This window comes from Ursus americanus, chromosome 3 (genome assembly GCF_024610735.1).
Source record: "Ursus americanus isolate L20-20 chromosome 3, mUrsAme1.1.p, whole genome shotgun sequence".
Taxonomy (NCBI): domain Eukaryota; kingdom Metazoa; phylum Chordata; class Mammalia; order Carnivora; family Ursidae; genus Ursus; species Ursus americanus.
Genome location: NC_142129.1, coordinates 93,923,656 through 94,202,862, shown reverse-complemented (window position 1 = coordinate 94,202,862; position 279,207 = coordinate 93,923,656). Strand labels below are relative to the sequence as shown.

The window sequence follows — 279,207 nt, the reverse complement described above, 5'->3', positions numbered from 1 at the left end:
CACAGACCCACTTCCTAAGGTGACTCTCTGGACTGGGAACCTTCCACCGGGCACCTTGGGGGCACAGGCTGTAGATAGAGGGCCCCACGAGGGAAACAGCCCGGGTCACTGGGTCACCCTGTAGCAGAGTCACTCTGTTGCAGGGACGCTTGGATTGAACAAGGACAGGCTGGCTCCACAGAGTCCATGAAATTGTGAGACCCTGCCAGTTCCAGCTGATTCCTCCTGGGGTGTTAGCATTGGAATGCTGGTCTCTTAGTTAATAACTTTGGGGACATCCTAGGTCTCAGACCCACAGGGACCTGCCAGCCCACAGCGACCACACAGAGGACGGAGGGTACCTCGGAGGAGGGAGAATCTGGGACCTTTGCAGAAGGACCAGAAGTCCCTGCAGCAGAGGGAAACTTCAGATCAGGAGAATGGGCCTCGCCCGGAAAGGAGGCCTTAACACTCTGCCCTGTCTTCCCCTGTGCGCACAGACGGACAGACCTGGCCCTGCCTTGAGCCCCTAGGTTTGCTGTGGGGCCAGGTGCGCCTGGAGCGGCCAAACTCCAGGCTGGGATCAGCCTTTCCCACCTCCCCCAGTGCTTGGGTGATTGAGACAACTCTCTACTGCACAGCAACGTCAGGGACAACTGTTTTCTGGAACCTGGCTGGCCTCCCCTCCCCCGACCAACTGCTCCACCCTGGTTGCCAGGCACTGGTTGACCACAGAAGTCAAACTCTCCACAGGGTTCTGAGCGGTCAGTTGTGGCCACAGGACACTGGCACTCGCAGGCATTGCTGTTGGAGCCCTACACAGCCATGGAGAGCCCGCCTTCGGCCACCGGATCCGCTTTCCAGCTGGTCCTGGAGCACCTGTGGGGTGCGCTGCGGCTGATTTCTGGAAGCTGGAGACACAGCCCAAGTCCCCCCTCTGTGTTGCCTTGGGCAATGCTGGTATGGACCGGGCTGCTGGTTTTGCTCGCGAAGAGACGACTCACTCTAAGAAGTGCAAAGGTGCTGGGCCAGAGGCATTCTGCCCACCACGACGTCTGTGCAGCTGGCAGTGAGGACATTGGCTCAACCACACAAGCCGATGACACCCTCAGCCCTCCCTGGCTGGTGGCCAGTCCTCCCACGTTACAAGCCTTGTGCCTGTCCGCGATGAACACAAACCTGAGCAGGTTGTTATGTTGGGACACTGTTGACTTTCTGAAAAAGGCACAGAAGAGCCAGCCTCCTCCACTTCCCCAGGTCACTGGTGAAAAACCCATCCTAAGAGACGCAGAGAAAGACGGAGAACAACTTCCGAGGGAAAGAACGAATGACTGGAGTGAAAACACTCCTTTTCCAGAACGATCAGAACTGTTCAACCAAGAAGTTTCTAGATGGAGGCAGACAAGGCAGGAAAAGGAGGGGGAAGAAAGGCTGGAGCCGTTGAAGGCACACATGGAGCCGGTCCCGAAGGATCAAGCCAGCCGGTCACCGTCCAGGGCAGGACCTGGGCTGCAGGCCGTTCCCTCACCTGACCTCGTTGCACATCACGCCGGGGCCGGGGCCTGCGGAGTCCAGCCAAAGACGGGAGCAGGAAATGGCCATCACCCCGCCCGTCAGGCCGCAGTTCATCTGAAGGGTGTCACTGATGATGCTGGCTTCCCTGTGTCCCCTCCAAGTCCCGACAGCCAACAGCAAGCCAGAGCCACACAACCGTGGACAGAAAGGGCAGAGATCGCAATGCTGACGCGACAAATACACAGTCTGCAAACCCAGGAAGCGTCTTTGTGGGAGGAAAATTCCCAGCTGGACCGTGAGATTCAGCAGCTGAAGCTGAAAGTCCAGAATGTACCGGATGAACAGGACCAATGCATCCTGCAACTTCACAGAAAAATGTTTCAAGAGGAAGATCAGTGCTTGGAAATGAAGAAGGAACTGGCAGACCTGTATAGAGAGATGAACTTCTCGTGCCAGGTTCGCAACCTCTACAAGAAGATGACCCAAGACCTGGGCGAAGAGCTGCAGAGAAATGCCCGCCACTATCGCAAGGCTGTCCCCTTTCATCAGGACAGAGAAGCCAAAAGCTGGGTGGCAGTTGCGTCCAGCGAGAGAAAGTTCGAGGAGCTAAGGAAAGAAAATGATCGCGTGAGGCAGATGCTGGCCGACGTGGAGTTCCACTGCCTGCCTTTCCTGAGTGACCCTCTGGCTCCTGCAGCTCCGCCCGCAGCCCGCAGAGGCTGGCAAGTGTCAGGGGGTCCCTGGGGTCATCAGGGCCCCAGGAAGGAGGGAGGTCCCCCTGGGAGGGCACCGAATCCGGGGTTGCCTGCAGGTGGGACTGGGTTCAGGGCAGCTGGGCTCTGAACAGCCACAGCCCGGCTCAGCCTCTGTGTGGAGTTCTGTGAATCACGACTCCCTGCTCTCTCTCCGGTGGAGCTGCTATTTCTAAGTTGATGCCACAGTCACTCTTAGCGGTAGAGCATAGACTCAATTCTGCTGATACAGACAGAGCTTTGTTAATATTCCCTTGAATACAGAGTTTCCCCATCACACGCTTTAGAACTATACACTATAAGTATTTTATTTGGATTTAAATTAATGCCACTATGACTTAAGACATCCCCTATTGTTGTTTTAGAAATATATACTATAAGTATTTTATTTGGATTTAAATTAATGCCACTATGACTTAAGACATCCCCTATTGTTGTTTTAGAAATATATACTACAAGTATTTTATTTGGATTTAAATTAATGCCACTATGACTTAAGACATCGTCTATTGTTGCTTTAGAAATATATACTATAAGTATTTTATTTGGATTTAAATTAATGCCACTATGACTTAAGACATCCCCTATTGTTGTTTTAGAAATATATACTATAAGTATTTTATTTGGATTTAAATTAATGCCACTATGACTTAAGACATCCCCTATTGTTGTTTTAGAAATATATACTACAAGTATTTTATTTGGATTTAAATTAATGCCACTATGACTTAAGACATCCCCTATTGTTGTTTTAGAAATATATACTATAAGTATTTTATTTGGATTTAAATTAATGCCACTATGACTTAAGACATCCCCTATTGTTGTTTTAGAAATATATACTACAAGTATTTTATTTGGATTTAAATTAATGCCACTATGACTTAAGACATCGTCTATTGTTGCTTTAGAAATATATACTATAAGTATTTTATTTGGATTTAAATTAATGCCACTATGACTTAAGACATCCCCTATTGTTGTTTTAGAAATATATACTACAAGTATTTTATTTGGATTTAAATTAATGCCACTATGATTTAAGACATCGTCTATTGTTGCTTTAGAAATATATACTATAAGTATTTTATTTGGATTTAAATTAATGCCACTATGACTTAAGACATCGTCTATTGTTGCTTTAGAAATATATACTATAAGTATTTTATTTGGATTTAAATTAATGCCACTATGACTTAAGACATCCCCTATTGTTGCTTTAGAAATATATACTATAAGTATTTTATTTGGATTTAAATTAATGCCACTATGACTTAAGACATCGTCTATTGTTGCTTTAGAAATATATACTATAAGTATTTTATTTGGATTTAAATTAATGCCACTATGACTTAAGACATCCCCTATTGTTGCTTTAGAAATATATACTATAAGTATTTTATTTGGATTTAAATTAATGCCACTATGACTTAAGACATCCCCTATTGTTGCTTTAGAAATATATACTACAAGTATTTTATTTGGATTTAAATTAATGCCACTATGACTTAAGACATTGTCTATTGTTGCTTTAGAAATATATACTATAAGTATTTTATTTGGATTTAAATTAATGCCACTATGACTTAAGACATCGTCTATTGTTGACATGGATAGAGACGTTCAAAACAAGACCATTTCTGTGCACTAGGACTAGGGTTACAGATCTGTAGAACTAACTTAATATTTATATGAATAAAATGTGATTGGTTTTAAAAACAAAGAGAGAAAAAAAAACTTAAACAAAACAACATCCCATTCAAATTGTATAAAATAGTTAGTATGGTCCTAAATTCAAATTTTAGTCCTAAACTCATATTTTAGTCCGAAACTCAAATTTTAGTCCTAAATTCAAATTTTAGTCCTAAATTCATATTTTAGTCTTAAATTCATATTTTAGTCTTAAATTCATAGCATTAGGTTATCTTAAATTTATAGATAGGAAAACTTAAGAATTTACAACCATTTCTCCTTGTTCTGTAATTTTTTTTCTTAACCTTTGTTGTTTTGTTTAAGATACTATTTATTGTTTAACATTTAGGAATTTTATGCAGTCAAAATACAAAGTTTCTCCTGAAGACACACGCACAGTCCCATGCACGTGGAGGCGTGCACACACACACCCCATGATATAGAATCTAGACTATTGTAGTTGTTTTGTGAGTATCTAAAAATGTAAAAATATAGTTGAAAACTTTAAAAATTGCTTATAGATAAATAAATTATTAAAAAGAAAAAATCGTGTGTGTGCAATGTATAAAGAGAGGAAAGCCTCCTTGATCCTCTTCACAGAGAGCGGAGTGTCCTGATGGACCAGGGAAGATCCCAGGCAGGAGCACTTCTCCTACACTGTGCAGAGGAGGGAGGAGCCCAGGGGACAGTCCCCAGCTGGCCAACAGGGTCAATACCGTATGACCTTATATGCATTACATATAAAGTACAACATGAGTGCCCCTGAGTCCCCGCTGATGTGCGATTGGATGATGAAGAGGCAGGAGAGAGGGGACAGGTCTCCCCTCGGGCGAGCTGCACGTGGCTTACGTGACGCCCCTCCCCACAGTGGTGAAGCACCACCACCCACTCATGAGGCACGAATGCACGTGGCACCTCCTTTTCCAGAGCATGGGGTGCACAGGGGAGGCGACAGTCCCTGCTGGGTGGAGAAGCTGGCAAACACCAGGTCAGCCAGGCGATCACATCCACAGCGATGCTGGGAAGCCATGCTGACAGCTGACACCCTTGATGCCACGTGATGGCGGTGGCACTTTTCCTGGGATTTTCGTCCCCAAACCATAGAGTCATAGGACAGCTCTGCAATGAAGGACACGCTGCAGAGCACCTGTCCGTGTCCGCTGACGCCAGCAAGGTCACCGCACACGGGGAAGATCTGAGAAGCCGTCTCAGCCCAGAAACACAGGAGGAAGAGGCGGCACCTCGGGTGAGTGTCCGTGCTGCCCGGGGTGCGAGCCCGGGACAGGAAGGGGCATGAGGGAAAACCTGACGATGGAGAAGGACAGGTGTGACTGGACAGAGATGGTGAGTCCTTTGCTGTGACCAGGGCACCTGGCCAGGGCGAAGGCGGCCACAGTGCCAGGAACACTGCCACTTGCTCCCAGCCTCTCTGTGAATGCACAGCTATCCCCAAATCAAAGCTCCCCTAAACAAAACATCTTACCCTCAACATACGACCGACCCACCCTTCCAGGAATGAAGGAAGGAAAACCGATGCTCTCAGGTAGTGATTATTGGAATTTCTTAGACAAGGAACGTGACTGACCCTTGTCCCTATGCCTAGCTGCTGTCCTTCTGTGATGAAGTCCCTGCACATTATTCCCCATTTGTTATTGAGTTGTTTCTTCTCATATCACTGAATTTCGAGAGTCCTGTGTGGTCCTCTCATGGATCACACAGCTAAACCGTCGCCGGATTAACCCACAGTGTCCAGCTCCGTTTGGTTTGGGGACCGATCTCCCACCCTTACGATCAGTTTCCTGCCTACTTTTTATGTCTCACAACCTTGGACTGGAGGCCTGCATGGTGGGTCTTACCCCATCGGGTAACATTTCTTTATTCTGATAAATATTCTTGAGGTTTGGGCTGACGCATGGTTAAATCAATCAGAAACAGTCTGGTATCTTCTGATCCCGCCTCGAGGACTTACTCTGTGAGACCAGAGTCCTGTGTCAGCTTGGATGCATTGTCGCTTCAGATGTCTCCGTGATGATTTCTTGATCTAAACTGTTTTAAATGTAAAGCAAATAAGACCAAAAATTATATGTGTTCCATGTTGATGGTGGGTGTGTTGGGGGTCATGAAGTTGTTCTCCAGACTTTTCTGTATGTCGGAAATGTTTCCTTAGAAGGGAGGGAGGACCAGAGGAAGAAAGCGGGCAGAGGAAGGACAGCAGGAAGGGGGCCAGGTCCCTCAAACTGGAAATTCCTGGGAAGCCCTCACACTGGGGGCCAAGGAGCCTGGCTTCTGTTCCTCCTGGGGTCCCGGCAGCAGATTCCTTCCATGTGTGCATAGAATACACGTGCGCACTTGGCCCTCTGCTCTCTCCTTGGGGCCGGGAGGGCCTCCGTTTCTCCAGGAGCAGGCTGCCCGCCGTGGGCAGATGCTTCCGGAGCCCAGAGAGGGCTGGCGCCCTCATCTCTCCACTCTCTGCCGCCCCAGCTTCCTGATGTCAGGGGGAGCCCGGTGACGTCAGCAAGAGCAGCTAGAGGAGTGAGGGGCATGGGAGTCAGCCCCCCAGGACTGTCCCGTCCTCACTCTTCAGAAACCCGAGGAGGAGGTGGTCCGGGCTTACCTAGGTCCCCTGCTTTGTTCCGAGCAACACACCTTCTGTCCTCCTCCAGCTCTGCCAGGCAGGGCGCGGCCCCTGTTAGCAAAGACTGCCTTGGGGTTCCCTCCTCTTGAGGTGTCTAAATCTTGCAGCCTGGCCCCAGCACCCAGGCCCAGCAATCCAATGACCGCTGACTCTGCCCGCCCAGGCTTCTCCTGCCCAGTGGAGGGATCCCTGTCCAAGGGGGAACCCAGGAAGAAGGGCAAGCTCTGCCCCCACCTGCGCGGCAGCCGGCAGGTGCTTCCTGCCCCGGACTATGTTTGCTTTGTGACAAATTTCCTAAACGCAGCGTCTTCACCCTGGGAAGAGTTTCTTTCTACGACCCCCATGCAACCCTTCCTCCTCCTCCCCTGGCCTTGACCTCTATGTCCACACGAGGCCGACTGTGCACTTCCCCTTCCTCACCTGGGCACACTACAAACTTCTTGATATTGTCCTTGCAGGGTGGGGGGCAAGCCCCCTGCTTCCCCTCCGGTGAGAGAGGCCAGAAGGAAGCCCAGGACCCAGCGCAGGGGAAGGACATGCAGAGGTCACAATGCAGACAAAGACAGAGTCAGCCAGGAGGCCCCTCCCCTGTCCAGCAGAGCCCATGTGCCAAGCAGAGAATTGGTGCTTTGGTGGAAAAGCCTCTCCGGCGGGAGCCAGTGGCCTGGTTAGAGGCATCGGCTCCCTTCCTTATCAGATGATACACCTGGGCAAAGGGTCAGGAAGTGTGATCCAGCAAAGGGCAGGACGCTAGCAGGCAGGTGCTCTCAGGGGGGCTGACAACAGGGTGATCGCAGACTGGATGGCTCCCTGGTCCCTTCTCCACCCCTCAGGAGACAGAAGGTTTACCCTCTGGGGAAGGGAGCCCCAGAGGACCCAGGGCCGGAAAGCAGGAGGGGAGGGCCAAGGGAGTCTGAGGAGCGCCCCCTAAGGCTGAGCGTGGTCTGCAAACCCTCGGAAGGGGCAGAGGTCCACACCCCTGGTCATCTCCACAAACCCCGGCAAGACTGAGACACCCCAGAAATCTGGCCTTTTTGAGAACCGGCGTCCTCAAAGGTGGGGATTCCTGATGGAGATGGGCGGGAAGTCCAGCCAGTGGCCCATCTCAGGATGCGATGGACTCGGCATTTGTGCGCTCGGATGGGAACTCAGCCTCCACGGGAAAATAAGCCAGCCAACCGGGAACCTAGAGGCACCAAAGCAGTGAAGGGGGTGAGAGGGAGCTTGGAGTGCAAACGGCCCCTTTCTCTTAGATAGATTTCATCTCCAGAGCAGCGAATGGGAAGGACACTGTGGACAAGGACGTGTGCAGGACTAGAGATGGTGGCCAGAAGCATGAAGTCCTGAGACTTTAATCTCCCCTCTGCTTTGGCATTCCAGGTGCTGGGAATTCATTCTAGGAAAGTTGCCCCACCCCATGAAGAGCCCCCACGCCTCCTGACGAGTAAGCATCAGCACCAGGAATCTGTTCAAGTGCTAACAGCGAGGGGCCGTGAAGTGGGGAGCAGTCCAGCCACGGGATTACCAGAAAACCAGAGCGAAAGCTCGAATATTGAGGGGTCATCAACAAAGACACTCATGCCGCAACCACAGGACGGTGGACACACGCTACTCGAACGCCTGTCAATTGTGTGCACACCCAGGGACGAGGCTGGAAGGAGCATGAAAAACGAGCCCACGGCAAGACCACACCAAAGCATATTAAATGAGATGCTCGCCACATTGTTGCTCACCCAGGAAACGGATCTTTTGAAATCAGAAATAACGTAGCTGACTCTTTCTTTGGCAGCTTGTGAGAGGGTCCCTTGGGGAAGTGGCTGCACCCTAGATGGCTCCGCGGAGGGCAGGGGCGCAAGTGTCCCCGGGCCGGGCCGTGCAGACCAGGCTCCTCGTGGCGAAGGCCCTCAGCAGAATGAAGCTGCAGCAGATGGTTTTCCACACTGTGTTGGATTTATTAACATTTAGCCCAGACTTAATTGACAATACTCAATGTCGGTTCTGTAAACATTCAGTTCCATTATTTGCAATGGTAATTTCGGTAAACAGTAGCTATTCCAAAGCTCTGCAGTGTGAAATTAAATTTGTTGGTTAATTAATTGGAAGAATGTAGCAACTTCATTCTGCTTAGAGATTGTGGCATTGAAATTAGTGATCTGTAAAATTACTCACAGAATAGCAAAGTCAGAACAATAGAATGAATAAACTCGTCAACTTTCAGCAAGCAGCAGACACTGAGTTTCTTGCAACAAGGTTATTAGAGAATTAACATACGCCATATTCGTTAGAGAAGATTCTTGTTTTAATAACTAATTCCTCACTCACTGACTGGCTTGGGTCAATATAGCGCCCGAATTTTCTGCCTGGACAATTTATCTTATTAATGTTGTTTTTGGCAAAACATGAAGTTGGAGAGCTTCTCCTTAATGACCACTGAAAGCAGAGAGCTGCTTTCTCACTGATGTTGGTTACATTACATCAATATTTTCTATTAGCTTGTTAAAAACCCTCCAAATTATGAAATGAAATACTCTAGAACAAGGACATTTTAAAGGGTTGACTCCAGAAGATAATCACCACCATATGTTTGACCTTCAGCTGTGAGCCCAAAACATTACCAATTATAATAATGAGATGCTATTTCTTTCACTATTGAATTGGCAAGAATTAAAAGCGTGGATAATCCCAGTGAGAAAGCATCTGACACAGGTTTTGAGGAGTAGAAACATACAAAATTCATGACAGCAATTTGATACCAAAATTGTATCAGAGAAGTATCAACCGTCTCTGTACAGCATCTCCTAAGAGATTCCGTATCTGGAAATGTATCCCTCAGGTGCAATTGTGGGTGTGTTTAGAACTGTCCATACGAAGATTTTAATCAGAGGGCTGTTTATAATAATGCAATATTCCAAATGATGAATTTTTCATCGATTCTGGCCAACAACACGGTATTGATTAAATGAACTGTACGATGTTCACTCAATGGGATGATCGTGCAGAAATTGGAAACAACGTGCTTGGAGCCACTCGGAACGCAGTCCCCGTGTTGGGCTGCTGTGCAGTCACACAGAAGGACAGGTGTGCTCAGTCCTCTGGCCTGGGACTGACTGCAGCCCATGTCCAGTGACCTGTCCCTAGGGAGCCCTCATCTTCTGGAGAGCTCTTTTCAGAGGGAGCAAAGGACACTGTGCCTTAAAATAAGAGGTAGACCAGATGTTGGAAGAGCTGCCTGTGGAGATAAAAACTGATAAATCTTTGACAGGGCTTGACAAAATGCTCGAAGTTATGAAAGAAGATACAAGCAGGGAAAGGAATAAATCTCTCTTTCAGAAGGTGTCTAAGCTACAGGATTTGTTCTCAATATGTGAAGAAGAAAATCAAAGATTGAGAAATCTGCCTTGTCAGCTGGTGTCACAGAAGGAAGACCTTGCTGGAAAGCCAGGCCTCCCCGGATGCTGCCCGAGGCTGAGGAGGGGCGCTGGGAGCCAGATGCAGGGGAGACATGGCCCCAAGCAGGGAGCAGTCCAGGGATGAGCTCCCACCTGGAAGGGCAGGTGGAGGCCTTTTGAGAACAGGCCAAGCAGTGAGGTCAGAGGCAGGCCCAGGTCCATGAGCTTGGCTTCCTGGAAGCTTCTGCCTTCCAGGCAATGTTTTCAAAGGGGTGATGTCCCCACAAACACCCACCCAGGAGGGCATAGAGGGGAGCTGGGGAGGAATGGGGGGTCATCCCATGGAGCAAGGCTAGCATGAGTTTCAGGATTTACATGAGTTTTAAATAAGTAATTTAAAACTTTTAAAACAATCTGGAATGGGGTCACAGTAGACCCTGCTGCAAGGGGGCAGCCCAGGGAATGACGGGACTCGAGGGGACCAAGCTCTGGGTGCAGGGGCCGGGCAGAGGCAGTGCGTCCTCTGCTTGAGGGCGCTTGGGCACGGGTTGCACAGCCAGGACCATGAGCAGGTGCAGGAACTCCGGCCGATGGCTTCCCTCCCCCCCACCCCCGCCACCTCATGTCCACCCCTGACTACAGAGGTGTTGGGGAAAGGAGCCAGAAGCCCAAGGAGGTGGTGGACAGAAGCTCCAGTCCGGGATGGCAGGAAAGTTTCAACCAGAGGCTGCATGTGAATTAAGACCAGGCAATTTTGTCACCAACTTGGCACCCAGTGGGTGGCTGACACAGTCCCCGTGGAGGACTAGCCAAGCCCAGGTCCTCCAGCCCAGCAGTGCAGGAGAGGGACACCCGAGTGTGGCTGCTGGAACCATGCAGGCCCCCTGAGCCCCTGGCATGAGGACACATTGAATCTGGGCGTTTGAAGCACAGTGGGTGTGAGCCCCTGAATTAAGGCACAGAAGCAGATAGGATGCTTTTAGCCTGGTCGTTCTTTTTCACTTGAGGAAAATTAAAATAGTGCTTGTCGACTGAAGCTATTCCACAAAAAGCCTGAATTTAAATTTCTGAGCGCTGCTGGAACAGTGGGTTTATAAAAGAGCACAGCAGAACCCAGTGGGGATGCTTAAGGCAGAGGGACCAGAGTGGTGCCTCCCACGCCTGGCTGTGCCTTCTCATCCCCAGGTTGGCTGGGTGTGGTCTGGGGTAGACGCTGACCCTGCTGACAAGGATGCCCCCGCAGCCTCTGGCTTCCTTGGTCCTTAACTCTGCTGTGTCTGGAGGAGAGAGGAGCACACTCCCCAGTACTTCCAGCAGCATCCATATGATGGTTTGGGTCATGTTTCATCCCTCAGCCACTGGGGCCGAGGAACGCAGCACTCTCACTGGCCAGACCCAAGGCCTGTCCCCAATCCCAGCCCTACGTTGGCAAATGGACCACATATTGCAGATGGGGGGAGGATGGTAACCCCAAAGAAATGATGGCCAGGCAAAAAAGAAAGAAAAGTGACCAATGAAGTCACTTAGGCCACCTGGGCCATGGGGTCTGCTGTCTCCCTCCAGAATCTAAGATGGAGAACATGATGCAGAGAGATGGGAAAGAGTTCACAAATGCTCATCAGTTTTCATGCTTTGAAGACAAGAATCAACCATGGCTAAATCAGGAGCCTAGTTCTGGCCAGTTGGTTGGGGTGGGTAACAGGATGGACCAAGAATGGGAAGGACAGGTGGACCAGTATGAAGATCGACAGGGCTCTTTCCCAACCAGATCCATCTTCCAGGCTCAGAGCACCCGGGGACAGTGGGTGAGGCTTTGGGAGCAGTGGACTTGCCCGCAGCCCAGCAAAGCCGCTTCCTGTCATCCCAGACAGCCCCCTCCCTCCACCCTGGCCACGCGCCAACAGTCCCCTGCCAAGGATCCGGGCATACACGCTCACTAGTGCCGGGGAAATGCACGGAGCGGGAACAGCCCAGAGTGTCTTGAAACATGAAAAGTGTGAATTCTCAGGGGATAGACAAAGAGGGCTCTGCCAATTCCCCCAGGCAGCAAGAAGTCTGGGCGGAGACCCGCCAACAGGCCCTGCCGGAGCGGGGCCTGCCCTAGCAGGAGCTCCACCATGTTCGGTTAACCAGAATAAATTCACACCCAAAGTGACAGGGTGTGAAGGGATGTGGAAGGGATGGTGGAGGACCACAGAGGGCTGAGGAGTTGATGGCGACCCCAGACCCACAGGGAAGCCCCCTTGGGCACAGTCCACATCCACTGCTCTGTCTCTGTTCGAACCCACTCCTCTAGGAATCTCTTGAAAATTTTTCAGGATTTTGTCCTGTCCTCTTTGAACCAAGCAACCCCAAACAGAGAGGCCCCGCCTCTCCCATCTGCCTGAACGTCCAGTGAAGACCCCCTCTGACCATCCCACCCTTTATTCTCATTACTTGTGAAAGGGCTATGTTCCCCTAGTAACTAAACCCCATGAGAGCAGAAAGCACCCCCATTTTCTCGCCCCGGCATAAGCAGTGCCTGCAGCATGACCAGTAAGTAGTTACCAAATACACGAATGGACAAATTGAATTGAATGAATGAATTCTTCGGTGGGTAACTATCACACATCTGGCAGCTCTATCTTGCAGCTTCCACAGCTTTGGGCCACACGATACACGCTGTTTTTCATTTACTCAGAGATCTGGTTGTGGTTGTCTTGTCCTACCCACTCCTTGTCCCCACCGGCCAGAGCCTTGTCTTCCTCAAACTCCATCTGTGTCCTCATGCAAACCAACAGCTTCTCGGCTTCTCGTTTTTCCATCTCGGCATGTTTTCCCATCCTGCACGGGTGCGACTGCCCATGTCCTTCTCTGCCACCTCCTGACCCAGCAGGCCCACTCTCACCAACCCTGGCCTGCCGTGAGCCTGCCCTCGTTTCCTCATTTCCTCATAACCCCTTCTGCCCCCACCTAACCTATTTATTTTACAAAAGCAATCTGTGTTCACTGCAGAACACGAGAAGAAGGGCCGCCATCCTCCCCCAGCAGGGGGTCAGCTCAGATCTTTGCTGTAGCTCTGTGGATATTCAGACATGCAGGAAACAGGCAGGTTCCCGGCCATTCAGAGTGCTGTCACCTGCTGTTCTCACTGTGATTATGCCAGTAAACACGGCCCCCCATCCTCACTCCTAAGGATCACAGGGCTTTGGCTTGTTTGGCATTTTCATGATTTAATCAGCCCTCTCTTGAGAGCTCACTCTTTCAGAACTGCAGACCATGCTGCAGTGAGCATTCTCACATGTACAACTTCCTCCAATCATGCTGGGAATCCCCAGGATAAATTCCTAGTGGTGAGATTGCATCCAGGAGAACGCATTCCTAAGGGTTCTGCAGAAATAGCCAAGCAGAGGAGGAGAGAAAGTGGAAGGGGAGGGGAGGGAGGGGAAGGGGGAGGAGCTGGAAGGGGGAGGGGAGGGAGGAGAGATGGAGAGGGGAGGGGAGGGGTGGGAGAAGGAGGGGAAGCGGAGGGAAGAGAGAAGGGGGAGAGGAGAAGCGGGGACAATGAGGGGTTGGGGATGGAGGAGGAGGGGAGAAGAGACAGCAGAAAAGGCGAGAACGGAGTGGGTGGAAAGCCTGGGCAGGCGGTTCATCGGGGCCTGGGGAGGGCTGTGGAGCCCACCCAATGAAAGCCCAGAGCACCTGTTTACGACCCAGACCCACCTGTTGTCTGATCCCCTCCTTACACCATCTTTTTCTGTATGGTGGACAGCAATTCCCAAATTCCTTGGTCAACTCTCTTCTGGATCTTTCTGCTCAGGGGTATTTCCTCCCTGGACTCTGGCTCCCTTCTGTCTCTGTCCAGCACCCACCTCCTCAAGCAGGCCTTGCACCTGCAGTGGCAGGCCCTGGAGACCCTGGCATGGTGGTCACTCTCTGCATTTCTCATCACCAGCACATTTAATGTGCACACGTGCATGACATACCACATGGATAGAACGAAGGATAAAAACCACATGGTCGGGGCACCTGGGTGGCACAGCGGTTAAGCGTCTGCCTTCGGCTCAGGGCGTGATCCCGGCGTTATGGGATCGAGCCCCACATCAGGCTCCTCCGCTATGAGCCTGTTTCTTCCTCTCCCACTCCCCTTGCTTGTGTTCCCTCTCTCGCTGGCTGTCTCTATCTCTGTCAAATAAATAAATAAAATCTTTAAAAATAAATAAAAAATAAATTTAAAAAAAACACATGGTCATCTGAACAGATGCAAAATAAGCATTTGACAACATTCAACATCTGTTTATGATAAAGACTCTCAACAAATTGGGTACTGATAAAGGCTGTGCGTGACAAGCCCACAGCTAACGTCATACTCGTTGGTGAAAAGCTGAAATCTTTTCCTCTAAGATCTGGAATAAGACAAGGGTGCCCACTCATGCCACTCCAATCCAACATAGTACAGAAAGTCTTAACTGAAGCAATTAGGCAAGAAAAAGAAATAGATATCAGAATTGGAAAGGAGGAAGTTAATTTTTCTGTTTGGTAATGACATCATCTTTTATACGGAATATCCTTAAGACTCAACCAAAAAAACTGTTCAAACTAATAGATGAATTCAGTAAAGCTTCAGGATTCAAAACCAGAATACAAGAATCAATGTATTTCTATACACTAACAATGAAGTATCTGCAAAAGAAATAAAGAAAACAATCCCATTCACAATGCCATCAAAACCAATGAAGTACTAGGAATAAATTTAACCAAGAAGGTGAAACACCTGTACACTGAAAACTTTAAAAAATTGATGAAAAAAATTGAAGAAGACGCAAATAAATGGAAGGACATCTTGTGTTCATGGATCAAAAGAATTAATATTGTTTTAATGTCCATACTACCCAAAGTCATATATAGATTCAAGGCAGTCCCTATCAAGATTCCAATGGTATTTATCACAGAAAAAGAAAAAACAATCCTAAAATTTGGATGCAACCACTAATGACCCCAAATGACCAAAGTAATCTTGAGATAGAACAGAGCTGGAGGCATCACGCTTCCTGATTTCAAGCTATATTATAAAGCTTTAATAGTCAAACCAGTCTGGTCATGGAATAAAAAAAGACACATAGATCAATGGAAGAAAATTGAGAGCCCAGAAATAAACAACTCCCACATATATGGTTAACTAATATTTGACAAGAGAGCCAAGAACACACAGTGGGAAAAGGACAGTCTTTTCAATAAAAGATGTTGGAGAAACTGGATAATCACATGCAAAGGATGAAACTGGACCCCTATCTTACACCACTCACAAAAATTAACTTGAAATGGATTAAAGACTTAAACATAACACTTAAACCTATAAAATTCATAAAAGAGAACATAGGGGAAAGCTCTTTGGTGTTGTTCTTGGAAATGACTTTTTGCATATGGCACCAAAAGCACAAGCAATGAGAGCAAAATTCAACAAGTGGGACAACATCAAACTAAAGGGCTCTGCACAGCAAAGAAACCATGGACACAGTGAAAAGGCAAATACAGAAGAGAAAACACATTTGCAAACCACAAATATGATAAGGGGTTGGTGTTCAAAATATATAAGGAACTTGCACGACTCAACAGAAAAAATAATAATAATCCAAATAAAAAGTGGGTGTTTTTTAAAAATGACGTTTTTCCAAAGAAGACATACAAATAACTAACAGGTACGTAAAAAGATGCTCAACGTCACTAGTCATCAAGGAAATGCAAGTCAAAGCCACAATGAGATGTCACCGCACATGTGTTAGAATGGCTGGTATCAAAAAGATAGTAGAGAACAAATCTCAGTGAGGAGTTGGAGAAAAGGGAGCCCTTGTGCACAGGTGGTGGGACTGTAAGTTGGTACAACCAAATAGGAAACACTATGGAGGGTCCTCAAAAAATTAAAAGTAGAAAAATCAAATGGTATTTGACCAGCAACCCCACTTCTGGGTGTATATCCAATTTAAGTAGGCTCCCTGCGCAGTGTGCAGCCCAATGTGGGGCTTGAACTCATGACCATAAGATCAAGACCTGAGCTGAGATCAAGAATCAGAAGCTTAACTGACTGAGCCAGCCAGGGGCCCCTGAAATCACTATGTTGAAGAGGTATTGACATTCCCATGTTTACTGCAACATTATTTATCAGTAGCCAAGATATAGAAACAACCCAAATGTCTTTCAGTGGATGAATGGATTAAAAATATGATACACACATACACACACACAGAGACTAAAATATTGTTCAGCTTTTAAAAAAAAGGAATCTTACCATTGTGACAACATGGATGGACCTTGAAGGCATTATGCTAAGTGAGATAATTTTACCTCTTCCTTTCCAACTTGGGTATCTTTTATTTCCTTTTCTTGCCTAATTGTTATGGCTATCACTGCTAGAACTATGTTGAATAGAAGCAGCAAGAGTGGACATCCTTGTCTTGCTCCTGACCTTAGAGGAAAAGCTTTCAGCTTCTCACCATTGGGTCTGATATTAGCGGTGAGCTTGTCATTATGTCTTTATTAAGTTGAGGTATGATCCCTCTAAACCCCCTTCACTGAGAGTTTTTATTGTGACTGGGATTAAATTTTGTCAAATGCTTTTTCCACGTCTACTGAGATCACATTAATTGATTTGCAGATGTTGAACCATCCTTGCATCCCTGGAATAAATCCCATTTGACCATGGTGTATGATGCTTTTAATGTATTGTAAAGATGTATTTATTTTAATATGTGATAGCTGTAAGCATGGTTAACTTGCTGATATCTAAGTGCAGAGGAAGCAGATACACTATGATTAGCTTTTTTACCGTGTTGGGCACATGCACATGCCAAGATCCACCCCCCGCCCCTGAGCATGCTTGGATACCCTTCCCATGTCTCTAAGTTGGGACACAAGCAACACCTAACCCAGGGTTGTATGAGGATGGAGTGAGTTTGCTCAGGCCGAGCCCCTAGAACAGGCAAGCACATATTAGGACTCCATTCACATTACCTTGTAGATCTCAAATATGTGGGAAAATCCAATTTTATGATTTTGAATACTGGTTAACCTGCTCCTGAAGACAGATGGACTTCCTGAACACAGTGGGGACAAAGCAAAGATGACCCATGCAAGTGATCTTCCAGGACTCACCAGACAAGCAAAGAGCCTTTGGTGAAAACCTTCCCACTCTGAGGATGAAGGAGAAGAAAGCTCAGGAAGGAACCAAGGACCGAGGCAGGTTTGGTTAAAGATTACAGAGTGCGGGTGCCCTGCTGTGCATGAGTTGGAGAGCCTCTGGGCACGCCCAAGAAAACACAGCAGAGTGAGAAGTGGGCTGGAGAGGAAGACAGCTCTGTTCAAAGAGACGTGGACGCCATGTTGTTGCCACTCAGGACCGCACACGCTCACTTTCAGAGTGCTAAGCTTTCCGGTTTTAATTTCCTAATTGAAAAGAAAAAAAAAATTGCCAGAATGCTTGGTATTCAAATTGGAAATAAAATGTGCGTAAAATTAATATTTTAAAGAATCAATCATGGAACTTTACATCAAAAACTTGGGATGTACTGTATGGTGACTAACATAACATAATAAAAAATTTTTATAAAAAAAATAAAGAAAGAAAGAATCAATTTGCTTTTCAGCTCTGGCTCTTCCTTTCTATTTATATTTATTTAAAAAACCCATCCATAAGACAAACCTAAGTCCTTTGGTGTAACACTTGTACTCATTTATCAGATAGGATGGGGTGAATCTGGAATTACTCAGTAACCTAAGAGAAACGGAAGGAATTAAAGACCAGCTAGCTCAACCACTTTGTGTGTTTCTTTAATTTCGAACATAAAATACTCTAGAAAGAGGGGACCCAGAGTTATTAAGCAATGTGATATTAACATTCCTCAAGAGATCACGATAAATATACTTTTATCCAGATGCGAAATTGTGCCAAAATGAGTTTCTAATGGAGAAAACATTTCCTCACAATACAAATAGGAGACTATAACTATTCACAAACAGAAAGCCCCTATTAATTTGGGTCCCTTTTAAACCTTTTTAAACTACTAAAACCTTAATTCCCACCAATAAAAATAATCCTTAGGGATGCACCATTTTCATTTATAAAACAAGAGCATAAAATCTCCTCCATCATCAGGAAATCACTAGGTCTTTTGGAGTTTACAAAAAGCAATTTGATTTCAATTTATTAACTAAAAATAGTAAGTTAAAAGAGCAAATCTGTAACTGTATTCTGTTTTTGTAAACAAACATTCATTTCTCTCTATTCAGTGAACCATGGATTATTAACATGAATAACAAGTATGAATGATTTCATTAATTTAATGGTCTTTGTGGTTTATATTTTTGGTGATATTTATTACAAAAGGAAATCATTTTTAAACAAACCTTTTACTCCAGTATAGTGTTAGATTTACAGACAGGTATGAAGGTGACAGAGAGTTCTCGTATACCCTACACCCACTCACAGTAGTGATTACATTATTTATTAACATACATATGGTGTGTATTATATTATAGCCCACATCTTATCTTAGTGTGGTCCAGCTAATCAATCCAGAGGGAACATTCTTATCAACTGAAGTGCACGCTTTGTCTCCTTGGGTCTCACTCCTGTCCTCTCTGCTCCAGGTCCCCCGCCCCAGGACACTACATGACATTCAGTTGCCTTGTGTCCTTAGACTCTTCTTGGCTGTAACAGTTTCTCAAACTTCTTCTTGTTTGGGAGGATTTTTGCAGTTTCGGGAAATATTGGTTGGGTGTTTTGTATAATCTCCACACTTGGGTTTGCCTGATGTTCTCCCATGATTCCACTGGGGTTATGGGCTCTCAGGAGGTAGAGCGCCCTTCTCCATCCTAGCAAGGGCACATGCCCCCAGCATGACCCATTTCCTGGAGTGCTCACCGTGACCACCAGGCCAAGGTCGCATCTGGGGGTTTCTCCCCCTCGCATGCCGGGTGCTTCAGAAGGAAGTCACTGCGCACGGCCCACGTTTGAGGGATGGGGAGCTGTGTTCCTCTTCCTTGATTTCTTCTGTGTGAGAGATTTGTCTATTCTCCCGTGTATTTATATCAGACTCAGGGTGGTAAACCAAAACTACTTTATTACATTTGTCGCTGTACCTTCCCAGCTTGGGCCACGGGGACCTCTTTCTTGTCGCTCCCCTGTCCCCGTGGCATCGTCACGTTTCTTCGGACACTTCCTGTTCTGGTCCCCACCAGATGCTCCACGCTCACCTCGCATATTCCCTGAACCAGTCCTCCAAGCAGCCCTGGATCCTTGTCCCAGAGGAGGGGAAAGTCAAGGTCTGAGCACAGGTCATAGTGGGGCATCATGGCCTCCAGGCCCCTCGGCTCACACAGTAACAGAATATGTGTGTGCTAACCCACATGACCACACGTATCTGGAACCACTCCTGTGTGCACCATCTGTGTCTACACTAGCTGAACACAAGTTCACACTGATGTCACAGACTTGCACCCAATTCTACTCGTTCCACGACACCCTCCTCCCTTGCTTGTCTGCGAGCTCCCTTGGCAACGGTGGGCAGTGCACTCCCACCACACACCATCCGCTGGCCCGGTTGTCCAGTTCCCCTGTCCACGCGGCCGTTCTGGATCTGCCATCGTACCACCGAGAGGAGCAGCTCTATGGCTGGAGGACTGTGCCGTGAACACGTCCTTCTGCCCTTAGCCTGCAGCCTCTGCTCATTTCCGAAGCTATGAGGGTCAGCACCTCACCCCCCACCCTCTTCGTGAAGCTCGTTCACCCACCTGTGATGGCCCTTTCTCAGTCTACTTTCCACCTGGGACCCCCAAACTCCCATGTGATTTTGTGAAGTTGTGCACATTCTGAAGGGTTCAGTCTGTGCTGCGAGGTTCTGTGTCCACAAACGCCCAGGGTTGTGTGTCCACCGTTCAAGTATACAGAATAGCTTCACTGCCTGAAACTCCCTGGTGTTTCCTACTCAAACCTCCCCGTTCCTGAAAACCTGCGAGCCGCTGATACCAACCTGTCAACCAACTCTATTACCTGTCTATACTTCCGCCTCTTCCAGAATGTCATATAAATTGAATCACACACCACATAGCCTCTCCTTCTCAATACCCAGCTAAGAGCCATGCAGGCAGGGTAGCTCACTCCCTTTATTATCACTGAGTAATATTCCAACTTATTAATGACCACGGTCTGTGGATCCATTCACCTACTGAAACTCATCGTCATCACTTCCCATTTGGGTGATTATGAATAACGCTGTTTCCTAGGCAGCTTTTTGTGTGGATACAAATTTTCAGATCAGTTGAAAACTACTCAGAAGCACGATTCCTGGGTCATTCAGTAAGACTGGCTAGCCTTATCAGAGACTTCCGAAAGGTCTTCCAAGGTGGCCGAGCCCCTTTTGCATTCCCACCAGCAGCGAATGAGAGCTCCTTTGCTCCACATCCTCTCCAGAAATTGGTATAACCTGTTCTCACATTTCAGTCATTCTATTGTTTATGAAAGATTTTATTTATTTATTTGAGAGAGAGCATGAGTGGGGGGGGCGGGAGGGGAAGAGGCAGAGGGAAAAGCAGACTCCCCGCTGAGCAGGGAGCCTGATGCGGGACTCGATCCCAGGACCCTGAGCTCATGATCTGATCCAAAGGCAGACGCTTAACCGACTGAGCCACCTAGGTGCCTCCATTTCAGTCGTTCTGACAAGCTCCGGTCACATCTCATCGCCGTGGCCCCTCTCTGGTGACGGATGCTGTCGAGAATCGATGCGTGTTCACTCACCATCTATATATGCTTGTACAGCAGGGTCTGTCCAGACCTGCTGTCTATTTTTTAACCGAGCTGCTTGCTTTTTATTATTGAGCTGTACGAGTTCTCTGTATATTGCAAGTGGATATTCTTTGTTCTTTGTGTACTGTATATGGATGCAAGTCCTTTACCAGGAAGGCGATTTGCAAATATTTTTCCCTGTCTGTGGCTAGAGATTTGCCCATTTTTCGATTTTCCAAGGAACCAGTTTTTCATTTTGTTGATGTGACTGACTGTTTGCCTGTTTTCAATTCTGTTGACTTCTGGCCTCATTTTTATGATTTCCTCTGTCCTGCTTGCATTCGCCCTAAATGGTTCGTCTCACACCGGTTTCCTACAGCGAAAGTTCAGATGACGGACTGGATATCCTTCTTGTTTTCTCGTGCACTTTAATGTCCTACATTTCCCTTCACCAACTGCATTAGCTGCATTCCACAAATTTTGATAAGTGGAATTTTCCAGAACTCTCTCCCCAAAAATAGAAGCAGAAACACCTCCTGGCCCAACTATAATACCCAATACCAAAACCAGATAAGAGGTTATAAGAAATATATTTTCTATCAACACTTCTTTGATCCATAATTTTTTTAAGTGTGTTTAATTAGTAAATATTTGTAAATTTTCCAGCTATCTTTCTGCTATTTATTTCTAGTTTAATTTCATTGGGGCCTGAGAACATACATCTATTCCTTTAAATACGTGAAAGAGGGGGGCCCCTGGGTGCCTCAGTCAGTTGAACATCAGCCTCTTGATTTCAGCTCAGGTCATGATCTCAGGGTTGAGGGATCGAGCCCCGCATCAGGCTCCACACTCAGTGCACAGTCTGCTTAAGATTCTCTCTCTCCCTTTGCCCCTCCCCCCACTCATGCAAGCTCTCTAAATAAATAAATAAATAAATAAATAAATAAATAAATAAAAACGAATAAGAGATATTCTCAAAAAAGTGAGAGGTCTGGCCATGAGGCCCCTCCCCTGCAGACCAGATAGTGTGGTCACGGCCGGGGTCAGCAGACCCTGAGCCCCACCCCCTGTGCTGTGCACACATCCCACGCTCATCAGCCGGCCGGCTGAGCAATGTCCTTCCCCGTGGTCCTGCAGATCAGGGTCCTCCTCTGTCCCATGGGTCACGTGCTTGTCATCAGGACGACAATGTGCTTAGAAACACACCAGGTGCATAGCAAGTGCCACGTACATTTTGGCTAAAGTCCGCCTCCCAAAGCCTCATCTTTTCAAGATGACTGGGCGTGTCTCTGAGACTGTGGGTGGCGTTCACAGCCGGGTTTTTTTTTTATTATTTTATTACGTTAGTCACCATGCAGTACATCCTTAGTTTTTGATGTAGTGTTCCACAATTCATTATTTGCGTATGACACCCAGTGCTCCATGCAATACGTGCCCTCCTTAATACCCACCACTGGGCTAGCCCATCCCCCACCCCCTCCCTCTGAAACCCTGAGTTTGTTTCCCAGAGTCCATAGTCTCTCATGGTTCGTCTCCCTCTCTGAGTCCTTCCCTTCGTTTTTCCCTTCTTACTCCTAATGTCCTCCCTGCTGTTCCTTATGTTCCACATATAAGTGAAACCACATGATAATTGTCTTTCTCTGCCTGACTTATTTCACTTAGCATAGTCCCTTCCAGTTCCACTCATGTCAGTGCAAATGGTAGGTATTCATCCTTTCTAATGGCTGAGTAATATTCCATTGTATATATGGATCACAGCCGGTTTTGAAGGTGACCTTATGCACTGCTTCCTGGGGGTCTACAGGGGCCTCCTTTGCTGCTGTCGAGTGGGTTACTGACAATGTCTCCTGCTTGCTTGGTGGATTCTTCCCGAGTCAGCCGGGCGGTGCTGAGTCCTCACCCTCCTGGAGCATCTTCCCATGGATGACTTCCCCAAGACAGGGCACCTGCAGACCCTCCCCAGCGGTGCAGCCGCGCCCTCGGCCTCCGGTTCCTGGGGACTCCCGGACCCCAGGACGGCAGCAGGTGCTTCTCTTGGTGTCTTGGGGGCGAGCACTGGGCCTGGCCCTGCAGTTCCCTGTCCATCTGGGCCGCCCCACGGGGAGGACAGTCCCCAGCACCGACAATCCAGCTCCTTGGACGGGGAGAGATGTACACTTCTGTCCAGTCCTTCATTCATGCACTCAATAAATCACAGAAATCCTGGGGATAAAACCCTGTCGTTTCTCGACAGACACTTGCGTGGGCAAGGGGACCACAGTGCCGTGGGAGCCGCGAGGACGACACAGGGTCGTCCCCTCTCTCTCAGGACCACGGGCCTTACACAAAGGAGCTCTCTGGCACACAGGGGACACTGTGACGCCACAGGTGCCAGGACACAACGCATCGCAGGAGTAGTGGGTTGGGCCTGGGTCGGGGGCAGGCTGGTCTGCAGAACAGGCTGTAAGCCCAGGGCTGAAGGGGGACAAAAAGCCCGAAGTAGGAAACATTTCATCCAGGCTTTCCCCTATTCATTCACCACCCCCACGGCACCTGCGTGTCTGGAATCTGGGTGTCGAGACTGTCATCCACCCTCCGACTCTAACCCACTTATTTCCAGCGAGACCAGTGAGCCCATCAGGAGTCTCTGAGGAACAACAGAACCAGGATCAAAGAGAATGAAGGATTTCCAAAAACCATAAAACAACGTAAGAGCCTGTGATACTGTAATTTCTAATAGGAAAGACAGATTTGGTCTCTGTGCCCCTTCCCAGCACAGAGCTCCCCAAACCCTTGGAATTCCCTAAGTGGAGGAGCAGAAAGGGGTCTCTTGTGATGCTAACAGGTGATGTTTGGGAGGCACTTGAGGGTGGGGGCTGGTTGCCAGGGGAACCGACCACGTGGTTACAGGGTGGGAACTCTCAGCCCCACCCCCTGACCTCGGGAGGGGAGGGGCTGCAGGTTGAATCAATCACTAATGACCAATGATTTCCTCCTTCACGTCCTTGTAATGAAACTCCCAAAAAAACCCAAAGGGATGGGGCTGGAGAGCTCCCGGGTTGCTGAGCACGTGGAGATGTGGGGATTGTGGGCCCTGGGAGGGTGGCCATGGGAACCCAGCGCCCCCTCGCAGACCCTCCCTGGGCAATTCTCCCTTCTGGCTGTGCACCTGTGTATCTGATAAAGCTATCACATTCTTTAACAAACTGGTGTTTCTCTCATTTCTTTGAGCTGCTCAAGCAAATTACTCGACCCCCAAGGAGCGGGTGATGGAGCCCCCAATCTGAAGCTGGTTGGTCAGAAGCCCAGGCGACAGCCAGTGCTTGTGATGCAGGGGGGTGTGGGGGATGGGTCAGGGGACGGATGAGGGATGGGACATGGGACAATCTTGTAGGACTGAGCCCTTATCCCTTACCCCATGGAATCAGATGCTGTTTCCAAATAGATCATGTCAAAATCCGGCTGAACAGTAGGACGCCCAGCTGGGAACCCCCACACACAACACATGTACCCACTGGAATTGGTGCTAGAACCCTTCCTACTCGGTGATCAGAAGTGGAACTAGGATCAGAACCACCATCAGATGTGTTCCCCAGACCCTAGAACCCCACACTGGTCCCAGAATAGGCTCTACAGTCAGGGGTAGAGACCAAGCTGGGTCTGCACAGGGAGGCGGTGATGTCTCCACACCCACAGGACCCCAAAACAGGGTCATGAACGCTTCTCCATAAGGCTGGTCTGAGAAGCAGATCCAGCATCAAAGTTCTAAGAAATCAGTGTCCCTGGATGCGGCCAAGGCACATGACAGGACCCCGGTGGCCTCCCTCGGGCCACAGGAAGAAGCAGGAGCAGAGGACAGTGGGATGTGAGCTGCAGAGACCAGACTGAAGAACGGGGCCCAGTAAAGAATGCCATTTCGGGTGGCCGAACCACAGAGTACAAACAGAGGGAAATAAATGAACCAGAGAAGCAAAGGCTTACCCTTGCGCCCCTCAGAAAGCAGGACGCTCCCGGCGGTTCCAGCAACATGCCCGACTGCCATCACACTGTGCCACCAGCTCGGCCCGCGGGGTCGGAAGACAGAGCTCCCCTCTGCTCTTCGCCACTCCGGAGCGGTTTGGCCCCACAGCCTGTGTGCGCACCCAGAACGCCCCAGGGAAGAAGGAGGAATTGTCATCTGGGAACAGAGACCGATTTCCGTCCTGACGTCAGATTGTCCGGGAGCAACATCTGTTTGCCTATGTTAACCTCACGTGTGACCTTCAGAGCACCTCATCCCGACCCCAGGAGACAGACGACAGCACCCTGTGCTGCTGGGTAGACTGAGAGCTCAGTGTCTCTCTCGAGGGACATCTTGAAGACAGGAGCGCCCAGGATGAAGTGAGAGTAGCCCGTGGGACGCAGGGCCCGACTCCTCGGACCTTGTGGCCAGCTTCTCCCCAGCGAAGGAATTACATGGCAAACCCACCGCACAAGCCCACCACCGGGATTTCGGCAGCGAGACCGTCCACCAAACTTATTTGGAACACCCGTTTTACTTGTACTCCCGTGCGTGTGATTAGTTTCGCACAATTCTGTCGCCCTTGTGGGTTCGTGTATCGACCACCAGAGTCAAGATACAGAGCGTCTGTCGCTGCAAGATTCATCCTGTTGCCCTTCTCGTGGCTCACACTGCTGACCCAGGACCACCACCCCATCCCTAACCATCGGCAACCAACAATCCGCTCTCCATTTCTAAGATTTTGTCTTTTCACGCATGTGCTATAAATGGAATCGGACAGTACCTAACCTTGTGACCGAGAATGATTCTTTGAAATTCACCAAGTCGTCTGTATCAATAATTCATTCACCTTTAGGACTGAGTGCGGCTCCGTGGCGAGGATGGACCACTCACCCACTGAAGGACATCTGGGCTATTTCCAGGTTTGGGGCTATCATGAATAAAACTGCTTTAACTATTCATGGATAGGTTTTCACGTAAAATAATTCCATTTCTCTGGGATACATTCATGCCCAGAGGTGCAATTTCTTTTTTTTTTTTTAAGATTTTATTTATTTATTTGACAGAAAGAGACAGCCAGCGAGAGAGGGAACACAAGCAGGGGGAGTGGGAGAGGAAGAAGCAGGCTCCTAGCAGAGAAGCCCGATGTGGGGCTCGATCCCAGAATGCTGGGATCACGCCCTGAGCTGAAGGCAGATGCTTAACGACTGAGCCACCCAGGCGCCCCCAGAGGTGCAATCTCTGGGTGCTACGGTAGTTGCCTGTTTAGTTTTGAAGAAACTGGTGGACTGTTTTCCAGAGCGGCTCTGCCATCTTCCTTTCCCACCAGCTGCGGAAGAGAGATCCAGTTTCTCTCGCTGACATTTGGTGGTCGCTGGAGGAGGTCAGAGAGGGCACGACGGCCGCTGGACCCACGAGCCGACCAAGTGGGGCAAGCGGAGTCCGCTCACCCGCTCCCGTCCTCAGATCCTGGCTCTGCCCACTGTTCCCAAGGGGGGACGGCCTGGAGAGAGCCACATGCTGTTGGGACCACCTGGATGGCGCATGTGACTGAACCCGTTAAGCTCACTCCTTAAACTTGTAAGATTCCAGCAGGTGGGGGCGGAGAGCTACTGGTCACGCAGCCACCCACCACAAGCCTTGTAAGTGCATCTCATGCTTATTCACCCTGCCTCCCACCAGTCAGGAGTGGCCGCCTCCACGAGTACCAGGGACAATGTCCAACCAACAGGGGGGTCACTGCTTTATTTGACATGGTTCTGATGGGTGTGCAGTGCTGTCTCACTGTGGTTTTAAATAGCCCTCCCCTGATGGCTGTGGTGCGGAGCATCCCCCCGAGCGTCTATGCCATTCCTACATCCTCGGCAGCAAACCGACTGCATTTTCTGCCCATTTTGTGATTGGATCACTCGCTACTGCTAACTTGTAAGATTTTCTATCTATTCTAGATACTAGTTCTCTTTGGAACATATGGTTTGCAAATTTTCTCTCCCAGCCTGTAATCTTTTTATCCTCTTCACATGGTCCTTCACAGAGACTAAGTTTTTGATTCTGTTGAGGTCCAATTTATCCATCTTCCTTTTATGGATCGTGCTTTTGGTGTCAAGCCTAAGATCCTGAAGATTTTCCCTTTTCTCTCAAAAGTTGTTGTTTTACACTTTACACTTACACGACCTATTAGTGGTCATTTCAAGGTGTGAAATGGAGGTCAAGGTTTGTTCTGTGTGTGCCCGTGGGTGTCCAATGGCTCCAGCTCGTTTGTTGCTAAGACCTACCTTCCTCCACTGAAGTGCTTTTGCACATTTGTTAAAAGGCAGTTGGGCTCATTCGTGAGCCTCTGTTTCTCAGATTCTCTACTTTGTTCATCAATCTGGGTCTATCTCTATCACCCCCCAATCCCACACTGTCTTGATTACAGGAGCTACATACACTTAAGGCTCATGAAGTCTTACCATGTCCTACAGTATACATGGCAAGACCCCCTCCTCAGCACTGCTGAGCAGAAGAAAGGAGCCTTCCTCCCACCACGATGAAGACATTTCCCCAGTGCGACCTGTGGCAGGACTCTTTCAACCAGAGCCACCCAGCTGCTCAGTGTCTTTCGGTGGGGAGGGAGTCGTGGGTCCACCGACCATTTGCCACTGAGTGGAGTCCCCAGTCAGCCCTTCCTGCAGGTGTCCCTCCCCACGGCTTTGATGGAAAGATGCCATCGTCTCCTATTGCCAACCTCAGGGCCTGGGCCACCTTCCCCCGTTGGGTAGGGGGTGTGAGACCCCCACCACTGAATTTCTGTTCAGTCCTCGGGTTCCAAACTAGCCTACCTTTCTCCTTCCACCTTGCAGAGCTCCCCTCTGGCTGCCTCTTGCTTTACTTCCAGGACAGAAAGGAGCAGGGAGAAGCAGGTGTATGCCACCCTGTCCAGGCTGGCCTCACTCATATTATTTTTATGTAGCAGAACTTCAGTTTAAACTCACGTATTTCACCCTATTTCTCCCTCTGCATCTTTTGTATGATGATGACTCTTAAAGACAAGTTTTCAGGCAAATGAACAGCATGACAATTCAGATTGTTAAGGGATTCCAATGCCATCAGCCCCTTCCAGACGTGATATGTGATGCATGAATGAGCTCCAATCTTCACAACATACCAATTGTCCATGTAGACCAGCCCACATTGTTGTGAAATTCAAAAAACACCAACAATCTGTCTTCTTTCAAGAAAAGATGGAAGCCTATAAAAGCTATGACTTGAAACCCTTGACAAATGTTCATTATGTAAATCTATTGTCATGCCAAATGTAGAAATAAAATTAAAAAAAAAAGAACTCAACTAAATCCCACATAGACCAGAATTGTAACCATGACCCCAGTGCTCCAGGCTCCCCCAGAGAGTGCTATAATTAGTGTTCTAATCCTGCTACACCCCCACAACCAAATGCTCCATTTTCACGGTGTGGTTAGAGAGGCAGCACTTTGTGGATGGGGCGCCAGGAGTATGGAGCTGGTGGCGGCACATTATGGAGACCCTAGTGGTGTGTGAATGGCCATCGAACACCCCGACCCCTGGTTCCCCTTCCAGACACATTCCCCAGAAAGCCCAGCAGTGTATTCTACACCTCACTCTCCTCAAAACCCTCCTGGAACAGAGCTTTGAAATGGCCAGAGACTTGGGTTTCGTAGGACTTGAAGCCATGGATGAAATGATAAGCTGAGGACTTGAACATGTTCTTCTTTCACTGATTCAGCAAACCTTGAGTAGCTACTTTGAGCCACAGAGAATGTTGGGGACCCTCGCAGAGCCTTAGAATCCATAGAAAGACCGGCACTGAGGAAGCACTAGATATAATTAAACAATAGAAAACACTAGAGGGACAACTGCCCAGCGCAAGGGAAACATTATGTGAGGGTGCCATATTGGTCTGGGGAGTTAGAGAAGCCCACACTGGGAGGTGGAAGCTGGACAAGACACACAGTCTGAGAGAGACAGGCTGCCCTAAAGCACCTGTGACTGTCCCTGCACTAGGCCATGGCATCATCCCAGACAGCCCCCAGAGCAAGCCTTCTCAAAGTCCCTCCAGGACTGTCCAGAGCAGGCTTCCTAAGACTAGTCCTCCCATGATACACCCAGACCAGCCTTCCCACACCCAGTCCTCCCATGATACATCCAGACCAGCCTTCCTAAGACCGTTCCTCCCATAACCATCCAGACACACTTTCCTAAAACTTATATTACAAAAGTATAAGCCCACAGATGAAGAAGGCTCATTGAACCCCAATCACAAGAATCATGACAAAAACTACCTGAAGTCGTGTCATACCATATCACCCAGAGCCACTGACAAAGAGAAAATCCAAAAAGTATCAGAGAAATAAGACATCTAGAGAGGGATGTAGGTAAGGTGAGAGCTGACTTCTCATGAAATCTGAAGACAGTGAAGAAACTTCTTTAACATTTGAAGAAAAATAACTGTAAGCCTAAAATATTTTACCCAAAGAGAATACCTTTAAAAAAAAAAAAAAAGATAAAATAAAAACTTTTCCAGCCATACAATAGCCAGGAGAACTTATCTCCAGAAAATAGAAGAAAAATTATAACAGATGGAAATCTGGGCCAACACAAAGGAAAGCAGAGCAGCAGAATGGTAACTATATGGGAAATTATAAAGACTTAAAAACTAATTAACCTTTGTAACATATAGCTGAATGTTTAGAACAATAATAACAAAATAATATTGTGGAATTTATAACATATGGAAAAGTAGAATGCGTTACAATAATAGCACAAAGAACAGAAAGGAAGAAGAGGAAGCATGTTGTTGTAATTTCCATTTACTATATGTGAAGGGTACGATCTTGCTTAAAGGTAGTAGGTCAGTAACAGATGTACATCATAAACCCTAAAAAACTAAATAAACCACTAAATTATCACAACAAAAAAATAGCCAATGATATGGAATTTTTAAAATATAGTGACTCCAAGAGAAGGTAGAGAAACAAGAAAAAGAGAACAAAGAACAGATGAGACAAATAGAAAACTAGACCCAATCATGTCCATAATCACATTCAACGTAAATGGTCCAAAACCCATTTAAAAGATAGAGATTGTCAGTTCCAATGGAAAACCACAGCCCAAGCACTTACCGTCTACCAGAAAATGACTTTAAATGTAAAGACACAAGTAAGTTAAATGTAAAGGATGGGAAAAGGTGTTCCATGCTAAGCAAAAGCAGGTAGCTGCATATTAATGTCTGACAGAGTTGATTTCAGCCCCAGACTGTGACAGGAGAGAAAGAGAACTATGTCGTAATGAGACAGGTGTCTGTTCATCAAGAGGACACAACAAAAATCATAACTGTACCTACTAACAGAGCTTCAGGACACATGAAGCAAAACATGATATAGACAAGGAGGTATAAACAGTAGAGTCACAGATATCAACATCAATCTCTTAATAAATCGATGGAGGTTGTAGACAGACCATCGGTTACAATAGTGAGGACATGAGTCACACTATAACCAACAGACCTGAGGGACATTCCAGAACACCACACTCAGCAGCAGCAGAATATACAGTCTTTCCAAGTGCATATGGAACATTTGTCAAGATAAACCAGAGTCTGGGCCATGAGACAAATCTTAACAAATTGTAAAGGATTCCAGTCATAAAGATATGTTCTCTGATCACAAAATGAGTTTGGAAATCAATACTACAAACATGTCTAGAAAGTCTTCGAACTTTTAGTAACTAGGCAAAATGTCTCCAAATAAAATATTGACCAAAGAAGAGACTTTAAGAAGAAATTAGAAAGCGTTTTTAAGTGAATGAAAATGAAACACTTGTGGGTCACTGCTGGACCAGCATCCAGAGAGAAATGCACTGAACACCTACCTTAGGAAAGACTTGTTTTAAATCAATTCCGACTTCCATCTTAAGAAACTGGAAGAAAGGGGTGCCTGGGGGGGCTCAGTCGGTTAAGCATCTGCCTTCAGCTCAGGTCATTATCTCAGGGTCCTGGGATCGAGTCCTGTGTTGTGTTCCTGCTCAGTGGGGAGTCTGCTTCTCCCTCTGCCTGCTGCTCACCCCACTCGTGCTCTCTCTCTCTCTCAAATAAATAAATAAAATCTTTAAAAAAAAAAAAAAACAACGTATATACAAGAGGGGAAAAAAATCATACAGATCTGAATGGAAATCCATGAAAAAGAAAGCAAAACAACAGAGAAAATCAATGAAACAGAAAGCTGATTCTTTCAGAAAATCGATATAATGAATAAGTCTCTAGCCAGATTGACCAAGACAAGAAAGAGAACAAAAGTCACTGACAGTTGGAGTGAGACATGGCATCACTTCAGGCAACATAGATATTAAGAGTATAATAGGGGGCTACTGTGGACAGACCGGTGCCAACAATTCTGACAATGAAGACAAAGTGGGCAAGTTCCTTGGATGACAAACTACCAAAGCTCACTCAAAAACAAACAAAACAAAACAAAACAAAACAAAACAAAAAAACAAGCAGCATTATGTCTGTTAATGAAATGAATTTGTAGTAAAAACCAAGCCACAGATAAAACTCCAGGCCCAGAAAGCTCCACTGGGAGATTCTACCAAATATTTAAGAAATAAATCAAACTAATTCTAGACAAAGTGTGCCTGAGAAGTGGAGGAGGGCATGCTCACAAGTGGCCAGAAGTACTCGCTACCAAAATCAAAGACATTCCCCCAAAATAAAACATAATCATATATAATATCTTTCATGTGCATGGGTGTAAACATTCTCAACAAAATGTTAATAAATTGAAATGCACGACATATAAAAAGATAAATCACAACCAATTGGGGTTTAATGCAAGGTTGGTTTAAAATTAGAATATCAATGAGTATAATTCACCAAATTAACAGGCAGAAAGAAAAATCCACATGGTCACCTCAATGCATGCAGAAAAAGTAGCATCCGTTCCTGATCAAATATTCCCAACAAATAAAAAATAGGAGGGGACTTTTTCAACCTGATTAAGGATATGTACAAAAACCCTACAGCAAACATTGCACTGATGGAAGAGTGGCAGATGTTTCCCTCTGAGATGAGAGACAAGATGACGGCTCTCCCTACTGTTCAGTGCACCATTCATGGGTCCTAGCCTGGAGGTTCTAGCCAGTGTGATAAGACAAGAAAAAGAAATAAGAGGGAGCAGAGAAAGGAAAGTCTTTTCAACAAATCTGTGCTGAAACAGCTGGAGATAGATAGATAGGGAAAAAAAGGGGGAGAAGGAAGGAAGGAAGGAAGGAAGGAAGGAAGGAAGGAAGGAAGGAAAAGAAAGAAGAAAGAAAGAAAGAAAGAAAGAAAGAAAGAAAGAAAGAAAGAAAGAAAGAAAGAAAGAAAGAAGAAAGAAAGAAACTAATTTCAATTCATAGATTGCACCACATACAAAAATAAAGTTAACCTCAGTCCTAAATGTAAAGCCTAAAACTATCACACTTCCACAAGAAAACATAAGAAAAAGTTTTTTTAATTTATTTTAAAACAATTTATTGTTTTAAAACAATTTAAAATTCATTTGCCACAATACCTGCTGTGTTTTGAGTGTATGGAGAAGAGATTTTTCCATTCAGGATGAATTACTGATAATGTGATGGTTAATTTTATGTGTCAAATTGGTGGAGGTATGGTGCTCAGATAGCTGGTCCAACACTTTTCTGGATGTTTCTGTGAGGGTGATTTCAGAGAACACCGACACTTAAGTCAGTCAACTTCGAGGAAAGCAGGTCACCCTCCAGCATGTGGGTGGGCCTTGTCCAATCAGGTGAAGGTCTGCATAGAAGAAAGGCTGACTCCCCTGAGTGAGAGGGAATTCTGCTCTTCCTGGGTCTCCAGCTGCCAGCCTTCCCCAGCAGACCTTGGAGTCACCAAGTCTCCAGTCATGTGAGCCAACTCCTTAAAGTAAATCCATTTACACACACACACACCTACCCTGTTGGTTCCATTTCTCCACAGAACCCTGACTCACACAGCCAGCTTTCCAGACGGCGATGTGTTCATTCAACACCAATGCCCAGACTGCTAAGCCAAAGTCACACACGAACCACTTTGGTTAGGGCACCATCCTGCTTCAAGAAGAATCATCTCTGGAAATGAAAACTTGCACAAGACAGGAAATGGTGTGATGGTACTCAAAGTCCGGACCTGCACACCGTGCTTACCTGTTAGAAAACATCATCTCTGGCTATGGATCTGAATTCCGTGGCAGAACCGTATCAGCACCACGGGGACAGAGGAGGCGTGAGTGGGGCGGGGGGCATGCGAGGGAGAGCCGAGTCTGTGCTTTCCACGGCAGGAACAGTGGACAGCATTCAAGCCTGGAAACCAAGAAATGACAGTGGAAACGTGTTCTTCAGATACAAGGACATAAAGAACAGACCAGTACCTCACAGGGTTGAGAGCAGTTGTGTTTGGGGAATATGCATTTGGGGTGGGCAAGGATGGAGCAGTAATCATTGTTTCAGTTGAAAGTCTGGAGTTTTTGTCCTTTTAAATCATGTAGGTACCACTCTGATGAAATACAATATATGTCATTGAAAGAAATAGAAGAAGAAGAACGGAGAGCAGGGCCTCCAGCTGTCCGCGTGGGTCAAGGCCCCGCTGGACCAGGGGCAGGACTGACACTGCCCGACCTCGAGACTTCTGAGAAGTTGCAGTGATCAATACCGTGGGTATTAGGCAAAGCACAGACAGACAGATCGATGGAACAGAACTGGGAGCCCAAAAACAGACCCACGTAAATCAAGTCTGATCCTTGACAGAGGAGCAAAGACAACACAATGGAGTGGAGATCACGTCTTCCACAGAGAGCACAGGGACAGCTGGATGCCGACGTGCAAAACACAGACCTCACACCCCCCAAACACTGACTCAGAGCGGACCACACACCGGCACGTGATGGAGAACCACAAACCCCTGGAAAATGAGGCAGAAACCTAGTTCACTGGGGCTTGGGGGTGACTTTTCAGATACGGCACAAAAGGCGCGATCCAGGAAAGACAGAACGGTCACCTGGACGGCATTAACATTAACTCCTCCCGTGCTGGACTTGTCTTTTTGTTTTGTTGACGGGTTCCTGGGCTGTGCACGAGCTCTATGTTGGCGTGGTCCCAACAGTTGAGAGAGAGCGCGAGTGTGACCGGAGATCAATGAAGGACAGAATTTTACGAAACTGCTTTCTAGTTCATATTGAGTTTCTAGGGTCACCGTAAATAAAACCCAAGACTCAAAGAGAAAAGGAAACATGTCTTGTTTTTCTAATGCAGAACAACGAAGAAGGCAAGTTTTTTCCAAAAGAGAAAAAGAAAATGTTTTCTACGCTTAGGCTATTTTGCTGTGGTTTTTAGTAAAACTTAAATCCGTTTCTGAAGTTTGTGTTGCCTTGGGAAGAACAGATATCATCCAGTTACGCATTCTTGCGCACATAAACTTACAAAACCTAGCCTCCGCTGTTTATATCGTAAATTATTAGCCAAAACGTAAAGGAATTTGAAAACATTGAGAAGATAAGCAAGCGACTCATAAGGACAACCTAAACTAGAACCACTCACCAGACACTTGGGGATCAGAGTGGCTTAGATATTTTTTTACATACACGAGGCAAGGTGGACTCACATTCCCGCCTCCTCCAGGCAATTGGCATAAATGAATGAAATGTTCCATCATGATTTTTTTCTTAATTCTGCTCCACAAAAGACACGCAAGAGAATGAACAGACAAGCCATAGACTGGGAGAAACTATCTGGGAAAGACTCATCTCCTTAAGGACTGGTCTCCAGAATGTGCAAAGAACCCTCAAAACTCAACAATAAGAAAACAAATAAACTGATCTGAAAATGGACCGAAGACCTTAATAGACAACCCACCGGAGAAGGTATACAGGTGACAAGAAGCATAGGGAAAGATTCTCCCACTCACATGTTATTGGGGAAATGCAAGTTAAAGTGACAATGACACCACTCCACACAGATTAGAACCCCCAACATCCAGAGCCCCGAGGACCCCAAGCGCTGGCGAGGGTGCAGAGAGGCAGGGACGCTCATTCGCAGCTAGTGGGGATGCAGAGCGGCTCAGGCGCTCCGGAGGACGTTCTGGCCATTCCTTACAAAACTAACGAACACAACTCCTCTTACCATACGATCCAGCAGCCACGCTCCTTGGCGTTTACTCAAAGGACTGGACAACTTATACTCATACGAAAACCTGCACACAATGTCTACAGTATCACTGTCAAACTTTGGAAGCAACCAAGACATCCTTCCGTAGGGCAATACCTACGTGGGCCATGGTACATCCAGACAAGGGACTATTACTCAGCTCTCAACAGAAGTGAGCTGTCACACCAGGAGAAGACACGAAGGAAACTGAAATCCCATCTCTAAGCGACAGGAGCCAGTCTGAGAAGGCTGCATCCTGCAGGATCCCAAGCCTGTGATGTTCTGGAAGACGCCCAACCATGGGGATAGGAGTGAGATCGGTGGTAGCCAAGCACTGGGGAGCCAGGGAAAGGGACAGCTAGGCAGGGCACAGGTGACCTTTAGGGCAGGGAAACACTCCATCTGATGCTGGGATGGTGTGTACATGTCGTTGCACGTTTGTCGGAAGCACGAGCGAGCCCGTGTGAACTGCAGGCTCTGGTGCCGATGATGACGATGACGCGTCCGTGTACGTTCAGGGACTGTGGCAAGTGTACCCTCTGGTGGGGGACGTTGATAGCGGGGACACTGCACGTGGAGCAGGGAGTCAATAGGAAATTTCTGTACCTTCCTCCCAAATTTGCTGGGATATAAAAGTGCTCTAAAAAGATAAAGTCTTAAAAAAAAAAAAAACTATTGGCCCATGCAGCAGTCTGCATGGGGTCAGGGGCTTTGTGCCGAGTGGGAAAACTCAGGAAACAGGATAAGAGGGGGGAGCAAAAGTAGGCAAAGAAGAAAAAAGAAATGATTATCTCCAAAAATGTTTGTAGACCACCTGTCCGCGTTGAAGTGAGAGGATGTATCTAAGCCATGTGCGTGCTCATAAATGAAAATAAAAATTATTTTAGAACTTGTGGGACGCCTGGGTGGCGCAGTCATTAAGCGTCTGCCTTTGGCTCAGGGCGTGATCCTGGCGTTCCGGGATCAAGCCCCACATCAGGCTCCTCCACTGGGAGCCTGCTTCTTCCTCTCCCACTCCCCCTGCTTGTGTTCCCTCTCTCGCTGGCTGTCTCTCTCTGTCTAATAAATGAATAAATAAATCTTAAAAAAATTATTTTAGAACTTGAATGCACGAAAGCCCCCAGCTTCTCATTCTGACCCAGGGCTCTCAAGCTGCCCCCCACCATCCACACTCTGTCCTGGGCTCCCTTCTGTCCCCGGGCAGGACTCCCACCACCTGCCAGGTGGGCCTGCCCTTCCCGTTCCCTCCTTCCAGCCTGTGCCCTCTGCTCCTTAATTACATCCTGAACACAGGCAGTTTCTTCCCTGAGGGAATTTCTGTAACGGGCTAGCCACGCAAACCAGCCTTTGACCGCCCCCCACCGCCCTGGTGTCTGTGCCTCCTGTCCCCACTGGGAAGGTGGGAATTCGCGGCAGCTCTGTTCTGAGCTGGAGCGCTGGGGGCCACAGGACATGGCACACGGAGGGTCCTCCCATCTCCCCGAGCTACCACCACTGTCAGGGTCTCTGCCCCATTGCAGCCCCCACCAGCAGACCCTCCTGTCTACCCCGCATGCAGACACCAGATCCTTCTTCCAGGCCTGGGCCTCTCCCGGTGCTGCCCACCGAAGTGGGGACACTCCGGTCCCCAGCGGCCCACCTTGTCTGCTCTGCCCAGGACACGTGAGCAGACGCTCCCAGAACAGTAGTCATTACCAGTCTTCGGAACAGTTAGCACGGCATTCTCGATGAAATGCATTTAGAAGTTTCTAGCACTGGGGCACCTGGATGGCTCAGTCGGTTGAGCATCTGCCTTTGGCTCAGGTCATGATCTCAGGTTCCTGGGATCAAGTCCCGCATCGGGCTCCTTGGTCAGCAGAGGAGTTTGCTTCTCCCTCTGCCCTCTGTCCCTCTTCCCCGCTCAGCTCTATCTCTCTCTCAAATAAATAAAATCTTAAAAAAATAATAAAATAAAAGTTTCTACTACTCACTGTTAATCATTTCGAGTCCTGCCTTCCTGGGGCATCTGCATTTTAATAACGGCACTGCCCTTGGCCCCGAGAACCACATCAAGCCTGATACAGTCACTCTCCCCATGCGGGGTGAGGACTTCCGGGTCCAGGCACGATGGTGGCAGAGCCAGGACCCAAACCCAAAGCAGCAGATCAAGCTCGGGGACATGGCTACATTCATGGGCCACAAAGGCCCAGAGCCACATAGACCCATGCTTTCCTGCCCTGGGCTCCTCACCAGGCCTCCCAGAGACCGAATCAGACCCTCCCAGGGTTTCTGAGGACATGCGGGGTACTGGGGGACCCTGGGCTAAAAGTCAGGAGGAAGGTGCCTGCCTGGCCTGGCCCAGGTCCTGGCACACCTCCCCATCCTGCCTCGCCCTCACCCTCCCGCCTCGCTGTCCAGTCTGCAAAGCCAGTGTGGGAGGGTCCTGGGCCCACCCATGCTGAGGCCCCTCCCGCTCTGGTCCCTGCCGCCCAGTTTCACCAAGATGTGCGCATGAAAACAAACTTCAGGAGACCTGGCACAGAAGTCCGTTTCCCTCTGAACAGGCAAGACCTGCTTCTTTTCTCCAGGGTTAAAGAAAGCAGCCTGTTCGTCACTGCAACCTGAAGTTAGAAGAGCCCCGGGCGGGAAGGCATCCTCATCCAACCGGGAGTAAGGATCTCAGTGCTTGCCGGCGGTGGGCCACCAGCAGGGGGCAGCAGAGGCCAGGCCACGACGCAGGGCCCTGCGTCCCAGGCTGTTCTCTCTCCAGGATGCTTCCTCTGGGATGTAGGGTGCCTGTGCTGGGACAGGAACGCTGGGACAGGGAAGCTGGGTCCAGGATTCTGGTCCAGGACGCTCACTTTAGGGTGCTGGGGCAGGGATGTTGGGACATGGATGAGGAGGCAGGGGTGCTGGGACAAGGATGAAGGGGTCGGGATGCTGGGTCCAGGATGCTGGGTGGGGGGTACTGGGTTTGGGGTACTGGGTTCGGGAGGCTCACTCTAGGGTGCTGGGGCAGAGTTGCTGGGGCCGGGATGCTGGGGCTGGGATTCTCACTCTAGGGTGCTGGGGGAGGGATGTTGGGGCCTGGATGCTAGACCTGGGATGTTCACTCTAGGGTGCTGGGGCAGGGTTGCTGGGGCCCGGATGCTGGGGCTGGGATTCTCACTCTAGGGTGCTGGGGGAGGGATGTTGGGGCCTGGATGCTAGAGCTGGGATGTTCACTCTAGGGTGCTGGGGCAGGGTTGCTGGGGCCGGGATGCTGGGGCTGGGATTCTCACTCTAGGGTGCTGGGGCAGGGATGTTGGGGCAGGTGTGCTGGGTTCGGAATGCTCACTTTAGGATGCTGGGCCGGGATGCTGGGTGGGGGATGCTTGCAGCAAGGCGGCACCTCCTGCAGACCTCACTCCCCACTGGTCCCGTTGCACAAGCGTGCACCTTGCACCAGCACCCCGTGCTCTCCACACCCACACAGCCACAAGCAGGGGCGCTGGGCCTCATTTGCTGAATGCGCGGCCGAACACACAAATACATGGGTGGAGATCAGGACACAATTTGGTGTAAAGGCAGTTTGGTGTTGGAAGGAGCTGGGGTTGAGGGTTTCATTCTGCTCACCTGAGAATGATGCTTGCGGGTCAGCGGACAGTCCTGTAAGGCTACTTCATGTCACTCCATCTGTTCCGAGCGTGTCTTCCCTCCACTAAATGCCTGAGGGCCACGGCCCGAGTCCTCACCTCTGTCACAGCGCATCCTGCGACCTTGTGAGCACCCACGGGGATTGCAGCCAAGCGTTCACTATACAGTGCCGCGAGACAGTCTGTTGAAGGTGCACGCGGGGAATGAACCCAGCTTCCCTGGGGAGACGGAAAACTTGGTCTGGGGAAGAATCTTCACACCCCAAACCTTCCTGATGGCCAGATCCTGGGGCCAGTCACACCCGGGGACTTCTCAGAGATGTGGAAGCTGGCTGATGACATTATCCCACTGTATCCTGTCTCACTGATCGGCTGGAAATTTCCATTAGAAGAAATTTTGCTCTTAACCCCTTGTCATGCGTCTGCTAGTTGTCAGTGGCCCCGTGGCTTTCTGCTGAGATGGGACGTCCCTGGCTCACCCCGTGCTGGCCTATCTCTCGCTGGAGTCCCTGCTCCGTGTAAGGGGAGGTGGTTTCGAGAAGCTGTAGGCTGGGCACAAAGGCAGTTAATGGGTCAGGATTCGGTTTCTAGGCCTTCATGGTGGACAGAGTGAAGACATACGTGTATTTGTAAAGGCTGCCCGTGTTCTTTTAAGAAATGGTCAGTCGGGTGCATCAGAAGAGGAGACACAGAGAGGTTCAGGAAATGGGTTATTGTGCTCCCGGGTCCCGCAGACAGAAGGCGAGGCACGGCACGGCACACAAGGCCACGGGGAGGCACCAGGGTGGTCACGTGGCAGAAGCAAGAGGTGGGGAAAGCCCAGGCCAGAGTTTCAACTGGGGTTTCCACAGGAAAGGCAGGGCAGGGCAGGGTGAACAACCTAAAACTGGCTACTTTGAATAATTCTAGCAGATTCTAAATGACAGGGGCGTCCCTTAGCTGCCTGGTACCTGGCCTGGGATGCTGAAGACAGAAGTCCTCCCTCTGTGGTCCAAGGAGGTCAAGTCTGGCTCTGGATTGGCCAGTTTGCATATCAATGGCATGCTTCCACTGGGCCCTTCCATCTCCAAGTCTCCAAGAACCCGCTAAGCCAGGAGGGTCAGTCTCTCCCCAGCCAGAAAGAGTTTTTAAGATGGTGAGATATCCGGGCCTCTGGGTGGCTCAGTAGGTTAAGCATCTGCCTTCAGCTCAGGTCACGATCCCAGGGTCCTGGGATTGAGCCCCGCATCAGCTCTGCGTTCAGTGGGGAGTCTGCTTGAGATTCTTTCCCTCTTCCTCTGCCCTTCCCTTCCCCCACTCAAATAAATAACCTAAAAAAAAACAAAAAAACAGTGCTGGCTCCTGTTAACTTTATCCAGCATTCCATGCACTGGGTTAAATTTGGTTAAAATTGGACTCCAAATGTATACAGAACACAAACCCACAAACAAATGTAAAACAGAATATATAATATATCCTGTTTATCTTTCCTATATAATATTTAGCCTTTCATAAATAAACATACTGCATAAAATATAGTCTGTAAAAACTTCAGGAAAACAAAACAAACCAGAATGACTGTCTCTGGATGATAATATATAGGCAATTTTTATTTTCTTTTTTATGCCTTTCTGAAATTCCCAACACACAATATTCAATATGTAAAGTTCAGTAAGCACTCATCAATGCTCTCCCGAATTTTAATTTGCATGCATGAAATAATACCACAAAAGAGACACAAAATCAAACCATTATGAACAATTCAATGATCTCATTAATGCTGAGAGACAAGTGTGGGTTTTAGTTAAAGGTGTGGTATGCGGAATGGAGCTCCGAGATGCAGGGTCACCATGAGCGTCCCCAAGGGTCAGGGCGCCCCACCCCCAAGAAAGCCGCAGGTGTTGAGGCTCCCAGCTGTGTCCCCTGCCCCCGAGGCCAGAGAGCAGAGCCCCAGGGTTTAGGGGATGTGGGGCCCAGGGTCCCTGCACCACTTCAAGCCCATCGACAGCTATGCCTCCCATAGCTCTGAATGGACGTCCTAGCTGCTGGAGGCCATCACTACCCCACACGGGCCTCCCGACCCTGGGCCTCCCTGCTGGTCTCGTCTTCCCAGATGACCCTCCCTGCCCGTCCACGTCCAGCTCCCGTATGTCCCGCAGAATCCAGGTCACTCACCAGGCTCTCTCTCCATAGCCGGCTCTGGTTCTCTCCACGGTATTCCGTCTGTGGGCCCTCGACCCCGGGGGCCCAGTCGTTGGTCTGTGGCTGGGCGTCTGGGAGGCCGTTCCCATCAGCTGTGGCCCCTCTGCATCTCTCTGCGCTAAATAGCTCGTGGGCACTAAGCATGCATCTGGGAAAGAACTGGAGAACAGCTTTCGGGAAAGGCACAGCAAGTTCCCCATCGCTCGACATGGTGCCCCGGTCCAGAAAGTTCACCGTGCACGTCGGTGTCCAGGGCAGACCCTGGGGCCCTGGCTGCGTAACCTGGTGATCTTGGCTCCTCCAGTAAAAGTCGACCTTGTGACTGTTTTCATCAGTTACAAGGTAAGGACAACAGTAGACAATGAGCCTGTGACCTTTGCTAAGAACCACTAAGCTCAAACTGGCTCCACAGAACTTTCATATGTTGCCCCCAAACACATAAGAGAGCTGCTGCTTCGAGAGATTCTAGTGTCTGCAAGCAGGCTCCTTCACTGTAAGATCCACCAGAACAATCTCCCGAGCCCACGCACCTCCCACTACTCCCCAGACCCCGAGGAGCAAGCAGCTCGTCGGCAGCATGTCCCAGCTAGATGGCGCGAGTGGCCCCTCACCACGGAGGAGGACAGCCGGTCAGCGAAGACAGGGTCCTCTGCAGGCGGCCCACCATCTCCCTGAGGCTAGGAATTCACCCTGGTGACTAACCTGCGTGACCAGGAGGCCAGAGCTGCCCACCCCCACCCCCGCTCCAGCCAGGAGCCCCAGGGCACCTCCTCTGGGGGCTGAGCCACAAGCAGCCCTTCCAGACCTCAGCCAGCTGGGTCTTGTTGCAGAGCAAAGGGACAGGACCTGGGGACAGAGGGCTCGGCAGCCCCCCAGCCGCAGCCAGCCTGAGGGAGGACGGGCTGGGTGACGGAGTTCACTCCACGAACGCCAGGAGGCCCCCACTCTTCCACCAAGCTGATGCTCCAGGGGCCGCCCCTGAGCCTTGCACACACAAGCCCAGAATCCTGGTGGATTTTATTAGCCATTCTCCACGGGAATGTCACACGTGGGGGCAATGCACCAGCTCACGAGTGCACAGCTGGCTGGATTTCCACAAGTGCACACACGCCATGTCCGGGACCCCATGGCACATGGGAAGAGAGCCTAGCATCCCAGGAGGGGGCAAGGTGCAGAGCCACGGTTTTAAACACACAAATACAATCCCTACGATTCCAGCGGCAGTACGGTTGGGATGCCGTGATATGTGGGCTTCTTTTTAGCGCATTCAATAAAGCAAGATCCCACAGCGTGTGCAGCAAGCACTGTGATTTTGATGAATTATAATGATGACAATAAACTGTATGTAGGCTGTCTGCCACCACTGTAGCGGGATGTGGAACCACAGGTGACAAAGTCACAGGGGCCGCTGACAGCACTGTAGCCGCCCCCGGCTGGGTGCTGAGGACAATCGTCACACCTACTCTGCCACCTCAATCTGGAACCACCTGAAAACACAGAAGCCAGAGTGACAGAAAATAAATGTGTATGTGTGTGTGTGAATGTGTGCACATGTGTGTCGTGTGTCCATGTGTGCATGTGTGTGTCAGGTGCATGCATGTGTGCATGGCAGATCACCCTCCATCACATGGGTGGGCTGCGTCCAATCAGTTGAAGGTCTTAAGAGAAAAAGACTGAGGTTCCTCCGGGGAGGAGGAGATTCTGCCTCCAGGCAGTGTTCAGACTCCAGATGCAACATCAGCTCCTCCCTGCATCTCCAGCTGTGCCTGCCCTGCAGACTGGACTCAGCAGCCCCATGATCAGGGGAGCCACTCCTAGATAGACGGATGCATGGATGGAAGGAAGGAAGGAAGGAAGGAAGGAAGGAAGGAAGGAAGGAAGGAAGGAAGGAAGGAAGGATACATGGATGGATGGATGCATGGATGCATGGATGCATGGGTGGACGGACAGACAGGTGATACATACAGACACACACACACACACACACAGAGTGACAGAGAGATGGAGAGACAGAGACAGAGACAGGGAGTAACAGAAAGAGGGAGAGAAAAGGCAGACAGCAGAGTCCTTTCTCGAGGTCAGGGAAGCAAAATGCAGAGACCAGGCAGGAGCAAGGAGGTCAGTCCACAAGGGCCAAGCTGTGCCTCTGTGTCCCTGGTCCCTCAAAGGGCCCTCGGGCCAGATCTGCAGAGAAGCTCCTGGGTGGCCAGACCCCTCACCACTGTGCTGTCCGCTGTTCATGGCAACAACCTCACCCCCAAAGGCCAGCAGAGACATGTGCTTCTGCTCCCTGTGGCCAGGACTAAGTGGACAGGTGAGGAAGTCAAGAGACTCCCTCCCTCCCTCTGTCTGTCTCTCTCTCCGTCAGCCCCCATCCCAGGCCATCACCACTCCCTCTGAAGCTGGAGGCTGCCCTGGACAAGTCCCAGAAGCTGGTTCCCGCCACACTGGGTGATGAGGCTGCCAGGCCACAGCACCACACTGTGGACATGGGTCTCCATATGCACCCACCCCCCAATCCAGAAAGGACCCAACTAGAGTCTGTCTCAGAGGTGCCCCCTGACCCTGAGGCCTGGGCAAGTCCCTCCATCCTCCAGGAACAGTTTGTGTGCAGCAAATGAACAAGCTACACTAGAGCCTACTCAGACTTCCCCAAACTCACGGCGGCCACGGACGTGCAGGGAAGGAATATTCTTTTGCAAAATAAGGAATGTCGGGAATTCAAGATGATTATGTGATAAAGAAAGGGCCATAAGGAATAAAACACAGCACGATTTTCTGTAATGTTTGTGTCATCGTGAAGGCGCACATGTGGACTATTCCTTCTGTCGTGTCACTGAGTGACTGTGATTGAATTGAATACAGCTTTAGAAATAGAGCTCCACTGCCGTCGCTCAGAAGTGCTTATCCTTTGTCCCTCCAGTGACCAGGGGGTCAAAACAGGACATGATCGCACCCCAGCACCATCCTGACAGGAGTACGGTGATATCTCATTGTGGTTCTGATTTACATTTCCCTAATGATTAGTAACATTGAAAGTTTTTTAGATACTTGGGGTCCCTTGGTATGTCTTCTTTGTAAAATGTCTGTACAAGTCCTTGGACCGTTTTTTAACTGAGTTACTACTTATTTTACTGTTGAGTTGTAGATGTTCTTTATATATTTTGGAGATAAACCCTTTTTGGATATACGGTTTGCAAAATATCTTCTCCCCTTCTATAGGTTGTCTTTTCGCTATTTGATGGTTTCCCTCACCGTGCAGAGTTTTTTAGTTTGATGTGGTCCCATTTGTCTATTTTTTATCTTTGTTGCCTATGCTTTTAGTGTCTTATCCATGAAATTATTGCTGATGCCAATGTCAGGAAGATTTTCCCTTATGTTTTCTGCAAGCAGATTTATAGTTTCAGGTCTTATGTTTAAATCTTTAATCCATTTTGAGTTGATTTTTGTGTGTTGTGTAAGGTAAGGGTCCAATTTTATTATTTTGCATGTGAATATCCAGTTTTCCCAGCACAATTTATTAATTTCCCCATCATTTGTTTATTTTTGATACTCTTGTCAAAGATAAGTTGACTGCATAGGCATGGATTTATTTCTGGGCTTTCTGTTCTGTCCCGTTGGTCTACACGTCCTTCCTTATGTCAGTACTGCACTGTTTTAATTACCGTAGCTTTGCAATAGATTTAGAAATCAGGAGGTACAATGCCTTCCTCTTTGTTCTTCTTTCTCAATATTGATTAAGTCTTTAGTGGTCTTTTGTGGTTCCAGGTGAATTTTATTTTTTGATATTTCTGTAAAAAAAAGAATCATTGGGAATTTGAGAGGAATTACATTGAATCTGTAGATGTTTTGGGTAGTATGACATTTTAACAATATTAATACTTCTCCCCATTCACATGTGATGTCTTTCCATTTGTGTCTTGTTTTGTTTCTTAAACCATTGTTTTGTGGTTTTAGTATACAAGTCTTTCATTTCCTTAGTCAACATTATTCCTAGATATTTTATTCTTTTTTTTTAAGATTTATTCATTTACTTGGGGGGGGGGGCAGAGGGAGAAGGAGAGAATCCTCAAGACCGCCCTGCTGAGCAAGGAGCCTGACACCAGGCTTCCCAAGATCATGACCAGAGCTGAAATCAAGAGTCTGATGCTTAAGCGACTGAGCCACCCAGGTGCTTTTATTTTATTCTTTTTGATGCTATTGTAAGTGGGATTGTTTTCCTAATTTCCTTCTTCAAATAGTTTATTGTTGGTGTAGAGAAGTTAGACCGACTTTTGTATATTGATTTTGTATCCTGCAACTTTGCTGAATTTGTTTATTAGTTCTAATAGGACAGTTTTTTATGGAGTCTTTAGGGTTTCCTATATATAAAATCATGTTCTCTGCAAATGGACAATTTGATTTCTTCCTGTCTAGTTTGGATTCCTCTTATTTATTTTTATTACTTAGTTGCTTCGGGTAGGACTTCCAGTGCTATGTTGAATTAGACGGGGCAAGAGTGGAAATCCTTGCCTCGTTCCTAATCTTAGAAGAAAAACTTCCAGATTTTCACCACTGAGTATGATGGCCTTTATTATGCTGAGGTAGTTCTCTTCTGTTCTTAATCTGTTGAGAATTTTTATCATAAAAACATGTTAAAATTTGTTAAACTTTCTCTGCTTCTGTTGAAATAATTGTGTGATTTTAACCCTTTATTCTGGTAACATGAGGCATCACATTACTTTATTTTCATATGCTGAACCATCCCTTCATCCCGGAGATAAACCCCATTTGGCCATGGTGCATGACCCTGTTGGCACGCTCCCAGTTCCTGTTTGCTAGTACTGTGTTGAGGGTTTTCATATCTACATCTGTTCAGCAACATTGGCCTGTAGTTCTCTATTCTTCTGGTGTCTTTGTCTGGTTTTGACAACCAAATAATACTGGCCTCCTAAAATGAGTTTTGAAGTTCTTCTCAACTTTTCAGATGAGCTTGAGAAGGATTGGCATTACTTCTTCGTTGAATGTCTGGTGGAGTTCACCAATAAAGCCATCTGGTCCCAAACTCTTCTTTTGGGGGGAGATTTTTGATTACTAATTTAATCTCCATACTAGTTTTAGGCCTGTACAGACTTTCTATTTCTTCATAATTCAGTCCTGGTGAGTTGTATGTTTCTAGGAATTTATACATTTTTTCTTGGCTATCCAGTTTATTGGCATAAAATTTTGATATCAGTCTCTTACGATCCTTTTTATTTCCCTGACATCAGTTGTAATGTCTCCTTTTTCATTTCTGGTTTTATTTACTTGAGTCTTGTATTTTTTTCTTTGCTAGTCTTAACTAAGAAATTGTCGATCTTGTTGGTCTTTTCAAAACCAACTCTTAGTGTCACTGATTTTTTTTCCTATCATTTTGCATTTCTTATTTCATTTATTTCTCTTTTTTTAAGGATTTTATTTATTTATTTATTTATTTATTTATTTATTTATTTATTTATTTGAGAAACAGAAATACAGAGAAAGAGAGCATAAGCAAGGGGAGAGGCAGAGGGAGAGGGAGAAGCAGACTCCCCGCTGAGCCAGGAGCCTGATGTGGGGCTCAATCCCAGGATGCTGGGATCACGATGAGCTGAAGGCAGACCCTTAACCATCTGAGCCACCCAGGCACCCCCTTATTTCATTTATTACTACTCTAATAACATTTTCTTCATTTTGTTAACTCTGGGCTTATTTTGTTCTTCTGTTTCTAACTGCTTGATGTGTAAAGGTAGGTTGTTTATTTGAGAACTTTCTTCTCTTAACATAAGCGTTTATTGCCATAAACTTCCCTCTTAGTAATGCGTCTGCTGCATTTCATAAGTTTTGAGGTGCTGTGTTTTCATTTTCATTTTGTCACAATGTATTTACTAATTTCCTTTCTGATTTTTTCTTTGACCTAATGTTGCTCAGAAGTGTGTTGTTCTATTTCCATACTCTTATGAATTTTCCAGTTTCCCCTCTTCTGTTGATTTCTAGTTTCATTTCATTGTGGTTAAAAAAGATATTTGACTTCAACCTTCTTAAATTTGTTAAAACTTGTTTAGTACCCTAACAAGTGATCTATCCTAGAGGAAAAAAAAAATCTGTGTGCACTTGAAAAGATTATGCATTCTGCTGCTGTTGGGGAGAATATTCTGTGCTCCATGTGGTCTGTAGTGTTGGTCAAGTCCTCTGCTTGCTTATGGATCCTATCCATTATTGACAGTGACAGTCCTGCTGCTGTAGCATTGCTTTTTTCAGTTTTATCTTTTTTTCCCCGCTGTTCTATCATTGTTTGCTTTACATATTTAGGTACTTTGATGTTGGGTGCATATATATTATTATATCTTCCTAGTGAATTGACCCTTTCATTATTATATAATGTCTTTCTTTGTCTCCTGTTACAGTTTTTGACTTAAAGTCCATTTTGTCTGATAAAAATATAACCATCCTGTTCTCATTTGATTACCATTTGCTTGACATATCTTCTTTCATCCCTTCATTTTCAGCCTGTGTGTGTTCTCCAATCTGAAGTGAGTTTCTTATAGACATCATACAGTTGGGTCTGGTATTGTTTTTTTAATCCATTCAGCCATTTGCTATCTTTTGATTGAGAAGTTTAATCCATTTACTTAAAAGCTAATTATTGTGGGGCACCTGGGTGGCTCAGTCGGTTAAGCATCTGCCTTCAGCTCTGGTCATGATCCCAGGGTCCTGGCATCAAGCCCCGCATTGGGCTCCTTATTCGGTAGGTAGCCTGCTTCTCCTTCTGCCAAACACGTTGTTACTATTGTCACAATTTATGTCTATTCATGTTGTGTATCTTTTAACATATTTTTAGTTATGCTTATTTTAATATTTTGTCCTTTAACTTTTATTCTAGAATTAAATTTACCCACCACCATTACAGTAATACAGCATTCTGTATTTGTCTATATATTTACCGTTACCAGTGTGTTTCATACTTTCTTACACTATTGTGTTGCTGTTTAGAATCCTCTCATTTCAACCTGAAAAACACCCTTTATCATTTACTGAAAGGCAAGTCTAACAATGAATTGCTTCAACTTTTGTTTGTCTGGGAAAGTCTTAATCTCTCATTCATTTTTGAAGGACAGTTTTGCCAGGCATAGTATTTTTGGTTGGCAATCTCTTTCTTTCAGAACTTTGAATATATTCTCCCACTCCCTCCCGGCCAGCAAGGTTTCTGCTGAAAAATCCATGACAGTCTTATGGCGGGGGGGAGGGGGGAGTCCCTTTTATGTGATAAATTCTCTCTTTGACTTTTGACAATTTTATTATAATGTGTCTCAGTATAGATTTCTTTGAATTCCTTTGACCTGCTATCCTTTGGTTTTCTTGGATCTAGATGTTCATTTCCTTTCTCAGATTTAGGGACTTTCCAACTATTATTTCTTTGAATAAGTTTTCTGGTGTTTCTTTCTCTCTTCCCCTTCTGGGGCTCCCACAATAGGCATATTGATTTCCTGCTATTGCCCTGTAAGAGCTTTCTTCATTCTTTTTCATTTTTTTCTCTTTGATCCTCAGACTGAACAATTTCCAATGACCAGTCTTCAAGTTCACTGATTCTTTCTTCTGCTTATTCTTGTCTACTGTTGAACCCTCTAGTGAATTTTTCAGTTTTATTATTGTGTTATTCAGCTCTCTGATTTCTGTTTGGTATTTTTTCACATTTTCTCCATATTGAAATTCTACTTTGTTGATGCACCATTCTTTGGACCTTGATGAGCATCTTTATGAGATATTTGGAATTCTCTTTCAAGTAAATCATATAACTCCATTTCATTAGGGTTGGTTTCTGGATATTTATCTTGTTCCTGTGTTTGGATACCTTTGCTTGATTATTCATTTTCCTTGACTCTTTGTGTGGTGTCTGCACATTAGACAAAGCAGGTACCTCTCCCTATCTTCATGGATTGTGCCCATACAGAAGACCTTCACCAATCATCCCAGCAAGAGGTCTTGGTGCAGGGGAGCTCAACCAACTCTTCCTCTCCAAAGAGAACTGAGCAGCTGTGGCTTTTGGATGCTCACTTTTTGCTGAGCTAGGGGGAGCTGTGGCATCTACCAATCCAAACCACTATCTCTGCTCTCCCCCAGGCAGCTACACCGTGTCCAACCCTTCAGAGCTCCAGGCTGGAGAGACAGGTGCTAGTTCTTTGGGCATCCCCAGAGAAGGTGAGACACTAGATGAATGGATCAACCCTCACCCTTTCCAGGGAAGAAAGATGAGACCTGAGGTTTTTGGGGATGGTGTATGGTATAGCAGCCCAATATCTTGCCTGTGATCATTCCAGGCAGCTGGACAGTGCCAGATCTGCTAGAGCTCCCAGACCAGCAAGACAGAAGCCATTCCTCTGGGGAGCCCCTCAGAAAAGTTGGGATGCTGAACACATGAAACAATCCCATTCATGCCCTGGGTGAAGCTGGGAACCAAGAGGTCTCTTCCTGATTGTATGGCAATGCACTGGGGAAAGGGGCTCCAACAAGAGAGTGTCCCAAATCCCCCTTCTAGTTTCAGCAAGTCTGGTTTCACGTAATCCTATTAGTTTCTGGATTTGTCACAAAGGGAATTTTCTGTGCATTGTTGCTCAATCAGTGTGTTTGGGGGGAGGGTTAGATTTTCCAGGGCTTCCCACTCCACCAACTTTCTCACATCACTCCCTCCTTCCTTCTTTCTTCCTGTTCCTCAGACTGAATATTCTCTATTAACCTATCTTTAAATTCACTAATTCTTTCTCCTGCCAACTCAATTTCTTAGTCCCACTATCAAATTTTTCATTTCAATTATTATACTTTATGACTTTGGAGTTTCTATTTAGTTCTTTCTATTATTTCTCTACATGTATTGATAGTCTCTATTTGGTGAGTCATAGTTGTCCTGGTTTCCTTTAATTCTTTTAAACATAGTTTCCTTTAGTTCTTTGCAAATATTTATATCCACTGATTCAAAGTTATTATTTACAAAGTCCAACATCCAGGCCCCTCAGAAACATTTTCATTGGTGCCTTTTTTTTCTGTGTATGGGCCACAATTTCCTGTTTTTTGTTTTTTGGCTTTTTTTTTTTTTTCAAAACAATTAGGGTAGTCATTGATGAAAACTGGACATTTTAGAAAATATATTGTTAATAACTCTGGTTAGCTATCTCTCTCTCTCTCTCAAACACACACACACACACACACACACACAGAATTTGTTGTTGCTGTTGTTTCATTGTTGTTCTTATTGCTGTATATTTGTTTCGTGAATTTCCTGGATTAATTCTATAGATTCTGTATTCCCTACAATGTATGGACACTGAGTTCTCTGCAAGCTTTTTGTAGTTCTTATTTTTACTTTTAAGCCTGGCTTCCTAAGAGTCACCCCTGGATCAGTATAATTTAGTGATCAGCCAATTATCAATCATAAGAAGTTCTTCAGCTCCTTGAACCACACTTTGCCAAGGGGATCTGTTTGGAAAGGTGCATCTTGAAACTTCACAAGACAGCTGTAACTCTGTCCCTCCTGGGAGTGTACACCACCCTGGGTGTGCCTGGGAATATCTCAGTTCTTGTTGAAGTTCCCTACAGTCACCTCCTTCTCTAGGTTTTCCTTTTCAACTTTACCCAGGCTTCCCCCCCCCCAACTGAAGTTACAGTCTTCTGTAGCTACAGTTTAGCTCGTTTTACCAGCAGATTGCTCTTGTTTCCTGTAATGAGCTAGGGTTCCCCCACCCCAGCAGAATGCTGAGTCAAATCATATTGAGACTACACTGTGGGAATGGGGATATCCAGGTTGTTGCTAGTTGGTCCAAGTACTGACTCTGCTCTGAGGTTGGGACTCTTCGTGCAGCTCCCTCAACAGTCATCGCTCTCTGTTGGCTGTGCTGCTGCAGCTTCCCATGGCTTTCACACCAGGAGCTGGGAATGAAGACCAGGCAGCCCCAGTCCACACCCCCTCATACCCAGCTGCTCTTGTGAAATTGTGAGCGTTCAGTAGCATTGTTTTCTTGAATGGATGCTTTTTAGTTTGTTGTATGACTTTGGTTAATTTCCAGAGTACTAAAATGGTTGATCGTTATTGTGTTGTCATTATTTTTGCTGCTTTCGTGGGAAAGTACGTTCCTAAAATCTACCATTCCAAAAATCAATCCTTCTCAAGTCTTTATTTGTAAGCTGCCTTGAAAATCTTTAGGAAACAAGTCAGGTGTAAAGCATGAAAAGATTATAATAGTCATCCCGTAAGATTTTATAAAATCATCCTTTAAAAATATAAGGCACTATTAGAATATTTGAGAGAATTTCCAAAGCCATAAGGGTAGACCTTTACAAGCTGTATCTTCAACCTGAACCATTCTATTTTAAGTGGTTTTAGTTTTTTCAACAGAACCTGATATGGCATTCAAGATAAAATGCACCGCCAGACAAGTAAGAGACTTTTGTGAACCTGTCAAGCTGACTCGAAAGGACCTCTTAAAACCTCAAGAAGCTATTACCTTAAGATTTCCTCAGTATGACAAGAGCAGATGCTTATAACAAAAAAAATCTGCCAACCAATGCAGCAGCAAATGCAAACCACTGGTAAATCATGTCTGATTAAAGCAACAAATAAAAATCTTGGCACACCTGTGTCTAGAAAACCTCTCTTACCGAGAAGCCTTATGAATGTGCTAATGGAATGAAACCTGAATCTCTTCTTCAAGGCCATTAAGATCAGAAATGAAGTCTGGAGACAGCCAATAAACTGCTTTTGCTGCTTGTACCGTTCACTCATTAGAAGTGGTGAGTCTAAATACTTCTGAGAGGATGGATGCATGTGGTAGTCACAAAACTTGCTTATTGCTTTTCAGAATTTAGAAGGGTGACAGCCCACGTCAAGAAACTCATGCATTTCTGGGACCAATATCCATCAGCCACCAACCCTCTGTTGCCATTTAGAGAAATCATTTGAAGGGTTCTTGGCCCTTGATTTTGCTCACAGAGAGAAAATCAGCAAGATAACCCCCAAAATAAAAGAGGAACCAAAACCTAAAATGTATCCAGTCATTGGGAAATTAGAGTCTTACCCAGCCAGTGTTTATCAAACATAGTCTCATCTGGGTGACTTCCTTAATTCCAAGGTTTGGGGGAGTGTGATCCCCTCTCAGCCTGCCTGGACCCCTCACACCATAGCTGCGGACATTGTCGTCATTTCCAGCTATGTGTGTTCACTGGCTGTGAGGAAGGCACTGAGCCCTAAAAGCTGTCATCTCTGTTTCTAGATCCCCATTCACTTGTCTATTTATGCAAACATTTACCATGTACTTGTGCATACCACGCACTGAGAATACAAAACAAGAACGTGGCCAGGGCAGTGCGCCAGGTATTACAGAAAATGTGAATTTAGGGTTTTATTCAAAAATCATGTACAGTTTCTCCCTTGACTAAATTCCCAAGTGGGGAAAACTCTCCTCAGCCAACATCCCTTCACACCTGCCCCAGTGCTGGCACTGCTCAGCCCCGACATTCAGACCCAGGCCCTGTCCAGAGAGCTCAGTACGTGTGCATGACCGGGGGAGGATGGGAGGGTCATTCCAGGACAACGGGTGGATTTTACTAGGAGGGTAGTGTACTCATTGAGCACAGAGTAAATGTTACAGGCTTGTGAGCTGGAGGATTCATTAATAATCTGATTGTCTACATCCAAGTCTCTAAACACACACTCACAGGCATATACACACCAGCACATGCACACGTATGCACATAAATACGCAGAGAGGCACTCACACACACAGACACACCTGTATGCACAGACATATACTTACACACACAAACACGCGTGAATACGCATGCACAGGGTCACAGACAGACTCACGTACATACCGATGCATGCACAACCAACACATAGATGTCCATGGACATGAATGCACACAGTCATGCGTGCACATACGTGTGCATACGTAGACACACAGATACCCAGACAGAAATGAACATGGTGAATACACACACACACACACATGAACACGCACACACAGAGACTTATACATACATGCACACACAGAGTAACACACCAGCCTTGAATCCCTGGAACAAACCTCACTTAATCATGGTGTGTAATTTTTGTGTATGTTGCCAAATTCTATTTGCAAATTCCTGTGTCTAAATTAACAGGGAATGTTGGTCTTTAGTTTTCTCTTTTTATACCGTGTCTGTCAGCTTTGGATGTTATGGTGACACTGGCTCGTAAATGAATTCGGAAGTGTCCCTCCCTCCTATTTCCTGGAAGAGACTGTGTAAAATTAGTGTTATTTCCTTACATGCCTGGTAGATTTTCCAATGAAACCCTCTGGGCCTGGATATTTCAATTTGGGGAGTTTTTATTTTTAACTACAAATTTAATTTTCTTAATAGTTACAGGGCTATTCAAACTGTCCACTTCACGCTGAGACGCAGTGATTGTGTTTTTCGAAGAAGTAGTATCACCTGAGTTTGAAATTTCTGGGGGTCGAGCTGCTTATTGCATCCCTTCCTACCCCTTTGGTGTCTGAGGGTCTGAGGGGTAGCCCGCTTGCCGGTTCGTGTCTTCTGTCTGTTTTCGTTGTCAGTTCAGGTGTCCCCTACTCCAAAAAGTCTTTCCGAAAGGCTCCCTCCAAACTACATCCTGTTCCTTCCAACAAGCATATGAAAAGATCCTTGATATCAGTAATCATTGGGGAAATGCAAGTCAAAACCACAGGGAGATACTTCCTCCACCCATTAGGATGCCTAGTATCAAAAAAGAAGAAGAAGAGAAAACAGCAAGTGTTGGCAAGGACGTGGGAATGCGGACTGGTGCAGCTGCGAGGGAAAACAGCATGGCGCTTCCTCAAAGCGGGACCCTGCTGTCCCACTTTGTGGTATGCACTCAAAAGACCTGAAACAGAGTCTGGAGGAGATATTGTGCACCCATGGTCAGAGCGGCTTTGTTCGCAGTAGCCAAAAGGTGGAAGCAAGCCAAGAGTCCATCGACAGAGGAGCGGGCAAGCAAACCGTGCTCTAGCCACGCAGTGGAATCACATTCGGCTTGAACAAGGAAGGCAGCTCGGACACCTGCCACAGCGTGGATGAACTTTGCAGCCATGACGCTGAGCGAAACAAACCCGTCACAAAAGGACAAATACCATCTGATTCTGCTCTCATGAGGTCAGAAAGTAGAGAGTGAGTGCCAGGGGGCTGGGTGGGGGCCTGGGAACTTCATTTAATGGGGACAGAGTTTCCGTTTTGCAGGATGAAAAGAATCGTGGGGGTGGGGGTGCCTGGGTAGCACAGTCGTTAGGCGTCTGCCTTCGGCTCAGGGCGTGATCCCGGCGTTATGGGATCGAGCCCCACATCAGGCTCCTCCGTTGGAAGCCTGCTTCTTCCTCTCTCACTCCCCCTGCGAGCCCCACATCAGGCTCCTCCGTTGGAAGCCTGCTTCTTCCTCTCTCACTCCCCCTGCTCGTGTTCCCTATCTGGCTGGCTGTGTCTCTGTCAAATAAGTAAATAAAATCTTTAAAAAAAAAAGAATCGTGGGGGTGGAGGAGGTGATGCCCCCACATTGTATATCTTACCAGAATTAACACTACACATATATATATATATATACATATAAGAGAGAGATTTTATACATTAAAACATAGATTTCATTTCTTTGATCATGACCAGAAAACCGCCTTCCTCTTTAGACAAAATCTCTGAAGTCAATAGTTTTGCATCGATTTGATCAGTAGATAGATGATAGGTAGACAGACAGACTGACACAGTCCTTGAACTGGTTTCTTCAGAATGGTTCTGATGCAGCCCGCTTACACTCTCCTAGCTCCAGATGGCCTGGCCCTGCGCGTCCAGTCACGCACCCCCTGTGCCCTGCGCCTACCCCCCCCCACCTGCACGCCCCCAGGCCTCAGGCCACAGGCTCGCATTGCTCTGGGTCACCCCCTCCCCCGAGCTGTGAGTTGTGCGCAGTGTCTGCTCCGGCCTCCAGCCCTTCCCGCTCTCTCCCCGTGACCTCTCTACTCACCTTTCCACGCAGCATCTCCTGCACACGCTCCCTCTTCGCCTGAGCCCCAGCCCTTCACCTGGGTGCCAGCTGGCTCTGGGACACCCCCTTTCCTGCCCCACAAAAGCTTGTCCCTTGGTCTAGTCTGGTCCCTACTCACCTATGCGAGAAACTCCGTCTGAGCCGCTCCTTTGCACTGTGCTCTCCTGGCACCTGTTGGCAGACATCCTCAACAAGGGAACAGAAGACAAGCTGAGGACAAAGCAGAAACGGACACCCCACAACCCCCCGCCCCCCCGCCATGGGATGTACCTGACATTCCTCAGGCACTCCTGGCTGCCCTAAAGGACAAAGAAATAGTTAACCTATAGAGACCACAATCCTGCAAGACTTGAGTCTCCCTGAGTTTACAAATGTCTTAGCGATCTACAAGAACCAAGCATTTCTATCAGTAACCTAGCTTCCAGAATGCAACGTAGATACAATTAAATAGAACCTGCAGCCTCCAGGAAGTTCCCAACGATTTTCCTGTTAATGCCTTATAGAGGGGTCAACAGCCTTAACTTGAGGTCTCCAGTATCCTGTGAGTCTTTAACATATGAAAGTACTTTCCCAACCTCCCTTTTTCCTCACCTCCCCCAACCCCATAGTGTATAATCAGCCACCATTCACAACCCGGGGCAGCAGCTCTTTCTGCCCACGCACCTGTCCCTGCGCCCTGTCCCCACGCTTTAATAAACCACCATTGTGCACCAGAGACGTCTCAAGAATTCTTTCTTGGTCGTTGGCTCCAGATTCCACCCTGCTGAACCTCACCTATATCCCACAACCTCATCAATTCTCCCTTCTGGCCCCAGACCCCCAGAGAACCTGGTCCAGACCCTCCACCGGAACCCTCCTCTGGTCCCACCACACTCAGCTGGGTCCTCAGCTCAAGCACTCCCCTCTCAGTGCTCCTCCCCCCTGCACTCACCCCCCCCACGCTCTGCTTCCCCCTCTTCCTTCCTCTCTCAGTGTTCCTCCCCCTGCACTCACCCCCCATGCTCTTCTTCCCCTCTCCTCCCTCCCCTCTCAGTGCTGCCCACCTGTGCACTCATCCCCCATGCTCCGCTCCCCCCTCAGTGCTCCTCCCCCACCCACTCTCCTCTTATCAGTGCTGACACAGGTGCTCCCTGCCCACCACTCCTTTGTGCATCCCTGGGGGTGCAGGGACAGTCTGGCTTAACCCTCTCCACCCATCCGTTTGCACATTCCTGGAAAAATGCCCCAAAATAACCAGAGGAGCAGAGAACTTTGAGTGAAGGAACTGGAAACGTCTCTCACCCTCGAGTCAAGCACAAGACCCAGAAATGGCTCCATGGAATTGTTTGTGTATTTTAGCCTTTTTTTTTTTTTAAGACAAAGCATTAGGAAACTGGGGACATTTCATTTTTAATTCAATATGACTATGGAACAAATAAGATTTGGATCTCTTGAATGGCTGCCACTCCAGGGCCGGGACAGGAGTGAACAATGAGGGGGGAGGGGTGCTGGGCTCCAGGGTCACTGCCCCCCCCCCACCATCGTCATGCCTTAAATAGTGGAGGCGTCTTTAGGAAATCATTTTCTGTCGACCTTGAAGTGACACCAGCTAACACACCGCTAGACCCGCTCCTCCAGACAATCTTTTCATGGACCACTCACAGCACGTATGAGAATATAACTTTTCAACATTTTGAAATTCGCTCCTTAAACCATAGAAAAAAGGAAAACAACTTGACTTCTGAAAAAGGGTGAGCAAAAGAACTCTTGACTTCAGAGTCCTTGTCTAAAGAGAAAGGAAATTTTCTGATCAAGATAAAAGAAATTGAATATTTTTCCAGCTGTGCTTAACATGTACCTTCTTATGCACAGACAATGAGATTCTTAGTTAAGGGGGCACTCAGCGCCCGTGTCTGGCAAGCCTGCCTCCATCCCCTGGGCGGGGCCCACCCTGAGCCCCCTCTTCCTGCATGGCCCAGGGGCAGGCTCAGGGGTGCACCTGTAGCCCCAGCGGTCACAGGACTTCTGCTGGAGCCCTCGGAAAAGAAAAATCCACCCATGGAAGTTGCTAGAAGGACAGACTGTATACCTGGAGTTCTAGATGCCAGCTTGCCTCCAGGAGAACCAGCCGCCTCAGGATCCGAGGCAGGCCTGGGAGGCCCCCGGGCTGGTCCTCACGGGGCTTTCAGCTCCAAGATGCTGCTGGACCTCAAGTTCTTATGACAGCAAAAGAGTCCATTCCCTGGGGACTGACCCCTCCCACCCTGCCAAGATCCTGTTTATAGTCCCACAGGCCACGCGCGAGTTTTGCAAAGACCCTCAGAGATGGGCATAGGGAAAGGGGAGAGAGAGAAATGTGAACGATACTGTGAGGAGATCTAAAGAATGAAGTTTAACATCACAACTGTACGAGGCCTAGTACAAATCCACACCTAACCTTTCTTAAACTGGCCCCATTAAACTGAAAGCATCGAACTCCGTAGCAAAATGATTTGAAAAGTAGGGGAGATGGGAGCAGCATCTGGGACCCCTGGGTCACCGCTTGCTCCTGCTCCTCACCCTCGGGGGCACGGCCCTGTGCGCGCGCACATGCACATCTCCCTGCAGGAGCAGACGGGGCGCCTGGGGTCTCAGCCGGTTAAGTGTCTGCCTTCTGCTCAGGTCATGATCTCAGGCTCCGTGCTCAGTGTGGAGTCTGCTCGAGACTCTCTCCCTCTCCCACTGCCCCTCCCACTACACGCTCGTTCTCTCTCTCTCAAATAAATAAATAAATCTTTAAAAAAGAAAAAAAGTAGAGGCGATGGGAAATAAGGCCAGGATTTGGCTTGGGCACTCACCGCCCTGATGCCCCTCAGAGCTCAGTTTCCCTCACCCCTGGGGTGCTGGCGGTCACGGGAAGACGTGAAGGTGAGACAGTGCGGACATGACGCAGGTTATTCTCCCTCCTAGTAGAATCAGCTGTGATTCTTCAGAATACTGACTGTGTTTATAAAATTATAATTGAGGTACATACAGTATTTATTATGAAATATTCAAGAAATGTGGGAAAGCACAAAGAGAAAGAACAATTTTTCTATCCAATGTGTTATGGACTGAATGTTTTTTGTCCCCACAAAACTCATCAGCAGGTTTGGAGATGGGGTCTTTATGGAAGTGATTGAGGTTGAATGAAATCATAAGGGTGTGTGGGGCCCTGATCTGATGGGACTAGTGTTTTGTTTTGTTTTTAAGATTTATTTATTTATTTGAGAGAAAGAGTGTGAGCAGAGGAGAAGGCAAAGGGAGAGGGAGAGAAGCAGGCTCTGAGCTGAGCACAGAGCCCAATGTGTCGATCTCACAACCCCAAGATCACAACCTGAGCCAAAATCAGGAGTCAGACACTTAACCAACTGAGCCACCCAGGGACCCCAGGACTAGTGTTTTTATGAGTGTTTCTCTCTCTCTCTCTCTACCTTGAGGACGCAGAGAGAAAACAGCCATCTGTGGCCAGGAAGAGGGTCCTCACCAGGAACCAAATCAGCCAACCCCTTGATCTTGGACTTCCCAGCCTCCTTCCCAGCCACTGGGAGCGGTTTTGTTGTTAAAGCATGCAGTCTACGGTATTTTGTTATGTCAGCCCATATACTGTAGTCACCATGACTCCAGGATCTACATGCAGAGGCACAAAGGAAGGCTGGCCAGACACAGTGTCACCAAAATGGAAACACTACATACTGTAGCTGGGAGCTAGGAGACACACCGATGGTGGAGGGATGGATGGATGGATAGATGGATGGATGGACAGTAGATGGGTGGATGGATGGATGGATGGATGGACAGTAGATGGGTGGATGGATGTATGGACGGACAGATGGGTGGATGGATTGATGGAAGGGTGGATAGCAGATGATGGATGGATAGATGTACAGATGGACAGACAAAAAGATGGATGGATGGTTGGATGGATGGATGAATGGATAGATGATAGATAGATAGATAGATAGATAGATAGATAGATAGATAGATAATGGATAGATAGATGATGGATGGATAGATAGTAGATGGATGGATGGACATATGGACAGACAGACTGGTGGATGGATGGATGGAAGGATACATAGACAGGTGGATCATAGAGAAAGAAATTGAATTTTATTCAGATGACATTGTCCTAAACATACTAACTTTAATTCAATTTTCTAAATTTAACTTACTTGAAATATATTTTTAAAAAGACACTATGATGAAACAATTAAGTGCTGAACCTCAGATAAATGTTTACCCACCAAAAAAGATAATTTAGGTTCCCACCAGGAGGCCGTGGGAAAGTTAACACTTACTCTACCTTTTATGCCAGCACCCCTCCTCCAACGGCTTTATACATTTTTGAAAATGTTACATCTCGTCCTGGCTTGTGGCATTTATGTTCAATTCAATCATCAACATCCCCACATCCAGAACTGTGTTGACTCCTCGGTGCTTACTTGGTTTCTACAGTCTGAATTTATCCTTCCTGTGGTTGGTGGGATTCCACAACCCCCTGCTTTCAGGAAAGGTTTGCAGGCGATGTCTTCTCCGCCGTGTGCTCGCTTGAGAATGTCTGCAGCTTGAGTGTTTGAGAGAAGGTCGGCTGGGTGTAAATCCCGGGGCACACTCTCCTTCTCTCAGAACATTCTGGACGCTGCTCCGGTGATCAGCAGCCTTGAACCCCGACGTAGTCCTCTCACTCACCTGCGGGTCCACTGGACTTTCTCTTCCTCAGGGAAGTACTTATTGGCTCTGTATTCACTGAGATATTTAAGAATGTCTCCTATCACCTTCCTACTAACAACAGCTTCACTGATTTTGACACTTGAGGGCAAGAGTTTAATTGTCTGAGATAATTGCGCAATTGTCTTTTCACACCAAATATCACTAGGAAGTATGTGGTCAGCCTGATTTTTTTTCTCCTTGCACGTGACTTGATTTTTCTTCCTCAAAACCTAAATAATTTTTCCTTTCTCCTAAAGTTCAATAATTTAACCAAAATATTCCCATTTAGTATATCCATTTAATAATGATTTTTTTAGACTATTGCCTCGTTTTGTATTTTCAGTCTATAAATTCAGATTTCCTCAACTTCAGGGATTTTGTCCTGTTACATTTTTTTTCAAAGATTTTATTTGTTGTTTATTTGTCAGAGAGAGAGAACGAGAGAGCCCAAGCAAGAGGAGCAGCAGACAGAGGGAGAGGGAGAAGCAGGCTCCCCACTGAGCAGGCAGCCTGATGCAGGACTGACTCCATCCCAGGACCCTGAGATCATGACCTGAGCAGAAGACAGATGCTTAACTGCCTGAGCCACCCAGGCACCCTGTCCTATTACATTTTTTACAATATTCTCTGTTCATTGATTGGTTTTCTAATTAAGGATCATAAATTTTATTTATACAGAGTCATCTAAATCCACCCATCAAATTGGTTCTGTTTTCCCCAATCGCTCGGGTATCTGTGTGCAGCTCCTGTGTGATCACAGGGAGCTTTTTAAGCCTCTTCTCTAGAATTCAGTTGAGTATCTTCTGTTCCAAGCTTATTTTGGGGGTTCTATAAAGGGGTTTTCTCCTCTTCACTTGATATCGTGTGCTCTAAAATGTCCCTTCCGCTTGCTCCACGAGGCGTTATGGGATTTTCCGGGCTCTGCCGGCTTTCCCACCAGCTCCAACTGTCCCGCCGTCACTCAGCAGGACACTTGGCAAGATGCCTGTTTGGGCATCTCCTTTAACCCAGCGTGCAGTCCTCGAAAAATGCCAACCTGGTCATTCTCTTGCCTCTTCGGAGATCTTGCAATGCCACTGTGGTTGGTAAGAGCTCCCAATCTTGAAAATTTCTGGAAACTTCTCTCGAGGCTGTACCCCCCACCTTCCGTCCATGTCTCCCAGGACCAGGGAATTTACGTGGGAACTGTCAGGGTAGTCAGGAAGCCATTGGTGCCACACAAGGCTCTCCATTGCTTCCCTACCTGGCATTCTCTGACACCGTGACAGAAATCTGAAACTCTTTCTTCGACAGGGAACACTTTATATTAATTTTTTCCTGTTTATTCATCTCATCAGGAATCGGGGAAGGGAAATTCTAAGATCTGAGTTCATTACACCCTGTTCACCAGGAAGTCTCTCTAGCTTGTGTTTCTAATAAGCAACAGATTTATTCTCCGAGGAAATTCTCCAAACGGGAGCAGCAAATGTCAGACCACTGAACCCCGCGGCACCTTCTCTTCCTTTCCCGGCTGATGGAGAGCCAAGAAAATAAAAGAGCATGAAGTTTGCAGCAGTAACTGAAGGACCTGATGGCAGAGAAAAGGAATGTGTGAGATTCTCACCCTGCGGTTGTAGGGACCTCAGACAGCGACCTCGCGAGTTGGTTGAAAGGTGCCGGTTCGCAGTCAATGAGCATCTGGCAGCGCGAGGCTGAGAACCAAGAGTGAATTAATGGAAACACGCAGGACAGACAGGTTTCAGGAGTGCGTGTTCGGTGCACCTTTTACACTCACATGTACTTTCTGCCTGTGGACTGACTGGGTTCAGACCAGCCTCGAGGAGGGTCCCCCGTGCACTGGGCTGAATGGCCCTGGTCCCAGGCCCACAGGACGTGCTCTCCACGTGCAGACGCCCTGGCCCCGCCCTGCTCTCCCTCGCGCCCTGACCCATCTCCTGCACGAACCATTTCCAAATGCTGTGTTGAGATGCGCGCATCCTCCATGCTCTGGAACCCGGCAGAGTCGGCCAGGCCAGGAGCCTGATGAGGAGGAGTTTGTAGGAGGAAGTCCTTGCCTGAAGGTTAGAGGTTTCCCAGCGACCGCAAGAGAGGGGTAGTTTAGAGGGATGAGCCTCAGGGTGGATGCCCCCCTGCATGGCCCATAGCAGCACCCCGACATCCAAGCCCCCGAGAAGCAAGAGCGCCCGTTCTAAGGAAGGCCGGAGCTCAGGACATGACACGACAGACACACCAAGAGAAAACAGAGCTTCAGCTCCCAGACACAGCCTCCCATGTCCCCTAATGCTCCGCACCGGAGATGTGCCTGACACGGGGACCCAGGCAGTCACCAGCAGGTTCGGGGCAGACCCAGGACTCGGCTGCAAGTTCATCTGCCCCAGACCTGTCCTCGTCCGTAAATGCACTGAGTTAAGGTTGCAGGGAGTATTCCAGACAGGCCACAGCCCAGGGCATCCGGGTCACGCCTTCCAGCAAGGACGTGAAGGCACCGGGCACGGGGGCCTCACTGGGGCTCCAGTGGGAAGATGGGCATGGCAGGCTCACAGCGCAGCCGCTTCCAAGTCCAGCCCGAAGGGGAGAGACGGGTGGGCTGCTGTCTGGTGGGCTCTCAGAAGCGCACCAGCCTCCTCTGTCGCAGGAAAGAGGAGGATTCAGCGTGCCACGTGTAGGTGGCCACACCACGCAAAACATGGCTGGCTCCAGAAATTTCTTTCTGAGAGAGGTGACCTTGTGATGGTCCAGTTTGCCTCCAGGAAGGGGTGCTTCAAGATGTGGTTCATGACCACCTCAAAAATGGCAGAAGTTGGGAGGCAGGAATGGAAAGGGGACCCTGACAGGAAGCTAGCACTTTCTCCCCAGCCAAGTTTTGCTTCTGGAGCGTGGGCTCCCCGAGACGCTGGGCTTTCTCCTCTCCAGGTCATAGGAGGCGGCAGCCCTGGGCCCTTCACGGGCTGAGCTCCGGCCACAGTCCTGCCCCGATGCTCTGGGCAGACAGGAGATGGAATGTGGGGACCCTGAGACCCCCCCCCACCCTCAGCTGGGTCCAAGGAGGGACATCGAGGGTGTGCAGCCCCGGGACAGCTCAGTCTGCCTCAAGCTCTCTCTGTGTCTCTGTCTGTGTGTCTCTCCTTTTGTTACAGGAAAGAAAACAGAATAAACATCAAGTCAGGAAGAAACACAGAGTAATCACAAGCGTTACAAAGATGACATGGTGATTTTCCTTCACGCAAACGATGGGCTTCATTCCGCAGTGTGATTTCCATTTTCATGTTTTTTTAATTTTCATGCCGCAGGAGCTCGGTGAACACCAGCTGAACCTAGTGAGTCCCGACGGTGCCTGGTGAGGCCAAGGTTCAGAGCGGAGGCGGGGGCTGCGTGTCCCCACGTCCTCGCCGCGTGTTCTCGCCTGTCCTGTTGATTCCAGCCAATCCGCCAGGTGTGCAGTGACCTGTCACTGTGGGGTTGATGTGTTTCCCTGAACGAGTGGGGTCGGGGTCCCCTTCGTGCGTCTGTTGGCCGTCTGGATGTCTTGTTTGGAAAAATGTCTATTCAGGTCCTTTATCCATTTTTTTAATGAATTTTACATTTTAAATCTTACGATGTTCTAGCGATTCTGATGCACAGCCACGCTGGGGGTAGAATGCTGGAGACTGAGCTTTCTCCAGGAAAGTGTGTTTCATCACGTTGAAACTGGGCTCTTAGGTTTAAAGAATGATTTGTCTTTTTTTTATATATATATATTTTTTAAAGATTTTTTATTTATTTAGGTGACAGAGAGACAGCCAGCGAGAGAGGGAACTCAAGCAGGGGGAGTGGGAGAGGAAGAAGCAGGTTCCCAGCCGAGGAGCCCCATGTGGGACTCTATCCTGGAACGCCGGGATCACGCCCTGAGCCGAAGGCAGACACTTAACGACTGCGCTACCCAGGCGCCCCAAGAATGATTTGTCTTTTATTCAAATAGAAGCTTTCATCCCATGACGGTCTTTGGAGGCAGGACTGTTTGGGCCTCCCCTGTGTGCCCCTGACATAAGGACCCACCCGTCAAGGTGGGTCCCTCAAGACGCAAAGCAGGACTCACGGTCACGTCCACGCAGAGCCCGGCTACAGACCCTCCAGCTCTGCCTGTCCCTGGGGCTGGCTGTCCCTCCTGGGCCCCTTCACACACACACACACACACACACACACACACACACACACACACCTGCTGAGCCCCCGGGGCTGTGCCACCCCCACCAGACCCGGGGTCTCCAGCCCCACGCCGGGTCTCCCGACGGCCGGTCCTCTGTCCGTTCGGAGTCGGGACACGGATGCGAAGGTTCGCACGGCCACCTCCCTCCTCTGGAGCTGGTCCCACAACAGCCTTTGAGGTGGGAGGTTACAGTCCCTCCCGTGAGCCAGGCCCGGGCATCTGTGGGCTCGCCTCGTGTTTTTCCTGAGTTCAGATGTAACTCGCCGATGGTCTTGTTTCTGCTGGTCTGTCTGGTCACGGAGCGGCCCTGACGGACGCTGGCTTTCTGTGGAATTATCTAGATCAGACGGGGGAGCCCCTGGCTTAGCTGTGGGCACCAGGCCAGCTTCTAGACGCATGGGGCTCAAGAGCCAACTGCCGTGGCTGTGTCAGGTCAGCGCCGTCCCCCCTCTGGTGGGCCCAGACGTGGCCACAGCAAGCTCATTGCACGGCCGGCTCCCCGGGCTGGGAATAAGCGCGGGCAGAGGCTGCTCTGCTCACTGGGCTCACCTAAGCGTCCCCGTCTTCCGGAGCCTGCGGATGTGATGCTTTCGGGAGGCGTTGTTCGCTTCACTGCTCAGCTTCCCGAGTCATCCTTGAGGGGATGAACGGCCTGGAGCAAAAACCTGGCTTCCGATTGATCGAGAGAACCCAATGAGACCGCAGGCGCGGACAGTACCAGACCCCGTTCACAAACGGGCCTGTGACCCACAGCCCTCGGTGGCCGCCTGGAGCCCCGTCCTGCTCTGCACAGCCCGCCCACGAGCCAGGCTCTGTCTACACGTCAGCCTCTGGGAGGCCGGCCTGCTGCCTCCAGTGACAACCCAGGAGGCCACACGGTGACCCCGTAACAATGGATCGGTCGCCCCAAGTGGCCAGGACACAGTCAACAATGGACGCCCCCCCCCTCCAGTTTCTGTCCCTGTCTCCAATCCAGGACCCACCAGAGAAATCCAGACTCGCTCCCCTCCCCTATCGCACAGGACACCCAGCTCCCCTTAGCCCCCTCCAGCCCCCCAGGCCTGCAGCCCCCAACAGCTCTGCACCCCCTCCACCAGGAAGTCCTCCCCTCCCATGCCTGCCTCTGGGCCTCTGCCCACCCAAGCGACAGGGACGTCCTCGCCATGGACACACTCCTGTGCCCCTCTCCCGGTGGGCCTTCCCGTGTCCCCATAGCCGGCAGGTGTCAGCACCGTCGTCATCTGGCTCATCCCGAGGTGACCCATCCTGTGGCTGCAAAGTAGCAGATTTAGTACTCGTTGAAGGCCTGGATCTCACTGTCTTCAGTAATAACGCGACTTCGCGCTGCCCATGTGAGACGGCAGGGCATCCCCTCCACCAACCTGGCAAACGCGACCCACGTCCTGTCCTCCCCCCAGAAAACAGCAGCGCGTCTCTGCACTCCCAGCACCCGACCCTCCAGAGAAGCACCCAGGGGCTCTCCTTTCCTCCGTCGGTCCCAAAAGAACAAGAGGGAGATGATCCCCTCAGGACGAGCCCAACAGAAACCCGTTCCCACGTTACATGTGTGGTCAAGGTTCCTGGGAAACCACTGAGCGGCATCCTTAAAGCAAACAAGTGTCGTTTTCTTGAGTAGTGATCCCCACGTTAATGCAGAGACATGAACGGCCTCGTCTTGTCCACACGCCACAAAGAGAGCTCCAGAGACCGTGGACATTCAGGTACAACAGGAATCAAAGGTGCCACCACACCACTGCCCACGCGGGGCTGGGATTTGCATTTTCTTCCATCAAAGGGAAAAGGATCCGAAAGCAATGCCCTCAGTGCTGTTCTTGGTGCCTTGTCGGCGTCACCAGCCAGGTCCACTGAGGCAGCAGCCACGAGCCGCCAGAGGCTCTGGTCACGGCTGCCATGGTCCAACGTCTGCCACCCACACGTGCGGCTCAGGGGGTTCAGCTTTGTGCTTTGGGACCACGTGGAGCCATGGGAGAAAACACCCCAGGCTGGGAGAGAACTGTGGCCTCTGGCGACCTCCAAGTCTCAAGGCAGGTGACACCCGAGCCACGAGGCCACGGGGCAGCAGCCAGGCTTCAGGCAAGGCGGCAGGTGTAGATGGCCTTGCTTCCTGTGTCCCCAGAGCCAACGCGTGTGAAGCATGTCACCCCGTCACCCTTTCCTCCAAGACAATCGTGTGAGCACAAGAGAAGCCACGCGAGAGCCCGTCTCCCTAATTCCAGCCCAGCTGACCGAAGAGCACGGATGTTTCCTGTATGCGATGCGGCCTAGGAAACCTGCCGAGGGGCCAGACGCCAGCCAGCGGCCACTGCCCAGTCAGGCAGGCTTGTTATCGCCCCCAAGGCCACTGACCGCACTCAGCACCCCCCAACACCTCATGCATGCACGCCCCCGGGTCCTCGCTGTGCAGAGAGGCAGCTGGGTCAGAACAGCCCCGCATCCGCAGGGAAACCGTGAGGTGCTGGTCAGAGACTCTGAGACGGCCACGCGTGGAAACGACAGTGACCCCCAAATTCAGCCTCTGCACTTCAGAGTTACTGCCCCCAGGAGAACTACAAGAGAAAATTGCAAACACTGATAATAAAATATTAAGAGGCTACAATAAATCTCCCAGAGAAAGTGGGTCATTTAGAGTTATTACATGTCTAAGAAATGGTGCTCTCGGAGGTGACCTCAGTGTCACTGAATTCCAGAGCTCCCCGGCGGGCGGATGCTCCCACAGCCGGCGTGGCTCGGATCCCGGGGCACCAACTCTCTTGGGCCTCCTCTGCCTGCAGGGCTCGGCTGACCCTGCTCTCCCCGTCCCTGAGATGCAGCCCTGCCCTCCCGCTGCCCCTCGGCCAGGCCACATCCCTGCCGCCTCTCCCCACAGGTCGGCCTCTGAGCGGCACCCCCGCCACAGCCTGGAAGGCTCAGCTTGCCCACCATGCGGTGGATGATAGATAGATAGCCACGAGCTGTGCTCCATTTCCAGTCCTGCTTGGCATTTGCTGGGCCTCCCGAGTCCAACGGCAGTTCAACCCCAGCGAGTCTTTCCTCCTCTTCTTCCAGGCAGATTTGAGGTGTTTCAGAAGGTCAAGGGCTGACTCAGGACGTGGCTGGTCCCACTCGGGGCAGGTGGTCGAGCTCACCAGAGAGACCAGTGTGGTTTGGAGACAGAAGAGGATGGAGGGTGAAGCCAAGTCCGCTCTGGCACAGTGACACTAGGGCAGGTCACCAAGCCCCTGGGGGAAAGGGCTAGAAAGGGCCACAGGGTACGAGGACCCACCCAAGCAGGCCACGTTCAGAGGAAATGGGAAGGCTGGTCCCCGAAACCAGGCCACAGGGGCTGCAAGCCAGACATAACAGGGTATCTGCAGCTTTGGGACCGTCTCCAGCCTCACAGTCTCCCAGGACAGCCTGTCCCCAAGCAGATCAGGACCGTCCCCAGAAGGCATCCGGGTCTGGCCAACCCTCCCCAGCCTCACGCCTCTGCCCCAAAACAATTCGCACTGGAAAAAATTGCTCAGGTCACAGAAATTCTGTCTCTTATTCATCCAACCTTAAAAAGGAAACTCCAAGCAAAACAGCATGTCGCAGCCCGATCCTCAAAGACAGGACCCCTTAGACAAGAAATCGGCTCCCACACCCAGAGAATGACACGTCGTGGGAGTGTCTGCCGGGCCTTTGTAGCAGATAAACTTGCTGTATAAAGCGCATCTCGAAGGAAGGGCTGGGTCATTTTCGTTGAGCTCACAGAAACGGGCCCACAGGTCTGGGCCGCTCTTTCTGGGGTGGGCATGCAGAGAACCAGGAAGGCCAGGCTCTGAAGCTCATCTCAGGAGGATGGAGAAGCCTGCACTGGGGAGGGGTGGGGGGGTGCGTCCAATAGGCTGGAAAGGATTCGGAAGTCCTCTTGCCTGGAATATAAATCCTCGCCCTGCCTCCTCCACCAGGAAAGCCTGTGCCGAGCCTCCGAGCCTCCGCCGGCTTTTGCTGCAGGGCAAGCTGTAAGGGACCCCACCTCGGGCCAGGCTCGCTGGCGCCCATGCCTCCTCTCCACGCCCACCCCCCTCCACCAAGGCCAGATGGTCCATGCTGTGACAACCACAATCAGTGGAAAGTTCTCCTAAACTGGAGAGGTTCTAATTACACCAATATTTACACTTTTAAATTCTGGAATCTACATTAGTGGCAAATAGCATGAACATTACTTGTGGGCTTTTCCATAAACCTTAACATCCTGAAATAAGTCAGAATCTGGTCTGCTTATAAATGCATACATACAATACAGTTTTTGCTATATTAATTAATGTATTTTTATTTCTGGTCTTTCCTGTTACCCCCTGGCCTGTCCTCCCAGAGAGCTACAAAGGATTTTCACCTTCACTAACCCAGAAAAGCACAGCTATCCGGAATGAGAGCAAGTGCAAAGACGGAGCCACTGCTGGAAAATGTGTGTGTGGGAGGGAAGGAAGAAACACAGGTGATCCAGAGTTGGAGCCAGAGCCACCAGGGGAGCCCGTGCTGCCTCGCCTGAGCAGGCTGGGGGTGCTGGTGGGCAGAGCAGGGAGGCCAGGACGTGGGTCCAGGCTGGCGGCTGTGAGGTGGGAGCAAGCATCGTGTGGGATCCCGATCAGATGGCAGAGAACAGTGGGGCGGGCCAGGTGCCTGTGGGAGCGCATGACAGCACCCCCTGACCACCAGCCTGACGCACCTGCTGCTGTCAGAAAAGGCAAACTGAGGTCCCGCACGTGTGGACGGGCCACGGCAGCTGCTACCGCCTGGGAGGGCAGGTCCCCCGAAGGTGTGGTGCTGCCCTCAGATGCACGCAGACGATGGGGGACTTGGCTGGTGAGTTGATTCGACGTCGACGCTACTCACCATGTGATCGGTGGAGATCTCAGTGTGGGCCGCCCAGGCCATCAGCTTCCACGAGGAGGATGAAGGCCCCACGTAAGCTAATCAGGCTGCGGTGGTCCACACCCGGGCTCGTGTCTGCAGGGCCTTCGAGGGGGCATCCGTCCAGGCACTGTCTGCGGGCGTCTCCATGTCCTGTTGCCTCTGGCCGGGGAGCGTGTGGAAGGGGACAATGAGACACAGCTGCGGGCGGGTATGCAGATCTGCGCCCTGGGCTGTTAGCTGTCCTGGGAACACAGGAGATGGTCTGGTTCAGAAGGGCAGCTCCCCTGCCCAGGGAATCCCCAGCGTCGCATTAGAAGTCAAAACCACCTGCAGTCTCAGTAAAGAGACACTAGCAGGCACTCACATAGGGTTTCCAAGAAGGCAATAAACCCTCACTCGTGCTTTGAATTTAAATACACCAACTCATTGAGAATTCTCAGTGCCGTGGAGGGCAGGCTCCAGCTCAGAAACGGGCAACCAGAACTGGAGCCACCACCAACCTTTGGAAGCTGGTCCCGAGCTGCAGGGACCAACTTTTGGAAGCTGGTCCCGAGCTGCAGGGCCGGGAGAAATGTGATTTCTAAGAAGAAAGAGGCTCCCAAAAGCCTGAGATAGTAAAACATTCATACAAGATTTAAAGAATGTGGGTGTGCTCTGAAAATACAGAATTATATAAGGATCCCCAAGAAAGGGCTTCATTTCGGAGTCCACATCACAACTCATCTGTAGACAATTAAATCCATTCTGACCACGTTGACAGAAGCCTCACTGCCCCACGTCCCCGTGTCGCCACCTCAGTGTGGAACGTAAGCAACCTCACGTTCGTTCTCTCAAGGAATCGAGCTAATCTGAACGTCTTGAGTTTCCTCTTCTGGTTTTAGGAGTCACTAGGATTTCCACTCAATGTTTAAGGCCATGATCGTGTACGTCATGTGTTCAGCTCACTGGAATTGTAGTAACTAATGTCGGTTGTCGTATGTGTCCAACAGGGCTGCACACACACGGGGGTCCGGGTCGCTTCCCCCCCACCCCCCGACGACAAGCCTGCGACCAAGGTTGGCTGATGTATAACTTCCAGGATGCCCGACTGGCTCCCAGTCCCTGATTAGTGAGTGGTCTTTGATTTCTTAGGAATTTTCAGAGACAGAAGAAATCCGTACAGACACAGAGAGGAAAGCTATCGGGAACAAAGTTACCACATACGCTCGCGTGTCCATCTGAAAAGAGATCTGCTCTTTTTCAAGTCTGCATTGGACTGGGAACTCGTGCGTGGGACTGTGCTGTATGCCCACAGTGAAGCCACCCTCCAGCTGCAGTGGGACACGGTGCCATCTGCCGGGCTGTGTGACCGAGTACCAGGGACGGAGCAGCCAGAACTGCGTCCAGATTCCCCCCCCCCTTCATGAGGACACGTCCCTGGATTAGGGGCCACCTTCTCCAGGATAACCTCGTCCTGAAACAACTTCATCTCTGCATCGGGCCCCATCCTGGGTCCGGGGAAACACACCCCAACAAGTAGCGCCCCGCACGCGGGATCAGTGGCCGTGCTCCCAGGCTTTCGGGCCAACATCACGGGGCGTTAGGAAGGTGCCTCTCGCCGGCAGGGATGTCAGACACAGGGCCCGGTGCCCCCGTAGAAACTGGCGGCCACAAACAGTGTGGGCTTGGTGGAGGAGAGGTAATCAGTTCAGCTAAAAACAAGTCCCACGTGGGAACGTGTCTGACTTCAGAGGGCAAGCAACGTACGGGCCAGGGCTGTGCCGGCCCACACCTCCCGCCTGGTGGCCGCGGCCACCACATCACTGGACGGGCGTGTGAAATGCCCAGGGCGAGAGCCTTGGCAGCTCCTCGTCGGGGTCGGGAAGCAGCTGGCAATGGTGACCGAGAATGTGGGGCAACAATGACACCCAGGTCTGGTTTCCTCGACAGGAAGGGACTGAGTCACAGGCTCATTCAGGGGAGCGGCCCACGAGCACAGGGAGGCCAGGGCCTCGGATAGGGTCAGACCTCCAGAGACTGCCCACGTTCAGAAGTCTTTAAGGAAAACTTTCTCTGAACTTGGAAAAGAGCCCTCTGAGTCCTCGGCAGGTTTCCTGGAAAGTTAGTGAAACTTTCCTGAGCTCGTCTGTTTGGCTGCGAATGCTGTTCCGAACAATTCTCTTTAACCCCGAGACTGGATCAGACCCAACAGAACCTCACCAAGAGGAAGGAGACTTTCTTTGAGGACGCGGCCCCGCGTGGCCCCACTCAGGGGTCTAGATGAGGAGGGGCCTCCCAGAGGAGGGTGAGAGCACAGCGACAGCCCCTGGGAGGACAGCCCCCTCCTGCCCTGCAGATGTCCCTCCCACCGCCCAGCCTGGGGATCCTGACTCACCTGCTTTCCACCCTTGCTGGCACACACTGAACCCCCTTCCTTTGCCAAAGGAACCCAACTTTACTTGGGGTGCCTATGTCCCAGATGCAAATGCCCACCCCAGACTCCCTCGAAGCTGGGAGTGGCCGTCAACAGAGCCTGGACACTGAGACGCCGGTGAACGTCACCTGGGGGGGCAGGGTCTCCTGAGAAGAGAGGCAGGTCCAGGTGTGTGCACAACCGACCCCTTTCCTGGGATATTGCTGGTGTAGACGCCCCACCATGCCCCAGGAGCCAGGATCTCATGCCAAGGAGGCCCAGACGCCAGCGGCAGGGCCATGAGCTGCAAGCCAGCCCAGCTGCCTCTCCCAGACTTCTGACGGCTGCCCAAGGCCCGGGAAAGCCCACGCCCACGGAACTGGTGTCCAGTGGGTGGTGGATGCGGGTATTTGCTGTGGGATGGACAAGTGGGGATATCTCCCAGTCAGGGGTGAGGGGGGAGATGGAGGAAGAGAAGGCAAACCACCAGGGGGGTCTACTCCCCCCAAAATGCAAACCCCATTTGTAAGGTCAGAGGAGAAAGGCCACAGGACATCAATCTTCACCCACGGGGACGGTCACGGGTAAAGTCTGGCCCTCTTCCTCACACAGAGTGACCCCATCAGTCCATGGGTTACGTTGGTTGTGTAGACCCAGTCTGAACTGACTTTGTCATGTCAGAGCCAGGACGGAGAGTAGCCTGGGAAAAAAGCCCACCCGAGAGGTCCTGGGCAGCAGGCAGTAGGGCCAGCGATGCCCTGGGCTGGGGAGAGGGTCCCTACTCAGTGCCCCCTAAACCAGCTCCCAACCCCAACCCTGCATTATGTGACCCCTGCACAGGCTCCTGACCCCTCCCCCATGCTGCGTGACCCCTGGACCAGCTCCTGACCCCTCCCCCATGCTGTATGACCCCTGGGTCAGCTCCTGACCCGCTCCCCATGCTTTGCGCTCCCTGGACCAGCTCCTGACCCCTCCCCCATACTGTGTGCCCACTAGACCAAATCCTGACCCCTCCCCCATATTTTATGACCACTGGGCCAGCTCCTGACCCTTCCCTGCCCTGTGTGGCCCTGACCGTTGCTGTCTGCCCCCAGGCCAGCACTAAACATACAGCTTTCTCTCTGCTGGCATCCAAAGCCCCATGTTCCAGGATATTTTTAAAGCTTGGGGAACAAGGACGCTTTTGCTCTCATTCTGTGAACAATTTGGCCAATGACCACCTTCCGTTTGCTGATGCAGAGAGACACAGATCAGACCTCATCTGAGCTGGAACCCCGTCCCCTGACCCCTCAGAGAGTCCTTGCTGAGTCCAGCCCACCACTACTGCCTACAGCCCCTGCTAGTCCGCAGCTCAGAGGGTGATGAGGGGTGCGGCGTGAGCCCCCGAGATGCCAGCTGGGGGAACACGGTCCCTTCTGTCCTGACGGAGGCCTTTCTGGTCGTCCACAGAACAGACTCAGCCTATATGTGGGGTTCGCTGGGAGCCCAAGACAAAGACCCCATGTTGCCCCCTCAGTGCTGCTGGTACCCACCTCCCCGCAGGCCTGAGAAGTGTTTGATGAATGAGTGAATGAATGAGCTTTCCCAGACTTTCACACAGAAGGCCACCCCGTATCCTGTGTGCACCTGACTTGGAGCCCAGGTTCTGCGTCCTCACCCTCCGTCCAAGAAGCAGACGGCTCTCGGCCTTGGGGACACATCACCCAAAGAGCGGGCGCGGAGCTCCTGGGAAGGATAGCTGAGCTGCCACGTGGGACAGCCGGATACCAACAGAATGAGGACACTCGGGTGGGCCCTTGAACAGCACAGGGGTTAGGGTCACCAACCCCCACCCCCCACCATGTGGTCAAAAATTCATATGTAACTCTTGACTCCCCAAAACTTAACTGTGGGGCTCTCGAGGTGCACGTGCCGGGGGGCTGGCTGTCCCCGGGACGCTGATCTGAGGGGTGGGAGATTTCTGCAGGCCTCCGAGCTGGGGATTCTACAACCAGGATTTTGTCTTGGTCCCTAGAAAAGGCGTCAACCCCCACCAACCCCTGGACTTGCACACCGAGCCCTGCCCCCACAGGAAGGAGGGGTCAAGGGCTGGCTGGAGGCCCACCTGCCCAGCAGAGAGACCACCCACTCATTTCCAGCCTTAAGTGCAATCTTGGGGTCTATTTGGCAGAATCGGCAGGTAAGGACCACTTATCTTCTTATGGAAATGTATTTGGCCACGTCACCTGGCTAAGGTCGTCATGGGCACTTGGCACACAGCGTATCTCGGGGCAGCCTCCCACTCCCCCTGGTGCCACCACATCAGGGCCCCGTCCACGGTCTGTGTGGAGGCCAGGCCAGAGCCTCTGGGGGAGGTGCCCAGAGGGACCCAGGAAGGCCAGGGTTTGCTCCCATGTACAGCGCACTTGGAGGGGCCACTAGGGGGCCAGTGCTTCGCCACAAGCTCAGAGAGCACTGGCCAAACGCCAGCCCTCAAGCGTCCCTGACCACGCCTCTTCCCCTGTCCCTCTCTTAGGCCCCCCGCCAGGACACCCTGCCCAGTTGGAGCCCACCTGCTTTAAGAGGATGACGGTAGGGCTGGGAGAGGTCAGGAGGGAGGAGACTGTGTCCAGGGTGACTCCACGGGCACCCATCCTGCAGCCCAGGGACTTCCTGAGCTCAGGGGAGGCAGGGCGCCTGAGAACACAGGGACTTTCCCCGGACACCAACACATTTCCTGAGAGCACACAGGCGGTCCCCGCAGCCACCTTCCCTCCTGCAGCCACGCAGAGGCCACATCGGTGACCCCAACCCAGGGGACACCAAAGTGAGCCAGGCGAGGAACTAGACACCTTAGTGTAGGGGTGACCTCAGGTGTGGGGGTGTGACCCTGGGCATGAAGGGAAGATGTGCCCTTCTGGGCTCCCTGGACAGCATGTCACGGTAGGAGAGCTGGGGGCAGACAAGGTTCTAGGCGGGAGCCCCGACTCTGCCTGTGGGGACCCCTTATGCATTACTGTCACACACTTCTAACCTTGCTCTGTTCACAGAAAAGAAAAGTGACAGCCTGTCCCATAGACATGTGCATCACCGGTCTGGTCTGGGAGGAAGAGCCACAGGTGCCACTTGGCGACCACAGCCCGAGCACCGCCCACACCCCCGTGACACCCCATGGGCCGGGGACGGTCCTTATCTTCCACCGGAGAGGAAACAGCCTTCAGCTCAAGCAGCGGAGCCTCGAGCCCACACTCCCGGCTCCTCTGTGCCATTGGTGAGCCAACGTCCTGAGAAGCATAATGTCATAAAACGTCTTTCCCTTGAGAGCTAAGCCAGACCATCTCTGAGGCAGGACTTCCTAAAAACAATGGACTTGAAGATGTGACATTGACAAAGCCCTGGCCTTTCCTGGACTCCATTTCCATCTCCCCATCTGCAGCTTCTGGGGCGGGGTTGGACCAGCCAGTGTTCACCAAAATGCCTACCCAGCCCCAACTATTTGGGAAAATATCACCTTCCAGGTGGGTCCCAGGAGGGCTGATCTTGGACAACTTAGGAGGTCCGCTTGGAGTGAGAAGCAGCAGGACGGGCTGGGGGACGGAGGGCGGCCCACCACACCCGGGCTCTGTCCTGAGGGTGTGGTCACAGCCTCCCTGGAGACAGAGGGCCCCCCATCGGAAGCACAGGCGTCCACCCTGTAACCGGCAACAGAATGAATATTCTGCTCTAAGCTCAATACCAGAAATGCAGATGTTGAAAACAGCCGTCCTAGAAGACTTTAAATGAGATGATCTGTGTCTTTCTAGACTTTACCTGAACGGTAAAGTACCAGGAGCAAAGCCCGAGTCTGTCTGGGCCTCAGTCTTCCCAGCTCCGAAAGCAGAGAAAGCCCTGCCTGGGAGCAAGAGATCCAGACGCTGTCAACAAACATGTGGGAAGCAACAGCTTTGCGTCATACGCTGGTTCCCAGAAATACCAAAATCATCTGTGCTTTCTCTTCCCCCCAGGAGCTCATAGCTTAGTGTGTCCTGGCTTTGCCCTCGATAGCTGAGCAACAGGTGCTGAACCAAGGGCCCGCATGCAGGCTTCTCAGCAACAAGACGTGGACTGTGAATGCGGTTCCCCAACCCGAAAGCGGGCACGCCCATCCCGAGGGGAAGGTCCAGCCGGGAAGTGGACGCTGCGAGGGTGAGGGGAAGGGAGAGGCCAACTCCAGGGAAGGGTGGGCCACAGTCCTGGCCGGTGTCCAGGAGTGCTGCCCCCCGGGACAGACCCACGGGTGGGCGCATCTGCGGGACCTCTCGCCCCCCACCCCTGGAAACAGCTCCTTGTCCTCCCACCTCGAGGAGGTTCTGACTTATTTCCAGCTTGCTGAGACTTGTTATCATGAATTGCTATTGAATTTTGCTTTCCACACCTATGTGAAGTCTCTGCTTTATTCTCTGAATGTGGTGATTTCCATTCATTTTTTTAATATTTTATTTATTTATTTGACAGAGAGAGAGCACAAGTGGGGGAGGGAGCAGGAGGAAGGAGAGGGAGAAGCAGGCTCCCGGTTGAGCAAGGAGCCTGGTGCTGGGCTCGATCCCAGGACCCTGAGATCCTGACCTGAGCCAAAGGCAGACATTTCACCCACTAAGCCACCCAGGCGCCCCTTTTTCCATTCATTTTTTAATGTAAAACCAACCTTGCATTCCTGGGGTCAAACCCACCTGGTTATGACGTGTTACCCTTGCCCTCTACAGCTGCACTTGATCTGCTGATATTTCCTTAACAACTTTTGCATCTACGTTTATGAGCGATATTGGTCTATGACTTTCATATAATTCCCTTGCGATGTATCAGTCCTCTATAAAATGAGTTAGAAAGCATTCCTTACACCTGTATTTTATTAGTTTACGACTGCTGTTATTTCCTCCCTTAAGTATTTGACAGAATTTACCAATGAAGCCATCTGGCTCTAGAGTTTTTCTTTCTAGGAAGGTTTTTTTTAAGAATTCCATTTCGGGGGGTGCCTGGGTGGCTCAGTCATTAAGCATCTGCCTTCAGCTCAGGGCGTGATCCCAGAATCCTGGGATCGAGCCCCACATCAGGCTCCTCCACTGGGAGCCTGCTTCTTCCTCTCCCACTCCCCCTGCTTGTGTTCCTTCTCTCGCTGGCTGTCTCTCTCTCTGTCAAATAAATAAATAAAATCTTTAAAAAAAAAAAAAAAGAATTCCATTTCGGCGTACCTGGCTGGCTTCCCGGGAAGAGCCTGTGGCTCTTGACCTCAGAGTCATGAGTTTGAGCCCCATGTTGGGTGTAGAGTTGACTAAATAAATATATAAACTTTTAAAAAACAGAATCCCATTTCTTGAACAGCTACGGGTTATTCAAATTGACCAGTACTTCTTGTGCCTGTTTCCATAAACTATTTTTTCAAAGAATCTGTTCTTGGATCTAACTTGTCAAACTAACTGGCATCAAGTTGCTTGTACTTATTATCCTTCCAACGTCTGCAGGATCTATTATGATGGCCCCTCTCCCCCTGATACCAATAATTTTAAGATTCCTTCTTTTCTTTTTAGTCAGTCTTGCTAGGATTTTGCCAATGTTGGTAATCTCTTCAGAGAGCCAACTCTCGGTTTTCCCTAGTCCTCTGTTGGTCAACTGCCTTCCGTTTCTCTGATTCCCATTCTTGTCTTTAGTATTTCGTGCCTTTGACTTATTTTGGGTTTAATTTGCCTTTTTTCCCTAGCTTCTTCAGATGGAACCATATCATTAATTTAGAATTGTGCTTCTTTTCTTTTCTTTTTTTTAAAGATCTTATTCATTTATGTGAGAGTGAGAGTGAGCGAGAGAGAGAGAGAGCGTGAAGCAGGGGGAGGGGCAGAGGCAGAGGGAGAAGCAGACTCCCCGTTGAGCAGGGAGCCCGATGCAGACTCGATCCCAAGACCCTGGTTCATGACCTGAGCTGAAGGCAGGTGCTTCACCAACTGAGCCACCCAGGCACCCAGAATTATGCTTTTCTGACGTAAGCACTCAAGGCTATGAATTTCCACTCAACACTGCCTTAGCACATCTCACAAACTCCAATGTGTTTATATTAGGATGAGACATTTCCTAAGAATTGCCTTGAGATTTTTTTCTCTGACCCATGGATTCTTTTAAAGAGTTTTGCTTAATTTCCAGATATCTTGGGGATTTTCTCGATATCTGACTGGGAAGCCGTATGCCCTTCCGAGCATCTGTTTCTGTGTTCGAAGTTCTGTAAATAACACTTAGGTCACGTTGACCAATGGTGCTGTTCAAACCTTCTATAGTTTTACTGATTCATTGGCCCGAGTGGTTTGTCCATACAAGAAGGGTGTTAAGTATCTCCAACCGCAGGACTCCAAACACTCCTCCCCAAATAATCCGAAGTAACTGTGAAATTTCTATGCAAAACCATACCCTCGGTATTACTTGGGAAGAAAGCATACCAAGACTACAAAATGTTAACTATACTGGAATTAAAATAAAAATCAGTTTAAAGATAAGAAATAAATAAGAAGGATTGAAAAATGCCTGTCAGTTACAGGAGGAAAATCAACAAGGCTCAGCTCCAAGCTCTGCCCATGGTCCCCAGCCGGACCACAATGCAGGAGACACGGGCAGTGGGCATCCCTGAAAACCCGTCCTCTCAGGCCAGCAGCACTTGGGGAAAGCAGGATTGGAAGGAACCCTCCTCCCAAAAGCCTAATGGGAAGGAAGAAGGTCCACTGGGATTTGGGTGAGGAAAGGAGTGGTGTGGGCATGGTTGGCCCACAGAGGATCCGCAGCCCTCACCCCCAAAGCAAACCCTCCCCCAACAGACCACAGTTCCCAGACAGATAGGAAGGCTGAGGTCTCACTGTGAACCTCGGGCAGAAAATAGGCAAGGGGGCTGGAACCCACAGACAACGCTCCTGAGCATCAGGAAAGGAACGGAGGGAAGTCCGATTCCCTCCAAAAACACAGGAAGAAGGAAACTGCATGTCTATACCCCAAACAGAACCAACTACAGTCCAACAAGCACCTGAGGATGTGAAAACCCACTTTGAATCAGAAATCCAAATCTCCAGAACAGAAATGGGCAAAAACAGGAAGAAGAGGGGGAGAGCGTTGATGGAAGTCAGAAAAGAAATGGAAGAATGAGACAGAATTATTCCGGAAACGAAGAAAAGAGCGTGAGGGACCAAGGAGAGAAGAGACTCACAGCAAATTTAATACAAAGACATTTGGCCAAAGAAAATCGGCGAAATAAGGCCGAGAATAGAGAGAAAGGAGAAACAAAGAACACACGTGGCATTCCTCAGGGGAAAACAGCGCCACAGAACCAACATTCCAAACCAGAATCCAAGAGAATATTCTAGAAACAGGACACTTGAGTGTGTGCCTCGCAAAGGGCCCACAGGGAGCCTGAGAAAATTAACCCAGAACGATCACTTTCCAGACATACAGTAGTAAAACTCTGAGTTATCAAAAACCAAGACAACCTCAAGGCCTCCAGCTTAAAGAAAAAATAAGTTAAAAAGGCAAAGAATTAGATTAACCGTTTCCAACCACAGCCAGAGTAAACGAGACAACAATGGGGCAACATGTTTCCAAAACCCAAAGAGCAAACATGAGAATGAGAATTCAGATCCAGCCAGGCTGTCCTTTGGGTAGCAAGGCTGCAGACAGGCACATCTCAATGCACAAGAATTTAGGGAATCCTTCGTTCAGCCCTTCCCGGGAAATCCCAGCTAGTCCCTCTTTCTCCTGAGTTGAAAGCAAAACCTTAAAATCCCTGACTCGCAAAAGAATGTGCTTCCCCCCATTAGCACCACTCACCTTCCCAACTGGACACAAGATTAGGGGTTGACCCTCCCACGTCCTGGAGACCCCCGTTCGCACCCACCTGAGGGACGGATAGGGGGTTAGGAGCAAAATGGGAGGGCGGTGCCCGTAAAAGAGAAATACAGAAACCCTTCATCCCTTAGCCAAGCTTCGCAGGCAGATCAGCTTCAGGAAAGAGCACGCGTGGAGCTTAAGGGTCTGGAAACCGGCTCCTCAGTCTCTGTGTACATACGTCCGAGGGCAGGTCTTTGCGAGTCCCCACGTTACGCACACCCCAGACCCAGACAACGGCAAAGAAGAGCCCTTTCTCAGAGGTCCCTAAGAAGAAGCTAACGTCTTCGCACTAAGCCCCAGTCAGCCTGGAGGACGTTGGTCACCTGCAGGCTCACCGGCAGCTGTGATCACATGGGTATCGGGGTGCAGGCTCGCCAACGGCTGAGACATAGTGGGTTTCAGGGTGCAGAGGCACAGGCCTCCTCATAGAACTCTAGCAAGTCTCCATAAAGATTGTCTCTCGGCCACAAGTGGGCGGATTTGGACCCACAGTGAGTGCATGGTGACTGGTGAACCGGGGCGCCGTCCCTCGCAGCTGGCCAAGCTCAGGGTGGGGTGGTGCCCCTCCGTGAGGGCGCTGCCCCCCTTACGCAGAGACTCCTGCAGACAGATTGGCACCCAAGAGCCTACCCAGCGCACCTGTAGGATGAGGACCGGGGAGCTGTCGTAAATATGACAGCATCAGGCACAGAGCGGGAGAGCTGACTGCCCAGGGTTGGGGGGGCAGGCCAGAGCCCACAGTCCCCCTGAGACTCCCGGTTAACTCTCTAGGACCAGGTTAGAGTGAGCGGACAAACCTATGCTCCCAGGAGCCTCGGCAAGTGCTGGTCACCCCGCCGTTAGAGATGGCCGAGCTCAGTACCGCCCTGGCCTGTGTCTGTCCAGCCGGGTGGAGAGGTACAGCCCCCGTGCCTGAGACCCCGCGGAGGGGAGGGGGAGCCTCTCTCCATGAAGAGACATCAGTGCCTCTCTTGTGCCCAAGTCAATCCAGGGTAGTCAAAGCATTTGGGATCACAGAAACCAGGGTTTAAGCTTGTCTCCACCACTAACGGGCTGTGTGGCCTCAAGAACATTACCTAACCATGCTGGGCTCTCAGTTTCCTTATCTGTAAAATAGCAATAAAAACAGAATCTACCCCGAGGGTCACGGGGAGACCACAGGATGCTGGGCACTTGGGCACCATTCCCGGAACGCAGGAAACACGCGGGAAGGATATGCTATTATTGTTTCAGGAAGCCCAGGTCCCACGTTTCTCCTCTGGCGGCTATGTCGTTGGAAACCTTTTAATTTCTGGCTAAAGGAGCCGCCAAGTTCCCTGCCCTCCTCTGCCCCCTCCTCACATCCCTCTCCCCCCCCACTTCCTGACTGCTCCCGTCCCCTGGGTCACCCCACTTTTTCCCAGGAGCCCTCTCACAGGGACAGAAACCCATTTCCCCAGCCCCCAATCCTGGTGTTCCCCAAACACATCCTGTGAATTGGAGAACTCACTGTCAGAAAACAGGCATGGAGAAGAGGAAAAGGAGGAGCTGGGAGTCCAGAATCTCCCAGGTCCTTCCACCTTCGTGCCTGAGCCCCGTCCTGAGGCTGCCCTGCCCACGAGTGACAAGGACCCGGGTTCTTACTCTGTCCCAGGACCTCGGCTCTCGGGAAGAAGGCATCTCTGCCCCCTTGGTCTGCAATTATACCCGCTATGTTAGTCATTGACGCTTCCAAAAAAATGTTATTGAACACCTTCCTTCCTGAAGCTTCCACATCAATCTTCACCTGTCACGCGTGTGGTTCCTTCCATGTCCCATGAAGTTACGGGCCGCAGAGGAACAGGGGCCAGCCGGTGGTGACGGGGTCTTAGGACCACGGACCAGACCCCGCTGCTCTTTACAGAATTGCTGTGGTTCTTCCCTAGGGCACAACTGTCCCATCGTGTCTCTGAGGAAGGAAAACCAGAGAGGTGGCAGCTTGTCCCAAGGGACCCTGCAAGTTAAGAGTGAGGCGGGGCCAGCTCTGCCCTAAGCCAGAGTCTGCAGAGGGAGTCCCAAAACAAAACACCACAAACCAGGCAGCTCAAGCAACGTGAATTTCTCCCTCATGGTCCCAGAGGCTGAAGCCTGAGATCCCGGCATGGCAGGGGCTGGTTCCTTCCAGGACCCCTCTCCTGGACGAGTAGACGGCCATCCTGTCCCCAGATCCTCACGCAGTCTCCCCCTTCTGTGCTTGCTTCTGGGGAAGGGATGGGAAGCCATGGGGAGAAACACGCAGGTTCCAAGGAACTGGAAACCTGATCTCTTGACCTGGTGTACGTGGTTTTGTGTCTTTTTGTGGACACGCATTTCTGTGTTCTGTCACTTCACGTCACATGATAAGCTCTAGGGGCCTTTTTCAGATGCTCTGGTGCAGACAGGGCTCACAGGGGAGCTGGGCTGCCGTGTGATTTCTGGGGCCCCCTGGAGGCCCTCCATGCCCCCTATGCCTCCCTCCACGGGGCCCTGAGCCTTCCTGCCATCCCCAGCAGACAACCCACTGACCTCTCCAACCTCAGGTCCCCCACCTCAGTCCCCAAAGATGCAGCTCAGACTCCTGCTCCAAGACAGCACCCCGGATGCAGACAAGCCTTGGTACTCGGTACCTGAGAAAGTCTCCTGCCCCCCAGGTGGAGCTCTCGAGCTGGCACCTGCTCTGACCAGGTGGAGGGGGTCTGGTGAAGCAAGGAAGGGGGTCAGTCCCTAGGAGCCACAGAGATGACTCTGGGAACTCAGACCCTGAGCAGCTTTGAAACCCTCCCCAACCCCACGCACTGGGGGAGGGATGCCTAACGCTCATGGGTCCACCCGGCTTCCTGCTCACCGTCACTGAGGACACCTGTCCAGGCCAGCTGGTCAACCCCCACAAGACATCTGGACGCAACAAAGGACAAAGAAGAACGCCGTCTGGCTGCATCAGCCACAGGTCGTCCTGGAAGGCCCAGCTTTTCCGGACAGTAGGGTCTTGTATTTGAGACATTTTATAAATGTGTCATTTTAAAGCCATGTCATTTGCTACCGCTACAGTCAGCGCTTCCCCGAATGATGAGAACTTGCCAATAAATGTTCTGGGTTTTTCCCAGAAATCTTTTTATAGCTTTGACACCAAAACAAGGCCCATCCCTGTAGTTCTGGCCCAGGCATTCTGGAATGGGGTGTGGCCAGGTAGAAGGCAGGGAGGACAGGTGCAGCCACGCAGGCCTGGCCTGGTGTCTTCCGGGCTCCGCCAACGACGCAGCCCCAGGGCGGGTCCCTGTTCAACAGGGGTAACAAGCTTGTGGCTGCCAGGATAACCCTGACCACCATCTTCTGGCCAGCTGTCCAGGGCAGGGGTCTCAGGCCACGAGCCTCACAAGCCTCTTGCACTCACCATCACAGAAGCCCCAGCATGCACACAGAGCCTTTCCCCTGTTGTGTTTTGTCAGAGGTGTTCATACCCCATTTAAATAGATTAGTGAGGCCTATGCATAAAATAAACAGCTCTGCCCTCCCCCATCTCCTCCCTCTTCCTTTGACTTCTTGCAACCAATTATTCTGGTATTTTCCCAGCTTTATTGATTCAATTGACATGTAACATTGTGTAAGTTGAAGGTATACAATGTAACAATTCTGATACGTAGGATACTTTACATATGTACATAAGTATAAAGTACACTTTCTATGTCCACTTTATGATGTATGTATACTATATCTTGGGAAGTGACCCATCACCTCACATAGTTACAATTTTTTTATGGTCCAAAATTTTAAGATCTTCTCTCTTAGCAACTCTCAAATATGTAATACAGAATTATTAACTATGCATTCCCTGCTGTACTAGGTCCCCAGAATTTATTCATCTCATAAGTGGAAGCTCCTTCCCTTTGACATACATCTCCCTACTTCCATCCCCCTAAGCGCCTGGAACCACCATTCTACTCTCTCTATTCAGGTTTTCTTAGATTCCACATACAAGTGAGATCATATGGTACGTCTTTCTCTGTCGGACTTGTTTCCGTGAGCATGACAGCCTCAACCTCCAGCCATGTCCTTGCACGTGGCAGGATGTCCTTCTTTCTATAGCTGGATCTCCTCCATCTCCCTAAATACCATGTTTTTTCAGCATGCATGGACTTCTCACCATAAAAGAGGAAGATTTGGCTCGTTTGGGCGCCCATGGCCCCAACACCCACGTCCCCACCAGATCTCATCCTCCTTTGGGCCTCATCATATTCAGCTGAGACTGGAAGCCAGGATCCTGTGCTGAGAGCAGTGTGGAGCCAAGTACAAACTGGGGTGGGCCCCCCTTTCCTGTCCTCCTGGACCCCCACACACATATATCCAGCACAGTTCACCGATGGCCTCCAACTCCTCTGAAAGCAAGCACCTTCCCGGAGCTATGGATACCAAGGCTCTGGTCAGGCACATCTAGACAAGGACGCCCGGGGTGGGGGGGGGGGTCTCTCTGTTTGCAGGAGTCTCCTGGGCCCTAGCTCATGGTCCCACTGTCTTATGTGATCCCTCATGCCCACAGCTGGTCTCAGGTACTTTGGTACCTGTTTCCCTGTCTGACTGATGACGGCACTGGGGGTGGACTTTTGCCAGGAAGCATGCTGGTGGGTTTGGGGACTTCTGCTGAGCAGCCTAAAAGTCTATCCAAGAAGTCTCTTCCAGACGGTCACTAATCTCCTTCCCGGAATGTGGGGCTGGCTGTGCCCTCCCCAGCCTGCTTCTCAGGCCTCTGCCCGGCAAACTCCTCACCAGGCCTCAAAACCAGATGAGCACCCATCCTCCTGTGAAGCCTTGCTCCCCTCCTCGAGGACTCATCTCTGCTGTCAGCACCCACCCGGCCCCATTTGGCTTGAGCCCTGTCAGAGTCTCCTACTCCATGGGCTGATCCAGTCTGGTGATTTCGTCCTTGGATGCATACAAGTTTCAAATGTTGATGTGGTCCAGTTCGTCTCTGCTTTTTTCCTTTTGTTGCCTGTGCTTTTGCTGTCATATCCAAAGAATCATCTCAAATCGCACGTCATGAGTTTTTCCTGCATCTTTTCTTCTAAGAGCTCCACCTCTAGCTCTTACCTTTAGGACTGTGATCCACTTTGAGTTAATTTGTGTATATGGTGTGAGGTAGGAGCCAGCTTCACTCTTTTGCCTGTGGATGCTTGGTTTTCCCAGCACTGTCACGGAAATCATGCTGTTTTACAGATCCACACACCTGAAATGTCCTTGAGAGCAAATGGCAAGAGAAATAAGGAAAAGATAGCAGCAATCCCCATGCTTTTCAGCAAAAAGGGCCCCTTCCCCTCTCCCTCTGGTCAGAGACACACCATGGGAGCCAGCTTCCAGGATGGCGCCTAATTATCCCACATCCCCGCATTCGCACCCTCATTTCATCTCCTACCTTGCCTTGTACTCAGATTGGCCTGTATAACCAGCAGAACATGGCAGAATTATCTTCTTTGCTGCCAGGATCCATTATTAAAGACACCACAGTTTGGGGCACCTGGATGGCTCAGTTGCTGAAGTGTCTGCCTTCAGCTCAGGTCATGAACCCAGGGGCCTGGGATCAAGCCCCACATCAGGCTCCCTGCTCAGCAGGGAATCTGTTTGTCCCTCTGCCCTCTGCCCACCCACCCACCCCCGCTTGTGCTCACTCACTCTTTCATTCAAATAAATAAATAAAATCTTAAAAAAAAAAAAAGGCGCTGCAGTTTGCATGTTGGGTATGTTGTCATGCTCTCTTGCTCTTGCATCACTAGTTCCAGAGGAAGCCAGCTGCCCTGAAGAGGTGTGTGTGGTGAGGAGCCAGAGTCTCCTGATGAGTACCCCATGAGCAGCTCCCCAGTTAAGGCTTCAGATGATGCAGGACCACCCTGCTGAGCCACTCCCAGGTCCCTGACTCAGAAACCCTGCAGGATAACCAGCATTTGCTTCACTCTGCTCGGCTGCTATCCAGCAATGGGTGACTAATGCAGATCTGCCTTCTTTGAGGTTGAGACCTGTCCAGCAGCTCAGCTCTGCAAAGGAGGCTGGTCTCAGGACAGGGCTGGAAGCAAAAGAAGAGAAAGAAAGACTCGAGATGCCCCCCTCCTGCGTGTGGGGGCCCCTTCCACTGATGCTGTGTCTCCAAAGGAGGAATCTTTCCGGGAGGGCAGCCATCCGTTTGGCAGAGTCCCTGGGATCAGCTGAGCCTCCATCCAAAGCCAGAGGCGGAGGAGGAAGAAGGAACCACAGACTTCCGCTGTTGGCCCACATTCACTCCTCGAAGCCCTCGGGGCACCACTTTCGGGATCCGTGCAGGGTCTGTTGCTGTCCTCAGTGAGAGACATCAGCCTGGGGGGCTCACTCTGTTTCTGTCTTATCCAGTCCAAATTCCGCAGCGTGTACCCGGTCCACTGTCCCACCATTCCTAGTTGAAGGACGTTTATATCATTCCTGGTCTGTCACTGCCAGTTTTGGCAAAGCTACAGGACGTCCTCCCTGTGTCTCTTATGATGAGTACGCAAGTATTTGTCCAGGACTGCTGCTTGGGGGGAGGAATGCCCCCTCCTTCCACAGAGACCAACCAAGTCAACCACCAAAAATGAAACATTTGTTTATTGTCAAACCAGGACCCTGTCAACACACCCTACCAACACTTGATAGTACCCATCTCTGTCATTTTCACAATAAATATTAATATCTCATTATTTTAATTTAATTTCTCTGAGACTTAGCTCCCTTTTGTGTCCTTATGGGCTGTTTATATACCTGTTTATAGTTTCTTTACTACCAATTGCCCATTTAAAAATTGGGCGGCCTTTTTTCAATTGATTTGTAGATGCTCTTTACATATGTATATGTACCCGATCTTAGGAGTTGCCCTATTTGGTTTATTCCTGGGTATTTTACAGTGTGTGCTGTTGTGTGTAGGGCATTCCACACAGTAATTTATAGTTGAATATTGCTGTTGCATGAGTAGATTATTGATTTTGTATCCAGACTGCTTCCCGCCACCACAAAATCTCATTGGTTCTGATTGTTTTTATTGATTTTCATGATTTTCTAGATAGACTATCATACGTCTGCAGGTAATGACAATTTTGACCTTTCCTTTTCAATCAATGTCCCTTTTATTTCGTAGTCTTACTACACTGATGAGGGTCCCCTCCGTAAGACTGAGTACCAGCCTCAAATGTGAGCATCTCTGTTTCGTTCCTGATGTTGAGAGGGATGCGTCTGATGTTTCCCCATTAGGACACACGAGCATCAGGTACCTGGGGGTTGCCTGTCTGTGCTCACCCTGTGCCCCCGTCCTGCTCTGCTTAGGTGGCACAGGTGTGGGCTGCTCATTCCCTCCCCTCTGTCCTGTGCTTCTCCTCTGGAAGCTGAGAAGTGATACACTTTATTCCCAGCCTCTCTTGCAGCTAAAGGGGTTCCCGTAAGACAAGCCTGGCCGAGAACCACAGGGAGAAGCCCTAGAAGTGCTAGTTTTCCTGGATAAAAGGTGCAAACCCAAGAAGAAAATGCCTTTGCCCTTCACTTTACCCCCTGTTTCATGCCCAGAGGCAGGTGGAATGCTTTGAGCTGTGGCAGCCAGCCAAGCTCCAGGTAGGAGCTAATGAGGCCAGTTCCTTCATGACATCCCTGGATCGTGGCCCCAGCCACAGGATGGTCAGTTGGGTGCCCATGGAGGACACACAGGAGAGGCTCAGGAAACAAAGGCTATTGTACCTCCAGGGCCCAGAGACAGGAGGCACAACATGCAGCATGGGGAGGCACCAGGGTGGTCACGTGGCAGAAGCAAGAGGAGGGGAGAGCCCAGGCCAGAGTCTTTACTGGTATTTCCTCAGGAAAGTCAGGGCAGGGCAGGTGAACAGCCTAAAACTGGCTACTTTGAATAATTCTAGCAGGTTCTAAATGACAGGGGCGTCCCTTAGCTGCCTGGTACCTGGCCTGGGATGATGAAGACAGAAGTCCTCCCTCTGTGGTCCAAGTCTGGCTCTGGATTGGCTGGTTTGCATATCAATGGCATGCTTCCACTGGGCCCTTCCGTCTCCAAGTCTCCAAGAACCCGCTAAGCCAGGAGGGTCAGTCTCTTTCCAGCCAGAAAGTTTTTAAGGTGTTGAAACATCTGGGCACCTGGGTGGCTCAGTTGGTTAAGCATCTGCCTTCGGCTCAGGTCATGATCCCAGGGTCCTGGGATCAAGCCCTGAGTCAGCCTCTCTGCTCAGCAGGGAGTCTGCTTCTCCCTCTCCCTCTGTGTTCTCTCTCTCTTGCTAATAAATAAATAAAATCTTTTTTAAAAATGCTGAAGCAGCATAATACACAGAAAATAAAAAATATATACGATACGACCACAAACTTTTTTAAGCCACTTCTTTTTGGTCACGCCGGGCTCTCTGTTACCTTCGGCAGGATGCATCCTAGTGGGTGACCTTGGCCGTGTACCATTACGTAGGGAAATTCCTGTCTTTGTCCATGATCTGGGACAGTTTATACATCACATAGGAACAGATGATGGAAACACTCATAAACCCGCACGTAGGGCCTGTTGTCATACTTTTAAGTTAATATCTGAGTAACTTGCCAACTTCTTCTATGGAGATTATTCTATTCAGGGTTCCTACCTCAACTCTCGTCTTCAGAACAAGTGTGCCATTTTATTGATCAAATCCTCTCTAACTTTTCTATTTCATTAGCTCTGTTCCCATCATTATTTATCTCTTCCCTCTATACTTGATGTGTTTTCTTTGCTATTTGTTACTAGTGTATTGAGTTGAATGCTTAGTAAATTTTGTTTCAATCTTTCATATTTTCTGAAAAACGCATCTAAGGTTATACACCGCTGTGATCGTGCAGGGATTTGGGGCCCATCAACACCTCCAGCATGAACCTTCCACACTGGGCAGTCGACCCATGGCGGGAGGGCGCTTGGTCGGTCACGCTGAGAGCCAGGCACCTTGCACAGCCCCTCACTGCCGAGCATAAATGCATCCATGTGCACTGGTGTGCAGACGGTGCTTTTATCCTTGTTGACTTTAAAGTGATTGTGACTTCCATTTTTCTTGCCTCTTGAATCAAAAATTATACGAAAAAATTTTTTGTCATTTCCAAGTGAAAAGATTCTTTCTTTTGCCTCTCAAGTCCTTTCAACCCAGGAACGTGGCCAAAATCATTTCAACTTTTATCAGTTCCCCATGGGTGTTTGAAAAGAATGAGTATTTCCATTTGGGAAAGACAGACAGGTGGATGATCAACAGATGGTAAACACTAGATAGATATTATATCAAGCTTGTCTGTTGTTATACATCCCCAGTTTTGATGTGTGTGTTTACTTGATCGGATTTCTGAAAGTCTCCGCGGGTGAGTGAGGCTCCTGGACCCCAGGGGGCTGACCCCAACACACCTGCCCCAGACGCCCCCCCCCTTGCCCTCCCCACCCCGCTGCCAGGCTGACCACCACCCCTGAGACAGAGTTCTCTGCAGCACCTCGCATCTCCCAGACTCACAAACACGGAGCCCTCCAAGGGCAAAGATGGTACCTGCACGGACCCCAGCCCTCACAGCACCCACCCCCTAGTTAATAGGGCTGGATAACCAAGAGAGCACGTGTCCTTCCCAGATAGCTTCTTGATTGTCACTACTATCTATTTGGTGTTAATCCCCTGATTGAGAGCTTAGTCCTCCAATGGTACAGTTAAAACTGTGCTCCTGGGCGCCTGGGGGGTTCAATTAAGCGTCTGCCTTCAGCTCGGTTCATGATCTCAGGGTCCTGGGATCGAGTCCCGCATAGGGCTCCCCACTCAGTGAGGAGTCTGCTTCTCCCTCTCCCTCTGCCCCTTCTCCTGCTCATGTGTTCTCTCTCAAATAAATGCATAAAATCTAAAAAAAAAAAAAAACTGCTCCTACAGGAAAACAAATCCATGAGACGAAGAGACTCCCATGAAAGCAGCGTATTGTGAGCACAGCCACAGAGCGCACCTGCAAAAGCAATGATGTCATTGCTTTATCTCGCCCTGACTATCCCTCAGCACAAATGGGGCCACTGAGGGACAGGGTCCCTTTCACATCTGCTGAGGTCAGAATGTTTGTGTCCTCCCCAGACTCACGTGTTGAATTCCTAATGCCCGATGGGACAGCATTCACAGGTGAATCCCGCATGAATGGGATCAGTACCCTCATAAAAGAGCTCCCTCCTCCTCCCCCCAAGAAGGGACAGCGCGAGGACATCTGTGAGCCAGAAGTGGGCCCTCAGCAGACACCTCACAAATCTGCCAGCCAGGATCTTGGACGTTCCAGCCCTCGGAACTGTGAGAAACAAATTTCTGTTGTTTACAAGCCACCCAGTCTGTGGTATGTTGCTGTAGCCGCCCAAACGGACTAAAACGATATCCTTCTAAACAACCAAAATGCTTAGAAACAAAACATATGGAGCACAGAAGCTGAAGCCAAAGGAAGCAGCTTCTGCGGCCCTGGGCTACCTTTGTCTCCGGGTACATCCGTTCCCCATGTAGGGATGAGGGACCCGAGGCAACCCCAGGGAGGATCGGGTCAGGGGGCAGACGGCTGAGCGAGGCTGAGTGTGGGAATGGACACGGAGCCCAGGCCAGCTCCGTCCCTGACTCGAGCAGCTTCACGTGGATATAAGTTTACAAACACAACACGCCTGGGACACCCACAGGAACATCCTCATCTCTGTGCCTCAGCCCCGTCCGCCCACAGCAGGCATGCCACGTTCTCTGCTGCGGTCACCCTCTGCAAACATGGGACTCTGAGCATCCCCCGGCGGCTCTGGGACCTGTCGCCCCCACAAACCTGAGCAGAGGACACTCATACACCACCTCCAGCCAGAGATGATTTTCAGAGCGATGGCAGACAGACGACAGCTCCCCAAGGGAGGGCCCCAGCCGTGGAGACTCAGCCCCAAAGCAGGGGGAGCAGGCAGGCTCCTGGTTGGCCAGGTGACGGCAGAGACCCTTGGGCGTGACCACGGCATCCCGGGACAGGGTTCTGGAGAACCAGCAGTTGCCAGCTCCATTTTGCTCCGATCCCTTGCAGGGGAAGGTCCTCAAGAGCTGGGGTGGCAAGAGGAGCAGGGCCTCTCCAAGGCACAGGCCCTGCCTGCCAGTTCTCTCTGGCCTTCCCCAGAGCCCAGCCCCACCGCTGGTCCCAGCAAGGGCGTGCTGGAGCCCACAGCCTATGTCCAAAGACCACCCTGGAACTGCAGCTGGGACAGCAGCCAGCGAAAGGTCTCCACCCGCTGCTCCACCCGATGCCTCCAGGACCAGCATCAGCCCCCTCCCCGGAAAACCCACCCAGCAGTCCTGAAACGTGCAAAGAACGACAGGTTGCCAGCACCTGCCTGGCATCTCTCCACCCACCCACATTTCCCTGGCTTGAAGCCCTCCGAACTCTGACATTGTGGGCTTCTGGGGCATCCCTCAGTCACTCCCTATCTGGAAAACGGGTGTGAGGACTTGTCAGCCCCAAGAGACAGGCCTCTCTCCGAATGCCCTGAAATAAAACAGAAAAGCCAGAAGCGGATGACTCTTTACTCAGAGAAAGCACACACAGCACAGACGGAGCTCAGCCAGCACGCAGCTCACGGGACCCCAGCCCAGAGGGGCCTGACTCGCAGGGGGCCTGGGAACGAGGCTTGCGCTGGGGGCACACACAGGGGGTCTCAGGCAGTGTCTGGCGGCCAGGGGACCCCGGCCTGACTCTCAGTCTGTCGGGGCTTTCCGTCCTCAGGCCGTGCAAGGGCTCCCCGCCAGGAGGGCTCAGACACAGAGCAGCAAGAGCCTACGAACACCGAACACCTCGTGCACAGTCCATCCAACCCCAGCTAAGGTGTGAATGGGAGGGCCAGGCCAGGGAGGCCCAGGGCAGAGCCAGAGGGGGTGGAGCCAGCCAGGGGGTGGAGCCAGGGCCAGCGCAGGAGGTGGGGTCAGGGCAAGGGGTGGGGTGGGGTCAGGCCCGGGGTGGGATCAGGGCAGGGGGTGTGGTCGGGTTGGGAGGCGGAGTCAGAGCCAGGCCAGGGGTGGGGTCAGGGCAGGGGGTGTGGTCGGGTTGGGAGGCGGAGTCAGAGCCAGGCCAGGGGTGGGGTCAGGGCAGGGGGTGTGGTCGGGTTAGGAGGTGGAGTCAGAGTCAGGCCGGGGGTGGGGTCAGGCCAGGGGGTGTGCTCGGGTTGGGAGGTGGGGTCAGAGCCAGGCTGGGGGTGGGGTCAGGGCAGGGGGTGGGGTCAGGACAGGGGTGGGGTCGGGTTGGGAGGCGGAGTCAGAGCCAGGCGTGGGGCGGGGGGGGGGGGGTGGTAATGGGGTCAGGGCAGGGGGTGTGGTCGGGCTGGGAGGTGGAGTCAGAGCCAGCCCGGGGGTGGGGTCAGGGCAGGGGGTGGGATCAGGACAGGGGTGGGGTCGGATTGGGAGGTGGGGTCAGGGCAGGAGGCCCGGGCGGGGCCCGGCAGGGCTCTGCGAAGGAATGGCCTGGACACCAGCCTGGGCAGCGGGCGCAGCAGCAGCGATTCGGGCTCCGGCCTTGGTGCGTTTTCTTCCCCGGCCCAAGAAAGAGGAAGAGCCTGGGTGAGCAGCATGAGTGCAGCGGACTGCGGGGCCGGGTGGCGCCTGCCCACGACCGCCGGGTCCGGGTCCGGGACAGCTCCGCAGCCCCCGGCCCGGCCTTCCCTCTCTCCAGGCGCAGCCCCTCCGACCGCCGGACCTTACAGCAGCTGGTCAGGGCGCTTGCTGCGCCACACCACCAGGCCGGCCATAGCCACGGTCAGCAGGACCGGCACGGCGATGAGCGGGATGAGAACCTCGTCCGGGGGGTCCTCCCAGTGCGTCCTGTCCACGGTGCAGTTGGCGAAGAACTGCCTGTGGACGCCGCTGATGAAGCCCTGCGCCAGGGGGTTGGGCCAGTAGCAGCCCACCACGTTGGTCTCCACCTCGGTGCAGTTGGTGAAGCTCTCGTAGTACCTGCAAAGGCAGAGGGCGTGACAAGCGGCTCCCTGCACCCCCTCATGCTGGCCGTGACCCCGGAGAGCAGGGGTGCGGGCCCAGTCCTGGGCAGCACTGGAAAGCGGGGACAGGAGTGCCCTTGGGACCCTCCTACCATGGCCCCTATCTGACACGCCGCCTCCTTGCCCAGAGGCTCCTGGGGCAAGGTGATCATCCCCCCCACCACCAAGCCTTTCCTCCCCGGGGCTTCAGACAGCTGTCCCTGTGCCTGAGCCGCCTCCCCCACACGCACAACCAAGCTCCACTCCGCTTGGCCGGATGCCCGCCACGAATCCCCCAGGCCAGTGACGTGACCTCTGCACACACCCTGAGCTCATCTAGCCCAGACCCCAGACCTCCCATCTCAACCAAGAGCAAACGGAGCAGGGAAGCTCTGTGGCTGAGTGATGTCCACACCTCATGCCTGGGACTGGCTCCCTGGTAGGCTGGGAGCCCCCAGAGCCCCCAGTCTGGGCCCAGCCCCCAGGGCTCCCAGGACTTCCCGGTCTGCCCGGAGGACACATCAGGCCTGACCCCTTCCTTCAAGGCAGAGGGATGCATGACCCACAAGGGCCTTATCATCTAAGATGCTCTGTGGGCCGCAGGGGAGGGGTCTCCAAGGCCAAGGGCCAGCTGCCTCATTTGCCAGGTCAGGAGGGGGCGGCCCCCATCGAACAGGACAGGCTCGAGCCCCCTCCTCCACGGGCCTCCCTGTCCATGTCATCAAACCTCCAAAGGGCACTCAGCAAGCCACCCATGAGGTGCCACGTCTGTCCAGCAGGTGGGCTCTGGACAGTTCAAACAGCCGACAATGCTACAACTACGGGGACCCAGAGTCAGCCAAACGGCCACCCCACCCTGAACACAACCAGCGGCCCCCAGACGTGGGAGCCTAGACTGGCGACCAGCACCCAAGATGCTCTGGAGAGAGGGCTGGACGGACACGTGCCAGGTCCACAGCCCGTGCCTTCCCACACCAGGCTGAGTGCCGCATGCAGATCAGGATTAGGAGGGCCAAGGGTTCCGGCCTTGGCTCCCCACAGGAACGAAGGCTGGGGTGAGGCAGGCCTGAGGCTCTGTGCCCCGTGTCCTCCTTCCTGCGCTGTCCTGGGGAACATGGCCTGGCCTGAGCCCTCAACAGGAAGGAGCTGCTTCCTACACAGATGCTGTCTCTGCCCAACAAGGGGTAGGAGACGAGGGGCAGTGGATTCACGTGGCCAGGCCCTCCGGGTGTCCAGCCTTCCTGGCAGCACCAGGCAGGGTCCTAGCGCAGAGGCTGGAATGCAGGTCACACACCTGGGCCCCCCAGGTAATGCCTACAAGGAGGAGACCACACAGACGGAAGAGAGCCAGAAGCAGAAGGGACGCCTGAGTCATGTCCAGAGCCTGGGACATGCCCAGGTCAGAGCCACAGGAAGCCTGTCATCCCCAGACCCACCCCCGCACCCACAGGGTTAGTGGGCTGCTGTCCAGGAGAGATCCAACATGGCCTTTGCTTGGGGCAGCCCCCGCCCCCGGAGTCTGACGAGAACCCTATGCTCTGACTCCCTTGCCTGCGGGAAGGCCAGCACCACTCTCTGCAGGCCCGAGATGAGGCCGGCTGAGGCTGGACACGAGCGTGCAAAGCCAGGCAGTGGAGCCCAGCCCCAGCCCCTCAGAGGGCAGCGCGGAACAGCGCGGGCTGACGGGCTGCCTCCGGCCCCAGCTCTGACCATCTTCCAGATTTCAGCCACGTTTCTTGTGTTCCTGAGCCTCAGCTTCTCCACCTGTAAGGGGGGTTCAGAGGACCTCTCTCCAGGAGGATGACGGAGAGGACGGGTGAGTGTGCATAGCACCCATCACCGCGGATCAGCTCACAGAGCCGCATACCCAGTGCCCACGCCGGGTGCTTCTCGAGAATGCTGGGGACTAGCTGGGCGCACAAGGGTAGCAGAGGCCACGACTCCCTGGCATCCTGCCGTCCGCACGCAGCCCCACGCCCTGCTAACTCGCTGGCCCCGGCTCAGGCTGGAGACACAACTGAGGCTTTCTTCACAAGGAAGGCGCTGTATGCACGACTTCAGGGAACCAGGGTCACAACACTCGTTCTTCCCCAGCATCCCCTGGTCACCAGGGGTCTCCCCATGTCCCCTTTGGGTGTGGCCCCCGGAGCACCCTCCCTCTAGCTCCTGGGGTGCTGCACACACAGTTAAAGGAGATGCAGCTCTAGCCCCGATGGCAGGGGGGGCACACAGCCCAGAAGCCCCGGTCAGATGCCCTCTCCCACCAGGCAGATGCTTTCCCACTCGGCTCCTTGCTTTCCTTCAGATTGGCTGCCCGTGTTGTTGCTTGTAGGCGATACAGCACGGCACCTGGAAACCTCGCCAGCAGCCACCCCTTAATGGGATGGAGGGGGTCCCACCCTCAGTGAGCCGCCGTGGGGCGAGCACAAGGGCAGTGACCTCAGATATGGATCACCGTGGGGACAGGCCCCCCTGGTGCTCCCTGCCACTGGGACCCCTCGCTCCCCCTCTCCTGCTCTCACGCTCTGCCTCTGCCCTCTGCCTCTGACTTTGTCCTCTTTGGTGGTTTTCTCACTATTTGGGGGGCTGGGAGGGTGGCAGCTGCAACCTGAGAAAGGGCACCTGGGAAACAGGAGGTGGGAGCCCTGCGTGTCTGTCGCTGTTTCCATGATGACGGATTGGCAGGGGGAAAAGCATTCTTGAATTCTGAAGCCCCAGCCTCACCCCCTCCTGGTTTCCAGGGCTGAGTGGGGAGCCTGAGGCCCTGAGTCCTCACGTGTGTCTAGCCCGCTGCTGTCTCCCTGCACACACACCTCTGCCCCTTCACGGCCCGCATCTTGGTCCGGGGCCTCGGTGCCAGACACTGGTGGGCGAGCCCTTGGGGTCTGAACCTGAGCCCTCACCTGCAAATGGCCTTGAGTTTCTCCCTGCACCTCCCTGCCCGCCTTCTAGAAGTCCTGCCCCCCCCCCAGGACACCTGGCCTGTTGGCGGAAACTGGACCGCCTTGCGCTCCCAGCTCCGTGGTCCCACCAGCACCACCAGGGACTCTTTCTGTGTCTGCGGCACTTCCTCTCTGGCCCCTCACCAAGCATCTCAGGCACCAATAGGGCACTGGGGTCTCCCTCTTGCTGCACGGGGATCTCGAGATGCTGGTCCCCGCCATGCTGTTCCTGCCAGAGCCCTTATCCCTTATCCAGTGCCCCAGTCCCACCTGGTCTCTCACGACTGGGAGGGGTCACGGCTGGTGGGGGCTCGGGCCTGGGGGAAGGGGTGGCCTGGAACTTCCCTCCGAGGGATCCCCGGGGGCCCCGCACCTCAGGAAGGTCGGCTCACCCGAGGGGTCACCTCCTGGGTACAGTGGAAGGGGCGGCCGGGCGCCAACAGCTGTCCCCAGGCCCCCAGCTCTGGGCCCCAGGCGATGCTCGTGGATATGAGAAGGCACAGACCCGCAGTCCCAACGGCTCAGAGAACAAGCCTCAGGGAGGGACTCTGGACCCCAGCTGCTCCTTGGATGGTCCTCAGGTGCCTCGCAGACCACCCAGGTCTTTGGAAGCCGGCCCCCCTCTCCGGGATTGGGTCTGGCTCAGCTGCCATGGGAAGTCAGCTCCCACTGGCACTGACCCCAGATGCCCCTCTGGTAGCCTGCTCCTGTCCTCTGGCCCTGGGGCTGGACATCAGCTTGACCTCCTCACCGAGGCTTTAGTGGTGACAGAGGCACAGGGTGGGAATCTCCCACCTCACCCTCCCTGGCCCACCTCGCATGTCCACTCCAAGCCTGGCGTCCAGAATCTTCCTCACGGCTCCGAGGACAAGAGGGAGCCCAGAATCACACTTTGCATCAAACATCAAGACGCACTGGCTTCTCCCTTCTTGCAAATCATCAGCGAGGGGCCTGCCCTCCCCCTGCATCTCCCCATCACAGATGGTGCTATGCCAGTGGCCCCCGCGGGCTGAGCTGTGCCTGCCCCATGCGTGCCGGGAGCCCCCATCTTCCCCAGAAGCCGGGGGTCTGTCGGCTGCTTCAGTCCTTATTCCTCCAAACCCAGGCCCCCTGCTCTCCATCCCCAACAGCTGTTCTAGGGGCTTCCGTGCCCAGTGCCCCAGAGGACAGTGGGTCTGGGGGTGAGGTCCACACCCACAACCCCTGCGTGGACCTGGCACAGTTGGTGTGGAGGAACTGTTCCTGAACGAAACAGAGTGAAATTTCTGCATCTGCTGGGAATGGGCAGGGGAGGGCAGGGAGGGCAGGCATGGCTAGGGTGAGCAGGGGAGGGCAGGAGATGGCAGGGGAGGGCAGCAGTGGGCAGGGGAGGGCAGGCAGTGGCAGGGGAGGGCAGGGGTGGGCAGGGGAGGGCAGGCAGTGGCAGGGGAGGGCAGGGGAGGGCAGGCAGTGGCAGGGGAGGGCAGGGGTGAGCAGGGAGGCCAGGCAGCGGGGAGGGCAGCCCCATGCAGAGCCCCAGCACTCACACGATGAACTCGGACAGGTTACACCACTTCCAGACGTCCACCTTGTGCATCCTGTCGGCGAAGGCCTTCCCACAGAGGGGCAGCTTCTCCAGCATGCGAGTCTCGTTGCAGCCACCCACTCGAGGACACCCACCTGGAGAGGGGACAGCCATGGCCATGATACTGCTGGGAATGTCATTTGCAATGTGACCCTCGAGCCCTCCTGCTGACACCCTCCCTGCAGGCAGCGGGGGTCCCTCACGCTCCCCCCCACCGTGTGGCCCAGGGAGGTGAAGCCACTGCCAAAAGGGGACCCACGTGGGTGTCACCTAGATGGAACCCAGAGAGCCATGGTCTCCCAGCGGGGTGTGGGAGAAAGAAGGTGAGGGAGGGCAGCGGGCAGGGGATGCGTGTCCTGGGGGTTGGGGAAGCCGAGAACAGGTGGGCTCCCGCATATGGGGAGGGTGGAAAGTGGGTCCCATCCATCAGGGATGGCAAAGAGGCCCCACTGACCTCGAGGGTTGAGGGTGCCCAGAGCACCTCCCCAGAAAGATCTTGAGAGTCTGCTGACCACCTAGGGCCACAAGGGCACCAGAGAGGGCCACGTGGGAGTGAATACCACCAGCCCTGTCAGAGCTGCCCCTCGATTCCAGGAGGCCCAGGGCTGACAAGACACAGGGACTCATGTTCCAGAAGCGGGGGCCAGGTTACTCCCCAGGTCCATGGGGTCCCCCCCAGGATTCCTGGCACCCCCTCCCCGCTCCACCTCTGCCCCCAGCACCCCCATCCCTCCACCTCCACCTTCTCCCAGCTCATTCCCCATTGAGCAGTGCCTACCTTCAGGACCGGCCCACCCTTCCTCCCCAGACACCCCTCGTAAGCTCCCTTCCTATGACCCCTGCTTTGGCTCCCACCACACAGTCAAGAGAAAGCCCTGTGGTGTGTGTCCTGGTATGTGTGTGCATATGTGTGTATGTACGTGTATGTATGTCTACGCGTGTGTGTTTGTGTGTATGTGTATGTGTGTGCATACAGCCTTGTTGTGTGTGTGCATGTGTGTATATGCCTGTGTGTGCATATGTGTGTATATCTGTGTGTGTTCATGTGTGTGTATGTGTGTGCATACAGCCCTGCCATGTGCTCCCTGGTGTGTGTGCATGTGAGTGTGTGTACATGTATGTTTGCGTGCATGTGTGTACGTGTGTGCATACATCTCTGTGTGTCCTTGCAGAGAGTATTGTGTTGCAGGAGAAACCACAGGGAAAGAAACAGGAGAGAGGCCCACACCCAGAACTGGGCAGACCTGGGTTCACCCCCAGCATCACTGGTCACCAGCTGACCTCAGTTTCCCCATCTGTAAACTAAGGGAAACAGGTCCTGCTTCACAAGGGGGCCGTCCAGACAGGCACTAGCCATGTGCCCACAGAGGCTCCCGTCTTTATGATGTTGTTACTGCAGGTGTTTGATAAATGCCTGCTGCGCTAACCGCCTAACCACCCTAACCACCCCTGACCACCAGCACCTCCTTGGTATTCCAAAAAGACTTTTCAAGAGAAGGAATGAATGAATGATCAGTTCCTGAGGGCAGCAGCACAAATTTCATAGTCTGAGCACAAGCACATGCAGAAGAAATGGCCATCAACAAGAAATGGCAGGTTCTGACCCACTGAGATCCTGCATTGCAGGCCAGGTCATCCCCAGGGGAGACCACAGGCTGCCTGGCTCAGGGAGGGGCTTGCGCCATGCAAAAGGTAGCCCCATGACCAGAAGGGCACTTCTGGGAACAGAAGGGAGAATGAAGAAGGCAAGGTAGTGAGGAGTTTAAAAAAAAATTAAGTCCAAAAGAATACAGAAAAAAAGAGAAGAGAAAAAGTACTGATGACACGATGGTAGACGTAAACCAAACCATGTCAATAGTCAGATTGAGGGGCGCCTGGCTGGCTCGGTCGATAGAACATGTGACTCTTGATCTCAGGATTGTGAGTTTGAGCCCCACATTGGGTGTAGAGATTACTCAAAAATAAAATCTTAAAAAAAAAAAAAAGGTTGAGTGTCAATGGCCTAAACACCCAATTAAGAAGCTAAGCTGTTAGATGAGATTTAAAAAAATAAAAAAATAAGCCCCAACCATAGGCTTTTCACAAGAACCCTACTTTAAACAGAAAAACTCAAATACGCTCAAAGTCAAAGGGTAGAAAAAAGACATACCATGCTACTACTAATCCAAAGAAAGGTGGAGTGGCTATATGAATGCTGAACGAAGTATATTTCAGAGCAAAGCATATTACCAGAGATAAAGAGGGTCTTTCACAATGATAAATGGTTCAATTCACCAAGAAGACATAGCAATGCTAAACATGTATGCCCCTAATAACAGAGCATCAAAACACAGGAGGCAAAAATGGATAGAACTGCAAGGAACAAAATGACAAATCCACAATAACAGTTGAGAATTAAATACTCTTTTCTCAATAATTTACAGAACAAATGAATAAACAAAAAATCGGTGAGTTTAAAGAAAAAGAACAGTGAGGGAGTGCCAGGTACAGACAAGAGGCCAGGGAGCCAAACCACTTTGCTTAGGGGTTGAGCACCCACAGTTGTGAGGGGTGAAGGGATGACAGTGAGTTTGGAAAGGTGGACCCTGAGCCAGACTGAAGCAGGCCTCCCAGGGCAGTTCTCAACCCCAGCACACTCCCGCTGAAACCAATCTCAGAGCCTTCACTCACAGGGTCCAGGCATGTAGCAGCCAAGACTCAAGCTGATGTCCCTTCAAGGGGAGCCTTGCCATCTCCTCCACAATGCCCGACCAATGTCCACAGAGTGCCCTGTCCTAAGTAAGGTCCCACTCGCAGAGTCACTTAAAAAGACAGGGTCACCACGAGGGAAGATCATCCACCTGCTCGGTAACACAGTGGGAGGTCAGCCCAAGCCACCTGCCTGCAGAGCTGCCCCCGGTGGCCTGTCATACTGGCCTGAGCCAACACCCTCATGCCAATCCCATCTTTGGTTTGCCTGAGGAACAGCATCATGCCTCCTGCCCCCATCTCCCCAGTTTAAATGCCCAGAGGAAAAGTGACTTTCCCACAACCAAACGAGAGCCAGGGTGTGCCATGAACCTGTCCAGATGCACCTGCCCAGCGGCTGGCAGGAAGGCAGCCCTGGGTCCAGGGCCACATGGGCATGGTGCTAGTGACTCTGGGGAGTGCAGGCCCTCAGGGGCCACATGGAGCGCGGGGGATGATGATGAAACCAGCCCATGTTCCTTTCTCCCATCACTGCCCTATTCCAAAGGCACCTCTCTCTGTAGTTCCCCAATGGACTCCCCACCAAAGGTGCTGGAAGTCCACCAGCATTCTCCACACCTAGCCCTTGGCCCCATCCTGGGCCTGGCCTTTCCCTGATGGGGTCATCACAGCATCCCATCTGAGTCTCCTGAGCTCCACCCACCTCCCACAGGGGCATAAGCCACACAAGTCCCACACTGTCACCTCCTCCTGGCTGCTGCCACACCTCCCAGCGAAAACCCACCTTTACCTAGACCACCTACCTGATCTGACACCTGGGCTGGACCCCGACACCTGGACCTGCACCTCTGGACCCCCCAGACCCCTGGACCTGCATCCCCTGGACCAGGACCCCCGGCCCTGAAACTCTGGACCAGCCCCATCTGGACCTGTACCCCTAGACCTGAACCCCCTGGACCTGCATCTCCTGGACCTCAACCCCCAGGAGCCTCTGGATCCGGAACCCCTGAGCCCCACAGCGTACCCTAACCACCTAAACCACTAAGACCCAGCCCAGTGTTTCCTTCCTCTTCTTCTCCTCCCTCTGCCCTGGGACCCTCTCTCTTCTCACCCCTCCTCCTCCTTCTTCCTGGACCAGAGTCTCCACCTGGCAATGTAGCAGGAGCCTGGCAAGGACTGGTGGAAAATGCGCCATCGAGGACCACGGGGGTGCTGTGGGGATGCCAGGACAGTGCCACCCCTGGGTCTGCACCAGACAGGCACCGTGGGACAAACCAGAATTGTCCTGGGCGGCGAGGGGGCGGGATTCTAGCACCATCTCTGATGCACACACTGCTCAAACGCTCCCAGCAAAACCCAACACCCCAGCCAGTGCGAGAACAGCAGGTAAAGACGCAGATTCCTGACAACACCAAGAAAGTGGGCGGCTGCCACAAGCTACCAGCTGCATCAGTAAAGGTCTCGGGAATTAAACTGAAATACAAAACTCAGTTCCCCATCAGGGAAACAAAGAAAATGTAGAACTGTGCTCCTTTTGTCTCGGGGACTTCCAGACTCCAGGAGATGATAAACAGCCAAACAGATGCATTTCCCAGAGAAAGGCCTTTTACAAGCGGGGCATTTGGAAACGAAATACCGGAACTTCTCATCCCGCTCGGATGGAAATGAGGACCAACGACACCAGTCACCAGGCTCCGAGCGGCAGGCATGGCCAGGCTAGCCGTAGTTTCTGGAAGGTTCTGCCCCTGCCCCTGAGTCTGAGCAGTGTCCTCCCCACCCTGGACCTCGATTTCTTCTCTATAAAACGAGGAGTGGGGTCAGAAGACCTTCGAGGCCCCTCTCAACCAACCACCTGTGTCACTGGGCCCAGTGGTGTGCATACGAGTCAGGATGACCAGAGGTGACTTGGCATCAGGACATCATTACTCATCACTGACCAAAAGAGGACAGTGCCATGCTCACTCACAGCACCAGCGCTGTCTGGGGGTGCTGTCGGCCCCTGGAGCCATGGCACGTGTGCCAGGCGCTGGTGGGCGCTTTCCCACACATCCCTGTGTCTGAGCCTGAACCCCACGGCTGCCACAGGGTTATCGGGAATCAAACTAAAGGTCCCAATAGTCCTTCACATGTTGCTATTCCTACATCCACACTGCAGTGGGGGAAACTGAGTCCAGAGCCAGTAAGTGCCCTATGATCTTGGGGTTCAGCACTTGCAAATGGAGGCCCTGGGATTCGCGCCCAGACTGAAGGGTGCCATCGAGGAGCGGGCACAGAGGTGAGCCCCGGCGGGGGGGGGGGTTGGCGCCTTCTGTTGGACCTCACCACCCCGAGGCCCTGCGCAGTGGCTGCTGCCTCTGAATGGAGGTCTGCAATTCCCCCGGAAACCTCCCTCCCCTGGCCCTCCACAGTCAGTCCTCAGTGGGCCTCTGCCGGCAGGAGGAACCAGTCCCCCAGCTGGCCCTGCTCCCTGGACGGCCGGGCCCCCCCTTTGCACAGATGTCAGCAGGCCTGGGACCCTCCTTCCAGATGTAGCAACCTCCACAGCTCGGCCCCAGCTATGACACATGGCGTGTGACCATGAGCAGGTCTTGCCTTTCCCTGCGTCCCACTCGGTCAGCAGCCACTTCCCAAGGCCCTCCCTCTGGCAGGACCAGCACTGGGCTGGATCCGCAGAGAGGCCGGCCTGGCCCCACCCTGGCCGGGGCGCCCCACCCGAGCTCCATGGAAGGGAGCCGGTGGAGCCACGGAGGGAGGACCAGACGGCCATCAGGCCCCGAACCCAGTGCTGTTAGACGCGGAAGATGTGTGTGCAAGGTCTGCTCTGGCCCTTCACAATCTCATGCTGGAGGCAGCTCAGCGGAGCCTCAACAGTCCCCGGAATGAAGCTAAAGGCTCCCTTCCCTTGAGGAACCAAAATCTCCATTCCAAGGGCCTCGCATTTGAGGCTTACTGAAATCCGGTGTCAGAAGCCACAATGCACCCTTTCTTTCAACACAAACATCCACCTAGCCCTACGCTCTGACCCTGGAAGGTGAGATGAAGCCCCACTTCCCTCACCCAGACATCTCCAGAGATTGGGAAGCCAAGCGGCCAATCCAGCCCTTTCCCACCTCCTAATTGGTTCCAAACCAGCAAAGCTGACAGCGATTTCAAACAAGGTCAACTTTGCATCTTACAGCCAGGGACATGGGCCAGCGAGGGCAAGGCTGGCCTCCCACAGGACTCAGGGGACAGTGGCCCCTCTGAGAGGCCCTGAGCCCCTTGACCCCCAGGTCAGGGCTCCCACCTCAGCTCAGCCTTCTACTCAGCAAGCCTCTCCCAGGGAAGCCTTCCCCAAACACACACACACACACACACACACACACACACACACACACCCTCTTACTTGATCTTGGATCGTCTCTTTAGTAAAATTTTTCAAAACAAGCTTTTCATCGGATCCATTCCCAAGCCGTAAACAACGTATTCTCCCTGGAGCCCCGTTTTCTTGCTGGAGGAGGGATCTGGGAGTGAAGCCTCAGGGAGCTGCCCCCTTCCCGGTCCTGTGAGCCCTGCGCACACGCGCACATGCTCGCGCGCGCGCGCTCGCGCGCGCGCACACACACACACACACACACACACACACACACACACACACGGAAGGGCTGTCCTCGGAGGACAAGTACAAGTGGAAAGCACCAGCCCTATGGGGTCTGGATTCCTCTCACCCAAGCCCTGAGAGTGGGGTTCACGCAAAAGCCCCAGGACGGAGAGCTCACTACCTAACAGCGAAGTGCGAGCCGGACCTGCGCCGCCTGTGCTCGCTCGGGGAGTCGCGCTGGCAGGCCACCCCAGCCCGCTGGCAGTGAGACCCGGGACATCGCAGCTGCGAGGAGCAGGCGTGGCCCCAGCCGGGCAGATCCTGCACAAGACCCCACGTCCCCCTTCCCAGCCCCGGTCCGTCGCCTTCGGCTCCTCCGGGGACCGTAGACAGGACCCTCCCTCGGAGGCTGGGGACGGCGCCGGGGTCACGCCTCGCCTCTCCGGAGCCAGGCGCGCCGGGCAGGCCAGGATCCGTGCAGGGCAGGAGGCGCGGCCCGGCGGGGGCGCGGGAGGTCGAAGCCCGCGCGGGTCCCCGTGGCCCCGGAGGAGGTCGGGGCGCCCTGGCTCCGGACCCCGCGGCCCCTTACCGCAGAGCAGCAGCAGCAGCAGCAGCCGAAACTGCGGGCGCCGCCGCTCTCGCGTCTCCATGGCCGGATGGCTGTGGCGCGCGGTAGGCTCGGTCCCGGCTGGGTGCGCGGGGGGCGCCGGGGGACGTGGTCGAGGGTGGGGCCGCGGAGAGCCCGCCCCTAGACTGCGCCCTCCCCCTCGGGGACGCGCCCACCCACCGGGGACACTCTTGCTTCCAGAACGCGCGCTTGTCCGGGACGCGCCCTCCCGGGACGCGCCCACCCGGGACGCGCCCCACCTCCCCCAGAACTCGCCCCCTAGCCGGAGCGCACACCCTCAAGACACGCCCCCCACCCCCGGTGCTAGCCCCGGCCCTCCCGTTTCAGGGTGCTGCCGGCGGCGAGCGCGCGGTTGGCAGGACGGGGGCGGCTGGGGGGGAGGAGCGGCCTAAGGAGCGGGAAGGAGTGGGTGCGCGTCCGGGAGTGCGCCTGGAGGCGGGGAGCGGGCGGCCGAGGGCCGGGAAGGTGCCTGGGGCTGGAGTGCTGTGCGGCTCCGAGGGCAGGAAAGACTGGAGGGGAGGGTGTGCGGGGGTGGCACCAGCCGGAGGAGAGGTGGGGCCGCGGAGGGGTGGGGAGCCCTGTGTGCTGGAGCAGGGAGGGGCCACCAGAGTGAAGCGGCTCATCCCTGAGTCCTTACTGGCCCCAGGGCCCCCAGGGTACCTTTCTGGGGGCTTCCCTGTGCCTTTGCACCCCTCTGCACCAAAAAGGGATGGGGCCTGGGCAGGTACAGCACGCTGGTGCGCGCCCCAGTCCTCAGGCCCTGGTCCCTGCCCTGTGACCTCTGGGAAACCTCAAAGGACAAAATCAGGGCCAGGGGAGTGACTGGTAACCAGGAAGACCTGACCGCAAGGAGCATCGCGGGCCTGGAGTGGGGGAGGGAGAGACTCGATTAGATCACTTATGCGGGTTTGGTCACCTCCGTCACCTTCAGCCCCTAGCAATGGATCCTGGTCCAAGTGGACACCTGGTCACATTGTCACCCCGAGTACCTTGGAGGGAGGGACCCCTCTGCCCTCGGTGCCCACAGCCCAACCGTGGGAGCACACACCAGTCCTCAGGCTCGAAGAGCAGAGCCAGGAGGGCGGGGCTCCCTGGGGGATTGCTGTCTGCCAGCGCCCAGCCCACACCAGAAGTACCAGCAAGTGGGCTCCCCACCTGGACAAGCCTTCCGCCTCTCTGAGTGGCGGAGGTAGAGGGTAATAACAGCTGGTGGGGTCACCCCGGAGTCCAGATGCTGGTGGCAGTCACACACCATTGCTGGCCGCGTGAGCTGATCTGACCCTTCCTGCATTAGTAAGCGATCGAAGCTTTCTGTGCCTTTTCTGGCAGTAGCCAGAATTATTTCAACGGAGACTTAAAGCTAATTAAAATTGATCAGCCTTTCTGCCTGCCTTCCCCCAGAGGTGGTGGGGAGGGCAGGCACAGGAGCAACCCAAGCCTTCACTCACGCAGAGGGGCCTCGGGCTGAGCTCTGCTCCGAGCCAGCCACCCCCTCTCCAATGCCCTGCGCCAACCCACACAACGCAAGAGCACAGTGCAGGGGCCCACCAGCGTCCCAGGAGACTCACCAGGGCCCATTGCACTCCACGGGAGAGGCTCGGCCAGACCCCCAAGACACCCCCCCCCCCGCGCTTCCATACAGAGGGACAGGTCGGACAGCAGCCAGAAGCCTGGGCTAGCCTGGGGGCTGTGATTCCGTGGGACTAGTCCTTGGGAATGAACAGCGGGGCCAGGCAGGGCTGCAGCAATGATAGTAGGAGAACCCCAGGGCCTGCACACTCCACCTTGGACCTGGCTGAAGCCGCTCCCCCGTCGGGGATGCTCTCCCCTCCCCCATTCTGAGGTCCCATGCACCCCCCAGGCTCAGGAGCTCCTCCGTGCTCCACAGACCACCCCTTGTCCCCACTAGAGGGCGTCCCTGTGGAAGCCTCCTGTGCTCTGGGGGGGGGGGGGGCACTGGGCAAGAGTTTGCTGGTGCAGGGGGTTCCCACATTTAGTGAGAAGGGGTTAGGAAAGGCCCCTGCCCTTCCCCCTCATCCTGACTCCTTCCTGGCCTGGCACCTGCCGGGCACATGAACCCCCCCCCACAGGCACACAGGTACCTCCCCTGCCCCAAGCTTGCTTCTCTCCTCTCCTCTCCAGAGAGGCAGGTCAACAGTCCTCAGAGATGGCCACCACCCTGTCCAGATCCAGGCTGGCATTAGCATTTGCGGTGACCCCTGGATCATGGCAGAAGGGATGTTCGGGGAACTCCAAGGCTGGGACAGAAGAGATCGGCAGTTCTCGCTCCACACTGTGCAGAACTGCTTCATCCTGGACAAGGAGCAGCCCTGTGGGGAGCTCTGGGATGAGCTCCCACCACGTTCCAGCCACTCAGACATCTGGGCTGGGTCGGGACCTGGGCAATCTGAACCCACCCTGAGCAGGACAGCCTCCCGGTGGAGCCAGTCACCCAGGCTAGTGAGTACTGATGCATGTTTGCTGTGTAAGCTGTGGGTGCACAGGTGTGGCATGCCCAGGGCAGACAGAAGAGGCTGTCCTGGTGGGGGAATGAGCTGGAGAGGGGAAGAGGAGGGGAAGGGGACACCCCGGACAGGTGGGTTAGGTTCCGTGCTCACAATAGGGGGTGCTGGTTGACTCAGGGGCTGCCTGAGGATGACGCATGTAAATGCACTGTAGCCTGGATCCCTCCCTCCAGAGACAGAAGCCCCCACCTGCGGGAGCCAAGCTGACGCGGGATCCCAGGATCCCGGGGAAGCCTTGGAACCCAGCTGCAGCCCTCAGGCCTCAGGGCAGAGAGGACAGATCAGGTCCAAGGCAGGGGCTGCCCTGACATCTGGTTCCTTCCCCGAGCTCACAAGCTGCCAGCCCAGAAGAGCCTACCGCTCTTCCCCAAGGCTGTCTGCTCCCCGTAGAGAGGACCTGCACCTGCCCACGGGCCAGCCTATGTCCTGGGCCTCCTCCTCGGGCCTGGCTCTCCACTTCTCTCCTCCTGCCCCTTCACAGAAGCGCTCAGAGTTGCCTCTGCTGAGCTGCCAGACCCCTTTGACTCCCCTCCAGCCCACTCGCTGGGAATGTCCTCCCCCGTGGGTCCTCCTGCTGCCTGTCCTCTCCTCTCTTGTGCCTGGGGCCAGCACCCTGGCCTGGTCTGGGGCAGGGCTCGGCGCAGGCAGTCAGTGGGCATCTGAGAGGGCTTTGCTCTAGCTCTGGGCTGTCTCAGTTCCAGAAGGTGGTGTCCCTGCACCCAGCCAGCCCTCCCCCCCGCCAGCCCCCTGGTACTCCTGCCGGGCCCAGGGGTCCAACCCCGGAATGCAGCCCCGCCCCCAAGGAGGAGAATGTCATGCTCAGCTGAGTTTCTCAGCTCCACAACTGCCCTCAGCTCAGCCCAGACGCCCTTGAGAACAGGCCCAATCAGCTTTTATAGGAATCTACCCCAAGCTCCCCAAACTTGCTCACCTCTCCTTCAAGAGGCTCAAGCAAATCTCACCCACTTCCTGGTGTCTGCTTCTCCCCACGTGGCACGGCTCAGGTCAGGACCTCAGGGTCCTGGGACGGAGCCACAAGGCAGGCTCTCTGCTCATCGGGGAGTTCTCCCTCTCCCTCTCCTTCTCTTCCTACCCCTGAGCGCTCTCTCTCTCTCTCTCTCTCTCTCTGACAAATAAAATCTTGAAGCTGGAGAAAGTCACTGCCCACTGCCCTGCCTCATTCCCGGATTAGGGGTGAGGACCAAGGCTAGGAGGGCCACTCCAAGCTGAGATACATGGGCACAGCCGGAGGAAGGTGGGAGTGATGGTGGGGAGGACTGGGATGGCTGGGGCCAAGAGCAGCTGTCATTCCTGGCAACCCGGTGTGTCTCCCCCTGCCGCCCTACGGCCCTGAGCAGGTGGCTTCTACATCAAGAAAGCGAGGCCATCAAGTCCCACCTGCTCCAGCAAGCCTGCAGACAACTCCCTGACAGTCCTGTCCCCACGCACTTACTGTTCCCAGATGGAAGACTGAGTGTGTGTTCTCATGGAGGAGGGGTCTCTCCAGGCTCCTGGACCCCTTGGCAGGTCCTCTGGGGAAGGGACAGCACAGGTGAGTGTAAGTCCTCTGGATAAGACAGGCGCCTCCCCCAAGGCTCCCAGTAGGCACAGTCCCTGCAGTCAACCAGGCCCTCCAGGGTGACCCTGAGTGGTCTTGCCCCCCGTGAGTAGCCTGGCAGCCCAATCAGAGAACCGCCCCACTGGGTATGCACCAGCGTGGGAGGGGCTGAGGTCAGGCAGGCCCGCTAGCTCTGGGAGGGTCCCCTGCAAAGCTGTGGCCTGAGAGGCCATAGCAGCGGGCAGGTGCATGGGCGCTTGGCTCCCCCTGCCGACAGACCACGAGCACTGCATCTTCATCCTCAGTGCCCTGTGGGACCATGCAAGGGGGCGAGGGGGCTGTCCCCCAGGCCCGGGGTTGGAGACGGGGACCCGCAGCCACTTCCCAGCTGCCCCAGGACCCAGGACCCAACTCTATGTCTTATTATCACTATCATTTTCACTGTTATTATAAATGCACATGGCATCGCACTCCCCGTCCTCACCAAGTGCACCCTTCAGTGGCGTTGAGCACATTCCCCTTGGGCGCGGCCACCACCAGGTCTGTCCCTAGAACTTTCTCCTCGCACTGAAGCTCTGTCCCCATGAGACGCTAGCCCCCATCCCCTGCCCCCGCGCTGGTGCCCACCGTCTCCTCTCTGTCTCTGTGGCTTGGACGCGTCTCAGCACCTCCCAGAACGGGACCCCTACAGTGTGTCCTTCCGTGTGTGGCTCATTCCACTCAGCATCACGTCCCCCGGGTTCATCCAGCTGGAGAAGGTGTCAGAGTGTCCTTCCTCTTCCAGGCCGAGGACGGACCACAGTGTGGATCGCTCACGTTCTGTTTACTCATTCACCGTCATCCACGTCCCTTTTAAGTGAACAAAGCAAGTTCACCTTCTTTTGATTTCAACTTAGTAGAATCAATCAGAAAATGTTGTGAGGAGAATACACCACAATGTTATCCCTGGTCATTGCTGGATCTGGAGGGATTTGGAGGGATTTTTAATTTATGTTCCTTTCTGTTTTCTCATTTTCCCGCCATGCCGGAAGTGGCCCTTGGTGGGTTTTATGTCGTGTGTGTGTGTGTGTGTGTGTGTGTGTGTGTTGCAAATGTGTGTGTGCATGCCTGCTTGCATGTGTGTGCGTGCGCATATGTGTGCACGTCTGATGTGTGTGTACATGTATGTGTGTGCACATGTGCACTCCTACTGCATGCACCGACCTCACTGACTTGATGAATACATGAAGCGTGCGTCAGGGTGAGAAACGGGGGCCACCTGGTCACTTCCTGTGGCCTGACTAGACGGTGGTCTCTACCAGGGGCCAGGAGCAGGTAGCCACGTTGCTCACAAGAAGAACAGGACCAGTGGGGAGAACAAGAGTGTGCCCCAGAACTTGGGGGGTCGGGGCTGCCATTCCCCCTGCACAGCACCCCTGTCCCTGCAGGCACGTGGAGCGCCGTGGGATCTGCAAGTTCAGGGCGCAGGTGGACACTCAGGTGCACGGACCGGACCGACCACAGAGCCCCCCAAAAACCCGGTGCCCAGATCCAGGGGGAAGTTGGCTCTGGGGAAGGGGCAGGCAACCGCAGGGTCCAACTCCTTGGCTCTGGCAGTCACCCGAGGACCTCACTGTGAATTTCACTTCTGACTATCTTGGGGTCTGCATGCAGTACCAGGTGCGGAGGAAATGTGGGGGGCAACAGGCACACTGCTAGGACCCGCCACCATCGCCGCAGCGACGGGCTGGCCACACTGGTGCCTTGCAGGTGCGCAGGGCCTCCCTGGGCAGGTGCTCAGGCCTCAGAGGAAGGAATGACCCCACCCCAAGCGAGCGAAGGCAAGGGTGGCTCCTCCTCCCTGCAGGTCCCCCTCTGGTGTCCCTCCTGCAGCCCTAAGGACCCCTCGATGGAGCCACTGTTGATCTGAATAACTGCAGCTCAGCAAATTTAGAACACAGCTCCTGGTTTGCACACCTTCCCCCACTGCAGAGGTTCAGGGGGCGCCTTGCCCAGATCACCAGGGCATACCCCACAATCTGTGCGGAGATGCGGGTGACCCAGTGGGGCTGGTGCAAGGGAGCTGGGACAGCCCAGAGATAGCACAGAGACAGCACACAGACAGTCAGAGACAGCGCAAACATAGCACGGAGACAGCCCAGATACAGTCAGAGACAGTGCACAGCCAGAGACAGCTCAGAGAGAGCACAGAGACAGCAAGAGATAGCCAGAGGTAGAGCAGAGAGAGCCCAGAGGCAGCCAGAGAAAGCACAGAGACATCACCGGAAATACCCCTAGAAGCCTGGAGGAAACAGGTCCTTGGCCTCAACGGTCTGTGGAGCAGCTGGGCCATCAGGTGGTAACATAGCTGGGTGAGCACATGCTGGGGCTGAAGGCTGAAGGCCAGCACACAGAGCGTCCCTGGCCAGTCCACAGGCCCCACTCAGGGAGCACAGGTGACATCCCTATTTTTTGTTTGTGTTTTCCCCCATTCATAGAAATAATACACATCATTTCAGGGAAAAACAGAAATGAAGTGAATCGAAAGGAAATAGATACCATCTCTTGCAAACTTATTTTAGAAAGAAAGAATCTCATTTGGCCGTGCAAACTGCTTTTTAATGTTTTAAACGAGATTCATGTAAAATTAAATAACAGGGAAGATGCCAGATTTTTTTTTACTTGATTTGTTATGATCATTTTACCACTTGGTTATTGTAGAACCCTTTTCTAAAGTTAATACTTGATGATTGCAACACAGAATAAAGAGATTCACAGGGTGGAAACCCTCTGCAAAGCAAGGAAATATAAAGTGGAGGAGGGGAAGGGGGGAGGGAGGTGAAGAGAGAAGGGAGAGGAGAGGGAGGTACAGGAGGGGGAAGGGAGGAGGGAGAGGGAGAGTAGGGGGAGGAGGAGAGGGGAAGGGAGGAGGGAGAGGAGGGGGAGAGGAGGAAGAGGAGGAAGGGGGAGGAGGGGAAGGGAGGAGGAAGAGGAGGGGGAGGTACAGGAGGGGGAGAGGAGGAAGAGGAGGAAGGGGGAGGAGGGGAAGGGAGGAGGGAGAGGAGGGGGAGGTACAGGAGGGGGAAGGGAGGAGGGAGAGGGAGAGTAGGGGGAGGAGGAGAGGGGAAGGGAGGAGAGAGTAGGGGGAGGAAGAGGGAGAGAGGAAGAAGAGGAGGAAGGGGGAGGAGGGGAAGGGAGGAGGGAGAGGAGGGGAGGTACAGGAGGGGGAACGGAGGAGGGAGGAGGGGAAGGGAGAAGGGCAGGAGGGGGAGGGAGGGGAGGAGAAGGAGGATGAGGGGGAGGAGAGGAGAAGGAGGGCGAGGGGGAGGAGGAAGAGAAGAAGCCGCGCACCCAGGCACCCAGGAGCGTTGGCAGTGAGGTGTCTGTCCAAGTCTGCTGAGACAGGGACCTGGAGCTCACAGTCCCACGCCGCCGGGATGCGCATGTGCCAGCCTGAGGCCATCACATCTCTGACTAAACGCCACGCAGCCAGGGTTCCAGTTGCCATTTGGTTTTCCACGTGGCTCCGTCTCCTGGGAAACCACACTAACCACCCTGGTGTCGGACTGCGTTCTGTTCTGGCGGTGGTTATTTTGATGGGACATTGATCTGCTGCTGGAAGAGTCGATTACGTGTCTTGGCCAATAAGCATCCTTCCCTGAGGAATGAAGTCACTGTTATATGCTCACAGAATAACATTTCTTGGCCAGGAGATAGGAACCTGACACTGTGGGACCCTGAAGTTGCGTCTCGATGGTATCCCCGCCTACAGCCGTCTGGCACACCCACCCTCGTGGCCCCCTTCCTTCTTGCTCAAAGTTTCTACAGGGACTTCTAGCAACCAAGGGGCCCAACGTTGGTACGGCATGCCCGTGCCCACGGATAGTCTCCTCACTACCCCTGTGAGCCTCACCATAAATCGTAACCAAGGCAGGGCAGGACAATTTCAACAAGCAATCTGTGTGAAAAATTTTAAGAAGGTAGTTGCTGTTTTTGAAGTTGGACACCTTGTTTCAGACCCTGACTCCCGTGTCTTCCTCTCCACGCCTGTCTCCTTGTAGCAGACAGTGGACGATGCCCCTCGAGGGGCTGCTGTGGGGTCAGACAGCGCAATGCTCCCCACGGCCAGGGTGGGCTGCCTGGGTGGCTATGCACTCAGTGTTGGCCCGGGAGATAAGAGCTGCGTGGACTCAGCCGTGTGAGATCCAGAAGAGGAGAAGCTTGAGAAAAACAGAGGGCTGGCATGAGGAGCACCCATGGAGCCGACAGGGCAGAGCTGACCACCGGGGCAGGAGGAGAGAGAGAAGCAAGGTGAGGGGCCTCTACCACGGAGACGCCCCCCTCACTGGTGGGGGATGGGGCTCCTGGTCGAATGCTGATGAATATTGCACAGTTCCTAAAAAATCAAGTCAGCTTCAAACCTCTAACCCCAACAGTGCATAGGAAGGAGATCCTGCCAACAGCATGACCTGCTGAGGTCGGCCTCCCAGGCTCCTGGGGGGACTTACGAGGGTCTTCCCCTGGGACCTGAGGCACACAGACAGCAACAGGAGGGCAGAGCCGTGCGATCTCCAGTAAGATGGGTGAGGCTGAGAGCCATGTCTGGGGAACATGCCCCCTTGGAAAGCTCGTTGAGTCCTCAAAACAGGAGGCAGGAGTCCTTGTCCTGCATTGAAGAGTAAAGTCTGGATGACGTCCCAAAGGTGACCAAACAGGACATCCCTCACTCATGTCCCCCTCGACAAAAGCAACGTGGCATGCGGCCACAGACAACAGTGGTTTCAAGGGGCTGTGGGGTCCAGCCAGGAGCCTGTGAAACCCCACTGTGCTCCAAGACCGAGGAAAGCTGGTTTGAGAAGCCAGGCCCCCACCCAGGCTGCTGACCCGGGGACCAAAGGCTGCTGAGCAGGAAACCGCCCCACACCTCTGAGGACTCAGCCGCTCAGCCGGTCTGTCACCAACACCAAATGCCAAGGGACCTGGAAGGAGTCTCCCTCACCTTTGCCTGGGCCCAGGGCAGCCCCAGCACTCCATGTGCCACACACACACATGCACACGCACACACGGACACGCACACATGCACACGCGCACACACACACACACACACACACACACACACACACACCATGGACAGCAACCTGTGCCCATTCCCGAGCCCCCAACAGGGGCGAGAGAGAGCTCTTGCAGACAGCTAGTGGGCATGCCCAGAAAGCCAGCCCAGATTCGCGGGCCAGGGAGAGACCCAAACAAGGTTTAGCACCCTCTGGGAAAGCAAAGGAGAGGCTGGGGGCACAGGGCTTGACTTGGCAGGTAGAGGGAAAGCGGGCAAGCTAATAAATTCTGCCACGGGTGGGGGCAAGGAGCGGGGAGGAGGTGTGTCCACAGGTGTGAGAAAGCCTGAGAATCCCTAACAGAGTCAGAAAGGTATGTCTCTCCGGGAGTCAGTCGGTGAAGACAGTCAGTAACGACTGCAGGTCGTGACTGCCCTTTCCCTTTTGAAGACGGTAGCACAAAACTTCAAGAAACATGAAAAATCAAGGCAACATGACACTACAAAAAAAAAAAAAAAACACCCACAATTTTCCCAACTTGCCATTTGCCTAGTTAATCAAAATACAGGTATTACGTCCAGAGCACTGCAATAAAGTGAGTATTGCAATGAAGCAAGTCAAGTGAATTGTTTGGTTTCCCCATGCCTATAAAAGTGATGTTTTTACGACCCTGTGGTCTATCAGCGTGCAACAGCATTGTGTCTAAAAAAAGCAATGTACGTACTCTAATTAACAAATACTATATTGTTGGGGTGTCTGGGAGGCTCAGGCGGTTAAGCGTCCCACTCTTGATTTCAGCTCACATCATGATCTCAGAGCCGTGGGATCGAACCCCGTGTCCAGCTCCAAGCTCAGCACGGAGTCTGCTTGAGATTCTCTCTCCCCTTCTTCCCATTCATGAGTACTCTCTCTCTCTCTCTAAAATAAATATATAAATCTTAAAAAAAAAAAAAAGAATTAATACCAATCTCTCTAACTCTTCCAAAAAATTGAAAAGGGAAGAACACTCCCAAACTCATTTTACGAGGGCAGACTCACTCTGATACCAAAGCCAAGCAAGGACACTACAAGGGGAAAAAAACCTACAGACCAATATCCCTGGTGAATATAGATTTATCAAAACCTCAACTAAAATTCAACAAAAATTCTCCACTAAATATTTGTAAACCAAATTTAGCCCCACAATAAAGGAGCCATACACCATGGTTTAGTCCTGATGCAGGACTCCGCAAAGCCCTCAGGCAGGGGTCCTTCAAGAACGTCAGAACTCTCTTCTCCCGGGGGGCTCAAGATTAACCTCAGGATTTTCACCAGGATTGTGCTGACTCTGGAAATCAATTTGGGAACAAGGAACATCCACAATGATTAAATCTTTTGATCTATGAACATAACGTATTTTTCCACGTTTTAGGTCTTGAATGTCTTTCCTTCAGGTTTCATTTTTGTTGGGATTTTTATTACATTTTCAACTTTTTATTTGCAATCCGGAGAGATCCCATGGGTCCTTCATCATGCTGCCCCCCGTGAGCCATGTGGGGTTAGTTTTTCTATAGGGTGTGACGTTTAGGTCAAAGTTCACTCTTTCGCCTATGGATGCCCAATTGTTCCGGCACCATCAGCCAGAAAGATGACACTTCCTTACCGCTGAATTGGCTTTGCATCTGTGTCCAACAATCCATTGTCTGTGTGGGGCTACGGGTGGACACCGTGTTCCATCCCACCGTCCCGGGTGTCTGTCCCTTTGCCTGTCCCGCACCATCCTGACTGCTACAGCCACAGACATCCTTCACCAAGCACGTGGCTTTCTCCCTTCTTATTCTTCCCCCAAGTCCTTTTAGCTACTCAGGTCCCTTTGCCTTCCAACGTAAAATTTTACAATGACCTTGACCATGACTACTAAGAATCTCCCTGGGATTTTCACAGGAACGGCATTATAGATGTTATCAAGCCAAGGAAATTCCCTTCTATTCCTAACTTTCTGAGAGTGTTTATCCTGATGTTTCTTCTTTATACTCTGTATAGAGTAGAGTACGCCAATTGGTTTTCACACGCTGAACCAGCCTCGGACCCCGGGAACACGCCCCACGTGCTCATGCTGTGTAGTTCTTTGTACACAGGACTGAGTTCCTGCCCATGCTCGTCGAGGACTTCTGTGTCTGTGTGTCCGTGTGTGTGTCTGCCTGTTTGTCTGTGTCTGTGTGTGTGTGTCTGTGTGTCTGTGTCTTTGCGTCTGTCTGTGTCTGTTTGTCTCTGTGTCTGTCTGTGTTGTGTGTCGTGTGTCTGAGTCTGTGTGTCTGTCTGTGTGTCTCTGTCTCTGTATGTCTCTGTTTGTGTGTCTGTGTGTGTGTCTGTGTCTGTGTATGTCTGTGTGTGTCCATATGTCTGTGGTCTGTGTGTGTCTGCGTCTCTCTATGTATCCGTGTGTCCCTATGTCAGTGTGTCTGTGTGTCTGTGTATGTCTGTGTATCTGTCTGTGTGTCTGTGTGTCCGTCTATCTGTGTGTGTGTCCATCTATCTGTGTGTCTGTCTGTGTGTCTATGTGTCTGTGTCTGTGTGTCTGTCCATATGTCTGTGTCTGTGTGTCTGTCTGTGTGTCCATATGTTTGTGTGTCTATGTGTGTGTCTGTTGTCCGTATGTCTGTGTGCCTGTGTCTCTCTGTCTCTCTGTCTCTGTCTGTGTGTCTGTGTGCGTCTGTGTGTGCCTCTCTGTCTCTCCATGTGTCTGTGCCTGTGTGTCTGTCTGTGTGTCCGTATGTCTGTGTGTCCATATGTCTGTGTGTCTGCATATCTGTGTGTCCATATGTCTGTGTGTCTGTGTGTCCACATGTCTGCGTGTATGCGTGCTTTGCTGACTCTGTGAGATTTGGGTGGGCTCAGTGTAATACTGCTGGTATAACATGAGTTGGGAAGGGCTCCCTCCTGTTCCATTTTCTAGAACTGATTGTGGAGATTGGTTCTTAAATCTTCCTTACATGTTTGGGACATGTAACCAGTGAATCCCTCTGGGCCTGGAGGTTTCTTTTTCAGGAATTTTCATCTACAAGCTCAGTTCCCTAATTGCTTGGTCCTGGGTGAGGTCAGCCAGTGTGGTTGGGAAGCCGGTCCCTTCTGTCCAAGGTGTCACAGGGGCCGTGAAAGGAGGAGCCATCTGTCCCCGGGATTCCCCCACCACCCTCCCGGGCCACATCCCCACTTTCAGCACAGATGCTGCCCCTTTGTCTCCCGCCTTTTCCTTGTTAGCAGTTTATCAATGGTATTGATCTTCCCAAACCCAGAGCCTGTGGGGGACTTCGCTTCGTTCATTTTTCTCTGTGTTTCTGTGCCGGATTTATTGATTTCTACCTTTATCTTTATTATTCCTTTCCTTTGTTTGCTCTTCCTTCTTCCTTTCTCGGCTCCTTCAGGGGAGCGCTCAGAGGACTGACAAGAGCCTTTCCCCATTTCCAGCGCCAGCACCGCCTTGGCCACGCCCCCAGGTTGGAATATGCCGGATCTCCCTCGTCATCCAGTTCCAGTGGTCCTTCCGGGTCCCTGGGGCTTCCTTTTGACCCGCGGATTATTTAGAAGCGAGTTGTTTAGTTGCCAAGAGTTTGGGGGCCTTTCCTATTATTTTCTGTTATTAATTTCTACTGTAATTCCCTGTGGTCATGGAAAACACTCCGTGGCTTCACTCGCTCTGTGGCCAGGATGAGCCCATCTTGGGGTGTGGGTGCTTGAAGAGAACGTGCGCCCTGCTGTTGGTGTGTGTGCCCGTCGACGTCAGGGCGGTCCTGGTGGGTGACCCTGGAACCGAGTATTTCCACGTACCTGCTAATTTTCCACGAAGTCACTCCGCCGATTGTCAAGAGAGGTGTACTGATGGCTTCCGCTTAAACAAGGACTGGTCCACGTCTCTCGGACCTGCAGGGGATAAGTGGCCACGTCCGCACGGGCCCCTAGGCAGGCTTTGGCAGCCCCAGGAAGCCCTGCACACCGAGCCCATGTCCACCTCCTGCCTCTCGGGCCTTGGCCAGAGGACAGCGTTTTCGTTGCTTCCAACCAGGAAGGAGCCCTGGGCAGCCCTGGCTGCACCCGGCTGGCCTCTAAGCCGTGGTCGACAGGTGTGGGGTGGGGGGACCCCACCTCAGCCCTGGGCTGACACGCCTTACGTCACTTTCCCATCACGGTCCCTTGGCCCCAGGTGGGGGACTGGTCGGCTCCGAGTGCACTGGTGTAGACCCCAGGACCCGCCTTTCTGTGCTGTTAAAGCTGTAACAGCACGTCTGGAGCACAGGCCGAGGGCCCCCTGCCAGCCGTGCATCTCAGGGCCGGCCAGAGTCTGGGGTCTGGCCAGGCCCGGAGACGGAGTCCAGATCCTTCCCAGGAGGCCGCTGCAGAGGAAAAGAACTCCCTGGTCATTCTGGAAAGTGCACTGGGCACTAAGGGGCTGCACATAGATGTAGATACATTTGTACTGATATAAACAGTCTACACATAAACACACACACATGCGCACGCGGATCCGCGTGTACTTGAACTCCGTGCGTATCAATGTACAGATACACATATACAGATCACACGGGACACCCCGCCTCTCCTTAGCCCCTCCAGCCCCCCAGGCCTGCAGCCCCCACCAGCTCTGCGCCCCCTCCACCAGGAAGCCTTCCCCTCCCCTGCCTGCCTCCGGGCATCTGCCCACCCAAGCGACGGGGACGCCCTTGCCGTGGACACACGCCTGTGCCCCTTGCCCGGTAGGCCTTCCCGTGTCCCCATCAGAAAGCAGATTTTTTTTTTAAAGATTTTATTTATTTATTTGACAGAGACAGCCAGTGAGAGAGGGAACACAAGCAGGGGGAGTGGGAGAGGAAGGGGCAGGCTCCCAGCGGAAGAGCCTGATGTGGGGCTGGATCCCATAACGCTGGGATCACGCCCTGAGCCGAAGGCAGACGCTTAATGACTGTGCCACCCAGGCGCCCCCCACCAGAAAGCAGATTTTAACAGAAAGTCTCCCATTCTCTGAACGTTGGGAAGGAAAATGAGATTTTTAAATGCCAGGGGAGGGGACGAGGCTGCGAGATTGTCAAGGGAAGCACAATTTCCTCTGCTGGAGCCCCCCCCCCCAGCTCAGCGTCTGCTGGAGAGGAAGTCCAAGGGCTTCTCCAACCCTCACCCCTGCCCTGGGCCCTGGGAGCCTCTGAGCCAGTGTGGGCACCCTCACACCCTCGCCATCTCAGGTGAGCTGTGATGACGTGGCCATTGGCCTGGCCCTGGGGTCCCGCCAGGGCCTGTTCCAAATCCACACCTCAGCCCCTCTGGCTCCCCGGGCTGGTGGGAGGGCTCCTCCCGCGGCGGGCCCGCTGTGTGCTACCTCTCTGCCCCGGCTGGCTCTGAAGCAGGACATGCCGCCAGGGCAGGGAGTCTGAGGGTGAGGGCAGACACCAGACAGCAGGTCCCCTCCCCTCTGCGCTCCCGCCACGGCCTGGCTGGGCCCCTGATCAGGGGGCTGGGCCGCTCTCCTCTGTCCAGGACCCCCACCACCCTGGTCCCTTCTCACTAGAATGGGCAGTGGGCTGTCCAGGGCTCCCCCGTTGGCCAGCGGACGGCCTTTGTGAAATCCATTGGTCAGCCCCCCCCACACCCGACCCGGTACCGGCCCCACGGCGTCCTGCGGTCCTGACCCTGCAGCCTCCCAGCCCCTCCCCCTTCAGTGACTTGGATATCTGCTGCCCCCCAGAAGACCCCGTTTCTCTGTGCCCAGCAACACCGCTAGTCGTGGCCCCTGGACTGAGGGCACCTCCCGCCCTCTCCTGCAGGCCTCCAGGTGGTGGGACGCCTGCATCGGTGCTTCCCCTGGGGCCGAGGGCCACACCTCATCCGGGGGTGGCCCCAGCCACACCGCCAGCCCTACACCTGCCTTCCTGCCCAAGTTCCACCCAGCAGCTCCCGCCACCCACCCCTCACCCTGGACATCCAACCAACCAAGGAGCCCTGCACAGGAGATGCCTTGAGAGACTGTGGGTAGGAGAGAACTTTCCAGAGAGGAGCGAGAGGCAGGAGGTGTAGCCACTGTGTGCAGGGGCATGACTCAGTGAGACTGGGGTGTGGAAGGGTCCTTGGGCCTAAGAGCCCCGATGAGGAGGGCTGAGGACTGAACCCCACCCAGGGGTCGTGACACCAGTGATGGAGACAGAACCTCCACCCAGGGGTCGTGACACCTGATGATGGAGACGTGACCTTCATCCGGGAGTTGTGATACCTGGTGATGGGGACAGGACCCTCACCCAGGGGTTGTGACCCCTGGTGATGTGGACTGAGCTCAAGACCCCCACTCAGGGGCCATGATGCTCCCCACAAAGAGGGGCAAGTGTATACAATGCCCCCCCAGCCCTGTCTCCACCTTGAGAGCTGGAGGAAACCCCAACCCAGCTGACCCGTAGGACCAGTGGGGATACTGTGTGCTTAGCCCACAAAGGCCATGATGTCCAAGTGATCACAGTGGGGCCTCAGTTTCCCCACCTCTCCTGACTTTCAGGGGCTACTGGGAAGCAGGAAGCCCTGCCTATCTTGGAAGAAGATGGGCTGAGGCTAGGCCCGCGGGGCCAGCAAGCATCCCCAGGCGCATCCCCACGCCAAGAAGCGGCACACGTCCCTGCCCCGGGGCTGGAGAGCTCAAGACAACATCATTCCTGGAAACCTCTGTTTTCTCCACCTGCCCTCAGGACTGTGAAGGCAGAAGGGCCCCTGCCCCCACGCTTCTTCCGCCAACACCTCTTGCCCTGTTCTCACCCCCCAGGCCTGTGGGCCGTGCGTCCCCTCCAGGCCACGGCTCGTGACTCCAGGCGGGGACCTCCGCTCCCCCGCCCGTGAGACCCCGAGCTCAGAGAGCAGTGTGGCCCAGCCCCATGGCTGCCGCACAAAAGGCTCCCTTCGCAGGTGAGGAAATGTTTCAAGTGGTGCTCGCCTGCGGGTGAACGCCGCTCTCCACCACCACGGAGTCTACCACCTCTGAGCATGGTGCTTTCTGGAAGCCTGGAGGGCCCGGGGAGGGCTCAGCGTACGTGCCTATACCACAGGGGCAGCATGGCCCCAGTGACCGAGATCGTTGCAGGGACGGGGGGCCATCTATGACGTGTAGGGGAGCATGAGACGGATGGATGGATGGTAGATGGACAGATGCAGGAAACCTAGATGAAGCCCGAGCGAGCCGGCGACGAGACAGCTCCCGGGCGCAGATAAGGCGTGAGTTTCATTTCTTCTCCGCGCTGTTCTGAATGTGCGGGCTTCCTGCAATGCGTGTGTTACTCTTCTAATCAGAACGGTTAGAGGTTGTCTTCTAAATAATCTGACCTGCATCACAGAAAGCTTCCCAGGTCCGCCAGCACCTTGGCCAGCCTCCTGCAGTCCTCCGCGGCCCCGACAGGAGAGCCTGGGGGGAGCAGGGGAAGGCCAGGTCCTGTCTGAGGGCCTCCACCTCGCGGACGGGCTCCCCCCAGCCCGGATTCCCAGGACCTACCCCAGCCCTCAACTCCAGGCAGCCCTCTGGGGAGCTGCTGGAGGCCACGCAACTGTCAGGGGCCCAAACCATCCCTGTCCGGAGGGGCGTTCAGGCTCACCCGTGTTTGGACTCCAGCCCCCAGGTCAGAGGGTCGCACTAAGGTGTGAGATGTCACTGGCCAGAGCACGGGCCACTGTCTGGAAAGGCCTGATGCAGTCCCCTCCCCAACCGTCCACAGGTGCCCAGATACGGGGACACGCTGAGCAACGTGATGGACAAGGGCCCTGACCCAGCAGATTACGATTTGGAGGAGCAGACAATAACCGTCCCAGAGGGAAGCTTCCCTAGGCCTGTGTAGGAAGGGGAGAGGCCAGGGCAGCAGACACTGAGTCCCCGGTCTTGGCGGAGGGGAGGCACAGAGAGCGGGGACAGAAAGGCCAGCAGGACCCGCCAGGGAGTGACCGTGGCCTCACTACCCCTCTCTCCTCCTGGGCCCAGTTTCCATCCTCAGGCCCGTGCACTGTCTCTTTCCCAGGCTTCCGGGGGGAACATTTCGGGAACTGCCAGCATGAGACTGCAAGTCACTGTCGTTGGCCAGGATCTCGGCTGCTGGCCGTCCTGGGAGGGGCCTGGGCTGAGGGCCCAGAACTCTGCTGAGGGGGTGCGAGGCCAGCACGGTGCTCCTTGGGGCTGGCGGCACCTGAGCCCCAGTGGAAGAGTGTTGGGGCTGAAACATCTGGAAATGCATGGAGCACAGGCTGAGGGCCTCGGGGGACTGCTGTCCTAGGCTGAGGTCACATGGCACTGGCCCTCAGTCACCCTGGGGCCCCTTCCCTGCCTAGGCCCTTAGGGAAGAAGGATGGAGGAAGCTCCCTCCCCACCCCAGGAGTGCCACCACCGCCACGTGGTCTGGCTGCCTGCCATAGGTGGGCCCTTCTGGGAAGAGGACTTCCGGGTGGCCGCCCGGCCCTGCGCAGAAACAGCTGGGACAGTCCCTGGCCCGATGCTGCTCTAACACAGGCAGCCGTTCTTGTAGAAATTTCCAAAGAAGACACAAGGCCCCACAAGAGACACAGCCTGTCCTTCCAGATCACCCCCCACACCCAGGATCTGAGTGCAGGATGCGGGCACTCCGTTGGGGGGGGGGGGGCATCACAGGGAAAACACTGTGCTGGACAAATCATTGACATAAGATACGCTATTGACTTCAGATGTGCAATAAGGCGACTGGATGTTTGTAAGCCGTGGGACGCGATCAGCATGATACCTCGTTAACACCCACCAGCACTCACTGTGACAGATTTCCTTTTCTTGTGATGACAACTTTCAGGATCTACTGTCCCCACGACCTTCACAAATGCAGCCAGGCCCCCCATCCCACCCCACTGCCCTTCAGGCACAAGGAAGAGAAATGGCGCACCTTATCAGGGACTTTTTTAAGTTTTTAAAACGTGTCCCTGATGCAGCTGGCCTGTCCGAGGCGGAAGCCTCTGGGCCAGTTGGGCCAGCGCCAGCACCTCCCCCACATTCCTCCTCCCACTGCCGCATTTAAAGGCACCTGGGGCCCACAGGCCACCATCTGCCACCCGCCTGCCACCCGCCACCATGCGCTGTCTCGCCAGCCTAACTCTGGCCCTGCTGGCCCTGGAGGCCGCCCTGGCCCTGGCCCCGGCCCCAGCCCTCACCTTGCCAGGTAGGCCTGAGCTGCCGCCCCTCAGGAGGCGCCCAGGAGGGTCCTCCCAAACTCCCTCTTCTCCAGGTGCGTCCCTGACACACCGCTGGCCCTGATGTGTTGGTGACAGGTCGGGAGGCGCAGAGTGGAGGAGGCTGGCCCCTGGGGGTTCCCCACAGCAAAAGAGCAAGGCACTGCCTGGAGAACCCCACGTGCTGCAGGGCCTGGGCCATTGTCCCCCGACGACTGTGGCAGGACAGCTCCCAGAGCATGGTGGGCCTGTCCTTGGCCCCCTGGGTCTTAACCCCAGCGCTGCCCTTTTGTCCCCAGGTCACACCCCGCATATTCTTTTCCTTTCAAGAAAGGGTGCAAGTTAGGGTACTGTGGACCAGACTCCCCTTGGTTCCCACTCTCGCCCCCCCTTACCTTCCCCCAAACCGAGCAGCCTCCGTGGAGGCAGTCCACTGGGCCCCCCACCCACCTGCCTGTCCTGTGTGCAGGGCAGGCCATGTGCCCGGAGCTCAGCTCCTCGGAGGAGGATGCCTGCACGGTCTCCTGCAACTCGGATGAGAGCTGCCCCCGAGGCACCAAATGCTGCCCCAGGAGCCCCTGCAGCCGCTCCTGCATGGTCCCTTTCATCGGTAACACCGCGGCCCCTGTGCCCCATGCCGAGGCCTGTCTGGGGGTGGGAGGAGCCAGCTTTGTCCAGGGTCCACCCTGAGTGGGCACCCACACCCCTCTTAGTGACCCGCCCCCCCAGCCCCCTAAACTCCACCCGGCAGTGAGCCCGTTCCCCTGCCGGCCAACCACTGAGGCTCGCCCACCTCCTCCCAGCGTTGCCCAGGCCCAGCTCCGCGAGGCAGAGGCCGCAGTCCCCTCCCTGGGGGCTCTGGGTGCGCAGCGTTGGCGCTGGGGGCCGGGGCACCAGCTGCAGGGCAGTCCCAGGGCCTGAAGGGCCGGCCCTCTCTCCCCAGCTCCCGCGCAGAAGGCAGGCCGCTGCCCCCACGTGCAGGCCCCGCTGATCTCAGCACCCTGTTTGGAGAGCAACGAGTGTTCCAGAGACGACCAGTGCGCGGACAACAGGAAGTGCTGCCTCAGCGCCTGTGCCATGCGGTGTCTGGAGCCCGAGGCAGGTGAGCGCCCCACACCCTCCCCGGACAGCGCCCTGGCCTCGGCCACCGATGCAGCAGAAGGTCTGGGCTGAGTGGGTGTCGGGCAAGCAAAGGAGGCACAGGCCCAAGAGACTTGCCCAAACAGGACAGCAGGACGTGGTCCAGCCCGGCCGGAGCAGGGCCTGTGCCCTCGCCACGTCACCTTGGGAGGCGGCTGGGCTCCCAAATGCAGGAGGAAATGTGGCTCCTGGCCCCTGGGACCGTGCCTGCCTGCGCACCACGGGGAGGGCTGGGGAGGGATGGGTGTGGAGCGGCCCTCCCTCCCCTGCCCCCCTCATGGTCGGTTCCGCGCCTCTGAGGCCTCCGTGTCCCCTGCAGAGGAACCCCTTCAGTGAGGGGCTTCCCCAGGAGCCCCTGGCTGCCAGGAGTGACCGGCCCAAGTCTGCTTGACAAGAAACCCTCTCTCTCGGATCCAGAGAGCACAAGATGCTACCTACCTGCTGCTAATAAAAACCCACTTGGCTTCACGTCTGTCTGTCTGTCTGTCCGGGGCACCTGCCAGGAGGGACAAAACACACAGGCCTCCGGGAGCTCCAAGACTGCGCACCTGGCCCTTGGAGCCCTGGACCCGCTGAGAGGCGTTGCTGGCATGGGGACCGGGGCAGAGTGGAGCCTGCAGGGAGGGCTGGGGCCCCGAGGTCGTCGTGGCCTCTCTCCACAGCAGCCCATGACCCCGTCCAGTGGCGGGTGCGGAGGGCAGGCGTGGTTATAGGGAGCCTCGGTGCCGACGCCACTCGGACAGCCTTGTTAGGACCTCCAGGAAAGTGTGCATGCCCACCAGACACGCAGCGGGCACCCCACAGCTAAGCCCCGGGGTTCCCACCATGCTGTCCCGACTGCAAACACCCACCCCCCAAAATTTCCGGAGGCCACCTGCACCCTCACTTAGCTCCAGATTCAGGAGTTCCCACAAACCCCACAGATTCATTAAGTTGTGAGGACGACCCATAGAACTCCCAAAGCACAGTCTGTTTTAAAGGACACAGACCAGCAACAGCCAAATAAAGACCCCACCCTGGAGGTGGGGACGGGGACGTGGGAGCAGGTGTCCCTGCTGGGCTGGGCTGTACCACCTCCCAGCACACCCTCACGTCACCAGCCCGGAAGCCCCCTGAGCTTCGGTGTCCAGAGGTCTTCTCGAAGCTTCATTAACAGACGTTAGGATGAAGCCACTGGCCATTGTTGACCAACTCAGCCCCGGCCCTCAAACCTCATGGCTGGCTCCTCGGGCCACCGGCCCCTATGCTGTGCCATCGAGGACCCCCAGCCCAGAGCCACCTCCTCAGCATTAACTCAGGTATGAGAAAGGAGTCCTTGCAAATATCACAGGATGCTCGTATCACGCAGGAAACTGCAAGGTTTTGAAGTGCTGTTCCAGGGAGGGACAAAGACCAGAGCTCTTGCCTGCACCTCAGCATGCAGCCGGCCAGCGTGGGCGCTTTCTGCCAGCCTGGCCCCAGCTCGTGCACATGCAGCCACCTGCCACGTGCGTGCCCGCTGACATGTCAGGAGCTGGGGAGACAGGATGGATCATCCCAAATGCAAAGGGCTCCGACCAGTGGCTGAATTTTGTTTCTGGACCATTCTCCAGCAAAAGGAAAAAGGATTCCTTGGAGACTTGTTGAGTGAACACGGGACAAGGTCACGTGGGGCCCCGTGTGCCAGAAAGCGTCACCAGCCTGCAGCCACCACCAGCCAACTGGGGCCCCAGCAGCGTATGGTGGAGGACAGGAAGCCCTTCTTACAGAAAATGCTAGTTAACACGGGGAGGGGGGAGGAACCGCAGGACTAGAAGCCCACCATCCGCAACTCTAAAGCCATCATACTCCAGGCAGCATCATCAGATGCTGGGGAAACCACTGGGAGAAAGTCACAGTCTCAAAGCATCCCCCATACTTGCTCATTATTCACCAGGGGGAGCTCCTTCCACAGCAGAGAGCGGGTCCCCAACAGATCCAAGGGATCGAACCCGGCACCACACATTCTAGGACCACCATGGCTCTGTGTGTCCCAGGGCGACCCAAGGGGACCACGACACTTACATGTGGTGGCCTTGCCAGAGATGTGCCATCAGATGAGTGCAGTTTCCACTCAGTGTTATAGAAGGGGGGGGGGGAGGTGGGGGAGGGGAGAAGGGGAGGAGGACCTGAGCCCAGCCTGGGCAGCTGAATCACGCAGCCCACCCTGCCTCAAGCTCAGAGTGAACCAGGCAGGAGGGAGACACCCCAGCCCCCCACTGCCATGCTGGGGGACCCCTCCCCTGCAGAAAACACCATTCCCTCCATCCCTGCGTTAGCCAGGCATCCGGCTTGTCAGCTTGATGCCCTAACATCTGCCCTACAGGCATACGGTGGACACTTACTCACCTCCCCACACCCCTCCTCAGAAGCACTCCTCCTCCCCCAGGTAAGGGGGGGTCCTTTTCAAATGTAAATCAATACGGAGCCCATGCCCCACCCCCCAACTCCATGGGGGTCTTACTCCAGGCCACTCCTCCCCTGCCCCCTCCTCGCCCCCAGGGGCCAGAGGACCAGGAGCAGCCCCCACACAGCAGAGCCGGCCCTGGCCAGGTCCTCCCCCCAGAAACCCCGGAGAGGCTCCTGCCCACAGCGGCCCTCCCCTGCCTCCTGACCAGGGGCTTCCCCGTGTGGCCCTGTGTGCGCGGAGTGCCCCTCTTCCTGACAACCTGTCTTCAATGACACCCATCTCCTGCTGTGTTGGCCTCGCCAGACCTAGGATTTCCTATGACACAGCCGCTTTTGGGGGCTCGATGTCCATCCAAGAGAGGAGCATGGGGTGGGGGGGTCCTCTCCCTGTTCCACCACCTCCCACCGCGTGCTCATGGCAGCCCACCCCAGAGCTCACAGGCCCTGCCAGCTGGCCTCCTGCCCAGCCCACCCAGCTCCGTCCCCCTGAAGCACCGCTCCTCCGTGCTGGAGCCCAGGTGGGCTGGAGCCAGGAGAGGCTAGGAGGGCGGTCAGCACAGCTCAGGGCCAGCCCCCCACACCGTACTGAGCACACACCATACCACGCCAGAAGGCCCTGCAGGACGTCCTGGTGGACGCAGTAGAAGGATGGGCAAGGGAAACATGGAGGAGGAGGGGCAGGGATGGAGGAGGCTTAGAGGAATAGAGTGATGAGGAGGAAGACGCAGGAAGGAGAAGAGATGCAGGAGAAGGAAGGATGATGGAGAAATGGAGGACAGAGGGAGACAGGGAGGGAGTGAAGGGATGGAGAGGAGGAAGAGAAGTGGCGGAGGGAAGAGGAGGGATGGAGGGGTGGAGGGATGAGGAGGAAGAGAGGAAGAGGAAGGAGAGATGACAGAGAAGGGATGAAGGAGGAAGAATGTAGGAGGCAAAGGGAGGAGGGATGGATGAAAGGGGAGGTTGGATGTGTTGGTCTATGGGTTTGGGGGACCTGACTTCTGGCAGGATTCAGGGTTCGGGAGGGAGGGCAGAGAGCTCACCATCCTTTGCCAGCTGGGAGGGAGCCTCTGGCCAGGTTGGAGAGGCGCTGGGGGTTCAGGTCTGTAGGAAGTCTCCATGCACCCTTGGGCAGCCCCATCCCCCTTCCCCGGCCTCAGTTTCCCACAGGTAAGGAGGGTCTGTGGGACAGGGTCATGTGTCCCCCGGAGCTGAGGCCAGGCTGAGCGAACAGCCTGCAGGTCTGATCCCTCTTTCTCCTCCTCCTCCTCCTCACCAGGGGTCTGGGGAGGTCCCAGGGGAGGGTCTTTCCCCAAGAGGGGAAAGCCTGTGACCAGGTCCGTTGGGGAGTCCCCAGGCTCACCCCCAGGCTCTGTGATTCTACAAAGGACTCAGTGCAGCGCCTTGGCCACAGCTAAGATGTCTCATAGCAGTAGGAGACCGCAAACCCTGCACACAGAAGAGGCACAGGGTTGAACTCTGGACGAGGCCAGGCAGGAGCTTCCAGACCGGCCCCCAGGAGCCACTGGATTCCCCAACAACCGGCGTGCGGTGATGTCCGCCCAGGAAGCTCATCCGGAGTTTTCCCCGGAGCTGGTCTGGGGGACCCCCTCCGCCCAGCGCAGGCTGAAATCCAGCCTGGCAGAGGGGACAGCGGTGCCAGCACCACACCTCACCATCCAGGGTAGGCCCAGGAAGGCGCTCTTGTGGGGGGCACAGTAGAGGAGCTGTGCCCCCAGCCACCAGACAACCCTAACCCCCCTCACCACCACCACCAGCCCTTGGCCAGTCTGCACGACGCTCTGGGTCTGTCCCTCTCCCTGTCAGCAAGCACGCTGGACAGGGTGGGCTGAAGTCTCCCCAGCAATCCTTCCCCCTCGAACCCCTCGCGTTGAGCCTTCTTGTCAGCCTGGTGCTCTTGGCCTCCAGGTCAGCCAGGTGCATGGAGGGCACTGTCCTTCCCCAGCACCTTGCTGAGGGCACCGGGCTGGGACCCCAAGACCACTCTGCCCCCAAGTCACCAACAGGCTGGGGGGTAAGGGAGCAAGCCGGGCTGGCCTCACTGGAAGGGGTACAGGAAATAGGGTGGTACGGGGCGTAAGGAGGAGGAACGTGGAGGGGCGCTAACAGAGCAGAACAGGAGGGCACCACGAACGTAGCCCCCTGAATCTTCCCCGCATCCGGCTGGGTCCACTGCCTCTGATGGCAGCGGCCGTTCCAAGCTCAGCGCTCAGGAACAGTCTGAACACCTCCCACCAAGTCAGATCCTCTCCCCCAACCCACAAAACAGAGGCACTATGTTTCCCAGCCCCGCCCACCCACAAGGACAGGAGCCTCTCTGAGGAGCGTGGCCGAGGGCCTCTGAATTGCCTCAGCCCCTCGGAGCATGGGCCCACCTGTGAAAATCTGAGTGACCGTGGGGGCGCTAGATGTAGCCCCCAGGCCCAGACGTCACTCCCCCGAGAGTGAGGTCAGAGGCCCCCACGGTCTGGGTGGCCGAGACCACCACCAGGCCGGGGATGCAGCCCACGGGCCATGTTTGCTGGAACGCTGACTCCTGGCTCCTGGGAAGTAGGAGAGGCTCTGAGGGGCCATACCGGGCTCTGGGTGGGCTGTCTCTGGCTCCTTGCCATGGCCGGTGAGTCTCCAGACTCCGGGCCCCAGGCAAGCCACCATCACAACCTCCAGGAGCAATGGTGACAAGAACGGCGGCCCCGGCAAGGTCTGCGTGCTCAAACCTGACGCCCTTGTTCCCAGGCCAGCTGTCCCCCAGCCCAGGCTCCCCAAACGTTGGCAGCTCTGACAACATCTCCACTGTCCCGCCAGCCCAAAAGGAAGGAACTAAACAGCCGGCGACGACAGGTGCCCTAAATGTGGCCTGACGGCGAGGCCTACTTGTGGGCCAGAGGCCCCTCTTACAGGCCCCCCGCTTTCTGTGACGGCCCTGCTTTTACCAAGACCATTCACGTAACCTACATCTACCCCTCAACGTGTAGAACCCAGTGGCTCCTCCTATTCTCTCAGTTAACGGGGCAACCGTCCAACCCCAGAGCGCTTCCAGCACCCAAACCGATCCCCACCCCACGACCCCAGCCCTGGCAAGCGCTGGTCCACTTGGGCACGAACGGACCTGCGTCTCCAGGACAAGGCGCACGGATGGAAATCACACGGCGAGTCGTCTCCTGTCGGTTCTCTGTCACTGAGCATGTTGTCAAGGCTCATCTCGGGTGACGCTGGCTGGCAAACATCCCATCGGACACACACCGCATTGTGTGTTCGTTCATTCGTCGATGATCATTGGACTGTGTCGAGTTCGGGACTTCTGGGAACGCTTGTGAAACAAGCATTGGCGCTGACATGTCTTCCATCTTCTCAGGTTGTGCCCCTAAGAGTCAGAGAATTTCGAGAAACTGCCCCATTTTCCAAAGCAGCCACACCATGTCAAACGCCCACTGGCAACGCTCGGCATGCCGAGCTCCCCACGCCCTCGCCAACACCCGTCACCTTCTGGGTTCTGTGGAGGTTGTTTTCACAGCAGCCATGTAGGTGGGTGCAAAGGGGCACCTCACTGTGGCTGTGAGCGGCATTTTCCCGAGGACCGGTGACGCTGAGTGTCCTTTCCTGTGCTTGTTGGCACGTGTGGGGCTTGGGAGAGACGTCTACTCAAATCCTTTGGCCAGTTTTTAACTGGGCAGCTGCCCCTTACCGTAGAGGTGTAAGAGCTCTTTGCCTTTGCGTCTCGGAGACACACCCCGTCACTGCGCGCTGCTGTTCATTGCTTCTGCTTAATATTCATCTTCTAGAGCAATTTGAGGTTCACGGCAAAACCGAGTGAGAAGTAAAGTGAAATCTACGTCGTCCCCACAGCACACACGCATGCCCTCCCCCCACTATCAACATCGCACACCAAAGGGGACATTCGTTATGACCAATGAACCACAAGGACTCATCATGGACACCCAAAGTCCACAGCTGACGTGATGGCTCCCTCTTGGTGCGTATATCCGATGGGTTTGGACAAAGGTGCGATCCCCACCCGTTATTGTATCACATAAAATAGTTTCACTGCACTAAAGATCCCGCACTCCGCCTAGCCACCCTTCCCACCCCCAACCCCTGGCAACCACTCGCCTCTCCATGGTGCCCATAGTTTTTTGCCTTTTCCAGAATGTCATGTGCTTGGAATCACACAGTACGCGGCCTTTGCAAATGGGCATCTTTCACTTAGCAACATGCATTCGAGGTTCCACCACGTCCTCTCGTGGCTTGACAGCTCACTCTTTTCTTTTTTTTTTTTTTTAAAGATTTTATTTATTTATTCGATAGAGAGAGAGACAGCCAGCGAGAGAGGGAACACAAACAGGGGGAGTGGGAAAGGAAGAAGCAGGCTCCCAAGGGAGGAGCCTGATGTGGGGCTCGATCCCAGGACTCTGGATCACGCCCTGAGCAGAAGGCAGACACTCAACTGCTGTGCCACCCAGGCGCCCCGACAGCTCACTCTTTTCTAATGCTACGTAATACCCCACCATGTGGATGGACCACAGTTTGCTTAGCCGCCCCCCCCCCCGAAGAGCACCCTGTTTGCTTCCAAGTCTTGGTAATTAGGACTGAGGCTGCTAGAAACATCTGGGTGCAGGTCCCCGTGAGGATGTAAGTTTTCAGCTCCTCGGGATGAATATCCACCAGCACGACTGCGGGCCTGCGTGGCATCTGAGTGTGTTCTGGCCACTGTCACAAAAATACCGTCAACTCTGTCTTACGAACAACAGAAATCTGTTTCTCACAGTTCTGGAGGCTGAAGGTCTGAGATCGGGGCACCAGGACGGTTGTGGGAGGGCTGTCTGTTCTGTACTGTGGACTTTTTGCTGTGCTCTCACGTGGTGGAAACTCAGGGGCTCTCTCGGGTCTCTGTCTCCCCCTTTTTTTTTTTTAAGATTTTATTTGAGAGACAGAGCAAGAGAGAAAAAGAGAGCAACGAGCGAGATGAGGGGTGACGGGAAGAGGGAGAAGCAGGCTCTCCACTGAGCGGGGAGCCAGACACAGGGCTCGATCCCGGGACTCCGGGATCATGACCTGAGCCAAAGGCAGACGCTTAACCGACTAAGCCATCCACGCGCCCCTATGTCTCTCTTTTTTTTTTTTTTTTTGAAGAGAGAGCACACATGTAAGAGAAAGGAGGAGGCAGACTCCGTGCTGAGCATGGAGCCCCACTATATAGGGCTCGATCCCACAACCCTGATGAGCTCATGACCTGAGCCAAAACCAAGAGTCAGACGCTCAACCGACTAAGTCACCCAGGTGCCCAGGACACTAATCCCACCATGAGGCCTCCACTCTTGTGACCCAATCAGGTCCCAAAGGCCCCACCTCCTACCACCGACACCTAGGTCTCAACACATGAATTGGGGCGACACATTCGGTCCATTGTACATGGTAAGAGTATGTTTAGTTTTGTAATAAAATACAGAACTTCAAAAGCCAGTGTACCATTTTGCAGTCCCACCAGAAACAGATGAGCAGACATCTGAGGGTAGAAACAAAACCAGGATGAATAATAACAGCAGGAGGAAAAAGAACTACACAGGGAAAAGAAAAACTTAGGAAAAAAAATCCCTATCACCAAAATCCTTACAGAGGTAAGAGAAAATATCGCAATCATGGGGGAGAAATAGTATAAACGGGAACATTCAAAAGCCAAAAAGGGGCTCTTGGTAAATCAAAGTGTGACAGCAGAAATCAGGCTTTGGGAGAAGAGAGGGAAGCTCAAGCTGAGGCAATGCCTCAGAAAGTAGAGCAAAAAATAATAATAATCAGGAGACCAAGAGAAGCGGAGACCAAGAGGAGCAGAGCAAAGGCGGGAAAACCAGGGAAAATCAGAAACCAGTCCGGAAGAGCCAATATTCAAATGTGGGCATTTTGGAAAAAGAGATCAAATGAAGGAAAAGAAATATCCATCCAACTGGACAACAAACTCTTGGCCTGAGGACACGGGTTTTTAGGTTGAGGGCACATCATGGGCTCAAGCAACAGAGGGAGACTCGGCGCATCACTGTGAAATATCAGAACCCCAGGCATAATGAAAAGACAGCTTTTAGAAATTAAATTTTATTAATTTTAGAAACTTAGAAATTTAGTAATCTTTATTAATTTTAGAAATTAAAACAGAAGAAAAAGGAAAGAAGGAGGGAGAGAAGAAAAGAACAGAAGGAAGAAAGGAAGGGAGGGAGGGAGAGAAGGAGGAAGGACAGGCACCACAAACTTCTGGACTCCCCAGAAACGTGAGGAGCTAAGAGGCCCGAGGGTCGTGCAGTGAGCCTTCAAAAGCAGGAAAAGGCTTCTAACCACAGCCAGCCGGCCCGACGAGCCAGCAAGTGGGAGGAAGTCCCTTCAGACCCACAAGGTCCGAATTTGCCTCCGCCCCATCGGCTCTCTAGAGCGAGCCAGGGCGCACTCCGGGAAACGCGCGGCCGCAGGAGCAGCGACAGGACTCCGCAAGGGGGACCCCGCCGACGGCCCCTGGGAAGGGGGGGACCCCGCCGAAGGCCTCGGGGAAAGGGGTACCCCCAGCCCACGCGCCGCCGGGAACGGGGCGAACTGCACAGAGCGGGGAGAACGCGGCGGGAAGGGGCAGTAGCCACGCACAGACCTCAGATGCTTGGAGCTCCTCTTCCCAACACTTCAGTCCTTCCAAAATTACACGTCCACACCTACAAGCCAGAGATTGCACATAAATTCCACAATTGCAAAGAAAACAGAAACCCCGGCAGGACGCTGGCACACCGCCTGCATTTCTGCGCGACCTCGGCCGGGCACCGTCTACCTGGCAGCCGCTCCGCACGGGGACCCGGAGCGGGCTGCAAGATGCCCGGCTTTCAGCCCCCCGGTCCTGAGCGCCGCACTCTTCTCCCCTCCCACCTTTCCTGAGCTGCCTAACACCTGTCTCTCCGTTACTTCCCATCGCCTAGTCTGCCCTCAGCAAAGATGGCACCCGGCCAGAAAGGGGCAGCCAGCGTGACTTCCGGCTGTGTGTCCTCAGCAAAGATGGCACCCGGCCGGAAAGGATTGCGGGCGGGACTTCCGATCGGGCGGACCGCGACGAGGCCCGCTTCCGGCGGCGCCCCGAGTGACGTACCGAGGGCGCCGCGCGGCGTGAGCCGAGGACGGTGCGGGGGCACATGGAGGTCAGCGGGAACGCTCTCCGCTGCTGCGTAGGTCTGGTGCGAGCAGGGAGGATGATTCTGGGCGTGGGTCCTGAGGGCTGGAGGGCGCGCCGGAATGCGGGGGGTCGGGGTCCCGGGGCTGGAGGGGGGACCGGCCTGCCCGTGCGCACGCGCTCCTCCGCCGCCATCCCGCGTGGTGGCCCGCGGGCGTGGGTGCAGGTGTTCTGCCTGCCCCCGAGGGCCGACCTTTGGGGCTGGTGTTCGCCTAACCGCAGTGGGGCCTCCGGACCTCAGCTCCTTCCCTAGGCCTCAGGGCTGTTTTCCGTGGGGAGCGACCCCGGTGTTCCCGCTGCCGGGGCGCCGTGGATGGGGGATGTTGCCTTTGGGCCCGTGTCCCTCCGGAGCCTCCGCTTTTCGGTGATCAGATCGAACGTATAGAGCTGCGATGCGCAGAGGAGCCAGTGAGGCCTGCAGGCTGTATGCCAAGTTCCAGGAAATCGAAGGTCGAAAGCTCTCTCTGCTTTGGCAGGAGGGGAGGCCCGGGCACTTGCCGTGCGCCGGCCATTGGATCGCCCTGCTGTGCGAGACGGTCCGAGCGGTTAGAGGCCCCAGCAGCGGGATGTGTGACGGATCCTTGGAGGAGGTAACGTCTCGCCTGGGCGTGGAGGGATGAAGGGCGATTTCCTGGGTCCTGTGATGTTGGGGGCAAGAGGGGAGAACCGCAGGACCTGCCGGGGTCTCCTGAAGGTGTGGGGCTGTGAGAGGCGGGAGTGTGCTGCAGGAAGGTCGTTCCTGGCCGGCCCTAGTGTGAAACTGTGGAATGGGGATTACACGATCTGGGAGCAGTCTTGTCCAGAGTCTCTGCAAGTCAGCGATTCTTTTTTTCTTTTCTTTTCTTTTTTTTTTTTTAAGATTTTATTTATCCATTTGACACAGAGAGAGCACAAGCAGGGGGAGTGGCAGGCAGAGGGAGAAGCAGGCTCCTCAGTGAGCAGGAAGCCCGATGTGGGCTCGATCCCGGGATCACCACCCGAGCCAAAGGCAGAGGCCCAACTGACTGAGCCACCCACGCGACCCCAAGTCAGCGATTCTTAATTCTGGGCGCTTTTGAAGTAAAAGAGCAGATGCCGTCGGAGGCCCCCATGGAGGCCTCCGGCTGGGCCTGGGGGTCTGGATTGTTGAGCTAGGTGATTCCAAGCACAGCCAGGACTGACACGCCACAGCCCACACTGTAATTGTCCTGAGTTTGGGTATTTGGTCACATTCTACGCAGAAACGAAAAGTCCATGAGGTATTTGCTTCAGAAAGCACTGGCCTGTGCGGGGACGGGCAGAAAGGAGAAGTTCCGACTGGTGTGGAGAGAGTGGCGGTGGTTTCATCTGTCCTGCTCTGGTGTCTGGAGTCGGGAGCTCTGCCCGCATCACCCCTTTCTCTCCTTTGTCTCTTCAGGGCTGTGGAACCGCTTGCTAGCAGTCTTACTTGCCTAACCCCCAAGTTGTCATGGCGGCTCGCCTGGTGAAGCGATGCACGTGCCTCCTGAGGAAGGCCACCCTTGTGAGCCCTGCCGTGGCTCCGGTTGGCCGACTGAGACTTGCCCGGGTCACCCCCAGGACTCTGACTTCCTCAGCTACCTCGCCGAGTTCTCATTCCCCAGGTTCCTTGTCGGGGCTCTTAGAGAAGGAACAAGTGTTCACCACCAGGCAGGAGCAGCAAGAGGTGGACCAGCTTATCGAGAAGGCCACCCAGCCGGAGGAGCTCCTGGAGCTGGTTGGTGGTGGTCACTGCCTGCACGAGAACCACGCGGCCCTTATGCTCATCCAGCTTTCTCGCCTGGTCTCTGACAAGCCACAGGACAGGGCCTCGCTCCTGCAGGATGCCCGCTTTCAGCGGCTTCTTCAGCTTACCAACAGCCAGGTGGGTTTCTAGGATGTTCTCTGAGGGCTCCACGAGCACAAAACAGTGGCACTGGAGTCCAGAGCAGCCAGTCACTTTCTATAGGCAGGAATCCTGCTGCCTGCTTAGCTCTCCACATCCTGTGGTTTTTCATTTTGTAGAGTCTGTTTTCTCATTAATCTTCTACACAGCCCTGTTAGGTGAATATTGCTGTTTTTCGCTTCCAAGCAGCAAATGGGACGTGGAAAATGGATGCACAGGAAGCAGGCTGGTTCACCCATTTCCCGGGTGCTTTTTCCCCCCAGGCAGTCCTAACTTGGTGTAGCTCCCCTCCAGTGTCTGACTTACAGCGGGCGCGCCCCTAAAGCTGGAGGAGAGGCAGCTGGGCTGAGTGCGGCGAGCATCCAGCCGGTCAGATCCTGACCCGTGAGCACAGAGGAGACGGGGGACCTGTCTGTGTGGCATGGGGGTGGGGGGGAAGCAGAATGCCAGCTGTTGGCTCTGGCCTGGTCAGCCCCCATGCCCTCTGCCGCTCCGTGCTGGGGGGAGGAAGCCGTGCTGCTGTCACCGAGCACCGGAGCTGTGTCCAGTTGTCAAAGGTGCTGGAGGAGAGTCACAGTTCAAGGGTGGGCTTTCCAGATGGCAAGCCACGAAAGCAGTGGGTGTGGCTGGCTGTTTTTAACGAGATAGGCTAATGGAGAAAATGCTGGAATGCTCGCGTGGTAGGGCAGTATCGTGTCACAGAACTTTGTCATAGTTAAACATGTGCGTGTGCTGGGGTCAGGACAGAAGGTCACATCTCTCTGATGCTGTTGCTTGTAATCCTTTAACAAGCCCCTTATTCTGAGATCGTGATCCTGATTGTTATTTATTGTTTGGTACACACCCAGACAACTGAAGCACGTTCTAGGAGATGAAAACGAATGTTGTAACAAATTTATGAGCCAGAACAAACCAAGAACAAAGTATAATGTAGACAGTGACGAAGCTTCCTTTTAAAAGTCCCCCTGCCGTCCAGGAGATGCCCGGACACAGGCACCGGGTTTCCTGATACGGACTCGAATTCTGCACTTGTTGGCCTCCCCAGCCCTTCACTGGCTCCCCTGTTTGCGCTCAGCTCCCTCTGTGCGGTCCCACTTCACAGATGAGGGGAGCGGCTCCACCAGAAGGGGCAGAGTTAGAGGCTCAGTGCTCCCGACAGAGCCCCACCTGAGTGCCTGGACCCTGGCTCTGCCGTGGGCCATGTACTGCGTCTGCCAGGGTGTGGGCTGGGCTGGAGGGGCCGCCGTGCATCTCTGAGGCCTCGAAACACATCCCGCTGGGAACAGCAGGGTTGCCTTTGTCAGAAACAGCCCCTGAGGAGGAGGGAGGTGCTGGCGTGGCCGGCACAGGGCTTTGGGGACACTGCATGTGGAGTGCGCTGTGAAGCCTCACGGTGTGGGGGCGGACACGGCAACAGTGGCAGCAGGTGAACAGCCAGCCCCTCGTCCCTGACTCCTCGGGGCGTAGGGGTGGCCAGGCCTCCCCTTGCCCACATATCCCAGGGCTGCTTCACACAACCTCTTGCCTTGGGGAGCAGGGGCTGGGTGGGAGGGTGGGGCAGCAGGGCGCCGGCCCCTGGACGAGCCCTGGGGGGTGTCGGCTTTGCTCTCATCAGTGTTCCTGAGAAATGCTACGTTCTTGGGAGCTGTAGGACTGCTCCACTGGAGAAAGGGGGCGTAGAGTTCGGGGCTTCTCAGTCTCGGTGGAGCACCTGTTTGCAGAAAAAAAGTCAGCGTGTCCGTGACAGCTACCAGTCCTTAACTGTCACTGCCAGCAAAGGAACCAGCGGGTTGACAGAACTTGACCCTGAGTCAGTCCTGCGGGCTTTCCCCTGACTTCTGGACTCCATGGCTTGCTTGGGGTTGGGTCTGCGAGTGCGAGAGGGGCACTCGTCGGGGGTGCCCACCGCGCAGATCCGTGGCCAGGTCTCTGTAACCGGCCACCTCTGTGGAATTTGCACTGGGGAAACCCAAGGGGAGTTTCCCTTCTCACGCAGAGCTCTTGTTTGCAGGTGATCCGGACCGCTGGTGGAGCGGGGCGGGCTACTGGAGGCGCCTGCCTTACAGCAGTGGGTGGGGAGTCGTGCTGGGCCCAGACCCCTGGCACAGGATGGGCGGGGTCTCAGGTGTGACTTCCCTGTGTCCTCCCCACAGATAGCCACGGTATGGCACGGGCCCCTCGTGAGGCTGCTCCGGAGCCTCTATGCACTGGCGCTCCCCACGGCCTGCAAGGAGTTGCAGTCGGTGGAGCAGGAGATCCGCTGGCGCATGCGCAGGCTCAGGTACCGGCACCTGGCCTTCCTGGCAGAGACCAGCGCCACCTACATGCAGGAGCGGGGCTCCCAGGAGCTGCTGGCTGAGCTGCTTGTGCACCTGGAGCGGCGCTGGGCGGAAATCGAGGATGGCCGCACGGTGGTGGCTTTGATGGCAAGGACGGGGCTCCTCTCGGAGCCACTGATGAACCGCCTGGAGGACAAGGTACTGGGGTAGGAGTCCCGGGCAGCCGCGGGCACACTCTGTGGCCACGCTGATGAGGCTGGCGGGCCGCACAGAGCCTGAACCATGTCTCGTCTTCTCCAGAACCACTTTGTGCGTGTAATCTGCGCCGGCCGGTGGCCCGGCTCCAGGCTCGCACTTCCCGGTGATGTCATGCCACCCTCACTACCCCTGCCCTGCAGTCAAGTCAAATTCAGCCCCCGTTCCCATCATAGCGGGCGCTGGCCCAGATGGCTGCCACAGCAAGCCCTGCAGCTCATGGGCCCCGGGTCCCCCTGCGTGGGGCCTGGGGATAAGTTTGGCTGCAGACAGGGCGCCCCGGGCCTGGGAGGGTTCCCCGGCTGGGAGCTGAGGCAGGCGCCACCCAGGTAGGGCCTGGGGTTAGTGAGCTCAGGTCCAGTCGCTGTCCCACAGGGGCCGCACAGCACTGCACGGGAGCCCTGGCCTCGGCTGTCCAGTTGACCCCTGCCGGCTGTGATTGACAGTGCCTGGAGCTGGTGGAACAGTTCAGCGCCGATGAGCTGCGGAAGGTGCTGGTGACGCTGGCTGCTCAGAACCGGCGGTCAGTGCCCTTGCTGCGAGCCATCTCTTACCACCTGGTCCAGAAGCCCTTACCCCTGATGAAAAGCGTCCTCTTGGACCTGGCATATGCCTTCGGTGAGCCCTTCCCACCGGGAGCAGTGGGGAGAAACGGCACTCTGGCCGCAGCTGTGTCAAATTCGGTGCCTGCCCACTCTGTGGCCGGCACTGGCCCGAAAGGCTGCCACAGAAACACTGTGACCCATGGGCCCTGATCCCCCGTGCTGGGCGTCAGGGATAAATTTGGTCACGGACACCTCGCCCCCAGACCTCGAAGCCAGGCTGGGGTGGCTGGGAGGCTCCCAGGACAGCCTGCCGACCCTCACCGGCTCTTTCTGTCCCAAAGGCAAACTCGGCTTCCAGCAGACCCAGGTGTTCCAGCGCCTGGCTGCCGACCTGCTGCCCCTCACACCCAGCCTGACCTCCAGCGAGGTGGCCCGCTGTGCCAAGTCCTTCGCCCTCCTCAAGTGGCTCAATGGGCCCCTGTTTGAGGCCTTCGTCCAGGTGAGCCAGGCAGAGCCTTGCGGCCTGGGCTGGGACGGCCTTATGGGCCCGACACCCTCAAGGAGTGGGTTCCCTGCCCCTTCCATCAGGGAGCCACAGCTGGCCAGACGTGCTGCCTGATGCTGATAGGGGGTTCCTTCTCGGGTCATTCGGGGAGGAGCGATCTCTCTTGGTGGTGCAGGCGGCGTGGGTGAGGATGGTGTGCCCTTTTCCTCTCGCTCGTCTTTGGAGTGGTTTCTGTCCTTGGGTCGCTGTCACAGGGAGTGGTACAGACAGTGAGGCCCAGAATCTGCTCACAGCTCCCAAAACAGTAGCGAGGCAAGATGCTTATGTTTGCGCAGCGGCTCAAGGCCGTGCAGGGCGGCTTCCAGGGCTCCCCGCCTCTGGGGGATGGCAGCTGCTGGCGGGGAAGGTCTAGGTGGCCCCGGGTGGCTGGGCTCATGGGCCTGGCGGGAGGCACGGGTCTGTCTCACGCTGTCCTCTGCCTCACGTTGCCGGCCCAGCACATCCTGGACAGAGCCCAGACCATCACGGTGCCGCACCTGTGCAACGTGCTTCTGGCCTTGGCGCATCTGAACTTCCGTCCGGAACGAGAGGACCAGTTCTTCAGCCTGGTACAGTCTGTGCATCCCTGCTCCCCCATCCTCGTCCCTCTCTGTGCCGGGTGCTGCTGGGCCCCTGGGGAGCAGCTCTGGGCTGGACTTCTGCTTGAGGGCCGTGGGGGTGCAAGGGGAGCCGGCTAGAGCCACATGGCACACATTGGGGACAAAAGATGTGAAATCCCCCTCGCCACACAGTCAGGGCTGGAGGACCCCTGGTCTCCGTTCCTGGTGCTTTGTGAACACCCCGCTGACACTGACCTGCTGGCGGGGCTGCGTGGTGTGCAGGCCACCGTGCAGAGTGCATCCATTCAGGGGTGAGACGTCCCGCGTGTGCACTGGCTTTGACCCTGGGCCTCCATGGGACACCGCGGGTCAGCTGCAGCTCGAGGCCAGAAACACGTCCCTGGCCTGGGGCTTGCTCACCGTGTTACGGGAGACATGATTTCGTGCCATGGACCCTTGCTGCTGGGAGGGGCCATGGGAAGGTCCAGCTGAAGGTCGTGCTGTCCATGTTGGCCCTGGCTGCCAAGGCGAGTTTCTGGTACTCTCTATGAGGGCTGTCCCAAGCCTGACCAAAGAGCGTCAGCAGGATTGCCCTCGTAGCTGCTTTGGGCCTCAATGTGGCCAAGTCATTCGGGAGCCCTGAGCACTGCTGGCCCGGGGATGTTGGCGGCCGCTGAGGGAAGCCCCCCTTCCTCCGCCCGCCCTGTCCTTGCCCAGGTTCACGAGAAGCTGGGCTCAGAGCTGGAGGGCCTGCCCCCAGCCCTGCAGGTGGACGTGGTGTGGGCCCTGTGCGTGCTGCAGCAGGTGCAGGAGGCGGAGCTGCGGGCCGTGCTGCGCCCTGAACTGCATACCCAGTTCCTAGGTGAGCAGTGGGCTGTCTCCTCCTCCCCTGAGTGATGCTGAGCCCAGGGCCGCACCCCCTCTCCCACGGCCGCCGCAGGGTGCCTGCCTGGTTCTGTGTGCCTCCATCGGGAGGGAAGAGGTGGTCCCCCGAGTCACCTGGCATTCGCTGCTCCTCGTCCCTTCCCCTCGGGGGGCTTACAGATCTTCTTATCCTGATGACGCATATAGTTCAGGGGGCAGCGAGGGGGTGGGGTGCCACTGTCCCCCACCTGGCCCTCCGTCCCAGTGCCAGCCCTCAGCTCACCTGCTCTTCTCACCCCTTAGAGAGCACGTCCCCAAAGGACCAGAGCACCTTCCAGAAGCTGCTCCACATCAACGCTACCACCCAACTGGAGCACCCGGAGTACGTGGGCCCCCGTCTGCCGGCCTCAGCCCTGGTCCCCAGACTCTCAGTCCTGCAGAGGAAGGTGACCCCCTTGGAGAAGGAGCTGCAGGACGCACTGAAGGGGCTGCTGGGGAGCAGGGGCAGCTTCATGGTGCCCACGCAGTACGGCTGGATCCTGGGTGAGGCCCTCCCCGCATTCCCCCCTGCTGGCGGCCATGGGGCTGCTTCACATTCTGCCCCCTGCGGTGACGGCCCTGCGGCCCCGGGGACGGTCCCCAACACATGCACCCATGCCCCTCCCTAGATGCCGAGGTGCTGCTGGACCCCGACAGCCAGTTCCTGCCTCTGAGGGACTTTGTGGCCCCTCACCTCGCCCCACCCTCCGGGAGCCAGCCGCTGCCCCCTGGGGCCAAGAGGTAGGCAGCCACACAGCTTCTCCAGGGCTCCCTCCCCACTCCGAGGGCCCCGGGAGCGCACTGCACTCCAGCTCTGTCTCCCTTCTTCGCCAGGGTGGCCTTCCTGCGCTGGGAGTACCCCAACTACAACAGCCGGAGCCGAGAGCTGCTGGGGCGCTTTGCGCTGGCCCGGCGCCACGTGCAGGCAGCTGGCTTCCTGGTGGTGGACGTGAGTACCGTCGGGCCCCAGCTCAGGAGGCCGGCCACGCCGGGGTTCCCCCCTTCATGCAGGAGAAAGGGAAGCTTGGAAGGTGGTATTTTCCCCAAGGCCCCAGGTTCTGGGATCCGCTCAAGGCCTTGTAGACCAGGTCTGCATGCTGGCCCCGGAGAGTGAAGTGGCCCGTATAGGCCGGAGGACACAGAAGTGGCCTTCCAGACCACATGACGGTTTTGTCACATTTACGTCTTGAGCGGTTCTCTGTGTTTTAACAGTCTTTAAAAATTAAAAAGTTGTTCTCAGGTGCCACAGCGCAGCCTGTCAGGTCTGTGGCCCAGAGATCAGGGCCCCAGGAGCTCTGAGCACTGAGGGAAGCGGGCGTCTTCCGCGCCACAGCCCTGCAGCTCTGTGCACTTGGGAGGCCAGGGGTGCAGGTACAGAACAGCAGGCAGAGCCAGGGTCCCCGCACCCTCCCTGCAGGTCCCGTACTACGAGTGGCTGGAGCTCAAGTCCGAATGGCAGAAAGGCGCCTACCTGAAGGACAAGATGCGAAAAGCAGTGGCAGAGGAGCTGGCCAAGTGACCCGTCCCGAGCGGTGGACCGCGTTCGTGGGGGGCACTCGGACACACATCCCTGCGCGTGCTGGCCACTGGCCGGCAGCTCCTGCCTCCTGTGGGCAATAAACCTGTGATTTCGGTTTTCAACACCAGGTGGCATCCGGCCTTTGTCACCATCTCTGCCATCTGTCCTGCTTTCCACACGGCCAGCCTGTCCCCGCTTCTGCCTCCCCGGGCCCCTCGTCCTGACCATGCGCACACAGCCACCCGCCGGCACTCAGTGCGTTGGCATGGATGCAGCCCTCCGCTTCCAACCTTGGGGCCATCAGGACCTTCCTGGGCAGGCCCGTTGCATTTGGAGCATGTGGCTTGGGGGTCTCACGGCGGCGTGGGTACTGAGTGCAGTCATCCTGGGAGGTTCTCTCCTGCCCGTAGTCTCAGGCTAGTCTCAGGCAAGTGGGGGGAGCCAGGGAGCCAAGCCGACAGGAGGCACTGGGTCTGGAGCAGAAGAAAGTGCGCTCGGCTGACACAGCAGGGTTTGTGACCCCTCTCCGCTGGCCAGGCCAGGGGTCCTGGTGTCCTGTGCCTGTGTGCCCCAGCCTCCCTTCCCGCAGCAGCGCCACCAGACGCTGGGAAGAAAGGTCTGTCTCCTCCCCGGTCCCTCGCCAGAGACTTGGCTGGCGGAGCAGATGAGAGAGAGACCGATGCCGTCTGCCCCCAGCAGCTCTGGGGCGGAGGGAGATGGGGAGAAGGGCCACCTCCGCCCTGGGTCCCCAGACCAGCCTTATCCCATGGTTCCAGAGGGGTCTCTTCCTGAAACGTCACAGCTCACATGGGGGCGGACAGAGAGCCATGAGGTTTGCACAGGCCGGTGGCTGTCTCTCCCCAGGTAGGAGGGGGCAGCCACAGGGGCCTGGGTAAGACGGAGCAGGGAGGGCACGCCACAGTGAAGGACTGGCATGGTTGAGTGCCAGGTGCAGAGCCGGCTTGGGGGCCCACTGAGGGCACGTGAGCTCCTCCTGTGCACTGCTCGGGACCACCGGCCTCCACAGGAGACATTTGGGTTCCTTTGCATTTGTGAGAAGAGACGGTGGTATCTGTGTCCTCCCCGTTTTCTCAGTGGTGACCTCTCGTAGCACTGGCAGGTGTCACACCGGGACACTGACAGGGATGGGCGTCCCCAGGCAGGACTGGCACCTCGGCATTAGGACCCCTGTGCCCTCTACACCCACACTTTTTCCCTCACTGGCTGTCCCCCTGTTCTCCATTTCCACTCTGGTTTCAAGAGCTTTGTATAGTGGAATCTACGTGGCCGTCAGGTAGGGTCTGCACTAGCTCCCGGGGGGGGGGGGCTCGTGTGGGTGTTCCCTGTGCCAGTCCTTCCTTGTCCCTGCGGTTAGATGGCTCAGCCCCGCCTGCGAGGATGGCAGGAACCCCAGTTCTTGGATAAATGCCCAGGAGCACAGCTGTCACTGTGCCATCCTATGTTCCTGTCAACAGAGTGAGGAGCCCTTAGGTCCTCTGTCCCCGCCATGTGGTGTCCTCACAGGAGGCGAGGATTCCAGAATGTGGTGCATCTTCCCTGTGGCTAGTGCCGGGAAGCCCTTCATGCTAGCGGTCTGGTGGGCTCACAGCGAGCCCCTGCTCTTGCTGTACGTTTCCACGACGACCAGTGGTCTCTTCATCTTCGCATGTGCTTACTGTCCATTTGCGTCATCTTTGGAGAAATACCTATTCCAATTCTGTCTTGTTTTTTAATTAGGTCGTCTGACTTGTAAGAGTGTGTTCTAGAAACCAGTCCCTTATTGGATAAAGGATTTGCAAACGCTTACTCCCATTTTGTGGGTTGTATTTTCACTTTCTTGATGGTGTCTTTAACTTAAAGCAACAAAAGATTTAAGTTTCTATGAAGCCCACTGTAACTTTTTTCTTTTGCTGGTACTTAAGAGGGGCTCATATCTGAAAATCCTTTGGTGAATTTAGGTCATGAAAATATACCCGCTTCCAAGGAGCGTTTTATAATTCTCTCCTTATGTTAACTTAATCTGTTCTGAGTTAATTTTTGTATTTGGTATGTGCTTAGTGTCAACTTCTTTTGTTGTCCCAACACCATTATTGAGAAGACAGTTCTTTTCTCATTGTATGGTCTTGGCACCTTGGTGGAAACTCAGCCACAGATGTCTGGGTTTATTTCTGGGCTCTCGGTAGCACACTGTCCCTTGATTGTTGCTTTGTAGGACATTTTGAAGTTAGAAAGGGTGCGTCCTAGACTACATCAAAATAAAAAGCTTCTGCACAGCGAGGGGAACAGCCAACAAAACTAAAAGCCTACAGGATGGGAGGAGATATTTGCAAATGACATATCCAATAAAGGATTAGTGTCCAAAGTATATAAAGAACTTAACACCAAAAAAGCCTTCCAGTTTAAAAATGGGCAGAAGACACGAACAGACATGAAAAGATGCTCAACATCGCTCATCATCAGGGAAATGCAGATCAAAACCACAAAATGAGACACCACCTCGCACCTGTCAGAATGGCTAAAATTAACACAGGACACAACAGGTGTTGGCAAGGTTGTAGAGAAAGGGGAAGCCTCTTATGCTGTCAGTGGGAATGCAAACTGGTGCAGACACTGTGGAAAACAGTACGGAGGTCCTCAAAAAGTTAAAAATAGAACTACCTTAACTGCCCAGCAATTGCACTACTAGGTATTACCCAAAAAAGACAAAAACACGAATTCAGAGGGATACATGCGCTTCTGTTTATAGCACCATTATTTACAAGAGCCAAGTTATGGAAGCAGCCCAAGTGTCCATCGGCTGATGAATGGATAGAGAAAATGGGGGGAGGGGGGTATGTACACATACATACACAATGAAATATTATTATTCAGCTATAAAAAAAATCTTGCCATTTGCAATGATGTGGATGAAGCGAGAGGGTATTATGCCAAGTGAATTAAGAAAGACACCGTAGGATTTCACTCGTGGAATTTAAGAAAAATAAAGCGAAAGAAACCAAAAAACATTCCTCTAACTGTAGAGAACGAATGCGTACCAGGGGAGGTGACCCAGGGGATGGGGGAAGTAGGTGAAGGGCTAAGTACACTGTTGATGAGCACTGAGTGATCCGGAGGTGTTGACTCACTATACTGTATGCCTGAAACATACAACACGACGTTAACTACACTGGAAGTTTAAAAAGCATGAGTCCTAGTGGATTCTACATTTTCAAGGTTGTTTTGGCTATTCTGGGTCCCTCATAATTGCATATGAATTTTAGAAGTAGACTATCAATTCTTACAAAGAAGTCAGGATTCTGATAGGAATATCAAGGAAGTCTTGACTCGGGGTGTTTCTGAGCCACCATGCTCTTCTGATCCATGAACATGGGATGTTTGCCCATTTATTTAGATATTCCTTAGTCTCAACAGTGTTTTGTAATTTTCAGAGTATAAATTTTGAACTTCCTTTGCTAAACTGATTCCTAAGGATTTTATTCTTTTTGGTGTCATTATGAATGGCATTTTCTTTCTTCAAAAATTTTGGATTGTTTACTACAAATTTATAGAAATACAATTGAATCTTTACCCAAAGTATAATTCACGTATGATATCCTATTAGTTTCAGGTGTACATCATGGTGACTCAGTGTGTGTACGTTATGAAATGATCCCCATGAGTCCAGTTACCATCTGTCACCAAAGGTATTAGAATATTATTGACTATATTCTCTATGCTGTACATTACATACTCATGACTTACTTATTTTCTAACTGGAAGTTTGTGCCTCTTAATCCCCTTCATCTATTTACCACTCTCCCAAACCCCCCCCCCCACCCCCGGTAACCCTTCTTTGAAGCCATTTCCATTTTGTGTATTTTGGGGTTTAGATTTTTTACAGTTTGTTTTGTAGTTTTCCGTGGAGTGGCTGCACCAATTGATGTTCCTACCGACAGTGCAGAAGCTTTCCAATTTCTCCACGTCCTTGCCAACATTTGTCATATTTTTCTTTTTGATACTAGGCATTCTGACAGGTGTGAGGTGGTATCTCATTGAGGTTTTGAATTGTATTTCCCTGATGACGAGTGATGTGGAGCATTTTTTCATGTGTCTGTTGGCCACCTGGATGTCTTCTTTGGAGAAATGCCGATTCAAATCCTCTGCCCATTTTTTAATCAGGGCATTTGTTGTTGGGTTTTTTCTTTTATTGTATATGTTCTTTATATATGTTGGATATTAACCCCTTACTTGGTTGAGTGATTCACAGGTATCTTCTCCCATTCAGTAGGCTTTTGTTGCCTTTATGTTTTGTTGATGGTTCCTACCTGTGCACAAGCTTTTTAGCTTGATGCAATCTCATTTTAGCTTTTGTTGCCCTTACCTGAGGAGACTGGTCCAAAAAAATATTGCTGAGACCAATACTGCCTGTGCTCTCCTCTGGGAGTTTATGGCTTCAGGTCTCATATTTAGGTCTTTCGTCCATTTTGAATTTATTTTTGTGGATGGTGTAAGAAAATGGTCCAGTCTCATTCTTCTGCATGTGGCTGTCCAGTTTTCCCAACACCATTTGTTGAAGAGACTGTCTTTTCCCCCATCAGATAGTCTGGCCTTCTTTGTCATAGATTCATTGACCCCATAAATGTGGGTTTATTTCTGGACTCTCTGTTTAGTTCCATTGATCTGTGTGTCTGTTTCCTGCCACTACCATACTGTTTTGATTACTTTGTTTTCATATTTGCTTTGTTGTATAGTTTAAAATGTGGGAGCGTGACACCTCCAAGTTTTGTTCTTTCTCAAGATTGCTTTGGCTATTTGGGAATCAACGACTGATTTTTATATACTGATCTTGAATCCTCCAACCTTGCTGAACTAATGTATCAGTCCTAATTATTTTTGCTGCTTTTAAGATTTTGTCTTTGATTTTTAACATTTGTATATGTCTGCGGCTCTGTCTGCGTATATCCTACTTGGAGTCCGTTGAGCTTCCTGAATGAATGGGAGGCTTCTGTTTTCAACTTAGGAAGTTTGCAGCCGTGTCTTCTTTGAAAGTTCTCTCTCTCCTCCTGGTATTCCCATTATGTGTATGTTGGGGCAGTTAATGTGTTCCACGTTTCTCGGAGGCTGTGTTCGTTTTTCTTTTTTCTCTATTCTTCAGCTAGCGTAATCTGTGATCCATCTTCAAGTTCACCAATTCTCCTGCCAGTTCAAATCTTCTGTTCACCCCTGAAGTGAGTCTCATCATTTCTGTGCTTTATGGGTGTTCTCTACTTCATGTGACCTAGTGTTACACCTTTCTTTACTTCTTCAGTCATGCTCTCCTTTACAAGGAGCATATTTATAGTGGCTACCTTGAAGTCTTTGCGAGATGTGTCATCTAGTCACTCTTACAGGCAGTTTCTGTTGCCTGCTTTCTTGCCAGGATATGGGTCATACTTTCCTCTCTTTGTGTGCCTGGTTATTTTGTTGGAAATTGGGCATTTTTAATAAAATACTGTAACAATTCTGGGTTCAGAGCCAACACCCCCTCTCCTCTGGGGCTTCTTTTTTTTTAAAGATTTTATTTATTTATTTGACAGGGACAGCCAGCAGAGAGGGAACACAAGCAGGGGGAATGGGAGAGGAAGAAGCAGGCTCATAGCGGAGGAGCCCGATGTGGGACTTGATCCCGGAACGCCGGGATCACGCCCTGAGCCGAAGGCAGACACTTAACGACTGCGCTACCCAGGCGCCCCCCTCTGGGGCTTCTTACTGTAATTTGCTTGTTTGCTTGGGTGACTGGCTAGATTATTTTGGTGAAGTCTGCTCCTTTTCCCCTGCAGTGTTCAGCCTCTGGTGCTTTTCCTCTGGGAGGTACATGGGTCTGCCCCCGGTCACCGTGGCCTGCTGTCTAGGCTGTGCTTTCATTGGCCCTTTGAATCTCCTCCCAAATGCTTTTGACCACAGCCTCCACTGTCCCGAGTGCGCCCTCGGGTTGAAACTTCCCCATGCTCTATTGCAAGGGAAGTCAGTTCCTATGGGAAGAGATTGGGAGCTATCCACTTCATAGCCCGGCAAAATCTCAGCCTGGGCTCAAAGCAAGCTTGAGAGAGACACCCCCAGTCTGAGAGCTGAGCATTCAGTGGAGGGGGGACAGTAGCCTCTTCTGGAGTGGAACCATGGCCTTGAGCTGGGAGAGGGGCCACTGGGTCGGCATACTCAGCATGCCAGGCCCAAGGTAGAGTCTCCCTCCCACAAGTGGGGGCTAAACAGAGGAAGGGAGCCCCACATCGGTCACACTTGCCTGGGACTTAGCCTCAGCCGTAGGTGTCAGGATGATTGGATAGGAAATGCTACGTGCCTGGGGGCCCTGTGGTCTTGGCCCCAGCAGTGGGGTGGATTCTCTAGTTTGGTGAGCAGGGAGAGGGGAGAGAGGGAGCAGCTTGGCTCAGATACCACTGACTCTGCTTCCTTAGTAACTTTGAATGGGGCTCCTGGGTGGCTCAGTTGGTTAAGCGTCTGACTCTTGGTTTCAGCTCAGGTCATGAGATCAAGCCCCGCGTCAGGCTCTGCACTCCGTGCAGAGTCTGCTCGAGGTTCTCTCCCTCTGCCCCTCCTCCCACACACACCTACTCCCTTCCTCTCTCTCTCAAATAAACAAACACATCTTTAAAAAAAATAAAATAACTTGGCACCAATTTTTTTTTATTAAAGATTTTATTTATTTGACAGAGAAAGAGAGAGCCAGCGAGAGAGGGAACACAAGCAGGGGGAGTGGGAGAGGAAGAAGCAGGCTCCCAGCAGAGGAGCCTGTTGTGGGGCTCGATCCCAGGATTCTGGGATCACGCCCTGAGCAGAAGGAAGCCACTTAATGACTGAGCCACCCAGGCACCCCTGGCACTAATTTTCTTGAATAACTCTTTCTTCACTTGTTTGCCCATCAGACTATTTCCAGGAGCTGTTTGTCCTATAAGTTCCACCAGTTTCACTGGGAAGCTGGCCAGTGGCGCTGCTTGTGCTTTCATTCTAGAAGTCTGGCTGTCCTTACTTCTCTTCTTGCCTCACTGTGGGGTTAGAACCCACAGCCCTGTGTTGAAACCAGGGGCGGGAGCAGATGCCCTTTTCTTGCCTCGGCCCTGGAGAGCATTCAGTCTTTCACCACCAAGCACAGTATTGGCTGTAAGGCTTTTGCATATGATCTTATTCAAGTTCATTTTAACTTGCTGGGAATTTTTGAACTATCTGAACGGCTGTTGGATTACGTCAGATGGGTTACGTGTCACTCAATACGATCACGTAATTGGTATGGTGGGTCACACCAAATGGATTTTCAAACGTTGAACTGCCCATGCCCACCTGGAATAAGTCCCATCTGGTCACGGTTGTATAATTTTTTTTTAAAGATTTTATTTATTTATTCGACAGAGATAGAGACAGCCAGCGAGAGAGGGAACACAAGCAGGGGGAGTGGGAGAGGAAGAAGCAGGCTCATAGTGGAGGAGCCTGATGTGGGGCTCGATCCCATAACACCGGGATCACGCCCTGAGCCGAAAGCAGACGCTTAACCGCTGTGCCACCCAGGCGCCCCGTATAATTCTTTTTATACAATGTCAGATTTGATTTGCCAGTATTTTACTGAGATTTTTGTGTGCCTAAGTTCATGGGAGAAATTGTCTTGTTTCTTGTCTATCTGTCTGTTTCTGGTACTATCTTTGCCTGGTTTTGGCACAGCATTTAAATTTGTCCCAGGAAATGAGTTAGGATGTGTTCCTTCATCTTCTGTTTTCTGGAAGAGATTGCTTAAAATTGATGTCAGTTCTACTTTACATACTTAGTAGAAATCTCCAGTGAAATCATCTGGGCCTGAAAGTTTCTTTGGGTAAGCTTTTAAATGAAAAATTACATTGCTTTCATGGTTCCAGGACTGTTCAGATCACCTATTTCATTTTGCTTCCTCGAACTTGGTAGATTTTAATTTTCTTTTTGCCTCCAGAGAATTCAGACATCACTCTGGCATTCCCAGAAATGTATCTCACCAGCTGTCTGGACATCCTGTGGCCCAGTCAGGCTGACACGGAACCAAGCATCCAGCCCCCAGTGCCCTTCTGATACTGGGCATTTGTGCCTTTCTCCTCTTAAGGTTGTCAGTCTTGTTAGGTGTGTGTCCATCTTAATTCTTCGCAGAACCATTTTGTTTGTTTCATTGATTTCCTGTTTTGAATTTCATTGATTTCCTGCTCTTTTCATTCTTTCTGCTTGTTTTGGTTTTATTTTGCTCTTCTTTTCCTAGTTTCATGAAGCAGGCATTTCGATGACTTTGAGGTCTTGCCTCTTCCTGAGGTGCTATAAATATCCCTCTCAGCACTGCTTTAGCTGCAGACCACATACTTTGATGTTTTGTGTTCTTTTTATTTGGTTCAGTTCTGTGTTTTAAAAAAAAAACGCCCGGAGGTCCTTCCCCTCTGACCCATGGATCATTTACAAGAGTGTGGTTTTCTTCCCAGTGTTTGGAGATGTTCCTCTTGTCTTGCTGTGATTGATTTTGTTGGAGTCCATTGTGGTCTGAGTACAAATACTGTGATTTCAGTTATTTTAGACGTGTTGACGTTTGTTGTATGGCCTGAGGTTTGATCTCTCTTGGGGAATGTTCCATCCTTTGAATACAGGAGCACTCTGTGTTGCCGGCTGGACTATCCCGCGGGAGGCTGTGGGCGGGGGGATGGTGTGGGTCTCCTACATCCGGGCTGGTGTTCTCCCTGGTGGTCCTGTGGGTTGTCGAGAGGACACAGTGAAGTCCTCGACCGTACTTGCAGATTGGATGTCTCTCCTCAGCTCTATCGGCTTCAGCCTCGTGTATTTTGAGGCTCTAATAGTTGGTCTGCTTTCTCGGATGTTAACCTAGCCACTCCTGTGTCTTCGTTTTGTTGTCGTTGTTGTTTTGCGTTTGATTACTATTCATCTTGTTTATCTTCTTCTGTTACTTTCTCCCACGCACTTACGTCCTTGAATTTGCAGTGACTTTCTTATAAACAGCATATAGTTCAGTCCACCTTTGTTGTCCACTCTGCCAGTCTTTGCCTCCTGATCTGTGAGTGTACATTTTAACGTATTTAATGTAATTTGTATATTTAGGCTATTTACGTTTATGTGTGTTAAGGCCAGAAGTCTGCCATTTTGTTATTTGTCTTCTGGTTTGCCTCTGTTTCTTGTTCTTTTGTTTCTCTCATCTTGCTTTCCTATGGACTCTTTGAACATTTTTTAGAACATTTTATGTGTTTATTTGAGAGAGAGAGAGCACGCGTGCAGGAGCAGGGGAGAGAGGGAGAAGCAGACTCCCCACTGAGCAGGCTGACGCAAGAATCAATCCCGGGACCCTGAGATCATGACCTGAGCCAAAGGCAGATGCTTAATTGACCGAGTCACCCAGTCAAGAGAGAGAGAGAGAGAGAGAGAGCATGAGCAGGGGAGAGAGGCAGAGGCAGAGGGAGAAGCAGACTCCCCGCTGAGCAGGGAGCCCGTTGTGGGACTCGATCCCAGGACCCCAGGACCACGACCTGAGCCGAAGGCAGACACCCAACTGACTGAGTCACCCAGGCGCCCCTTGTATGGTCTTCTTAGTGCTGCTTCTGGGTATGGAAACACACTCGCGTGCAGGTCCTCGCCGTCAGCTGCCAGCAGCGTGTGCACTTTGGCTTACGTGCGCACACTGCTTCTACGTCGGTCGCTTTGCCATCTCTGCTTTCAAGTGTCCTCTCAAGTGTCAGCTGGTGTTAACATTTGTTTCTATCATCACATGTGCCGCCGGGCACTCAGGAGAAGGAGTGTCCATCGTTATGCCCATCTCTCTGCCCTTTCCATGTGCTCCTTCTTCCCTCCCAATGCCCCAAGAGGCCGCCCTTATCATGTCCATCCTTGTGGAGAGACAAGCCACCCCTGGCTTGTGGGGTGGTCTGCCGGGGCAGGAGCCTTCAGTGGCCCCTCACTCAGAGTGCAATTCTCCTTTGTTCTTGTGTGTGTGCACGGGCGCGCAGCTGAAGCAAGTGTCTCCCTTCCCGAATGTTGCTCGCTTTCAGCACTTGGAAAACATGGTGCCGCTTCCTTCTGGCCACTGGCTCTGGACCAGAAGTGCCCTGCAGTTGTCCTCGGCCTTTCCTGTGGGTCTCGTGCTCATCTCTCTGGCTGCTTCCAGGATTTCGTCCTCAGTGCTCAGAAGTTACAGCTCAAGTGTCCAGACATGGATCTCCTTGGATGTATCGTACTTGAGATTTGCTCAGCTCCTCGAATCTGTAAATTTCTGTCTCTCGCCCAATTTGGGGAGTTTCAGCCGTCATTTCTTTGAATGCTCTTTTCAACTGCTTGCCCTGGCCGCTCATCTTCTGGGACTCTGGTTATGTGAACAGTGCAACTCACATTGTATCCCACAGGCTCCTGAGCCTCTGTTCAGTTGTTTGTTTCCCCAGTGTTGTTGTTGTTATTGTTGTTGTTGTTACTCAGCTGAGTACTTTCTGTGGACCCATCGCCAGCCTCACTGGGACGTCCTCTGTCATCTCTGGCCACTGATGAGCTGCTCAGCAAGTGTTTCCTTTCAGGGATTCTGTATCGTTCTGTGACTTTGGTTTGCTTCTGTGTTATAATGTCTGTTTCTTTGCTGACATTTTCCATTTGCTCCAAGATACACTGTTACCCCTTGTGGAACCGCTCTGATTAAGGCTGATTTAAAACCCTTGTCAGATAATTCCAGCATCTTCACCTCAGTTTGGGCATCAGTTGATTTCTTATTCTAGTTGTGACTTTCCTGGGTCTTGGATTCTTCCTTGAGTTTCCTGGTATGACAGGCAATTTTTTTTATTGTCTCCCGAACGGTCAGGCTATTATGTCCCATTTTGTATTTTAGCAGGTCGCCATCCTGTTTGGGCTCAGCATGAAGGTCCTGGGCTACTCTAGTGGCCTGTGGTTTCAGTGAGAATGGAATGTGCAGAGGTCCCTGCTGGGCCATCGTGGGCCTCTGGACGGGGGCAGGATATCTGGCCCCTGGGAGGAGTACCTCCCGGGCTGAAAGCCTGTTGTGGGCTCCCCCTAGCCAGTGCCCCCACCCCCACCCTTGGGGCCTCTCGGTGGGGCAGGGGGGGGGCAGTGAGCTGGGTGGGGAAGAAGTGGGCCTCTCCTTGATCTTCCTGCCAGTTCTAGCAGACCCCCCTAGAGTCGTCAGCGGGACTCCAGCCCCACAGGGGGATGAATACGGCCACCCGGTCCTCTTCCTAGTAGCAGGCTGGGGGTCAGGAAATGTGGTCCCAGACCCCCTTATGTTGGGCAGACTGCTCTCTTGTTCCTCCAGCCTGGGGACCCTCGCCATGTCACCTCACTCTTTTCATGTGTGAGTTCTGTTTTGGTTGTCTCTGATTTCCTGCGTTTACTGGTAGTTGGGAAGAGCAAAGAGATGAGCCTAGGCCACCTCAGCCAGACTAGAAGCCCCTCAGGGCATCCTGAAGGGCTTTTGGTTTCTGGAAAGTGTGTGTAGGCCAGATGGTAGGGGGTCGGCAGAGCAGTGGGAGCTATGAAGGACTGCTACAGCAACAGGCGAACGGCCATGGGAGGAAGCAACTCAGAAGAGCCTGAGAGGTGAGGATGAAGGCGTGGGCTAAGGGGAGGACGAGGAAGGGTCCCCATCATGGGGATAGGTGGACGGATCTCCAGCATTTCCAGCGACTGAGAGGGGTGCAGGATGCAGGGCTGAGGCTGGGCGTGGCGGGGCTGGTGCCTAGCACAGGCAGGGAGCCAGCTCCGCGGTGCGTCCGGGGCAGCGCCCTCAGGAGACAGGGCTGGGGAGACTCCCCCCCCCCCCACGACAATGACCGCTCTGATTCCCTGCCCCCGTCCCAGCTCTGGGGTGGCGACAATGGTCATCTGTCTCCCGGAGCCGGAGCCTGGCACTGGGCGGGTGCGAGCGCGGGAGGGTCCGGGCAGTAGCAAGGGCACGGCTCAGGCAGGCTCGGGAGGGCTTGCGGCCCTGGGGTGTGGCGGAGGCGGCCGCCGAGGCGGAAGGCGTGATTCTCCTCTTCCTCCCGCCCAGGTGTCCGGGAGCCGAGCTGCGGGGCGCGCGGGACCCGTGCGCGCAGTTTCCCCCGGGGCAGCCTTTCCCGCGGCGTTCCAGCCGTGCCGGCTCCGGTCTCCGGTTTCCATGGAGCCAGGAGGCGGTTGCCACGGAGACCAACGTGCGACGGCCAGCCAATCAGCGTGGAGCTGCGGCTCCACCTCACCTCCTGGATGGAGGCTAGGGGGGCGCAGGAGGCCGGGCCACAGGACGGCGCCGCCACGTACCCCAGGGCGCCGAGGCCCCCGCGCCCCGCGTGCGGCGACCCTCCCCAACCCCGCCTCTTCCAGGCCCGGCTTAGGGGTGATGTTCCCTGGGGTCTGACCAGCTTCCGACTGGCCCCCGACCCCCCTCTCGTTCAGGGGTAATGCTGCGGGAAAGGCGGGGCTGTGCAGCGCGCAAGGAGGGCGCAGCCCGGGTCGGGGTAAGGAGGGAGGCCGCCCCCAGCCACGGCGCTCCGCAGTGCTTGGGGCGCACGCGCACGCTCACTCGGGGCGTCGGGCGGGCGGGGCGGTACTGACGTCATCCGATGACCCACCCACCCCTACCCCCTGGCCAAGGGGCGGTGGCCGCGCAGGCTCCGCCGGACGGACGCACGGACAGACCGGGTACCAAGGGAAGGGCGCACGGTCAGGCCATGCCTGGGGAGGCTGCCCGCGCCGAGCCGCTGCTGCCAGAGGCGGGCAGGCCCGGGCCCCGCACAGGTGAGGCCTCGGGCTGTGCCCCCTGCGTGTGTCTCGGCCGCCCTGTCCCTGCCTGTCCCCTCTTCGGTCCCTCTTCCTGCCTGTCCCCTCTGTCCTTCTCCCTTCTCCAATCACCCCCTACCCCGTGCCCTCTCCGGTCCTTTTGGTGCCCTGCCCTTTCGAGCACCTGAATCCTGACCGCCCCCCACAACACCCCGCCCCAGCCCCGAACGTCCCAGCTCAGGACTGCGGGGAAGGGCGGGCTCCTCCAGGAGCCAGAAACAACGCGAGGGCCTGTGAGCATCCCAGGGCTCCGTTGCTCCCGGCCCGCGTCCCGCCCTCTGGGCCGCCGCCGCCCCATTGTCTGAGAGGAGCTGCGGGTCCTGGCCCCGCGGCTCTGAACCAGAGGTGGGGGGTTCTCAGCTGCACCCTCACCACCGGGAGCATCCGCCCCTTAGATGCCTGAAGCCGCCTCAGGGCCCGTGACTGGTCTGGCCTGGGCAGGTGGAGTGAGACTGGAGCTGGAGCCTGGGGAAGCCGGGGGTGGGGTGGTGGTGGGGGCAGGCTGTGAAGGTGGGAGGTCGGAAGCCCTGGGGGAGCAGGGTCTGGGGGTAGTGGCCTGGGGTGCAGGCCCACATCCTTGGAGAGGCTAGGTCAGCAAGTGTCGGTGGAGGCTGAGGGCGTCTGCCTGGGTCTGGAAGGACCAGCCAGGGTTGCCCAGCAGGAGGTCAGCCATGAGTGACCCCTGGAGGGCCAAGGGCACCTTGCTGTGATAAATCACCTGGGAAAGTCACCAGTGCTGGGTCCAGGGGTCTGGCCTCCCTCTGGGGTCCAGTAAAGCAGGTGGGGGCTAGGACTCCCCAGACCCAGGGTCTCAGGCTGCTTGATGACCTTGAATGTTTACAAAAACCTTTGATCTTTGGCTTCCCTTCCTCACCCTCCTTGGCCCAGCTCTGGTGGGCAAGGGTACCACAGGCTCGGAGCCAGGAGCCCAGTCTCCACCTGTCCCCACTCACCACACCCACCTCCAGTCGTTGGGTGTCTGTCACACGGCTGAGGACCTGAAGGGCCCCCTTCTCGGGATCCCCAGGCCACCTCAGAAACCCAGGAGTGCGGCCCGAGGGCCCCGGGCTCTGCCATTGCTACAGGCCGACGGACGGGCTGGGGAGGGCCCTGCCCCTTCGTAAAATCTCTAATCCTGTTAGATACTCGACTTTGCAGACAGACGGCTGAGGCCTGGAGGTACTTGTGGAGTGATCATGGGTGACAGAGCAGGAACCACCCCTGAGAACGTGGTCGGGGCCTAGGCAGCCCCCAGCACACTGCCCTGGGACCCGCTCGCATATTCCTGGCAGAGGGAGCCCTTCCAGCCCGGTGGGGCGGCTGCCACCGTGGAGAGGCCTGGCCGGCCCTACCATCCCACAGCCCGCAGAGCCCATCCCCCACAGCTGCCCTCTCCCACGGGACCCCACCCCCACCCCAGGCTCCAGCTCGGCCTCCGTGGGACGCGCAGCCTGAGAACGCACACACAGGGGCCCCGCTTCCCTCCTCCGTCCACCAGCTCTGGGAGCAGGATGGGGGCAGAGCCGGATGGCACCCCCAGGGGCTGGCCTCAGCTGCGGGCAGCAAGGAGAGAGACAAGGCAGAGAGGCGAGACCCCCATGCACAGGAGGTGGGAGACCTAGAGCTTTCCAGGGCCAGCGGGGTGCAGATCCCCTGGCCCTGGGGGCCTCTGATGCAGGATGTCAGGAGAGGTCGCCTGCCGGGCCTAGCGCAGATTGAGGGCAGGGAGCCAGCCAGCCAGCGTCCGCAGACAGGTGCTAGTCCCAGCCTTGCCGAGCCTCAGACAGGAGGCACGCCCCCCACCCCCTGGCCCCAGTCTGTGTCCCCCGGGGTCAGAACTGTCGGAAATTCTCCCCCAGAAGCAGCAGCTCCACCTCCCAGAGGGTGTCTGCCCTCCTCATGCCCCTCTCTTTCCACAGAGTCATCCTGTGATGTGGCCGCGGCCACCACCCCTAGAGGGGACCGGCTGGAGCACTGTGCCCTGACCCCCGGACCCAGCGCCCTGGCCCTGGAGTTTCTGCCCAGCAAGCCAGGCACCCGGCCCCCACCAGAGGGAGCCAGCTGGGATGCAGGGCCGGGTGGCACCCCCTCGGCCTGGGTAGTCCCCGCAGAAGGCGGCCCCAGCCCGGGGCACCCCGAGGCCCAGCCTGCTGGGGGTCCTCCCCCAGCCACCCTGGAGCCCCGGATCGTGATGGGCGAGGAGACCCGCCGGGCGCCCCAGCCATCCAGGGCAGCCCTGCCAGAGCTCAGGGACCGGGAGGGTGGGCACTGCAGCCTGGACCCATCCCCCGAGTTGTGTTCTCAGGGTGACCCTCCTGTGCCTTGCCCTGCCCCAGACCCTGACTCCTACTTCACGCCACCCTCCACCCCCACCGAGACCGCCTCTGCCCTGCTCCTTGGCCCTGGGCCCCGCAGGGAGGCCCGGGAGGCCCCAGCCGAGCCAGGGGACTCCCCGCCTGCCTCGCCCTCGGGCTCCTACATCACGGCAGATGGGGACAGCTGGGCCTCGTCCCTGTCCTGTTCCCTGAGCCTGCTGGCCCCGGCCGAAGGGCTGGACGTCCCCTCAGGCTGGGGCTTCTCCCCACCGGGCTCTGTGGCCGACGAGCAGGAGCTGCCTCCCATGGGGCTCCCCGGCCCCCCGTCCCCAGAGTCCAGCATCTCGGCCGACAGCAGCTCTTCCTGGGGCCAGGAGGGCCACTTCTTCGAGCTGGACTTCCTGGCCAATGACCCCATGATCCCCGCCGCCCTCCTGCCCTTCCGAGGCAGCCTCATCGTCCAGGTGGAGGCCGTGGAGGTGACGCCGAGGGCCCCCGAGGACGAGGAGGAGCAGGAGGAGGACGTCCCTGTCCCTGGAGAGGACCCTGCCGGGGAGGGCGAAGACGACAGCACGTTTGCATCCTCCCTGCAGTCCCTGTCTGACCTCTCCATCACCGAGGGCATGGATGAGGCCTTCGCCTTCCGGGACGACACCTCGGCAGCCTCCTCTGACCCCGACTCGGCCTCCTACACGGGGGCCGACGACGAGAGGCTGTACAGCGAGGAGCCCCACGCGCGGCCCGCCGCCCTGCTCCCGGACAGCCCCGGTGAGCCTGCTCCCGCGGTCTCCGAGGGAGGGGCCGGCCAAGCCACCGAAAGCCAGGAGCCGGGTGCACAGGTCCCCGGGGCAGGCCATGCCTCAGGCCAGGCATCCACTGCTGCCACGGCCCCTTGCACCCCGCAGGATGCCCCAGGCCTCACCACGGTGACCCCCCAGGCCTGGGGGGAGGAGGTGGGTTCCATCGTGGGTCCGGCACCTGCTGCCGCGGGCACAGCTCAGCCCCTACGGGAGGATGACAGCACTGCCTTAGGCCCAGAGCCTTGGACAACCCCGGAAGAGGGAGCCCTCACTCAAAGCCCAGACTCTCTGCAGAACCTGGAGAAAGAAGCAGGCCAGGAGCCTGACTCTGTGGCCCCACCCCTGCCCCTGCAGGACGCGGGCCTCCGCTCAGGCCAAGTGCCCGCCGCTGAGGTCAGCCCTGTGCCCCAGCCAGGAGAAGCGGACAGGACCTCACCCCAGGACCCTGACTCTGTGGCCACACCTCTGTCCCTGCAGGATGAAGGCCTCCCCTCAGGCCAGGGGACCCCCGCTGAGGCTAGGCTTCAGACCCTGCAGATAGATGCAGGCTGCGTGCCAGCAATCGAGCCTGTGGTCACTGCAGCCCAACAGGAAGGACGAGTGACCTTGGAACTGAGGCCAGCACCTGAGGAGAGGGACACGAGCTGCACTGGAGGCCCGGAGCCTCCAGCCTGGGACCAGGCCCAGCTGGATGGCCCAGAGCCAGCTGCAGACGCTGGGGCACCCTGGGCCTCATGGGGAAATGCAGGTGCCTTCAAGCCTGCCATGGAAGCCCCGGATTCCCCCAGGCCTGCCACGGAGGCCCCAGAGCCCCCTGAGCCTGCCACAGAGGCCCTGCAACACCCCAAGCCTGCCACAGAGGCTGTGGAATTCCCTGAACCTGACACAGAGGCCACAAATTGCCCCAAGCCTGTCACGGAGGCCCCAGAACGCCCAGAGCCTGTCACAGAGGCTGTAGAATGCCTGGAGTCTGCCACAGAGGCCCTGGAATGCCCAGAGCCTGCCATGGAGGCCCCAGAACATTCCAAGCCTGCCACGGAAGCCCCAGAATGCCCAGAACCTGCCACGGAGGCTATAGAATGCCTGGAGTCTGCCATAGAGGCCCTGGAATACCCTGAGCCTGCCACTGAGGCCCTGGAATGCCCACAGCTTGCCACGGAGGCCCCGGAATGCCCAGAGCCTGCCACAGAGGCCCCAGAATACCCTGAGCCTACCACTGAGGCCCTGAAACATTCTGAGCCTGCCACAGAGGACCCAGAACACCCAGAGCCTGCCACGGAGGCCCCAGAACACCCAGAGCTTGCCACAGAGGCCCCGGAATTTCCTGAGCCTGCCACTGAGGCCCTGGAACATTCTGAGCCTGCCATGGAGGACCTAGAACACCCAGAGCCTGTCACAGAAGCCCCGGAATGCCCAGAGCCTGCCACAGAGGCCCCGGAATGCCCAGAGCCTGCCACAGAGGCCCTGGAATTTCCTGAGCCTGCCACGGAGGCCCCAGAACACCCAGAGCCTGCCACAGAGGTCCCGGAACATTCTGAGCCTGCCACGGAGGCCCCAAAACTCCCACAGCCTGCCACAGAGGCCTCAGAATGCCCAGAGCTTGCCACAGAGGCTCCGGAACACCCAGAGCCTACCACAGAGGCCCCGGAACATTCTGAGCCTGCCATGGAGGCCCCGGAACTCCCAGAGCTTACCACGGAGTCCCCAGAACTCCCAGAGCCTGCCACGGAGGCCCCAGAATGCCCAAAGACTGTCTCGGAGGTCCCAGAATGCCCAGAGCCTGCCACAGAGGCCCCGGAATGCCCAGAGCCTGCCACTGAGGCCCCGGAATGCCCTGAGTCTGCCACTGAGGCCCTGGAACATTCTGAGCCTGCCACGGAGGACCCAGAATTCCCAGAGCCTACCATGGAGATCCCGGAATATTCTGAGCCTGCCACGGAGGACTCAGAATGCTCAGAGCCTACCACGGAGACCCTGGAATGCTCAGAGCCTGCCACAGAAGCCCCGGGACACCCTGAGCCTGCCACTGAGGCCCTGGAACATTCTGAGCCTGCCACACAGGCCCCAGAACGCCCAGAGCCTGCCACAGAGGCCCCGGAATGCCCAGAGCCTGCAACGGAAGCCCCAGAACACCCTGAGCTTGCCACTGAGGCCCTGGAACATTCTGAGCCTGCCACGGAGGCCCCAGAATGCCCAGAGCCTGCCACGGAGGGCCCAGAATGCCCAGAGCCTGCCACGGAGGGCCCAGAACGCCCAGAGCCTGCCACGGAGGCCCCAGAACGCCCAGAGCCTGCCACGGAAGCCCCGGAATGCCCTAAGCCTGCCACAGAGGCCCTGGAACGCCCAGAGCCTACCACTGAGGCTCTGGAACACTCTGAGCCTGCCACAGAGGTCCCAGAATGCCCAGAGCTTGCCACAGAGGACCTGGAATGCCCAGAGCTTGTCACAGAGGACCCGGAATGCCCAGAGCTTGTCACAGAGGACCCAGAACGCCCAGAGCATACCACGGAGGCCCCGGAACTCCCAGAGCTTACCATGGAGGCCCCGGAATGCCCAGAACTTGCCACGGAGGCCCCGGAACACCCAGAGCCTGCCACGGAGGTCCCGGAATGCCCAGAGCCTGCCACGGAGGTCCCGGAACACCCAGAGCCTGCCACGGAGGCCCCGGAACACCCAGAGCCTGCCACGGAGGTCCCGGAACGCCCAGAGCCTGCCACGGAGGCCCCGGAACACCCAGAGCCTGCCACGGAGGTCCCGGAATGCCCAGAGCCTGTCTTGGAAGCCCCAGAATGCCCAGAGCCTGCCGCAGAGGCCCCAGAATGCCCAGAGCCTGCCGCAGAGGCCCCAGAATGCCCAGAACTTGCCGCAGAGGCCCCGGAATGCCCAGAGCCTGCCGCAGAGGTCCCGGAATGTCCAGAGCCTGCCACAGAGGTCCCGGAATGTCCAGAGCCTGCCGCAGAGGTCCCAGAACGCCCAGAGCCTGCCGCAGAGGTCCCGGAACGCCCAGAGCCTGCCACAGAGGTCCCGGAATGCCCAGAGCCTGTCTTGGAAGCCCCAGAATGCCCAGAGCCTGCTGCAGAGGCCCCAGAATGCCCAGAGTCTGTCTCGGAAGCCCCGGAATGCCCAGAGCCTGCCACAGGCCCTCCTAGGCCTGCCATGGAAGCCACAGACCCACGCAAGCCTGCCTCCATTGGAGAGGAAGTAGAGGAGGGCCTGTTGGCACCTGAGCTGGGAACCTGTCCCAGTGCCTGTGTGTGTGCTGGTGATGGAGCTGAGACCCACTCGCCCCAGAAGGAGGCCCCAGGGGGTGAGAATCAGGGGGCTGGAGGCCTCGAGTCAGCACCCCAGGGTGCCAGGAAGGCTCCTGGGGATAGTGGCCCAGAGGTACACCCTGCTGCTTGCCCCGAGGTTGGCCAGGCATGGCCCCAGAGCCCAGCAGAGGAGGGAAAAGCCAACCCCGAGCCCAGGTCTCCTGTTGCTGTGGCCTCAGAAGCTGGACTGGGCTCCTGCTCCGAGTTTCCACCGAAGTCTGTGCCCAGGCCTGGCAGGGGCTGCCCCAAAGAGCCTGCCCCCACCTCTCCAGCACCCTCTCGGCAGCCGGAGCCCATGCTGGGCCGGGGCAGTGGCGAGTGGGTGCAAATAGCACCCGGAAGCCCCAGCTCGTCCCCCCCACAAGCCCCCAAAAGCCCTGCCAGAGGCCTGCCCAGCGTGCCCCAAGACAGGCTTCTCAGCCCAGAGCCCTCCGTTCCTGGGGTCACCACAGAGGCAGCCCCATGCCCCATGGCACCCCTCACCTCCTGCCCTTGCCAGGGCCCCAGGGAAGACTCGGCAGAGGGCAAGGAGCCCCTGGGCTCTCTGGGCCTCCAGCCTCCACGGGCAGGAGCCCAACGGGCAGTGGCTGCCTTCTCAGGAACCACGAAACCTCCTGGGGCTGGGCACCGGGTCAGCCTCCCACCCCACTCCCCCCTCCTCAGCCCCAAGATGGCCCCCACAGGGGACACCCATGCCAAAGACCAGGCCTGGCGGATCTCACCCCCCTGCCAAGTGCCTCCCGGCCCTCGAGGGCTCCCGGCCGCCGAGCAGCAGGATGACCAGGACAGCCTGGAAGAAGGTGAGGGGGGCTGAGGCTGGGGTGCTGTCCTGAGCCGGGGACCAGAGGTGGAGGTGGGCGGGCCATGGGGCTGAGTTACAAGGCAGAAGCCGTCCTCACACACACACACCCCTATCCCATGCCCAGACTCGCCACCAAGGGCTCCGGGATCCGGCCAGCACTCGGACAGCCACGGGGAGTCGTCGGCAGAGCTGGAGGAACAGGACCTCTCGGGAGCGCAGACAGCACAGTGCCCAGCCCAGGTGCCCAGCCCGGGAGGGGGGAGGCTGCACCCCTGGGAGGGCTCCACCCCACCCTCCCCTCAGGTGTTCAAACCCTGTTCTCCCCAGGCCCTGGCAGGTGGCAGCAGCGAGGAGACCGTGGCCAAAGCCAAGCAGAGTCGCAGTGAGAAGAAGGCCCGAAAGGTGGGTGGGGGTCCCTCCAGGGGCCACTCCACGGGGGAGGGGCCCACTGCATAAGCGGACCCCTCACACCCAGTGGCTGATAAACGCCACCGGTGGGGCCATCAGGTCGTGAAACTGCTGGGGCCAGAGTGTCGATCAAGACTGCCCCCAGCTGGGGTCCGGCACCCCACTGTACCCCACGGGGGGGGCAGGTGTTCCCAAGGTATCCCCCAGAGTTGGCAGCAGAATCCTCGTTCCCCCATCAGTCTCTCCCTCTGGGCCTGCCCGCTCCTCCCCACCCCAGCCTGGGACCCTGGGGCCGATGCCCAGGCCTGAGCCCCCACCCCGTGCCCCAGGCAATGTCCAAGCTGGGCCTGCGGCAAATCCAGGGGGTCACCAGGATCACCATCCAGAAGTCCAAGAACATCTTGTTCGTCATCGCCAAGCCCGATGTCTTCAAGAGCCCGGCCTCGGACACCTACGTGGTCTTCGGCGAGGCCAAGGTCTGGCCGGCCGTGGGAGGGGGCGGGGGCCCAGGGCGCGGGCTTGGCTGACCACTGTGCCCCTGCAGATCGAGGACCTGTCCCAGCAAGTGCACAGAGCTGCTGCCGAGAAGTTCAAAGTGCCCACGGAGCCTTCCGCCCTGGTCCCTGAGTCCGCGCCCGGGCCGCTGGTGAGGCCCGAGTGTGAGGAGGAGGAAGAGGAGGAGGAGGAGGAGGAGGTGAGGCACAGGGACAGTGGGGGGTGGTCCTCACGGCTTTTCCTGGAGGTGGGGGCAGCCCCAGAACCTGCCTGCTTGCCCCTCTCTAGGTGGATGAGGCGGGGCTGGAGCTCCGTGACATCGAGCTGGTGATGGCACAGGCCAACGTGTCGAGGGCCAGGGCCGTACGAGCCCTGAGGGACAACCAGAGCGACATCGTCAACGCCATCATGGTGAGTGGCTGGCTCCTTCTCGGCCCCCCTGCTGCGGGCCCTACTGGGCCCCTCCCCAGCCTGCCCTCTCTTTCTGCATTTCCTGCAGGAGCTCACCATGTAGCCGCTGACCGCCACCTGACCGCACGGCTCCGTCCCTGCCCCCCGGCTCTGCTGCTCAATAAAGGGGTGTCTCCTCATGGTCTCTGCTCTCGCTCCTACCTGCCTGGGCGCCTGCTCCGGCCACATGGGATTTGTGAAGGGGTGGAGACACTTCCTGGGTCTGTGAAGAGCCCACGGAGGACAGGGTCCTCCCTTCCACATCCCCAAGGGTGGGGATCTGTCCCCCGTGTTCTCAAAGGGCGGCGGTCCTACCTGCTCATGTTCCAGAGGTGGTGGCCTGCCCCTGGCCCTAGAGGGTGGATGTTCTCTCCCTGGGTCCCCGAGGATGGGGTCTGTCCCATGTCCCCAGAGAGTGGGAGTCCTCTCCCCACCATGTCCCCAGAGGGCAGGGCTCTGTCCCCATGTGTCCCCAGAGGGTGGGATCTGTCCTGGGACTCCAGCAGCTGGGGGTCTGTCCTCCCCCCACGTCCACGGTGCCCCACCTGCCCAGAGATGGTAGGCAGTCACCTGGCTGTGGCCCAAGGCGTGGGAAGGTTTGGGGAAGGAAGTCCCCAGACTCAGGGGCTCCAGAGGTTTAGCCACGGAAAGGTGTTTGCTGGGGAGGCAGCGACTGGCCCCCAAAGTTCTTGGCCCTCCTGGCACTCAGCTCTGGAGTGGCCACCCATCTTCTCCACGTTCCCTCTTCTCAAAGTCCAGGGACGCATGAAGGGGGGCTGCGTGTGAGAGGGGCCCCTGGAGAGGAGGGAGCAGCTCCTGCCATCCACACAGGACCCTCAGACTAGGTCCCACAGTGCGGCCACTGCAACCCTGACCGCCCGCTACGGCCACTCACACCCAGAGTGGGCTGGCCCTGCCTGGACGACTTCAGCTGTTCCAGATGCTTCCAGAGCAGGGCGATTTGCACATGTCTGGAGACCTACCCCATGTCCCCTTAGCGCTGCTGGCCTGGGCCCACTACCAGCTCCTGGAAAGCCCAGGCCAGAACCTTCTCCTATCCTGACCTGCCGCTGGCCAGGAGGCCGACCCCCACCTGGCCCCCACATGGCCTGTGAGCCCAGGGCTCTGTCCTCCCTTCTCCCGGACCCCAGCACCCACCCTGCTCAGCCTGGGGCTTCCCACACGTGCTGTTGGGGGTCTCCCAGGGCAGAGGCACCTTCTAGGTGAGGAGGGGGTCTCCAGGGCCCGGCCCAGGGCCACCCCCACTGCCTCCCCACGTGCCAAGGGCAGAGGAGGGGCCCAGCCCAGGAACGACCTAGAACACAGTGCCCCCCTGTGACCCCCCCTGGAGATCGGGACCCTGGGCTCCAAGATGACACGCTCTGGGGGGGGGGGCAGGGCGTGCTTTGGTGGGGAGGTGAGGGGTACAGGTTTGCAGTGGAGACCACCTGTGGTAGCAGTGAGACCAAAGATTGGGGGACTCGGGTGAGGGGACAGAGAGCAGGTCCTCGGGAACCAGGATCCCGCTCCCAACAGCGAGGGCCTGACACTCACACCAGCGCCTAGGCCCCCTGCTGCCCACCCCATGTCCATGAAGCAAAAGCCCCAATCCTATCCTCCCAGTTTGCTGCGACGAGCACCGAAGGGCAGCCGGCCCCCAGGCCACAGCGCCCAGCCTGGACTTGTGGGCCCAGCTCCCACACCGCGAGACCAGAAGCATGCTGGGACCAGAAATGAATTATTCACATCGCAGTAAACTTCTTTGAAGGTCTCTGAGAGTTTCGACAGGAACGTCGTGTGCAAAACCGAAAGGACCCCCCAGGACCCCTCGTGGAGCAGGCCACGGGCACCGGCGCCCCGGGGCCGGTCCTTCACAGTAGAGGGCGCACCAGCGGGTCCCTCCCGGTGCCGTCAGGCCGAGTCCCGGTCCATGCTGCAGCCCAGAGCCTCGATGTCGTTGCTGATGTCCGAAATCATGCGGTCCCACTCGTCCCCTTCCGAGGGCGCGGACTGGTCATCAGAGCTGCCCGTGGCCCTGTTTCCGGTGCCGGTGGAGGTGGAGCTCAGGGCTCTCCGGTACCGGCCAAAGCTGTCAGTGATGATGCCTCGGCCGTCCTTCACCCCTATGGTCTCGAGGAAGTTCTCGAAGTGCTGGCTGTCCTTCTCCGGGATGAAGGGCCGCAGACCTGTGGACACAGGGTGTGTCTGACGCCAGGCCTCCAGCGGGGAGAACGACCCTGCCCACCCTGCCCGCCCTGTGTCCGGCCCAGTCCGATGGGCACCACGGGCCCAAGCAGGTCACGGCCCTGCAGCAGGTGGCTGGCCCCATCTCCCTCCCTTGGGCCTGGAGGAAGCCCACCCTCAGGCCTCCAGGTGCAGAACAGAGGGAGCATGCTGACCCCTAGGGGCACCACCCCGTTTGGTGGGGAATAAACCAGAAAGGAACACGGGGCTGGGGCCTCCGACCCCTGGAGGGAGGCCACAGGGTCAGCAAGAGCTCAGACTGGACACAGCAGGCCAGGCCTCCGGCCCTACATCCCCCAGAGTGGAGAGCCCTTCGGTGGCTGCTGACAAAGGTATAATCCACCCCTCTTGGATGGTGGGGGGCAGCGCCCAGGAGCCTCCACCAGCCGCCAGCGAGTTTTCTAGGGTCAGCATGTGGGAGACACAACCATGCCGTCATCCCCGACGGTGCCGGCAGGTGTGCAGAGCCCCGACCACCCTGCCCACCCAGCTCTCAGGGCCAGTGTCTCGGCAAAGGCTGGTCCTTCTACCAGGAAACGGGGTCCACTTCTCCACCCACCAAACTCCTGGTCAACCCACCAAAACACACTGGAGTGCCACCCCCCCAGGAGCCCCACCCCTGGCCCCCACTCCGCGGTGCGCTGCTCCTGGCTTCCCCTCAGTCTGGCTCCCCAGGGCAGAGCCGGCCAGTCACTGGGAAGAGCTCCCCTACGCTGCGGCCGCACCCCCACGGGACTCACCGAGCAGCAGGAACTTGCGGCTGTCCCCGTACAGCTGCCGCAGGTTGATGCAGAACTCGTGCACCGACGCCCCGTCGCGGTAGTCGTGCAGCAGCGCGGCGAACTGCTGGATCTCCTGGGAGGACAGCTTGGTGCGCAGCTGCCCACAGCGGGGCAGGGGTGGGGGTGGTGAGCGCCACTGCGGAGCCCACTGCGACCCCGCGAGCCCACCCGGTGCCCCCACGGAGCGCGCCGCAAGGAGCTCAGGGCAGAATGCGCCCCTGCGGGGCACGCGCATGCACGGAACCACGTGAGGGCCGGGGAGTCCGCTGAGCAGCCCGCCCCCAAACGCCGCTGGCGCCCCCTCCCCACCCATCGCTCCAGCTCAGGCCTGGCCGGCGCGCACCGTCAGCATGTAGTCCTGCAGCAGCTCCGTGGCGGTGGCGCTCAGCTCGCTCTCACTGACCGTCTTGGCGTGGGGCGCCGTCGGCATACAGAAGGACAAGGGCGAGACGCCGCCTGCGTGCGCACACTCGGGGAAGGAACTGCAAGGACAGGAGCCGTGGGCACGTGGCTCCCGGCCTCCGGCCTCCACCTTGCACCGTGCCCCCAGCCCCCCCCCCACCCCGCAGACGCGCACTTCCGGCCAGAGACGCCCAGCGGGGGCCGCGGGGGCGGCGGGCAGGGGGAGGGGCGGGTACTCACAAAGTGCTGGTTTCCGTCTCATACGGTTCCTTCACGTCCACCTTGGTGGAAGAGTCGTCTGTACAGGGTGCAGAACATAGAGGCTCCCGGTTACGTGGGGAGGGGGCACTGAGTCCCGGGGCCCAGCACCCCACGACACGTGTGCCCTGGCGGGGGGGAACCGGCAGGCCCTTGGGGGACAAGCCTCAGGCAGCACCCAGACGGGCTCCTCCTGGGGGGTTTTGACAGGCACCACCTGTCGCAGGTGTGGGCCTGAGCGCGATGCTCTGGGCTTCAGGGGTCGCAGCAAATGGGAGGCTGAAGAACGCTCCCGGAGGGCCAAGGAAAGACAAGCGCTACTTGGGGCCGCCGCCTGCCCGGTGTCCTAGAGCCTGGGTTACTTTGTTTCCTCTGCCCCCTTTAGACGAGGTCGGACAGCTTGCCCTCCCTCACAGGGCCGGCCGAGGGCAGAAGCCACAGTCAGAGGCATGGCTGACCCCCAGCCTGGACCCGGTGGGCTCCGTGCGCGTATGGAGGCGGGACCCCGGCATGCCTGAGCCCCTCGCACCAGCAAAGAGCCCGGGACTCAGCAGCTACTCGGGAAACACCGGACAGGTGACCTAAAGTCCGTGTGACACAGACTGTGAGGGACACGGACACCATTCTGCACAGCTGGTGAGATCTGAGAGAGGCAGGTGAGAAGTGCGGAGTCGGGGAGGTGTGCGAGGAGCAAGGGGCGCTCCTGGCGCGTGGAACACGGGGCTACAGATGCCTCCTAAAAATGCTCCCCGAAAATGCTAAGCAGATACAAAGGGGGTGGCTTCCAAGTGCCCCCCCAGCCTCCGTCCGGGAAGAAGCCCCCCGCCCAAGAGCTGTGAGGTCCAGGGGTTCCTCCCCCCACACACCCCCTCCAGCCCCCACCCTCTGTTCTGAGGCAGGTGAAGGGACTTCAGCTGAGAAAGCATTCCCTGGCCCCCAGCGTGGTGCAGGAAGCCACCAGGCTCGCCGAGGTGGGGGACGTGGATCTGGGAACGAGGCACTGGCGCGATGCCGTGGGGACAGGGACAACAGCATCACTGTCCGCCCACGCTCACGTACCGCTGTGAAGGGACAGGTGGTGGGTGGGTGTCGAGGCCCCATCGAATATGGCTCTGTCCAGAAAATCGATGGTGGACTCCGTGTACACGATCTGGAAGACCTGCCCCAGCAGAGAGCACAGCTCCTCCGCAGCGACCTGCCGTGGGGACAAAGCTGGACCTTCCTGGGCAGCTTGCCGGCCACCTGGCTCCTCTGATGCCCAGCCTGCACCAGGACCAAGGGCCCTGGCCCCCCACCGGCTGACAGGGCCACAAGGAGACCAGCCCACATCCAGAAGGTTCTCTGGGCCCAAGGGGGCCAGATGTGTCTGTCAGCTGCCAGCCCTCCTGTTCCCCCGACCTGGCCCACCAACACCCTGCCGCCGCTGCTGCCCCAAGGCTGGCGGACGGCATTCCCAGCACGGGACACGGCTTCACACCCGTGCTGTCAAGGCAGGGTCTCCTCTGGGGTGGTTCTGCCCCCGGACAAGGGGCAGTGACCAGAGGGGCCTGCGGTGGCAACAGGCCAGGGAGGCAGCCCCACAAGCAAGAACTGCCCAGCTAGAAGGTAGCCAGCACCAAGGAGGCGCCCTGATCAAAGGGTCCCCGAGGCAGGGGGTCCCTCCTACGGTCTCAAAGACCCAAACTACACACAAGGAGACCAAAGAGCTCCCAGAAGCTGGCAGCCCTCAGAAAGCTGAGGGGGCCCCAAGCCCTAACTCGCCACTCCCAGGGCACAGCTTGGGGTGCAGAAGACCATCACCCCATCAGCACTGGGGAAAGGGTGAGGGCCCTGGAAGAGAAGGAACACAGACTGAAGGCACCAGACTTAGTGAGCAGGGCAGGGGCCAGAGCAGGGCCTGGGCGAGGCTGTGGGAGCGGCCTGGGCTGGGAATATGGGAGGGGCCAGGGCTGGGAATACAGGAGGAGCCTGGATCAGGGTGTGGGAGGGGCCTGGGTTGGGGAGGTGGGAGGAGCCTAGACAGGTCGTGGGCAAGACAGGTGCCGCGGACCCAGGTGCCACCCTCTGCTCACCTTGCTCTCTGCGGCCAGGACTACCAGACAGCAGGCCTCCACAGGCCCCACTCCGCTCTCTGACAGGGAGACTGCGGTGAGGCCTCTGGAACTTTCTGCACACAGACTCTGGCTGGGGGAGATGCCAGGGTCCTGGGCTGAGAAGTCAACAGCGCAGCAGGTTAGGGCAGGTGTGGGAGCTTGACAGCCGGCTCCAGACAGCCCCGACCTGGCTCAGGTAAGGGACAGGCCTGCCCCAGGCGTGCCCCCTCCCCCATCTTCTCAGCTAAGCTGCCCCCAATCTCACATTCCTCCGCGGCCACTCTGGCCACTGCTCGCTGAGAACCACCACCCTACAGGACCCTCTAACGTCCCTACCACAGATGATGCTAGTATCTTGGGCTGAGACCTGAAATGGCCTATATTCAGCTGCTTTTGGTCTACACACCATGGCATTCCCAGAGTTCCACTCACAGGAACCACGGGCATGAACTCAATCTTGACAGATGGGGACACTGAGGTATGGGGCCCAAGGGTGTGAGAGGGGCAGAGTCTACGAGGGGATGTGGACCCCAGCCCACGTTTCTAACACTCCGCACACCACCTCCTCAGACAAAGGTCCCAGGACACAGACGCACGAGGTCTCTCCCAGCCTGCCCACGGCAGGGAGGGAGGCCCCCGCCCTGGGAAGCATGAGCACATCGGCTCAGCAGACCAGGAAGCAGGAATTGGAAGTGAAGCCTCCCATTCCCCCCGATGATGGGGGGTGCTGGGGTATCTCCGGACCAGCCCATCTCAGCATGCAGAGTACCTGAAGCCTCAGATGTGGCTGGGAGCCGGGCACCAGGCAGAAGCCACACTCGGACAGGTGTGCCTTCCGGACCCGGGGTGCAGCACCCCATGAGCCCCATGAACGCCACCGTCAGACCCCAGGACTGCATTGCCCCACGGCGGCCATGGGCCACAGGCACTGAGCATGCGAAATGTGGCAAGTCCACACGGTGCCGTGGGCAGAGTGTAAACTCCACACAGGGTCTCAGGGGAAGTACAAGGAAGACGGGGGACATCTCGTTAATAACGGTCATACTGGTCATGCACGGCCGCTGTATTACTATGATATGAAGGGCTGAATAAAATACATTAGGAACACTGATTTCACTCGCTTCCTTTTACTTCTTTTACCGTGGGTCCTAGAACATCTTAAGTAGCTCCGCGGCTGTTTTCGAGGAAGCAGGGTGCGGGGCTGCAAAGCCATACACAGTGAGGGTGGGCTGTGTCTGCAAAGCCCCCGTCTGGCCCCCAGCAGCATCCCACTGGCTGTCCCCACAGCTCCGGCTTCAGATCCCCCATCTGTCCTCCTACACCCATGGAAGCACCCTCCACGAGATGTCTGCACAGTCTGCTCCGCCCCGGTGTGCCCGGACATCTGGTCACCCACCCCCCCAAGACATGCCCGCCACATGGAGCCCCTGCAGCCAGACCCGACCCCGCACACCCACCCCACCCTGCACTGCCGCAGGCACTGGCGTAGCCTGGACCCGCAGAGGCACACGTGTGTGTCTGCACATGGTAGGCACTCAATGAACAGTAGCCATCATTGCCAGCGTGCTGAGGACCGCTACGCGCATGATCTCATACACAGCACGCCGGGGCCACCGGGGCGTGCAGGCTCATGGTCTCAGAACTTCGCTGCATGAGGAAGACGCCCAGGACACAGGGATTCCTTCTCTCCCTTTAACTCAAAAGCTCTCAAAGCTGTGGATCCCGGTTTCGTCTCATTTTGCAAAGGATCTCCTACGGAGCTCATTCTCTCCCTCGTAAAAAATCTGTTCCCCCATTCTTAGCCGATTCGTTCTAACGATCAACGCGGACACATGTCCCGCCACACAACAAACCAGGGGGGCCCAGCTCCCCGCCCACCCGCTTCCTCGCCTGCAGGCGCTGGTGAGAGGTCGGTCTTCCCATGGCTCAGACCCTGGGCCTCCTGCGGAACCGTCCGCCCCCAGGAGGGGAACAGGCGGTCACTGCGGCAGCGGTGGCGGTGGCAGGAGCCCTGACGAAGCCACTTCCCGGGCCGGCCGGTCCCGCCACCGCCCCACTGGGCCCCCCGCCAGTCACTCAACCTCTGTGCTCTCCTACTCCATCTGTGAAGTGGGAGAACAGGGTCCCCCTCACCGTTGGGGGTGGAGGGTACACCAGGTAATCCATGTCCCAGGCTTTCTGCTAGTTTGAGCCATTTTTGTAAATTACAACAGTTACATATGAGCAGCTCTGTGTGGTTCAAACTGAAGTAATGCCCATTATTCAACAGTAGACGTTTACCAAAGGGAAATGAGGGATAGGCAGAGCACACAGGGGTGGGGGTGGGCCTGCAGCATCCCTACCGGATTTGTGCCACAAGAGCCCCCCAAGCTCAAGGGGTCATGCGAGGAGGCTCACCAGGGCCCTGGCTCTTAAGAAAATCTCTCGGATCTGCCATGAACTGCCGACCTCAGGTAGAAAAACAACTTTCCCTCTGCACTGCCACGGGCCCTTTGGAAATGAATGGCTTCAGGACGCTATCCCGCCCCAGAACGCCCAAAGGAGCCCAGGACAAGAGCGATACTCCAGCGCCAAGCTCAGAACCCCACCCGGAGGGGCGTGACGTCTCTCCTGTGTCTCAGTGACCTGGTACCAGGCAGAGGCTGTGGGACCCGGGGGGCAGCTCATCTGGAGAGCACAGTAGGCAACACTGGGCTCCCAACCCCAGGGGAGGGGTGCAGGGGGCTGGGGTCGGGGCCTGGTTTAAGATTCCTCCTGACTCCCTTACAAGGACATGCTCAGAACGTCTCTTGGACCAAGAGCTCCGCGATGGTCTGGTCTCCTCTTTGTACCCAACTCTGGGAAGCCTGTGGCCAAAGGCAAGGCCCACGTGTTGGTGGGGCTGAGCGAAGGCCCACTCTCGGGCGGCAGCTGACCCGGTGCTGGAGAAACTGTGTCCAGAGCTCCACTAAATTCCCAGATTCGCTCCTGAGGACAACGATGTGGGCTGCTCCTGCCAAGGACCCCTGACGCCGGCCCCCAGGTCCATACCTGTCTTCAGGACCACCAGGTGTGAGGCGTCATCCCGCACGTAGGACACGGCAGCGATGTCGTGGATGGGGACCCTGAGGATGGTGTCCTCCCCGTCCCGCCAGGCCAGCTTGACGTTGTAGGCAGACAGGCTAATCACAGCGTCGTGCTCCTGGGTCAAGTGTCCGGGGAGCTGGTGGGCTCTCTGGAAGGGACCGCAGCACATCAGAAACGCAGGCCCGGCCGCGGCCCCCGGGAGCCCTGCTGCTTCTGCAGCTGCTTTTATTCACACCTGTGCTGTGCGCTGTGCATATCTGGAAAATGTGAATTCTGAAAGCAGCCCAAAACCATAAGGAGCAAAGCCTAGAGAATAAAGCTCATGTTCAGACAGTATCAGTCTTTACGGCCCAAGAGCCAAGCACACCCATGACATGATGGGACGGGGTCATCCCTCCCAGCCGTGAAGGCCCAGTGTCAGAAGACCAAGAGCTGGCATCAGAGTACAAAGGTCAGAGGTCCGAGTTAGGAGCTGGAGCAGACTAAGGGTCAGAGGTTAGGGTTAGGGGGTGTTACAGGCCAGGGGTCAGAGGTCAGGGTCAGAAGGATGGAGTTACCTTTGCATTGTCTATGAAATGCAGGATTTCGGTCCTACTGGAAGGATTCAGGTATCCTGGTATGGACGTTAACTGACCTAAGTACTGCAAGAAAGTGTGGAGAGAAGCTGCCATGAGAAAGGGAAGATCAGCCCAGACCATCATGGACACACAGAGGACATGGCTTGGCCTCCGTCTTCTGCCACCAGGCCTGCTGGCCTGGCTCCGGGCAGGGGGCCTCCGCTAGGAAGTGTGCTCTGAATTCTTGAAGCAGTCTCTACTGGCTCAGGAGATGCGCCCACACTTCCCGCTGTACCGCACTGTGAGGACTGTTACCCGTAACGGGGGCCCTTCCTCAAGGAGAATTAGTTCCGGCAGGGATGGAAATACTCAGCTCTAGCCTGAAGGGGGAACCGAGTGAGAAGCACGCGTGGCCGTCCAGTCCAGGGGCATGGGTCACTGGAGGACCGAGACACACTGACCACAGGATGGAGAGTGCACCCCTCCCCACATGGCATCCTCCAGCCGGATAAGCACACGGCCTCCCGCGGAAGGCCCATCCCCCGCCATTCCTGTTACCCCATACGTCACGTCCAGCTGACGAAAGGCACGCCGAATGCGAAAACACCATCTGAACAGACAGAGCAAGCACCAGAACCAGACGCGGACGCAGCAGGGCTGTTCTCAGGGGCCGCCAGCCCCAGAGTTTAAAGCAGTGCGACTGCGGTGCCTGCGTGGCTCAGTCGGTTAGGCAGGCCCATCTGGCTTCGACTCAGGTCATGATCTTGGGGTCCTGGGACTGAGCCCCGCATCCGGCTCCCGGCTCCGCGGGGAGCATGCTTCTCCCTCTCCCTCTGCCTCCCATTCCCCCTGCTTGTACTCTCTTTCTCTCTCTGTCAAACAAATAAAATCTTTTAAAAAAATAAAATTTATATGTAAAGCAGTGGGATTAATGTGCTAAGGGCTCCAACAAAAGAAGTGGACATCGTGCTTCATGGGTGATGTAAGCAGAGAGACAGAGATGCTGAACACGGACCGATGGGAAATGCCAACAATCAAAACCACCGTAACAGAAACGGAGAGTGACAGGTGCTGTCGATGGACACATCTGTAGGCTGGACATGGCCAAGGGAGGGGTCAGCGGGCGTGCAGATATATCAAGATATGTCAACAGAAACTCCCCAAACTGGAAAACAAAGAGGAAAAAGCATGAAGAAGATGGAACAGAATATCCAAAAACGGTCAGAAAATTCAAAAAGTTGTGCCGTGCGTGTGGTGGGATGACGGGGAGAAGCACTAACACAGACGCGAGACCACAGATCCAGGGACTCAGTACCAAGCAGGACACACAGGGAGAAAAGAAGAAAGGGAATAAAGACAGAAGCAGCCCAGCACCTAGCATTTCATAGGCAAACTGTAAACAATCACAGAGAAAACCCTGAGGTAAGCCACAAGACAAAAGCACCTTACCCCCAGAAGAACAAGGATAAGAAAGATATCAGACTGGGGCGCCTGGGGGGCTCAGGTGGTTGAGCGGCCGCTCTTGGTTTCGGCTCGGGTCATGATCTCAGGGTCATAGGATAGAGCCCCGCATCAGGCTCCACACCCAGTGTGGAGCCCCTCGTAAGATTCTCTTTCCCTCTCCCTCTGCCCCTCCCCCCTGCTCACACAAGCTCGCTCACTCACTCTCTAAAAGTAAATAAATAAATCTTTTTTAAAAAAGATTTTATTTATATGTTTATTTGACAGAGAAAAAGAGCACAAGCAGGGGGAGTGGCAGGCAGAGGGAGAGAAGAAGCAGGCTCCCCACAGAGCAGGGGAAGCCCGATGTGGGACTTGATCCCAGGACCCTGGGATCATGACCTGAGCTGAAGGGAAGTCGCTTAACCAACTGAGCCACCCAGGCGCCCCTAAATAAATCTTAAAAAAAAAAAAAAAAAGAACGAGGACAGCTGGTCGGCTCAGTTGGTTAAGCGTCTGCCTTCAGCTCAGGCCATGATCCCAGGGTCCTGGGATCGAGTCCCACATCGGGCACTCTGCTCATTGGGGAGCCTTCCTCTCTCTCTGCCCCTCCCCCCGCTCATACTCGCTCTCTCTCTCTCTCTCTCAAAAATAAATAAAAATACTTAAGAAAAAAAGAATGATATCGGACTTTTCTTCAGAAACTAGGCAAACGAGAGGAATGAAACACTGAAGTGTAGACAGAAACCCACCAACTTGCAATTCTGTATCCAGTAAACCAGTCCTTTAAGCAAAGGAGAAATAAAAACTTTCTCTGACAAAGAAAATTTGAGGGATTTTAAGATCTATTTATTTATTTATTTGAGAGAGAGAGAGAGCACTAGAGTGCGCATAACGCTCTTAATCTCAGGGTTGTGAGTTCGAGCCCCGTGTTGGGCACAGAGCTTACTAAAGATGTTTTTTTAATTTTAATTATTTTTTTTTAAGATTTTATTTATTTATTCAACAGAGATAGAGACAGCCAGCGAGAGAGGGAACACAAGCAGGGGGACTGGGAGAGGAAGAAGCAGGCTCCTAGCAGAGAAGCCTGATGTGGGGCTCGATCCCATAACGCTGGGATCACGCCCTGAGCCAAAGGCAAACGCTTAACCGCTGTGCCACCCAGGCGCCCCTAATTTTAATTTTTTTATTTAAAAAAATTTTAAGTTTTATTTAAGTAATCTCTACACCCCACATGGGGCTCGAACTCACAACCCTGAGATCGAGAGTCACACACTCTACCAACTGAGCCAGCCAGGCGCCCTAAAAAAAATTTTTTTTTTAATTCAAGACCTAACTACATGTTGCCTACAGGAAACCCACTTCAAAGAGGGATCTTATGTAATGAAAACAGTTCTCTAAATATGTGACAATCCTTCACATGTATGTACCTAACAACAGAGCATCAAAATACATAAGGCAAAGACTGACAAAACTGCAAGGAGAAATAAATGAATCCACAATTGCAACTGGAGACTTCAAGACACTCTTCTCTAACGGAAATGGGCAAACCCAGCAGGCAGAAAATCAGTGAGGACACAGGTGAACTCAACACCCTCAACCTACAGAATATAATTGGTAACCATAGACTACTTATCCAAGAGCTGCAGAACACACATTCTTCATGAGCTCACACGAACATTCGTCAAGAAGCAGCAAATTCTGGGCCATAAAACACACCTTAACAAATTTAAAAGACTAGAAACCATACACAGTATGCTCTCAAATCACAATGGAATTCTTTGAAAGACACAACTATCGGGGCACCTGGGTGGCTTAGATGGTTAAGCGTCTGCCTTTGGCTCAGGTCATGATCCCAGAGTCCTCGTATTGAGTCCCGCATTGGACCTTGCTCGGCGGGGAGCATGCTTATCCCTCTCCCTCTACTGTTCCTCCTGCTTGTGCCCTCTCGCTCTCTCTGCCAAATAAATAAATAAAATCTTTAGGGGCGCCTCGGTGGCTCAGTCAGTTGGCCGTCTGCCTTCGGCTCGGGTCATGATCCCAGGGATCCTCGGATCAAGACCTGCATTGGACTCCCTGTTCAAAAGGGAGCCTGAATAAATAAATAAAGTCTTTTTAAAAATCCATATCAGAAGGTTGCTTTCATGAGTAAAAAATCAGAAAAAAAGAAAAAAACCTTAAAAAAAAAAAGGAAAGACACAACTATCGAAATTCACATAAAAAGAAATGGATAATCTGAATAGGCGTATGATCTATTAAAGAAACTGAATTAATAATTAATAACCTTCTAAAACAGAAAGCACCAGGCCCAGACAGGCTCACGGGTGAATTCCACCACACGCTAAAAGAAGAAATGATACCAGGGGCGCCTGGGTGGCTCAGTCGTTAAGCGTCTGCCTTCGGCTCAAGGCGTGATCCCGGCATTCTGGGATCGAGCCCCACATCAGGCTCCTCCGCTGGGAGCCTGCTTCTTCCTCTCCCACTCCCCCTGCTTGTGTTCCCTCTCTCGCTGGCTGTCTCTCTCTGTCAAATAAATAAATAAAATCTTTAAAAAAAAAAGAAGAAGAAGAAGAAGAAATGATACCAATTCTCTATAATCTCTTCTAGGAAATAAAAACAGAGAAAACACCCTAACCCATTCTATGAGGTAGCACGACCCTAATATCAAAATCAAAGATACTACAAGAAAGGAAAAACTACAGATCGATATTTCTCATAAACATAAATGTAAAAATCCTCAACAAAATATTAGCAAATCTAATCCAACAAGGTATAAAGATATTTATATAGATTATATAATTTATATAAATTATACAAAGATAATAAATATACACAATGACCAAGTTGTGTTTACCCCAGGGAGGCAAGGCTGATTCAAAATTCAGAAATAAATTAATGTAATCCTGGGGCGCCTGGGTGGCACAGCAGTTAAGCGTCTGCCTTCAGCTCAGGGCGTGATCCCAGCGTTATGGGATCGAGCCCCACATCAGGCTCCTCCGCTGGGAGCCTGCTTCTTCCTCTCCCACTCCCCCTGCTTGTGTCCCCTCTCTCGCGGGCTGTCTCTATCTCTGTCGAATAAATAAATAAAATCTTTAAAAAAAATTAATGTAATCCCTCACACATCAACACTCTCAAGAAGAAAAATCATACGATCCGATCAACAAATGCAGAAAATGCATCTGACAACATCCAACACCCATTCATGACAAAAACCCTCATCGAACGAGGAATAGAGAGAAACTTCCTACATTGACACAGAACATGTACAAAAACCTGCAGCTAACGTCCTAATTAACAGTGAGATGCCTGAAGACTGCTTAAGACCGGGAGTAACACAAGGATACTCCCTCTCACCACTGCTTTTCGACACTGTACTGCAAGTCCTAGCTAATGCAATGAGACAAGAAAAGGGAAAAAAGAAGGTACAGATTGGGAAGGAAGAAATCTGACTGTGTTTATTTGCAGATGCCCTCTCCAACTGAGGAACCAGGCAGGTCACTCTGGGGATTCCCAAGTGCAAGTAAGGTAAACACAGTGGCCCAAGTTGGTCTGCCCAAGGCTGCGCCAGGCAATCACCCGCTCACACAGAGAAGGAGCTGGCTGAAGTACACCCAGAACACAGTGGCAGGTACCAGTCAAGGGGCCGAAACTTCAGGAAAGCTGCTTTCAACAACTGTCCATGGGTGCTGGGCAGCTCTGTAGGGAGACACACACTCATTCTCAGAAGTTTTATATTTCATCTTCTCTAAACTGGGGGCTAGGAAGAAAGGATAAAGCTAAACTGTGCACTGGTTTCCCCACCCTCTCTAGGGCTGGGAATGTCTCTCTGAAAGAGCAGTTTGAGAATAAATAAGCAGCACATGGAACCACTGGCTCGTACTTAGCTTCTCATCAGTAAACAGTCCAGAACGTTTCCACGGAGCTGCAGCTGGCCAATGCCTTTCCATCCGCTTCTTCTGTGCTCATGTAAAAAAAACACAGAAGCTTGTTTACATTGATCAGTATTAAATTCACCTATTCTCACAATTCCTGATTTCAAAACTTACTACAAAGCTATAATAACCGAACAGTGTGGTACTGGCATAAGGACAGACATACAGACTGATGGAATAGAACACAGTCCAGAAAGAAACCCTCACAAACACAGTCAGTTCATTTTTGACAAGGCAGCAAAGACCATCGATAGGGAAAGGACAGTCTTTTCAACAAATGATGCTGGGAAAACTAGAGTTCCACACAGAGAAGAAAGAAGTTGGTCCCTTACCTCACACCATATACAAAAATTAATTCAAATGGATCAAACACCTAAATGTAAGACCTAAAGCTCTAAGAGTCTTAGAAGAAAACAGAGAAACAGCTTCATGACATTGGATTTGGTAATGATTTCTTGGTTACAACACCAAAAGCACAGGCAATTAAAAAAAAACAAACAGATAAATTGGAACTCATCAAAATTAAAAACATTCGTGCATCCTACTGGGTATTTACCCCAAACATACAAATGTAGTGATCCGAAGGGGCACCTGCACCCCAATGTTTATAGCAGCAATGTCCACAACAGCCAAACTATGGAAAGAGCCCAGCTGTCCATCGACATATGAATAAAGAAGATGTGGTATATATATACAATGGAATATTACGCAGCCATCAAAAAAAATGAAATCTTGCCATTTGTAACAACATGGATGGAATTAGAGGGTATTATGCTAAGCAAAATAAGTCAATCAGAGAAAGACAATTATCATATGATCTCACTGATATGTGGAATTTGAGAAACAAGGCAGAGGATCATAGGGCAAGAGAGGAAAAAATGAAACAAGATGAAACCAGAGAGGGAGACAAACCATAAGAGACTCTTAATCTCAGGAAACAAACTGAGGGTTGCTGGAGGGGAGAGGGCTGGGAGGGATGGGGTGGCTGGGTGATGGACACTGGGGAGGGTATGTGCTATGGCAAGTGCTGTGAATTGTGTAAGACTGATGAATCACAGACCTGCACCCCTGAACAAATACATTATATGTTAATAATAAGTAAGTAAGTAAATAAATAAATAAATAAAAATAGACAAAATTAAATTTAAAAAATTTTTAAAGAAATTAAATTTCTTAGGGGTGCCTGGGTGGCTCAGTTGGTTAGGCATCTGCCTTCAGCTGATCGTGATCTCAGGGTCCTGGGATCAAGCCCCACGTTGGGCTCTCTGCTCAGCAGGGAGTCTGTTTCTCCCTCTGCCTCCCCCCCGCCGGCTTGTGCTCTCTCTCTCACTCTCTCTCTCTCAAATAAATAAAATCTTTTAAAAAATTTGTGCATCAAAGACCATAATCAATAGAGTGGGATGACAATCGACCAGTGGGAGCCGGTATTTGAAACCAGGGGATGGGACAGGGAGCTGGTGTTTCATGGGGACAGAACTTCAGTTTGGGGAGATGAGAACGTTCCAGACATGGATGGTGGTGGTGGCCGCAGAGCAACGTGAGCGTACTTAATGCCACTGAACCGCACACTTAAACGTGGTTAAAATGGGTTAAAATGACCAATTTTGTCAAATATATATATATATATATATTTTTTTTTTTTTTAAGATTTTATTTATTCATTTGACAGAGTGAGACCACACAAGCTGGGGGGAGGGGCAGAGGGAGAGGGAGAAGCAGACTCCCGCTGAGCAAGGAGCCTGATGCAGGGCTCGATCCCAGGACCCTGAGATCATGACCTGAGCTAAAAGCAGATGCTTAACCAACTGAGCCACCCAGGCGCCCCTGTGATGTAGTTTACCACAATAAAAATTATCTTTTTAGTTTTACTCTTTACTCAATAATTTCATTTGCTAACAACTTTTTATATCCTAAGCAGCACGATCCTGTCCATGAACCGTCACTCTCAGCTTCAGTGCTTTGCTGAAATGACAGTGTCCTGCTGTGTGTGCACAGGGCTGCACAGGGCCTGCCCCCGCCACGTGGCCTGGGGGGGATGACGTCACCCGTCTCCTCCCTTTCTCTTAGCGCCGCTGTGCTTCAAACCCAGCTAGCACATCTCCAGGCAGATTCTACTTTCTTCATAGAACGGGGAGCCGCCATTCATTTGAGATTTGCTTCACTGCAACATAATTCTTGGCAAAACAACATTTTCATTAACAGAACATTGCAGCTGTCATCCTTGTTACAATTCCAGATGGGACAAGGTGTGCCTCCTGGACAGGGCTTACCACACACGTCCCATCATGCTGAAAGGTCCCCTAATCGACGCCCTGCGCCCTTACAAGGTCAGCTGCGGCTGGCCCACACCCACCGTGGGGGCAACGGCATGGGGCGCCGGCCCGACCAACGAATCACAGCACAAGGGCACAGCTACAGAGGGGTGAACGTGATGAAGCGTGAGAGGCCCCGAGGGGACCCGTGACTAGCAGTCACACCTGTCAATGGTCCCGGCATCGGCGAGGTGGAAGATGCGACCACCAGACCGTTCTGGGCACCCCTCACCCCGCTGCCCTCCTGCAGCCTTACAGGGACCACAGCCGGCGCAGAGGCGTGCTAGCGAGCTCACGCTCCGGCTCCAAATATAGAAGGTGCTTCCAAAAATCACTGCTGACGGGACACAACAGAAGTCTGTTTCTATACCGACCCCAGGGTGGCCTCTCGACAACATCCACCCACCACTGGCCTCGGTCGCCAAGATCCCCGCAGCAGAGCGGGGCCTGATGGAAGGAAGGGCAGGACTTTCCCACGGGGCAGGGACACCAGGGCGGGTGCACGACTTCTCAACGCGCCGGGCCTGCACAAGTGGCCCATCCCCACTTGTTGGAAGACAGACGACACCACATTCACCACATTCACCACACGCACACACACACACACACACACACACACACACACAGCAGCCCTGGCAAACCGTGGGTGAAGGTTTGAAAGGGCTCAGAGGTGGGCTTGCTGGATGGGGTCCCCCATGTAAGACGCTGCTGCTCCCCCTGCTCCTTGGGAGGGCCGGGAAGACACCCCACTCTGGAGGATGAGCAGCTCTGAGGAGGTACAGCTGACGGCAGGAGACGCTCACAGAACGGGGCACCCCGGAGCGAGGGGACAGGAGGACCCCAGGGAGCAATGACAGGCAGTGGCGCTGACCTGCAGGAACCGCAGGAGTGCGTGGAGAGGCAGTGGGGCGTGGCCTGCGGGGGCCACGGAGCCGGCTCCCACAGCACAGGAGCCCAGGACGCCACCTAATGCACACACACAAGGACGCCACCAAGTGCACGGCTCGGGCACAAAGGCGCGATCCCTGACGCCGGTTCCAGACCCAGAAACGTGGCTGAAGGAGAGCCGGAGCCCCAGGAGAATGTACCCACAGCTCCCGCTGCAGAGACGCCCCCAGCTCTCCCGGAGGGATTAGTCTCTCCCTTGAGCAACCGTACCCTGGGGACCAGGAAATCCTTCACAGTTTAGAGATGATGCCAGCACCCCAGGACCCGGACGGCCAGGGGACCTGCCGGGCCGGAGGCTCAGGGACCAGGCCCAGATGTGCACACGGTGCCCTCGGCATCCAGACCCACATCCCCTGTGTCATAGGAGCAGGTGTACTTAGCAGTCTCCAGAATGCGGGAGCTACTGACATACAAAAGGCCACGTGGCGCCCCTGACGCTCATCCCGCTGCTGCCCCTGGCCACAGTTCCAAAGCAACAATGATGTCACTGCCAGTGGCCAAAGCAGAGATGCGAGCTGCCCTCCAAGAGTTACATGGCGTGGGGACGGCGGGCTCCACCTCATACCCAGCCTGGCTCTGCAGAACTGGTGGGCCGTAGCCGTGGCCGTGGCCTGCACAAGGGAGCTAGACGGATTCTTTGCGAGAGAGGGTGAGCTCACGGGACAAACACCTTCCCCTCCAAAGCCGCCAGGAGCCATTCCCATCCACCATCCAGGATGGAGCGAAGCAGAGTCATGGTCCTACCCCCGAGCCACGAGACCCCAGTAGAGAAGCACGGGGCCTCCCCTTAGCTCAGCCTACGCTCAGCTGACAGAAGGCGGAGGCCAAGCTGGGCTCACCTCGCTGGGGACAAGTCAATGCACAACAGTCCCTGTCCTGGTGGCAGACTCCGAGGCCCCCATACGGCACCGTTCCGCGAGGGGCCAACCAGGCTCTGGGTGGCTGGTCAGCCTCCAAAAGGGAAACTCTTTCCTGGTGAGGACAGACACATACCCCAGGAATGGGTTCGCCTGTCCTGCCCGCAGCTTCTCAGCCAGCTCCAGCCTGTCCCAGGTGAATTTTTTGCACATATGGGGGTGGAGAGTGGGGTGAGGTCCACGTTTTTCTCTGCGGGTGCCCAGCAGCTCCAGCACCGTGCTGAGAAGACCGTCCTTCCCGTTATCGCTGCGTTTGTACCTTCGTCTAAATCCAGCGGGGCACGTCAGTGCGGGTCTGTTTCAGGCTCTCGACCCCGTCCCGCTGACCTCCGTGCGGGTCCCTCTGCTGATACCGCATGACAGCAGTCAGCCTGGCTCCTCTCGTTTGCTCTTCTCTTTCAAAACCGTCTCAGCGACTCTGCTGCTTCTGCTTTTCCGTATACATTTAGAGTCCTCTTCGGATCTACAAAAAAAATCCCCTCGCTGGGATTTTGATAAGCGGCGCATGGGTCTGGGGATACGTGACACGCTGACAGGGCTGAGTCCCCTACCCGCCAACACGGCAGGTCCCCGACATGCAGATCTGTGCTTCCCTGCGCCCCTACTGTGAGCTCTCAGCAAATCCCGTACACGTCTGGTTCCATTTGCACCTCAGTCTTTCTGAAGTAACTGTAAATGGTATTTCGTTTTTAAGCTTGGTGCCCACTTTGGACGTATACCGTGGCTCATACACACACCCTGTTCTTCTGGGTTTTCCTCATGAGTGGGTGTTGGATGTTTCTTCTGCATCAACTGATAGGATCCCGTGAGATTTCTACCCTGGCCTGTCGATGCGATGGACTCCCTCTTGGAATCCCGAGCCAGCCCTGCACCCCTTCGGAGTAAGTTCACCCCTTCTCTTTCCAGGAGAGACTATGCAGCACCGGCATCCGTTCCCTGATCAAGTGAGGGAATCTTCCAGTGAGAGCAGGCAGGCCTCTTCCGCCGGGAGAGGCCAGACAAGAGCCTGAGTGTCCTTAGTCGTCGCAGAGTGATCCAAGCCAGCCGTGCTGGCCCGCTAGACGCGCTGCGGTGGGGGCTCCTGAGGCGCGCATGCTGGCGGGCCCCGCCACTGCCGGCACCCCAATCTCCCCGTGGATAAAGTGCTCTCCTCACTGTTCTCCAGACCTTCTGGCTCTGCTCCTGACAAGTTTCACGGTGACACGTTGGTGTGAACTGCTCCGGATTCGCCCTGCTTGCGGTGCGCTCCGCTTCTTAAATCTCTGTTTGTCTTTGGCCAAATGAGTGACAATTTGGACAGGACTCCCTGGAACAGTTTCTCAGCCCCTCCGGGCCACGACTCCAACCACACATACGCCGGAAAGCGTGCTCTGGTCCCACAGCCGCTGCCGAGGGGGCTCCTCTGTCCTGTGGGGCATGGCGGGCATTCTGGCTCCCCCAGGGCCCCACGGATACCCCAGGTTCATCAGAAGCGGAAGTCCCTGCTCCCGGTCCGGCCTCCTCTGGGGCAGGTGCTGGCCCCCACTCGGCCTTGGCTGGCACCCCTTTGCTGGTCTTTTGTCCAGATGGAGAGGCTTTTGTTGGGATCTGTCTGCACCTGCTTGTGTTTCTGGGTTGCTGGCCTCGTCGACCCCACGCCTAGGATACACGAGGACAAAGAGAAGCGGGGCCTCACCTGGGGCCCCCAGGTCCCTGAGGGTCTGCCTTGTATCCATCCTGCAGAGGTCACTGCATGTGCAACATCCAGGATTATAGTTGTGCGAAGTAAGAGGCCCAGGGAGAGGCACGTGGACCCCACCTTCTGGAAGCAGAAATCCCCAACTTTTACCTTTCAGGGTTTAATAGGGGCCACCTTTCCCCGCACCTCGCTGGTCTTCACGCACGGCTCTGACTCTCCCCAAACACAGAAAACATCCTGTCCCCTCTCCCAGAGGTGCTCAGGCCTGGTCCTCAGAGTCTCACCAGGGCCTGGGCTCTTCCGTCGCGCCCGGAATCCTCCCGGCTCCTTTCTGGGTGGAGCCCTGGCTCTGGAGCCGCGTCTCCACCTTCAAGGAGTGTCCCATGCTGGGAGGCAGCACGTCCTCCCGTGGCTCCCTCAGAACAGGGTCAGCCTGGTCACCGTGGTGGGACCCTTTGTCCTGCGAGGTCACACTGGCAAACTCTGCGACAGGTCCCAAATTACCGCCTGGAGGCCGCCTCTCCCCCTCCACCCCTGCTGGGCCTCCCTGGTCGACCCTACCATCTCCTTTTACTCTTTCCGTCTCCCGCTGACTAATTTCCTCTCTCTTCACCTTCTGGTCATTCTTTCTGGTGCCTTTCCTGACTTCCGTTCAACCCCTCTCATGAAAGTTTTAAGACATACCTCTCGTTCCAAAGGCTCCCATCTGCACCTCCTTATTTAGAAGCGGAGCCTTCTTACTTCAGAGTTCACGGTGTTTGCTCTTACCTCTCCAAGGGCGTTACATTTTCCCACTGTTTGCTGCGTGGCTATGGCCACATTCACACTTGCCTCTCGTGTTTGTCGTGCGCTCTATCTCCTTGGACGTGTATGAATCCATGCTGTCCCTGACAGAAGCCACGCGCAAGGGCCACGTCGCCAGACGTGGCTATGCTCAGGCCAGTGGGCGGTAACCCCGGTTTCCCCCTGAGAGCACCCTCAGGACCCCGTGTGGGACAGGCCTCCGTGCAAGTGTTCCGGAAGCTTGGCAGGGAGAGGTGCGGGGGACTCTCCACTCCGTACACAGGCTGGCTTCATGTCTTCGTCTTCACTCAGGGTCGCCCCAACCCTCCTCTGTGCCAAGTGTCCCCACGCCTGAGCCTCCCCAGTCACCTGATGGCCAGGTGAGGGCAGAAACCCCTTCAAGGACACCAACCGCCCCACACCCTCCCTGACCGGAGGTCAGGCTGGACCGCTCTGCGTGCTCTGAGAGGACTCAGTAGCTGGCTGTCTCCGTGAACTCTGCTGACCCACCTTCCCCGGCACCCTGTCCAAGCACAGGCACCAGGCTCCTGGTGCCCCCCACGACCTCAAGGCCACAGCCCCTCTCCCTGGTTCATTTTCACTCCTGCATGTTTGGGGGCTGGGCGTGCCACGCTCTTCCACAAGTGCCTGCACACAGGATCACACAGGGCTCGGGAGGCCCGCGCCCTCGGCCATGACCACAACACGCGGAACACACACAGACCCGCCCTCGAGAGAAAGGAGGTGGCCGCTCCCATAGTAAGAGCCAGAAACAGGGCCAGCAGACAGGGACGTGGAGCGTGGGCGGTCACCCAACACACGGGCGCGGGCAGGACAGCGGGCGGCGCATCCCACGGCCACACTTACCTTCACCTCCTTCTCGATGTAGTCGCTCAGCAGTCTGTCGGGCTCCACGCGCTCGGGCAGGGACAGCGCCACAGTGTGCAGGGGGCGCCGCTCTGTCACCTTCTCATGGGCTTTCTTATCTCTACTCTTTTCACCTTTTAGGAATACTCGTTTAAACGGCGACACAATTCCAGGCTGCAGGCAGAAACGGCAAGGGTTGGAGGTTGTTATTCACAAAGGCTTCGCGCAGCCCCCACAGTGCACAAGCTGAAGTGGCCGAGCCACCACCACGGTCCCCCTGCAAAGGGGCTGCCCGTGCGGCCCAGGGAGGACGGTACCGAGAATGCCGGACGGGCTTGCGGGGGGCCGGTGCCAGCTCGGGCCCGCAGAGTGGAGGCCCATCCTCCACCAGCCCTCAGACACTCGGAAGGGCAAGGGCACACTCTCCAGGCGAGTAATCTTGTGGCTCAGGAGAGGATAGGAAGGGGGAGAATCCCCCCAGAAGACAACAACATAGCGCCACCCAAGCCCCTGGCTCCAGTGGGTTCCCTGGCTCCAGGACCCCAGGGCAGGCACCACAGCCTCAACAAAGGGTACAGCTCAGCGGCCGAGAGCCCACCCCCTGCCTGTGTCCATGCCTGCGCTCCGCACGCCCTTTCCACTGCCAGGGCCTTGCTGCCCCAGGGTGCTGACCACACCGGGCGACCCGCACGATGGAGGCTAACCCTCCCACCAAAGTAACCCTACAGAGCATGAGCAAGGGGGCCCAGGGGCAGGCCTGGTGTCCCTTCCCTGTGACTCTGCAAGGGAGCCCCTCACCTGCCGTGGTCACCGCACCCCTGCACGCAGACAGGTGCAGGCTCACTGCTTCCAGCCAACCCAGAGAAATGCAAACCAGAGAAAACAAGATGCTAACACACTGCCTAGGCAGGGAACCACCACCACACCCAAAGTCCCCCTCAGACCAAGGAGGCAGCTTGCCTGCCCGCATGGCCCGGTGCCCGACCGCAGCCAGGACCCACAGGCTCGATTGGACCCATGCTTACAGAAACAACAGAAACAAGCCAGGTACTTCTGTCACCGAATGGTCCTTACACGTTTCTCCTGCGCTGGGGGAAGTTCAGTGGCGGACCAAGTCCCGCACAAACGAGTGCCACGACCTTTGAAGCCATGAGGCTCCTCACCAGTCAGCCTCGCAGGTGGAGGGTGAACAGGTGCACTGATCCCCCACAAAGGCAGGCAAGGCCTTGGGGTCCCTCAGCACACCCTGCAGGGCCCACCCTGAACCCACCAGAATACTCTGCTCTGCAGCGTCACCCCCTCCCTGCCCCGGAGCACCCCCCCCCCCGCCTGGGAGCACCCCCTCACTACCTGGAAGCACCTCTCCTTTAGAGCACCCCTCGCCCTGGAGCACCCCCGTCCCTGCCATGGAGCACCCCCCTCTCTGCCCTGGAGCACTCCCTCACCCTGGAGCACCCCCTCCCCACCCTGCCCCGGAGCACCCCCACTCCCCCCAGAGCACCTCCTGATTCCCACTCCCCATGCCCCTCCACGGAGCCCCTCCAGGGTGAGTGGGCTAAGGCTGACGTAAGACCCACAGGGCCACCACCAAAGCTGGACGATGTCCACCGGAGCTTCATTTACTTGTCTCTCTACTCGTTTATATTTCTCATTTTCCATCCCAGCAATTTTTTTTATGTAAGGATGAGGGCAGCTCCTGCCTGCAGCTGCTCATGCTTCAGCTGAGACAAGATGCCCCGGGCTTCACAGGGACACGGACAGACTGCAGAAGGGACGGAGCATCTCTGAGGAGCCTGCCTGTCCCTGGGGTCTGTCCAGGCCCCGTTCTCCTCCGCCCCTGGGAGATCCAGCCCCGCACAATTTAGGAGTGTGGCCAAGAGTGGGGGCACTCCAGGTGAAAGCCTGGGGCATCGGAGCAGGTGGGCGCTATGTGCGGCGCATGTGGGGAACAGTGGGAAACCGTCACCCACAACGGGCCAAACACCTACAGTAAATTTTAAGTTAAAAATGACCCTGGAAATGTAGTAAAGCAAACACCACATTTCTCTAGTCCTACCCGAGGCAGGCAGACCACACCAGACTGGGGCTGCCTCTCTAGCCTGCACCCTGGTCAGCAGGGCCTCCCTGACCTCTAGCTTCTATATACAGAGCACCTCCCGGTTCCTGTGACAGGTGCGCACTGCCCCAGGGCTACGGAGAAACGACAGCAGGCACGCGCAAAGCTCGACCCTCTCGAAATGTGTAAGCCACACAGACACAGACATCTGTCCCTACACCATCTCTGCCCGGCAACCCTCCCGGATGGTGACCAGCCGGGGCACAGGCTGAGGGCGAGTCTGAATCCAGGGGCACACGCAACTGCTCACACGCGCTCTCCCACCTCGTTACTCCTCGGCTCCTGGGAGCAACGGGAAATCAACTCTGAGTGGACAGGTTTGCCAAGGTCAACCTCTCGCCGCGAAGCCCCACCAAATCACCAGGTCCACAGATCGCATGCAACCCACGCTGCTATTTTGCGGTGGACGTACAGCTCATAATATTACAGTCTGCACGCACAACTGGTCCGTGTTGGGAGGGACCCTGGGGCCTCAGCCCTGCAGCCCACCCTGAAGACACGCTCTGCGGGCGGGTCAGCGGCACCTGTGTGGCCCCTGCAGCACAAGGAAACTTGGACAGCCCACCCCAGAGGCCTCCAACTGCCCAAGGGCCACCACTCCCGAGGCTGAGCCCTACCCCATCCTCCTCTGGGACCCTGCACGGGACCCCAGCACGCGGGGGAGGAGGAAGGGCTGGTGGGTGGATGTTCGGTGCCCGTGCCTACGCCGGCCAAGCGTGTGGAAGGCCCTGCGGGGGAATGAGACAGCTCCTGCCTCAAGAGGGCACCGTCGGGCCGGGAAATGAGACCGAAGCAGGTGAACAGGCATTAAATCCATGACGAAAACCACCGGCCGGCCGCCTCAAAGCTGTGCCTTAGTGCCAACTGCTCTGCGTTTAAAGGTGCCACCCTGGCAACAAGGCTCAAGCCCATGAGGAACAGGGGCGCCCACCCTGCGGGCCCCACGCACGAGCCGTGGGTCGAGCACGACCCCGTGGGAACATCCGGGAGCACACAGCTTCCAGCTTCGGGGAGGAGCCCTGAATGCCCCGGCACTGCACGCTTTTTGTTGTTAATGTCTCCGGTGACTTTAAATGGTGGACGAGCTTTCCTAGACAGTGGAACGCTGAAACCACTGGGCAGAGAAACGATCGTGGCAAACCTGCCCCTACCGCTGCCACCTGAGCCCACGTCAGCGGCATGTCCCTGCCGGCTGCAGGCAGCGGGCCCCTCCGCCTCTCCAGAAACAGTGTGACCACGAGGGCACTCTGGGTTTGGGAACAGAGGTTGCTTTTGAATATGAAAATGTAAAGTGAAGTTCTGGTTAAGAAAACACACGGGGGCGCCTGGGTGGCACAGCGGTTAAGCGCCTGCCTTCGGCTCAGGGCGTGATCCCGGCGTTATGGGATCGAGCCCCACATCAGGCTCCTCCACTATGAGCCTGCTTCTTCCTCTCCCACTCCCCCTGCTTGTGGTCCCTCTCTCGCTGGCTATCTCTGTTAAATAAATAAATAAAATCTTTAAAAAAAAAAAAAAGAAAAAGAAAACACACGGAGAGACAATTCAGAATATTCTGACACAGAAGCAGGGTTCCCAAACATGATCATAGATCCTTTAATTTCTGGAATATTCTCCAGATCAAGACACCGAGTTTTAAAAGCATTTCTAGCAGTGCCAGCGCTCCTTCTCGTTCAACAGGAATTTTTACTGAGCGCTGATCTTCATCGTCATCACAGGAAGGATCTCATAATCCCTGACCCCAGGAGACAAAGGACCAACTCAGCCCCAGAAAGAGCGAGGCGCTGAGTACGATTTGCCTTGTAGAATGGAGCCCAGTCCTGGGTGTGGCTGGGGTCCACCTGACCCTAAATATTCTCTGAGGAGACAGGGCCCTGAGAGTCCACAGGGGCCAGGGCGGGGATGCAGGGCTTACGTCAGTTGCTTCTATGACCGTGGGGAACTTTCCCTAGATCTTTACCTCTTCTTACAAAATCTTCCATCTTATGCTTGAATCCACTTTTGAAGTTGGGGACCTGGAAGGTCACTCTTAAACACACACTCCATCTGGCTGCTGAGTGTTTCCCAGAGGAGTGCCCCTGGGCCAGGCTGGTCTTGACTTTGCTGGGCTGAAGCTCCGCTTATCAGCTCACATGGGGCGCCCAGGCTCTGAGCAAGCGTGTCTCCTACATAAATTCTCAGAGGCTAACATCTCCGCCAGAGCGTCTAACTTACAATGAGCAATGCATCTCTGAAAGAAACAGCACAACCATTCATGGGGCAGGGGTCTTCACTTGGGGACCAGAGTTAATCACAAGGCGACACACCAGCTGGCTGTGTATGCACAGCACTAGGCTCCGCGAGCTCCGCAGAGTCCCCAGCAGCCAGGAGGGGAGGGACCGCACAGAGCATCTTGGTGCAGGTCCGCACATTCTCAAGGACAAACCTTACCTATCCTTCAGTTCATAATTCAAAACTCCCCCCGAACACACACTTTCCAAGTGCAAGGCCACACACGTCCTCCAGTCCAGCATTCAGCAAATGTCTAACGAGTGCTTAGTAGGGGCCCGACCGTGGGGCTGCAACACAAGGGAGCCTCCGTCCCTCCCCCAGGGCCCAGCTGACGGGCAGCTGCACACAGCGGTCAGGGCCACGCAGGGCTGCAGTCAAGCCTGGGGGAGGCACCGAGGCCAGAGTGGCGGTCGGGCAGACAGCTCACAGGCCCGTTTCAGCAGAAACCCGAGGCCACGGTTCTGTCTGGCTGGCCGGCTCAGCGGGCACACACGCAGTGTGGCAAATCGTCCCCTGCAAGCTTCTCGACAAAGAGCACCTTCGTGTCACACCTATGCAGCAACACTGCCGACCTTATTTTTAAAGATTTTATTTTTAAGTCATGGTCACCCAATGTGGGGCTCGAACTCACAACCCTGCCACCGAGAGTTGCACGCTCCTCCGACTGAGTCAGCCGGGCGCTCCCCCAGACTCACGCCCACCGCTCATCTTAATATCAACTAACTGCCAGCATTCTCGGCTACGCGGGTCCGCAGATTAGCTTTTAAAGAAATCTTCAGTACAAAGTGCCTAGCAACAGGGGCGCCTGGGTGGCACAGCGGTTAAGCGTCTGCCTCCGGCTCAGGGCGTGATCCCGGCGTTACGGGATCGAGCCCCACGTCAGGCTCCTCCGCTATGAGCCTGCTTCTTCCTCTCCCACTCCCCCTGCTTGTGTTCCCTCTCTCGCTGGCTGTCTCTATCTCTGTCAAATAAATAAATAAAACCTTTAAAAAAAAAAAAAAAGTGCCTAGCAACAGGAAAAGGGGCCAAGGAAGAGTAGGGCACAGCCCGCGCTCCCAGGCCTCGCCCAGACCTCAGGGCCCCCGACAGCTTGCTCGGGCAGCACACGCGCCAGTGCCTTCCGCAGGGCCCTGGCCACCGCACAGACGACATTCTGGTTGCGTATCTGCCAGCGCGATGGGCTCTTTTTCTTCACCCTTTCCCTAAATCACGTTTCAACTCAGATCCTGCATCCTAACCGACCACAAATCCACGTGAAACCTGCTCTTCCCCCGCAGATGGGACACCTAGGCCTCCTACTCCTTGAGTTCAGATGGGTGGACCCTCCTCATGTCTTCACTGACCGCCACCAGCCACTGCTTCTCAGACCCGGAAGCCAGCGGGAACCCTCCTCCCCTCTCCCCAAAGCGGGGGTCATGGGCCCGGGTCACCCCGGCTCATGAGCACACCCCCGATGGGCCCACACGCTCGTTCTGGCCGGCTCCGTCCCCACTGGGCTTGCACCTACCTCGTTCTCCATGGGCCACCCGCTGGAAAGTCTGAGGAGGAGCTCTGGTTCCTCCCCCTCTGCCGAAAGTTACTGTGCATTCTCCTCTGTTCACTTCTGATCTTGTTGAAAAATATGGTCAGATGTTAGCCCTCCCTCTGAAAAAAACATGTGAATGAACAGGAAGACCAGAAACCACAGCTTCCTTCTGCAAACCCCACTGAGGCTGTTTACCGTTTGTTAAAAAGGGTAAGAGGCAGGCAGCACCCTCCAACTGCGGGCAAAACCCAAACGGCCACGAGCACGAAAAGATCCAAGAAAAGCGGCGTGTGCTGGAGGCGGTCAGGAGTTCGCACGCCCACGGCGGCCTCTCTGCATTTCTAGCCAGTGCTGAGTGGTCCACTGAAGGACATTATTCTGGGAATCCAACCATTCTGTAAATCCACTGCTAACAAGAGTGACCAAGCAAACCCGGACCCTGCGGGGCTTCCCTCTGACCACTCGGGGGGGGGGGGGGCCCACCCGTGTGTGGTCACCTCTCCCCCAAGCACCCAGGTCAAGGCTGGGACAGAGCGCACCCTTCAAGCCCTCAGCCTCCAACAGCCTCTGTGTCCCCCGGGACTCCCGAGTTTGAGTTCCCCACATGACACAGAAGAGCAAGTTTCCGAGTAAGTTCCCTTCAATGTCTTTAGGGTCAAACCCCCTCACCTAGAAAAGCAGAAGCTGGTGTGCTGATGGGGTGGCCTGACGTGGACTATTCCAGAACAGCCTGCCAACATGAAAGGCTATGTAAGTAAGCGTCTGGTTCATTGGAGCGACCACGTGTGCTCACAGATCAACAGACTTCACAAGTATGACACAAGTTTGTTATTAGGAATGAACCAAACCAAAGTCCAGGCGTTCAACAGCTTTTTGCCCATAAAAATGGCCTTTTCACACGGTTCCACTTAAACCGTACTGAAGTTCAGTACTTGGCTCAGAAGACCGAGGGCTCCGAAGCCATCACTCCGTGCCCCAATGGTGAGCACACGTGCAACGGGACGGAGAAGGCAGCCGTGAACCAGATGTGCTCGAATAAAACCCAGCATCGACCAGACTGTCCCTTTATCCCCCAAGAGACTTGGGGCAGCACATGGCCCAGATGCAGACGTCTCCTTCTTTCTCCAAGCAGCCCCTGCGCTGCAGGACCAGGTGGCCCTGGCCTCCACACAGCCGGTGAGGACAGGTGCAGAGCGGCCCCCAGGACAGGCACAACTACGGGACACCCCAGTGGTGTCCCCCCGCCAGGTGGCTTGCTTTCACAGATGCCACGGTCGCCCGGTGGGCGAGAAAGAGCAAAACCAGCGAGCGCACGGGCGGATGCCGCAGACGAGACACAGGGAAGGACACACGGCCCCTTGCAGGAGTCTCGGGAGGGCTGCGCCCCCAAACACAGCAGTGACACAGAGCAAGCAAGCATCCTCTGGAGCGACAAACGTGAGTGTCGAGATACAGAGGCCAGCAGAGGGCTGCCACTACCACGGCTGAAACCAGTGACCGGGATGCAGCCGACAGCCGAGACCTCCTACAAACGGAACATTCCAGCCAGTGTACCCACAGCGCTAACTCTGAACCCCACTCAAACAACGTGCCAGCCCCCAAAACAATTCCTTTCCCCGTTCTCGGCAGGGCCGCAGCACAAGCAAACTGTCCTCGACGGTCATCACGCTGTGCTCTTCGCCAGTGAAAATGTGGTGGAAAATGTGTTTCCTCTCTGCTTGTAGAACACCCAGCAACATCCCTGATTTCCCCTCTGGGCCCAGGAGACCGAACACTCACTATCTGGCCCTTTCCACGTGAAAAGTTTGCTCACCCCCATCCTAGAACACAAAGCAAAACATGAAAAATAGAAGACATGACAAATACTTCAGGCCACAGAGGCCGGACCCGTAAAGGCTGTTGGTGACCTGGGAGGGGACCAGAAGGGACACAATTCCTCGAGACAGTGATGAAGGATGGGCTGTACAGATGGAAAAGGCCTCGTACCAAGGCCGACGGGGACAGATGGACTCCAGACACACAGACCCATAAGGCTGCAGGGCTCCAAGAGGGAACCAGAACACGATCAGAGCAGCATCCCCGTAAAGCTCTGAGGGGAAATTATTTTGAACCCAGAAGTTAATGCGAAGCCAAACTGTCCATTGAGTTCATACAAAATAATGTCACATTCATATGTGAAGTGCCTTGGAATGTTCACACCTAAAACCTCTTTTTGAAAAACATACCAGAGGATGTACTACTGGCAAAAAAAAAAATAATAATAATAATAATAATAAATAAAAAAGTGTCCAGGAGAGAAAAAGATGTGGACTCCAGGGGACCGTGCAAGTGACCCAGGAACGCAATGACCAATACACACGGTGAGTCACGCACTGAGCCAACACAGCAATGGGTCCAAATTAAAACAGAACAGAGGGGGCACCTGGATGGCTCAGTAGGTTAAGCGTCTGCCTTCGGCTCAGGTCGTGATCTCAGGGTCCTGGGATCGAGCCCCGTGTCGCGCTCCCTGCTCAGCAGGGCAGTATGCTTCTCCCTCTGCCCTCCCCCTGCTCGTGCTCTCTCACCCATTCTAATACATAAATAAAATCTTTTAAAAAAAAAACAAACAGAACAGAGGAGACCCCAAAAGAAAACACGAAGGAAGACTCTATTACACAAATTATATGTTTAAGACCCTAGAAGTTCCACCTTGATGATAAAAGCTTGGCTCTTTCCCAAGAAAAAATAAAAGCAAATTATTAAAAACTTGCTCCAGTTCTTGATCCAGTAGAGAATATTTCTTTTTGTTTTTTTATTTTTATTGGGGTAAAGTACACATAGTCACTGTGACTTTAACTTTATTTTATTCTATTCTATTTTATTTTATGTTAAGCAATCTCTACACCCGTCATGGGGCTTAAAGTCACAACCCTGAGATCATGAGTCCACCAACTCAGCCAACAGGCGCCCCCCAGTGGAAAATATTTCTTTTTGACTTCCTAATTATAAGCACACCCAGCTGGCTCAGCCATTGAGCGTGGGACTCTTGATCTCGGGGTCGTGAGTTCAAGCCCCACATTGGGCACAAACATTACTCAAAATAAATACAGAAAAATCATTAAAAACTCTAGAAAACCAAAGTTGGTCAAAATACACACAACCCCGGTGTGATACTACAGTCTGGCCTGGTTCTGAACACCAGACAGAGCAAGACCGACCTCTCTCTGGGAGCGCAGATGCTGTGGCAGAAATGCCGCTTTCCTGCTCAGTCGGACTGCACAACTTGGAACAGAACTCAGACCAACCTGAGGCGCTAGGCATGCGCACTGCTTCCAGGTGTCTCTGCAGCTAAGAAGCGCGTGCTTTTAAAAAGACAACATGAATTCAAGCTGAGAGTCCTAATTTGAAATGAATTCAACAGGATCTTCCTTTACGTTACCTTTGTGCATGTGTCTTTTATTTATGTGAATGATCTTGGTTCCTAACGACCTGGTTGGCCAGCAGCCCCCAGCACGGACGCTGATCACGGTCCACACAGTGCCTGGGAGGGCGGGCGGGGGGGGGGTGTGTGGCTGGGAAGCAGGGGTCAGGTCTCGGCACCCCCCGCAGCCGCCCTCCTCAGCGCCTCGCGTCTGCAGCTCCATTCTATGTGGGGGTAAGGCGACCACAGGCGACGGGCACCACTTTCCGGCTACAGACGCCGCACCCAGGAGGGAAGGCACGTTCTGATCCTCTCAAACACCCTTATAATTAGGAAGTCAAAGAGAGGGGCGCCTGGGTGGCACAGCGATTAAGCGTCCGCCTTCGGCTCAGGGCATGATCCCAGCGTTATAGGATCGAGCCCCACGTCAGGCTCCTCCGCTATGAGCCTGCTTCTTCCTCTCCCACTCCCCTGCTGTGTTCCCTCTCTCGCTGGCTATCTCTACCTCTGTCGAATACATAAATAAAATCTTTAAAAAAAAAAAAAAAAAAAAAGGAAGTCAAAGAGAAATGTTCTCCACTGGGGGGCGCCTGTTGGCTGAGTCGGTAGAGCGTGGGACTCATGATCTCAGGGTTGTGACTTCAAGGCCCATGATGGGTGTAGAGATAACATAACATAACATAACATAACATAACATAACATAAAATGGTTAAAGTCACAAAGACTATGTGTACTTTACCCCAACAAAAATTTAAAAATACATAAGAAATATTCTCCACTGGGTCAAAAACTGGAGCAAGTGCCAAACATAATCTGACCCTAAGGAGTTTGGGGTTTTTTTGTTGTTGTTGTTTTGTTTTTTAAGAAAATTAACTGACAAAACTGACAAAAGATCAAAAAGGAAAAGAAGAAGAAAATGAAGAGCAAGTGGGAGGATGAAGGTGGACACGAGTTCTGACCAGTAGTCTTAGTTCTCCACGGCTCAGGACACAGCCAAAGACCCAGTGCCCCAGGTCCCCAAAGAAAATAAGCTCAGCACAAACCTGCAAGAAACAGGCTGAGTGTTTCATTTGGAAGCCCTGTCATCCTTCACCCACCACATATCCTCAGCTCAGTCAGAAAAGCCAAGTCGAACACCTTCTCTTTCCTCTCTGATCACAGCTGTCAAAGCAACGCTGTTCCTTAACAATCGCCCAAGGTGAACAGGAACAAACCACAGCCATCGCCTTGCAGATGCTCAGATGCCGCACCTCTGACCAGCAGTGGGGGACAGCTCAGACCGGGGACAGCTCTGGCAGGGGACAGCTCAGGCAATGGACAGCTCTGACAGGGGACAGCTCAGGTGGGGGACAGCTCAGACCTGGGACGGCTCTGACAGGGGAACAGTTCAGACCTGGGACAGCTCTGGTGGGGAACATCTCAGGCAGGGAACAACTTGGGGGGGGGGGGGGAACGACAGCTCAGGCGGGGGAGCAGCTGCCTCTGAAAGAAAATGCTGTTTCGGGTCCCAAATGCTGTTTCGGGTCCCGCAGGCACCAAGGGTGCTCACTGGGGCTTATTCCCGGGACTTTTCAACCACAGAGTAGGGATATAAGCTTTCTGTGTTGAAAAGACCTTAGGAGCTAAGAGTGACATTTCCAATTCCAATTTGGGATTACAGGGTTATGGATTACCTCCTTTGGTATGCTCTGCCCTGGGTCCCATGCTGAGAGGGCACATGCAAGGATGCTAACTACCCTGCCACCGCATCCGAAAACATACAGGACAGTTGCAAAATGACAATACCAGTATTATTACTAATAGGATTACTGAAAACAATTTGGGGCTTTTTGTACTTCTTGTCTTCAGTGCATATCCCACTGGGGGTATGCTGTCACAGGTCTTTGATTTCATTACTTGAAATAACTCTTCTCTGAGGGGTTATGCCTTTTTGTGGCTTTACACCGTTTTTAATATGTATTTTTAAGTGACGTTTTAAGAAGCTTTTATTCAATTTGTAATATTATAGAACACGAGATGGTTGCACAGTCACGAGGCCTATGCTCAGAGGTCACACCCTCCTGGCCTCCAGGTAACCATTTAAAAACTGTCAGAGTGAACACATGCACATGCATGTCTTGGAGCCTAATCACAGGGCTCAGGGGATCCCTCTCTCTGGCCACGCTGCCCCAAAACCCACGGTGTGGGTGCAGCACGGCTTGGAGAACCTGCCCCCTGCACATGGAATAGGGCCACATCGCACAAACCATGTCCTGTTCTTGCCAATGTGTCCCTGGGGTAGGTCTTTGGAAGTGGGATGCTGGGTCAGTCAATGCACGGCAAGAAGTGAGACGCTGGGTCAGTCAATGCACCAGGTGAGCCGGGCATTGCCCGTATGTCCTGTCTGGGGCTGTGCAGGCCCCTTCCCTCAAGCCTGACCAACTCTGGGGTTTCTGCTGGCCTCGGGGAAGGGGGGGAAACAGGTGGCCCCAAGTATCTAAATTTGCATTTAGAAATGCACCCGGCCACGGTGCCCAAAATTTCACACGTTTTTAAAAGCCATTTGTGTTTCTCTTCCTGTGAACCCTCTGTTCCCATCTCTTGCCCTTTTTTCCTCTCAGCCCCTGGCTGTTGTTTTCCCTTCTTTTTTAGAAGCACCTTATTTATGAGACATTTACCTTCTGTTTTATAAGATGCAAATAATTTCTTGATTTGTCTTTTTACTTTGCTTATGTTTATGTGACCAGGTCTTTTGGTCTTTTCTTTAAGGCTTAATTATTTAGTTTTTTATTTAAATTTCGGAGCCCATTTGTTGTTCATCCTGGTGTACGGTACGAAGGATGGACCTATTTTACCCTTTTTTGTATGGTGACCCCGTTACCCCATGCCACTCGCTACGAATCAGATCTCCCCACTCTCCTGCACACTCAGCTCCTTGCAGAGCAGGGCTATTTCTGACTTCTCCCCTCTGCTCCCTCTGCTCATCATGGGACAACCCCACACCATCCAGCAGGGGCACGGCACCCCCACCCATTCTAGGCTTCTTCCCGCATCGCTCTTCTTTCTCACGGAAGTTTTTTGGCTGTTCTTGCTTGTTTGTAACTCAGGTGAGCTTCCATTCAAGTGTCTGGTTCCAGAGAAGAGCCTTGTGGCCTTTTCACTGGGATCATACATTAACTCAGGGGGGACCGACACATGAGGCCACCAATCCCATCCGAACACAAGATGTCTCTCTACTTCTTCTAGCCCACGTTTCTGTGTCTCAGGAGTTTGTCTCACAGACATTTCAGATGTCTCTGCTAATTTAGCCGTAAAGCACGCACTTACCCTTGGGATCAGGACCTTCTCTTCTGTGATAGGCCAGAGCTCCAAAGGGATCTCAGAGGGACAAGCAAAGCTGGCTGGAGGGGCTGCTGACAGGTGGGCGGGGGACATGGCAGCCGAGGCAGAGGCCAGCCTGGGGTTCAGGAATGGCGAGGTGGGGTCAGCCCTCACGCCCCCCACACCCCACAGGTTCCTATATGGATGTGAACACCCGCTGTGGTGCGTCTGGACTTGCTGTTTCCATCACCACAAGTAACTGGAAGAGAAGCCCCAAGGCACTGAGTGCACGGCTGAGAGTCGCTGGCACCCTTAAAGGGGCCCAGATGTACTACTGAGCCCACGTCTGGGCCTGAGGTCCCACCCAGCCAGAAGCCACTGGTGCACGGAGCCTGGAACAGCAGAGCTGCTGGCCCCACAGCGCCTGGCACGATCTGCCGCCTCAGACACTGCCAGTATCTTCTGAAGGAAAGCTGTGTCCTCGGAGGAGAAACCGAAAATCAGCTTGCCTGCACCCGGCCACGGTGCCCTGCCTGAACGCTCCATCGGCCCCACGAAGCCAGCATGTGCCGAGCCCCGGTGGCCTCCATCCTTGTGGGAGTCCTGGCAGACTAATGGCTTCCAGAGATCCACCTGCAAGGGCTACCTGTCCTTTCTGCACACCTGCGCAGGGCAAGCCAGGACACGGGCAGAGGCCAAGGCTCTGCTTCCCCAGGTCACCTGAGAGCCATCTGGACAGCACCGCAGAGAGCCCCACACACGCGGGCCCCACAGCCACCAACAAGAGAGGATGCCCAACACCTTACAGCCTCTCGGGATACGCTGCGTCCACAACTGGGCATTTGGCCACTTCCTCCCAGTGTGACCAAATCCACACAGGAGCCTCTACAGAAGAACATCAGGTGGAGGTGAGGCCAGGCCCCCGCTACTTCCTAGTACCTGTCAGCATCACAGCTGCCAGGAGCTCTGGCAACAGGCTGGGCCTGCAGCTCAGGCCTCCCCAGCACCTACCTTCTTCCAACCTTCTGACCCAAGAGCCTCCCCTGCCTCTGTGAGCCAAACACACACAAAACCAACAGCGGGAGCACGCTGAGGGGGAGGGCACCCACAGAAAGAATGGGATGAAGGGGGAGGAGTGCATATGGAGGGAATGCAGCGAGAACAGAGCCCACGCAGGGATTGGGGTGAGGGAGAGGAGCACCCTCACAGGGAGTGGGGTGAGGGAGAATAAAAAGCAGTGACCGTTTTAGCCCAATTCTGACGAGTTCCCCCAACCTCACGCCCGTAAGTGGAACTCACCCCAGCCATGCCTAGCAAGAGAGGGAACCGGGGATGTACTGTATGGTGACTAACACAATAAAATAAAAAATCATTATAAAAAAAAGAAAAAGAGAGGGAAAGGGCACCTTCACTGAAGGCCAAAGCCAGCCGCTTCCATAAACAGGGCCATGCAGGGCTGGACGCAGCGGAGGACAACCGTCCCGTACCCACACCACGGGCTCAGGAGGGCCGCACCCCTGATGAAGAGAAGATCTACGGCCCTACAGCCGGCTGGAGCTGCCCGCATTAGTGACCCTGAGCGCCCACAGCGCAATCCCTGGACGCCACGCCCAAGGGCGGGGCCATGCAGGCTCCTCCCCGCAGGACGTGACCGCCTAGCCACGCAGCCCGCGCACGCGCCCAGAGAGGACGCAGGCCGCTGGCGAGGCCAAGAGCATCTCCCTCCGGGCCTGACCGGGCAGTGACGGGCGACCGGAGGGAGACCAACAGGAGAGCCTCTTAAAACCTGCCGCACCCTGGTGAGCGGGCAGTGAGGAGTGTGACAGAGGCCACACGGGAGACAGGCACAGGGACTGAGCAGCCGCCAAGAGCAAGGAGCCGGCAGCGCACACGCCACCCTGCTTCTGCAGCGCAAGCCGCCTGCCTTAATGCCGCAGAGGGTACACGGGGGCTCCTCGTGCCACTCTTGCAACTCTTAAGTATGACATTATTTCAAAATAAAAAGATTTGTAAAAAAGCGTGAAAACAGCACACGTTTTACAAGACCGCAAACAAAAGGACCCGTATTATACAGGTTAGGATGTTTGCCAATGAAGGCCAGGTGTGAAAGAACTTGGGGTCTGGGGATGGGAGAAAAGGAGCAGTGAAGTAGATGAAAAAAAAAACAAACAGAAGACCCATCAGCTGGCCAAGACCCAGCCACGGAGGAAGAAAGAGGGAGGTGAGGCCATGATGTACCACTGAAGGCTGGCACTGGGAAGACAAGGCAGGCCTGGCGTCCAGAACCCCCGAAAAGGTCACATCGTGCCCCTCCCAAAATGCTTCGGCACTGGGGAGCCAAGCACAAGTTTCTTATGACGTGCAGGATCCCATGTGTGAAGAGCTCTGGAAATGAGTGTTCCCAAGCAGGAAACTCGGGGAGATTCATGGATGTGGCATGTCTTCTCTACGTATGCCAGGTGATAAGAGACCAGTGACAGGGTTTTCTGACCCTGGTAATTACAGCAAAGTTCCAGCTCTAGGAATAAACTTCCAAGAGCACTCTATGTAGACACACAAGGGTTGCCCCAGAAATAGGGGCCACGGATGTCTCTAACAGGCACTGAAACAGCAGAATCTTTGTAAGGGATATCCATAAACAGCTACCCTGACTCTTCGACCTCCTTCCAGGATAAATAACCCTGTTCCTGATACTTACCTCAAAGGCACCCTCCGTCACCTTGTCTCCATACGCACCAAATGTAGCTACAGAAATTTGTGTGGCCAACAAGGAACAGCCCAGCAGGGGCAGCCAGGTGGGCCCTACTTCTCCAGCAACAACAGAACTAAATGACAGAGTTCAAGTGACAAGGGGATGGGGGGAGTGGGCCCTTCAGAGAATCCACTCACTCTGCACAGTGCACATCCTGATCCACCACCCCGTGCTCCTTCTTACAGCACTTGGATCTCTCTATCTCGTGGCACTAAAAGCCCCCGCAAAGATGGTGAAGGAGTTTCAGGAAGGTGGCGACAACTCCCCAGAAAGCCCTGTACCCAGTGGGCACTAAACAAGTGTCTGAAATAAATGAAGCCAAGGAAGTAAAACTGTACATGCACAGAAAAGTAGACACACGTAGGAAAGTGATCTGAAAAGCTCTAATAATAGTTGTTCATAGGACAGGATTGTTTGTCATTTTTTCTTGAATATATTTTGCTATTTTTCTGAGCTGTAAATGTATTTTTTAGTAAGAAAAAATTTTAAGGTCATTTTGGAAAATAAAACCCAAAATTATTAGCAAATACCATTTTCATCTATCGGCTTGGCAAGTATTCAACGGTCTGGTAATGTGTTGTGAGCAAGGATATTTGAAAACATGCATTCTGATAAATTGATGTTAAGAATAAAAATTGGTACTGCTGTGGGGAACAATTTATCAGTATATACTAAAATTACAAATGTACATAAAGCTTCCTAACAATTGCATTTTCAGGACTTAATCCTATAGATACACGTATACACGTGTGAAAGGTTAGTAGATGGCTCATCTCTGCATTTTGCATTAAAGCAAAATGGCAACGTAAAATTCTATCAACAGGCTACTGTTGAAATGAATTACATTAATCCATAAAGGAAAATGCCACTGAGCCCCAATGAGGAATAAAGAAACTACCTATGAATAATCCAAGATCTCCAAAAAATCGTCAAGAAATAACCCAAAAGAGGTCCCTAGTCCCCTAATAGAAGTTACACTCCCACAGCAATGAGCACATCTACTGTCAGATCTTGGTCTCTAGATACCAATTCCACTGAAAGCAACCAGGATCCTCGGACAAATGTCTGGTTCTGGTCGGGCTGGGGCAGGAAAGCAGAATAGCCTAGAACATCTTGTAGCAAATGTAAGCAAGAGCTCAAAGAATACTGGGGACTAGTCAAAAGTCACCAGCCACACACCAACGTGAATACACTTAACATGACTGAACTGCACACTTAAAAATGGTTAAGATGGCAAATGGTAGGTTATGGGTTTTTGACCACAGTTAAAAATAAAAAAACATCAGAGCCAGCCTACAGTGGCTCCTACAGGTTGAGTTTGGGACAATTTGAGCTTCCAAGTTAATAATAATAGTAAAAGATTATAGTAAAAGAACTTTAAAATGCAGAAACCTAGGGGCCCCTGCGTAGCTTAGTCAGTTAAAGCACCTGACTTCAACCCAGGTCATGATCTCAGGGTCCTGGGATCTGCTCAGCGGGGAGCCTGCTTCTCCCTCTGCCTCTGCCCCTTTCCCCACTCCTGCACACACGCTCTCACACTCTCTAAAATTAAATTAAAATAAAACAAAACAAAACAAAAATAAAGGCAGAAACCTGGCTGGGGCACATGGGTGGCACGGTTGATTGAGCATCCAACTGTACATTTCACCTCATGTCATGATCTCGGGGTCATGGGATCAAGCCCCAGGTCAGGCTCTGCACTCAGCGGGGAGTTGGCTTGGGACTCTCTCCCTCTCCCTCTGCCCCTCCACCCTACGTGCTTGCTCTCTCTCTCTCAAATAAATAAATCTTAAAAAAAAAAAAATGCAGAAACCTGGCACATCATGAGTCAGAATCACCAGAAATGGAGCAAACAGACATCAATCGGCAAATCTGGATGCGGTCCATGAATCAGACGGCAATACAGGGTTGATGTGGATTTCCTGATTGGATGGTCTTACTGAGGTGGGATGGTCCTTGTATCAAGAAAACACACACTGGGAGCGCCTGGGTGGCACAGCGGTTAAGCATCTGCCTTCGGCTCAGGGCGTGATCCCAGTGTTATGGGATCGAGCCCCACATCAGGCTCCTCCGCTATGAGCCTGCTTCTTCCTCTCCCCTGCTTGTGTTCCCTCTCTCGTTGGCTGTCTCTATCTCTGTTGAATAAATAAATAAAAAACCTAAAAAAAAAGAAAAGAAAAGAAAACACACACTGAAGGATGAAGGGTCACAGAGCATCATGTCTGCAATTGCTTTTTTTTAAAGGTATTTATGTATTTATTTATTTGAAAGAGAGAGAGAGCACGAGCAGTTGGAGGAGGGGGAGAAGCAGACTCCCCGCTGAGCAGGGAGCCTGACACGGGGCTCGATCCCAGGACCCCGGCATCAAGACCCAAGCCGAAGGCAGATGCTTAACTGACTGAGCCACCCAGGCGCCCCATGAAATTTCTTCTTAAATCGCTTAGAAATGTAAACAATTGGGGAAGCTGGGTGAGAGGTACCTCGGTACTCTGTGTACTGTTTATGCAACTTTTTTGTAAACTTAACATTATTTCAATATAAAAAGGTAAAAATTCAATGGTCTAAAGCAAAAATAATAATGTTGGCTTTATTACATGTACAGGAATAAAATGCCAAGAGCTCTGCAAAGAGAGGAGGCAGCATCCGTGGAGCAGTACTGCTGACAGGCTCTCGCAGCAGACGAGGAAGAGCATGGCAGTGATTTGTGGCTGTCTGCAATGAGTTACGGGTGTGTCCTGCAACCTCCACGTGCTTAGCAACATGATGGAACCCTAAAAGCACTCGACCCAAAAGAAGACAGATGAAGGAGGAACAAAGCACAAAAGAGAAACAGAAAAAAAAACAGGGAAGTGGCAAACACAATCCTATCAATTATATTAAAAGTGAAGGCAGAATCAAAAGGTACCAGGTGTCAAACTAGATTAAAAAGGTATAACAAGGGGTACCTGGGTGGCTCAGTCGACTAAGCGTCCAACACTTGTTTCGGCTCAGATCACCATCTCAGGGTCATGGCATCAAGCCCCGTGTCAGGCTCTGTGCTGAGCAGGGGCATCTGCTTGAGATTCCCTCTCCGTCTGCCCCTCCCCTGCACCCTCCCACACACTCTCTCTAAAATAAATAAATATATCTTTTTAAAAAAAAGGTATAACAATTACATAAGCAATATGCTGATTACAGAAGATGCAATCCCAAGCTACGGACACGTTCAGGGGCACACCGTGCCAACATGCAGCGTAAGGAAGCTGGTACGCTTCAGTACAATAGAACATGCGAAGTGTATTGATGCGGCTGTCAAATTCCACATTGCGAATGACCATTAGGAGACCACCATTTGTTGAGTTTGGGTATAGGATCAAGAATAATCCACCACTGGGGCGCCCGGGTGGCTCAGTTGGTTGGGTATCTGCCTTTGGCTCAGGTCATGATCTCAGGGGGTCCTGGGATCAAGACCCACATCAGGTCCCCTGCTCAGTGGGGAGTCTGTTTGTCCCTCTCCCTCTGCCCCTCCCCCCACCCATTCTCTTTCTCTCTCTCTCTCTCTCTCTCACATAAAGTCTTTAAAAAAAAAAAAAAAAAGGAAGAATCCACCACTGCGGCACCTGGCTGGCTCAGATGGTAAAGCACACAACTCTTGATCTTGGGGTTGTGAGTTCAAGCCCCCACGCTAAGTGTGGAGCCCACTCAAATAAATAAATAAAGCCATGATGTTAAAAAAAATAAAAAAAGGATGAAAAAATTTTTAAAATTTAAAAAGGATGAAAAAATAAAAAAAAAAAAAAGAATAATCCACCATTATCTGAAGACTATGAAAACACTTCTCCCTTTTCCAGCCACATGGCTGTGTGAGGCCAGATTTTCTTCATACATTTCAACCAAAACAACACATAGCAACAGAATAAATGCAGAAGCAGATATGACAATCTCACTGTGTTCTATTCACCTAGACAATAAAGAGAGTTTCAAAACCATTACAAAAAAAAAAAAAAAGCTAGCGAGGCAGTGTGGCTGTATTAACATCAGGACAAGAATTCGAGACAAGAAACATTATCACAAAGATGGTCGTTTCACAATGAAAGAGACTCATTTCAACGAGACATAATGATCTTTTTTTTTTAAAGATTTTATTTATTTATGTGACAGACAGCCAGCGAGAGAGAACACAGCAGGGGAGTGGGAGGGAAAGAAGCAGGCTCCCAGCGGAGGAGCCCAATGTGGGACTCGAGCCCGGAATGCCGGGATCACACCCTGAGCCGCAGGCAGACGCTTAACGACTGCGCTACCCAGGCACCCCGAGACATAATGATCTTAAATGTGTATGTACTTAAGAAAAAAACACTTGAAGCCAAAACGCACAGAACTACAAGGAGAAACAAATCCAAAACAACTGGAGATGTGAACACCCACTCTCAGTAACTGACAGAATCGGTGGACAAAAATTCCACAGGGAACAGTTTGGCGGTGTCTTATAAAGTTCAATGCATAGCTACCGCATAAATGGCAATTCAGTTATTAGGTATTTACCTGAAAGAAATGGCCACATACGTCCATGCAATGACCCATTCACAAATGTTCACTGCTTTTCATAAGAATACAAGACCCGAAAGAACCCAAGGGCCAACAGCAGATGACAGGTCATGGTGTAGACATACAGTAGACTGCTACTCGACATCACGAGATCACGGGTGAATCCCAGAATCATCATACGAGTAAAGGGATCCCCGCACAAAAGAATACATACAGCCTGGGGGCACCTGGGGGCTCAGTGGGGTAAGTACCTGCCTTCGGCTCAGGTCATGATCTCAGGGTCCTGGGATCGAGCCCCGCATCGGGCTCCCTGCTCAGCGGGGAGTCTGCTTCTCCCTCTCCTTCTGCCCTGCTCATGCTCGCTCTCTCAAATAAATAAATAAAATCTTAAAAAAAAGAAAAAAAGAATATGTACTGCCTGAATCCATGTGTGTGAAGTTCTCAAACAGAAACCTGTCCCAAAGGACCCATCTAGAGTGCCAGCCATCAGAGCAGCAGCTGCCTCAGGGAAGGGAGAGGCGCCCTAGGAGGCATGAGGGACTTTCTGAGTGATGACAATGGTCTATTTCTCGGCAGGGCTTTGGGATGCACAGGTGTACACATTTGTCAGAGTTTAGCTAATGTACTTTTAAGATGAGTACGTTTCACTATATATAAAGTTTACAGCAAAAGAAAACTATTAAAGATACTGAACTCCAGCTACTGAGAAGCATGCTGAAGTATCCAGACTGAAGTGGAATGGTGTCTGTAATTCACCCTCAAACGCCTCAGAGAGGCAGGGCAGCACAGTGAGTTTTCAGGTGGATTCAGAGATGGATGGGTAGGTGTGCACAGCAAACGTTAATGGTAGAATCTAGGTAGTGGGTGGACAGGGATTTGCTGTTAAAATCCTTTCAACTCTGCTGGATTCAAGAATGTTCATAATCAAATGCTGGGGGGGCGGACGCACACTCTTCTTCCAAGGAGGGGGCTGAAGATTCAATCCTGGGGGGAGAGAAGCCTTCTTTTTTATTATTATTATTTTTATAGATTTTATTTCTTTATTTGCCAGAGACAGAGAGCATAAGTGGGAGGAGAGGCAGAGGGAGAGGGAGAAGCAGACTCCCCTATAAGTGGGGAGCCCGACGTGGGGCTCAATCCCAGGACCCTGAGAATCATGACCTGAGCTGAAGTCAGACACTTAACCAACTGAGCCACCCAGGCATCCTGGAGAGGAGGTCTAACAGGGCCTGACATGGGTGTGACCTCCGTGTATGACGGGCAGGTCTGCTTCAGCTACTGTTATAACGCAGAACGCACACCGGTGACAGCCATTGAGAGGGACATGTCTTCTGGAAGTTAGACCTGGGACATTTGCTGACATGCAGGTCTATCCAAGCATTAGATTCATAAACTGCACCCCCGCCAGGTCGACAATGAGGGAAAATGGAATGTTCTAGAGCACACGGGACTGCAGAGTTAACGGTAAGGACACACAGGAGGCATACTGGATTGTGGGTCCAACAGTGCAGGGAACCATAAACAGTCAAAGAAACAAGAGTCACAAGTGTCAGCAGGTGAATCCGTGGCTCCCGCACGAGGGAGTGGCTCCAAAAGTTAGGACGGGAGCTCCGCACGTCCACGCTGACCATGCTCGCTTTCAGAGTTCAACGATCCTTCCCACCTCCCAGGTTACAAGATACCCATCATCCTAAGCCTCGAACAAAAGCCTAAATCCCAACGTCCTGCTGCACTTAGTGAAAGGGATTATTTCCACTGCACGCATCCAATGCCCACAATCAAACGCCTTAATTCTTGGCACCAGCCCGGCAAACAAACAGCTACCATTCAGGCACACTTAGGAGGGAAAAGAGTAACATTTCTGGCACTGGCACAGAGCTAAGGGGAAATTTTCCTATTTCTTTTTTTTTTTTTTTTGAGGTTTTATTCATTTATTTCACAGAGAGAGCAAGAGAACACAAGCAGGGGAACAGTAGAGGGAGAGAGAGAAGCAGGCTCCCCACCGAGCAAGGAGCTCCAAGCAGGGCTCCATGCGGGGCTTGATCCCAGGACCCTGGGATCATGACCTGAGCCGAAGGCAGACACTGAACACCTGAGCCACCCAGGCGCCCCTCCTTTCTATTTCTAAATTGACAGATCCAAACCTAAACTCCCTGCATAACCTTGAAAAGCGAGCTGCTGTTCTTGGGATGAGGGAGGAGAGTGCGCAAGCACGGTGATGGGAAGGGCCAGCACTTGACCGCGGGTCAGGACACACCGCTCGGCCCGCTCCCCCACTGCAGATGGGATTCCGAGGAGCGGAGCCCGTCCACACAGCCTGTCACGGGTCACGCGTATGCAGTCTGCAGCCTGCAGAGCACAGCGCAGGACATCCTGCCACTCTGAGTAGCCTGTGTGTGAGCTGCCGGTGGAGACCAGGTGCTCAGAACCTCTGGGTTAGACTGAGACCAATTCCCCCAATATGGTCCTCGCATAGGACTCCTGCCACATCTCCCTGATCTCCAGGGTTTGCTTCCAAACAACCTGTCTTCACTGGCTTTCACAAAGCATTGGACCGGGTGGCTCACACACACATCTATTCTCTCTCAGTCCTGGACGCCCCAGATCCAGATGTGGCAGGGCCGGTGTCCCCCCCCACCCCACCCCCCCAGCCCCGCAGCCTCTCCAGGCCGTGCAGACGGTCGTCTCCTCCCCATGTCCTCACACAGTCATCCCTCCGTGCGTGTCTGCGTCCTGATGTCCTCTTCTGATAAGGACACCGGTCACAATGGAGTAGAACCCACCCTACTGACCTCGTTTTACCTCAATCACTTCAAGACTCCTCTCCAAATACAGACCTGTTCCGAGGTCCCAGGAGTCGGGACTTCACCCCGTGGATCTGGGGGCAGAACGGTTCAGCCCAGAGCACCTGGGGAACAGGGGCAGATGAGGAACAAGCCGCCCACGCACCGAAGATGTTGAAGTTGGGGCCCAGGAGCTTTGTTACAGGAGTTTCTCTACACTTGTACTTGATGCCTTCACAACAACAAGGGTTTCCTATTTGCTCTCATCAAAGCGCGCTTTCTCTAAAGTTCCACTCTCGTGGTCCTTTGAGCCCCACTTCCAGCTCTGTGACCACAGAGCTCATCTGTGTCCCCAGCATCTGGGCCTGGCACTCGGTCAGCGCCAGGGAGCAGCTGTTAGAGGGAGAGACGAACACCCCCAGCAGCCTCCGCTGCACCCAGGACCAATCCCCCCCACCAGGCCCAGGGCCCTCCCAGCACCTCGGGGGGTCCCCAGCCTGCACCTCTCCCGCTTCTGAACGTCATGCACACAGGCCCCGCGTGGGATGAGCAGACGCCCACCACGCCCCCATCTCCCACGCTGTGTGGGCACTTGCTCTCCAAACAGGATGCGGCGGCCTCAGCCCTGCTTTGCGCGGCACACAGCATGTCCTAAGCGCTCGGATGAAGGAACAGGAGGATTTCACACTGTCAGATCTGCAGTACTTAAGGGTGGCCATTGACACTCACCACGGAGCAGGGATGAGCCGGGCTGGTGCTGCTGCTGACAGAAAGGAAGACGCGGGAGACCGACAGTGACTGCAGTCACCGAGCCCATCGCTAAAGAAGGCACTTGTCCCCGACCTCACAGGCACAATGCTGACAGCCCCTCTGGCTTCAGAGAGGCCCCCTTGGCAGTACCATCGCCGAAAGAGAGGTGTCCCTCTCCAGGACGTTCCTCCCAAATGCTCCAAGCAGTAACAGAGAAGCACCATGAGGTTCAGGCCACTGCCATGGCCAGCCGGTCGCGGGTCTGAAGGCGGCAGCGACTCTACGGTTCCTTACGTGGAAAATTAATAAATACAAGGTACTATGTAAGCAGTAACTCTCCAAGTCAAAGAGGAATGAGCCTTGCGAATGCTGGCCTCCCTGGACTCATCCACGGGCTGCTGGACCTACAGTCTCTGGAGGCACCTCCTGCCCCCATCTGCCCGCCTCCCGGCTCGGGAGCACCACGTGGTCACCCAAGAGTCACTGTGAAACCTACCCAAGGCACAGACCCCTAAGTCCCTTTGTTAACCCACGTTACGGCTGCAACACGACGCGAATGGCCGTGGTTTAACGGGAAAAACAAAAAAGAACAGAGTAAAAAACTCCTAGTGCGTTGCTTATCTGAAGTACCACTTCTTTAAATTCTCATTTCAGCTATACAAACACACACAGGTCTGTGGAGAAGGCTGTGTGACGGCTGGAGACACAAAGGTATAAAGAAACTAGTCCAGCCAAGCCCCCAGTTCCTCACACACGCTGCCTGAGGGCTGGTCCAGCAGCTATAGGAGTGGATGACCCAGGGCCCACAACCTGGGGGACCGTTTTCTCCCCACTTTATATGTGAAAACTCAAAAATACGCACAAGTAAACAGAATAATGGATGAGGAACACCCATGACCAGAGCATTCAGCTATCTCCCCTGTTTTGTTTCCAGCGTGAGTAAAGCCAATCTCAGGAATCCCACAATTTTACCTATAAAGAGCTCAGCGTGTATGTCTACCAGCTCAGAACTCAACCACACATAATACAGACATTATATCTAACAAAATTAATAATAATTCCCTGCTATTACTTAACATCCAGTCCTACATTTCCAGGGTACCTTACAACCTTTCTTTTTTCCCATTTACAGAATGCACATTAAAGTAACCCAACATAAACATATTTAACCATTCAGGCTGAAAGCATGGCCGCCGGAGCAGCAGAAGCCAGGACCCAAACAGCAGAGAGGCCTGGTGCCAACCTCCCACAGGCTGGCACCCTCGTCCAATCAAGCATACGATGCAACTCACGGGTACACAGAAGTTTCTCACAAAAAAGAATTACATCCTGACAGAACAGTGTCAGAACTCCTGGAACTCGGGTCCATTTTGTAAGGAGGCAGCCTTATTCTCCAAACCCCAAATCAGGACTTGGGGTCTCTGATACCAGTCACTCTGGGGACATGCTGGTAGGAGAGTGACCCCCAGTGGTCATTCCTACTCCCCAGGCCCCACACCTCTAGCAGCCAGTGGACTTCTTGGTCCACACACGCATCCCCCAGATGTACCGGGACCTGCTCATTTCCCAACCAGCTCCTCCCACATCCCCATCAGCCAGGACTTTCCATGGGCCATTACAGGGGCTCGGGTCACCCTCATCAGATGTGCCAGGGTAGCCTAAGAAAGGACAGGGCTGGGGGCGCCTGGGGGGCTCAGTCGGCTAAGCATCTGACTCCTAATTTTGGCTCAGGTCATGAAATCAGGGTGGTGAGATCGAGCCCCGAGTTGGGCTCTGCACTGGGTATGGAGTCTGCTTAAGATTCCCTCTCTCTCGGGGCGCCTGGGTGGCACAGCGGTTAAGCGTCTGCCTTCGGCTCAGGGCGTGATCCCGGCGTTATGGGATCGAGCCCCACATCAGGCTCCTCCACTATGAGCCTGCTTCTTCCTCTCCCACTCCCCTTGCTTGTGTTCCCTCTCTCGCTGGCTGTCTCTATCCTGTCGAATAAATAAATAAATAATCTTAAAAAAAAAAAAAAAGATTCTCTCTCTCTCTCTCCCTCTCCCTCTCCCTCTTCTCTCTTCTCCACACCCCACCCCACCCTGTTCAAGAAAGAAAGAAAGAAAGGGCAGAGCTGTACCTGAGGCCACTTTCTATGAAACCCACTCTGTTCTACTTATTCTCTGGCAGCTCACTGACTCCTGTCCTGAAGAAAGAAATAGGCCACATTAGACAAGCCTGAATAACTGCTTAACAAAACACCAGGACAAGTGTCTGAAGACCTGAAAAAGCCTCCCAATCCACATTTTTAAAGGTTAAATCTGGGGGTGCCTGGCTTGCTTGGTCGGTACAGCATGCGACTCTTGATCTCAGGGTCATGAGTTCAAGCCCCATGACGGGCCTAGAGCTTACTTTAAAAAAATAAAAATAAAAATAAAAAATAAAGGTTAAATCTGCAATGTTTAGGGTGCTAACCTGGAGAATTTAAATGTCCAAACTGTACTTTCTTTTTTTCTTTTTAAGATTTTATTTATTTGACAGAGAGAGCACAAGCAGGGGGAGCAGCAAAGGGAGAAGCAGGCTCCCCGCTGAGCAGGGAGCCCAATGTGGGACTCAATCCCAGGACGTTAACCGACTGAGCCACCCGGGCACCCCCAAACTGTAGTTTCATAAAACTATTAGGTCATTACTTCTGCTACTTTAGCTTGAATTTGGGGTATAACTTTTACAATAGATTAATCTGGTTAATTGACCATAATGAGAACAATGTAAGCACCAAATTTCATGAGTTGGAGGTGACCTCACATTGAATAGAGGAGCAGAGCAGCAAGGCTCTGCCTGCTTGAGATTGGCAGAGAGCGAGAGGGAAAGTGTGCTAAGTTGTGGCCTGGATAGGAATTCACGCCCCAGAGCTGGCTGGCCGGCCTGCCTATGGAAAATGAGCTAGGGCAAGGGCAGAATAGACAGAAAACACAGAGCTCCTGGCTTAGGCAACTATGTAACAAGTGATTATCTTCTCTAACAGACACAATGAAATTCATCATTAACCTTCTCTACCTCTTAAATCTTAACACTGCCCCCAACTCAAAAATTCCTGAGTTTTACTGGCTTCTCACTTCTATTTCAGGAATGTCTCACCAATTCTTTGTCTCTCCCAACATTGCTGAATATTCTCACATTTCTAGGAAACCTCGAAACCTCGTAGAGGGCTCTGAAAGAAGTCAGTCTATCCCAGGCTTCCCCATCACAGACAGGTTAGCATCCATTCAAAGGAAGTGACCCTCCACGGCCAGCACCATCTGGCCTGAGTGTGGAAGATGTTTCGAGGCCAAGACTGGTGATCTCCTGGGCCGGGACTAATGCTGGCAGCCAAGAGCGCTGGGGATGGACCATCTCCTCTGCAACTCCTGGCCCACCTGCCTACTTGCCTGTAACAAACAGGGAAAGATGCACTGGACTGACTTTCTTCTGGAGCCTTCCACCCGCTGTGACAGAAACATTAAACTCAGCTCTCCCCCTCTAGGGTGGGCAGCATCCATCCCTCTGCAGTCTAGCGCCTGCAGGCTGAATCACTTTCTCGGCTGTCTTCCAGACTTAGGTAACTGCAACTGGTACCACACTTTAATTAGACATGCGTTCACGACATAACACAACAAGGAGGAACGAAAGTGAGAGAAAAAGTGCCACACGATCCCCTGAGGACCACCGGGCCACCCCGGATTTCAAATACAACCTTTCAAAAATGGGGCACCTTGTGAAACAAGGGGATGAATCAACTGAAGGGCACAGCTGGCTCCTGCCAGCACAGGCTGGTAAGATCAGAGGACCTACAAAAGTCTGTCTGAAACTTGCACACAAAAGTGCACACTAACGAAATTTCAGCACATTATAAATCCTCTACCTGAAAAAGAGAAATTTCATTGAAACCCCGTTTTCCATGTTAATGGCAGCTTAGCTATTATAGTCTCCTGAAAATGAGTTTCTTTATCAACTACTCTAGCCTATAATTAAAGCCACATTTTTAAAACTACATAAACTAAGAAGCCTCTTGAACTATGCCCGAAATCCAGCTGCCAAATATAACGTCACTGAAATCGCTCAGCGAGAATTAGGTAGCGCACAACTGAGCCCGAGAACGGGCTGGACCGTGAGGCACAGCTTTTGCTTTTACTTGGTATCAAGAAACTGAAGTCAACTAAGCAGCAAATGTTCCTGCGTTACGCTGACTCCCCATTGTCTCTAAAACACGGGCCCTGGAAAACTTTCTGGCCCCTCAGCGGGGCCAACTCCCCTGCAGCCCCTGCTCACTGACCCGCGGGCATGGCCATGTGCAGAGCCGGGGTTTGGGGGACTCACTGACCGGAAGGGGCGGAAAGGCGTGGCTCCTTCCTCCCCCGCCGCGCGGGCCGGGCGGAGGACCACCTAACCCCATTGTCCAGGGGCTCGTCTCCCACCCCATCCGCGGAGACCGACTCCCGCGGCCCGGTGCCGGGCCCGACGGCGCACGGTCCACCCGGGAACCCTGGCCTGCCGGCCACGCTCTCACCCAACCGTGTGCGCCCCCCGACCTCTCCACGCCTAACCTCAAATCAGACCTCCCTCCGTGGGACCGCTCCGCGCCCCGCGCCGGCTGGCCGAAGGGCGGCCCCGAGGGACCCTCCCGGTCCACCCCCGGCGCCGGCCCCTCCGCCCCGCTCTGGGGTCCAGCCCGCCCCCCGCCCGGCCCTCGGGAGCACGCGCCCGCGCACGCTCACCTTCTTGCCCTTCTTGCCCTCCTCCTCCATTTCGCCGCGAGCGGACCCCGCGGCCCGGCCCGCCCCGGGAGCCCCGCGCCGCCCGTGGCCGCTACATGCTCGCCCGGCCCCGCGGCCGCCGCCGCCGCCGCCGCTCCTGCGCCTCCCGCCCGCGCGGCCGCAGTCTCCGGCCGCGGCCGCCAGGGGACGTCCGCGCCCCGCACCCCGCACCCCGCACTTCCGGGCCGAGGCACGGCCCCGCCCCGCGCCCCGCCCCGCACCCCGTCCCCACCCCTCAGGGCCGCCGGGAACGCGCCCGCCTTGCCCCGCCCCCTCACGGCCGCGGGAGCGCGCCTATCGCGCCCCTATCCCGCCCCACGCCCTTCAGGGTGGGCGAGAGCGCGCCTGCCCCGCCCCGAGCCCGTCCCCTGCCCTTCAGGGCCGCAGGAGCGGCTCCAACTTTTCGATTCTGCCGCCATCTTTAGGGCAGCCAACTTCCCGGCCTGCCTCCCGCTCGGGAAGCCCTAGCTCAGGCCGACCGGAAGCGGGGGGAGGGGCCGGAGGGAAAGGGAGGGGCTAGCTAGATGGTGGTGGGCGTGGCCTGTGAGGAGGGGAGGGGCCACTAGGAGGGGTGGGGCTCGCGGGAAGGGCCATGGGTAAGGCGAGGGCGTGGCTGGTGGGGAGGGGAGGGCTGGAAGGCGGGGCCGGCCAGAGGGGGCGGGGCTAGCAGGGAGTCAAGGCGGGGCCGGAGGCAAGGTAGGGGACAGGAACGGAGAGACGGGGCTGATGGGAGGAGCGGGGCTATTGGGAAGGGGCGGGGCCGGTGGGTAAGGGAGGGCGAGGCTGGCAGGAAGGTGAGGTCGGGTCTATGGGGAAGGGGCTAGGCCGGCAGGAAAGTGAGCACGGGAACGGGAAGGGGGCGGGGCTGGCAGGAAGGGAAGGGCGGAGCCTGTGAGATGGGGCGTCGCCGGTGGGGAGAAGAGGGCCCGGCGGGGAGGGACGGGGCCGGCAGGAAGGTGAGGGCGGGCCCTGCATATTGGTGGGCGGGGCCAACAGGAAGAGGAGGGCGTGGCTGGCGAGAAGGGGGGTGCTGGGCGGAGCCTACCGGGCGAAGCCACTTCCCTTCTCTTTCTCAATTTGCGCCTTAATTCCTGGGACCTCAGTGCTGCACCTTTCTGAGACTTCCCCTGCTCCAACGCCTGTGTTACTCAAACTCTCAGTAAGGTGGGAGATGCAGTAACGAAACAACGGCCGGGCTCTGTCCGAACAAAACCTAGCACCTTAACAGTGAGCGGGATAACGGCCCCGCCTTTTCCAGCTGAGTCTAGACAGTTTGGGGGGTTGCCCGCCCCACTGCAGGTTGGAGTCAGCAGCCGCCGGCCACGACTTTGCCACTAAGCTAAGCTGCCAGTAAGAACTTTGCAGCGCAGCTGGAACGTAAACTGATACTTGTCTCGACTTAGGATTTAAAGTGTTGGATCCTGTGCCCGTGGTCAGTGTATTATCTCCAGCTCCGTACGCACTCATTTCCTGCTCTGCGGCATGGAGCCAGGCCCTCAGCATTCCTCCCTCGCCAAGTGGCCCTGTGTCCCAGAGCTGTACAAAAGGAACCGCTGGGAGGCAGTGCAGGAGGAAAGGGCTTTGCTGCCAGGCTCCGGGGAGTTCCCTTGGCAGGCACCCGCAGAATCAGAGGCCTCCCCAGGACCCACCTCCCTGCACCAAGGACTGCTTCTTCCAGTTCCAGCTTCTGGGAGCACCTGCCTCATATCCACAAGGCAACTCCCCGTGAACACCTTTCCCTGCACTCTAGAGGGACCCGCAGCAAGTCCGGCCAGCGCCTCTCCACCATTTGGTGACCTTAGCTAGGCTCTCTCTAACAAAGTTGGATCTCAGCCCTGGGGATGAAGGGGTTTCTTCCCTGGAGCTTTATCTCAGTCTCAGAATTGTAGCTGCTCCTTATAGCTACTATTTCGTATTCTTCAGAGTTTTCTTTCCTTTTACTAGCCAATCCATTGTTACCCCAATCCACTGTTAAACTCAACAATGCTTTATATTAAACCTTTCCTGTAGCCTGTTTCTGTCTCCTGATTAGACCCTATTTGAGACGGATACCAAACAAATAGCTGGTCTCTAGAACCCCCCAAGGTATTCCAGCCCCTTAGGCACATAAAGCAGATGTCGGGGAAATGATCTTTCACTCTACCTTCTGCACTAATTTAACTCAGTCTAGCTTCATCTACCCAGAGATGGCATCAGATCCCACGGGTTGAGGGCTCAGTCCCACAAGAACCCCATGCACACTTCAGATGCCGACGGCAATCGCAACTTGTTACCTGTGCTTCTGACTAATTGGCTATGAATCGGGGTTCCCTCCATCCTCCCTCGGGTTCAATGAACCTGCTAGAGTGGCTCACAGAACTCAAGAGAAGAGTTTACTGCTCACCAATTTTTAATAAAAGGACATGATAGAGGGAACAGGGACACATCCAGATGAAAGAGTTGCCAAGGGCAAGGTGTAGGGAAGGGCACGCATAGATTCCATGCCTCTCGGGGGATGCAATTCTACCAGCACCTCCACGTGCTCACCAACCCAGAAGCTCTTTGCACCCCCATACTATCGGGGAAATACCAAGCACCAACCAAATGAGAACAAGCAAAGGCTATTGTCCAGAGCCTGCTATGATGAGGGAGTCACTGCATCCCTTGGTTTTGCAGAGGCCCAAAGGCAGGCAGGGAGGGGGAGAGCTTCATGACGGAAAAAGGAGGACTCCGGGGTGCCCTGATGCGGGACCCGGACGTGGGGGCATCCCATGTGTTTGGTGTTCTCTAGTTGGTCCTGAGTTGGAACTGGGAACAAAAAGTAGGTAGGATGTCAGCTATTGACTGAGTGCCGGCCCATCTGGCTGATGTGGATTGTGACGGGTGTTGTGTGGCTTCCTGGGTCATCACTAGACACAGGGGTCTGAATTCCAGCAGCCAGCTTTCTGGGCAGGCTTCTGTGGAGGAGGGGTTGGTTTCTGGGCAGCCTGCAGCAGGTCGTGGGCCTATTTCTATAAATGGTCTGACCACTGTCCAGGTGTATATTCAGTTTCTCAGAACTGACACTGATGAGGCAGCTGCAATGTTAACAGAAAACAACATTTCTCCCAAGGTCACACTTCAGCTGTAAAGTGTCCTGATGGCCTCCTTCTTCTTGCCAGGAACCTCCCAAGCCTGCTCTGTGGCCCCACCTCATGAACAAAAATGACTGAGATCGGGGTGCCTCGTTGGCTCAGTCGGTTCAGCGTCCGACTGTTGGTTTCAGCTCATATCATGATCGCAGGGTCATTAGACCGAGCCTGGCGACAGGCTCCGTGCTCAGGGAGAGTCTGCCTGAGATTCTCTCTCCCTCTGCCCTTCCCCGCCAAAAAAGACTGAGACCCAATTACTAAGTTGTCTGCACTTCATGACAGCAATGATCTAGAGCTGACCCTCACTTCCCCTCCTCAGAATTGTTCAGTGCAAGGGCGCCTGGGTGGCTCAGTTGGTTAAGCGTCTGCCTTCTGCTCAGATCATGATCCCAGGGTCCTGCGATCAAGTCCTGCATTGGGCTCCTTGCTCAGTGGGGAGCCTGCTGCTCACTCTACCTGCTGCCCCCCGCTTGTGCGCTCTCTCTCTAACAAATAAAATCTTTCTAAAAAATAAAATAAATAATCTAAAAAAATTACTCAGTGCGATCTCAAACCTTACAAAATTCCCTTTCTACTCTCGCAATGAGACACAGCCCAGATTTCTCTAGGGTTCTCTCTTTGCAGCAGGTTAATAAACCACATTTTGTTGGATGCCTGGTTTGTCCCTGGTAGACCTAGCTGCTGGGTTTTTTTCACCCAGCTCAAGTTATCACCTCTTCCACTAAATCTTTGGATGCGATTTTTCCCTCCTCCAGCCCCAGAGCACTTTCTTTGCATGTCCTGATGCTAGAGTTAGCCGTGTTAGGACATTTCCTCTACTAAACTATAAGGTCCTTTAGAGACTGTGTGGGGTTCCTCTTTGTATCTGAGAAGCTCTAGCGAGACAAATGACATGCACCTGACCAGACTAAGATGGGAGGACACTGAAGTTACCTAGACAGGGTCTCACAAAGATGCCTTCCTGCTAGGCTCCTTTTGAGAAAGCCCCGAACAACTGAAGATTTATCCTCAATTGGCCTGCTCGAAGACAATTTTCCCCAACTCACATCTTGGCTAGATTCCAACTAATTGGTGTGGGGTTCCTTATTGTTGCTTGTTTTTAGTGAATCTTTTCCCTGTTCCCAAGGCTGGGAAGACTTCGGTCTTTTCTTTCTTGTCCCTCTTGCCCAACCACTATCTTCTTCAGGAGAACAAAATAGCAAATAACTAACTAGATGTCTCTCAGTTTTTTGACACATACCATGCAGCACTTCATACCATGCTGTGCCCATGATAAATCCAATGGTTGACTTGCTTAGTGAAGAAAAGAATTTCTTTAATCACTTCGAGTGAATTCTCAATGAATTTGTAATTTCTAGTGTCCAGGCCTGTACATGATAAAGGACCAAACCAGCTCTAGGTATAATGCCTCCTCAGAAGCACAACCATGCTGTGTGGCCTCCTGTGGGAGACCCCGTGAGCTGTATTTGGCATTTCCTTGGCTGTAACTCTCTGTGTATTCTTCCAGAGCCAAATTGCTAATATTCTTTTCAGGCATACATCCCAGTTGGCTTGGAAGAATAATGGAGTTATTCTTTTGAGATGTGGATTTGGAGAAAGTTCTTTCCAATAGTCTGATGGTTAAGAACTGCTGGAAGGTCTGTGTGTCAGTCTCATGCAGCCTCCCTGTACAATGCAACTGAGCTTTGATTATGTGGTTTTTAATATTTTGGCACCCTCTCTTATTCCTTGGGAAAAAACTTCCTTGGGGCATCTTCGCGTCTCTAATGAATTTTTTTATCATTTTAGAAAAAGGCTCTTCTCTTTCAGTCCTCAGGGAGCCCAGCTTTTTGGGTCACACATATACACCCACACCCTCACAGCCATACCTTGGCCCTCCATAACCATGTGCCTTCCCGGTTCTCTTAGATTATCTCATGGCAGAGTGTCGGGAGGCACACAGCACTGAAGTCTGAGCTAGAACCTGCACCAAGCCCTAGCTTTGTTAACCTCCTTGGCTGAATGTTATTTTCCATGTTAGCAATCTGGAAGTAATATTCCTGCCCAGTCTCAAGAGATTTAATAAAATATGTAATGGGATTTGTATACTCTAAAATGCTTGAATGAATTTAGCAGGTGCAAAATGAGTTTCAAGTACTACTCGGCTTCTTTACCTACAGAACAAGTTCTCGCCTTCCTATTCAAGACCCTTGAGTGTGTAGTTCTTGCCCACCTCTCCTCTCGGAGAACACCCTGCCAACCTACAACGCTTCGCTGTATCTCCAACAAGCCGCACCCTTTCCAGCTTCAGTACCTTCCCGTGCGCGTTCCTCGGCCGGCGGACGGGGGGGGGGGGATAGAATTAAAACCAAAATCTCCTCCCAACCCGGACGACCTCTCCACAAAGGCAGAAGAGAAGATACTTTTATTAAACCAGAAAGTGATGCGCATCCTGGGCAATCCGCTAAAGGGATGCGAGGGCAGAGCGCTACCTCGCTGTCGTACGCGGCTCGGCGGACCCAGCCCCACAGCCGGCGGGGGGCCATTAACCCGCCGGGACGCTGGGCCGCCAGGTACGCGCACTCGTCCGCGTAGGGCAGAGCAGCGGTAGCATGGGCTGCGTGCTGCGCGATGTGAACTAGGAAAACGCGCTCTCCGCCGGACCCCCGGCAGCCGTTAAGAGACTTCCGCCCGCGTCCTACCCGCGCCCGGCGCCCCGCGTGACATCACTGCGTCCGGCTGCCGGCGGGCTGCGTGATGACGCAGCGTGCATGTGTGCGCGGCTGCGCCATGTGTCTGCGGCGGCAGGTAGCTTCGGGGCGGTGCGGTCATCCGAGGCCATCCGAGGCTGTCGAGGGTTCCAGGCAGCGCCCGCGCCCGGCTGAGGCCGGGTGAGCTCTGGCCGGGGTGCGGGCTGCGGCAGGGCGCCGGCCGAGCCTCCGAGGGGATGGGGTCGCGGCTGCCGCCGGGCGTGGTAACCTAAGGCCTTCCGACCGCGGCGTGGGCTGACCGCTTGTTCCCCCCCGCCCCATCGCGGGGCCGCCCCGGCCCCCGGCTATCACGGGAGGCCCTTGCGGAGCGCATCCGAGGGCCTCGGCTTGCGGCTGCAGAGTGTAAGCGGAGCCGTGGCCTCCGTGCCGGGAGAGGCTGCAATGGGTAATGCTGGGGTTGCGGGTACGCCGTGGGCTTGCGACTTGAGGGTCTTCTGCTCCGGGGTGTCGGGGTCGCACGGGCACCGCGGAAGGGCGCTGCTGCCGTCCGGTCCGCTCTCTAAGGCTGCCTGACCCGGAGCTCCCATTCTGGGGTACCGGTTGTATCGCTGTTTGATCGGGGCCGTGTGGGCTGCAAGCCTCCAGCGTGCTTGGGTCTGGGGTGACCCTGTGCATTCCTACAGTGCTTGCGAGAGCATCCTGAAACGGTTTGAGGCCTTGCCCTGCTCCATCCAGAGCAAGGTTATAGAAATTTCAGACAGGTGTCCGTGTCTGGTGTGGTGGCCCCTTGCCATGTATGGTTAGACGAAGCTAAATAAGTGTTTATGTTCAGTTTCTTAAAATACTCGCATTGCGGTGCTCAGAAGTTCTATAGCAGGGCTGCTGGAGGGGGAGGCCTCTCAGGAGAGGAGGGCACTCCAGCTTGTGTCTTAATTCTTAAACCTTAATTCTTCGCCCAGCTCAGATCTTTGAGCCACCACCATGAGGTGGTCTCGGGTCCAATACAGAACAGGGGCCCATGCCCAGGTCGCCCAGCCAGAAACTGGCAGGTCTTGATGGAACGCCAGGCCCTTCCAGGCCCACCATATGCTCCTTTCCAGATGCCTGATCGGGAGGAAGCAGTGCAATCTGGGAGTGGGTGGGAAGCTGTAGGTGGGAGGAGGATACCGATGGGTCCCTACCTGGGTGTGAGCGCTGCTGGGTGCGGTCAGGGATGAGCCAAGATGCTTGTGGCAGGGCAGTGTAGTTCTTGGGCTCCTCTGGGTGGCTAGTCATGCCACATCTCCCTCGAAGGTCAAGGCTTCTGGCAAACTTGGGGTCTACCTCTTCAGTCCAGGTGCAGACGAGGAACACATCAGCCTGTGGGCTGCACTCGGGAGACACTCCATGAGGCTCCTGTGTCTGTGGTCCTGGGAGCAAGGCGTTGGCTGAACTTTGGCCCATCTTTTCAAGGATGTTGGAGTAGCAGACAGCCTCAGGATGGACGAGGTAGTGCCTTCCTGCAGAGCAGGCCTGCTCTCTGCTGGGAGAGGTCTGGCTTTCCTGTACTGCGTGGCCACCATGTGTCCTGAGTGCCCCCTGGCTCCCCTGTGTCACCCTGTGGGGACTGGGATTGATGCTTGGCTGCTGCTGTTGAGAAGAATCAGCTGTCTTTGTCTCTAATCAGAGAGCCTCGCGTGTCCTACCAGCATCCCTGAAACCGGGGGCGGGGGGGGGGGGGGAGAGGCGGGCAGGGAGTTCCTCTGACCTTTTTCCGTTTCTGACCTGCACCCCAGCAGGCTCTGCTCTGATTCCCTGCCCCAGCACAGGACACTCGGTGTCTGCCCTCCCCCACTGTTTGAGCAGCAGGAGTCCTCAGGTGCCAGAGCCTGGAGAGCGCGAGAGGCGGTCTGGTCCACATTCACCAGGCTGATCCTGCATTGGCAGCGGTAAGTATGCTGCAGAGGCCTGTCTTCTGTTCATTTCCACGAGCCCCCCTGCCCTAGAAGTTCAAAACCATTGACTTGCTCTGACCTTCCCATCTCGTAAGTCAGGTGATTGAGTCCCAGAAAGGTTCATTGCCTTCAAGCTTACGAGACTGTTTTTGGGCAGCAGTGGTCTAGTATCTGCCTCCTGGGGCCCCGATTCTGTGGCACAGCATTGGTTGACTTTGTGGTTTGGGATTCAGTCTGCAGCCTTTTCCCCAGGGCCCTGCTGGGTCAGTGGTGTGTTGGCCTGGGAAAGTCAGCTGCTGCCAAGTCCCGTCACAGAGACCTCAGCCCACCGTGGGGTCAGGAGGGGGATTCCGGTTCAGTTCCCTTCTGCCTCTCGGTGGCAACCAGCATTTAGTCCCTGGCTGTGTGCTCACATCTCTTGATTTTCACAGCCAGCCTCCAAGCTGTTTCCACCTGCCTCCTTCTCGTGCCTAAGGAAGTAGACCCTGGGTGTGGCCGGTGTGGCCTGCCCATGGACATGCCCCGCAAGGGTGCGGCTGGATTTAAGTGGCTCTTGTGCCCCCTGCTCTCTCAGCAGGTATGCGTCCTCACTGGCTCCCATCAGGGAGGAGAGGGGAGTTTCTGGTTCTGGCCCTGGCTGGGGAGTGGGCAGTTCAGGCCCTGGTGTGCACATCTGACTGACATTTCTCTGCCTCCAGGTCTCGGTGCCGCACTGCCTGCTCCTGAAACAAGGATCCTTGCTGTGGAGCAGGGCCCAGGCCTCTCTGACCTCTTCTGTGTGGGAAACAAGGGGTGGTTAGTAAACAGTCTTTTCAGGGGTGCCTGGGGGGCTCAGTCTTTAAGCGTCTGCCTTCGGCTCAGGGCGTGATCCCAGAGTTATGGGATCGAGTCCCACATCAGGATCCTCCGCTGGAAGCCTGCTTCTTCCTCTCCCACTCCCCTGCTGTGTTCCCTCTCTCGCTGTCAAATAAATAAATAAAATCTTTTAAAAAATAAAAAAAATAAACAGTCTTTTCAGCGTGTGGTGTGGCTCCTTTCCGTTTGCTAGATACAAGGAGCAGGAGCCCTGCCTGTGAAGGGAGTCGCAGCCAAATTCTGGCAGCCCGGAGGTGTCTCCTTGCTTGATGCTCGGGCTCTTTGTGAAGTGCTGAGTGGGTGCTGGGCTACCAACACCTGCCATCGGGAGCTTGCCCTGGGGATCCTGGATGGGTTCTGCTTCCTTGACAGGCTTATGTTTTGTTCTCCCCAGTGTGGGTCAGACTTGGGAATGGGGCTCACCTTCACGCGTGGGTACACAGAAGTGTGCAGGCCCCGTGTGGGAGTGACGCACATGGTTGGCTTTGTTTGAAAAACGGACAGACGCAGCTGGACACTTTTACATTTGGTTTGTTCCCGATGTCATGGCAACCGCACCCCCACCCCCAACAAACACACACACACACTGGTTGATGGGAATAGTGGGAGGTGGCCTCCGAGGTTCCCTGGTGGGGCCCTTCCCTGCAGCAACCCACGGTTCCACATGTCCTAAGTCTTCAGGGAGCCAGGGAACTGGAGGGGGCTTGGCATCTTCAGTAAAGATCAGTGACAGCAGGGGGCAGGGTGGGGTCCCCGGCAGCCCCTGCCCTCTTGCTTGGTGCCCCAGCTGAAATCCTCCAAGGGGTTTGTCCCACCCAAGAGGAACAGGAGACAGGCCAGAAAGGGAAAACACTTGCAATGTCATCCCAGCCTTGGGACAAAGGACGCATGGGCTGCAAGCCCTCGGTGCAGGCCACAGTTAGGTTCAAGGTCACAGGGTGGCAGCGCTAAAGACTAACAGCAAGCCCCACCCAGGGGCCAAATGCCCAACCTCGGAACCTACCAGAGAAAACCCAAAAACTACCCAGTGACGTGAAAGCTGTATCAGGTTGAGGTTTCAGAGCACAGGCTGAGTTGTTCCTCTCAATTTAAACCCAGGGCTGGAGGACCCTATAGGTTGAGAGGGAAGTAAAACCCCGGGACCAGGGACGCCTGGGTGGCACAGCGGTTAAGCGTCTGCCTTCGGCTCAGGGCGCGATCCCGGCATTGTGGGATGGAGCCCCACATCAGGCTCTTCCGCTATGAGCCTGCTTCTTCCTCTCCCACTCCCCCTGCTGTGTTCCCTCTCTCGCTGGCTGTCTCTATCTCTATCGAATAAATAAATAAATAAAATCTTTAAAAAAAAAAAAAAAAACCGAGACCAGATTCTCTGGAGCGTTGGTGTGGAAAAGCCCTTCAAAAGCACCAGCCCCAGAGGGGTTTGCAGAGGGGATCCCCAGAGCTGGGAGAATGAATGAATCCTGCCCAGGGGAACGGGCAGGCCAACAGCCCCTCAGGATGGTGCCTAAGGGCACGGCCCACATTTATCAGGCTTTTCATAAGCATGTCCCAATCTTACTGGGTGTGTATTCATCTTAATGAATTTGAAGGGCAAAAAAACCCCTTAACTCGAGTGTCAGTTTTTTCAGAGTTTCAGGACTGAGCTCATTGAAAGGCGATTATTACACTAGCCTTTTGAGTACAGAATCCCCAAAGCAGCGTGTGGATGACTCACTTTTGGCAAATCCTCTGGCCTCCCCAGGGCGGGGTGGGGAGAAAACCGCCCGCCTGGAGGGTGCCATGGGGTCAAGGAGGCTGTCTGGAGACAAATCTGAGCTGGCCAGTCTGCGGCTTCTAAAAGTGCTGTGGGGAACCAGGTGGGACAGGTGGTGGGACCCCAGGGACAGCCATCTGGGTAACATCCAGAGGCCTGGGCCTGCAGCCCGACTCCGAATCTCAGTCTGAGGAACCAGACTGCCAGCCCTGTAGTTCAGCGTAACATGAAGCCAATTTTGTCATTCACATCCTGGTGTGGTCTTACACACTTTGAAGAATGTTACCCTAGGCCCCGCCCCAAAGGCCTGGGCACCAGCATTTCCCAATTTTATCAAGATACGAAGTACCTAGCTGAGGATGCACCGAGTGTTGAGGTCTGGCTGTTAACAGATAGAGGGCTGGTAGGCGTGATCGCGTCAAGCCACACAGGTGACGTCCCTGCTTGGGGTGGGGTGTGGGCGCAGAGACCACAGAGGCTCGGAGCTTACTGAGGGGGCTAGCAGGAAGGCTCCAGAGCACCCAGCACCTCGACTGTCAGGCGTGCCTGCCTTCTGGGTGCGGAAACCAGGAAGCCAGGGTCAGAGCCCCTCGGGAGGGAGCAGCAAGTGGGGAGGGCAGCCCCTCCCTGGGGCCAGAACCCACTTCCTACTTTACCACAGGGCTGGGGAGGCGGCCAGAAGGGCTGAGCCTGCTCGGAGCACCCTCCCCTCCGCCCTTCTGCACAGGAAGGCCAGAGCAACCTGGCCTGGGTGCCTCCCGCTGGCAGGATGGACGAGGAAGGCCTGGAGTGCGGCAAACCCGACTTTGTGCTTTTGGACCAAGTGACCATGGAGGACTTCATGGAGAACCTCAAACTCAGGTAGACGCAGGGCTCCGGCTCCTCTCCTGGGCCCCCAGGCTCACTGGTCTCCATCAGCCCAGGGTGGGAGCCGGAGGTGGGCTTGCACACACACCCACCTGGACCACTGTGCGGGAGACGGCAGGGGGTCCTGGAGGGGCAGGAAGGACTGTCCTCCCAAGGCCAGGGCGGCCAGCCAGTGCCAGACAGGGCTTCCCAGACCCCTGCCTCCCGCATGGCCCAGGTGCCTTCTGCTCCTCCTGCCAGGTAGGGACAGGCAGGTGCTGGGCCCTTGAATGGGTACACTGTCCATCTGCTGCTGGGGGTCATGCTGGCCCTGGGGGCTCTAAGGGAAGCGGGCAGGTGCTGTCCCGGGGTGCAGGGGGACAGGCTGAGATGACACTCAGGGAGGTTTGAAGGGTGTCGCAGGGTGTGGCTAGTACAAGTGACACGGGGTGTGACTGCCCTGGAGGAGCCAGGGGATGGTGAGATGGGGTGGCCACCAGGAGCTGGACAGCCAGATGGCTTCATCCCGGACAGCCAGTGGGAGCACAGGCGGCTGCTGTGCAGGGTTTAGAGGATGGGGCCCCCTGAGCACACACTGTTGAAGTCAGAGAACAGGAAATGGGCTATTCTGAATGGGCACAGAGCTAAGCATAATTTCACGTCGTTCTACACCAGCTTGTGAGACAAGCATTACCGTGTCTGTTTTAACAATGGAGCACTGAGCCCCGGCCACACAGCTCGCTGGGGGGCAGGCCCGGGGCAGATGAGAGAGGGTGTGGAGGGAGCTGAGCCAGGGGAACTCCCTCGTCTGAGGCAGAGGCGGAGGAAGAGGAACCCCTGACGGGGGAGGGACCACAAGCCACCAGAGAAGGGCGGGTCCCAGACGAAGCGGGAGCTGAGCTGGCTGGCCAGCGTAACTTCCAGGGCAGAAAGGTCAAGAGAGGGACAGATACAGGTCCAGGAGCCAAAGTTCCCGAAAAGAAGGGTTGAGAAGTAGGAGGATGTGCAGGGGGGGACCACCGGGGCATCCCCAGGCCCCTTCCCTGCGCCCTTCCTAGTCCCAGCCATGTGGGTGGGGCTGGGCGGGGTCCCCGGCTGCCTCTGTGTCCCCACCCAGGCCTCAAGGCAGGAAACAGCCAGAGGGCCCTCCCTCGGCCTCCAGCCCCTTTCTTCTCTCCACCTCCACCCCTTGGCTCCACTTATCCCTTCAGAAAATGGGTGATGGAGATTCCTGGGCCATCAGGAACCTCCCCCCCAAACAGTGTGGTCCCCAGCACTACCCTGCGGTGGGGTGGGATTCCAGCAAGGTGGCACCGGGAAGTGTCAGGTCAACCCGCACCCTTCCCACTCTCAGCCCTGGGGCGGGCCAGTGTCCCCAAGACTCCCCACATGGGCCCAAGGCCCCAGCACCTGGGTGTGCGTCCCCACAGCCCTGAGCGCTGAGGCCTGGCCCCGCCTGTGCCAGGTTCGAGAAGGGCCTCATCTACACCTACATCGGCGAGGTGCTGGTCTCCGTGAACCCCTACCAGGAGCTGCCCCTGTACGGGCCTGAGGCCATCGCCAAGTACCAGGGCCGCGAGCTCTATGAGCGACCACCACACCTCTATGCTGTGGCCAATGCCGCTTACAGGGCGATGAAGCGCCGCTCCAGGGACACCTGCATTGTCATCTCAGGTACTGGCCCTGTGGCCAGGGCCTGGGCAGCCTCCCCGGACCCCATGGCAGGGGCGGCTCAGGGGGCCGGTCAAGAGGAATGGCTACGCTTTCCGTCTGAGCACCCATCTGTCTGGCAGGGGAGAGTGGGGCAGGGAAGACGGAAGCCAGCAAGCACATCATGCAGTACATCGCCGCCGTCACCAACCCCAGCCAGAGGGCCGAGGTGGACAGGTGAGAGCAGGCAGGGCTGGTGCAGGGGCGGCCCGGGGCCTCAGGCCTGGCGGGGAAGGATATGAAAGTCAGCGTGGCTCAGGCCAAGTTCAGAGCGCTTGTCTGCAGGGAGGGCTCCAGGTGACCCATCCAGAACCTGTCCGCCCAGCAGAGGTAGGGCCCAGTGCCGCGGGGGGACCCCGCCACTAGGAACAGGGAAGAGGCAAGGTGCACAGGGCCGACAGACGGGCGCTGGGCCCCTCACAGGAGACCCCACGGAAGGGAGAAGCTGGCCAGATGGTCAGGAAGGGCCTGGCCCCGGATTGGGCCCCGCCTGTCCATCTCCTCACCAGCGGCTCACCGGCTATTACCAGCGGGGCCTCGTGGGAGCAGCTTCCTGTGTGAGCGCCCTGGCTCTTCCTGTCGGGAGGGGCGAGGGGAGTTCCGGGGGTGGGGGGCTCCTGCGGCTGGCCCACCCTGCCACCGGAGGTGGAGGGCAGAGTGCAGCTCCAGCTCCTCCCTGCAGGCGGCAGCATGCCAGGTGTGGGGCTGCCCTTCTCGCCACACCCAGCATGGCACCGGGCAGGTGGCCTGCCCAGCCGGTCCCCAGCCTGTGCAACAGGAGGCCTTGGGCAGGGAGGCTGGGCAGGAACAGTCCCCGGACAAGGTCTGTGCCCTACAGCCAGGCCCCTCTGCCCCGCACAGGGTCAAGGACGTGCTGCTCAAGTCCACGTGCGTGCTGGAGGCCTTCGGGAACGCACGCACCAACCGCAACCACAACTCCAGCCGCTTCGGCAAGTACATGGACATCAACTTCGACTTTAAAGGAGACCCCGTTGGGGGGCACATCCACAGCTACCTGCTGGAGAAGGTGGGCCCTGCGGCCACAGGCCTCGCGTGTTGACCCTCCCAGAAGCTGGGCCCCGGGGGCGGGACACACTTTCTCTGTGGTCCCAGGCTTGTAGGCGGGGCTCCTCTGTGCCAGGCCTGCCTGACTCCCTCTGCCTGCACCGCCCTAGGGGCTCTGGGGGGGGGTCCCCTGGGTGGGGCCGCGACCCAGGCAAGGGCCCAGCTGCCCCTCCCTCCACAGTCTCGAGTCCTCAAGCAGCACGTGGGGGAACGGAACTTCCACGCCTTCTACCAGGTGAGCCCAAGCAGGCGTGTGGGGGCGCCCAGGAAGCCCTTCCGATCGCCCCATCCTCAGTCCCTTTTCTCTCCCTGCCCCTCCCAGCCCGTGACACCACCATTCCCCTGCCCTCACTGGAGGGGAATCTCCTGGGGCACCAAGAGTGTGGTGTCTACACTGGGTGAGGTGGGGTCTTCTTGGACTGGGGCGGCGGCCACACCAGCCCTGAGCTCCCCGGTGTCGGTCCTCTGGCATGTTTGGGCGGGGTCTTTGCAGTTCTGAGGGCCTGAGCGAGGGGTGTGCGGGCCCCCAGGTGCTGCGGGGCTGTGAGGACGCAGAGCTGCAGAAGCTGCACCTGCAGAGGAACCCCGCCGTGTACAACTTCACCCGGCAGGGCGCAGGGCTCAGTGTGAGTGGGGGCAGGGCTCCTCGGGAGCACCTGTGGGGGGGGCGGGGCGGGGGGGGGTTGAGCCCCTCAGCAGGCCTGCTGGCCCCCCCCCCACGTGACAGGCACTCCCTGGGAGGACTCAGGGGCTCCGCGTGGCCCTGGGGTGCTGAGCCCCTCATCCTGCAGGCCTTGGAGAGTGACGAGAAGAGCCACTACCTGGCAGTGATGGAAGCCATGCGGGTGATCGGCTTCAGTGCTGAGGAGGTGGGCTCCGTGCACCGGATCCTGGCGGCCATACTGCACCTGGTGAGCCTGGCCGGGGGCTGCGGGGTTACCACCCCTGGAGGAGACTGACCTCGGACGGCCCAGACACATAGCTGGCCCATCCTGCCCTCCATGAGGCTGAGCGCGTGGCTACAGGCTCCCGGAGGCCGGGCCTGGAGCTGGGGGCTCTGTGTGCCCAGGCGGGCGGGTCAGGCCTGCAACAGCTCCGTCTAGCAGGTGAGCCTGCACTTAGCAGGCAAGGAAGTGCGGGCTCAGTAACGCTGACGTTGTGCAGATGTGTCCTGCTTCTGTCATGTGAGGTCTGGCCAGCTCTGGACGGTTCCTCAGCCCATCTGAGCCTCCATTCCCGGTGAGGCGGCCTGAGGTGCAGGGGGGTGCATCGCAGCTGCAGGCGGTGGCCGAGGGACCATGGATGTGCTGTTCTGGGCAGGAAGTTCTGCTGTGCTCCAGGGGCCGTTCCCACATCTGGGGCTGCGTCCCTGGCTGAAGCCAGGCCCTCCCACCCCGAAGCCCTGCCTTTCCTTCCTTCACCCTGGGGAGAGGTGTGCAGGCAAGCTCTGCTGGGACGTGGAGCCTGACTGTCCTGGCTCCCCATCCCCAGGGAAACATTGAGTTTGTGGAGACGGAGGAGGCCGGGCTGGAGCAGGGCCACGTGGCCGTGGCTGAGGAGCTGCTGGTGGACCACGTGGCCCAGCTGACAGCCACACCGCGGGAGTTGGTGCTGCGCTGCCTGCTGTCTCGCACTGTGGCGTCAGGAGGCAGGGAGCTCATTGAGAAGGGCCACACTGCAGCTGAGGCCAGCTATGCCCGGGACGCCTGTGCCAAGGTCCTCTGGGGGCAAGCTGTGGGGAGTCAGGTGGGGACCCCCAGGGGCCTTCCTGGAGGAGGCAAGGATGGAGGCAGCCCGACGTAGTGGCTCTTGGCCTCTCCCCAGGCAGTGTACCAGCGGCTGTTTGAGTGGGTGGTGAACCGGATCAACGGTGTCATGGAACCCCGGGGCCGGGACCCCCGGCGAGACGGCAAGGACACGGTCATTGGTGTGCTGGACATCTATGGCTTCGAGGTGTTCCCTGTCAACAGGTGGGGAGCCGGGCCACCACATCCCCAGCTCTGACCCCTACCCCTAGGGCCACCTTGGCCCCGGGGAGCTCCGCTGGGCTGGGGAGCAGGATGTCTGGCGTCTGTCCCGGCTGGTCCCGGCCCCAGTTTCAGGCCCCCGAGCCTGCCTCCGCTGTGCCACCCATCCAGTGGTGCCCACGAAGGCAAAATTGGGGGCTCATGTCCCTTGGCCATGACCCCCACATCCACTGCAGAGCATGTGTGCCAGAGGTGGGGCCAGAGCGGGAGAATCACCCCCACCGTGGGGCTCTCGGGGAGGGGCCTGAGCCGCGCACGCGCTCGGCACAGAGCCCGAGCCCGGAGCTGGGCGGGAGGGCGTGACTGCGCTGCCCCTGCGCCCGCCCGCAGCTTCGAGCAGTTCTGTATCAACTATTGCAACGAGAAGCTGCAGCAGCTCTTCATCCAGCTCATCCTCAAGCAGGAGCAGGAGGAGTACGAGCGGGAGGGCATCGCCTGGCAGAGCGTGAGTGCCGGCCTGGGCCTCACGGGCGGGGGCGCGAGGGCCGCGGCACGCTGAGCGGGCGGCTGGAGGGCAGACTGGGAGCCACCCTGCCCCCCCTGCCCAGGTGGACTACTTCAACAACGCCACCATCGTGGAGCTGGTGGAGCGGCCCCACCGGGGCGTGCTGGCCGTGCTGGACGAGGCCTGCAGTGCCGCGGGCACCATCACCGACCGCATCTTCCTGCAGAGCCTGGACACGCACCACCGCCACCACCCCCACTACACCAGCCGCCAGGTGCTCCTCTGCCCCCGACGGTCGCCCCCAGCCCTGTACCCCAGCTGGTCCCGGGGCTGCACCCTCCTCCCCACCCCTCTCCCAGGCACCGTGCTGCAGGTCTCGGTGGGGCCTCCTCTCCAGCACTGTCCCCTGCACAAACCCCCGGCCTGTGCCTTGACTCTGCCCCCCCCCACCCCCCCAGCTCTGCCCCACAGACAAGACCATGGAGTTTGGCCGAGACTTCCGGATCAAGCACTATGCAGGGGACGTCACGTAAGGCCCTCTCCCCTTCTTAGCACGCTGAAGATGTTCCTGACACCAGATTCACAAGTGAAAAGCGTGAAATGGGGCCTTTAAGATCAGAGCTCTTGGCCCTGGCTGTACCATAGAAGCCTCTGGAAGCTTTAAAAAAAATACCCATATCTAGGCTGCACTTTGGGCAGTGCCTGGGGGAGGAGCACGCTATTATGGAGGTGCAGGTTAGCTGGGGGGGGGGGGCAGACAGGCCACAGTCTACGTTTCCAGCAAGCCCCCAGGCACTTACTGACCATCCTCGGGGCACACCCTCAGGACCAACCTCAGGAGTCCTTCAGAAATCTCCGTGAGATTATTACTAATTTACCTGTGCTCCCCTTGCCCTGAATGGGACTTGAGGTGACTCACAGAGACACACGTGTCTGATGTGTCCTTCACAAGGACGAGGGGAAAGGACAGTGCAGCCAGAGCTCAGACCCCGTGCCCTGAGTCTGCACAGGAGCTTGGCAGGTGCTCCAAGATGTTGGCACTGAGCTTTCTAGCCTTTTGTCATCAGAGGGCAAGCCAAGGAATCTGAGGTTCTCAGTGCCGCAGAATCAAAGCAGACCACGGCCTCGGGAGTTCCTAGTTATAACTACCATCGCCGATACTGATGGAAACTCAGTAGGCACTGATCTGGGCCTATGATGTATACTGGGGCACAGACAGGTTAGGTCCCCGGTCCCAGGTCACACAGCACAAATGCGCCAGAGCCGGGGTCCAGTGCTGTGGGCCTGAGCACCGACTCATCCTCCCAGAGAGACACCTCTGAGGGCGGGAGTCTTCTGTGCTGAGAAAGAAAGCGGGTGTGGGAGGGGAGGGAGAGAGGCTGACCTAGGAGAACAGAGGCAGGGGAGGAGGGTGAGGGGCTGCCTGGCGGCTGTCAGAGGCCCCTTGCCCCTCACCAGCCCTGGCCCCACAGGTACTCAGTGGAGGGCTTCATCGACAAGAACAGAGACCACCTCTTCCAAGACTTCAAGCGGCTGATGTACAACAGGTGTGTGGGGGCCACAGGCTGGAAGGGCCCTCCTATGCTCGGGTCTGACACCTGCCTGATGGGCTGACAGCCTGAGGTTTCACACCGAGGCCGCAGAGCTTACCAGTGGCAGAGCTGGGGCGAGGGCTGCCCTCCAGAGAGCGGCTGGCTCTATGGCCTGTGTCCGCAGCTCGGATCCCACCCTGCGGGCTATGTGGCCGGATGGGCAGCAGGACATCACAGAGGTGACCAAGCGCCCCCTGACGGCTGGCACACTCTTCAAGAACTCCATGGTGGCTCTGGTGGAAAACCTGGCCTGCAAGGTACTGCCCCTGCCCCCGCCCTGGATCTTTCCAGGTCCTCCTATCTGTGCCTGGCCGGCAAACTGGGCCCCCACCACCTCTGCACATCACAGGGAAGGTGGTGTTCATTTCCTGTCTGCTGTGAGCTGCATCCCCACCCGCAACCCCACCCCAGCCAGGAAGAACCCACCACAGTGCAGATTAAGATGTCCTGGGCGGGGCTGAAGCTTGAGTAAATAGGAGATTTGAGCCAGCCTTCCCCTGTCCTCCCTGCCTCTTGGGCGGGAAGGGGGTGGGCGGGGCTCACAGGACAGGAAGGCAGCACTAGCTTTTTGCAGAGCTTGGGACCCAAAGCAGAGGGGCAGCCAGAGGACACCAGAGCCCGATTAACCACAGAACATCCGGAGACTCAGTCTGGCCTCTGCAGGCCGGCAGGGCTCCCGGCCGCCCTGTCACCTCCTGACCTGGCCCCTTGGCCTCTCCTTCCTCCTGCAAGAGCCTCTTCCCTGGGCCACCGGCAGGGAGGGACACCTGCACACCGGCCCTGCGGCCACTGAGGCTGACGTTGGTGTCTCTGAGTGTCCTCCGTTGTGGCAGGAGCCCTTCTATGTCCGCTGCATCAAGCCCAATGAGGACAAGGTGGCTGCCAGGCTGGACGAGGACCACTGTCGCCACCAGGTCGCGTACCTGGGGCTGCTGGAGAATGTGCGGGTCCGGAGGGCCGGCTTTGCTTCCCGCCAGCCTTACCCCAGATTCCTGCTCAGGTACTGCTTCCTGCTCCCCCGGAGCTCCGTCTCCCCGCCTGTCTGTCCCCCGTGGGCCGGGATCCTGTGAGGAGTCGGACGGGTGGGCAGAGGGTCCCAAACCCAGCCAGTGCTTCCCAGATGCGGACACGCACGACACGGACAGCGAGGACCCTTGTGTGACACAGGGGGCGGGGTGGGCAGGGGCTGGGTTGAGTGGCATGTGGGGGGTGGCATGGGCTGGGCTTATCGGATCTGCTCGGAGGGGGGCGGCATGCCCCCCCCAGAGCTCAGTGCCCCTGCCCTGTCCTGTGGTGACAGGTACAAGATGACCTGTGAGTACACGTGGCCCAATCACTTGCTGGGCTCCGACAGGGCAGCCGTGAGTGCCCTCCTAGAGCAGCATGGGCTCCAAGGAGACGTGGCCTTTGGCCACACCAAGCTCTTCATCCGCTCACCCCAGACTTTGGTCACCCTGGAGCAGAGCCGCGCACGCCTTATCCCCATCATCGTGCTGCTGCTGCAAAAGGTGCAGCCTGGCCGGATGCCTGTCTGCCATGGAGGGTGTGGGGGGATGGGCGTGCACCTGGGGGGAGGGAGCGAGGGGTGTGCACCTGGGGGGGAAGGGAGGGAAGGGTGTGCCCCTGGGGGGAGGGGAGGGATGGGTGTGCCCCTGGAGGAGTGGGGGTATGGCTGTGCACCTTGTGGGCGGGAAGAGAGGGGTGTGCACTTGGAGGGGGAGGGGAGGGAGGGGTGTGCAACACCTGGAGTGCGGGGATGTGTGAGTACCGAGGGGCCCACAAGCACCCCTCCAGGCGCTACAGGAATCCCCTCTAACTGGAGACAGATCAGGACTGAAACTGACTTAAACAAAAGGTGTGAATGTGGTTAGTTCACCTCAGTCCTGTGGTCATCAGCTTCAGGCCTAGGTGGATCCAGGTGCTCCAAATAAGATTTTCAGGAATCTGGCTTTCTTCCTTTACTTCTTTCTTCCTTTCTTTCTTTCTTCCTTCCTTTCTTTCTTTTTCTTTCTTTCTTTCTTTTTCTTTCTTTCTTTCTTTCTTTTAAGATTTTATTTGTTTAGTTGAGAGAGAGAGAGAGGGAGCACAAGGAGCAGGAGTGGCAGAGGGAGAGGGAGAAGTAAGCTGCCTGCTGAGCAGGGAGCCTGATGCAGGGCTCGATCCCAGGACCCCAAGATCATGACCCAAGCCGAAGGCAGACGCTTAACGGACCGAGCCATCCAGGCTCCCTCTTTTTTTCTTTCTTTCTTTTTTTTTTTTTTTTAAGATTTTATTTATTAGTTTTGAGAGGGAGTGTGTGTGTGGATGAGCAGGGGGAGGGGCAGAGGGAGAGGAGCAAGCCGACTCTCCTACTGAGCAGGGAGCCTGACTTGGTGATCCCGGGACCCTGGGATCATGACCTGAGCCGAAGGCAGACACTTAACCCACTGAGCCACCCAGGCGCTCCCCCTTCCTTTTCTTTTCTCCTCTTGTCTTCTATTGACTCTGAAAGATTTCAGACCTAGAGAAAAGCACGTGTAACGTGCAAATTCCCCCTCCTACTCCACACCATCATCTTGCTGCCCCGTGACCAGTGTGTGGTTTTGTGCAGACACCTGCAGCCCATCCCGGATATTTTTAAGCAAATCATTTTTTAAAAGATTTATTTATTCATTTTAGAGAGAGACTGTGAGCATGTGAGCTGGGGGTGGGCTGAGGGAGAGGGAGAGGGAATACCAAGCAGACTCTCTGCTAGGAACTGACTCGGGGCTCGCTCTCACCACCCTGAGATCATGACCGGACCCAAAATCACAAGTCGGACACTTAACCGAGTGAGCCACGCAGGCGCCCCATCAAATCATTTTGTTTAGGGCCATTTTAGTAAGTGTTCCCAAAGGACAGGAATTCCTCCACACCCACATATATATATGTTTATATGATTTCCTGAATCATATAAAGTAACAGCGCCCCTCAGTATTTCAGCACATGTGTCTCAAGGACAAGTACGTTCCGTTTTCTGACCACACTGAGGTCAGCAGACGAGAAACCTAACACCAACAAGACATAATCTACATATCTGAATAATACGCAGGCTGTGTTCTCATTGCCACAAGTGTCCCACTATTACCCGTGGTAACACACTGCATTTAGCTTTGAGCTTTGCTATCTCCCCTAACATGGAGGGGTTGGTTTTAGGAACATGACACCATGCCGTGGTCACGGAAATGGGACTTGGGAGGCTCACACTGGGTCCTTGCGGCCCCGCCCCCTCCAGGACTGTCCACACAGCCATCCTCTCCCCAGTCTGAGTCAGGTTCCTTAAGTCTGCTTTCACCTGTGGGTCCCCTGGGCTGCCTGCCATGTAGCGTTCCCAGTCTGGGTTTTAATGGTTGCATTTTTGGGGTACCCCTCCATCTTGGGGCCTCTACCAGTTAGAGGTCAGACCTGGGCCAGCTCGGATTCCAGGTGGACAGTTGGCAGCTGCCCCTCACAGAGGGGAAAGCACCCCCATCTGCAGGTGCCAGGTGGAAGGACAAGGAGTGGGGAGAGCGGCTCTCCCCTGCCTCTCCCAGGCAGAAGCTCCAGCAGGGCCCTGCGCCCACCTGGGAAGCAACCCGCTGTCAGGTGGAGGTGGCCCCCAGGAGTTGTGGGCAGGTCAGCCTGGCCCAGCACAGGGCTGAGGGTGGAGGAGGTGGGCTGGCCGCAGGGGAGGGGAAGGAATCAGGCAGGGAGGTGGGCCCTGGCTGGGACTGATGGAAGGCTCGGCTGGCCCCCCCAGGCCTGGCGGGGCACGCTGGCCAGGCGGCACTGCCGACAACTGCGGGCCGTCTACACCATCATGCGCTGGTTCCGGAGGCACAAGGTGCGTGCTCATCTGGCAGAGCTGCAGCGGCGGTTCCAGGCTGCGAGGCAGCCCCCCCTCTACGGCCGAGACCTCGTCTGGCCGCCACCCCCGGCGGTGCTGCAGCCGTTCCAGGACACCTGCCAAGCGCTGTTCTGCAGGTGCGAGCCCTCAGCCACTAGCCCCTTCGTTTTTCCCCATTCGGCCAGCACCCACTGAACACCTGCACCCAGCCATCTGCACCCCAGAAGTCCCATTTCTTAAGCAGGAAAACAGGAGGCTGTGCCTAGTAACTGGGTCCTGTACCCCACGGTCATTGGCAGAGCCCTGCTATCTCCTTGCTGGAGGCCTGCAGGGGAGGGTGGCTGGCTGGGACAAGGGAATGCGGGGAACGATGCATCTAGCAGTGCTCTGAAGGCAGAGTTCTCCAGGAGGAGGGGCACAGAGCGGCCACTCCTCAGAGCGGGAGGGGCCACTTCCTGCTGAGACCAGGGAGGCCGAAATTGAGGATGGCCAGTGCCAGGCTGAGAGGCTTGGCCTTCTCCTGTGGGGGAAAGGGATGGAGAGGACATCATGGATGTGAGCAGGGTGGGACCGGGGTGGGGAAGGTGAGGGCTGCATGGGGTCCATCTGACCAGCCGGTTCCCTCTAGGTGGCGGGCCCGGCAGCTGGTGAAGAACATCCCACCTTCAGACATGGCCCAGATCAAGGCCAAAGTGGCGGCCATGGGGGTCCTGCAGGAGCTACGGCAGGACTGGGGCTGCCGGCGGGCCTGGGTCAGGGACTACCTGTCCTCTGTGAGTGTGGGGTCCATGAAGGCTGGGCACCAAGGAGGGGCTCAAGGGCTGAGAGCTTGCCGGTGTCCACCCCAGATGTCCTCTCATGGGCCTGGCTGTCCATCCGAACTGTGGGCCATGCCCCTCTGCCCCTGGCCCTGGCCCCTGAAGCTTAGAGTCTCCTCCCAGAACCAGCTGGCCGGGGCTTTACTGAGTACCTTCTCTTCTGCGCTCTGCCCCTCCCCCTTCCCCATGTCTCTCAAGTATAGCCACCCCCACCCCCCAACCTGCACCCCATGCCCTGGCTCCTCCTGACCCTCACATGGGCACTGTGAGCTGTGCCCCTGACCCCATTCTACAGGGGACGAAGGCTCAGAGGCTCAAGGTTTTCCTTAGCCCCCCGGGACCCTGCCTTCTCAGCTTCTGGGCGCTTGGGCAGCTGTGGAGGGTACAGGCATAACCAGAACCTAGGGCTTCAAGGGTCTGGGCGTGGGGCCCTCAGACAACCCAGGGGAGGCTGGCATAAGGCCTGACTCGACTTGGGTCACGAGGCAAGGGACAGCTATGCCCATTCACCAGATTTGCTGTTGATTCAGCGTGGTCAAGCAGCCCCCATCTGTCCTCAGGCCACGGACAACCCCACAGCCTCTGGCCTGTTTGCCGAACGACTAAAGGCACTCCGTGAGAAGGATAACTTTGGGGCGGTGCTGTTCTCCAGCCACGTCCGGAAGGTAAGGTGTGGGACCGGGGAGGTGGCAGCCCCAGTCCAGGCCCAGGGCAGTTTTCTGAAGTGGTCAGATCCAACGTTCTCAGTTCCTGAGAAAAGCGGTCCAGGGAGAGGAAGCCCGGGGGCCGGCCAGGTGACCCCGAAAGCGGCTGTCCCGCAGGTGAACCGCTTCAGCAAGAGCCGGGACCGGGCACTCCTTCTCACTGACCGGCACCTCTACAAACTGGACCCCGGCCGGCAGTACCGGGTGATGCGGGCCGTGCCCCTGGAAGCGGTGAGCCCTGGGGGGGGGGGGGGTAAGGTGGGGGCCTCTGCAGGACCCCTCCACTCGCGCCTACCTGGGAAGGTCCGAGCTTTCTAGAACTCAGAATCAGCTCAGAATGGCGGGGACTTTCTGCTGCTCAGGGGGTTGGGGAAGCCACGGGACCCTCTTCCCCACATCCGTGGCGGCCTAGGGGTGTCCCGCCCGACGGCGGACCGGTTACGGTGCGCAGCGCTCTCTCCCTGGGGTCCCTGTAACCGACTGGGGGGCCCATCTAGTCGTCGGCCACGCCTGTGTGGCCGCTTAGACGTAATGGAGGGAAACCAGAAGGCTCAGCCCCCCGCCGCACCAGCATACTCAGGGAACCACAGGAGAGCGGTGGCGCCGGATAAGAGACGCCGATCGAGAACATTCCCTCCCTTCCTAGATCAAGTTCTCTCGAGCAGTGTTTCGGCCAACCCTTCCCTTTGTGGGCGGAGCTAGAGAGGGAGAAAGGGGACCCGGAGGGGGCGGGCTGGGGGCTCCGGGAGGCTGTTGGGGGCGGCCGGCGTCCCGGAGCTCTTGGGGGCGGAGAGGAGCGCCTGCCGCTCTCCTGACCCCAGCCGCGGCCGCGCAGGTGACCGGGCTGAGCGTGACCAGCGGGCGGGACCAGCTGGTGGTGCTGCACGCGCGGGGCCAGGACGACCTGGTGGTGTGTCTGCACCGCTCCCGGCCGCCGCTAGACAACCGCGTGGGGGAGCTGGTGGGCGTGCTTGCCGCGTACTGCCAAGGGTGAGTCCGGGCGCGCGGAGAGGGACCAGGTGTCCTGTGGCCCAGCCCCGCCGCTCACCGCCCCCTGCCCCGGCCCTTGACACCCTGTCCCGCCCCACCCCACCCCTGACCGCCCTCCCACCCCACCCCACCTCTGACCGCCCTCCTGCCCCGCCCCGCCCCTAACACCCGCCGGGCCTCGACCCCCTGACTGCCCTGCCTACCAGACCGCCCTTCCGCCCCGCCGCATCTGGCCCCGCCCCGCCCTGACCGCCCTCCCGCCTCGCCCCTGACCGCCCTCCCGCGTCCCGGTCCCGCCACCCTGACGGCTCTCCCTCCCCGCACCGCCCCTTGACACCCCGTTCAGCTCCACCCCGCCCCGCCCCTGACCGCCCTCCTGTCCCGCCCAGCTCCGCCCCGCCCCGCCTCTGACACCCCCGCCCCCTTGCCGGTCTCCATCCCTGCTCCACCCGGCCCCGCCCCCTGGCCGCCCCCTGCCTCGCCCCGCCTCCTGACCGCCCTTCCGCGCCGCCCCCCAACGTCTCGTCCCGCCCCCTACCGCCCTCCCTCCCTACCCCGCTCCCGACCGCCCTCCCGCACAGTCCCGCCCCTGACGCCCCGCCCCGCCCCCTGACCTGCCTCCTTCCCTGGCCGCCCGGCCCCGCCCCCCTGACCGCCTTCCCGCCTCCGCTTCAGGAAGGGAAGAGCCCTGGAGGTGCGCGTCTCGGACTGCATCCCCCTGAGCCAGCGCGGACCCCGGCGCCTCGTCTCCGTGGAGCCCAAGCCCGAGCAGCCAGAGCCGGACTTCCGCTGCAGCCGCGGTGCCTTCACGCTCCTCTGGCCGAGCCGCTGACCTGTCCCGCCGCACTTGGGCCTCCCTCCATGCCAGCCCCGCGCCAGACCCCGGTGCGCTGTGCAATAAAGGGTTCTGTGTCTGTACCCTGCGAGACTTGTGTCTGTGGGTGGACATCGGCACAGCAGCCAGCAACCTGACAAATGTCACCCCTGCGTCCTGCGCTGACCCCTCTGGGGTCACCCGAACTGGAGGAAGAGGAGGCCTGGGGGCCCAGTCTGGTGGGGCAGCAAGACAGCATTCCCCCCCCCCCCCCCCCCCCCCCCGCCTATGGACCCGCTGGCGGTGGAGTCCGTGGTCCAAGAGGAAGCGGTGCTGTTTATGTCCCAGGCCTGTCCTCCCACAGCTGAGGCCTCATTCCCTCTCCCCCGTACCCTCCCCCCATCCCCTCCCCTAAGACTCCTTGTCTTGCCAAGGGTGTTCCTTGCCTTAGGGGAGGGGAGTGGCCATTGGGGAAGCTTGGGGGGCCCAGGGCCACCCCAGGGGCAGGGCTCTGGCTGAGCACACACTGGGGCAGACACTGTCCCTGCTGCTGGCTGTGTCCCTGCTGGGGGTGGGCATCCCAGGCCCCAGGAACCCTTCTTCTGGGACTCCTGAGCCAGGACCTCCTGCAGTCTGGGACAGGACCTTCTGTCTGGGGCGTCTCAGAAGCCAAACAAAGGAAGGCATGTGTGGACATAGCTCCACTCCCTCTAGCCAGCAGTGCCTCTCCCCAGCCCCTCTGCCCCACAATGCCCCAACCCTACCCCCTGCCCCATCCTGGCAACCCCATGGACTATCTTAATTCCATAGGTGGCCCCTTGGCGTTCAAAGCTGCTCCCTCCCTCCTGGGGCACGCTAAATTTGGGTGGCATCCTTGCCTGGTTGTGCCCTGTTGGAGGGGGGTTGGCAGGTGTCCACCGTGGCTTTCGGGTGTGTCTTTGAAGGGCCCACAGCTCCTGAGGCTTCCCCTGGTCACTGTGGACTTCCCTCTCCAGGGGGTTCAGTGGGGTCACCTCCTGTGCAGAACCCAGCCTGGAGACCTCTGGAAGCCCCCACGTAGCCTGCTCCAGCATCAGTCCCCAGCGCAGGAGGCCTCGGCACAAGCCAGCCGTTCTCTTGAAGAGCAGGCCGACTGTGAAGGGTGCTCAGGTCCCCTGGGATCCGGAGATGCTAAGCTGCCGTAGACAGCAGGTGCTCCTGGCCCGTTGTAAATTCCTTTTGCAGGAGGTGGCTTGCCAGAGACTGTCAGCATGGCCTGCTTCCTTTCCAGATTCTCCATGGCTGCCTGGCTGCCTGGCTGAGGGCAGGGCTTCGTGGAGCCCAGAGGGAAGGGCCTCACGCACCACCTGGCAACATTGGGGGTTCCTGCCCTGCTGGGAGACACTCCATGCTGAAGGCCCAGAACCAAGCAAGGTTTCTCCAGCATCCAGAGAGAAATGTCGTGGCTGCCAGGCAGGTTCCTAGGGCTGCAGGATCCTGAGATGCCCTCAGGGGTTTGAGTGACAGGCCAGGAAGAGGAAGGAGCTAGAACCCCCTTATTCAACCCTGACCTCACAGCAGTCTATTTCCATACATTATACATCACTCTGCAAATCCTTCTATTTGTCATATATTCAGCGCTTTGCAAACTACACCTCGCTCTCCACCTACCATGTCAGTGTTAGCTTTATCTTGCACTGTGACAGGTGGGGTAACAGGCTCTGTGACTTGCCTGGGGCCATTTGTATGCTGGGTGGGCCAGATTCAGGCTTGCATGCCCCATACCAACAGAGGCGCTGGTTTTGCAGAAGGGGACTGTGGTCCTGAAGGTTTGCTGCCTCAGAGTCCAGCTCTGCTCCTGAGTTCCCTCCGGCCTCGGGTGGATGTCTGCACCCGTGCAGGCTTCCCCCAGAGTCTGGGCTGGCCCTGGGAGTGAGTGGCTTTAATCGCAAGGGGTGGGGCACTTCTGGGCTCAAGCCTTAAGAAGGGTGAGTTGGGGAGAGTCATGGGAAGAGGCCACGTGGGGAAGAGAGGGAGAGACACAGACACAGAGAGGGACAGTGGGGGTGGGGTGGGAGGAAGAGCCCACCAGCCAGACCAGCAGGCTTTGAGTAGAATCTCGAAAAAAAAATTTTTTAAATGGTTGTTTTAAGCCACTAAGTTTAGTGGTGATTTTTTTACACAGTGATAGATAATAAAACAAAAATTAAGCTTTCTGACCCACGTTTGTCTCTCCCTGTCCCAAAGTCTAACCAATGAGCTGTCATAAGTTTCATAATCTTCTCTATAATAGTCTTGCATGTCTGTATCAGTTTAATTTCTCGGACCATCAGATTTTGGTGCTATTGTAAATGATAACTTTTTTAAAAAATATTTTATTTATTTATTCGACAGAGATAGAGACAGCCAGCGAGAGAGGGAACACAAGCAGGGGGAGAGGGAGAGGAAGAAGCAGGCTCATAGCGGAGGAGCCTGATGTGGGGCTCGATCCCATAACGCCGGGATCACGCCCTGAGCCAAAGGCAGACGATTAACCGCTGTGCCACCCAGGCGCCCCGATAACTTTTTTTTTACAAATTTTTTATTATTTTTTTAAGATTTTATTTATTTATTTGACACACACAGAGAGTGAGAGAGCACAAGCAGGGGGAGTGGCAGAGGCAGAGGGAGAAGCAGATTCCCGCCCGAGCAGGGAACCCAATGCAGGGCTCGATCCCAGGCCCCTGGGATCATGACCTGAGCTGAAGGCAGACACTTAACCAACTCAGCCACCCAGGCGCCCCTGTAAATGAAAACTTTTTAAAAAAATTTTATCTAGAAAGAATAATACAGTAACCATATATCCAATACTATGAACGATGAACACTTTGCCACATTTGGTTCCATTTTTCCTGAAATTTTTGAAGGTTGATTATACCTACCATGCCATTTCATCCCTAAATGTGTCCGTACACGTGCCGAGAAATGAAACATTTTCTTACAGGGCCGAATGTCGTGATCAAACAAAACGCGTAATGATTCCCTATGTCACCTAACACTTGGCCAGTATTCAATTTCCCCAAATGCCCTTTTACAGGTGGTTTGTATGAACCATTATCCAATCAAAATCCATATATTTGTCTCAATCTGTGTCCAACCGAGGGTCCTGCGTGGGTTACGACATCTCTACGTCCTGCGAAGTTCTCAGAATAAGCTCAGAATAATTGTGGATGCCAAGTTTAGAGACGAGGGGTTTGGCCCATAGAAAGGGGTTGGCAGGAGGGGCCCAGGGCCCAGGAGCCCTGGAGCTGGATGAAGACCCCTCCTCTGCTTAGAAAGGGGCAGGCTTTGCCGTCCTGTGTCCTGACTGGCTGAGGCTTCCCACTGCGGGTGGGAAGTGTTCAGGTGACGAGTTTCCATACCTATAGCATACACTCCCCGCAGAAGGGCCACGAAATGCACCCACAAACACACGTGCTAGCTCCGGGCGTGTCCAACCTGGCCATTAGTTGAGGCAAGGGCCCGAAGCAGCCTCCCCCCAGCTCCACAGCTGCGACTCAAATCCCAGCTCTTCCCGTTAGAATCGTGAGCCCAGACGCTAGCCTCCTCTCTGCTCCCTATCCACTGAACGAGTGTCCAGAACCTCGGGGACCTCAGGAGGCTGTGGGGAGGTGTCCAGCTCACAGGGGCGGCCCTCATCCTGGACACGGGGACAGGAGACGCCCCATGAACGGCCCCGGGCGGTGGCTTCTCTCGCTGTCCCTGCGCCCACAGCTCCGGGCACGGGCAAGGCTGTCTCCACGGAGCAGATGAGGAAACAGAACCATATGGCCGGCCTGTTTTCTGTTTCTTCTTGCGGTATATTCACATGCCCCAAAATTCACCATTTTAACATGCAATCCAGTGTTGTTTAGTATCATTAGTATATTTGGTGGTTTGCATACACTGGCCAACTGCGTCATCTAATATTAGAACTTTTCATGGCCCCAAAAGAAGCTTGTCCCCATTAGCAGCACCCCCACTCCCCTTCCCCAGTCTCTGGCAACCACAAGTCTACTTTCTGTCCCCGTAGATTGCCTGTTCTGCACATTTCACATAAAGGGAACCATGACCTCCTCTGTCTGCCTTCCTTCGCTCAGACTTCGACCATATTGGAGCACGTGTCACGACTTCATTCCTTTTTTTTTTTTTAAGGATTTATTTATTCATCTGAGAGAGAGAGAGAGAGAGAGAGAGCTCACAAGTGGAGGGAGGAGCTGAGGGAGAGAGAGAATCTCAAGCAGACTCCTGCCTGAGCTCAGGGCCTGACACGGGGCTCGATCTCACGACCTGGAGATCAGGACCTGAGCCGAAACAAAGAGTCAGATGCTCAACCGACTGAGCCACCCAGATGCCCTGTTGTCCATTTTATTTTAATAGCCATGCTAGAAAGTACTCAGTGGTAAGGGCGCCTGGGTGGCTCAGTCAGTTAAGCATCTGCCTTCAGCTCAGATCATGATCTCAGGGTCCTGGGATCGAGGCCTGCATTGGGCTCCCTGCTTGGCTGGGAGCCTGCTTCTGCCTCTGCCTCTGTCACTCCCCCTGCTTTTATATAAGTAAAAAACAAAGATTTATTTATTTGTTTGTTTATTTGAGAGAGAACACAAGGGGGGGGGCGGCAGAGGGAGAGGGAAAAGCAGATTCCCCGCTGAGCAGGGAGCCTGATTTGGGACTGGATCCCAGGACCCTGGGATCATGACCTGAGCCAAAGGCAGACATTTCACTGACCGAGCCCCCCAGCTGTCTCAAAGCTTTATTAATTTTTTTTTATGTTGTGCACAGGCTAAAAACCAGAGTTGCACTGAATATCGGGGGGAGCTCATCACTGTGTGTCTGAAACACTAGGAGACATCACTTGTCAGCCCAGAGTTGGTGCCCGATTCTAGGTGAGAGCCTGACCTGGGGCCCCCCACGGCCTGAGACCTGGAGTTCAGCCCCGCGAGTCTGCTAGGAGGGGAGGTGGGTGTGTGTGAGCACCGTTTTTCTCAAGAGGTGTCCACAGTGATACGTGGGCTGTGGGCCCTTCTCGGGTGGTCCCCAGGTGCTCCCGCCAGCCAGAGCAGCGGGGTCCAGCCCCTGTTCACGGAAAACGCTCCCTAGCAGCGTGGAGTAGATGGCCAGCTCTTCGGCCCTGCAGGTGGGCACAGAGGATCCCACCGTCCTCTGCAATCACTGATTCCGGGCCTCTGCAGGAACCGAGCTTTGCCCACACCAGGAAGCACTCCTTGCCCCTCCTGGAGAACGCGGTGGCACCTTCTAGAAGCTCTGTCATGGTCACAGGGGGGTGCCCTGCGTCCCACCCCCACGGGCCCTTGAGCCACTGGGCACCATGCCTCGCCTTCCCTCCCAGGAGCCTAGACAAGGCCTTGGGCATGTGAGACGGAGCAGGGCCAGTGCAGGGCCCCGAGCGAGCTGCAGGGAGACCACGGGGCCAGCATCATCACCAGTGTCCTCAGCAAGGATGCCCCCAGAGGCTCAGGGGTGGGGACGGGGACAGAGGGCCCAGCAGGCGCCCAGCATCTCACAGGTCGGCTCTGGCCTTGGCAAGCATGGGCAGTGGGCCAGGCTGGGATGGCTCGTGCTGCTCTGTCCCTGTCCTTCCGCCCCCAGGTGTCAGTTGGCAGGCCAAATTTTACTCTCGCCCAGGAAAACACCTTCATGGGCTACAAAAGGTCAGAATAATCCAGAAACCACATCTGAGTGAGCATGACCATCCGTTCTGTTTACATCTTCCCTGGGCTGAGCAAACCGGAGAACAATCATTGGGGCAGAGAATCAGCAGGCAGCTCAGGGTCCCTGGCACAGAGCTGCTGGCTCAGCGGCCGCAGCTGCAGCTCCCACGCGCCATCCTTTCCTCTGTCCCCAGAAAGACGAGCCGCCAAGCAATCAGTACATCTTCCAAGAGAACAAGGGAGGACAGAAACCCCCTAACTTCCCGCCCGTCCTCCACTGTCAGCTAGGCTGTGCTCCTCCCCAAAGCAGTGCTGACCCCGCACTCCACCCTGGCTGTGACCCCAGACCAGCTGCGGAGAGGGGGCGCAGAATGGCAGGCAAGGGGCAGAGACATCTCATAGAGATACCCCAGAGACACAGAGACACAGAGACACCGCCATACAGGTGCCTGGTGGTAGAGTGTGGACGTGTGCACACATGTTTGTGTATGCGTGTGTAATGTGTGTTTGCATGTGTGGACGTGCACATGCATGTACACGTGTGTGTGTGGCTCTTGATGACTTGTCTTCTGTGTAAGTCCACGTATCCATCACCACAGTCTAGATACTGCAAAGCTCCATCAGACGCGGATGCTTTGCTGCCCTGGGTCGTCACCGTGGCCTCCGCGGACCAGGCCACCCTGAGTTCCCAGGAACGATGCCGGGCATCCACATTCCGAATCCCAGCCATTCTGTATTTTATAGCAAGATCATGAAGTTTTCTGGGTTATTCCTAGACTCAATCCAGTAATTTATTTTTTACAGTAATCTATTTTTAATTGCAAGGGCAGTTGCCTGCCAAGACATAATGCTCATAAAACTTTTAAACTATGACAGATTGCGGTAAAATCAATGAGTGCTTCACTGTAATAGAACATTAAACTATAATTTGCAGTGCAGCTCCCACAAATATCCAATCCCCGAACAACCTCGGGCCGGTTCCGCCTCCCGGAGCCTACAAATAGTAATAATGATGATGATGATGATGATGATGATGATGATGATAATAATAATAATAATTTGCAGTAGAATCCTCCGTGTTAGAGCCTCTCTTCGATGAGGGACAAGGGTCCAGCCAGGGGCCTTCAGGACTCATAAGCAGCAAGGCTGCCTGCTCCTGCCCAGCACTGAGCTGAGTTGAAACCAGAGGCATCTCCTCGTGGTTCCCCACAGTCGCCACCAATCACCGCCAGGCCCTGCTCTCTCCCCGACGGAGCCATGATGCCCAGTCCGCAAGGGTGCAAGGGCCCCAGCAGACCCGCCGGCCCTGAGCATGGGAGGCTGAGGGTCCGGGCTGTCCTGCAGGGACTCCCACAGCAACATCAAGCCTGCCTAGCGCGGAGCCCACGGCGAGACTTCCAAGGACATAGGGAAGCCAGCCCACCTGAAGCATCCACTTGTAAAGGCTCCCCTTGGGGAGGATGTCACGTTTCCATAACTCACCTGCATTCCCGCGGGCGGCCCAGGGGTTGGCAGGATGCCAGGAGCAGGTATTTCCAAGCACACTTACTGGGCGGGCACAGGCCTGGAGGAAGCCGGGGAGGTGTTCACCTGTCCACACTGGTGACCGCCCCCTTTGGGAGGGATGTCCCCCTTCCGATGGGCAGTGAGCTCCTGGCCTCCTGCCATGGGCGTCTCAGGATCCTGTCCTGTTCACTCACGTTTGTCATCAGAACTGAGTGGATCTCCCACTGCCCCTCACCCTGCAAAAATGCTCAACCCTACGGCAGAGCACATAGGATTTCACGTGGACGCCTTTGAATCTTGCCTGGAGCTCACCAGCCCTGCTGTATCTCTGTGGCGGAAAGCTCCCCTCACTTACTCCTCTAGGGGCACGTTCCCCAGTAGCCCAGTAGCCTCACACCCACATCGTTGACTAAGCTTGGGATCCATCCACAGACTTTTTTCTTCTTCTTCTTCTTTTTTTTTTTTTTAAAGATTTTATTCATTTATTTGACAGAGATAGAGACAGCCAGCGAGAGAGGGAACACAAGCAGGGGGAGAGGGAGAGGAAGAAGCAGGCTCATAGCAGAGGAGCCTGATGTGGGGCTCGATCCCAGAACGCCGGGATCACGCCCTGAGCCGAAGGCAAACACTTAACCGCTGTGCCACTCAGGCGCCCTCTTCTTCTTTTTTTAATTAAATTAAATTAAATTTAAATTCAATTAATTAACATACAGTGTATTATTAGTTTCAGAGGTCAAGTTTAGTGATTCATCAATTACATATAACACTCAGGGCTCATCACATCACGTGCCCTCCTTCATGCCCATCACCCAGTTACCCCTTCTTCCACCCACCTGGCCCCTCCAGCAACCCTCAGCCTGTTCCCTGGAGTTTAGAGCCTTTTATGGTTTCAGGCTTTCCTCTTTATGTAGATAATGTCCTCCAACCCTCTATCCCACCGAGACCATGGACATCACATCCATTCACTGTTCATCCAGTTGGTCCCTCAAGCTCCTGCCATGTGTACCTGTGGCGGGGCACCCACTTTCCCACCATAGACGAGTCTGGCCAGCTCGGGAACATCAGGTAAGTGGGCTCGCACAGCAGACTCAGCCCTGTTTTAAGAATCTGTGTTTGGGGCGCCTGAGTGGCTCAGTCGTTAAGTGTCTGCCTTCGGCTCAGGGCGTGATCCTGGCGTTATGGGATCGAGCCCCACGTCAGGCTCCTCCGCTATGAGCCTGCTTCTTCCTCTCCCACTCCCCCTGCTTGTGTTTCCTCTCTCGCTGGCTGTCTCTATCTCTGTCAAATAAATAAATAAAATCTTTAAAAAAAAAAAAAGAATCTGTGTTTGCTCCCCCCTTGCCCGAAGCCGACCCCATGTGCACGGACCGCAGTTCACCTGTCCACCTACATTTGAGCTGTTACCCATTTTTGACAACTATGAATGAAGCTGCCATGAAGTCTGATCAAGCATTTGTGTCTACAGGTCTTTACATTTCTCGGGTGAGTGTCTAGGGAAGGAGGGGCAGGTTCATGTGCTTTGAGAAGAAGCTGCAGACAGGGGTGCCTGGGCGGTCAGTCGGTGAAGTGTCTGTCTACGGCTCAGGTCGTGATCTTGGGCTCCTGGGATCGAGTCCTGCGTCGGGCTCCCTGCTCAGCGGGAGCCTGCTTCTCCCTCTTCCTCTGCGGCTCCCCCTGCTCATGCTCGCTTGCTCTCTCTCTCAAATAAGTAAATAAAATCTTAAAAAAGAAAAAGAGAGAGAGAAGCTTCAGACTTTTCCCCAAAGTGACCTCCACTGGCCACATGTGCATGAGCTGGCCACCCTGGTTTCTCTCATTCACGTGTCCTATGGCTTTGTTTTCCTGATGGATTCCATCACATCTTTTGTCCATTTTTCACCCGGCCTGCCAGCCTTTATATTATTAAGATGTAGGACTCCTTAGAGGTCCCAGGTCCCAGGCCTCTGCCAGACACAAGTTCTGCAGTTTTCCCACAGACTGTGGTTTGATGAGGAGACCTGTTAACTTTTGGTGGACTCCGCCATATTGGTTTTTCTTTTGTGGTTGTTTCTGTGACCTAAGAAGACCTTCCTGCCCTCAACTCATAAAAAGGCACTGTCCTACGTCACCTTCTAAAAGCATTATCGGGGGCACCTGGGGGGCTCAGTGGGTGAAGTGTCTGCCTTCGGCTCAGGTCATGATCTCAGGGTCCTGGGATCCAGCCCCGGGTTGGGCTCCCTGCTCAGCGGGGAGCCTGCTTCTCCCTCTGCCTCTGCCCCTCCCCCTGCTCGTGCTTTCTCTCTCTGACAAATACATAAATAAAATCTTAATAAATAAATAAAAGCATTATGGGGGCACCTGGTGGTTTAGTTGGTTAACTGCTCCGACTTCGGCTCAAGTCATGATCCTGGGGTCCTGGGATCGAGTCCCACATCAGATTCCAAGTTCCATGCTCAGCAAGGAGCCGGCTTCTCCCTCTCCCCTCCCCCCAGCTCGTGATTTCTCTCTCACGCTCTCTCTCTCTAATAAATAAATCAAATCTTTAAAAAAATTGCTCTTCCCGTAAATGTTTCTGGGATAAATTGCTAGGTACCTGGCAATACCAACTTAATTATGTTACCAAAATTAGTCTAGGTTGATAAGAGTATTCAGTATAAAAGAAAACCGTTAAATAATATAGACATAAATATTTATATTACCTTAGTGATGGGAAATGTTTTTAACCATAAAGGCAAGGCATAAAATACAACAGAAAAATATGTGGTGTGTGTATATGTGTGTTTATATAGAGACAGAGTTACATGAAAAGCATAATTCTCTCATCAAAAAAAAAAAAAACAAACCCCACCCATGAGTGAAAGGACAATGCAAATGATGAAATGGGAAATCGTAGCCTACAGGAAAAGGTTTTTTATTTATTTATTTTATTTTATTAAGTCATCTCTACGCCCAACGTGGGGCTCGAACTCACGACCTAGAGATCAAGCGTTGCACATTCCAGTGACCCAGCCGGGCGCCCCAGGAGGACGTTTTTATATTGACATGCAGTGCTCTTACGGGTCCGTTGTAACAGTGGCAGACTTCTGCGACACTCCCACGGGGAGAGATGCACTTGGTGAGAAACTTCACGAGGAAGTGCGCGTGCGGGATGCGACAAGCTGAGAGCGGCCGTGGGGACAGTGCTTTGGCTGGCTCAGGGCCAGCAGTGGGGGCTTGGGGAAGAGGCACACATTTGCTCCCAAGCGGGCCCAGCAGGTATACCAAGATTGTGTTTAAGACCTCAGAAAACTTTCAGAATGTTCCAGCATGAGTTCAGTAGTACCGCAGGCGATCAGACAAGGGACGCGAAGCCGCTGTTACGACCGTTGGAGTCAATGTAATGACGCGGGAAGATGCTGTCCTGAGCAACACGAAGAAGTAGTTATGGAACTGTTAGAGTTTCGTACAGTTTTGGAAAGCACACAGACGTGCAAGGAGGGGACTGGGGGACAGAGACCTCCCTGCTGCCGGAGCTGCCTTTCTGACGGCTGGCGTTTGGCTGCTTTTACTCACCTCTGTCCCATGTCAGGTGGATGGTCTGAGAGTGGTTCGTGTTGCCACAAGGAAAAGTCTCGTGTGCCCACACCACACCCTTTACCGGAACTCGGTGAGGGAGCCTCTGGCGTGGGTCTGGAAACACCTGAGGGGCAGGGGTCAGGGGTCAGGGACCGGGCTTCCTAGCCCAGGTCTGGGGACTGAGCCTGTCCTTTGTGCTGGGCACGGGTTCCAGCTGCCTGGGGGCGGGGGGGGGGGGTGTCTGCTCTGCTCTGCACCTGCCTGGGGGCCACGACTCCTCCCAGGGCACCTGCAAGTACGGCTGCAGGGCCCAGGGGCAAGGGGGCAGCGGGAAGAGAGGCCAGACCTGTGTGCATTCACAAGAGAGGCTCCTCGGAGAGCCCCCCTGCCTTGGGCCCGGCCGGCACCCACCGGGCAGCGAGGAAACGAATCCAGGGGCAGCGGGGAGTGGTTCTCGGCTCTCTAGTCTGGCGATGGCCTCCTTCTCTCTGGAGTCAGAACACCCATCCCCAGTGCAATGGTGCTTGCTCAGCGAAGCGGAAGGCTGGTAGTCAGACTTGGGGGACCCTGCTTGTCCCAGAAATCCCGAAGCCTGGAACCGATGGTCCAGAACTCCAGCGCCCAACAGCGACAGGATTCCGCCCATGGATGGCATTTTAAGCCTTCCTGCAGCCACGTTAGAAGGGTGAAGAGAGGGGCGCCGGGGTGGCGCAGTCAGTGCAGGGTCCGACTCTCGATTTCGGCTCAGGTCATGAACACAGTTTGGTGGGATGGAGCCCCGCATCTTAAATAAAAGGGGGGGGGGGTGAAGAGAAACAGGTGGAGTGGATTCTGATCATGTTTTATGCAACGCAATTTCAACACGTAACCAATGTAAACATGATTAAACATCCCCTTTTACCTTTTTTTGGTGCCGTCTTTGACACCTACTGTGTGTTTTCCACTTAGCGCACATCTCGGTCTGGACGTCCAGCGCCTTGGGGCCGCTCCAGGAGGCACAGCCACGGAGCTCGGGGCTCGGGGAGGCTGCGGGCACCCAGCACAGAGTTCAGGAGGGACGCGTGCGTGAGCCCAGAGCCCCCTGAGGCCTGGCCTCGGATCCCGTCTGGGAGGACCGGCGCCGCGCGAGGCCACCAGGGGGCGGGCGGGATGCCGTGCTGCTGCCACTGGCTTCTCCGTTTCCTCCTCAACCCGCACAAGCTGGGGGCCTCCCCTCCCTACAGCCCAGCCCCCCCCAGGGGGGGAGGGGCGGTCCTGAGTCCCACGCGGACTCCTGGAGGCGTCCTCCACCCCCGCCCAGCTCCCCTGCTAAAAGTCATGAACCTTTCCCGAATCACACTTAGCAGGTTGTTGGTAAATGCTGATGACCTAACTTAGAGGTCAGGCTCTAGGGCGGACCGACCGCTGGAGAGAAGAAGCCAGGCTGTGCCGACTCCTCCCACATCCGCCACCTTGGGCCCCATCTCACGATGGGACTCCAAGTACAGACTGAGAAATTATTCCAGATATTTTCAGAGCTGTTTGACACACTCCTGGTAATTAACAAAAATTCAGCCAAGGGGGCTTGAAGATCTAATCTGCTTTCTTGCAACAGGCAGCGTTCCCATCCAGCGATTAGGAAGGAGCTCCAAGGAGCTACAGGAAAGGGAAGGTATTTAGGGGCTGAGTGGGGGCAGAAAGAAGGAGATTATTAGCATCGTTTCAGGCAAGGTGGCGCTCCTCCGGGGAAGGGAAGGGGTTTATCTGCAGATTAGCGCCGAGCGCTGACAATGCAGGCCCAGGTCAGCTGGGTAAAGTCACTTTGGGGGGGGCAAAACTGCATTTAGGGCACGTAGTGGGTACTGGAGTGCTGGCCTGGGGTTCAGCCTGGGTGGCTCCATGGGGGGCCTGCTGCGTTCAACACATCTCATCCGCTCCTAGCAACTAACCTCAAGGTGACCCTCATTTCTCAACCGGGGGAAATTACCTCTTTCTGCCCAAGACCCTAGGGAGACAGGAAGGGAGATAAGACTTCCCTGAGGCTACCCTCAGTCTTGGAGCTCCCCGCTGGGAGGTGCCAAAGCCCTGCGTCTCCGAGGGAATCCAGAGCAGTTGATGTCAGCACAGGGAGGGACCACAGGCCTTCTCGTCCAGGGGAAGGGGCTGGTGTCTGGCAGGGGTTTCTCTCCGGTGGAGTGGGCCTGTGTGGGCGGCCCACAGTTCGCTTAGCCACTCATCCATCGATGGTCACTAGGTTGCTTCTGCCTTTGGGCTGCTGTGAATAATGATATGAACGTGGGTGTGCAAATATCTCAGTGTTTTGGGGTACGTACCTCGGAGTGGAATTGCTGGGTCACATGGTAACTTCTGCGGACACAGCACACTGCTGTCCACGGCGCCCCCCCCAGTGCTCACTCCCGTCAGCAGGGTGCGAGGGTTCCACTTCCCCCACATCCTTGCGGACACCTGTTTTCCTTTTATAGTAACTGTCCCGACGGGTGTGGAAGGGCATGTCAGTGTGGTTTTGATTTGCATTTCCCTGATGAGCAGTGAGGCTGAACATCTTTTCATGAGCTCATTGGCCATTCGTAGTCTTCTTTGGAGAAATGTCTGTTCCAGTCCTCTGTCCATTTTTGAATCCGGTTGGCTGTTTCTCGGGTGTTGAATTTTAGTTGTTTACATACTCTGGATATTAATACCGTATCTGACACAGGATTTGCAAATATTTTCTCCCACTCTGTGAGCTGTCCTTTCCTTCTCTTGACGGTGCCCTTTGGTGCATAAAAGTTTTTTATTTTAAAGACGTGCGGCCAATCTGTTTTTGTTTTGTGTGCAGGATTTTGTCTTCCTCAATCTGCTCTGAGCGTTCTGCACCCAGGGAAGAAGGCTGAGGCCCTGCTCGTTTCTTTAGAAGCCACATCGCTGGGTTGGGCACAGGCCCCTCCCAGCCTCCCCTCTGAAGCTGCTCCAACGAACGCTAGCTTCTCCCGTCCCGTCCTCCATAAAGGATCCTATCATTGTTACTGTGTGCAGAGCGTTACATTGAGAAGTGGTTATTTTATTTAAAGAGTTTATTTTGGGGGGGCACCTGGCAGGCTCAGTTGGTGCAGCATGTGACTCTTAATCTCAGGGTCTTGAGTTTGAGCCCCACACTGGGCGTAGAGCTTAGTTAAAAGAAAATAAAATCTATATTTATTTATTAAGTAGGCTCCACACCCAACACTGGGCTCGAACTCATGACCCTGAGATGAAGGGTCGCACATTCCATCAACTGAGCCCACCAGGGACCTCTGGATATTTTGTTTTGTTTTATTTTATTTTTTAAAGATTTTTATTCATTTGTTTGACAGAGAGAGAGAGAAAGAGAGAGAGAGAGCATGAGGCGGGGGAGAGGCAGAGGGAGAGGGAGAAGCAGACTCCTCACTGAGCAGAGAGCCCGATGTGGGACTCGACCCCAGGACCCCAAGATCACGACCTGAGTCGAAGAAGACAGACACTTCACCAACTAAGCCACCCAGGCGCTCCTGGACATTTTAAATAAAAGGAGAAATCACCCACAGTTCTAGCCTGCCTGAATCAAGTGAACAAGATTGTTCATTTCCTGTGCTGCCTCCGAGTCCCATCGGTGCTTCCAGATGAACCCCACAACCAGCGTGGGGGTGTAGCTGAACCACCGGAGGCTCTGCCCAGACACAGACGTCGTTTCGAATCCTGATTTCATTTTCTCTCTGAGTAGCGGTGCCTGCTGGGTGTACCCCCTGCACATTGTGCTTTATTCGGGCTCGGCCAGTGAGGCTAAGCAGGACCAGACAGGTGGGTGCATGCCTCTGACCGCGGCCTGGCAGCGTGTCCTTCCCTCGAGACCCTCTCCCTTATGGGCACGTGTGTCCTCTGGAGGCCACTGACGACTCACGTCTCCTGCCCAGTCATTCCTTCAGCAAACACCTGCTGAGAGCCTGCTCCGTGGGGCGTCTGGGGGGCTCAGTCAGTTCAGTGTCTGCCTTTGGCTCCGGTCATGATCTTGGGGTCCTGGGATCAAGGCCCACATCGGGCTCCCTGCTCAGCGGGGAGTCTGCTTTTCTCTCCGCCTGCTGCTCCCCCTGCTTGTGCTCATTCTCTCTCTCTCTCTCTCTCTCAAATAAAAAAATAAAATCTTTAAAAGAAAAAAATCAAAAGAACCTGGTCTGGGTCAGACGCTGTGTTTTGGAGAGGAGCCGGACTGTGCAACAGGAGGTCAGCAATGGGGGAGGCTGGCGGCCCGCTGTGGGGTATGAGCCCAATTGCAGAGGCCCCAGGACAGAGGCGGGGCCAGAGACTGACGGGACACAACAAAGTGGGACCCTTATGAGAAGCAGGCTGTTGAGGCTCAGATCTGAGGGCTCTCCTTGGGGCATCTCTGCTCTGAGATTTCTCCCCCAACCAGCTGAGGCTCCCAGGGAGGGGAGGCCAACCCTGCCTTCCGCTGGAAAGCCCAGAGGTCACTGCTGTGAGCCCACCCGCCACGGTCACACAGCAGGCTGCCAGGGACCTGGCTCTAAGACCTATGCCGGCATGGTCCTGGCTTTTCCCAGGAACCTGCTTGCATTCTTTGGCGAGGCTCATGTCCTACCCCCGAAGGGGAACCCATGGAAGGATCTTGCACGTGAAGAACCTTCTCAGGTGGAAGAAAGAGCCGTGACCTGCTGTGGGAACCTTGAGGGCTGCTGGCTGCTTGGAGCAGAAGTGAGTTAGGAGAGGTACAGACAGGGGAACCCCTCTCACTGCCCCCTCAGTGGCAAAAGCTCCAGACCAGTGGGAGGTCTGCACACAGTGGAGTTCCTGGCCCAGCAGATGTAGGCTCAGAACTGCACCGAGTTCCCAGAGTTACCGCCAGCGAGGAGCCGTGTCGCCCAAATCCACATGTTCAAGCCCTAACATCCAGCACCTCGGAACAGGACTGTGTTTGGAGATGGGTCTTTAAGGAGGTGATTGAGGTAAAATGAGGGCACTAGGGTGGCCTTAATCCCATGGGACTGGCATCCTTATCAGAAGAGGCAGTCAGGACGATGGAGACACACCCGGAGGGATGATCACATGAGGACACCGGAGGAGAGGGCCACCCGTCTGCTCGGCCCAGGAGGGACCAGCCCTGCCAAGGCCTGGATCTTGGACCTCCAGCCTCCAGGACATGAGGAGTAAATTCCCATTGTTTAAGCCCTGCCCCCCCACCCCGCCCCTGCCCCAGTCTGGGGTATTTGCCTCGGTGGCCTGGTGGCCTGGGCAGACTGATTGACAGCCTCCCCTCTGTCTCTGCCGCTTCCACCCTCCCCAGGATGTATTCGTGGCCGCGCCTCTTCCTCGGCCTCCCTCCAAGCGGATGATGGAGGCCGTGCATCCAGCCCTTTGGACCAAGGTCACTTCCAGCACCCCGCCCTCTGGCTCTGTGCAGCCCCAGCCACTGTCCCCACAGTCCCCACGTCCCGGATTCACTGGCTCTTCCCCAGGAGTTTCTGAGCACCCTGGCTGGTGCTAAACCATCCGAGACGTGCGGGACTGAGCCCCGTGTGTGGGTCCCCAAGACGCAGGAGGAGCCTCTATCCGGTGTTCCCCGAAACGTTACAGTTTCCAAGCTCTTCAAACCCATATTTAGAGGAAAACGAAGATCTCAAGTTTTGGGGAAGCGGGTTCAGAGAGGAACCGCACACGTGGAGGTTAGTTTGGGAAGGCAGATGTCCCCCTGCTGCCTTTGACCCCAGTGACCCAGCCCCGAGGATGTCCCGAGCGCAAAGAGCCGTTCATATGAGCACTGCCTGTACGAACCCCACAACTGCAAACAAGCCGAATCTCCAACGGCAGGACACGAACGCTACGTCAGCTCGCCGAAGTCGGTAATCACGAAGGCAGGATAAGAATATGGTGACGTGTTCGTGCAATAGGGTGAAGCAGGGGAAGCAGGAGGAAACAGTTTTGTTCTCGTGTGCTATGTATAACCACATGCTAATTACAACCAAATGAGAGACTTGCCAGGACTAGAAGGGAACCTGAAAAAGGAAAATGCTGGAAATCAGTGCACAGGGGCAGTAGGGTTGTGTGTGAAATTTTTTCATTTTTAAATTTCCTTCGATATTTTAGTGAGGTTTTCATCAATGATACTTTAAAAATACTGTCTTTCTAGCTTCTGAATTGAAACTTGGCTCAAACAAAGAAGCAACTCACTGGACAGGGCGTGAGGGTGGCGGCTGGCTGCTTCTCTCAGCGGGCAGGTGGGAAGATACAAATGGATTGGGAAGAGCGAGAGGGAAATACGGTCCCTGGACCCGGGAGTTTATCCTATTTGTGCTCTGAAGACAGAAGAGGGCCAGGTTTGGGCAACGAGAGCACATTCAAGGCTCTAGTCCATGGCTCTGACCCTCAGTGTCAGGCTCCATTTTGGGGTAAATTCAGCTGTGACAGGTGCCTCGGGAGCAGATGGCGTGGCCGAGCCTCCAACAGTGGGGACAGCAGGGCTGGACCTGGGGGGGCGGTGGTGGCTAGGGGCTGGTCTCAGCCACATGGAGTCTGAGATGGAGGCAGGAGGGCCAGCCAGAGCCACAGAGCACGTGAGGGCTTCTGACAGCAACAGAAGGACCAGCCAGGGGCAAATCGGTTTGAGCTCAGAGAGCCATCAGTGCCGGCAGGCAAGGTGTGAGGAGCCACTGGGACCCCCAGGGGCGGCAGGGGAGGTGACGGGGCAGGCTGGGCTGTGGGGACCCAGGCAGCCACAAGGCCTGGGAACTGTCCAGGGGGCCACGGCAGGGGTGGCGGACCTTCAACCAGACCCCAAGGCGCTGTGCACACAGAGGGGACCCCGGGCCCACTTTCCCATGCCAGGCAGCCCTCAGCTCCCAGCGCAGTGTGTTTGGAAGGCTGGAAACTTCCCCGGGCCCATTCTCTACTCCTGCTCCGCCCTGCTGGGACTGCCCCACGCTGCCTAATAAACTCACGCTCTCTTTACTCCCCATTCAAACCCACCAGCCTCTAGACTCCTGGGAGTGACCCGGGGATCTTGGCCAGCTCAGTTAGAATCCGGGGGGGCTTCACACCGGACCAATGCCATCAGAACATGAGGGCTGCTGGACTGGGGTGCGGGGCCGGGCGGACAGCCGGGGACACACTGCAGTGTTTGCTGCGTCCTGGTAAATCAGCGCACAGGCCGCCACTAAGATCGCCCTGAAGAAGGCAAAGACGAGCTGCAGACGGGAGAAGACGAAGCCAGTGTGCTTGCAGGGAAGACACGCACAGAGCTCCCCGCCTGCTGGACACGTGGGCTAGAGCCGTCAACAGGCCGATCCCCAACAGCAAGCTATGGCCACTCACGGGCCAAACAGCTAGGGAAACGGCCTCTGGGTGTTCACCTAAGCCAAGCCCCACCCGTGTGCCTCGGAAAACAAGTTCCAGAGTCCCCCGGCCTGTTGGTGACAGCAGCCATGACCCTGATGCCGCGGGCTGGTGGTATTTCCCCATAGTGTATTATACAGCAGTGAACACGTTTCATTCCAGCTAGACAAAGAAGTGTGTGTGAGTCTTCACACCGTGATGGGGAGTGAAGCTTGGCCGGGCCCCGGCACCCAGATATTTGGTCAAACACCAATCCAGATGTCAGGGTGAAGGTATGGTTTAGGTGAGATCAACATTTACAGCAGGGGACTCTGGTTAAAGCAGATCACGCTCCATCACGTGGGTGGGCCTTGTCCAATCAGTTGAAGGCCTGAAGAGAAAAACGACTGAAGTCCCCTGGGACACAAGGAAATTCTGCCTCCAGGCAGCCTTCAGACTCAAGATGCAACGTCAGCTCCTCCCTGGGTCCCCTGCTGCCGCTGGTGCCCACAACAGTATGAGCAATTCCTTAAAATAAATGTCTCCCTCACTCTCTCATGCTCTGTGTACACACACACACACACACACACACACACACACACAGGCACACCTCATTTAATTTCACTTTGCTTTATTGTGTTTCACAGATGTTGCTTTTTTTTTTTTTTTAACAAATGTTAGAATTATTGCAAACCTGGGTCGAGCATGTCTGTGGGCACCACTGTTCCAGCAGGATTTGCTCATTTCAAGTCTGCATCCCATTTTGGTGATTCTCATAAGATTTCAAGCTTTTTCATTACTATTTTATCCGTTACGGTGATCTAAGCTCGGATAATTAGCTTACTTCAGCAACAAAGGATGTTTTAATTAAGGCACGTATGTTCTTTCTAAGTGTCATGCTACTGCCCACAGAAAATACAGGGTAAATCTAATTTTTATATGCACTGGAAACCAAAATATTCATTTGACTCGCTTTATTGTGGTATTTGGTTCTTACAATAGGATTCTTTTATAAAGTTACAAAAATAAAAATAAACGATTTTTTTTATAATTTAGGATTTTAGAGATGGGGGACAGACTCTAGGAGAAATAAAGAACAGATTTAAGTTATCAATGTCTTAGTTCTTGAAATAGATGGTAATTCAAGAGCTTTTATTACAATAGTCTTTTAACTTTATTTTTTTTTAAAGATTTTATTTATTTGAGAGAGAGAGAATGAGCAGGGAGGAGGAGCAGAGGGAGAGAGAGGGAGAAGCAGACTCCCCACTGAGCAGGGAGCCCCATGTGGGACTCGATCCCGGACCTGGAAATCATGACCTGAGCTGACAGCAGTCGCTTAACTGACTGAGCCACCCAGGGACCCCTACACTAGTCTTTTTAAAGGTTTTATTTATTTGACAGAGAGAGAGAGAGAGAGAGAGAGAGAGCGCGCATGCACATGAGCAGGGGGAGGGAAAGAGGGAGAGGGAGAAGCAGGCTCCCTGCAGAGACATCAGTGTCTATTTTCCCTACACAAACTTTTTAAAAAAATATTTTATTTGAGGGGCGCCTGGGTGGCGCAGTCATTAAGCGTCTGCCTTCAGCTCAGGGTGTGATCCCAGAGTTCTGGGATCGAGCCCCATATCGGGCTTCTCCACTAGGAGCCTGCTTCTTCCTCTCCTGCTCCCCCTGCTTGTGTTCCCTCTCTCGCTGGCTGGCTCTGTCAAATAAATAAATAAAATCTTAAAAAAAAAATTTTTATTTGACGGGGGGGGGGGGGAGAACAAGCAGGGGGAAGAGCATATTTATTTGAGAGAGGGAGAGAGAGAGGGAGAGAGTGAGCATGAGCAGGGTGAGGGGCAGAGGGAGAAGCAGGCTCCCCGCTGAGCAGGGAGCCCGATGCAGTACTCGATCCCACGACCCCAGGACCACGACCCGAGCAGAAGGCAGACGCTCAACTGAGCCACCCAGGCGTCCCCACTGGGGATTTTTTTACTCCATCATTACTATGCTGGCCACTAAATGTTTCTCAAATTTCATCTTTTTCTTCCTTATTACCGGTCTTTCTACTGCAGGGAAGGGCTTTCCTTTCTCTCGTTCATTTGTTGGTCTCAGGAGGCATACACTGGATTCTGATCTTAGTCAATGGCTTACCATCTGTTGCCCTCATTACCTGATGGTTATGTTGTCCCAGACCGAGCCAGCACGAGTGACCCTTTGACATGTCCCCCTCACATTCTGAGCACTTGCTGACCTAAGTACTCCAGGCTCAGCCTGTGCTTGCTCTCCCCCAGTCCTGGAGCTGGGTGTTCCTCGGAGCAGCAGAGAACGGAATTAAGAAACCGGATCTGGTGCTGAGTGTGCCCATTGCTGCTGGGGTGTCGCTGCTTCTAGGAAACCCGCATAATACATGCGCCCACATCTGCGTGTCCGCGTGTCTGTGTGAGTGCACACACTTGTTCGTGGAATGAAACCATGAGCTGGAACTGGTACCTCGGACTGTAACCCAAGGTCACAGGGTTTGTCTCAATCTCCGCCCCCGTTGTCCCTCGATCACGCAGCCTTGCTCTGTGTGCAACTCCAGCCTAAGGGAGGCCCCTGTCTGGCTGAGCGAAGGAGCCCAGTGCTGAGGGGCCCAGTGCTGAGCCATGCAGCCTTCTGGAAGGTGAAAGGCAGGCAAAAGCAAAATCCCCAGGAAGTTCTGGGGTGAGGGCAAAACCTTAAGATCTTCTGGATGGAATGAGCAGCCAGAAAAGACGGCTGCTGTCTGACTCTGTGGAAAGACTTGTAGGGTTACTGGGAAAGGGCAAACGTGTCCCCAAACAGCTGGAGGACTCACACCCTGCTGTCCCCCAGAAGAGGCTGCCCTCCATTCAAGGCATGAGTGACCCTAGTTATAGCCTCCCCAGACCTGCTTATGCATCACCAGCTAATACGATTTCTGACTCTTCTATTTTAGGGACCCTGTTCCCTTTTTTTTTTTTTAAGGATTTATTTTTAATTTAATTTAATTTTTTAAGTAGGCTCTATGTCCAGCGTGGAGCCTAATGCAGAGCTTGAACTCACAACCCTGAGATCAAGACCTGAGCTGAAATCAAGAGTCAGACACTTAACCCACTGAGCCACCCAGGTGCCCCAATTTTACTTTATTTTTTTAAAGTAGGCTCCAGGGGGGCGCCTGGGTGGCTCAGTCATTGAGCGTCTGCCTTCGGCTCAGGGCGTGATCCTGGTGTGATGGGATCGAGCCCCACATCAGGCTCCTCTGCTGGAAGCCTGCTTCTTCCTCTCCCACTCCCCCTGCTTGTGTTCCCTCTCTCACTGGTGGTCTCTCTCTCTCTGTCAAATGAATAAATAAAATCTTTTTTAAAAATTTAAAAAATAAAAAATAAATAAAGTAGGCTCCAGGGCCAACGTGGGGAACTCACAACCCTGAGACCAAGAGTCACATGCTCTACAGACTGAGACAGCCAAGCGCCCTGGGATCCTGTTCCTTTAAGGTTGTTCTGTTGGGGCTTTCATCTCTCTCATCCAACAAACATAATTTCCCTCAAAGACAAAAGTACTTCTGGGCTTGATGCACATGTGCTCTCAACACCACGTCTTTACAGAACAGGGAGCTTGCGGGAGACGTCTGCACACCACCAGGACTAACGCCAGGAAGGAAGGGCAAGGATTGCTCTGGAGCTCGCGGTCTGCACATGCGGCCTGCTCCCTGCCCAGGGAGCGCACGGGTGCCCGGTAAGCTGGAGTGAGGCCACCCGCTGTCACCGAGTGCCGGGCAGTGGAGGCTGGGCTGTTCCCAGGAGGGACGGACACCTCTCCTGGGGCTCCCAAGGCCGCGTGGCAGTGCTGGTGAGCGCAGGATACACGGGGCTTGACAAGTGCGCGTGAAGCCGTGTGCCAGCCTCTGGGAGTGCCCGAGAGCTGGGTTTTAAGGCCAAGAGCAGTTTTAAATCCTGGAGAGCTAGTGCATTGCCTGAGAAGCCCCAAGGCTAGAAACTGTGTCTGGAACTCGACACCCGAGCAAGAAATTGATTTTCTACCTCACGGCAGACAAAAATCCCCAGAATGACAGCAGGTGTGGACCTTCTGCCAGGCCCGGATGAGGCCATCTCTTTAGCTCGTGCACCAACAACAAAGCAAGAAGAGGTCACTGGAGGCTTTGACGCACGCCAGCTGGAAACCGTGACCAGAGTGTCATGCTGAGAAGCATCTGCACACGGGGTGCCAGCTGGGAGTCTCGGTGCCAGCGCCCGCAAGAGGGGCCCCCCTTGACACCAGGGCACAGTGTCTGCAGCTCATTCTCAAAGGGTCCTGGGGGGAGAAAAAAGAGAGAGGAAACAAACGTGTTAAAATAGAGTAACATTTGGGGTATATGGGTCAAGAGCGCTACTCTTGAACAATTCCGTTGCAATTTTAAGCTTAATAGGAACAATAATGGGGGGCGGAGCAGGAACTGGGAGAAGGGCTGGTCATCTGAGGCCACAGACCCCAGTCCCTTGCGTGTCTCCCCAGCGCTGGCAAGGCCCACTGCCATCTGTGCCTCCTGCGCAATGCCAGCTGCTCACAGTGGCTGCAGGAAGCAGCATGCTTTTGCCCCAGCCTTGGCCAGACCAGCTGCTCAGGGGGATTCTAGTTGCGCCCAAGCCTCGACCTCAGCAGGCGGCCTCACTCAGGCTCTGGAGCAGATGCAGCCTTTGGCGGAAAGCCCCATCGTCTCTCCTCCCCACCAGAAGCTCCTGTCTGTCGTCCGCTCTCCCTGCTCACCTGCCAGGGCCAAGCCCTTCCCTCTGTGCCCACCCCCTGGCCACTGCAGGCCCTCACTGAATGACCACTCCCCTCTGTGCTCCCCAGCCTCGGAGCCAGCTCAGGCCTCTGGAAGGCAGCCAGACACCTCCGTTTGCCGGGTGCCATCCTTCCCCACCCACACCCACTCCATAGCACTGTGACATCTGGCTTCCACACTCCCCGCAAATGGTGGCGTGAGAGAGAGAATTTAGAACTGCAACGTGAGCAAGGATCTCTGCTCCACCTCTTAGAACTGTGTGATTTTTGCCCATGCCTGGGACCTGTGGGCAGTGGACATGCAGGCTCAGTACGAACTGTAACACCAACTCTTCAGCCTTTGTCACCTCATCTTGTCTGCCTATCCCTGACCCCTCTTCATTGCCTCCCAGGAGCTAAGGTCATATCCACCCTGTCTGCCTGTGTCTGCCAAACCTGAAGCCCCTCTCCTCGACTTAGCTTGTCTGGGTCCCACAGCTGCCTGCATGTCTCCCCTTGGGCAGCCAGCCAGCTCCTCAAATTTAACACCCCGCCCGACACTTGGACCCACTCTCATCTGTGCTGGATTTGCCAAAAGGCAGTCACAGCAGGTGCTTAAGGCCATTAAGAAAATATAAACTTCTGGGGAAAGAATGTGATATTCCAAAAATGCACCAAAGCTCCTCCCATTGTGCACCGTTCTCTGTGAGCTGCTTGGGGGAGGAGCACCTAACATCTGTGGGTAGGGACCCAGGAGTTCTCTGCTCAGCGCTCCCTATCATCTCCAGAGCTGGTCCTCCCCAGCAGCCTTGGGCACGCTAACATCCACGTGGACTTCTCTGGCATGCCCCCACATCCGTTTTTTAAATCTTGATGCTTCTCTTGCCCCAAAGGCCCCACACGCTCCCTTCCTCTCCACCAGCCACCTCTAGTCCCTGCTTGCTTGGGTCTGCAACACAGTTGTTGCCTCCTAATGGACCCTGCCATGCCGTCCTGTGCCATGAGTCACCTCCACCAACTACAGAGCAGGCATACATGTCACACTCCTGCTCAAATAGCTCTGCCGCCCCCTCCCCCAAGTCCAAGCCCCGGCCTAGAGGTCAAGGCCCTCCCGCTGTGATTTTCACCACCCCCCTCCTCGCAGACCCTGGGCTCCAGCCAAACCAGACTTCTTGCCATCTGGGAACATATGTTCCCTCTGCCCAAAATAATCTACATCCATCTCCACCTGTCAAGATCCGTCCTCGTTCAATAAATAGTACATGGACAATTGGCCATTTGAAGGAAATTTTTTAGATTCTCTGGTTCAAAGTATGCACCAAAATGTTACAAACCAGAATTAAACGTAAAACATGATGTAATCACATACGTTTTAAAAAACAGTTTAAAGTCTGAAAAACCTATGATCATCAAAAGCGAGAATATATGAAAAACGAGAAGATCCTAGGATCAAAACCAAAGACCGAGATCTTCATCAGGCAGAACCAGGCCGGTCAGAACCAGGCCGGTGGGCAAGGCGCAGAGGGGCGGCAAGTCCCTCCCGAGCGGAGTCGGGTCGCCGCGGCGGGACTGCCGGCAGGACCTCAAGGAGCAGCCGCGGGGGAACCTTTCACGGAAGCCAAACGGGGTGCGGCGCCCGCAGAGGCCCATGGCCTCCCTGGACCAGATGCTTTTCACCGGACCGGCCCGCCCTCTGAGGGCGGCGGACGGAAGCTGCGTCCCCACCCCCGCCCCGCACCCCTCCTCCCCTCCGGCCCTTGGCGATGACGTCACCGCGCCCACGTGAGGCGGAGCGCCCGCCATTCCCGGGCCGTTGCCCAGCAACGCTACCGGGTCAGCTTTGTTCGGAGACCGGATGACCCCGGCATCCTCCCTCCTTTAATGCCTCTCCCTTTGGATGTCACCACAATCATAACCGCTGTCCCTACAAGGAAGTGCACTTATTTCGACGAGTCTGGCACCCGGGAAACACGCGACCGCAAAAAGGACGCACAAGGTCTCCTCCCCGGGCCCTCCCACACCCTTCACCTCCCGGGACGCTCTCCCCTTCCCAGGGCGCCGCGCGCCGCGACGTCACTGTTCTGCGCCCCGCTGCCGCCGCGGCGCTTCCGGCCGCGAGGACGTGTGGGCGGGGCGGGTGGCGTCAGGGGGCGCGCGCCGGAAGCTGGCGCGAGCCGGGCGGAAGTGGCGGGGCGGAGCGCGGGGCGATGGGGGGCGGCGGCGGCGGCGGCGGCCGGCGATGAGCGGCGGGAGCGCGTGAGCGGCCGGCGGGCGAGGCTGGGGGCCCCGGAGAGCGAGCCGCAGGGCGGAGGGCGGGCGCGAGCGCGGCGGGCGGCGGCGGCGGCCGAGGCGCGGCGGCGGCGGCGGCGGCCGAGAAGATGGCGGACGGCGACAGCGGCAGTGAACGCGGCGGCGGCGGCGGGCCCGGCGGCTTCCAGCCCGCGGCCCGCGGCGGCGAGCAGGAGACTCAGGAGTTGGCCTCGAAGCGGCTGGACATCCAGAACAAGCGCTTCTACCTGGACGTGAAGCAGAACGCTAAGGGCCGCTTCCTGAAGATCGCCGAGGTGGGCGCGGGGGGCTCCAAGAGCCGCTTGACGCTGTCCATGGCGGTGGCCGCTGAGTTCCGCGACTACTTGGGCGATTTCATCGAACACTACGCGCAGCTGGGCCCCAGCAGCCCGGAACAGGTGGCGGCGGCGGCGGCGGGCGCCGAGGACGGCGGCGGGCCGCGGCGCGCGCTCAAGAGCGAGTTCCTGGTGCGCGAGAACCGCAAGTACTACCTGGACCTCAAGGAGAACCAGCGCGGCCGCTTTCTACGCATCCGCCAGACAGTCAACCGCGGCGGCGGCGGCCCCGGGCCCGGCGGCCTGCAGAGCGGGCAGACCATCGCGCTGCCCGCGCAGGGCCTCATCGAGTTCCGGGACGCCCTGGCGAAGCTCATCGACGACTACGGCGGCGACGACGACGAGCTGGCGGGGGGCCCGGGCGGTGGCGCGGGGGGCGCGGGCGGCGGCCTTTACGGCGAGCTCCCAGAAGGCACCTCCATCACCGTGGACTCCAAGCGCTTCTTCTTCGACGTGGGCTGCAACAAGTACGGCGTGTTCCTGCGAGTGAGCGAGGTGAAGCCGTCCTACCGCAACGCCATCACCGTCCCCTTCAAGGCCTGGGGCAAGTTCGGGGGCGCCTTTTGCCGGTACGCGGACGAGATGAAAGAGATCCAGGAGCGGCAGAGGGATAAGCTGTACGAGCGACGCGGTGGGGACGAGTCGGAGGGCGAGGAGGTGGACGAGGATTGAAGTGCGTCGCTTCCCCGATGGGGCCCCCAGCCCCTCCACCATTCCCTTGGCTGGAGAGCCCCCTTCCTGCTCATCCCCAGGGAGCTAGCGGAGGCGGAGCAAGGGGGCCCCGTCGGGAGAACACAAAGTTAAAAAATAATACAGTTCATTAAGAGAAATAACCACAAAAGAACAGTCGCGGACAATTCGAGAAAAGCAGCAAAGTTCCAAGGAATTGACAGCAGCCTGCAAAGAGGAGACAACCTGAGCAAAATCGTCTTGGTTTCCCTAGTTTCCAGTTGGGGTTTGTGACCCCGCCAGGGTAGCCCTGCAGCGGGGGCAGATCCTAACGTGCCCAGGGCCAGGGAACACTCGAGTTCCCCAGACCCGTCCATGACAGCTGCATTTGTGTTCTACCCGGATGTCCTGGCCTGACGATCTCTCCGGACCTCACTGTTCTGGGGTCGATCTCTTCACCTCCATTGAAATGAGCATATTGGATCTAGGTCTTCGTGGAGTTCTTGAGAAGAGAGAGGCCTTGGCCTTTGCCCAGTTCTGAGGGTACAGGGTTCATGAAATGGAGTGCAACTTTAAATAATCATGGACAGGGCAGAATAAGAATTCCAGAAGCCACCGGGGAATACAGAAACAAATTGGGTCCATTTTGTCTGAAATGGTTTTGCGTGGAACCTGGACCAGTGTCCGTGTCTCTTTGTGGCATTGTTTTCCTGGTGCAAATGGATTCAGATGTCAGTCCTTCAACTAGAATCTGTTACTAAAGGATTTTAGAAGCTGGCCACGTTTTTTTCCGAGCCAAGAGCGATTTTACATTGGGGGCTGCTGAGGTAGGCACAGGAAGAAATTCGGCATCAAGCACAGGGAGGACTGTTTGAGTGGATTAGTTGCTGCTCACTAAAGTCCTTCCCCCGGTCTCTAGACACAGAGGTCATGACCAAGAGGTGGCTTAGGGATGAAGGAGAGCCAGGTCCCTGTGGCTGCTCCGCCTGAGCCACTGAATTATGGCTAATTCGGCTGTTTGGGCCACTGGTTGGCTGAGGGATTTTCAAGCCTAAAACTTGAAGATACCTACAAGAGGAACAGTGTGGCTACAAGCCTGAGCTTTAATGGAATATATGTCCTCGCAGTAAAGTTGGAAATAACCAAAACTGAAGTCTTCACCTACCTTCAGTTCCGTCTGTGGATTTGTTCACATACTAAAGATCCTCAGGTCCAGAATTCCAGCAGCATCTATTCTTTTAAAGTCAGTTTTTAAGAACTCGATCCGTTGTTTCAGTACCTCCCGATCAAAGTTGGCAAGTGATGGATGAGTGATTGGAGCAGTGTGCCCTTTAGAAGCTGAGATCCATCGGAATGGAGATGAAGGGAACGTGCAAATGCTGACTATGTCCTGGAAGCATTTTTAGACCATCCTGAAATTTCAACAGACTGGTTTTTGCCAGTTTATCCAGCTGTTTTTCAAGAATAAAAGTTGGGGTTTTCAAGGATCGCCTCTTCTATATTTTACATGGATTTTCAGTAGAAATGATTTTTACTAATCAAGTTAATCCCACCCCATCACAAGGTATTTCTAGAAGTGTCACAGACCTAGGTGACTTTGAATTGAACGGGAGCTAACGTTCTTTCCAAAGTTTGTAGGTATCCTTTGTGCGACACCTTCTCAACCAGGAGGCAAGTAACCCCACCTCCACGATCTTAGTATTTTTTTTTTTAACTGCATGCCTGCCCTTTATCTGAGCTGCCATTTAATTTATTGCATATCCTTTTATTATCTGAGTTTGGTATTCAATCTCTACAATCCTTTTGTATTTATTGGGAAATAAGTAATCAACAAAAAGGTCGTCTTCATGCATCGTGGCCGAGAGGGAGGGAAAGAACTGTACATAAAATTAGGCTTTTTTAAAAAATTAGACTATGATTCAGAATACTGTTGATCTTAGTTTTGTTTTTAAAAAAAAAACAAAAAAAAACAGTGGAAGAGCCACAAACATTGGTGCCCTTTTCAGACTCTTTCTGTACTCTCATCCTCCACAGTAGACTTTTTAAACAGATTTTTTTTAAAGCTTTTCCTTTTTTTAAAAGAAACTTTCTCCGTCGCAAAGAATGTTTCCTAAACTGTATGGGAGCAATAGTATTTTTGATGTTTTAATGACATCCGTATATACTTGTACTGTATTTTGTACCACAAGGCAGCTGTTTTCAATAATGTCCTGCTGTATTGACCTATGTGTTTTGAGTGTCGATTTCTTTGCTGCGGAGAACAAATCCCTAAACCGTTTCCATAAGGGCGCCGCGAAGCTAGCGTGAGGTTTGCAGAAACTGTTTCAGTTTCCAACTTTGAGGCAGCACTGACAAGCCAGGTTGCAGCTCTCCGTGAACTGCCGTGACTTGTTCGTTTTCAAGCTGCGTACAATTCCTGTTTAGACCAACTTGTTTTCTTGCTTCGGTGGTGGTTCTGTTGCTCAGCTCGAGTGAGCCAGTTCAATTTTGCAAAGGTGCCGCGCCTCCCCTTTGGAAGGGGTTGGTGTATTTTTTTTTCTTTCCTTTTTGTTTGGCCGAATTGGAGTAACTAGATTCTGTAGAAATGACAGGGTCTTCACAATCCTTCACCAGTGGCTACTAAGCTATAATTAGCTGAAGAGAAAGAATGTGGAAGTGCTCTGAGGCATACAGAGTATATGCCAAGAACACTACCATATATGGCATCAGCTTTGGTTACCAGAGAAATTTTCTTAGTCATTAGACCGTATAACAGTAATATATCATATGTAAATCTTTAGATGTCAATTTGAGAATCCTCCAAAAAAAGGAGCAAAGAATGCATAAGCTATGTGTTGGAAAAAGTAATTTATATTAAAATTTTGACCTGCCTACGTAAGATTAAGTGGTAAACGTCATAGTGGTGGGTTTTTAAGTCTTAACCAATCTCAAAGGTTTGTTTCTTCTGCAGGGGGTGGTTCGCTGCCTCTCTTCTCGCTGCAGGAAGATTACAGAAGGGTGTGGACTAGTTGTAGCATTTCACTGACCCTGATTCCACTCACTGTTCTGGGGCAATAGAAATCCGCGAAGCACGGAGACTGCTCTTTTGATGTGTGGCCTCTTGACGAGGCAGGATTTCAGAACTCCTTCAGAAACAGCGCTTAGCAAAGAAAATCTGTTAATTCCAGTCAGAAAAATGGCATTACAGACTCTGGGAAACAACCAGATTTTTTTTTTTTGGTTCTGGTTTTCATCCTCTACTACGAACAGTGATTTAGGGTTTGTCCTTTAACCTTGGCAAGCATCCTGGCTAATCACATGTTCAAAATAGTTCTAAGAAGTGGGGAACGAAAATTCTTTTTACGATCATTGGTAGAGTGTTTCTCAAGCCAGTGCCATTCTGGACACGAGAAGTCCAATGGCAGGAACGGAATCAAAAGAGCGAAACTCTGTGGCGAGATCCCGCCATCGCCTCGTGGTTTCTATTGTCCCCACTGTCGTTCGAGTAGCGGGGCGGTTCTAGTCCGCAGAGAAAGCCTTCAGTGCATGTGCTGCACAGAGCGCCACGTGAATCTGTATGGCACCCAAAACTCAAAAGTGGAAACCCAATGGGAAACACAGACACCCTGAGCTGCCATGGGAGGCGTGGAGTCGGTCAGAAGGGCTGTGGCCGTGGCACACACACGGCCACTTGTAAGGTCACTTTCCACAACGGTTTGCTGCCAGCCGGTGGAGGGGCTGCGGGGGGCACGGGCGGCTCGGCCCCTCCTGCTCCCTCCGGCCCCTCCCTCGCCTGGCAGTAAATTGCAGGTCTTTCAAGGAGACACAAGCTTCAGTTTTCTCAAAACAAAACAGTTATCCTGTCTTATCTGAAAAAGTGCAGGGTTGTGGGCAGAAGAGGCTGGTTATAATAATGCCCTCATATTGAGTGGTCTGTAAACGGCTACACACTTCAGGCGCATAGTTGCTGAGGATGCTTTGTTCCGTGTGACCTTGACCGGCTCTACTGGAGGGTAGAGTGACCTGCACAAGGTATCGAGCGGTAACTATGGCTTGGCGTCCGCCTTGCTCTGGAGGCGGATGACCTTAGGGAGAAGCTTGAGTGTGTAAGCCATGCACATACGTATTCTTCACTGTAAAATTTGTTTTCATTTTTAACCCAGTTACGGTACTTTGTCCAATGCACAACTGATCTCTCAGTAGATATTCATTTGCAAATAACGTGGCCTTGATCAGTGAGAGGGACGGAGGGAAGTGACCTCGTGGGTGCGAAGGTGACTCACCGAGAGGCCTTGTGCGGGCCACTGTTGGTGTCCTATGCGTGCCTGGTCCGGCTCCTTTCCAAACCTGGGGAAAGTTCGTGGTTTTGACCCTGGAGTTATCAATTCAATTGAGTTGTCTTCTATTTTTAGGAAGGATCAGAATTGCTCTGATAAGTAACAAAGTTGACTGCTTTGGTGTCCAATCTCAGGTTTTAGAATAGAGAGAGTGGTGTAAAATCCCACTGTTAACTCTTCAAACGATTTTAATGCAATCCACCCTAAAAATCACATGCACGAGGCCTGTTCAGAGAGCAGAGCCTCCCATCGTTTTGCTCCTCTTCCACTTTGTACTTCACTTGAGAAAGTGTCGAGTGATCTTACATTGTATATTTCCATTTGAACCCCGACATATTTCTCAAAGATAAAGCACTTTTTGATAATGAAATTCATGGGATCTTCATATGATGTGGATCATGGTTTCTCAGGCTCCCTTAGGTAATCTGCTTACGAATATTGTTCTGTGTAAGAAGAGTGAAAACCTTTGCTAATGTTAGGAAGTTTGTATTGTTGATCCAGAATGCATTCTGCTAGCTTCCAGTCGATGGGAGAGTAAACAATGCTGCAATCACAATTTAAAAAGTTACTTTCCCTTAAGCCTTAAGGTAACTTTTTTTTTTTTTCCTGTCAACAACAGCACTGAAGTTAGAGAAGTGAATGAGATTATCAGTTTTCAGGGTTGGTTTTAGAGTACTGTAAATCCATGAGCTGTCTTCCTAAACAGTTACTATCCCCCCTTGAATAAACTGGATAGTGGGCGCATGGGTGGGCTGGGGGGATAACTTGTAGAAAAGAGAAAAGAAAGAAAACCACATTTACCTTAAGAAAAATACAGACACAAAAAGTGCTTGTCGGCGCCCCGTTTTTGAAATTGCAGATAGAGGGCGGCGGATATGGCAAAAATGGAATCTCATTTTCCCAGTTTCTAAATCTAGGAAAGCAAAGTCATTGATTATCAAACACCCCCCCCCCCAAGTCTTAAGAGCTCACACTCGGGGACGGTGAGTTCATTTATCCCAGTTCGAGAGTTAAAGTCACTGTTTCCAGCCCTTGGTCTTAAAATGTAGTTTCATTACTGATGGATTCGACAGACCCTTCTTTCAATAAATGTGGTCCAGTGGTCAGGATGAAAATCTGATTTGGAAAATAAAAAAATTAAATAAAGGTGTATCATGAAGACTTAACTACTCTGGCAAGTTCCAGGTGATACCCGTTCCCCTTGATCCAAGTAAGACTTTTATGAATGTATTCTGTATTCCCTGAGGAAACAGGGAATATGCCATCAGTGTGATTACCTTGTTCACCATCTTTTCCATTTCGTTTGCAAATCTGACTCCTGCCTCTCGAGTTAGACATGCGGACCGGGAGCGGTAAAGCCACGGGAAAACACCGCAGACATCGTGTGGGTCGTTTCCCTGCTCCGCGGGGCTCCTCATCGCAGGAGAGCAGAGCTTTGTTTGAAGCCAAGATGTTGTTTTCCCCCATAGGTGATTGTAAGAGACAGTCTGATGAAGGAGCGTGACCGTACTTTTGACTAGCATGAGATCGTGAGTCTAGGAGCAAATGTCGAGTGCCCTGTGTGGGAAATGTCCACCGACCCGGATAAGAGAGGGTCGATTGTGTTTGTAGGACGGTGACCTGTGGGGCCATCCTACTGAGGGAAAGCGGTGGATGCCTTCGCGTTGCCCGTGCGCGAGCCAGGGTGTTGCAGGTGCCGCGAGCTTGTCTTTCTTTCCTGCCTCCAGTAAGTCCTGCAGCAGACTTTCCCCGGTCTCACCCTGTGTCGTAAGAGCAGGCTAGTTCAAAAAAACCCTGTTGGAAACAGAATGGCAAGTAGGATATTCCTTCCCTTTTTAAATTCCCTTTTCAGGGACACACAAGTGCAGGGAGAGAGGCCCAAGAAAATTGCAGGACAGGATTCTCTCACGAAGCACATTTGTGTCGTAGGGATTTGGGGGTGTCGTTGCTCATCGCTCCGATACGAGGCATAAACCTGCAGGTCACCTCCGCGCACAAAAGCTCTCCGGATTCCTAGAAATTCATAGATGGAGCAGAAGTCCAAGTACAGGGCGCACTTCTAGAGCCCAGTTTTACGTGTTGTGCCCGCAGGAGAGTGTATGTGGGGTCTTTCTCAGTCATCATCAGTATGCGTGTGATAGCTAAGATGATTGGTGTATTTGAACCGTTAGTGGGGATTTAGTCATCCTTTTGCTCCTTCGTGCAAATGTTTTTCCAGGATCATTTCTCAGAGTCCATTTGTCTTCTGATATGTTTCCAGACAGCACACTTTCCATCCTGTAGGAACCCTCACTGCCGGTCATAATCGCCAGGGGCTTCCTTAGACGAGACGGTTCACTCCAAAGTTGGGACTGATGTCCTGCCCGTAGAGACTCTGTGGAAGTCGTTTCAATGATTTAAAACCAAATCTTGGTGGCAGGAGACCGAGCTTCCTGATCTAGACGGACAACTAGGTACTTAAAAAGGGGTTTGGGGGTGTCTTCAGTCTCTGTGTAAATACCCACATCCTTGTACGTTGTAAACCAAGTGTGTATTCCTGTGTATGAATTTGTAGAACTGATTTCTGTTTCAAGAGAAGCCGCACCTTTAATTTTATAAGGTCCCCTCCACCCATAACCCTATAAATATTTGTAAATAGAACACTAAAATTTGTAGCGATAGGATCAACTTGGGAATATCTGCTGAGAGACCAAAAAGTTCATTTTTTTTAAGTACCTTGGTTAAAGAGTAAAGATTATTCCTCTTATTTTTTAAAAGAAGAATGCACTTTAACAGCTGCATGGGCGATTCAAACAAGCCCGTGAGGTGCAGTGCCGTTCAGAAATCACACTTCCTGGATACCGTTCAGAAGCAGAGTGTAGACGGGCTGTTGCGCTCACGGCCTGGAGGTGGAAGCCCGGGTGCCAGTCCGCGTGGACGCGAGCAAGGCAGCCGCGAGAGCACAGCCGGAAGCTTCTGACAGGCCTGTGACAGGCGGGTCCCGTATTGACCACTAACTAGCAAAACGGACAGAAACACAGAGACAAAAGTTGAAGAATCCTTACTGCTGGTGTGCACTCCTTACAATAGCAGATTTTGCAAATGGAGTTTTACAGTCTATATTTAAAAATTGTATGTTTGTAACAAATAAAGTATGCGGAAAAGTGAATGACTGTGTGCTGGCATCTCTGATTCCAGGAAGCAGGGGGTGATGGGGAGGGAAGGACCCCTCTGCACGCTGGGCTCACGAGTGGGCCTAGAATTGGGCGAGTTCCCTTCTGGAAGGACCAAGAAGCCCTCTCGGCTGTCATCGGGAAGACAGCCCGCGAGTCCCAGAGCCCTCGGGGGTACGAGGCCCTTCGTGCGTCTGTAAGCATCTGCAGGAAGTTGGGGTTGTGTGTTAGTCTCCTGCTGCGGTCCCTATCCCAGAAAGGCCACTAGTCGCTGTCGTTTCTGGCCTTCTGGCTATTAAGCCCTGTCCTTCCCAGTGGTGGCGAGAAACTGCTCCCCCGGGGTCACCCCTTGGCCGTCACAGCTGACTGCCCATGGAGCGGGTAGGCCAGTGCTCCCCGGCCTGGAAGGAAAAATAAAACTCTTGCATCCTAGATCCCAGCCGGGGTCCCAAACCTTTTGGCCTCAGGAACCCCTTTACACCTACCTACAGACTCCCCCCAAGGAGCTTTTATCTTGCAGGCCAATGTCAACTGATACCTATCATATTAGACGTTTAATTTTAAGACAAAAGTATGCACCCCGTGGGCTACCAGCCACAGCTCTCCTGGAAAAGGCGGGCTGGTGAGAATGAGGTCAGAGGCAGGCAGCACTGTGGCTGGGCAGTGGTCCTGACTCAAGGACCCCAGTGGCCCCCCTGCTGAAGATGAGGCATGGAGAGTAGTGCAGCTATCACCCCCTGGTGCCCCCGGGTTTCTCCAGCTGACTTACAGACTCTTGCTATGGAATACCCCCTCTGTGCCCATCCCCATGGTGTCCCTGGGACTCGTGGCCCTGAAAGTGGCCTGCGCTGCAGACCCCGTCGGGGAGCCACAGGCCCCCTGCACCAGAGCCTTTGGGATACAGACAGAGGTGTCCTGAGCGCTTTGTTCTAGCTTTTTAAGCTCCTCCTGAGTGGGGGATGCGAACCAGCGGCCTGCGGGATCTCAGGGAACCAAGAGAGATGGTGAAGGGCTGGGACTCTCTGCTGCAGGAGAAGTAAAGAAACAGGATGGCAGAGCAGTCCCTGGACTGGCTTTACCTCGTGGCCCTGGTGCCTCGACTGCCCACACCTCGACCCACGCCTGGAACGACAACTCCTCAGGACGGTTTGCAGGGGGCAGCCCTCCCCGGGGAGTCCGGGGCTCCTGTTCGCTCCCAGGGTGGGGCTTGGGGTGCTGCACCCCTGGCGAGCTCCCAGGGGCAGGGACAGGACCGCACTGTGACCCACAGGGAGCTCAGAGCCCACTCAGGCTGCAGGGGTGCTTTCCCGGCCCGTGGGCCTTTTGGTTGCCGTGAGCTCACTTCTGTCCCTGGCTCTGTCACACGCTAGCAGGGTGGCTCTGGGCAAGTACCTAACACAGAAATCCTTGGGGTCCCCCGCTGGTCTGGTGTCCGGAGCAGCCACCTGGTGGCCGCTACTGGAATCTGTACGGGACTGAGTTTGGTCCTCTAGAGCCCCTACGTGCAGGCATGCCCTGGCTGCAGAAGACGAGGCCCCGGGCGCAGTGAGAACAGTGGGACTCTGGGGAGAAGGAGGGGGAAGCCGAGTCCCGCGCGCGGGCTCCTGGAGGCCAGGACTGGCCGCAGCCAGTGCATCTCCCTCCTTAGCGACCGCCCTGTGCGCGATCTCAGATCCCCAGACGCCCCTCCGCAGACCTCCAGGGTGGGGGGGCCCGTGGGCCCAGCGTGGGCGGCAGACACGGGAAGCAGTGGGGAGCCGCTCGCTGGGCTCTGGGAGGTGCTGGAGCGCACCTGGGGCGGGGGGAGGATAGGGCTCCGGGTGATGCGCCAGGTGCCTCTGCTCCCCGCCTGTGCTCTCCACCACCACCGAGAGAGGCCCTTGGGGTCCAACTGATCCAGTCTCCACAGCTGGGAAGCAGACAGCAGCCCAAGCCATCAAGATGGGGCCCGGCCTCCACTCCTTGAGGAGACAGCCCCGCTGAAGCTAGAAGGTGGTACCCAAGCGGGAGGTGACTTCTCTCCGGCCACCGCGGGCGGTTCGCTGTTTAGACCTCAGGGCCCCAGTTCGGGCCTCCCAGCTCGTTAGTGGCGAGGAGTGAGCACACATCTAAGCCAGTTCTCAGGGCTGCTGCCCCATTCCCATGCCTGGGGCGGCAGGCAGTGCACCAAGGTCTGCAGGACCTCCTAGAGTTCCTACAGAAAAGCAGCCATGGAGAAACGGTGGGTCCCACTCATCAATGTCCTCAGGGTATGGTGTCTGAGAACAAAATTAAAACAGGTCCCCAAAGTTAAAACAGAAAACCGTGCTGATTTGGTTCATCGGTGTCAGGGACCCAGAAGGAAAATGCTAGTCTTGTATCAGGGTGAGCCCAACTCAACTGTGAGGACCAACAGCTCGCTCTAGACCCTCCAATCATGCTTTCCCTCCCAGAACACAAGCGGTTCCAAAGGCACATTGCAGGGGTGCGTTGGAGTCGGACAGGTACTTCATATGAAGCCAGCGGGAAGAGCAAGTGGACCTGAAAAGGGCCCCTTTTATGCTATTTTGTACTTTTTCCCAGCCTAGGTGTCAAACCAAGAAACAGCCAAGTTAATAAGTAAGAACGGCCAGTGGTCCGTTACTCAAGTGCACACCAGGCTTCCCAGGGCAGAGCTCAGGGTGTGGACTGAAGCTGCGGGTGGGGGCCCAGACACAGCCTTGCTCCGGCTTCCCCAACTTCTTCCTCCCCAGGCTCTGCCAGGAAGCCCTCCTAGACTGTCCCACCCTCAAAATCGTCCTGTCCTTTGCTCATTTATTCGGCACCCCTCATAACCGGTGGGCATCTTTTTGGCAATTAAAATCTCCAGGGCCTCCTGGGTGGCTCAGTCAGTTAGGCGTCTGCCTTCCTCTCAGGGCATGATCCCAGGGTCCTGAGATCAAGTCCCACATTGGGCTCCCTGCTCAGTGGGGAGTCTGCTTCTCCCTCTGCCTCTCCCCCTGCTTGTGTTCTCTCTCTCTGACAAATTAATAAATAAAACCTTTAAAAAATTAAATAAAATCTCCAGACTTTCTTTTATTATAAAAATTCGGGCATACTCATTTTGACAGATGTGAACAGTGGAAAATCACTGGAAAGAAACAAAAACGAATGTTCTCTCTTTCTCCAAACCCACTCCTTAAAGGTAACCACTGGTAAACAATTCAGCATGCATCCTTTTGAAAAATGTTGATAATTTAAAAAAAAATCTCAGCAGTGGTAAGTGCCCACCACATTTATGTATGGTTTTTGTTTAGATTATTTATTTATTTATTTGTTTATTCATTCATTCATTCATTCATTTGAGAGAGAGAGAGAGGGAGAGGGAGAGGGAGAGAAAGCACAAGGCGGGGGGGGGGGAGGGGCAGAGGGAGAGGGAGAAGCAGACCCCCAGCTGAGCAGGGCTCCCGACCTGGGGCTCGATCCCAGGACCCTGAGACCATGACCTGAGCCAAAGGCAGACGCTTCACAGACTGAGCCACCCCGGCGCCCCTGAATGTATTGGTATATATTGAAAACATGTCGCATTGGCTCACCAGGTAAAATGACACAGTATCCTCGGTAGGTACACTGATGGCTCTTCCTTGCGTGTTGCTCTGGGCCACAAAGCCAACTCCGATGCAGAAACTGAATTGAAAAGTAACCTACTTTTTCACGATTTTAGGTTCCATTGAGTCAGGCACGGGCACACCCATCTTCCCTAGAGGCAAAACAAAAACTTTTGAGCCTCTGGAATTGAGAGAAAAGTGTCTTTATTTCGTGAGCTCTGATGAATGGAGCAATTGTTTGCTGGTTGTGCTTCTGATCGACTTTGTGTGTGTTTCAGGCCAACAGCTCGCAGTCACATTCAGCAGTCGAGAAAGGGAGTGATGGTCACCTGCCCTCAGGCATCCGGCGACCTGCGTGTCTGTGTCACGAGACTATCGTGCAATTTAGGAACAAGAAAAGTTGTGGTTTTGTTTTTTTTATTCTGTGACCTACAGTGAGGATTTCCCGACCGTACCTACATCTCGCTGCTTCTGACCTTGAAGCTTTGGCTTAGAATTTGGAGAGAGAGCCTTTGTGAATACGCACGTCGTGTCACTAGCAATGCCTAGTTCAGAACATGAGGTCAGCCTCAAGCATAAATAATACAAAAAGAGAAAGCATGTTCGGTTCTCAGGAAGAATGGCTGAAAACAGTGTGCCGGGGGCAGGAGAGCTGCTGTCAGCAGTGTGGAACGTTCTCGTGCAGCAGCTGCTGTTTCCTGGCTGTGAAAACCCAGCTGGGGACGTCACTCAGGCAAGTGACTCATCAGGACAGGGGGTCTCATTTGTCTGCTCAGCTGACACCACGCCTTTCCTGCGGAGGCCGCGAGCTTGCTTTGGATACACCTGCTGGCCTCTTCCAGACCTCTGGCAGCTGAAGGTTTTCTCTTCTGTGGACGGGACTTAGGATAAAACAAGTCTGGGGGGACACCAGGGCTTCTCACTCCGGGTTTCTACACTGTCCCTGCCATTTGCCTTCCAGGTCCCCACACTTGGAGGGAGCCAGCCCTTCGGGTTCCCTGAAAAGCTGCTTTCACCCACCCTCCAAGGGCCAGGCCTGACCTGGTGGCGAGGGTGCATTTTAGAGCAGGGCTGGGGGCACGGGCAGGGACATTAAGCCCACAGTGTGACAGGCTGAGCACCTGCCGAGCCCACAAACCGGGTCCTCCCAGGACTCAGCGAGCAGGACTTCACATGTTTTCACTCTGCATCAAGGAGCACGCTTCCCCTTTGTGCAGAAGAAGGTAACCCCCACTGTTAAATCTCAATGCATGTGAAAGATGATTGCCAAAGGACGCTTTCCAGTTACAGCCCTCCAGACTGAGCCGGGCTCCCAGAAGAAGAGCAGAGCTGCTCTCGAACGAGTTGTGCTTCAGTGCCCTGTGCTAGGAGCGTTTTGGGGCCTTCTAGACCTAAATGGCCCAAGGGCAGCCACAGTTAAGAACAGCACTAGTCTGCCACGGCCGTTTCCGGACTCTTTATGTGGGTCCTGGGGATTCTGGATGCATAAAGGTAAAAGCAATCACACACAAGAAGAAATAGGTACAGACAACTCAGAGAAAAAAAGTGCCACCAGTGGTCCATGATTGTATGAAAATCAACTCCCTCATAATAAGAGAAATACAAAGTAAAACTGAGATGCTATTTCTCACTCCACGGGTAAATCCTCGGGTCCATGGGCACTCGCGTATTGCTGCGGGAGCACACAGCCCCCCGGGAAACGGTCTGGAGAGATCTAGCACAATGACCCGAGAAGCTGGCCTTTGACCCGGCAATCCCGATTCTAGGCATCCTGGCAACGCTGTGGCAAATGCATGGCCGCTGGGCCCCCTTGTCCCTATGTTCTCCACAGTGAGGTCTCACAGGTGAATTTTTATGGCCCCAACATTTACGTTTGCTACTCATTTTCTTAAAAATATTTTATTTATTTATTTGACAGAGAGAGAGAGACAGCCAGCAAGAGAGGGAACACAAGCAGGGGGAGTGGGAGAGGGAGAAGCAGGCTCCCAGCGGAGCATGGAGCCCGATGCGGGGCTCGATCCCAGAACCCCGGGATCACACCCTGAGGCAAAGGCAGACACTTAAGGACTGCGCCACCCAGGTGCCCCCGCTACTCATTTTTGACCAAATGTCTATGTTGAACTATTATACTGTATTCCTAACCTTTTCTTTAGGGCAAGCTGAAAACTATTTTATTCGGAATACTAAAGCAATTTCCTCTTCCTTTTGTCTTTTCACCGACTACAAGTCAAATTTGAGGAGCCTCAGATTTTTGATTGTTTTAAAAAGAAATTACAGGCCTGGGGGGGTTTCTTTTTGAATAAACAGATGTTGGCATTCATTACAGTTTAACATCTGGCTTTTTCTTTTTTTTCTTTCTTTTTCTTTTTTGGTAAGATTTTATTTATTTATTTGTTAGAGAGAGAGAGCACAAGTAGGGGGAGTGGTGGAGGGAGAAGCAGGCACCCTGCTGAGCAGGAAGCCCAATGTGGGGCTTGATTCCAGGACCCTGAGATGATGACCTGAGCCGAAGGCAGTTGCTTAACTGACTGAGCCACCCAGGTGCCCCTAATGTCTTGCTTTTTTCTTTTTTGAGTCTACCTTTTCAAATAGATAACATGTTTCAAAATCAAAACAATATAAAAAGGAGATTGAAGTCTTGCTCCCTACTGACTCCATCCATCCCCTTCCTCCCATGGTGACACTTGCCCTGGACTGGACAGTCGCATGCTGCCTGTCACCTCAGGCCCCCCCCCCATGTTGCCCACCAGTTGTCATGTGTTACAGGGTATTATTTCCACTTTTGTTAGAATGAGAAGACAGGAGCTTAGGGACTGCTGGCTTGTCCCGGCTTGGTACTGAGTACGGCAGACAGAGTGCACGCTTGACGACGTCGTTAAAGTTGAGAAGAGACCAGCAATGACCTTCTCTGTGCCTGACCTTTCCAAACCCAACAGATCATGTCCCTGTCAAGCCCGAGGGGAGGGTGCTCGCCCTTGGGGTGGCTGGGAACAGGTAGTGGTGGGAGGTGGTGTGAAGGCTGCTGTCTGGGGTCAGCGGGAAATCCTAGGTGACGGGTGTTTGAACTGCGTACAGAACGAACCCCAAATGTTCTTGCTACAGTGCCTTTATCATTTAGTGTGTGGTGGAAATCTCTAACTAACCATTTTTTATAATGCTTTACTATTTCACGATAAACTCTTCCAGCAAGAGTGAGCTTTAAAAAGTACGTATCTGGAGCGCCTGGGTGGCTCAGTCAGTTAGGCGTCTGCCTTCGACTCAGGTCATGATCTCAGGGTCCTGGGATCGAGTCCCACGTCGGGCTCCCTGCTCAGCGGGGAGCCTGCTTCTCCCTCTCCCTCTGGCCCTCTCCCTGCTTGTGCTCTCTCTCTCTTTTGCTCTTTCTCTGTCTCTGATAAATACAATCTATAAAAAAATAAAAAATAAAAAATAAAAAGTATGTATCTAATGTGCTCCTGGCTGGCTCAGTCAGTAGAGCGAGCAGCTCTTGATCTCGGGGTCACTGGGCATAGAGATTGCTTAAAGAAACTTAAAAAAATAAAGTGTGTATCTAACAAAAACTGAGTGAATACAGAGTGTCCATTTCCACACGTGACTTGCAGTGAAGTTTTGTTGACCTTGATGTCCTAGCAAGTTCAATGGCTGGAATACCAGGGACACGAATCTGCAGCTCTAACTTCAAAAACCAGCAGTTGCTTTAAATAAACTTTGCCCAGAGACAAAGATAGCTGTTAATACATAGACGACTTTAGCAGAACCATTTCCAGTCACGTGATACCAGTTCAATCAGTGCCTTGACCTGACTCAGAATCAGCAACTTTATCAGTTCTCCTAAGGTTCAAATTTTCACTCGGTCCTTATGATCAATGCTGATGGTGAAATCATCTGATACCGTTTGAATGTTACTACGAAATCAGTTTAAAAGTTCAACAGCTGGGGGAGCCTGCCTGGCTCCTGGGGAGACCATGGGACTTCTGATCTCAGGGTTATGAGTTTGAGCCCCACCTTGGGCATAAAGCTTAGCTTAGGGGGAAAAAAAAGAGTCCAACAACTAAGACGAAATTGATCTTGTGGTACTATGAATGCACAGTGGAGTGGAGCCTAATGGTGCAAAAAAGTGCTTGCAAGATGAAGAAAGCTATGGAGCGTAAGTGCACTTGGAACCGGACGTGGAGCGCATAACTCATAAAGAGTCCAGGCAAGCTGTGATTGCCTCCCCACTCAAACGTGCGGTGCAGTCGTCAACTTTGAACAAGCTTCAGAGCAGCTAACCTACCAAATTGTTGTCAGACGGTGAACGTTGAATCTAACAAGCACTTGATGTGGGTTTTCTCTCTTTGTTGTTCAATATCCTATTTTAGAAATG

General features: G+C 54.4%; 9 protein-coding genes, 3 long non-coding RNA genes and 3 other non-coding genes across 26 annotated transcripts; 11 read left to right on the top strand and 4 right to left on the bottom strand.

Moving 5' to 3' along the window:
• Positions 1-792: 792 nt before the first annotated feature.
• Positions 793-2,337, top strand: LOC148110442 (uncharacterized). Its single transcript, XM_087860641.1, has 2 exons — positions 793-1,615; positions 1,682-2,337. The coding sequence occupies exons 1-2, from the start codon at positions 805-807 to the stop codon at positions 2,335-2,337; spliced, it is 1,467 nt and encodes a 488-aa protein (XP_087716767.1). The 5' UTR covers positions 793-804.
• An 87,956-nt stretch (positions 2,338-90,293) lies between these two features.
• RAMP3 (receptor activity modifying protein 3) lies at positions 90,294-103,382 on the bottom strand. Its single transcript, XM_045793577.2, has 3 exons — positions 103,117-103,382; positions 96,222-96,354; positions 90,294-91,730 (listed from the first exon to the last, which is right to left on the bottom strand). The coding sequence occupies exons 1-3, from the start codon at positions 103,175-103,177 to the stop codon at positions 91,475-91,477; spliced, it is 450 nt and encodes a 149-aa protein (XP_045649533.1). The 5' UTR covers positions 103,178-103,382; the 3' UTR covers positions 90,294-91,474.
• Positions 103,383-121,338: 17,956 nt separating this feature from the next.
• LOC148110441 (whey acidic protein-like) lies at positions 121,339-122,618 on the top strand. Its single transcript, XM_087860640.1, has 3 exons — positions 121,339-121,435; positions 121,915-122,055; positions 122,389-122,618. The coding sequence occupies exons 1-3, from the start codon at positions 121,348-121,350 to the stop codon at positions 122,616-122,618; spliced, it is 459 nt and encodes a 152-aa protein (XP_087716766.1). The 5' UTR covers positions 121,339-121,347.
• A 9,471-nt stretch (positions 122,619-132,089) lies between these two features.
• On the top strand, positions 132,090-140,831 carry TBRG4 (transforming growth factor beta regulator 4). 4 transcript variants are annotated; one of them, XM_045793574.2, is made up of 12 exons: positions 132,090-132,217; positions 132,699-132,812; positions 133,619-134,083; positions 136,258-136,581; positions 137,085-137,256; positions 137,525-137,682; positions 138,186-138,296; positions 139,005-139,149; positions 139,455-139,694; positions 139,820-139,931; positions 140,025-140,139; positions 140,608-140,831. In XM_045793574.2, exons 3-12 carry the CDS (start codon positions 133,670-133,672, stop codon positions 140,707-140,709), a joined length of 1,893 nt encoding a protein of 630 aa, XP_045649530.2. In that variant the 5' UTR covers positions 132,090-132,217; positions 132,699-132,812; positions 133,619-133,669; the 3' UTR covers positions 140,710-140,831. The 4 variants fall into 4 exon arrangements, with proteins under 4 accessions (XP_045649530.2, XP_045649531.2, XP_045649532.2 ...); XM_045793575.2 differs by having other exon boundaries at positions 132,092-132,226; XM_045793576.2 differs by having other exon boundaries at positions 132,093-132,221.
• LOC123789687 (small nucleolar RNA SNORA5) lies at positions 136,777-136,913 on the top strand. The gene has a single exon (XR_006778860.1). It is a non-coding gene; the product is annotated as a small nucleolar RNA SNORA5 (small nucleolar RNA).
• Positions 137,303-137,437, top strand: LOC123789686 (small nucleolar RNA SNORA5). The gene has a single exon (XR_006778859.1). It is a non-coding gene; the product is annotated as a small nucleolar RNA SNORA5 (small nucleolar RNA).
• Positions 140,832-140,985: 154 nt separating the features above from the next.
• On the top strand, positions 140,986-162,225 carry NACAD (NAC alpha domain containing). 2 transcript variants are annotated; one of them, XM_045793567.2, is made up of 8 exons: positions 140,986-153,459; positions 155,421-160,727; positions 160,854-160,969; positions 161,057-161,131; positions 161,467-161,613; positions 161,682-161,831; positions 161,921-162,043; positions 162,132-162,225. In XM_045793567.2, the coding sequence occupies exons 1-8, from the start codon at positions 153,285-153,287 to the stop codon at positions 162,144-162,146; spliced, it is 6,108 nt and encodes a 2,035-aa protein (XP_045649523.2). In that variant the 5' UTR covers positions 140,986-153,284; the 3' UTR covers positions 162,147-162,225. The 2 variants fall into 2 exon arrangements, with proteins under 2 accessions (XP_045649523.2, XP_087717355.1); XM_087861229.1 differs by having other exon boundaries at positions 153,322-160,727.
• Positions 162,226-163,816: 1,591 nt separating this feature from the next.
• On the bottom strand, positions 163,817-212,676 carry CCM2 (CCM2 scaffold protein). Of its 6 annotated transcripts, none has more exons than XM_045793570.2 (11): positions 212,513-212,657; positions 190,253-190,389; positions 184,362-184,535; positions 171,485-171,568; positions 170,892-171,075; positions 167,841-167,977; positions 166,828-166,963; positions 165,751-165,808; positions 165,452-165,590; positions 165,067-165,205; positions 163,817-164,268 (listed from the first exon to the last, which is right to left on the bottom strand). In XM_045793570.2, exons 2-11 carry the CDS (start codon positions 190,262-190,264, stop codon positions 163,994-163,996), a joined length of 1,338 nt encoding a protein of 445 aa, XP_045649526.1. In that variant the 5' UTR covers positions 190,265-190,389; positions 212,513-212,657; the 3' UTR covers positions 163,817-163,993. The 6 variants fall into 6 exon arrangements, with proteins under 6 accessions (XP_045649526.1, XP_045649527.1, XP_045649524.1 ...); XM_045793571.2 differs by lacking the exon at positions 212,513-212,657 and adding an exon at positions 190,940-190,960; XM_045793568.2 differs by lacking the exon at positions 190,253-190,389 and having other exon boundaries at positions 212,513-212,675.
• A 5,743-nt stretch (positions 212,677-218,419) lies between these two features.
• On the top strand, positions 218,420-221,266 carry LOC148110440 (uncharacterized). 3 transcript variants are annotated; one of them, XR_015724076.1, is made up of 5 exons: positions 218,420-218,531; positions 219,683-219,839; positions 220,127-220,279; positions 220,717-220,862; positions 220,984-221,266. It is a non-coding gene; the product is annotated as an uncharacterized LOC148110440 (long non-coding RNA). The 3 variants fall into 3 exon arrangements; XR_015724077.1 differs by having other exon boundaries at positions 218,420-218,796; positions 220,130-220,279; XR_015724075.1 differs by having other exon boundaries at positions 218,420-218,796.
• Positions 218,983-219,114, top strand: LOC123789691 (small nucleolar RNA SNORA9). Its single transcript, XR_006778863.1, has one exon. It is a non-coding gene; the product is annotated as a small nucleolar RNA SNORA9 (small nucleolar RNA).
• Positions 221,267-223,276: 2,010 nt separating the features above from the next.
• On the top strand, positions 223,277-237,852 carry MYO1G (myosin IG). The gene is made up of 22 exons (XM_045793566.2): positions 223,277-223,754; positions 225,205-225,413; positions 225,533-225,626; positions 226,311-226,476; positions 226,696-226,749; positions 227,045-227,140; positions 227,306-227,425; positions 228,006-228,230; positions 228,339-228,484; positions 228,872-228,986; positions 229,090-229,260; positions 229,445-229,515; positions 230,459-230,533; positions 230,703-230,835; positions 231,412-231,578; positions 231,879-232,086; positions 234,336-234,559; positions 235,051-235,195; positions 235,801-235,905; positions 236,062-236,175; positions 236,780-236,934; positions 237,610-237,852. The coding sequence occupies exons 1-22, from the start codon at positions 223,663-223,665 to the stop codon at positions 237,764-237,766; spliced, it is 3,042 nt and encodes a 1,013-aa protein (XP_045649522.2). The 5' UTR covers positions 223,277-223,662; the 3' UTR covers positions 237,767-237,852.
• A 9,996-nt stretch (positions 237,853-247,848) lies between these two features.
• Positions 247,849-249,734, bottom strand: LOC123789627 (uncharacterized). The gene is made up of 4 exons (XM_045793671.2): positions 249,359-249,734; positions 248,869-249,241; positions 248,455-248,581; positions 247,849-248,302 (listed from the first exon to the last, which is right to left on the bottom strand). Exons 1-4 carry the CDS (start codon positions 249,410-249,412, stop codon positions 248,215-248,217), a joined length of 642 nt encoding a protein of 213 aa, XP_045649627.2. The 5' UTR covers positions 249,413-249,734; the 3' UTR covers positions 247,849-248,214.
• A 131-nt stretch (positions 249,735-249,865) lies between these two features.
• LOC148110439 (uncharacterized) lies at positions 249,866-251,991 on the top strand. Its single transcript, XR_015724074.1, has 2 exons — positions 249,866-249,992; positions 251,273-251,991. It is a non-coding gene; the product is annotated as an uncharacterized LOC148110439 (long non-coding RNA).
• A 4,739-nt stretch (positions 251,992-256,730) lies between these two features.
• Positions 256,731-262,235, bottom strand: LOC148110438 (uncharacterized). The gene is made up of 2 exons (XR_015724073.1): positions 261,884-262,235; positions 256,731-260,064 (listed from the first exon to the last, which is right to left on the bottom strand). It is a non-coding gene; the product is annotated as an uncharacterized LOC148110438 (long non-coding RNA).
• Positions 262,236-262,736: 501 nt separating this feature from the next.
• On the top strand, positions 262,737-271,271 carry PURB (purine rich element binding protein B). Its single transcript, XM_045793565.2, has one exon. It carries the CDS (start codon positions 262,893-262,895, stop codon positions 263,808-263,810), a length of 918 nt encoding a protein of 305 aa, XP_045649521.1. The 5' UTR covers positions 262,737-262,892; the 3' UTR covers positions 263,811-271,271.
• Positions 271,272-279,207: the final 7,936 nt, after the last annotated feature.

What these genes read in the sequence shown, in the direction of transcription:
- PURB (XM_045793565.2), top strand. Translation starts at nt 262,893, where the DNA reads ATGGCGGACGGCGACAGCGGCAGTGAACGCGGCGGCGGCGGCGGGCCC.
- LOC148110442 (XM_087860641.1), top strand. Translation starts at nt 805, where the DNA reads ATGGAGAGCCCGCCTTCGGCCACCGGATCCGCTTTCCAGCTGGTCCTG. An exon ending in GGCCGCAGTTCATCTGAAGG is followed by an intron (nt 1,616 to 1,681) that starts GTGTCACTGATG and finishes AGCAAGCCAGAG; the next exon opens with CCACACAACCGTGGACAGAA.
- CCM2 (XM_045793568.2), bottom strand. Translation starts at nt 212,542, where the DNA reads ATGGAGGAGGAGGGCAAGAAGGGCAAGAAG. An exon ending in GAGACGGAAACCAGCACTTT is followed by an intron (nt 165,591 to 165,750) that starts GTGAGTACCCGC and finishes CTGTCCTTGCAG; the next exon opens with TTCCTTCCCCGAGTGTGCGC. An exon ending in CCGCAAGTTCCTGCTGCTCG is followed by an intron (nt 164,269 to 165,066) that starts GTGAGTCCCGTG and finishes CTGTGTCCACAG; the next exon opens with GTCTGCGGCCCTTCATCCCG.
- MYO1G (XM_045793566.2), top strand. Translation starts at nt 223,663, where the DNA reads ATGGACGAGGAAGGCCTGGAGTGCGGCAAACCCGACTTTGTGCTTTTG. An exon ending in CACTATGCAGGGGACGTCAC is followed by an intron (nt 229,516 to 230,458) that starts GTAAGGCCCTCT and finishes CTGGCCCCACAG; the next exon opens with GTACTCAGTGGAGGGCTTCA. An exon ending in TGCCAAGCGCTGTTCTGCAG is followed by an intron (nt 234,560 to 235,050) that starts GTGCGAGCCCTC and finishes GGTTCCCTCTAG; the next exon opens with GTGGCGGGCCCGGCAGCTGG.
- RAMP3 (XM_045793577.2), bottom strand. Translation starts at nt 103,177, where the DNA reads ATGGAGACGCGAGAGCGGCGGCGCCCGCAGTTTCGGCTGCTGCTGCTG. An exon ending in GCTGCTGCTGCTGCTCTGCG is followed by an intron (nt 96,355 to 103,116) that starts GTAAGGGGCCGC and finishes TCCCCTCTCCAG; the next exon opens with GTGGGTGTCCTCGAGTGGGT. An exon ending in AACCTGTCCGAGTTCATCGT is followed by an intron (nt 91,731 to 96,221) that starts GTGAGTGCTGGG and finishes CTGCCTTTGCAG; the next exon opens with GTACTACGAGAGCTTCACCA.
- TBRG4 (XM_045793574.2), top strand. Translation starts at nt 133,670, where the DNA reads ATGGCGGCTCGCCTGGTGAAGCGATGCACGTGCCTCCTGAGGAAGGCC. An exon ending in GGACCTGGCATATGCCTTCG is followed by an intron (nt 137,257 to 137,524) that starts GTGAGCCCTTCC and finishes TCTGTCCCAAAG; the next exon opens with GCAAACTCGGCTTCCAGCAG. An exon ending in GCAGTACGGCTGGATCCTGG is followed by an intron (nt 139,695 to 139,819) that starts GTGAGGCCCTCC and finishes GCCCCTCCCTAG; the next exon opens with ATGCCGAGGTGCTGCTGGAC.
- LOC148110441 (XM_087860640.1), top strand. Translation starts at nt 121,348, where the DNA reads ATGCGCTGTCTCGCCAGCCTAACTCTGGCCCTGCTGGCCCTGGAGGCC. An exon ending in CCCAGCCCTCACCTTGCCAG is followed by an intron (nt 121,436 to 121,914) that starts GTAGGCCTGAGC and finishes TCCTGTGTGCAG; the next exon opens with GGCAGGCCATGTGCCCGGAG. An exon ending in CTGCATGGTCCCTTTCATCG is followed by an intron (nt 122,056 to 122,388) that starts GTAACACCGCGG and finishes CTCTCTCCCCAG; the next exon opens with CTCCCGCGCAGAAGGCAGGC.
- NACAD (XM_087861229.1), top strand. Translation starts at nt 155,174, where the DNA reads ATGCAGGATGTCAGGAGAGGTCGCCTGCCGGGCCTAGCGCAGATTGAG. An exon ending in CCAGGACAGCCTGGAAGAAG is followed by an intron (nt 160,728 to 160,853) that starts GTGAGGGGGGCT and finishes TCCCATGCCCAG; the next exon opens with ACTCGCCACCAAGGGCTCCG. An exon ending in GTGAGAAGAAGGCCCGAAAG is followed by an intron (nt 161,132 to 161,466) that starts GTGGGTGGGGGT and finishes CCCGTGCCCCAG; the next exon opens with GCAATGTCCAAGCTGGGCCT.
- LOC123789627 (XM_045793671.2), bottom strand. Translation starts at nt 249,412, where the DNA reads ATGTGCGCTAAGTGGAAAACACACAGTAGGTGTCAAAGACGGCACCAA. An exon ending in ATTCGTTTCCTCGCTGCCCG is followed by an intron (nt 248,582 to 248,868) that starts GTGGGTGCCGGC and finishes CCTGCCCCTCAG; the next exon opens with GTGTTTCCAGACCCACGCCA. An exon ending in CCACCTGACATGGGACAGAG is followed by an intron (nt 248,303 to 248,454) that starts GTGAGTAAAAGC and finishes CGTGTTGCTCAG; the next exon opens with GACAGCATCTTCCCGCGTCA.